The 263,947-nt window shown below is 37.4% G+C and overlaps 4 protein-coding genes across 6 annotated transcripts; 2 read left to right on the plus strand and 2 right to left on the minus strand.

Annotated features, from left to right (window-relative positions):
- Positions 1-13,983: 13,983 nt before the first annotated feature.
- On the minus strand, positions 13,984-88,791 carry LOC150076711 (rho GDP-dissociation inhibitor 1-like). Of its 3 annotated transcripts, none has more exons than XM_090386214.1 (5): positions 88,707-88,791; positions 74,459-74,641; positions 62,678-62,761; positions 33,073-33,213; positions 13,984-14,087 (listed from the first exon to the last, which is right to left on the minus strand). In XM_090386214.1, the coding sequence occupies exons 2-5, from the start codon at positions 74,637-74,639 to the stop codon at positions 13,996-13,998; spliced, it is 498 nt and encodes a 165-aa protein (XP_090242340.1). In that variant the 5' UTR covers positions 74,640-74,641; positions 88,707-88,791; the 3' UTR covers positions 13,984-13,995. The 3 variants fall into 3 exon arrangements, with proteins under 3 accessions (XP_090242340.1, XP_090242338.1, XP_090242339.1); XM_090386212.1 differs by lacking the exon at positions 13,984-14,087 and adding an exon at positions 22,462-22,765; XM_090386213.1 differs by lacking the exon at positions 13,984-14,087 and adding an exon at positions 22,462-22,765 and having other exon boundaries at positions 88,714-88,784.
- A 5,868-nt stretch (positions 88,792-94,659) lies between these two features.
- On the plus strand, positions 94,660-140,896 carry LOC150076712 (dynein beta chain, ciliary-like). The gene is made up of 5 exons (XM_090386622.1): positions 94,660-94,787; positions 105,591-105,787; positions 124,770-124,968; positions 133,084-133,183; positions 140,751-140,896. Exons 1-5 carry the CDS (start codon positions 94,782-94,784, stop codon positions 140,894-140,896), a joined length of 648 nt encoding a protein of 215 aa, XP_090242748.1. The 5' UTR covers positions 94,660-94,781.
- Positions 140,897-158,471: 17,575 nt separating this feature from the next.
- LOC150076713 (dynein beta chain, ciliary-like) lies at positions 158,472-201,405 on the plus strand. Its single transcript, XM_090386623.1, has 7 exons — positions 158,472-158,621; positions 164,370-164,537; positions 168,620-168,736; positions 178,034-178,293; positions 187,940-188,011; positions 199,586-199,716; positions 201,059-201,405. The coding sequence occupies exons 1-7, from the start codon at positions 158,472-158,474 to the stop codon at positions 201,403-201,405; spliced, it is 1,245 nt and encodes a 414-aa protein (XP_090242749.1).
- A 17,229-nt stretch (positions 201,406-218,634) lies between these two features.
- On the minus strand, positions 218,635-219,234 carry LOC150076714 (uncharacterized). Its single transcript, XM_090386624.1, has one exon. The coding sequence runs from the start codon at positions 219,232-219,234 to the stop codon at positions 218,635-218,637; it is 600 nt and encodes a 199-aa protein (XP_090242750.1).
- Between the last annotated feature and the right edge of the window lie 44,713 nt (positions 219,235-263,947).

The raw sequence follows: 263,947 nt of genomic DNA on the forward strand, positions 1-263,947 counted from the left end.
TTTAGATCTTTTCGCAGATAAGCTGACTCTATTAGTTTGACAATTCATGGTGCATTCGATAGTAAGAAAAAGTGGGGGAGACATGCTGCATGAAGTAATGAAATTTTTGGATATGGCGTACACATGGTAAGAATATACCCAGATCCTTGACATAACGTGGCCACTACATGCCCCCGCACACACACACACTCTACTCGGACTCCCTCCAGTAACTATCTGGTAGAGAAGAGGTAGCAAGATTAAACACTAACTGATCCGGAAGCCTCCTAGAGAATTACCAATAGGTTCGGTCCGGTGTAATAACTAGCGACCCGCCTGCGAACACCGTTTTAGAGCTGTACCTTCGAAATGTAAGGAAGATTGGATCTCGCCACAATGTTCATCATAACCTCAAAAGTCATCAATCGTACTACATGGTGGAAGAGATGGGGAAGGGTTGACCGGAACTTTGCTCTGGAAACTATACATGGGTTCCACCACTTCAAGCCTCCAATAAGCAAAGTAGTGGTATTGCACCGGTTGATGAGTCATCTACCACCTAGTATTACCTGGTAACACAAAGGGGCGGCATTCCACACGTCGAGCCCTGCTTACGTTGGTTCACACCTGGGTGGTCATCCACCATGGCTTGTGCATGGAGGTTATACCCAGGATTACTAACAATCCAACCATCGTGAAGGTGCAAGCAGAGGATTTGGCTGTCAGAGACCGTCCGGACTTCGCTGAAATTGGGTCACTTGACTTGAGTGTCACCCGAATATCAGTTCTGTCAGCGTTTTAGACACCCAGGTAGCAAGTACAGCTTGTCTGGCATATCTGAGAGAATGTCTGTAACAACCCTGTCCAGCTCAGCCATAAATTTATTTAGGCTATCGACTTCCACAACGAAAGATGGAAGTCTGTTCCACCAATCAACCACCTCTTGACTAAAGGCAAATTTCTGCACATCTTTTCTACATCTGTCTTTCCTCAATTTCGATGTGTGGCCCCCTCAGGTTTTTAATCTCAGCAAAAGGAAGAATCCCATCAGCATTCAGCTTGCTCAACCCATTCAATGCCTTATACACCTCAATCAGATCACCTTGTAGGTGCCTACTCTCCAGGCGCTGCAATTTGCATTACTTAAGCTTTTCTTGGTAAGAGCACCCCTTTGTTCCTCTAACCAATCTTGTTGCCCTTCTTTGTACTCGTTCTAGCAACTATACATCTTTACTTAAATGAGGCATCCAGACCTGTACACAGTACTCGATGTGTGGCCTGATCATTGCCTTGTATAATGCAGTAATAACCTCCTTTTCCCTGCTAGCAAAATTCCTATATACCATTGATAAAACTCCATGACCTGCCCTGGCAGCCAGTCTGCACTGCTCAGCGAACTTCATATTCGACTGCACAATTACCCTCAGGTCTTTTTCACTTTCTACTTCATTGGGTGTAGTACCACACAGTTGGTACGTTTCTCTTCGGTTATTGCTACCCATATACAGTACTTTGTCTTTGTCAATGTTAAACTTCAGTTGCCACTTCTCAGCCCATTTGCCCAACTTATCTAGATCTAGTTGGAGTAGCATACTGTCTTTACTATCATTAACAACCATGCCAACCTTTGTATAATCTGCAAACTTGGATATCAAACCTGATATACCTTCATGAATATCATTGATAAATACATACAAAACAACAATGGGCTCAACACCGAATCCTGAGGAACTCCACTAATAACATTTGTCCACGAAGAGCAGTGTCCATTGATTACCACTCTTCGTCTTCTCCCACTCAACCATCCATTTATCCATTGTAGCAACTTACCCTTAATGCCATATCTCTGCAATTTGAACAGTAGTCTTCCATGTGCAACAGTATCAAAAGCCTTCCTGAAATTCAAGTATATGATATCAAAATTATTTTGGCATTCAGTTCCTTTGTGACCACATCATAGTATCAATCAAATTGGTCGGACAAGCCCTTTCTTTAACAAACCCATGCTGTCTTAATTATTACTGCAGCTTGTCTAGATGATCCTGCAATGCTTCTTTAACTAGTGATTCCATTATTTTCCCCGGAACAGAAATTAAACTAACAGGTTGTGTCACCTTTTGAACCCCCCTCCTTTGTGAATTGGTGAACCATTTTCACACTTCCAGTCCATGGGGACCTCCCCTGAGTCGAAGGTTGCTCTCATAATTATTGCTAAGGGTTTTCTTACTTCCTTTGTGCCTTCCTTATGTTTAACTTCAACAATTTTTCTCCGGTTTACTACCAGTTATTACAAAATCACTTAGCTCCGTTATAGTGTAATAAACTTCTGGCATTTCCCTCATTGAATAACTCCTCTTTTGTGAATTTAGATGCAAAATAGTCATTTAGTTTATCAGCTTCCCGAGTATGAGCATCAATAGTCAAACCACCTATGTTAAGTGGTCCAATCTGACTCATCCCTTTTCTTTTAGTTTACATAAGTAAAGAACTTTTTGCTGTTTTTCTTTGCGTCCTTTGCCAAATAATTTCTCGTAATCTGCCTATTCTCCTTTGTGAATCGATTAGACTAGCTTATATCTGCCGTAGGCTTGTGTCGCCTGATAATTTATATGCATCCCCTGCATTTTTCTTCTCTCCCCCGTGCCTCATTAATTCATCCGACATGCATTTAGACTTGAAACCTTGAACAGTAAGGCGACCTCAGGCATAGATAACAAGGTTTGTACTCTCAGAAACGGGTTTTTTCATCCGGTAAAACAGGCAAATCGACCGTAGAAAGTGCGCAAGTTACCCTTACCTTCCTTAAGGGCTCCTTCCCCACTAGTGGCCTAATTCTTCTTGCCTCAGGGATATTCTTATATAACCTTTTTAATCTTTCCCTTTTTTTCCCAATTTGTTATTTGCCCATTTTCACTCCTTGGGCCCATTCTGTCCTACTTCTGCTGGAGTGGTCCCAACAGGTGCTGCTCCTACTGCCAGTAGATGCTGGAAGACCCTTTCCATGATGATCAGACCTCCCAGTAACTAAGTGACCAGATGAACAACACCGAGAACATAACATAGGTCGTGGTAATCTACACAATTCACACCCATCTGGTTTGACAGAGCTTTGCTTCAACTCAAGATACTTCATGGTTTTGTGAGTGACCACTAGCACCGCTGTTGTCATTATTATTATTATTAGCTATATAGTGCAAGGAAGCCTGTGGCTTATGCTGCACCAGCCAAAAAAAATTCCCCGAGTTACCCTGAGAGAGAGAGAGAAGGAAATCACCAAGAAAGAGAAGAATAATGATATCCAGCTCAGGACCCTGGGTGTGCCAAGCCCATACTCACTAGATGTGAGCCCCTGGTGTTTATACTAAGTCCACTGTGATGAGCTATGTGTTGGAAGTCTATCTTTATCTCGATGCAGGTCATTGTAATGCATTTGCCAATTTTTCAGTTTTCGTTTCTTCCATGTGGATTGGTTTCTCATTGTTGAGGTTGAGTGGGGTATGCCACTTTTCCATCTTTCTTATGGCCTGGTAGATTCGGGCCGTTTTTCTGGAAGTAATTCTTCAGGTTTTTAATTGCTTTATTCTGTTCAATGAGGTTTGCAAATCTACCTTTCACAGGACAGAGTGGGCTAAAGGAATTTCTTTTGTCCATTTGTGTCCTGGAGGAGTTTGCTTGCACTGGGACTGCATAGGTGATAATGGCTTCGACTGTGTTCCCTATGTTTAGCAGACTTGAGTCTGAGTATTTCTTGGTCAGGCAGGCCTTTATCTCGTGTTTGAGTTGTTCAGCTTGCACCATCCGCAGGTATTTTTAGGTCTCTCCTGTTATGGCTTCTATCTGTTAACTGGTCATCGTAGCTTGGTTCAACTGGTTTTTACTGATGGAATACGTACATCTCGCATTTATCTGGTCCAAATTCCATCCTCTCAGTGATTCAGTTGATGTTGGAGTTGCTTCTCTGTTGTCACATAGAACTTGATATCATTCATGTACATCAAGTGAGAGAGGATGTACAGGTTCTTCATTTCTTTAAGGGGATATCCATATTTGCTGCTATTAAGCATGATGAATAGCGGGTTCAGTGCCTCTCCCTGGACGATTCCTCCCAGCGGGAATCAGTTTGGTTGCAATGTTCCCAACCTTTATGGTGGTCCACCATTTTGACATGGTTGCACATAGGAAATTTGTCAATGTCAAGTCATCTCTGTCAGCTATGAGACAGAGTTGAAGACTTTGCAGTAGTTGATGCAGGCTGTGTATAGGTCACAGTGCTTCTTCCACGATTGCCACATCGATGGTTCCTTGCATCCTTCCATTAGAAATCCAACGTTCTCTGTAATACATGTTGGGACCTTATACAATTGACTATTATCTCTCCTACTAGTAGTTTTCAAACCCACCTAACATTTCCTCAATGGCATCAGCAAATAATTTTACTCCATTTAACTGTATTCCATCCTGTAGAAGTAATCTTTTAATAAGCACAGAGTGAGAAAAAATCTACTCCATGAGCTTTCCAGGTCCAAACTGATTGACAAGGCTCCTCTCATGCAGACATTTTCAATTTCAATTCTAAATTTTTTCTCGTCTTTGCTCTGCACTTCAGTAAATCCTGAGACTCCTACTTAGTTATTGGTTTTTAGGAGCATTAGCAACTAAGGCCATATTGCTCCAGGATATGTGGTGGTCATTCCCTGACCTTTCTGCATCCTGTATTTGGTGGTGATGGGCTCAAACCCCGGTCTAATCAAGAAGCGTGTGCTACGCACTGCTGCTCCTTCCCACCTGGCTATGGAGGCGCCGAGACTCCTACTCTTAATATTATTAGTACTAACGTGTATTAATATTAAGAGGAGTCACTTTTTAAGGGACAAAAGGTAACAGCTCCTCTACATAATCGTGAACTTTTGCTTCAGGCAGATGTATTCTGGTCCTGTTCCTCCTATCCTTTTTACAAAACATATTTCCCATCTCCCTAACAAATTTATTGTTTATTAAATTTCAGTTTCTGTATAATGAAATTGTGATTTAAGCTTTTTTTAAAAATTTTTTAGGAAATTTTTTTTTTAAAGTAAGGCAACAAAAGCTATGAGTCAGTGTCTGATAGCTATAAATTGCACATTTTATATGGTTGGTTTTGCTTCTTTATATTTTAATTCAGAAAATGACAGAAAAATTTAATAAATTTGTATTCCAATTTTAGCGAGTTGAAACATGAAAAATTTTAAACATCCTCCCCATCAGAAACTAAATTAAAAAAAGTTTGTGGTGGAAACAACTTTCTCCTCAGTATTTAAGTGGTATAATACAAGGGTTTATAAATGACCTGTGCTCTTTATAGACAAATGTCATTAGTGTAATCCCTGAGGTTAATTTCCAGGTCCCTTTCTATTTCTTTTTTTTAATATTAATTGATGTAAATGTATTTTTAATTCAGTGTTTAAGTTTGCTGAAAATACAATGGTGGACAATATGGTTTATGACATTAATCAGAGTATGCTGTATGATGATCTGAATTATTTGTATTCTTGGAAAAGGTTGGTTGGTTATTGGAAGTTTAATGGCGCATCAGCATCTAAGGCTATCGTGATTCTTGGAAAAATGGCTGTTGAAATATAACTTTGGTAAAAGGTCTTGCAATTAAGTAGCAGTAGTCCTGGTAAGACAAACTCACGGTGGTTGATAAAGATATGAGTAATTAGTGTGATAATAAATTCTCTGAGTAATGCATACAGGATGCTAGGACAACCCATATGGTTCTTTCAATAAAATCAGGAAACTTTTCCAGTAGAGACAAAGAGGTGATTATTCTAATGTATAAATAGATCAAGTCTTGAATACTGAATAGAGATTTGGAAGTGAACTGAATAGAGATTTGGAACTCATTAGCAATGTGAACAGTTCAAATCCTTGCTAAAAATAGGATGATATAGAGAAGAGTAACAAGACTAATTATGTATACAAACAAGTGTTCTTTACAGAAAGAGAAAGAAGATAATTAAGATAAACATGTAAAAATTTTCATTTCACTAGAGCACAAAACAGCCTCTTAGAAAAATTAATATCATCTTGTGGAGGTGAAAAGTTTATCTAAATTTAAGAAGAGGTTGAACAAATAGAAGAAAACAGGTAAAATGTTATAAATTCTTACCTCATATCCCCCAAAATAAAATCTAAATAAATTTTAATCAGCAAGTAGAACAACCTAATGATATAGTCATTACTGCAGTAGATTGGTGGCAGATTCAAGAAAATATTATATTCTGAATGTTTCACAAAGCATAGTATATTATCCTACTACAAATATCACTATTGAGTAATATTTCTGCACCTGACATAAAATATATCAGAGGTCCAAGCAACTCCGAACATCATAAAAAATGACGTTGGGAGTAATTTCTATTGTGCATGAAGAGTCCTTTGATTTTTTCCTCTTTCTACGACTAACATCTCATATTGCAGTATTGGTTGTTTCCACCACTTAAACATAATCATATTGTCTAGTAGAGCAAGTTACATAACAAGCAAATGTGTGCCAATCAGCAATAAATTACTCATGATATTCCTAGCATCAAATAAGCTAATTTTTTTGTAATGCTGAGCTACAGGTGAATGTTGATCTTTTATCTGACACAGCAAAAGGTTTTACCTATTACAATACTGGAAACAAGCACTGGTAGTATCTGGTGATACTGTTGTATGGCAGGTTTCTCTTTTATTCTCCTGTTGGCCCAGTTCCTACCCTCCACTTCTACGTTCCTGTGATTTTATTTTCCTCTTCCATCACCATTACTGCTACATGTGTATTGCTAGTCCCTACAAACAGCCCAGCCCCATTACCACTAGTTCATTTTTAAAAGAAAATTAGGAAAAAAAAAAAAATTTCCTGTCCAGCTTTTTTGTTACTACAAAAAAATAAGTTAAAATGTTTTATATCTAATGTTACTATAAAAAGAATAACGCAAGTTCATCACAGGCTTCATGAAATAGTAATAAATAGACTTTATTATGCATATCATTGCATAGTGAACACGAAAATACTAAATTCATCTTATTACACAATTTCTTCTTGTGAAGAAACTCAAACTTCACTGGGTTTACAATGTGCTTTACAATAGACTAAAAACAGATTTTGTCCAAAACATGTCTCCATTAGATAATTAATTTATATTAATTTAACATATAGACTGATCCAGTAATCAAAATTACTGGATCAGTCTGAAATCATAATACAAACAGATCAGAAATGCAAGTGATACTATATATGATTTATTATGGTTATTCACAGCATTTAGGCATTCTTTGAACATAATTATGAACTTTTCAGAGAATATCAAGTATAGCCACCTATCATGTTTTTCATTTCTATGGTAACAAGTATTATGCTGACCAGTGGTCAGGAACCTGCTTTTTTTTGATTGCATGTCAGTATGCAGTTTCTACATCATGCAGGCCAGTTCAAAATTTTGCTATACTTGTAGTTCCACATGCAATCTTTGATTGTTTAAGAAATTCCAAACTACTTCTGGTGTGCTGGTTTTATATTTTTTAAGTATTCATATTTCTTAAAAGAAAAAGTAATATTTCTGCACCTGACATAAAACATATCAGAGGTCCAAGCAACTCCCAACATCATAAAAAATGACACCATGGTTAACCCAATATAACCCCTGGCATGGTGCCGTGAAGGGTATTGTATGGTCGTGGTACCTGGGTGTACCGGTGAACTGTACAATAAAGATCTTATTTATTTAAAAATTTTACTCAAATTTGTCATTTTGTGATGGTGGGGTAGGTCCAGAAGTTACTGGAATCAGTATATCCCCCAACCCACTACACTGATTAGCACCTGGTGCCATAAATGTTTTTAGTGTGTGTGTGTGTGTGTGTGTAGGGGAGGGGGAATATTGATTCCAGTAATTTGTAGACCCATCCCTAGGTGGTCGATGATGCATTTTCAACATAAGACATTTTATGCTAAGCATAAATATGCATTTTATGCATACATAATGTAATAAAAAAATTAAAATAATTTTACATTTAAAAAATAAATTTAATACAGATTAACAAATAAATGCCACAGCTCACTAGCACTACTTACCTACACTAAATTAAAAATAAAAGGCTGAAAATATAATAAATAAGGTTGCTGTCACACTGGAACACAAGTCATAAATTATAATAATAAAAGTAGAGTTTAAAATGTCAGTAATTTTCAAGGTTTTTTTTGATGCTCTCATGCTATAAAAGTTTCAAAAATAATGACACCCTACCCCCTTTGTTTCTTATCTTTAAGCTGATGGTGTATCAGACTTAAGCTTAGCCAAGACTATTTGAAAGTACTATAAGTAAGACAGTAGACTAAAAGAAACATTTTTCAACAAAAAAAAAAAAGCACTTTTTTTGTAGTTTGATAAAAAGGTTTTTATCAAATTACAAAAAAAAAAAAAAAAAAAAAATCACAATGCCTGTCTTTTTTCTGGTTTGCAGTAGCACATGGCACCAGTTTCTTTTGTTTTAAAGTAAAACCCCAGATTTCTAGAAGTTGTTTGTACATTTCGTTTGCCTTTAGGACCACTTGTTGCCCAGTTATACCCATTCCAAATCATTGGCAACTTAGTATAATCACTATATACAGCAGAAATCAAGTCTTGCCATAGTTGATAAATATATCAATAAAGCATTCAACAAAAGATTGCAGAGTAAAGAATGCCTTTGCAGTTGCATACAACCATCATGGAGCATATCCCTCCATTTTTCCCCCTGTTTCTTTATAGTGCCACTCCTTTTCTATTCATTATAAACTTGGATACAACTTTGATTTCACAAGATATTCTTGATATCTAAATAAAGATTAACTTATTGATATACCATAACCACCACAATTTTTTAACATTTTTGTTAAACAGGTTCTTTTATGTTGCTGTATACATTAATAAGCCCACATGATATAAAAATGAGTGTACTGGAGTAACATTCAAAGTTCAACGTGTTAGTTCAAAGCTTACTTTGACTGCTGATGGAATAAGAAACTAGCAGTATCACTAATAAAAACTTTTGCAATTAAATGGATATTCCACTCTTATAAATTCATTTAAGTCAGCAAATCTTATTTTAATTGAAAATATAGAGCATATTTATTTATTGCGACCAAAGAAATATTATTATTATTATTAACAGTCATTAAAAATAATATTAGTACTTAATTATGCATTAATAAAATCTATTCCCATGTAAACAATCACAAAGCAAAGCTTCTCAAAATATAAACAGCAGCCATCAGTATAAATAGCTAAAAGGAATTTGGTAGAGTTTTGATATAGAAAAGCACACCAGTTTGGACCTTATTTATAACAAACTACATTGTTTCTATATTTACTAGAATTTTCATTAAACTGCTGCAGAAAAATTTGCATAAAATATGAAAATAGTTAGTCATAATTAAATTAGCTTTTATATAACAATACATATGATCTGCATATTTTCTATTTTAAATTTTACAGATGGAAGTATAATTTATATTACAAATGATATGAAACAGAATTTCAGACAAAAGCACAGAAGAGCACTTTGTGCTCACATAAACACATGAATATATAATAATACATCATTTGATTCTTATAATTAGATAAGGCACAAAGTGTACTACAGAATATTTGCATGCATGCAATAAGTAACTTATAGGATTATATACAGTTACCTATTCTATGAAAATGGCAAAATATGGTGCATACATACATACATATAATTGAAAACATCATATGAGATGAAGCCACAAATAATGTGGAATGTTAATGAGACTGCAGAATCTATCCCCCTTGCAACTAGTAATGTGTTTCTTAGTGTGTTTGAAGCATCATATCTTGAATGTTGTCTACCAAAATCACAAATACGCATAATTAAAATAAAAAAAGTTATTATAATTTATAACCCACAACATACATACATATGGATAAAGCTATCAACATATACAATTTAGCATGTTTCTCTAACAAAAAAAAAAAACAAAAAAAACTGTGTGTACCTGTATACACGAAAGATGTTTTGTGTAAACATCTTTAACACCACTTACTAAATTTCGAACAGCTAGAACCAAAATCATGAACAATGTAATTTATGCTCATGCCTGATACCTACTCTACCGAATCAATGTTAGTGATAAATAGGATACAAACACACCCGCTGCTTACTCTACTGAATCACCATTTGGAAGAGGTTAGGCCAATAGCCTAATTACCCATTTGATTGTAGCTATTTGTTGAATAGTATGATTGCAACAATACAAGTATTTGTATTGTTACAATCACACTATCACGTTGAATCATGTTACTCTGTCATGCTTTGTCACAAATTACACATCCAGCACTAACAAGATTTGCAAGAAATGACAATATCCACGTATAATATGTTATCGAAACTATGACTTGGCTCAGGATCTCAACGAGTAGAAGCATGAGATGATAATGCTGCACATTCCATTTCGTAATAAGGAAACAGAGATGAAATATGTCAAGATCTATGACGACAACGAAGAGCTCATACTAGATCATAAATTGTATGAAATGGACTTGGACATTTGCAAAATGATTGAAATATGTAAGACTGTGTCAAGACAACGACAACCCTGAAGAAACATGCGGTAATGACCTGCATAGCTGTGTAATGCGACTGTGAGAAGAAGACCCCTTTTCGAAACTTTTACAATCAAACAGCAAGACGAATGAGGATCTAGAGCTCGCCGTGCTCAACCGATTCAGCTCAATTGCAAAGAAATGTGAAAACTTGATGACCAACAAGGACTTCTGAAACTTAATGAGAATGGCCAATGACAAGCAAAAGATTCTACTCATGCATGTAATTTGGAGTCTGTTATCTCCCAATCGCAAACAGATATACATCCACTTCAAGTAATACAGACGGGTACTGTAATGCCTGCATTACATGCACTTCAACTAGTGAGGCTGAAGTGCATGTAATGTAATGATCTTGGATGTGCTCAGAGCTGGTTTAAGCCAGTTCTGAGCACATCCATGATCACCTCCCATAATCCTTTGCATGATCTCCTCTCCAGACTCCATTTTTTTTTGTTATGAAATGGTGTTAAATGATGCCATTTCCGTGTCTCAAAATCATAACAAATTGATTTTACTACTGTCCAAAATTTAGTAGTTGCTGCCTAGATGATAAAGGCTAGATGATAAATAATGACCTGACAGATAACAAAAAAAAACTAAAATACAAATCCAATAATGAAACAGACATTAAAATGCAAAAATCTAAAATGAATACAATAGGAAATCAAGAATCTTGCAAATATTATTTCTTACTGGATAATAAATAATAATCTCAGAAAAATTAAAAGGTAATATACATAAACAGGACAAACTTATGAAAATTAACAAAATACAAATGATAATGTGATAAAAAGTGATATGAACGATATTGTGATATGAATGATAAATATGTTATCACTTTTATCAATCAGACATGAATATGTAGAAAACAAATATTTATTGTAATCAGGCTTCAGTCTATGTTATTGCTATTTTGCCTTATTGCAGTTTAGCATGTGCAGTGGAAGTGATTACGTAAACTCCCAAATTGTTCTTAAACTGTGACACACTGTGTGGCTAGTTACTAATTTTTCTTCATACAGTTGATATGGTTGTTGGTGTTGTTACTTCATGAAAGAAAGTACTGTATCTCTCTCTCTCTCTCTCTCTTCTATCAATCTGGCCGTTTTACAGTAGTCATTAATGTTTTTCTAATTTTTGATTTTAATATTTTCTTCATTTGTTTTTAACAGTTTTTATGAATTTTTTTTTTTCCAGAAAAAGTGGTCAACAAAATTAAAGTATTTTGTATATTGCTTGATTTGCATGTTTCCTTTATATCTGTTTCATCTTTTTATGTACACACATCTACTCTGCATCAGTCAACAATGGTGAACAGATGCATTCTTGATCCATCAGTTATTATCAATCAAGCTGAGTCCCTGAAGTGATCATAATAATAAATGACATCAACTGTATTTAATAATGACAGGATTCTTGTTCCAAGAATCCTGTCAGCACTTTTCAGGACAAAATTTGCATTTTGCTAAAATTACCGTTTGTGATAAATTTAAAACAACTTTTCTTCTATTGTTCTTATATGAAATGAAATGAATGTTGTTCTTATTTGTTATTGTAGTAAGGTTTTAGGAGCATCGCCGATTAAGCCATATTGCACAACATATACTGTCTGCAAATTGCATGTGTTCTGTGGTAGATTTCTATTTACTGGAAGAAAAACCCAAGTTTCTGGGAGGAAAAAAAACCATGTTACCTTTGCCTAAGACCGACTAGCTCAGCCGCATCGTGAAAAAGGCCCATAAAAATTTCTCTGCCATTGACAGGACTCTTTTCCATGTTGCATGGGGAGGACAGCAATTCTACCAACTGTGCTACCCACAAGAGCTGTTCTTATTTAAAATGAATAATATTCATATTATTCATTTTATATACCAGTCACATAAACAAAACACAAAGAACTCGCACTCCTATTTTATTTACTCGTATTAAGGAGACTGATAAAAATAACTAAAACAGATCATGATCTCATATGTGAAGGGTATTTGCAATTTTATTGTACAAGTTCTATTTTATTGTACAAGCCCCCACACCAAAATTTATTTGTTTTAAATTAATAAAGGTAAAGAATGCAGAATTTTAATGCAAATTGAAGTATTTAATCATACAAACCTTAACAGCTAATACCAAAGTTATAAAAATGTGTGTACTAATTTTTAAAAGAATATTATTTATTTCATATAAGATTTATTCTTAGTTTATGACTTACAAAAACTGATTTTACAGTCAGCTGTGTAACCAGTCTTTTCAGGGCTCTCTCAGTAGATATATTTTGGTGGCTACATTATTTCTATAATGGCTTATCCAATCTTGTAATTTCAGTTAAACTGAGGGCTCTTCCTCTCCTTAATGAGTGACCTATAGCTGCCTATTGTTTTCCCCCTTATTATAGCATATGCTCACAAGTAAGGAGGTTGTGGATTGAAGCATACGCTGATACAAAAGGTCATACCCCATTGTAAAGTGTGGTGCCAAAAATCTGGCAAAGAGATAAACCATGAGGAATTTATTCCAGAAGACAGGACTGTCACCAGTGATTACTACTTAGATGAAGGTACTGAAATGTTTGTTGGTGAGACCCAACCTTGTGCAGCCAGATATGAAAGAGTCTGGTTGGTGGCTGTTGCATGAAAATGTACCTTCCCACACATCAATCAATGTGCAAACGTTTCTGGATCACAAGCAGGTTGCAGTGCTCAACCACTCTCCTTACTCTTCTGACTTGTCTTTGGCAGAATTTTTTATTCTGTTTCCCAAATTGAAACTGATATTGAAATGACGATATATTTATTCAGAAGAATGTGACAACAGAACTAAATATCACCACAGCAGACATGTTTTCCAAGTCTGTCCAAGGCCTGTGTAAATGCTGTAACATATACCATTCATACAGGTGTATTTGGTTTTTTGGGGGACTATTTTTAGGAAGATGAGTAAGAAAATATTTCCCTTATCTATATTTTGCCTAATTTGAATTCAGTCTCATTATTCAAACCACAGCCATGATGTATCATTTTTACTGTCTCTAATTCTGGTTTCTATTGGAGTGAGAACTTAACTACTGTTGTGAAACAAACTGAGTGCAAAATCCTTCTGGGGTTTTTTTTATAGTTTTTTTCAATCTTCTGCAGTTTTCTCATCTACACAATTTGGTAGCAATTTTTAGAGACTCACTTCATTAAATCTTTCCAGTGCATCCCAATTACTTTTCGTAGAAACAAAACTCTTTTCTCACCCATATTTCATTAATTTACATAATATTTAATTAAATTACATACTATAATTACAATAAGAAATAATTTTACTGATGCAAATAGTTCAGAACAAACACATAGCTGTCCTCTTAGGAAGCATGCACCACTACAGGTGGGTATAGGGTACTATATCAAATATACTGGATCAGTGTCCACTGCAACGGGCTGTAGACATCAGACAGTATATTATGAAGGGGGGGTGCATTAGTTAAGAAGGCTTCTACTGTAATTAAAAAAAGCTTGAACTTATACTTGAAACACATATTTATAAAGAATAAACAGAAATGAATAAAATATGAACTGGCCTGAAAGAAGATAACATTAGGATTAAAAATAAATTGCCACTACTATTGCAAAATTTCATAGACAAAATGCATGCACATTTCAAAAACTTACAAAAATCAATGTGCCACATAATTGGCAATGTGCATGACCATTACTTTATGTAAGTTTATGGATAGTTTTTTGCTTCTCTGCTTCAAATGCAAATTACGATAAAAAAAGTTACATTTATAAAAATAATTGCATTTGTTTTTATAATTTGTGTACAAAATTTTGGGAAGTAGAAATGTACCCATATTAAAACACTTGTAAAATAGGATATGTTGATCAATAATGAATAACTCATAGCTTCTAAAAATAAAGCAAGATAATTTAAAGGTCAATAAAGGTTAATTGAGTCTTATGGTAAGATCTGAAATGCTAAATCAGTAAATTTCATTTACTAGTTTTGCATTTAAAATTATTAGTACATGTTGCATCATGCCTTATTAATTTACAATTTTTAAATGCAGCACTGGAAAAAAAAATTGCAAATGGGTATAAACATCACATAAAATAGCTGTAGACTAAATCCAACATCATAAACAATTTCAAAGACAACAGGCAATTAGCAAAAACATATTGGTAACTAAATTAAACTTATAGGGTGCTGAAAATGTTTATGGGCCACTAAACTTCTCACTCACCTAAACTTCTCACCCACTTTAAGTACATTTTTAATGGATGTTAGTGTTGCACAAAGACTAGTAACACTGCACACTATGAGAAGCTTAGAAGTAGGGGAGGAAGCTGGGTTATGCAAATTGTACACTCCAATAAACGAACGCATTTATCACAGTTTGGTTTTTATCATTTTGCTTAATGTTTCTGATCTGTATCCATTAAATTAAAAGTTTTTGCCTTTTCAAAAATGAGTCAAAACATAAATGTAGTATAGAATCATATATATACACACACTGCATATCATAAATATATGATATGCATGCACTTGTGGAAAGATGCAAAAGTATAGACCAGAGAAGCAGGTGTAGCCGAGTGGTGAGGAGTGAGAGTGCACGCCCTTTGCATGGACTGTGGTTCAAGCCCATGACTACTAAATACAATTAACAATTGTATTCATGATTTACTGTAAACACATCTGACCTGGTGGTTGTGCCAGAATATAAACAAGTTGTTTTTTTTTAAGTTCCCAAGACTGGCTGCATGGCGCAATAAATCCAGTGTGATTTGCTGTTGTCAAATTGCAAATTTAACATGCATCTATCTACACACATGCAATAATTTGCTATTCAGTCATTCACTACACTGTTAATTAATATGCATGTTTTAAGTGCATTTATTTTATCACTATTTCTAAGTGTGAAAATCTGAAATTTAGAACATCATATAAGTGTTAAATTTTGCAGACCTGAAGCAGTAATGGAAATGATGCTTCATATTTATGCAAAGGAGCTTTTGAATGGCATCACCAATTTCAAAGAGGGAAGAAAAGTTTGGCAGATTATTTTATGAAAAACCTTTAACTACTCATACACCAGAATTGCTATATGAATTGTTAATAAACTGGCTGAAGCTTTAAACATGAAAGCCGTTGCAGAATTTTTAAATGATGATTTGAAAATGTGTCCAACTGCTTAGCATGTGCCTCAGATGCTTACCAATAATCTATGCAAAATGGATGACAATTCACAACAATTTTATAATGGCATCTGATAAATGATATGTTGTTCTTAGAGCCCATTATCACCAGGGACAATACTTTATGTTTCCTCTATGACTCACAAACAAACTGTGAACTACTCATTTGCCTCAATAAAAAAAAAAAAAAAACAGAAAAAGAAAGACAATTAAAAAAAGTGAACTTAGAAGTTTGACTATAATAGTATTTTGTGCACTATGAATTCATTCCTCGAAGTACCACTGAAAATAAGGAAAATATATAAAGCTGTTGATGTTGAGAGGCAAGCATCATAATAGCAGTGAAAGAATGGAAGTAATTTGACAACAATGCACCTACACTCTGTTCACTAAACCATACTGTTGTGTTACCACAACCCCTTAGTCACTTCATCTCTTAACATGTGGTTTTTTTTCCTTTTCTCAAAAATGAAACAACTACAGGGCTCTTACTTCTGCAGCAAACAGGTGGTGACTGATACAACTCAAGATGCTCTCTGTGCTATTTACTACAGCCAGCAACTGCACTATTGTGCAACTTCTGGTAGCAGCCACACCAATAGTAGCAAAAGACTGCTATTCAAGAAAGTACTTTTACAGTGGCTGTGTCTAGATTTAGATACATTTAAAGTGCAAGTCTTGGAATTCTGGCTATACCATGTATACTGTATATTAGCAATTCTCTGCAGCTATCTGCAAGCTGTATTTAAATATGTACTGAAATGGAATGAAGACAAGCATATTCACCATCTTGAACCAGTTAGTGTCTTTTTTTTTTTTAAATATAGATGAAATTATTTTCAATGATTCATGATTATACAATATGCAATCATGAATGCACTTTGCATTGCTGAATTGTATCTACCAACGCAAATTACATACATTTAGCTTTAAATATACCAGTAAGTGCAACAGTGGATTTTGTGTTCATCAACCAACTTTTAATTTCAATTTTGCCAGTGAAAGTGCTATTGGCCTATGAATTATTTTTTGTCTGATGCTTCAGCATACTGTTAGCTTTTTGGCACAACAAATATGACTCACTTGTTCTTGATTGTGAGAATTTTTGGCACAATGGCTACTCAGGCGTGTGCTACTTCTTATGATGTTCTAGTTCATGTAGCTTTGTTGCATAGGATGCTAAACAAATGTGTTCACAAATGTATTTTGCACATTTTAGACACTGGAAAACCTGGAATAACTCAAAGTTTAAGCTGGCACTAGATAAGTAAAAGATTATCTGGTGTCAGGACTTAGAAGCATGTTCCTTTGAGTCTAGCAGTGATTCATTTTGTAAAGGCTAAAGCTTTAAGCTTTTACAAAACTATTAAACAACACGGTGGCACAGCAGTAATAGAAGTTGAATTTAAAACACACTGGGGTTTGACTATTTCAGAAAACACTTATGAACTGTACTTGAACTGTAACTGAACCTCTCCTTGAATTGTAATTCCCCAATATTACTGTTCAAGGGGAGATTGCTAGTGCAGATATTTTGGCAGCTGAAACATTCCCTTTACAGCTGGAAAAGATCACTTAGAGGGAGGTTACTCTTCAAAGCTAGTCTTCAGTTTTGATAAGATGAGGATATTCTAGAAGATAACTTCCGAAATCTAGCACTGCTAAAGAGAAATCTATGCTTGGATACAAAGTTGCCAAGGATAGACTGACTCTCCTTCTAAGTGGCAATGCAGAAGACTTCAAACTTAATCCACTGCTCATCTACCAAGCTAAGAACCATGGGTAATAAAATGCTATACAAAGGATATGCTTCCAGTTATTTGGAAGGTGAATGCAGATGCTATGGTGACCACTTCACTTTTTGTTCACTGAGTACTTTGTTCCTAAAGTTAAAGATTACTGCAAAGTTTATGCTGCAGCTTAAGGGACTGCTACGTCCTGATAAAGCTCCTTGATATCCCCACTATCTTAGACATCTTGACCCCAATGTGAAGTTGCGTTTTTACCTCCCAACACAACCTCCATCCTTGATGTCAAACAAGCATGGGTTGACATCAAGGACAGCAATAAAAACAGAGTATAAAAACAGGTGCATGTTAGCTTTAGTAAATGAATCTGAAACATTGAATGCAGTCAGGAAGCAGTAGCAGCTGAGGTTGTTTTTTTTTTTTTTTTTTTGAGTTGGTAATTGTTGGCGCATCGGCTTCTGTGGCCATATTGCACCTCCCAAGGTTTTTGCAGTACTTTGATCCAAGCCCGAGGCGGGAATCGAACCCGCGACCTTTGGGTTGCCGGGCAGGTACTTTACCCACTCGGCTAGCCCGGTCGGCAGCTGAGGTTGTGGCAATGGTCCAACAATTGAACTTAGAAGTGGAGCTTCAGAATGTGGAAGAATTGCTCAAATCCCATGATAAGAATTGGGAAATGATAAACTTATGGAATTGCAAAGCATAGAATCATTCCATCTTTAGTTCTGGAAATCCCACAATGAGCACTCTTATGACCAAGGGATTAATTGAACCATTTGAGGCTTCTGGAGCAAGCCAAACGCTTGTTTCTGGGATAGGACCTCAACTTGTCAGCAGATAGTGTGCTGCCAAATATTACAAATATTATGTAAGAGGGAAAAAAAAAAGGAAGGTCAGACAAATGACACTGAATCCCTACTTGAAGAGACCAGCTCCTGCTGCCACTGGATCCTCTGGTGGGTCATTGGATGCTACAAAAATATGAGCTCTCCCATGTAATTCTTTTAAATTCACAATAGATATTCATTTATAAATTATGTTTTTAATGTGTCTCTGCAGTATTTTTAATGTTAATAAATATATTATTACTGATTTTTTTCCCTACATTTTGCTATTATGTAGTATTTCATAAAAGGATAAACAAATTTTTCTTAAATTAATATGAGACTTTATTCTCATATAAAGAATGGTATTCTGGAACCAATTAATTCATCACAGCGGGAACTAACTGTACTGATAAGCCTATCTATAATATAACCATACTGCATATAAAATAATGTAAATATACAAAATTACCATTACAGATATCAACATAAAATATATGAAATAACATGAAAATAATAAAGACAACTTACATAAAAGTTTATTGAAGCATATATGTAAGTTTTATCAGCTTACTATAAATACGTTGCTTATCAGTACATATAGATATATAATTTTTTCTATTACACAAATGGCAAACATTAGTATTGTTCTTATTTAAGAATACCAAAATATATTTCTCTGTATCAAATTGTGAAGGCTGTATGTGGTCATAATTATTTAGTGCATGGATCATTATAAATATATATTTTTTCTATTTCTTAATTGAATCTAATGATTTCTTCAACTACGATATACAAAAATATCAGTTAATAATATTCAGTAGTAATGTAATTTTCTTATCATATGAACTTGTTCTTCAATTGTGATATACAGGGTGTTTCAAAAGTGATGGTCAATATTTTAAAGGTGAACTGTACAGACTACAATATGCAATAAAAAGCCTAATAAACATGGGTCCTTAAGTGAATTGTTTTTGAGATATTGCACATTTCTAGTTGGGATCCACCACTGACTTGTTTGTTTAGATCAGGTTATGCTCATTCTCTCCCTTTCCCCTTTCTCAACGCTCTGAGACGTAGCAGGCATACCAGTACTTGTCAAAAGGCGCCTCCGTAGCCAGGTGGGCAGGAGCAGCAGTGCATAGCACACGCTTCTTGATTAGACTGGGTTCGAGCCCGTGAGCCACCAAATATGGAGGATGCGGAAAGGTCAGGGAATGACCACCGCATATCCCGGAGCAATATGGCCTTAGTTGCTAATGCTCCTAAAAATCAAATAACAAACAAACAACAACTTGTCAAAAGATAGCGAACATGGAAAGAGGTTACAGCAATGAAGACTATGCGGACATGCACTTCACATACGGTAAAGCCAACAGCAGTGCACTCGAGGCTGCACGTTTGTACCAAGAAGCATTTCCCTGCCGAAGGCAGCCCAACAGGCGCACATTCATCAGGGTACATCAACGCCTTAGAGAACATGAGCACTTCGCACATGGAGTTCAAGCAGGTAGGCCCAGAAGCATAACCTCTGATGTTGAGGAAAGGGTGTTAGAAAGAACAGAACAAAATCCAGGAATTTCAACATGGAGGGTTGCTCTGCAAGAGCATGTACTAGGTCATAGCAGCATGTGGCAAATTTAACATAGCCAATTACTGTACCCCTACCATATCTAGCATGTACAAGGTCTCAGCAATACAGACTACCCTCCCAGAGTGCTCCCATAGTCAGTGGCGGATCTTAACAGAAAATGTGCATTATCTCGAAAACGGTTCATTTGCAGCCCAATGTTCACTGGGACTTTTTTGCTTATTTTAGTTTGTACTTTTCATCTTTAAATTACTGATCATCATTTTTGAAACACCCTGTATAAATATATCAGTTAATACTGCCTTCAATGTTTTGCCTCTGTAGCCGAGTGGTCAGGAGCAGGAGTGCAGTAGCACACGCTCTTTGAGTAGACCGGGGTTCAAGCCCCTGACTGCTGAATACGATCGATCTGCCAACTCGCACTGGACCAGCATGGCAGATTATGGTCCATTTCCCTCAGCATGAATTGTTGAGGAGGCTTCCATCCTGCAGTGGGTTGATAATGGCTGCACTTTACCTTTACCTTTTACTGCCTTCAATACTAATGTAATTTTTTATCACCTGAATGAGCAATTTTTTTGCCTCATGCAAAAACCATTCTTAAAACTAAAAGCACGATTTTTCACCCAAAACTGTAATATCCTTTTTATCTGTAACTGAAGCAAAAATCACATGTGCATCTTTTATAACACATGGCTATTCATTCAATGTTATATATTAAAATAAAAGCAAGAGAAAGGCAAAACAAATGCAAAGAATAAAAAACTCTGCTAAGCACTTGGATTATGAATCTATATATTTGCTAGCATGAATATGTAAGCCCATGAAAAAAATAATTTAGTCTCTTTAGTGGTGACTTAATTCACTTTGTGGGCCATTTATTATTTTTTTAGAACAATTTTCAAAATTTAGCATATATGTAATAATGAAATAAACCAAGACAGTGACTTTATTTTGTGTGATGCCATCTTCCAGAAATAATAAGACCCATTTTTAAGTGCTCTAACACAGCCCAAAATAGCTCGAGATATAATAAATTGAGCATTGTAAACTGAGCATGGATCTGTTCTGGGATATAATGAATTGACATGTACAGCAAATAATGAAACGTTTCCATACCACTGAAAAATTTAATGCAAATTTTCATCTGATTGTGATTACTCATATCCTTGATATGAGTGAGAAGCATCTCATAACCACTGTATATGTATGCATTTTGTTTGCATCTACAAAATAAGTTTTATTTTCACCCATGCAGTTAGGTGAAAATAAAACTTTCCAAACTGTGCATGTAAAATAAACTACATAAAATGGATTATTTATAATATTCAACCACTCAAGGTCTGATAGACATTGAGGGAAAACTCGCAGTTATTCCATCAAAAAGTATACATGCTAGGGGTTCATGTGTGTATAAGTTGATGAACTATTTATCTTAACTCTTCTCATTTGTGAACTTTTTTTTGTTGAACTTTATAAACATTTTTAATGAAAGTTTATATTTCATTAAGAAACAATAGGAAATTAGACATTTTATATAAAAAGCAGAGGCAGAAATAAGAATCTCAACCACAATCAAGATTTTCTTTAGAATCTTCTCATTTGTGAACTTTTTTTTGTTGAACTTTATAACATTTTTAATGAAAGTTTATATTTCATTAAGAAACAATAGGAAATTAGACATTTTATATAAAAAGCAGGGGCAGAAATAAAAATCTCAACCACAATCAAGATTTTCTTTAGAATCTTTAACAAATCTGCTTGCAATACAAGGTGACAATATTATATTTTTTTTGATATTCAAGTAAGCTGTTAACAATCTCAAAGGAATCAGTCACATTATAATTATATTATGTAATTATCATGTGACTGATTCCTTTGTTGATACCTGTATGACAATGATATATAAAAATTCACTTTTATTTTATTTTTATGGCATTTCTTCATTCAAATGTATATTTTTGGTGCTTATTAATATCCCTAAGTAATAGCTCTTGCATGACATTATCTTTAATGAATCACCAAGAAGTAAGCACATGGTTTGTTTACCACTGCTGAAAAATTAAATGAAAACAGAGTAAAGGTTCATTACAGATATCAAAAAGATGAATATATATAGCAGGATATCTGCAGTTCTTAATTTTTTTTTTTCTGTAACAACACAAAATTACACCTTCCTTTTAAGATCAAACAATATATACTTCATCTTTTTTGGTTTAAATCTAACTGCCATATTCATTAAGCTATATATAAATATTAATCATGTCTAATGCAAATAAGGATTGTGTGTGCCTGCATATGAAACAGTAATAACAAGCATTTTTGCATATTTTCAGATCATATTTGATCTTTTGATCATTTTTGCATATTTTCAGATAATTTTTGATCTTTTTTGCATATTTTCAGATTTTAAGAGCTGATTCAGAGTTCATTTCCAGCCCCACAACACCAACTTGTACTCTTGACAGCTAGTCAATAAAGAAATTACTAAACTTCAAAATAATATGTGCACAGTTAAGTGAAATAAAGCTGCAAGTCATAACTGCTAGTCTAAAAACAAGAATTAAAATAATTCTGTTTAACTGCATGTGCTTAAATTATTTTTTGTTTTTGAAGCACACTCAGTCCCAGTCCTTTTTCAACTCAAAACTCCATTCCCATTTCAAATGCTCATTGTTGTCATCATCTGTGAACAATGATTTAACATTATATGTTCCCCTTGCTAACATTCCAGAAGGCATCTCATCAGGCGGGGTTGTGTAAGATTGAATTTCCATCTTTGGAGCATAACTCCCTACCATATGTGACATTTTTTCATCTGAAAAAATAACATAAGTGCTCAGTATTAATTAGTACTTTCATAAAATAATAAATAAATCTGAATAATCAACTAAATTATCAATCATAACTGATAGCAAACTTTAGTGAACACTGATAACCAGGCAATATTCACTAAAGATTTAGAGACTTAATAGAGCAACCCACAGCTTTCCAACATGTAGAACACAGATGGGCTATTCAGGACATTATTAAACACGTTCACTGCCAGAACACAAACCTGCATCAAAACGAACTGCAATTTTTGCACCTTAATGCAAATCTGCATTCAATCAATTGTAGTCAACTTTATATTTTCATTATAACATCCATATGATTAAACAACTTTTCATATGGATGTTATAATGATATGGATCATACGGTTATAATGATAATATAAAGTTGACTATGGGTTGTTTTATGACAATGTTGTGTGTATGGTATTCAAGTTATAAAGAGGTTAGGAATTAAAGTTAAGACAAGACTTTAAAAAAAATGAGCCATTTCCAAAGACTCGAATCCAAGATGGTGTCCAATTTTGATGACGTCTTCGGAAACATCCTGAATTTCGGACCTGAATTCTGCCCAGCAAAAGTGTTAGATGATCTTTTGATACCTTGTAGCCTGCTGGTTGAGTTTTTTCACTTTCTGAAAAGTTCTAGAAGGCATTTTTCCAAAACAAACCCATTTCATCAACATTAAAAATTTGGTTATCTTTGTACCCACCTTTTTCAATAATTTTTATAAATTCTTTAGGAAATTTTTTGGCAGCATCTTTGTCTGCACTTGCACTTTCACCTACAATACAGACATTATGAATCCCTGAATGTTTTTTAAAACGAAAGAACCAACCACAACTTGCCGAAAATGTTTCATCAGTTGCCCCTTCTCCATAATTTTCTTCCGTTACATTTTCTTTAAGTGCATTGAAAAGACTCATAGTTTTCGTTTGAATTTCCATTTGACTTAACAGGATTTGCTTCTGATTGCAATCTTCTATCCATATCGATAGCAGATGTTCCATATTTACCATTAGAGACCTCCTTTTCTTTACGATTGTTTTCGAGGCAAAAGAGTTGGTAGTTATTCCATATGCTTTGTACTGATTCTATTTCTTACAATTTTTCTTATAGACGATTCATTTATTCCTTTGTCTTGTGCGAGTCTGGAAAACGAAGCACCTTCTTCATGGCATTTGATGATTTCAACTTTCTCTTCTAATTTCAACCATTTATGTTGCTTTGGCTTGTTATCATCCCACTTTCTTTTTTCACTCATAATAAAGGGATCACTGAGGAAAAAAAAAAAAAAAAAAATCACAAAAAAAGGATTCACCCGTACTTAAGAAGAAGCTGAACTTAGACTACCTTTGGATTGTGGACTACCTTTGAAAATTGTGATTTTGGTTTTGGGAACGAGTGTAGCCTTGTTCAGGAGAAGTTTTAACGGCTCTGGCTAATAGAGAAGTTTTTTTAAATTTTTTCTGTTTTATTAACTTAAATTGGCATATTAATTTATTTTCTAGAGTAGCTTTATATTCCTAGTTACGATACTTAGTTTAATTTTTAACTTTGATAGAGATTTTGTAGGTTATTACTTAGTATTGGTAAGGTATCCAAATTCATGTGTTTTACAAGTTTTGCAGCTCTGGTGAATGCAAAGTTTTTAGCTATATTTAGCCACTTTATTGACTTAATTGTTATATTAAATTATTTTCTATAAGTAGCTTACAGACCTAGTCAAGATCCTTGGTTTCTGAATTTAGATAGCAAGACTTTGGAAGTTAATTAATACTTAGTGTATGTAGATTTACTGTTGTTAACTTGCCGCAATTGTTATACGATACAAAATTATATCCCATACTAGATAGCGTTAGCTTAGTATAGTATAGTATATAATATTATCAATTAATCAGTAAAATTTATTAATCTTGTTAAACTTCATTGTCAATTAAATTGTACTTTTTTTAAATAAATACATATAATGACTTAGATTTTAGAAATATAATATTATTAATTAATAAATAACTTAATATGTAAGTTATATAATGAAACTCTGAGATAATACTCGATACTGAAAAAAAAAAAAAATATATATATATATATATATATATAGTGTTATAACTGCACTGGGATATAAGTTTAGGGTTATAATTTTGTACTGAAATTGAATTGAAATCATGACTCGGACAAGAGCAGCAAAGCAAAAGGCTCAAGCTAATGGGAGTGCTGTGGGTCAACGGAGAACTGAGGGGGGCAGTTGCCTTCTGAATCACAGCCTTTTAAAATGCGCTGCTTGTTTGATGTTTGTGGAGCAATCAGGTATGGGACATGATATTGCCAAGGGGAATGTCTTTGTGTGTGCGTGATTAAGGAGTGTCAGCAAATCAGGCGACAATTTAATGTTGTTATGGGCCTATATTAGAACTTAAAGGACAGGGTGGATGCCCTCGAAGGATCTAAATTGAGGGGGCCCATCAAGCTCTCAGCTGCCCACATCAACACCAGAGCTTGCACTTGATCATCACGCAACACAGTGGCAACCCCCAAGGCAGAATGCACTGGTCCCACAGGAACTAGTAGTTTTCGGTGACTCTGTTGTCAGGGAAATGGGAAACATTGTGTAAAAGGATAGGTGGAACAGGACCAGGTATGTCTGCCAGGAGCAAGGGTTGATAACGTAGAGCAGATATCTTTTAAAGGCACAAAAGTTGATATTCTTGTACACGTCGGCACTAATGATATTAAGAGTAGGAGACTGGCGGAATTACTTAAGAAGTACAGGTCACTGTTGGAAAAAAGCTGTGAATTAGGGTTAAATTTGAAAGTGTCTGCAATTCTGCCCAGACATGATAGAATATAGTATATGATGAGAGCCTTGTCGATCAATTTGGCCCTGGAAAGATTGTGCAAAGCTCAAGAGGTAGAATTTTTTTCGGATTGGCTGTGCTTGTATGTGCCTGCACATACCATACAGGGATGGTAAGTGCATCCCATCCCTGTAGAAGACTGCTTCTACAGGGATGGGATGCACTTAAATAGAAAGGGCGCAAGAATATTTGATGATGCTATCGAGGCAGTGCTAGGTGGGTCGGAAAACTGTTAGCTTGGAGGGATACATGGACTAATAGGACTAACAGCAGCCACTGGCAGAGGTGAAAGTGATTCTTGCATTGCTTCTATTAGAATGAGCAGCAGCCTGGAAAACAAGATGCAGGGTATTTCAGAGACTGCTGGGGGTCACTGCGGTATAAGTAAACACATGGGTTGTGTTAGGGTAACTAAGAATAGGAACAAATGCATGTATACTTGTGTGTACACCAATGCTAGGAGTATAGTTAATAAATTTGATGAGCTTGAAGTGCTAGTCAAGATATCAAAGGCAGATATTGTTGGGATATCAGAAACGTGGTGTTACATAGATATAAGCAGTGGAGAATTAGAATTTGGGGAGTACAATGTGTACAAGAAGAATAGATAGGATAGGAAGGGAAGAGGGGTTATGCTATTAGTTAAGAAACACATAAAATCAGAAGAGGTGCAGCCAGTCAACATCACTGGACAATGCAGTGTCGAGTCAGTTTGGTGTGACATAAGACTGGGAGATCAAAATTGAGAGTAGGAGTGTGTTATAGACCTAATGACTCTGATGAGTATAATAAAAAACTGTACAGGAAAATAGAGTGGGCCAGTAAATCAGACAGTCTTATAATGGGGGATTTAAATTTCCTGGATATTGACTGGAATTTGTGGGTTGGTCACTCACAAACTAGCAAGGCTTTTATGGATTTATTGGATGACTGTTTTCAACATCAGCATGTTCAATAGGCAACTAGAGGGAGTAATAATCTTGATCTGATTATCAGTAGTGATTCTTCATGCATTAAGAATCTCCACATAAAGGAACCAGTAAGTGGCAGTGATCACAGTGTGCTGAAGTGGGATTTACTCAAAGAGGTAACTATCATCAGGGGTAAAGGGAAGGGTTTTTGCTTTCGTAAAGGCAACTACAGTGGTCTGAGACACTATTTAAATTCTATATGGTGGGACCAACTGATGATGTTACCAACAACAAATTGAAAATAAGAGGAATTCAAAGAATTAATCTTGGAAGCTACTAGGCTTTACATACCAACTAAGAAATATTGTTCAAGGTTTAGGCCTAAATGGATGTCAGTTGAACTAATGACCCATGTGGCAGAGAAGAAAAATGCATGCGATACATATCAATTAATGAGTGACATGGAAACCTAAGATAGATATAAGCTAGTCTGTAACCAAGTCACAAAGGAGATTAGGCAGGCAAAGTAAGATTATGAAAAATCTTTGGCAAAGGATGCAAAGAAAAACAGCAAAGAGTTCTACCTATGTAAACTCTAGGAGGAAAGGGATGAATCAGATTGGTCCACTGGATATTGATGGTTCAACTGTTAATGATCCTGCTCCGGTGGCTAACTAACTAAATGAGTATTTTGCATCTACATCTATATTATTCAGGGTGGGGAATGCCAGAGGTGAATTAAACTCTGGCAGTGAGCTAGATGATTTTGAAATAACTGAGAGAAAAGTGGAGGAGAAATTGTTGAAGATAAACATAAAAAAGGCACCCAGTGTGGATGGGATCTATCGAGTTATATTAAAGGAGGCAGCAAAGGAAGTAAGCAAACCCTTAGCCATAATTATGAGAGCTTCCTTGGACTCAGAGGAGGTACCCATGGACTGGAGATGTGCAAATGTGACCCCAATTCACAAAGGAGGATCAAAGGGCGACACAAGTAATTACAGACCTGTTAGTTTAACAGGTCTATAATTACAGGGAAATTAATGGAGGAACTGGTTATAGAAGCACTGCAGGATAATCAGACAAGACTTCAGTTATAGCTCGAACACAGCATGGTTTTGTTAAGGGGAAGTCTTGTCTGACCAATTTGATTGATGTGGTCACAAAGGAACTGGATACAGGGGATAACTTTGATATCATATATTTGGATCTTAGAAAGGCCTTTGATACTGTTGCACATGGAAGACTGCTGCAAAAATTGGAGCAGTGTGGCATTGGAGACAAATTGCTGCTATGGATAAAGGGATGGTTGAGTGGGTGAAGACACAGTGGTAATGAATGGACACTGCTCTTCGTGGACTAATATTATTAGTGGAGTCCCTCAGGCTTCAGTGTTGGGTCCATTGTTGTTTTCTGTATTAATAAATGATATTGATGATGGTGTATAAAGCTTAATGTCCAAGTTTGCAGATGATAAGGTTGGCAGGATTGATAAGGACAATAATGACAGTATGCTGCTGCAACATGATCTAGAAAAGTTGAGCAAATGAGCTGAGAGGTGGGAAATGAAGTTTAACATTGACAAATGTAAAGTACTACATATGGGAAACAGCAACCCCAGAGCAACGTATCAACTCTGTGGTACTACACTGACAGTGGTAGAGAATGAAAAGAACCTGGGGGTAATTGTGCAGCAGATATGAAGTTCTCTGAGCAGTGCAGACGGGCTGCAAGAGTAGCTCATGGTGTCTTGTCAATGATATACAGGAATTTTTCTAGCAGGGATAAGGAGGTGATTATCCCTTTGTATAAGGGATACAAAAAGGGTCAGGCCACACCTTGAGTACTGTATACAGGTCTGGAGGCCTCATTTTAAGGATGTCGAGCTGCTGGAACGAGTACAGAGAAGGGCAACAAGATTAGTAAATGGAACAAAGGGTTGCTTTTATGAAGAAAGGCTTAAGTTTTGCAAATTACAGTGTGTGGAGACTAGGCACCGGTGAGGTGATCTGATAGAGGTGTATAAAGCCTTGAATGGTTTGAGCATGCTCAATGCCGATGGGATTCTTCCTCTTGCTCAGAATAATCACCTGAGAGGGCATAAGACAGATGTAGGATAGATGTGCGGAAATTTGCCTTAGCCAGCGGATAGTTGGTTGGTGGAACAGATTTCCATCCCTTGTTGTGGAAGTTGATAGCCTAAATAAATTTAAGGCTCAGCTGGACAGGTATTTCAAATGAACGGAGGGGTGAAATGGAAGTGTTTTTTTTTTTGGCTGATGCTGCATAAGCTTGCTTTCTTGCATCATATGCCTCTACTAATGCTAATGCTAAAAACTCATTTACCCACCTTACTGCCATAACAGATAATACACTTTCCGATTAATAATCCACTCTCCCAGCCCTGAAATCAATTAGTGTGTGACATTATTTTATCAAAGCAGTGTGCCAAAGGAAATCAGGTGACATCATTTGCATGTCAATGTCACCATAGTATAGGAGGTATAACCCTCCTATACTATGGTGACATTGACATCATATGGATTGCCAAAAGAATATGATCAAGCCTCATGTGGCTTGGATTTTTGACATGCCTGTTATAGATGATAGCTTTCTACATCAACTCACTACTGATGCCATTAGAATGATCAATACTATTAATATTATCCACTTAGTCATTACTAAAGATTCATTCATAGAAAAACATTCATGGTCAGTGCTAGCTTGCTATGAGCAACCAGCTTGCAGTGACTGTAACGTGTTAGTAATGATACAAGAAATGATACAAGAAAAGAAGCTTATAAAGCATCAGCTTAAAAAAAAAATCCACATCACCTGTCTAACCCCCTCCAGTAATTTGTCTAGAATGTAGAGGTGGGTAGTTTGAATTTATTCAAACTACCCTGTTGTTGTGCAAGTGGGTAGTTTGAATTTATTCAAACTACCCACTTGCACAACAACAGATGGAAGCTTGTTCCAACAATCAACCACCTGCTGGCTAAATGCAAACTTCAGCACATCTATCTTGCAACCATCATTTCTCAATTTGAATTTATGCCCCCTGATACGTGCAGTTTGAGCAAGAGGAAAAATGTCATCAGCATTGCGCTTGCTCAATCAATTCAAACTCTTAAACACCTCGATAAGATCACCTTGCAGATGTCTAGTCTCCAGATGCTACAATTTGCAGAACTAAAGTCTTTCTTGATAAGACCTCCCTTTTGCTCCTGTCACCAACCTCATTTCCCTTCTCAGCACCCATTCCAACAGAACCACAGCCTTCCTAAAATGAGGCCTCCAGACCTGTATACAGTACTCGAGATGTAACTTAACACTGCCTTGTACAAATAGAATAATCTGTGCTTATCTCTGCTAGCAAATTCCTCTATATCATTGACAAAACCCCATGAAACATACTGGCAAACAATGCCTTGATTACTGTCATTAAACTTTCTGCCAACTATTGTATCATCTGAAAACTTAGACATTAACCTGATATACCTTCATCATTATCATTAATAAATACAGAAAACAACAATCTGTCCAGCACGGTACCCTGGAGGACTCCACAAAGAATAGTGCCCATTGATAAGTCTTCTTCCACTCAACCATCCCTTTATTCATAGCAGTAACTTTCCCTTAATGCACTGCTCCAATTTGTATGGCAGTCTTTTATTAGTTTATAAAAAATAAAAATAATGAAAATAAATTTCCATGTATTCTCATTATGGCTGAGGCCAGAACAGTTTTCATATCTGTTTGACTGCATATATACAGTGAATTAATTACTGAAGGCAGCCCCAGACAGATTTTCTGTGCATTTTTCACGGCACTGTATGGGCTCAAACCCACACCTTCTCTTGGGCTGTGCACACCAACCACTGGACCACAACCAACCCAATATATGGAAAGTATCCAAGGAAATTAAATATTAAAAAGAAGAGTTTCCAATTTCTTAAAGGGCATTATATTATCTCAGACTCATTCATGCTTGAATGAGTGAGGACAATCAAAATTCTTAAGTATTACATTTGCTAATTTAGAAATGTTTTTACTGTGCCATCCAGTTTGCAAGAGAAGTTCAGAAAATAGTAACTTGACATTTGTTCATATTACAGAAAGGAGCCACCAAACATAAGTCAATTTACAATTATGATAGATATTTGAAAACAAAGGCTATATCTGCAAGAGGAAGAATGTAGGTGGTTCCCAATGCCACTGATGAAACAGTGCAATGTGTAAGAGAAGCCTTTCGGCAAAACTAAAAAAATCCACTTACAGATTCAGTTTAATATTATTCAATGGTCTTGTTGTTTGAGACTGTTGTCTTTTAAAAGTACGTGCTTCTGGAAAATATTCCAGTGCATTTTCTTGATGCATTTACTTTTTAAGTGTTTCAAGTTCAAGCTTTAAAATTCACACAACTCTAGTCCATTGGGACCTCCCCTGAATCCAAAGCTGCTCTCATAATTATGGCTAATGGTTTACTTACCTCCTTTGCTGCCTTTCTTAGCAAGACAAAGGCAAACAAATGACAAATGCAAGCAAACATGCAATCTGCTGCAACTTTCAACAGGAAGTGGAAGAGAGTGTAACATAGATGGATGTCATGATAGCACAGTATTTTCAGTGTTGATGCCACTCTTCACTCGAGCAGGAAAGTCGGCTGCCACAACACTTCAAAGTGGGGCATACTGAAAATCCTCACTGGAACATCAAAGATAAAATCCCTCAAAATACATAAAATGTGTATATTTTGAGGGACTTTATCTTTGATGATCCAGTGAGGTCCAAACTAAATATATGGCCCTTTTTTTATGAAAATGACCAATGGAAACATTTACCTGAAGATGATGAATAGGCTTATACCTCAACATCTTGAGGAGTGTACCAATTTTATCTTTCAACAAGCCAACATGCCTCCTCACTTGGTGAGAACATGCAAGAGTAACTCAGCACACTACCTCGGTGATGAATGCAATGAAGTAACGAAGATGACGTGGTGTTCCTTTTCCCCAGGCCTAAAATCGTGTTACTTTGTAGTCTATGCAAAAGTTATTGTATATTTAGGGCCATATTGCTTTATTTATTATGTCATATGCTCACAGGCCTATTCACATTTTCCATGTGTGCAGGAGGAGGGGACAGAGAAAGCCAGACTAATTCATGGGAAAACCTACCCCTGCTGCCTGAGATCAGCTTACTACAGCCTCAGATGAAATGGCCTTTAACAATGCCTCTGCTCCCAACAAGTGACAAAGCACAACTGTCATGGAGGACTTATGCCATCTTTGTGGCACCACTTCCAATTGATGTTCTTAAGTATACGTCACTGAGACTGTATTAGATACCAGACATATTGGAAAATGTCTAGAAAGAAATGGACTATAAAACCAATATCTGCAATGAGACTCAAGGGGATCCATATCAAGGGCCTGAAGGGTTCACAGGAAATTTGGAGAATCTCTCATCCATCTATGCATATCCCAACAACAGTAAATATCGATTTTCATTTCTATTATTTTTTTGAAACTATTTATTATTTTTGAATCACCTTTATTTGTATGGATAGTTAAAAACATAAACTAGAAAAAAAATATGTGGTAAGTTGACTAAAGGAGTTTTACTGCAGTATAACTATAAACCCCATAAAACGTGATTCTGAAATCTTAGAACATATCCCTCATAGCTGTGACCCGGATTTTTGAGATTTCTGAATGTTAAAGAATTTTATAGGGCATCAGCTTCAATTGACGGAAGTTATTCAAACTTGGTTAGATATGCAGAGTAGAGAACAGAGTTTTTTCAGGGAATAAAAATGCTGAAAATTAATAAAAAGTATTTTCCCCATCTAATGTTACCTTTTTTTATTACTTAATAATAAAACTGCTTAATAGTAAATAGTTACATTTTTGAATCATCCTTTTATCAAAAAAGACTACTGTTCCAAAATTCTGTTACAGCCTATTACTTAAAAAATACTCTATTCAGCCCAATGTTTCCTTTATCACTTAGCTAATCACACTAGGCATTCTTCAGAATGTCTATTTTTTATTTGTTATTTGGTTTTTTTTTTTTTTAGAAGCATTAGCAACTAAGGCCATATTGCTCCGGGGACATGCAGTGATTATTCCCTGACCTTTCCGCATACTCCGTATTTGGTGGGCACGGGCTCGAACCCTGGTCTGATCAAGAAGCGTGTGCGACGCACTGCTGCTCCTGCCCACCTGGCTACGGAGGCGCCTCAGAATGTCTAAAGAAAGTGTACAATAAATAACAATAACACATATTTTTTAATGTGCTTTAAATGAGCAATGAGCAGTGTATAAAATTATCTGGTTACCTAGCCAGCAATAATATTATTTTAATAAAACTATTCTATAAAATTTTAAATGAAATTGCATTTTTTTAAAAATCATTTTGAGAGTTATTGCTAAGCAGTACTAAATCCTTATTTTATATATATATATATAATCCAAATTATACATACAGCTAATAACTACATTATTTCACCGTAATAATACATACGTTGAATTCCATGTCGCAAAACTTTCTGGATATACCTAAGACCTGTTACAATTTCTCTTTGAACATAAAAATCTATTCGAATCCGATACTGGATGCCTTCTTTAATTGTAAATACAGTTTTCTTTAATTCTTCCAAATCCCCTAAAAAATGAAATGTGGATATGATAATCTATAAATATAAATGTAAAGTTTATATTTTTAAAATGTAATTGTATAAATTTTTACATGAAATCTGATATCCTGATATATTTTATAAATTTGAACTGACATCAGAATATAATTTTAGAACAGCAATTAATGAAGCAGGCTATAAGTGTACACCCTGCCAAAATCCATTCACAGTGGCAGGTGTGATCAGCAAAAGTCATAGGCTGAGGCAGTTAGTGCCTTAAATGGGTTAAGAATGGCAATTTAAAGATTATTAAAAAAAAAAACATCTCCTTCCACACACACACACTGACATTTACATGAAAATTAACAAAAACTTCAGGAAAGGAACAGTCCATGGTTGGTCTCTCTCTCTCTCTCTCTCTCTCTCTCTCTCTCTCTCTCTCTCTCTCTCTCTCTCTCTCTCTCTCTCTCTCTCTCTCTCTCAGACAAGTTATTAGTGGAGTACCCCAGGGTTCAGTTTTCAGACCATTGTCTATATTTATCAGTAATGTTGATGAAGGTAAAGTTTAATTTTTAAAATGTAACTGCATAAATTTTTATATGAAATCTGCTATCCTGATATTTTTTATAAATTTAAACTTACATCAGATTATAATTTTAGAACAGCAATTAAGGAAGAAAGCTATAAGTGTACATCCTGCCAAAAGCCATCCATTCACAGTGGCAGATGCCATTAGCAAAAGTCATAAGCCTCAGAGGCAGATAGTGCCTTAAATGTGCTAAGAATCTCTAGGTATGACCAAAAAAGGAATTAGAAAATGTGAATTGGAATATCATCGGTTTGGCTGAAACAAGAAGAAGAAGAAATGAATCACTTAAGTTTATCAAGTGGAAATCTGCTGTACACCAATGGAAATAGTGAAAGGAGCAAAGGTGGAGTTGGCTTTCTATTCCATAAAGATATAAAAAACAACATTCTGGAATTGAAAATACATCACCAAGGGTCTCAAGACTACTACTCAGGATTTCAAAGAGGTACAAGCTAAGGTTATACTGATTTATGCACCAACATCGAGCCATGATGATGAAGAAATGTACACCGAAACTGAGTCTTCTAGAGTAAGAGAAAACCCACTACACTCATTATGGGGGACTTCAATACTAAGGTTTGAAAGAGACAAAACAGCACAGATAGGGGGAATTATAGGAAATTTTGGAATTAGTGAAAGAAATGAAAAGGAGTGAAAGACTTGTGGTATTTGCAGAATCTCAAGGAATGTCAGTAATGAACACTATTAAGAAATATTGTTCAAGATTTAGGCCTAAATAGTTATCAAATGAACTAATGAGACTCATGACAGAGAAGAAAATGCATGGGATGCAGACAAATTATCAAGCGACTCAGAAGCCTATGGCAGATATAAGCTAGTCTGTAATTAGGTCACAAAGGAGGTTAGGTAGGCGAAGGCAGATTACGAGAAATCTTTGGTAAAGGATGCTAAGAAAAACAGCAAGGATTTCTTTACTTATATAAACTCTAAAAGGAACAGGATGAATCTCATTGGTCCACTTGATATCGATGGTTCGACTGTTGATGATCCTGCTCAGATAGCAAAAAAACTGAATGAGTATTTTGTATCTACATTCACGCATGAGTTAAGGTTTGAAAATGGCAGAAGGTTATCAAATTGTAGCAGGGTGCTTAAGGATTTTGTAATAACTGAGAGCAAAGTGGAGGAGAAATTGTTGAAGTTAAACATAAGAAAAGCACCTCGGGTGGATGGGATCTATCCAGTTATATTAAAGGAGGTGGCAAAGCAACTAAGCAAATCCTTAGCCATAATTATGAGAGCATCCTTGGACTCAGGAGAGGTCCCCATGGACTGGAGATGTGCTAATGTATCCCCAATTCACAAAGGGGGATCGAAGGGTGACACGAGTAATTACAGACCAGTTAGTTTAACTTCTGTTCCGGGTAAAATAATGGAGTCTGGTTAAATATGCATTGCAGGATCATCTAGACAAGACTACAGCAATAATTCAGACACAGCATGGGTTTGTTAAGGGAAAGTCGTGTCTGACAAATTTGATAGGATATTATGACACGGTTACAAAGGAACTGGATGCAAAAAATAATTTTGATATCATATATTTGGATTTCAGGAAAGCTTTTGACACTGTTGCACATGGAAGACTATTGTACAAATTGGAGCAGAATGGCATTAAGGATAAGTTGCTACAATGGATAAAAGGATGGTTGAGTGAGAGAAGACAGAGGGTGGTAATCAATGGGTGCTGCTCTTCGTGGACTAATGTTATTAGTGGAGTCCCACAGGGTTCGGTGTTGGGTCCACTGTTGTTTTGTATATTTATCAATGATATTGATGAAGGTATATCAGGCTTAGTGTTGAAGTTTGCAGATGATACAAAGGTTGGCATGGTTGTTAATGACAGTAATGGCAGTGTGCTACTGCAAGAAGATCTAGAAAATTTGGGCAGATGGGCTAAGAAGTGGCAACTGAAGTTTAACCTTGACAAATGCAAAGTACTGCATATGGGTAGAAGTAACCCCAGAGAAACGTACCAACTGTGTGCTACACTTAAGGTGATAGAAAATGAAAAAGAGCTGAGAGTAATTGTGCAGTCAGATATGAAGTTTTCTGAGCAATGTAGACAGGCTGCCAGGGCAGGTCATGGGTTTTGTCAATGATATATACGAATTTTGCTAGAAGGGAAAAGGAGGTGATTGTCCCTCTGTATAAGGTGATTGTCCCTCTGTATAAGGTGATGGTCAGGCCATGCCTTGAGTACTGCATACAGGTCTGGAGGCCTCATTTTAGGAAGGATGTAGATTTGCTTTAGCGTGTACAGAGAAGGGCAACAAGATTGGTGAGGGGAATGAACGGATCCTCTTACCAAGACAGGCTTAAGTTCTGCAAATTGCAGTGGCTGAAGACTAGGCACCTGCGCGGTGATCAGATTGAGGTGTATAAGGCCTTGAATGGGTTGAACACGCTGAATTCTGATGGGATCATTCCACTTGTTCAGATTACAAACCTAAGGGGGCATAAATTCAAATTAAGAAAAGACAGATGTAGAATAGATGTGCGAAAATTTGCCTTTAGTCAGTGGGTAGTTAATTGCTGGAACAAACTTCCATCTGTCGTCGTGGAAGTTGATAGGTTAAATAAATCTAAGAACGAACTGGACAGGCATTTGGAGGGAATGGTGTGTTTTTTTTTTTTGGCTGATGCTGCATAAGCTCATACACTTGCTTTCTTGCATCACATGCCACTACTACTTTTTTCAAGAAAAGGGTGAACAGAAAGTGGACAGGGAAGAGCCCAAATGGATTAACTACTAATGAAATCTACTTCATCATCACTAACAGAAGTTATATTGTGAATGATTTTACCATCCTGAACAAGGTAAATGTTGGAAGTGATCACAGAATGGTAAGATACACATTTGATACAGATGTAAGAAAAGAAAGGAAAAAACTGAGTCGAGTAAATAATACAAGGTCTTTGAGATAACAGAACAGGAGAAAAAGCAGTATGTACAGGAACTTAAGAACAAATTTGAGCTTCTGCAGACTGCTCAGGACCAAGATATCAACAAGGAATATTACAACTTTCTGAAAGTCATAAAGCTCAAGAAACCTATAGGTAAAAAGAAATCAAAACATGAAAAATTAGTCAAGAAACACTTGTCATGATGAACCGAAGATGACAAATGAACAAGATAAACACCGACAAGGAGAAAATTGAGTATACTGAGTTATGCAGAGCCATTAGAAAGAGACTCAGAGAGGACATAAGATTTAACACAAGAAAAGTAGAACAAGCATTAAGGGTAAACAAATGACTTAAATCAACAGCCATGAGCAGTAATACAGAAAGACAAATGATACTGAAACTGAAGAATTGTGATGGTGTACTTATAAATAGCAGAAGATTACTATAGAGAATTATACAAGGAGTGAGGGAATGATGCCAGCAGTGGGGAAGATGAATCGCAAATTAATAACACAAACAACATACGCAATATCAGTCCAGAAGAACCAGAAAGCCCCGGGGGAAAATGAAGTTACCGTAGAGTTGTTAAAATTGGGAGGAAGAGACATGACACAAAAACTTGCAAGACTCTTCACAAAATGCATTAGAAAAGGTGACGCCTAGGGAGTGGAATAATGCAATCATAGTTTTGCTACATAAGAAAGCAGATAAATCAGAAATTGGAAATTATAGACCAATTAGCGTGCTATCCCACATCTACAAGTTGTTCACAAGGGTCATTACTAACAGATTAGAAAGAATACTTGATGAGAATCAACCGAAAGAGCAAGCTGGCTTTAGGACAGGATTCTCAACTATGGATCACCTTCATTAGCATTAGTAGAGGCATTTGATGCAAGAAAGCAAGCTTATGCAGCATCAGCCAAAAAAAAAAAAAAAAAACCCACTTCCACTTCACCCCTCTGTTCGTTCAAAATACCTGTCCAGCTGAGCCTTAAACTTATTTAGGCTATCAACCTCCACCACAAGGGATGGCAGTCTGTTCCACCAACCAACCACCCGCTGGCTAAAGGCAAATTTCCGCACGTCTATCCTACATCTGTCTTTCCTCAATTTGAATTTATGCCTTCTCAGGTGATTTTTCTGAGCTAGAGGAAGAATCCCATCAGCATTGAGCATGCTTAAACCATTCAAGGCTTTATACACCTCTATCAGATCACCTCGCTGGTGCCTAGTCTCCAGACACTGTAATTTGCAAAACTTAAGCCTTTCTTCGTAAGAGCACCCCTTTGTTCCATTCACTAATCTTGTTGCCCTTCTCTGTACTCGTTCCAGCAGCTCTACATCCTTCTTGAAATGAGGCCTCCAGACCTGTATACAGTACTCTAGGTGTGGCCTGACCATTGCCTTATACAATGGAATAATCACCTCCTTATCCTTGCTGGAAAAATTCCTGTATATCATTGACAATACTCCATGAGCTACTCTTGCAGCCCGTCTGCACTGCTCAGAGAACTTCATATCTGCCTGCACATTCACCCCCAAGTCCCTTTCATTCTCTACCACTGTCAGTGTAGTACCACAGAGTTGATACGTTGCTCTGGGGTTGCTGTTTCCCATGTGTAGTACTTTACATTTGTCAATGTTAAACTTCATTTGCCACCTCTCAGCCCATCTGCTCAACCTTTCCAGATCCTGTTGCAGCAGCATAGTGTCAGTAGTGTCCTTGACAACCCTGCCAACCTTTGTATCATCTGCAAACTTGGACATTAAGCTTGATATACCATCATCAATATCATTTATAAATACAGAAAACAACAATGGACCCAACACTGAGCCCTGAGGGACTCCACTAATAACATCAGTCCACGATGAGCAGTGTCCATTGATTACCACTCTCTGTCTTCTCCCCCTCAACCACCCCTTTATCCATAGCAGCAATTTGCCTCCAATGTCACACTGCTCCAATTTGTGTAGCAGTCTTCCATGTGCAACAGTATCAAAAGCCTTTCTAAGATCCAAGTATATAATATCAAAGTTATTCCCTGCATCCAGCTCTTTTGTGACTGCATCATAGTATCCAATCAAGTTGGTCAGGCAAGACTTCCCCTTAACAAAACCATGCTGTGTCTGAGCTATAACTGAAGTCTTGTCTAAATGATCCTGCAGTGCTTCTTTAACCAGTGCCTCCATTAATTTTCCTGGAACAGAAGTTAAGCTCACAGGTCTATAATTACTTGTTTCAGCCTTTGATCCTCCTTTGTGAATTGGGGTCACATTTGCACATTTCCAGTCCATGGGTACCTCCCCTGAGTCCAAGGAAGCTCTCATAACTATGGCTAAGGGTTTGCTTACTTCCTTTGCTGCCTCCTTTAATATAACTGGATAGATCCCATCCACCCCGGGTGCCTTTCTTGTGTTTATCTTCAACAGTTTCTCCTCCACTTTACTCCCAGTTATTTCAAGATTCTGTAGCTTACTGCTAGAGTTGAATACACCTCTGGCATTCCCCTTGCTGAGTAACTCCTCATGTGTGAATGTCGATGCAAAATATTTATTTAGTTTGTTAGCTACCTGAGCAGGATCATCAACAGTTGACCCATCAATATCAAGTGGACCAATCTGATTCATCCCCTTCCTTCTAGAGTTTACATAAGTAAAGAACTCTTTGCTGTTTTTCTTTGCATCCCTTGCCAAGGATTTCTCGTAATCTGCCTTCGCCTGCCTAACCTCCTTTGTAACTTGGTTGCATATCAACTTGTATCTATCATAGGCTTCTGTGTCATGTGTTAATTTGTAAGTATCCCATGCATTTTTCTTCTCTGCCATATGCCTCATTAGTTCATCTGACATCCATTTTGGCCTAAACCTTGAACAATATTTCTTAGTTGGTATGTAAAGCCTAGTAGCTTCCAAGATAAGTTCTTTGAATGCTTCCCATTTTGAATTTGTTGTTGGTAACATCATCAGTTGGTCCCACTGTATAGAATTTAAATACTGTCTCAGTCCATCGTAGTCGCCTTTACGGAAGCAATAACCCTTCCCTTTACCCCTAATGGTAGTTACCTCTTTCAGTAAATCCCACTTCAGCACACTGTGATCACTGCCACCTAGCGGTTCATTTATCTGCAGATTCTTAATGCATGAAGAATCACTGCTGATAATCAAATCAAGAGTATTACTCCCTCTAGTTGCCTCCCGAACATGCTGATGTAGAAAACAATCATCCAATAAATCCACAAAAGCCCTGCTAGTGTGTGAGTAACCAGCCCCCAAATTCCAGTCAATATCTGGGAAATTAAAATCTCCCATTATAAGACTCTCTGATTTACTGGCCCACTCTATTTCCCTGTACAGTTCCTTATTATACTCATCAGAGTCATTAGGCCTATAGCACACTCCTACTCTCAATTTTGATCTCCCAATGCTTATGTCACACCAAACTGACTCAACACTGCACTGTCCAGCGATGTCGACTGGCTTCACTTCCTTGGTTTTTATGTGTTTCTTAACTAATAGCATAACCCCTCCCCCCTTCCTATCCTGTCTATCCTTTCTGTAGACGTTGTACTCCCCAAATTGCAGTTCTGCATCCCTTATATCTGTGTGACACCACGTCTCTGATATCCCAACAATATCTGCCTTTGATGTTTTGAGTAATACCTCAAATTCATCAAATTTATTTACTAAACTCCTAGCATTGGTGTACACGCAAGTATACCTGCACCTGTTTCTATTCTTAGCTACCCTAACACAACCCATGTGTTTACTTGTACCGCAATGGCTCCCAGCAGTCTCTGAAATACCATGCATCTTGTTTTTCAGGCTTCTGCTCATTCTAATAGAAGCAGTGGAAGAATCTCTTTCACCTCTGCCAGTGGCTACTGTCAATCTATTGGTCTTTGTCTCTCCCCAAGCTAGCAGTTTTCCGACCCACCTAACACTGCCTCGATAGCATCAGCAAATATTCTTGCACCCTTTCTATTTAAGTGTATCCCATCCCTGTAGAAGCAATCTCTCCTGTTAACAAGTACAGTCCAGGCTGAAAAAAATTCTACCCCTTGAGCCTTGCACAATCTTTCCAGGGCCGAATTGATTGACAAGGCTCTCATCATATACTCCCTCCTATCGTGTCTGGGCAGAATTGCAGACACTTTCAAATTCAACCCTAATTCTCGGCTTTTGTTCAACAGTGACCTGTACTTGTTAAGTAATTCTGCCGGTCTCCTACTCTTAATATTATTAGTGCCAACGTGTACAACTATATCACCTTTTGTGCCCTTAAAAGATGATATTTGCTCTACAATGTCATCAACCTTTGCCCCTGGCAGACATACCCTGGTCCTGTTCCACCTATCTTTTTTACAAAGCATATTCCCCGTTTCCCTGACAATAGAGTCACCAACAACTACTAGTTCCTTCGGGACCAGCGCATTCTGCCTTGGGGGTTGTCTCTGTGTCACGCGATGCCCAAGTGCAAGCTCTGGCGTTGATGTGGGCAGCTGAGAGCCTGATGGGCCCCTCAATTTAGTTTCTTCGAGGGCATCCACCCTGTCCTTCAAGCTCTCATATAGGCCCACAAGAACGCCGAGTTGTTGCCTGATATCGATACACTCCTTGCATCGCGCACACACACACACACAAAGACATCCCCCTTGGCAGTATCATGTCCCGTACCCGATTGCTCTGCAAACATCAAGCAAACAGTGCATTTTATAAGGCTGTGAGTCAGAGGACAACTGCCCCCCTCAGTTCTGCTCTGAGCCACAGCGCTTCCATTAGCTTGAGCCTTTTGCTTTGCTGCTCTGGTCTGAGTCATGATTCTATTAATTTATTAATTATGTTATGTTATTAATTATGTTAAATATAATTAATTATATTACGTTTGTAATCTAAGTTGTTATATGTATTTATTTAAACGTACAATTTAACTGCTAACGAAGTTCAACTAACGCTATCTAGTACGGCATACAACTATCGTATCACAATGGCGGGAAAATGTACGAACGGTAGCGGAGTTGAAACACGTGGAAACCTTTACCGATACTTTTATGCAATTACAAGGCCGAGTAAAGAATAAATACACCAAGTTAATCAGAAAATCATAAAATAATGTTATATTACTAAATTTAAATCAAAAGTTTTAGAAAAACAATAATTTCAAATCAATAAATAAGAAAAATCCACTTAGCGGCTTGGAACACGACCGTCTCTAGTAGCCTCGTTCATGTAATATCACAGCTAATGGAGAAAGAAGCAAATGAATATAAAACACCATTATGCCTGGCATTTGTGGATTATGAAAAGCATTTGACTCCATACAGCATAAGGCAATGTTTCAGGCACTGGAAAGACAAGGCATAGATACCCCATATATTATGATTTTGAAGAAAATATATGAGAATGCTACCTCCTTTATTAGACAAGAAAAAGACAGTAGCAAATTTAAAATTGAGAAAGGAGTTCGACAAGGAGACGCAATATCTCTGAAGTTGTTTACTGCTGCTCTCGAGGAAGCTTTATCTGGGACAAGTCATTAGCTGTAAGAATGATAAATGGCTGGAAGTCAAGAGAAGAATAAATTTTGGAAAAAAGGAACCAATGTATACTCCCCACCATGACTTATAGAAGTGAAACTGGGCACTCAACAAAAGGATGGAAGAGAAGCTGAGAACTACACAGCGAAGAATGGAACAAATTATATTGGGAATCAGACTGTTAGATAAGAGAAACACATGGATTAGGCAGCAAATTCAAGTAAAGGATATTCTTATCAAAACTAAAGAACTAAAATGGTGCAGGACACATAGCTCAAAGTCATGATGACAGATGGACTAAGAAAATAACAGAATGATACCCAAGAGGAGCTAGAAGAAAACCTGGAAGACAACGACGAAGATGGACAGATTAAATTCATGAGTTTGTGGGTAGTAAATGGATGGCCATTGCACAAAACAGAAAGAACTGAAAAGTTGCTGGAGAGGCCTTTATCCTGCAGTGGATTGAAAATGGCTAATGATGATTGATGAAGGTATAACAGACTTAATGTCCAAGTTTGCAGACGATACAAAGGTTTCCAGAGTTGTTAATGACAGTATGTAGCTGCAACAGGATCAATAAAAGTTGGGCAGAAGGGCTGAGAGGTGGCAACTGAAGTTTAACATTGACAAATGCAAAGTACTGCATATCGTAGCAGTAACCCCAGAGTAATGTACCAACTGTGCAGTACTACTGCACTCAGTGTAGTGGAGAATGAAAAAGATCTGGAGGTGACTGTGCCATCAGATATGAAATTTTCAGAGTAGTGCAGACAGGCTGCCAGAGCAGCTCATGGGGTCTTGTCAATGATACACAGGAACTTTGCTAGCAGGGATAAGGGGGTGATTATCCCCTTGCATAAGGTAATGGTTAAGCCACACCTTGAGTACCACATACAGGCCTGGAGACTTAATTTTAGAAAGGATGTAGAGCTGCTGGAACGAGTACAGAGAAGGGCAGTGAGATTGGTGGGGGAACAAAGGGTTGTTCTTACGAAGAAAGGCTTAAATTTTGTCAAACTGCAGTGTCTGGAGCCTAAGCACCTGCAAGGTGATCTGATTGAGGTGTATAAGGCTCTAAATGGTTTGAGCAAGCTCAACACTGATGGGATGAGATTCTTCCTCTTGCTCAGATTCCGTAGTTGAGGCGACATAAATTCAAACTGAGGAAAGACAGTTGTAGAATAGATGTGTGGAAATTTGCCTTTAGCCAGTGAGTGATTGATTGCTGGAACAAACTTCCATCTGTTGTGAAAGTTGATAGCTTAAATAAATTTAAGGAAGAATTGGACAAACTTTTGAAGTGGACGGAGAGGTGAATGGGAAGTAAGTTTTTTTTTTGGCTGATGCTGCATAAGCTTGCTTTCTTGCATCATATGCCACTCGTAATGCTGGCGCCTCCCTAGCCAGGTGGGAAGGAGCAGCAGTGCGTAGCACATGCTTCTTGATTAGACCGGGGTTCGAGCCCGTCACCACCAAATACAGAGGATGCGGAAAGGTCAGGGAATGACCACCGCATATCCCGGAGCAATATGGCCTTAGTTGCTAATGCTCCTGAAAACCAAATAACAACAACAACTCGTAATGCTAAAGAGCCAGTCCAACTTGGTGTAGACAACACCATATCTATAGCAGCCAAGACTAATGGCTCAAAGTTCTCTTTACAGATGAGTCAATATTCAGTTTGATTCAAATGTATATTCTCGTGTTATCCAAGAAATGCTATTTATTCTCTCTCTCTCTCTCTCTCTCTCTCTCTCTCTCTCTCTCTCTCATCAGAATAAAGGAAGGACTGCTCTATTGTGTGATGTAATGGTCCAGAGAGGCATCATAGTGAACAGCTGCACCAATATCCATATCTCTATGTACCCTGACTGTACAGGAATGACTTTTGGTTGTGCATCCCTGGAACAAAGATATGTTCCTGAACTGCAGCAGGAGCTATTATCACAAGGCCTTATGATTGGGATTATAAAAAATATAAGAAGTCATTGTCACAACTGTTTAATTGGCAAGTTTAATCTCATACCTTTTCAAATAACTGTTATACAGTTTTTTAGATCTTATAATTAGAAAACTCTGATTACTCTGATGAGTATAATAAGAAACTGTACAGGGAAATAGAGTGGGCCAGTAAATCAGAGTGTCTTATAATGGGAGATTTTAATTTCCCAGATATTGACTGGAATTTGGGGGCTGGTTACTCACACACTAGCAGGGCTTTTGTGGATTTATTGGATGATTGTTTTCTACATCAGCATGTTCGGGAGGCAACTAGAGGGAGTAATACTCTTGATTTGATTATCAGCAGTGATTCTTCATGCATTAAGAATCTGCAGATAAATGAACCGCTAGGTGGCAGTGATCACAGTGTGCTGAAGTGGGATTTACTGAAAGAGGTAACTACCATTAGGGGTAAAGGGAAGGGTTATTGCTTCCGTAAAGGCGACTACGATGGACTGAGACAGTATTTAAATTCTATACAGTGGGACCAACTGATGATGTTACCAACAACAAATTCAAAATGGGAAGCATTCAAAGAACTTATCTTGGAAGCTACTAGGCTTTACATACCAACTAAGAAATATTGTTCAAGGTTTAGGCCAAAATGGATGTCAGATGAACTAATGAGGCATATGGCAGAGAAGAAAAATGCATGGGATACTTACAAATTAACACATGACACAGAAGCCTATGATAGATACAAGTTGATATGCAACCAAGTTACAAAGGAGGTTAGGCAGGCGAAGGCAGATTACGAGAAATCCTTGGCAAGGGATGCAAAGAAAAACAGCAAAGAGTTCTTTACTTATGTAAACTCTAGAAGGAAGGGGATGAATCAGATTGGTCCACTTGATATTGATGGGTCAACTGTTGATGATCCTGCTCAGGTAGCTAACAAACTAAATAAATATTTTGCATCGACATTCACACATGAGGAGTTACTCAGCAAGGGGAATGCCAGAGGTGTATTCAACTCTAGCAGTAAGCTACAGAATCTTGAAATAACTGGGAGTAAAGTGGAGGAGAAACTGTTGAAGATAAACACAAGAAAGGCACCCGGGGTGGATGGGATCTATCCAGTTATATTAAAGGAGGCAGCAAAGGAAGTAAGCAAACCCTTAGCCATAGTTATGAGAGCTTCCTTGGACTCAGGGGAGGTACCCATGGACTGGAAATGTGCAAATGTGACCCCAATTCACAAAGGAGGATCAAAGGCTGAAACAAGTAATTATAGACCTGTGAGCTTAACTTCTGTTCCAGGAAAATTAATGGAGGCACTGGTTAAAGAAGCACTGCAGGATCATTTAGACAAGACTTCAGTTATAGCTCAGACACAGCATGGTTTTGTTAAGGGGAAGTCTTGCCTGACCAACTTGATTGGATACTATGATGCAGTCACAAAAGAGCTGGATGCAGGGAATAACTTTGATATTATATACTTGGATCTTAGAAAGGCTTTTGATACTGTTGCACATGGAAGACTGCTACACAAATTGGAGCAGTGTGACATTGGAGGCAAATTGCTGCTATGGATAAAGGGGTGGTTGAGGGGGAGAAGACAGAGAGTGGTAATCAATGGACACTGCTCATCGTGGACTGATGTTATTAGTGGAGTCCCTCAGGGCTCAGTGTTGGGTCCATTATTGTTTTCTGTATTTATAAATGATATTGATGATGGTATATCGGACTTAATGTCCAAGTTTGCAGACGATACAAAGGTTGGCAGGGTTGTCAAGGACACTACTGACACTATACTGCTGCAACAGGATCTGGAAAGGTTGAGCAGATGGGCTGAGAGGTGGCAAATGAAGTTTAACATTGACAAATGTAAAGTACTACACATGGGAAACAGCAACCCCAGAGCAACGTATCAACTCTGTGGTACTACACTGACAGTTGTAGAGAATGAAAGGGACTTGGGGGTGGTTGTGCAGGCAGATATGAAGTTCTCTGAGCAGTGCAGACGGGCTGCAAGAGTAGCTCATGGAGTATTGTCAATGATATACAGGAATTTTTCCAGCAGGGATAAGGAGGTGATTATTCCATTGTATAAGGCGATGGTCAGGCCACACCTAGAGTACTGTATACAGGTCTGGAGGCCTCATTTCAAGAAGGATGTAGAGCTGCTGGAACGAGTACAGAGAAGGGCAACAAGATTAGTGAATGGAACAAAGGGGTGCTCTTACGAAGAAAGGCTTAAGTTTTGCAAATTACAGTGTCTGGAGACTAGGCACCAGCGAGGTGATCTGATAGAGGTGTATAAAGCCTTGAATGGTTTAAGCATGCTCAATGCTGATGGGATTCTTCCTCTAGCTCAGAAAAATCACCTGAGAGGGCATAAATTCAAATTGAGGAAAGACAGATGTAGGATAGACGTGCGGAAATTTGCCTTTAGCCAGCGGGTGGTTGGTTGGTGGAACAGACTTCCATCCCTTGTGGTGGAGGTTGATAGCCTAAATAAGTTTAAGGCTCAGCTGGACAGGTATTTTGAACGAACAGAGGGGTGAAGTGGAAGTGGGTTTTTTTTTTTTTTTTTTGGCTGATGCTGCATAAGCTTGCTTTCTTGCATCAAATGCCTCTACTAATGCTAATGCTAATGCTAAAAACGGTGTTCGCAGGCCGGCCGCTAGTTAGTACACCGGACTGAACCTATTGGTAACTCTCTAGGAAGCTTCCGGATCAGCTAGTGTATAATCTTGCTACCTCTACTCTGCCAGATAGTGACTGGAGGGAGTCCGAGTAGTGTGTATGCGGGGAGCATTGTCGAGGCCACGTTATGTCAAGGATCTGGGTATATTCTTACCACATGTACGCCATATCCAAAAATTTCATTACTTCATACAGCATGTCCCACCCACTTTTTCTTACTATTGAATACACCATGAATTGTCAAAATAATAGAGCAAGCTTATCTGCGAAAAGATCTAAACCTCCCAAGGACTTCCTAATTCATTTCACAAATATACGTGGTCTCAATTCTAATCTCAACGATGTCCATTTCCACTTGCAGTCTTCCAAACCCCATGTACTTTTTCTGACTGAATCCCAGTTATCAGTTGATTCAACTACTGCTCATCTCAGATGTCCAAATTATTTGCTGTATGATTCCTTTTGCCTCAAAGGTGGTACTTGTGCATATGTCCGTTCTGATATTCCCTGTCAGAGACTTGGCAATTTGGAATCTCCTCTCTTTGATCTTCTCTGGCTTAAAATCTCTCTACCTCATTGTGTAAAATTCATCTGTTGTCTCTACCGTTCTCCCAACTCCACTAATCACTTGGAGCTCTTTGACTTCCTCTCTTTGCAACTTGACTTTCTCCAGTCCAACTTTCCTAACAGTGAGGTAATTTTCCTTGGTGATTTTAACGTTCACAACTCCAGCTGGCTTCCGTTTTCTAGTCACACCGACCCAGCAGGTCGAGATGCTGAGGCTTTTGCAATTACTAATGACCTAGCACAGATTGTTCCTTTACCTACAAGAATACCGGACAATCCTAATCATACAACCAATACGCTTGATCTTTTTCTCACAAACAACCCTTCTAAGTACAAGGTTGAAGTGAGAGGTCCTTTAGGCACTTCAGATCACAACTTGGTGATTGTCTCTTCTCCAATGGAACCTTTATCTCATGCCTATTCCCAACATCGTATTGTTTGGCATTACAAGAATGCAAATTGGGATGACCTGCGAGACTTCTTTTCCTTGGTCTGATTACTGTTTCACAACTTCTGATGTCAACGTTTGCTCAGATCGTGTCAGTGAAATTATTCTTGCAGGAATGGAATCCTTTATCCCACACTCCACTTTAAAATCTCGTCCTTTATCTAAACCTTGGTTTTCCAATAAATGTGCTAAGGCTGTCCAAGAGAAGAACGTTGCATATCGTAATTGGCTTGTTTCTAATTCTTCAGTTTCATTTTCTGCCTACACCAAAGCTCGCAACAATTGTAAAGCAGTTATTAATCAGTCCAAACTAGAGTTTGAACAGGCTAAGAGTAGAAAACTTGCTTCTTGCCCTAATGGTAGCCGAGCATTCTGGTCTCTTGCCAAAGCTATTGGCCGCAACTTTTGCCCATCTCTGCTCCCACCTCTGTCCAAACCAGATGGTTCTGTTGTCACTTCAGCCAAGGATAAAGCTGACCTGCTAGCATCCCATTTTTCTTCGAGCTCATGTATTAATGATCTTGGTAAAACACCTCCCACCATTCCTAACACGCTCCATTCAATGCCTCCTGTGGTCTTCCGTCAAAAGGATATCAGAAGGGTTTTGATGAATCTTGATGCTAAGAAAGCTCCAGGTCCTGATGGTATTTCTCCACTTGTTCTCAAAACCTGTACTCCTGAACTTACTCCTATTCTTTGCCGCCTTTTTTCACTTTCTTATTCCAAAGGTGTTTTTCCTTCTGCTTGGAAATTTGCTCATATCCAGCCAGTTCCTAAAAAGGGTGACAAATCCCTCCCATCCAATTATCGTCCCATTGCAATTACTTCTACTCTTTCTAAAGTAATGGAGAAATCAATTAACCGCCAACTCTTAAACTACCTAGAAACCTTCCGTCTGATCAACGATCGCCAGTATGGATTCCGTCAGTGTCGATCCACTGGTGATATTCTGGCTTATGTTACCCATTTATGGACTAATTCAATGGAAAGGTTCGGTGAAACACAAGTAGTTGCTCTTGACATCTCAAAGGCTTTTGATCGTGTTTGGCATAAAGGTCTTCTAAACAAGCTTCCATCTTATGGTTTGCCAACTGTTTTTAGTAATTGGTTATCCAGTTTTCTCTCTGATCGCTCACTGAGGGTGATGGTAGATGGCTCTCTGTCTTCTAACTTCTCCACTAATGCCGGTGTCCCCCAAGGTTCAGTTCTTTCCCCCACTCTTTTCCTCTTGTATATCAATGACCTTCTTCCATTGACTGGAAATCCTATCCATAGTTTTGCCGATGATAGCACATTGCATTCAACTTTCCATTTTGAGAAACCTTGTCCAGCTCAATCAGCTTCAAGTTCTCGAAAATTTCCTGCCAATTCCTTAAATGCCGATCTTCAGGTAATTCTCCAGTGGGGCAAAGACAACTTAGTTGATTTCAACCCTTCTAAAACTCAATCTTGTCTTATATCTCGCAAAAAGGATTCTTCTGCTCCTATGCTTATCTTTAGTGACACTCCGATTTCTAGGCAAAATGATATATCTCTTTTAGGGATTACCCTGACTTCTAATCTCTCTTGGCACAAGCATTACAAATATTGCTTCTTCTGCATCTAAAAAACTTGGTTTTCTCTTTCGCTCTCGGCGTTACTTTTCTTCCAAACAGCTGCTCACTCTGTATAAATCGCAAATCCGCCCTGCCATGGAATATTGTTCCCACATCTGAGGTGGTGCCCCCAAAACCTCTCTCAGGCTTCTTGATTCCATTCAGAAGAGGGCAGTTAGGTTAATTAATGATTCATCTCTAACAGAGTCTCTCCACTCGCTTTCTCATAGACGCACTGTTTCTGCTGCATGCCTCTTCTACAGATACTTCCATGGGCACTGTTCTTCTGAATTGGCTTCTATAATTCCCACTCTCTCTTTCAAAACAGTCCGAACACGTGCCGCCACCAGCCAACATCCATTTACTGTCCAACTTCAAACCCACAGAACCAACTTTTCATCTTCCTCATTTATTCATTCAACTGCCGTTTTCTGGAACAACCTTCCTTCATACGTATTTCCTGAAAATTACAATCTACAGAAGTTCAAGTCCAATATCAACAAATATCTTCTTTCGTCTTCTCAACCTCCAACCCAAGCACGGTACTAAGTACTATAGGTTATAATACCTCTCGTGTTTGGGGTTCTCATAAAAAAAAAAAAAAAAACTTTACTTATCCCATGATACCAAGATTTTTCCTTACATGTAATATGGTCGTCTTTGCTTCCATCTGTTAGTTTCACTTATTTTTTTTTTAAAACTCATTTCTAAAGATTCTAATTTTTGATCAATTCCTTTATTTCTTAACCACAGAAAAGTTATATTTATTTTTGTCTTTTGACTGATTTCTCTTTTGTTTCGTATGAATCTGTTTAACTGGCTCTTGCACTTCCTCCTTTACTTAATCATTTATATTTAAGTATCTATTCCCAGATACATAAAATTTCTAAGCTTTTCCAATTTTCTTTTGGTTATTTAGTCTACACCCTAAATTTTCTTCCTTCCTCTTAATATTCACAACTTTTGTTTCTGTGCAGCTAATTTTCATGAAAAATCTACAACCTTTCATCTAATTTATTCAGAAATTTCAGATTTTCCAAGCTAATATTTGACAAACATAACTTCATTCACTTATAATAGAAATCAAATTTTTATATCAATCACCATAACTTTCTTTTATTAATCTGGCAGTGGTTGTGAGGAACCTGTAAGGTCCCTCAGAAAAGAATCATTATGCAAAAATTATCAATTCAAGTATAATAACTGAAAATTTCTCTAATGTAACTATGAAGACAATTTTACTAGAATAGTTTTTTAAATGAAATAGTTGAAACAGCTTGCAATAGCATGAAAGCAAGTGTGACTGTTCTTGCAATTTTTTTTTTAACAGTTGCATTGCACCTCCTGGTGCTTCCAAAAATAAATATATTTGTATATATGTGTGAGTGCATGTATTTTTAATATCTACAGAAGACTCTCGATTTTCTGGGATCAGATTAACTGGGACATTTCAAGACTACAAATTTAAAAAAAAAAAAAAAAAAAAAACAACCAGAAATCATAATCATAAAATTCAAGTAATACATGTAATTAGAATAGGAATAAACGTATGTTTTGCAAGTCGCAAACCCCTGCTGTCTTCACACCTGCCACTCAAAAAAAAAAACAAAAAAAAAGAGATAAATATTTAGTTTTATTTCTTTTTAGTGCATTGCGTTGATTGTTGTGTTCTGTCACACTGCAAAAAGTCAATTTTGTTTCATTATTTATGTCAGGGACGGCAAAATTTTTTTTATAGTAAATATTTTTTCTGTTTAGAAATCGCAATAATGATGGGTAAATGCAAAAGAGTTGTGTTTTCAATTAAACAAAAACCTGAAATTATTCAAAAGTTTGAAAACGTTAAATCTTTAATGAACCATTATAATGTTGGTGACCAAACCATACGCGACATCATAAAAAATAAAAGGAAGCATCGTATTGGACACATGAATAGTGAACAAAAACCTGAAATTATTCAAAAGTTTGAAAACGTTAAATCTTTAATGAACCATTATAATGTTGGTTAAATCTTTAATGAACCATTATAAACTTACCACACACATGAGTAGTGTGTGGTTAGTTTTTTTTTGTTTTTTTATCGATTGCCATATTTTATGTAGGTTGCTGAATATTTTTCGATACAGTAAGTCCCTGATTTATGTAACTTGGACTTAAGCAAATTTTTTTTTTTTTTTAGGATTGTCAAATTTCAATCAATAACGACAATCAAATTGCAAAAGTGAGCACGCACAAATTGCAAGTGAGATAAGGAGTAATAAGCTTAATATATGACTGAAGATTCCAGTGAAGGGGACACACATTTCACCATAATAACATAAAACCCACAGAATTCCAGCTATCAGTATTATTGCAAGTGCAATAAGATCAACTTTATTACCTGTTTATAATGAATTACGCTAACAGGAAAGTCCAATAAACCAGAAACCGCAAATTGTCTTTGTTTTATAGTAGTGACCTCCAGAAATGTGCTTTAGTAAAATGTGAGCTTGCATGGGGTGATAATAGTGAGTTTTCGCCTTAACACTGTGAAGTTCTTTTCAGAAAATTTAATTTTGATCGTTATCGTGGTGCCGACTATGAGAATAAATGACAGCTGTACTAGTAAATCTACCAAGATAAGGAAAGCAATCAAGTTGGATCAGAAAATTAAAATAATAAGGATGCATGAAAATGGTCAAACATTAACAATTATCGCGCAGAATTCAGATGTGTCAACGGTGAACACAATAATAAAGGGCAAAGACAGAATACGAGAAGCAGTGAAGGGATCGGCACCAATGAAGTAAACTATAATAACCAAGGCTACAAAATAAATACAGTATCAGTTTTTACAGTACAATAACATGCATTTTTTCTTCCTTTTATGTTTTCTTCAATTTATTTGCATTTTTTATTTTTACTTTATTAGTATTTTGATGTACTATTTTTACTTTACAGTTCTCCCACTTTCTATTGGCTTGGTAATTCAGCCCATAATTCTAATAATTCATCTTTTATTAATCTGGCAGTGGTTGTGAGGAACCTGTAAGGTCCCTCAGAAAAGAATCTTTTTGCAAAAATTATCGATTCAAGTATAATAACTGAAAATTTCTCTAATGTAACTATGAAGACAATTTTACTGGAATAGTTTTTCAAGTGAAATAGTTGAAACAGCTGAAAAAAGTTGAAATAGTTGAAACTTTAGGATATTAACATTCTTTCACCTTTCACAAATCTGCTACACTTCTTTTTCTACTTTCCACACCCTTCTAGTTAGTGGCAGCACTTTGTGTAACTTTCACATCCATCTATGCATACTTTATTCAATATATTAATACCAAGCTTACATATACTCTTGCATCCTTTAATGCTGCTTTGCGCTTTTAGGTGCATCTGCCATACCTTATTTATTAGCATTATTTTTTGTTGAAACCATTTCATCATATGTACGAGGGGCATTCAAAAATAAGTTACGCCGGCCAATACCCCTTGGTATAATTGCGCAACAAATGTGCCACCTGCATGGAATGGAGTTCATATCGTGTGCCCCCTGGTAAGTGAGTTTCGTTAACATAGCGGTAATAGTTGTGTAGGAGCAAGCGTTCATAATGGCACGCCAGCTAGAATGTTACTCCAAGTTTGAGGTATGCGGAACAGTATGATTTTTGTGGACGAAACGTCCGAATTGTTCCGAGATTCATCATGAAATAACAGCGCTGTATGGGGAAAATGCAATGTCGCATCCAGCCATAGCGAAGTGGTGCCGGCAGTTTGAAAGTGGTCACACAGAACTGATGGATGCTGATAGAAAAGGAAGACCATCAATGTCGACCACTGCAGACTCGATGCAAGTTGATGAAATGATTCACAATAATCAAAGACTGACAGTTGCAGAAATGGCAAAGGAGTTGGATATTTTGATAGGTAGTGTTCATTCCATCGTCTGTGAACGTCTTGACTATCGCAAATTGTGTGCACGATGGGTTCCTCATTCACTGATAGACGAACACAAAAGTCAACATTTTTTGTCTTCTCTAGCCTTCCTTCAACACTATTCCATGGAAAGCCATGACTTCTCAAGCTACATCATCATCACTGGCGATGAAATGTGGGTGCACCATTTCACCCTAGAAAAAAGAGAGCGTCTATGGAATGAAGAGACACAACATCGACTATGGGAAGAATTTCAAAGTTGCACCATAAGCAGGAAAGGTCATGGCCACTGTGTTTTTCAACAGTGAAGGAGTTGTTTACACGGAATCTATGGCAAAAGGCACAATTAATGCTGCCTCATACTGCCAAACATTATGGTCTTTGCAAACAGCCATGAAAAACAAGAGACCTGGAAAGTTAAGCAAAGGTGTTGTTCTCGTTCAGGACAATGCCATGCCACACAATACAAGCACAACATGACACTTGCTCCAAAGTTTTGGATGGAAGGTATGGCAACATCCGCTGTATAGTCTTTCGCCTTGCGACTATCAGATCTTCGGCAAGCTGAAAGAACATCTAGGGGAACAACGATTTGCAAACGATGAGCAGGTGCATACAGCAGTTCAACGGTGGCTGAATGACCAAGGAGTGGATTTCTATCAACAGGGAACTGAACATTAAGTCACACGTTCCAAGAAGTGTTTACACCAATTCAGTGACTATGTGGAAAAGTAGTGCAAGGTATGTGCTTTCTATTGAATAATGTCACATACCTCAATAAATATCTCTTGGGCTACAATGGTCACGGGTAACTTATTTTTTGAATTACACTCATAACTTTTTTTAAACATTTCCTTTAAGAGGTTACATTTAATATGCATTTTCATATATTAGACAGGAAAATGTTTGAAGGTATTCATCGCCGCCTTTGTGAACATGGGACCGCTACACCTCGTGCTGTGACAGAGGATGACCAAGATCTACAACTCCTCAAGTAGAGGAGGAGATTTTGGATGTTGTGCATGCCATTCCTGGAATCAGCACATGTAGAATAGCAATGCAACTGGCTGTTCAACGTTCGACTATTTGGAGAGTGTTGCAAGAACACCAACTGTATCCTTACCATCTGCAATGGGTACAGGCCTTTTCTCCAGCAGATTACCCTGTGTGAGTAATGTTCTGCCAGTGGTTCTTGCAGCAGTGTGGTACAACTCCTCACTTTCCTGTCTTAGTGATATTCACAGATGAAGCACAGTTCACACGAGACAGAATCCAAAACATTCACAATCAGCATATATGGGCTGAGGAAAACCCACATGCAATTCTTCCATCACATCACCAACAGTGGTTCAACCTCAACACCTGGGCGGGTGTTTTTGGTGATATGTTATTTGGGCCACATGTACTTCCAAACAAACACACAGGGCAGGCATGCAAGACATTCTGGTTAATAACTCAGGAACCAAGCATTTCCAGAACTATGTTGATATAAAATATTTTTATTGTCTAAATATGAAGAACTCATTCCTGAAGTTATGCCGTGTATTTTTGAGACACCCTGTATATAGAGCAAAGCCAATCAAAATCATAATAATTCCATATCTACAAAATACAAAATATGGAAAAATACCAAATTTTACCAGTTTTTATTGAAATAGGCTTACATCGAAAGGCACGTCATCATGCAGCTAGCACCTCTCAATATATGCCATCAATAACAACTTATGCTATCTCTTTCTGCTAGTTACATGCCAGCCTAACCATATGATGATATACTAAATATGGTATAAATAATAGTATTAAATTTTAATTAGATTATGCAAAGCTGAACTTTGAGCTGATAATAGTTCATATTATAATCAGTTATCTGAAATTACATAATATGAAAATAACGGCAGACTGGCAAAAATAACCGATAACCAAACCCTACAGATAGCCAAAAAATGAACAGGTGAATAGCAAGGCAACAGCATAAAACAATATCTAGGCGAAAGGAATAGGTGCAAGGATAGAAATAGTACCTCAATCTCCCTCGAATTGCTCTAATAGATTTTGAGACATAAGATATTAGAGTTAGATAGTATATAGATAAAAGCAAAGGCAAAGAAAATGAATAGTATTAGTAACGGCCGCATGGTGCAAGAAAGCCTATGGCTTATGCTGCAAAAGCCAAAAAAAAAAAAAAAAAAAAAAAAAAAAAACCGAACAAAACAATGATAAAAATAAAAAAATACTAATAATTAATAAAAAAAAAAAAAGGAAATTAAACCTATCATCCTATGTGCTTCCCTTACCCGAAAGTACTATCCAGATGACCTTTGAATTTCCCCAAACTGTCGGCCTCTACCACCCATGAAGGCAACTTATTCCAGTAATTTATAACTCGCTGGCTAAAATAAAACTTCCTGCAGTCCAATCTAAACATTTCCCCTCGTAACTTGAATTTATGTCCCCTAGTTCTAGCATCATTTATAATCTTGAAAATTTTGTCCTCATTCATTTTACTGATGCCTCTCAGAGCCTTAAACACCTCAATCAAATCTCCTCTAAGGTGTCTAGTTTCCAAACTCTGCAACCCACATATTCGAAGTCTTTCTTCATAAGGATGCCCTTTTTCCGATCTCACCAGGCGAGTTACCCGTCTTTGCACCCTTTCAAGAAGCTCGATGTCTTTCTTTAGGTGCGGTCTCCATACTTGAACACAGTATTCCAAGTGTGGTCTAACATAAGCCTTATATAATGGGATTATCACGTCCCTATCTCTACTTGCAAAAGTTCGATAGATCATCAATAGGACACCATGGGCTTTCCTTGCAACCTGTTTACAATGCTCAGAGAATTTCATGTCTGACCGCATCATAACACCCAAGTCTCTTTCCTATCATACTGGGTTTAGTTGAACTCCACCAAGTGAATAAGTTATTTTGGGATTACTGTTTCTCAGGTGTAATACCTTACACTTTGTTGGATTAAAGCATAGATGCCATTTTTCTGACCATTCCTGAAGTCTATCTAGGTCTCTCTGAAGAAGCTCAGTTTCACAGTGATCATTAACTACTCTACCAATTTTAACATCATCTGCAAATTTAGACATCATGCCCTCTATCCCTTCATCAATGTCGTTTATGAAAATTAAAAACAACAGTGGTCCTAATACTGATCCTTGGGGAACCCCACTTCTTACATCAACCCAATCTGAGGAATAGCCATTTATCACAACCCTCTGCCTCCTGCCCTGAAGCCATCCTTCTATCCATCTAAGGATTTTCCCAGTGATTTTAACCTGTTCCAGCTTATAAAGCAACCGCTCATGTGGGACTGAGTCAAAAGCTTTGCTGAAATCGAAATAAACAATGTCAAAATTATTCCCTAAATCCAGCTCGTGAGTGACCCTTTCGAAATAGCGAACCAGATTTGTTAAACATGATTTTCCCTTTACAAAACCATGCTGAGTATCCTTGAGAATTTCAATTCGATCCAAATGATCCTGAATTCCACCCTTGATCATTGCCTCCACGATTTTCCCTACTACTGAAGTCAGACTGACAGGTCGATAATTTCCAACTTCACTTTTAGAGCCACCCTTATGTATGGGAGATACATTTGCACTTTTCCAATCCAAGGGAATCTCCCCAGTGATGCTCGCATAATTAACCTCAATGGTTCAATTCACTCGCTTGCTGCCTCCCTTAAGATTATAGGGTATATTCCATCAACTCCAGGAGCCTTACTGGTCTGTAGGCTTGAAAGTTTTTTCATTAAATGATCTTGTGAAATTTCAATATCATTAATTACATATTTTTTAACTTCGCTCCCACAATTTCCCATTGCCACAAAAGGTTTTTCATTTGTAAATATTGATGCAAAATAACTCATCTGCAACGGCAGCTGGTGTATTTAATACTATCCACTTTCCCTTACGTAAAGATCCGATCCGGTTTGTCCTGCTCTTCTTGGCATTTATATTTTATATATGTGAAGAATTCTTTATCCCCCTCTTTGCTCTGTTTCTAGTGATTTCCCATAAACTGCCTTTGCCTGTCGAACCTTTTCTGTGGCTCTATTAGAGATCACCTTGTAGCTGTTATAGGCTTCAGTACTTTTTATTGCTCTGTAACCTTTCCATGCCACCTTTTTCTGCTCAAGTAATGTGGCAACTTCACTATTCATCCAACTTGGAACCCTACTCGTGGAGTATTTTTTTAATGGTATATACGCATTCAAGGCATCTGTGATTAATGTTTTAAAAAGCGTACCACAGTTCAAATGTATTCATCTTCTGCACGATATCTACCCAGTTAATAGAGGCCATGTAGTACCTTAAGGCATGATAATTTCCTTTTCTGAAATTAAAACCATTCCTTTGCCTTTTACTTCTGCTATCTCTCTCGTCATCATCCACCGTAGAACTCCGTGATCACTTCCTGCTACTGATTCCTCTACTGTCAGCCCTGTTATGTCATCTGATTCATGGGTAGTGATGATGAGGTCTAGGACATTCTTTTCTCTAGTACTTTCCCTAACATGTTGATACAAATAACAGTCATCTAGTTGATTTAAAAATTTTGTTCCCCATGTCGAGTTTACTTCCCATTTACTCCAATCAATTAGGGGCAAATTGAAATCACCCATAATAAGGCATTGACGCTTACTTGCACATTCCATTTGCATTACTCCTACTCGCATTATACCTTTGTTTCCAACTATCTCACACCATACAGACTCTATACTAGCAAATGTCTGAATGTCTGAAGGGAAAGCTATCGTCGCACTCAGAATATAAACTACTTTGGAAAATTACCGGGATGTAAAGCCCCGTCCCTCAGCAGGGTTCCTGGTAATTCGTAGTGTAAAAAAGCATATACGTATTATAATTAAACGAATTATGTTTCAGAAGTAAAGTTATAATTAAAAGACAGAATAATTAAAATTGCGTGCATCAAGTACTGAGTGACAGTCTTAAAGAACAAAGCAATCCTTACCAATGCATCAGAACTTACAAAAAATGCAGATAGACCCAAGCTGCTGCATGAAATGAAAGAAATTTCAAAGCTCTCTCTACTGTCAAATAAGATAACAGATCACTCTTCGTCCAATTAAAAACAATGTGGACAGCAGTGACCTCTGAACAAAAATCAAGTGCCAAAAAAAAAAAAAAAAAGAAAAAAAAAGCTACATAAACCAAACGTGAAATTGAAACATAAGCAACAGAAACCAATGGTGAAAAAAGAAACTTAAACCAATTACCATATAAAATGATGAAAAAACACCAAATATTAATACAGGTAGTTCTCGACTTTACGAGTTAATTCGTTCCTAGCACATGCTCGTAAAGCAAAAACTCGTAAAGTGAGAATTTATTTCCCATAGACATAAGGTTAAAAATAGGGTTCTCAACAATGAAATTAGTTAGCTAATTAGTTTATGTTTGTTTGTTTGTTATTTGGTTTTTAGGAGCATTAGCAACTAAGGCCATATTGCTCCGGGGATATGTGGTGGTCATTCCCTGACCTTTCTGCATCCTCCGTATTTGGTGGTCACGGGCTCGAACCCCAGTCTAATCAACAAGCGTGTGCTACGCACTGCTGCTCCTGCCCACCTGGCTATGGAGGCGCCTCACATTTAAGAGAGATAAATAGCTTAGTTATACAGCGAAAATTTCAACTTCTGCGATCTTGAAACGAATTACCAAAAAACAATGTGTTATTTGGTTCACATTATGATATTTTAACAATAGGATGGTGTCTCTGGAACTGATTAATATCGTAAAGCGGGGTAGACTATTGTATAGCTATGCACGTGGTTTGGAATGTAGTATTTATGAATGTTTAACATTCGTTTTTTGCAATTAATGTTCATATTTTCGATTTGTTGATACAGCCAGGCCTCGCATAACGCAAGTTTGATTAACGCGTATTTCAGTTACCGCTATTTGAAAAAATTATACCACTTTACACTTTACACTATGCAAATTTCCAGTTAATGCGATTTTTTTTTTTATGCGATAGTTGAAAAAGATTTGAATTGTGTGTTAAGCTTACCGCGCGTTGGATGGGCAATAAACAAACGTTTGCCTGCTGCCGCCTCAGTGTGTTCCATCCACCATCGGAAGAAGACATGTTACTTGTTTGTCTCCCGTTAAAGTCAATGCAGACTTGCATTTAAAAATTTAAATTTTTAAATGAGCCAGATGAAAATGTTACCGTGAAGGAGATAACGGTAAAAGAACTAGATGAAATCTTTCGTATCGCAGAGAACTTCAAACAAAAGGTTTGAGGTTCTCTGCGATATTTATTTCGCCAGGGCCCAGAGAAGATTGTCGTCAGCTATCAGAAATTGATTGATGAAAAGAGAAAGTCAACACTGTTGAAATATTTCCGCAACAGTCGTGTCTTCATTGTGTATTTTATGTCAGAGGTTCCCAAACATTTTCGGTTCACGGCGCCCTTAAGTGTCTAAGTAATTTTTTCATGGCACACCCAGACCAAAAGAAATACTTAACAGTTCCGTTTAGTAGTTAGGTCCAAACAACTTAATAAGAAATGTTGAAACTGTTAACTACCTCAAGCTAGTAGTTTGTGCGGTATCTAACAGATGTCGTGTATCGCTGTTTCCCTCGAAAATTTAAAATATTCCGCGGCACACAGTTTGGGAACCGCTGTTTTATGCAATAAACATTTAATTCCATAATTATTTTCATTATCTTTTACATTGTATACAGTTAAAAAGTTATTTAAAAGGTATTTTTAAAATTCTTTATAGACATTCCAGAAGGTCAAGGAACAATTATAATTTTTCCTATTGATTATTATATTCGATTAACGTGTTTTTGTTTTGCGCGATGCGCTCGCGGGACGAATTAATCGCGCTAATCGAGGCCAGCCTGTACTTGATAGTTGGAGAAAAAACTCGTAAACCTAGGAACTCGCAGAGCGAGAACTGCCTGTACTAAATATCAATGCAAAATATAAATTTACTCATAATTAAGAATAATTAAAATAAAAATTAATTCCTTCCCATAGAACAACTGTGGGTACTTTTTCAGAGTGTAAAACACAGATTAACAGTTCTATGGGAAGTGCCTAATATGTACTTATATACATAAGCTAAAAAGAAAACATCTCATTAGTATTTCCCTAGCTTTTTAACCACTGTATGAGGTTGAAATACTAATGATATGTCTTCTTTTTAGCTTATGTATATAAGTACATATTAGGCACTTCCCATAGAACTGTTGATCTGTGTTTTACACTCTGAAAAAGATGTACCCACAGTTGTTCTATGGAAAGGAATTAATTTTTAATTTTTATTTTAATTATTCTTAATTATGATTAAATTTATATTTTGTATTGGTATTTAGTATTAATATTTGGTGTTTTTTCACCATTTTATATGGTAATTGGTTTAAGTTTCTTTTTTCACCATTGGTTTCTGTTGCTTATATTTCAATTTCACGTTTGGTTTATGTAGCTTAATTTCTTTTTTTTTTTTTTTTTTTTTTTTTTGGCATTTGATTTTTGTTCAGAGGTCACTGCTGTCCACATTGTTTTTAATTGGATGACGAGTGATCTGTTATCTTATTTGACAGTAGAGGGAGCTTTGAAATTTCATTTTATGCAGCAGCTTGGGTCTATCTGCATTTTTTGTAAGTTCTGATGCACTGGTAAGGATTGCTTTGTTCTTTAAGACTGTCACTCAGAATTTGATACAGGCAATTTTAATTATTCTGTCTTTTAAATTTAACCTTACATCTGAAACATAATTCGTTTAATTATAATACGTACATGCTTCTTTACACTATGAATTACCAGGAACCCTGCTAAGGGACGGGGCTTTACACCCCGGTAATTTTCCAAAGTAGTTTATATTCATTTTCTTTGCCTTTGCTTTTATCTATATACTATCTAACTCTAATATCTTATGCCTCAAAATCTATTAGAGCAATTCAAGGGAGACTGAGGTACTATTTCTATCCTTGCACCCATTCCTTTTGCCTAGATATTGGTTTATGCTGTTGCTTTGCTATTCACCTGTTAATTTTTCTTAAGAAATACTGAATACAGTTGTGTATATATTTTAATCACGTTTATGTTTTTGGTTATCTGTAGGGTTTGGCTATCAGTTATTTTTGCCAGTCTGCCATTATTTTCATATTATGTCATTTCAGATAACTGATTATAATATGAACTATTATCAACTCAAAATTCAGCTTTGCATAATCTAATTAAAACTTAATACTATTATTTATACTATATTTAGTATATCATAATATGGTTAGGCTGGCATATAACTAGCAGAAACAGATAGCATAAGTTGTTATTGATGGCATATATTGAAAGGTGCTAGCCCCATGATGATGTGCCTTTCAATGTAAGCCTATTTCAATAATAACTGTTAGAATTTGGTATTTTTCTATATTTTGTAAATATGGAATGATTATGATTGGCTTTGCTCTATATATAGAGACTGATAGGGTGCTTTTGTAGGAGGCGCATCCATAGCCAGGTGGGAAGGAGCAGCAGTGCATAGCACACGCTTCTTGATTAGACCGGGGTTCAAGCCCGTCACCACCAAATACGGAGGATGTGAAAAGGTCAGCGAATTACCACCGCATATCCCGGAGCAATATAGCCTTAGTTGCTAATGCTGAAAATAACAAACAAACAAGGTCCTTTGTAGGTGGTGGATATTCACCTCCATTTTATGCTATATCTATTGAATTAAATAAATATTTGTTTTTTGTTTCACTGAAAATTATGTGCAAAAAAACACATTTTAAAATTTTCAATATTTTCATTAAAAAATTACATAATGATTAATGCAATCTGTTAACAAAAGGTTAAGTATTGGTATACTGCAGAAGAATTTTAAAAAAACACAATCTTTTTTTTCCAGAAATAAAAAAGAAATCTGAGTGCCTATCAGGTGCCATATGACTGTGTTTGTGTTTGTTACAATTTGAAGTGTGACAACTATGAGATTAAATGGTTCATGAAAATTATAAAGAGAAATGGAAATAAGGTGCAGCCCTGCTGAATTCTAAGTTTTAATTTAAACCGTTTTCTTTCAAATCCTCACTGCAAATTTGCCACTTTTATACAAATGTTTATTCCCTTTAAAAGATTATTCTTGTTGTCACATTTTTCTAAATTTGAAAAACATTCTTGGTAATGTTTCTTTTTCATGATCTGCTACTCACTTAAAAGAGGCAACTAATTAGAAATTTGAAACAAAGATATTTTGAAATTTATCTTAACTTACCTGTAAGGTGTAACACAAGATCAGGTTTTCCCTCAGCAATAAGGGCCAAATTCTTGACTATAACCCTGTTAGTATTTTCAGGTTCTAAAAAGTCAGTGTAAATCAATTAATACTTGGTTATAATAAATAAAAAATTACATATTAAAATTTAACACTTAAGTGGTCATGAAGGGTGTTAGAAACACCTGGTGATTTTTGAAATAATGCAACATCCAACCAATGAAGCTGTGATTTCCAGTACCTTTCAGAGACTATAAAAAGCAGATATAATTGTCAGTAAAAATTATTTTAGAGATAGCAAAAAGTCAAATGTTAAAGGGTTCCTGGAATTTTTGAGACATCTCAGGTGATCACTCAAAGAAGTTTAGTCTACTGCATATTGCAGGTGCCAAAATTGATTTGTAGCCCAAAATACAAATGGTTCTCACTGATTTTTTTTTTTTTGAAAAACAAAACAAAAAAAAAAAAGTTTTTTGTTACACAGTAATGGCACTGAGAGAAAAAATAAAAGTTAACTAACCACTGTTGTTTTCTAAAAATGGAGTTCAGCAATTTCCAAAAATGACACAAAAAAGGATATGCTTTCTATATAGCATATTCATTTATTAGAAAATTCAGTTAATTGAAAGAACATTTTTGTCTCATTTTTGTCCCACGAGAAATAAATTATTTTATTTTTTATTGTTAATACAAAGCTTAGTACAATCTGAATTAAAGTTTACTTTACTGTATCCCCCATCACAAAAATCATCATTCAAAAAAATCTTGCAATGGTAGAAAATTAAGTGAAGAGAGCATTACTATTCTATTATGTTGCAGAGCATATGAGCACAAAACTGAACCCACTTGCAACTGGAAAATGTTTAAGCCAAGATGTTTAAAGTAGTTAACTTCCATATGATTATAAAGTCAATAGGAGTTGCTTGGATTGCTATCAAAACTTTTTAGTTCTGATTATTGAGAGTGGATAGAAGAATGGCTTCAGAAAATAAGTATACTTTGATGATAGGTACAGTCGGTCCTCGTATAACACGTGTTTGCATTACACGAATTCGATCATACACGATTTATAAATAGGGGAACGTTATCTTATATAACACGAACCGAATTCGCTTATACACGATTCGCCTTTGTGTTTACAAGAAATGGCAGTCGAACGCGGAATCACCCCAACTGAACGCAACACGATAGGAATGAAGGAGATTCTGAAAATGTATTTATGTGTTTTATATCAGTGAAGGGGAAACACATTTCACCATAATAACGTAAAAACCGACACAATTCCAGCTATCGATATAATAGCAAATGCAATTAGATGGAGTTTACTACCAGTTTATAACAGATTCCACTAGTAGAAACGCAACTGGAAAATGTTTTTATTGTTTTATGGTAGTAACCCCTAGAAATGTGCTTTAGTAAAATGTGAGGTGTTAATAGTGTATCTCGGGCTTTACAGTGTTGTTTATTCAGTTGCTACACGCGCGCAGCGTTGTTTATGTGTATCAAGCGTGCCTCCTCGTTTTGTAATTGCGCTTTATTCCCTAAAAATTAGTAAAATACTAAAGGTGTGAAAAGGAAGCGTCCTGGCAAAGACACTGCAGATTCAGAGAGAGAAAAAAAAAGCAATATGGATAAACAGAGGCGGACTGGCTCAAAAATTCTTACCCGGGAAAATTTATAGTGGCCTCATACTACGGTTTATAGCCAAAATCACACCGGCCTCCGGCCCACCGTGGTTTCCCCCGTAAGGCAACTATCGTGCTATAGAGAAAAAATATGAAATTGTGAAACGCTTTGAGCGAAATGAAAGACCATGTGATATTGCACGTGCTACACACCTAAATGAGGCAACGTCGAGAATTACAAAGAATGCAGATAAAATAAAAACAACTTTCAAAGCGGGAACAACTCAGTGTAATTAAAATCCATTAGATTAAGACAAGAATTGGGAGAGATGGAACGGCTGTCATCTGTTTGGATAGAAAATCAAACAAAAAACAAGTCTGCTTACGATAGAAGCAAAAGCATTAGCAATATTTTATTACGACTTACGTATTATGTATTATAAAATACGTAAGTATTTTATTACGACTATTTTATTTAATATAATAAATTTTTTACGAATAAAATACATCTTTTATTCGTATAAAATACTTTTTTAATATTAAAAAATACTAAAAATACTTTATTATAATATAATATTATTTTTATTACGTATTTTAATCGTTATAAAATACGTAAGTATTTTATAACGATTAAAATTACCCGATTATTTATTGTGTTTGGTAATGTTTTAGTTCCAAATGTGTGTTCAGTCTTGGGTGGTCGGCACCTAACCCCACTTTTCCCATAGAGCCTGTTGTTTATATTGCACGATTTTGCATTGCACGAGGTTTTCTAGGAACCCAACTATCGTGCTATACGAGGACAGACTGTATATTTTTGTACAGCAGCTGAGACAGTAAAGGTGAAAAACGTACTTTCCAGTAACAACAATTGGATCAAGGCATTTTAACCTCAAGAGAGCATAACAATAAAGCATACCTGATAGGGTACTTTAATCTCAACACAGAAGGAGGGGAACAATTTCAACTAAAGCATCAGTGGTTTTGCATTGAATCGAAAGTTTTGGTGAGAATGTCACTGAAAACTATGGTCCAGAAAATTAATGTAATAGAAAGAGATGGAACACTAAAAGAATATTTGTATTTTGTTGGAAAACTGTGGGGTTTGCTAAAGTGGATGATGATTTGCTGCTGCAGCAATGCTAATACTAGAGAGGCTGTTAACCCTCAAGCAAAACAGTGTTTGTTGCTGCTTATGAAAGTGAAAGTTAAAATGCCTATGTTTTTTTTAATAATGCATATAAGACAATGTGTGCAAATAAAATTGGATTCTTTCATTAAATTAATTAATTTCTTAAAGAGTTAACTAATTTTCGTGTTTCCTTTAATATTAATACCATGGTTCTACTTTTACTAGTTTATGTGATACAGGTCCACAATCCCTCATTCAAAACTCTTGAGGCCAGATGTGTTTTGGAATTTGAGATTTTTTATATTTCAGAATTGCAGTATGGTACATGTACTGTATATTACTGTAACACCCTAGTGGGGTCTATGGAAACACCTTGTAAGCAAGTAATATTTCTGTAGTGAACCTTATAAATATAAATATTGATAAATAAAGACTATAAATAGTATTACAGTTTATTTCTGCAGTAATAATTTGGTAAATGAAATTGTGAGATAAATATAGACCATAAATATTCTAGTATAGTTTATTTGTAAGGAAAACATTCAATAAAACTTCAAACATATACAAACTAACTGTACATATATATGCAGTAAAGGTATACATTACATCTGGCTTGGGAAACTTGGAGAAGAGGGTGCATCAGTGTTGTCATCGTTATCATCAGCTTGGAGTTGGACATCTGAAGATGAGTCAGGAACAGGATTCACAAGTGAGAAAGCAGTACTATGACAGACAGTCTTTTTAAAGACTTCTTCCAGTGTCACGCCTCGTTAACATTGGTTTCTATCTAAGCAGTCTCTCTTTAATTGAGTAAACTGCCATAATTTCTTGTTCACTAATAAATGCACATTGTTCAAGGCTTTTAATTTCACCTGTGTTCACAATTTCGTCATCTTCATCATCACTACTATTCTCATGCTTATCTTGATTTAACACCATTTCAGCAATTTCCCCATCACTCGAGGAATACACAACAGGTGCATCATTGTCAATGTTCAGCACTTCTTCAATATCAGTTTCCTCTAACTTATTTACACTTTTCGATGATAAACCTTTGGCATAAGCAAGGAGGTTTGCTATCATCTTCTTTTCCTTAATGACACTAAATCCTTCAGTCTTCATCTGCCAGTTCAACTTCATCAAACATCATTGTAGACAAAGTCTGTGCCAAGAATTTGTTAATATTGATTTATCAACATTGTTCCAAGTATTAGCAACTGTGTAAGTTGCATCCTTAACACTGAACTCTTTCAGGAAGCCTTGTATTCCGATGCCTCTGTTGAATGCATTAAGCATACAATTCAAAAAATTGTCTTTATACTGGCTCTTCATAGAATGTATAATTCCTTGGTCACAAGGCTGTATTAAAGATGTCACATTGATGGGAAAGTAAATGCCAGAATCATTACTTTTTCACAAGAAGTGCAGTGGGGAAAAGTGCAGGCAGTTGTCCTTATTGAACCAGTCATAAAATAACTCTCTGGTTACCTATGCTTTCTTGTTGGCATAATAATGTACAGGTAAATTGCATACACCTTTCAAACATCTGGGATGTTGGCTTTTTCCAATAACTGCCAACTTTAACTTGTGTGTGTGTGACTGCAGCGTTGTTACACACAAGAAAAGGCAACCTGTCCTTATCTTTGGTGTTCTCTCATCAGCTGCTGTTAATATTTTTCTAGGAATACAGCACAAGTACAGAAATGTTTCATCAGCATTGTAAATTTGTTCAAGACCAAGGTTTTCAGATATTATTTGGAAAATTTGTCAATGTAATTTTCACATGCTTCATGATCAGAGAACCCTTTTCACCAGATTTTCAGATATTTTATACTCATGATGATTTCTGCAGCCAACCTTCTGAATATTCACACACTCACCTTCAATGTTCAGTTCTTTGTGGTATATTCTAGCTTGTTTCATAACCAACAAAACAGTTAGTGGCCTATGTTCACTTCTTTGTTGTCAAATCTACTCTTTCAGTACATGGTCAAAATCTTCATTTTTTATTGTATGCACTATTTTCCTATTTTTCATTAGTTTGTGGTCATTACTGTCAGTATAAAAACTTCAAAAACTAAACTTGTCTTTCTGTTTCTTTAAGTCATACAGTGGTAGTTCCCTACACTATATTCTTCAGTAAGGTGCTGCATAGACACATCACAATCAAGCTTCTGCAAAAATTCCACTTTCTATACTACTGATAATGAGAAATGCTTCCTTTTCTTCATCAGTTGCATATTGCCTATGCAACTGACGCCTCTCACCTGCTTGGGTCATGTTATGAATATGGGTGATGCTCTACAAAAAAATTTTCGGTTTTCAGATAAGGGACAGTAGACTTGTACTACTTATATTTTCATTTCAATTATATTGTTACTTGTCTCTTGGCTTCTCTTATAAATAAAAGAAAATCTAAACGAAAATATTATGCTTATTACTGTTAGCCAGAGCTTGACCCAGCAGTACTGGCAAGTCACCTGGCAGGTGACCCTTGAAAATAACATTCTCACATTAGCCATTAATCAATGATTAAAAATCTGAAGTTTCTTCCACCTTCTTAAATATAGTCAAACTTTTACTGCATTAGTTTCTGAAGTGATTTTTTACAGTTTTATACAGAAATTGTGGTCATCTGACAGGTTTTCACTGTCTTTTCAACTATTTGGCTTTCTGCTTGAAGAGTGACAAGGTACCAACAATGTGTTTATTTAGAGTTTCAGGTTACTTGTTTTACATTTTCCGTTAGTTCAATAAACATCTACAGTCATGCCCTAGTTGTTTTTGAAAGAATCATTATTGTTTTCACACAGTAAAGATGGAGAAAATGAAACCCAATCCTCTCCAGATAGCCACTATCCTGCAGGAAATATATATAGCATGAAATTTCACGTGCTGTAAAGCATGTGAAATTCGAAAGATTTTGAAATAAACCTGAAAACAGAAGGAGCTGTCAAATATATAAAATGTTTTTTTTTTCCATTTTTTAATATTTATGTATGTAATAAGCAGAAATATATGCACATGCACATTTTTGAAATTTTGACCATTTAATGGTCCTTTAAACTGGAAAATGGAAGAGAATAAGAGATTGATGTTTCTATTTTATATATAGAATTGGGGGGGGGGGGGGTTTGAAATTTTTCAGAATTAATTTTTTTTTTTTTTTGTTTTTTTGGAATAAAAGGTTACTTGTTTTTGGTAAAAAATATAGAATGTTTTAAAATTCTTAATTTTTGGCAGCATGCAAAAAAAAAAAAAAAAAAAAACTAAAAAATTTTAAAGAAATTAAAATCAAAGCTTTAATTAACTTATTATTATATTATTTTAAATAAAAACAGTGGTGAGGCACCTGGCAGGTGACCCACCATTGTTTTTTTATTCTACAGTAGTTAGCCAATCGGTGGGCACAAGTTTTCTAGACTGTGAAACACCAAAGAAGCTAGGGGTTATTGTCTGTACATTATGTACAAGCCTGAATGTAAAAGGATATCAGTCTGCTATTATATTGTAATTATCAATATGGTTGTCAAGCAACTTTAATATAAAAAGTTAAGTACTTATTTGTATTATTTTTATTTTATAGGTACATATTTAATTTTTTCCATTGTTACTACATCTGACATGTTCAGCATTTCTCCACTCATACTCTAATCTACTTATCTATATTTGATGGGTATTTCTGCTATCACTAACAGTGTCCCTAAACCATCTCAATATTTTAATATATCATTCCTTTTTTAAATGATCATTCTTTTTAAGCTGTTACTATTCACTACAACCACTTGTTATTAATACGCGCGTGTGTGTGTGTGTGTGTCTGCGCGACATCGCCTTATACAGAGGGACAATCACCTCCTTTTTCCCTGCTAGCAAAATTTCTATATATCATTAACAAAACCCCATAGCCTGCCCTGGCAGCCTTTCTGCATTGCTCAGAAAACTTCATATCTGACTGCACAATTACTATCAGCTCTTTTTCATTTTCTACCACCTTAAGTGTAGTACCACACAGTTGGTACGTTTCTCTGGGGTTACTTCTACCCATATGCAGTACTTTGCATGTGTCAAGGTTAAACTTCAGTTGCCACTTCTCAGCCCATCTGCCCAAATTTTCTAGATCCTGTTGCAGCAGCACACCACCATTACAGTCATTAACAACCCTGCCAACCTTTGTATCATCTGCAAACTTCGACACTAAGCCTGATAAACCTTCATCAATATCATTGATAAATATACACAACAGTGGACCCAACACCGTACCCCATGGGACTCCACTAATAACATTAGTCCACGAAGAGCAGCACCCATTGATTACCACCCTCTGTCTTCTCCCACTCAACCATCCTTTTATCCATTGTAGCAACTTATCCTTAATACCATTCTGCTCCAATCTGTACAGTAATCTTCCATATGCAACAGTGCCAAAAGCTTTCCTGAAATCCAAGTAGATGATATCAAAATTACTTTTTTGCATCCAGTTCCTTTGTAACCACATCATAATACCCAATCAAATTTTCAGACAAGACTTTCCCTTAAAAAACCCATGCTGTGTCTGAATTATTGCTGCAGTCTTGTTTAGATAATTCTGCAATGCATCTTTAACCAGTGACTCCATTATTTTATCCGGAACAGAAGTTAAACTAACTGGTCTGTAATTACTCGTGTCACCCTTCGATCCCCCTCTGTGAAATGGGGATACATTTGCACATCTCCTGTCCATGGGGAGGTATCATAATTATGGCTAAGGGTTTGCTTACTTCCTTTGCCGCCTCCTTTAATATAACTGGATAGATCCCATCCATCCCAAGTGCCTTTCTTATGTTTAACTTCAACAATAAGTTGAAGTTAAACTTATTGTTGAATAAGTTTTCAACAATATGAAGAAAACAATAAGTTTTCCCTTAATAACTCCTCATGTGTGAATTTATATGCAAAATACTCATTCAGTTTGTTTGCTTTTTGAGCAGGATCATCAACAGTTGAACCATTGATATCAAGTGGACCAATGAGATTCGTCCCCCTCCTTTTAGAGTTTATATAAGTAACGAAATCCTTGCTGTTTTTCTTAGCATCCTTTGCCAAAGATTTCTCGTAATCTGCCATCGCCTGCCTAACCTCCTTTGTGACTTGATGGCAGACTAGCTTATATCTGCCATAGGCTTCTGTGTCACCTGAATTAGAATTTGCTGTTGGTAACATCATAGTTGATCCCACTGTACAGAATTTAAAAACTGTCTGAGACCATTGTACAGAATTTAAAAACTGTCTGAGACCACTGTACTCACCTTTACTGAAGCAAAAACCCTTTCCTTTACTCCTGATGGTAATTATATCTGTAAGTAAATCCCACATCAGTACACTGCGATCACTGCCACCTAGTGGTTCCTTTATCTGCAAAATTCTTAATACAAGGATGATCACTGCTGATAACAAGATCAAGAGTATTACCCTCTCTGGTTGTCTCTCAAACATGCTGCTGCAGAAAACAATCATCCAATAAATCCTCATTTATTCATTCAACTGCCGTTTTCTGGAACAACCTTCCATCATACGTATTTCCTGAAAATTACAATCTACAGAAGTTCAAGTCCAATGTCAACAAATATCTTCTTTCGTCTTCTCAACCTCCAACCCAAGCACGGTACTAAGTACTATAGGTTCTAATACCTCTCGTGTTTGGGGTTCACATAAAAAAATAAATAAATAAATAGTGTTCAGCTATTGTGTAGCTGAACTACTAGAGGAACTTGATGAAATTATTGGAGGAACAAACAAGCAATGTGGTGGTTTTTCAAAAAAGGAAAGTTCTCAGTTTAAGCACAGTGCACATGCAAATTGTTGCTTTTCTTGAATAGCTCAGTTTTTTATCACTAAACTAAATGCATAAATAATGAATTATAATAACTGCTTATTATATTAATCACAGCAGAAATATTAAATGTGTATTGTATTGCAAATTTTATTAACTTGCAGGAGTAAGTAGTAGTAGTAGTAATGGAGGCATGTGATGCAAGAAAGCAAGCGTATGAGCTTATGCAGCATCAGGCAAAAAAAAAAAAAAAAAAAAAAAAAAAAAAACAATTTCACACATCCATTCCCTCTAAAAGTTTGTCCAGTTCCTCCTTGAATTTATTTAAACTATCAACAACCCCAACGGCAGATGGAAGTTTGTTCCAGCAATTAACCACCCACTAGCTAAAGGCAAATTTCTGCACATCTATTCTACAACTGTCTTTCCTCAATTTGAATTTATACCCCCTCAGGTTCTACCAACCTGAGGGGGCATAAATTCAGTGGAAGAATCCCATCAGAATTCAGCATGCTCAACCCAGTCAAGGCCATATACACCTCAATCAGATTACCTCACAGGTGCTTAGTCTCCAACCACTGCAAATTTGCAAAACTTAAGCCTTTCTTGGTAAGAGGACCCCCTTCATTTCCCTCACCAATCTTGTTGCCCTTCTCTGTACATGCTCAAGAAACTCAATATCCTTCCTAAAATAAGGACTCCAGACCTGTACACAGTACTCAAGGTGTGGCTATTAATATCTGACTGCACAATCACTCCCACTCATTTTCAACCACATTAAGTGTAGTACCACACAGTTGGTACATTTCTCTGGGATTACTTCTACCCATATGCAGTACTTTGCATTTGTCAATGTTGAACTTCAGTTGTCACTTCTCAGCCCACCTGCCTTAATTTTCTAGATTCTGTTGCGGTAGCACACTACTATTACTGTCATTAACAACACTGCCAACCTTAGGATCATCTGCAAACTTCGACATTAAGCCTGATATACCTTAATGAATATCATTGATAAATATACAAAACAACACTGGCCCCAACACAAAACAATGGGGGCACTCCACTAATAACATTAGTCCATGAAGAGCAGCATCCATTGATCACCACTCTGTCTTCTCCCACTCAACCACCCATTTAACAATTGTAGCAACTTACTCTTAATACCATACTGCTCCAATTTGTACAGTAGTCTTCCATGCACAACATGTCAAAAACTTTCCTGAAATCCAAGTATATGATATCAAAATTATTTTTTGCATCCAGTTCATTTGTAACTACATCATAGTATCCAATCATATTTGTCATACAAGATTTTCCCTTAACAAACCCATGCTGTGTCTGAATTATTGCTGTAGTCTTGTCTAGATGATCTTGCAATGCATATTTAACCAGTGACTCCATTATTTTCACCTGAAAACAAATTAAACTAACTGGTCTGTAATTACTCATGTCACCCCTAGATCCTCTCCCCTTTTGTGAATTGGGGATAAATTTCCACATCTCCGGCTGTGAGTACTTCCACTGAGTCCAAGGATGATCTCATAATTATGGCTAGGGTTTGCTTACTTTCTTTTCTGCATCCTTTCATATAACTGGATAGATCCCATTCACCCCAGGCACCTTTCTTATGTTTAACTTCAACAATTTCTCCTCCACTTTGCTTTCAGTTATTAAAAAAATATTAAGCACTCCTTGTTACAGTTTGATAAACTTCTGGCATTTTCCTCCCTTAATAACTCCTCATGTGTGAATTTAGATGCAAAATACTCATTCAGTTTGTTTGCTTTTTGAGCAGGATCATCAACAAGTCGAACCATTGATATCACGTGGACCAATGAGATTCATCCCCCTCCTTTTAGAGTTTACATAAGTAAAGAAATCCTTGCTGTTTTTCTTAGCATCCTTTGCCAAAGATTTCTCATAATCTGCCTTCACTTGCCTAACCTTCTTTGTGACTTGATTACAGACTAGCTTATATCTGCCATAGGCTTCTGTGTCACCGGATAATTTATATGCATCCCATGCATTTTTCTTCTAGTACGTAAATACACAAAGTGTTATAAAAAGTTGAGCAAATATTATGTTGAGGTATGGAGAAGTGAAATGAAAAGAATTACTTACATGCCTGAAATGAATAATAGCACTATGTATATTCCCTAAATTGAAACCCATTAAGTGCAGCAGCCATTTATGAATATTTGTCATATTTTTTTTTTTCCTAGTCTGCAATACTACAGAATGATTTGCAAGTAATTACCTATTTTCAAAAATGGTATTGGTTGAAATCTATGGAGCATAAAAGCTTTAATCAAGCAACAAACTTTGTCAATCTGACTACTACATCTGCAACTAAATGTCAAAAATTTCACTGGGAATACTGTCAGTTATTTCTTGATTATTCCTCCAGTGAAGCAGTTCTTGGCTTTCTCAGGTAAACTCTTTCTTTGGCACAGTCCCAAAATAAAAAAATCCATCAGGGTCAAATAAGGATACTTGTAGGTGACTGCTGGCTCACGTCTGACAATCCATCTGACAGTTTTTCACAGAAATGGTTCAGTAGAGTACCATCCTCCATAAGGATAATATCTGCACAAAAATTTTTAAAGTAAAGTAAATTTCTGAATTTGTTATATCTGAAAATTGAAATATGCCATTTGGCTCTTTTCCAAGTTTCTGTGGATCATCTGGTCCCAGTTTTGTCTTAGTAATTAACAGTGTATAGCAGCATACCGTTAATGAAGCCTACAATGAAAAAAAATGGTTTAATCTGAGCAAAAAATAAGTAGCACAAAACTATATATGACCAAGATGGCTGGGGGGGGGGGAAGTTTACCAGAGAAAGAGGTCTTGCTAGTCTTCCAGGCATCAAAGCCTGATTTCAGCAAACTCCATCCTTCAAAAACTGCTGATCTTCCAGTTCAATTTCTTTCAGACAGAGATACCATTGTCATCACTTTTCTGTGGAAACCATTAATGGTTTTAGTTTTTAGTGTTGCATCCTTTCCTTATTTAGCTTGCTGATATCTCTGAACAGCTGTTACTGTCTGGCTGCAGTCTTTGCTCTTTTGCTGAAAGAGCAAAGGTTGCAGATGGAAGCAGTTATTTTTATTTTTTAATATGGAATTTTTTTAAAAGAAACTAATAGAAATATTTCATTCAAATAACTAGGGTAAGTTTAAACTATTTGGTTAAAGGCAAAATATTAATCCTACCTACAATAATGGCCTCTTTTGTTGCTTGCCCAAGCAATGCTTCTTTGTATTTTCTGAGACTTTCATCTCCTTGATCTGCTGCAACTATATCTTTTAAACTTCTTTCTGGGGGTGGCCTATACCGAGAATCATCCTCATGTTCATCTTCACCAGACTGTCTCTGGGGTTCATCACCAGACATGTCTTTAATTAGAGAAATACAATCTAAGAATTTTTATTCTTAAATTTAATCAAATAAAAAAAAAAAAAAAAAAAAAACATTTCCGTGTATGAAGATTCCTTATTGAAGATGTGTGTTAGAAATTTTTATAAAAAATTTATATTTAAGATATATAATTTCCTGGAATAAAATGCAATCATTATTCCAAGTAACCCCAGGGGCTCACATCTGGTGAGTATGGGCTTGACACACCCAGGGTCATTAGCTGGATATCATCAGTCTTCTCTTTCTTGGTGATTCCCTTCTACTTCTGACACACTCACTTTCTCTCTCTCTCTCTCTCTCTCTCTCTCTCTCTCGGGGTAATTCAGAAATTTTTTTTTTTTTGGCTGGTGTAGCATAAACCTAAGGCTTCCTTGCACCATATGGCTAATAATAATAATAATTCTACTTACTTGGGAAAAAGGAATTGTAAATGCCACAAAATTATTACTGGATGAAAACATCAATTAAAAAACTATATACTGATCAAAACAATTAGAGGATTAAATATGATAACACACATAATTTATGTAGTTGAAGCTAATTTCTGACCAATATATTAGCATTAGCATTAGCATTAGTAGAGGCATTTGATGCAAGAAAGCAAGCTTATGCAGCATCAGCCAAAAAAAAAAAAAAAAAAAAAGTAACATAAATAAATAAAAATAACCACTTCCACTTCACCCCTCTGTTCGTTCGAAATACCTGTCCAGCTGAGCCTTAAACTTATTTAGGCTATCAACTTCCACGACAAGGGATGTAAGTCTGTTCCACCCACCAACCACCCGCTGGCTAAAGGCAAATTTCCGCACATCTATCCTACATCTGTCTTTCCTCAATTTGAATTTATGCCCTCTCAGGTGATTTTTCTGAGCTAGAGGAAGAATCCCATCAGCATTGAGCATGCTCAAACCATTCAAGGCTTTGTACACCTCTATCAGATCACCCCGCTGGTGCCTAGTTTCCAGACACTGTAATTTGCAAAACTTAAGCCTTTCTTCGTAAGTATGTGTCAGTATATATGTAAGTATATATGTCAAAACATTCAAGGCAACTCCAGAATGAAAAGTAATTGTGGCTCTTGGAACATGGCACATTAGAAGCAAGGTATTGTCAGTTTATAGGAACAGTTTTTGGCACTGCTTCACATGGTTGTTGTTGTTGTTATTTGGTTTTTAGGAGCATTAGCAACTAAGGCCATATTGCTCCAGGGATACACGGTGGTCATTCCCTGACCTTTCCGCATCCTCCATATTTGGTGGTCACGGGCTCAAACCCCGGTCTAATCAAGAAGCGTGTGCTACACTGCTGCTCCTGCCCACCTGGCTACAGAGGCGCCGCTTCACATGGATAACGGCTGTAGTACAGTGGATTCCGGTTATTTTGGCCACCAGTTAATCGGGGCAGTCATTTATTTGGGACAAATAAATAAAAAAACAGAAACCAATCGAGAAAATAGCCAGAGTTTACTTCGCTTAATTGGGACAGCATGCCGTTTAATCAGAGCAGGAGACCGCAGCACTGGAGATTACTCTACAATTGTCTCCGACAGTACCACGTGGTTCGGTGGAAATTCTGGAGGTCACAACCATAAAACAATAAAAACAATTAGCAGCCACCTGTTTATTGGGCTTTTCTGTTAGTGAAAGTTATCAGAAACGGACAGTAAACTCAATCTTACTGAATTTGAGATAATACCGACAGCTGGAATTCTATGGGTTATGGTGAAATGTGTTTACACTTCCATGGAATCTTCAATCATATAAAAAAATTAATTTTCAGATCTTCCGTTCAGTCCTATTTTTAAAGCTTTGTAACTCGTTACTCTGTTCTCACTTGCACATATCGTATTACTTGCAATTTGTTTGTGCCGTGTTCTTTGTTATTGATTGCTTATCTTTTTACTGTTTTAAATTTTAACCCCCACCCACAATGTCAGTGAACAGAAATGTCAACTAGTTAGTATACATATTAATTATTCCGATTATCACGCATATTCTTCTAATTTTCATGTATCATTTAATTTTTTAATTGGTAAGGTAATAAAGGGTAAATTTGTGCTTAATATATTTGCTTTTATAGCCTGTGGATAATATTCCTCCTATTTTCGCTAATTAGAATCGCTGTTTAATAGAATTAAAATTCAATTCACAAACGTGATCACAATGACTGGCACTTACTGCACATCGTATAGTGAACGGTACTTTACTGTGGTGAGTTCGTCGTAATGTAATTTGATTGTACAGTGACAGTCTTCTAATTAGTCTATTAGAACAAGTAACATTAGTCTTCTTCTTCTTAGGTGAAGCGTTACTTATTCGAAGTAGTGCAATATCATGGAAACTCGTTGTGAAGGTATTCACAATATGAGATATAACTTAAAACAATGTTGTTTTACTAATATTCTGATTTATTCAGATATAGCTATGTATTTCTGATGCACTTGCACTATATTTATACATAGTCTAGACTCTTTCATAGCTTGAGGCTTATGCCCTAAACGCTTTAGAGTTGTACAGTGAACCAATTGTAAAGGGGGGGGAGTACATTGTATTTTTAACTATTTACGTGAAACTTTGGATAATTGGGGCAGCCGCTTAATCGGGCCAAAATGCACTAGTCCCGATGTGTCCCAAATAACCGGAATGGACTGTATTATATTGTACATTTTCCCCAGCAACTGCCATATATGTTCTGCATCTACAATGCATCAATGAAATCGAAGTATTCACAATTTCTTGTAGAGTCAGTAGCAATGCTTGTGTAAAAACAGTTTCTGGCTTATAAAGTGTCACTGGACTGTCCAGATCCTTGAGAAGCTGCAATATAGCTTTCCAAGGCATCCCAGATGTACTTGATGGGATTCTGGTTGGTGGGGAGGGGGTTACCAAGTGGCCAAAGGATATAAATGATACCTTCACGTTTTAATATATTGTTGACCAGCTATGCCCTATGGAGTTGAGAACTGTCATCCATCAGAATGAACTTTTTGTCTACATGTATCAGAGGTGTCATCTGAACTGAGATGATACTAATGCAACAACTCTAGTCCACCTCCAATGAACGATGTACCTTTACATATACGGGGTTGCTTCAAGATCCTCTTTCATGCCACATTAGGGCCTCACAAGAATCCAGCTGCATGCTGCAATTGGACTCATCTTTGACGAGCATGTCACCAGTCCTCATCAGTCCAATTATGATGTTTGACTGCATACATTCTTTGGGCCCAACAATGATGGGTACTCAGTGGAACTCCTTCCATAAATTCCATGTCTAAGTCAATGATTTCTAATGGTTTAGCTTAACACTTGTGTAACTGTTGCTGCTGAAAAAGTGTAGCATTCAAGAATAAATTGTGATACACAAGGAAAGAGATAGTAGTCTAATGGTCTTTATTATTATTATTATTATTATCATTAGCCATATGGTGCAAGGAAGACTGAGGCTTATGCTGCACCAGCAAAAAAAAATTTTCTGAATTATCCCGAGAGAGAGAGAGAAGTAGAAGGGAATCACCAAGTGTCTCAGCATTCTTGATGGGCTAAAAACCTGACCTAGATATCTAGAAATAGTCAGGTTTTCTTGAAACAGATTTCACAGCCTACTGAAGACCCTTTGTGACACACTAAGCCATGCTGTCAATTTAGCACTGAGGCTATCCCACATCCAGTCTCCTGAAGGCTGTCCAAGACTCACGCAAATCTGTCCAATATGAATTTTCAGGCGCTTCACTACAATAATTAACAGGTGTGTTGACATTTTCAGCTGTAGTTCATCCATGGTTGGTGTGACATAAGCACTGGGAATGCAAAATTGAGAGTAGGAATGTGTTATGGACTTAATGATCCTGATCAGTATAATGAACAACTGTACAGAGAAATAGAGTGGGCCAGTAAATCAGATTGTCTTATAATGGGGATTTTAATTTCCAAGATACTGACGAACTTGTGAATTGGTCACTCACACAGTAGCAAGGCTTTTGTGGATTTATTGGATGACTGTTTTCTACAGCAGCATGTTTGGGAGGCAAATAGAGGGAGTAATACTCGTGATCTGATTATCAGTAGTGTTCTTCATGCATTAAAAATCTGCAGATAAAGGAACCAATAGGAGGCAGTGATCACAGTGTGCTGAGGTGAGATTTACTCGAAAGGTAACTACCATCAGGGGTAAAGGGAAGGGCTTTTGCAAAAGAGACTGTGGTGGTCTGAGACAGTTTTTAAATTCTATAGAGTGAGACCAACTGATGACGTTGGAAAGCATTCAAATAATTAATCTTGGAAGCTACTAGGCGTTTCATACCAACTAAGGAATATTTTTCAAAGTTTAGGCCTAAATGTATCAGGTGAACTAATAAGACATGTGGCAGAGAAGAAAAATGCATGGAATACATATAAATTAACAGGTGACACAGAAGGCTGTGGTAGATATAAGCTGGTCTGTAATCAAGTCACAAAGGAGATTAGACAGGCAAAGGCAGATTACAAGAAATCTTTGGCAAAGGATGCAAAGAAAAACAGCAAAGAATTCTTTAATTATGTAAACTCTAGGAGGTAAGGGATGAATCAGATTGGTCCACTGGATATTGATTTCAATATGCAAACCATTTTCTGACAGTCAATTCATCAAAGATGCATTTTTAGAAATAACAGATTCTCTTTTTGAAAATTTTAAGAACAAAAATTAAATTAAAAGTGCTCTTCAAGATCTGCAATTATCTCAAAATACTGTGATGCGACGCATCGAAAAAATGAGTAAAAATGTGAGCGAACAGTTGTGCTCATATTGCTAATTGTGTGTCTTATTCTTTACAACTGGATGAATCTACAGATGTCAGTGATACAGCTCAGTTGCTCATTTTTATTCATATGGTTTTCGACAATTCTGCCACTAGAGAAGAACTGCTGGGTATGGTTTTGTTAAAAAAACAACTAGGATTTCTTGATATATTTAACACATTTAAAAATTTTATTGAAAAAATTAAATTACAGGTAACCCTTGTAAATCACGGTAGTTTGGTTCCTACAAAATTTTGTGTAATGCGAAACCGTGTTATATGGTACTAAGAACCAGTACAAAAGGGGGGGGGAGTTATGTTCCAAAAGCTAACGAAAATACACCATTTTTTTTATATATTTTTTACACAAAAATACACAATTTTTTTTTATGGCTACGGAGGCACCCATAACTATTGTAAACTTAATTTTTATAGTAGTAATAACTTAATTAGTAATAACATAACTATTGGATGTTATGTTTGTTATTTGTTATTTGGTTTTTAGGAGCATTAGCAACTAAGGCCATATTGCTCCAGGAATATGCGGCGGTTATTCCATTGACCTTTCCGCATCCTCTGTATTTGGTGGTGACGGGCTCGAATCCCGGTCTAATCAAGAAGCGTGTGCTATGCACTACTGCTCCTTCCCACCTGGCTACGGAGGCACCCATAACTATTGGAAACTTAATTTTTATAGTAGTAATAACTTAATTAGTAATAACTGAACAAGCATCTTACTTCACAAACTGTGATACTTGTGTCAGATAACATACGTTCATTTAATTAAAGAACACAACATGCCCAAGTTGCAACGAACACACATGTGATACGGAGTAATGAGTTTCTGAAAATTTATTTGTTTTTTATGATTGAATATTTCATGGAAGGGGAAACATATTTCATTATAATAAAGTGAAAACCCACAGAATTACAACCTATCGGTACCATAGCAAATGCAAGCAGATCAACAGATTGATTACACTAACAGAAAAGACTAACAGTTTTATGGTAGTGACCTCCAGAAATGTGCTTTAAAAAAATACCACGAAGGCGATAACAACTAAGGTGATAACAACTGGGTCAACAGCACAGATTCACAAAAAAGGAATGGAAACGTTGAAAATTACATCTAACATAATAGCAGGGTTTTCCCAGTACAAAAGTACCGTGTTATGTGAGTTTCCTCACAATTCTCAAACTGTGTTAGAGCGAAATCTTGTTATATAAGTACCGTGTTGTTCGAGGATTGCCGCAATTTATCAATCGTGTTAGAGCGAAACCATGTTGTAGAAGTACTGTGTTATACGGGGGTTGAATGTACCACTATTTAAGCTTGTACCAATAACAACAGATGGAGCTAAAGCTATGACAGGGCACCTTAACAGGTGCCCTGTGCCAAAAGGACTTCCCAGATTTTTTGAGTTATCCACTGTATCATCCACCAACAACTGTTAGCCAGCAAAAGATTAAATACTAAAAGTGTTATGGACATAGCTTTCAAAATCATGAATTCCATCAGAGGACAATCTCTTCAAAGGAGACTTTTCAAAATGCAACTCGATGAAAATGAACCGAGACTGATATTACACACAGTGAAGTGGCTGAGTCAGAGTAAGTTTCTACAGAGATTTCGAAATTTGCTGAATGAAATTAAAAAATTTGTTGATCAAAGGGGAGTTGATTATCAGCAGCTACAAGATACGGAGTGGTTGTGTGATCTGGCTGTTTGGCAGATTTTACCAGAAAATTAAGTGATCTTAATTTGAAATTACAAGGAAAAAATAAAAATGTGGGTGACATGATTAGTAGTAATTCTGTATATAAATATCAATTTTTGGCAATAACTAAGGATCTCAAAGAAAAAAAAAATTGATCATTTTCCAAATATGCAAGATCATTTGCAAAAATATCCTGTTTATGAATTTAATAGCGAGAAATATGTTTCTGAAATTGAGAAAGTTGTGGATCATTTTGAAACCAGATTCAGTGATTTTAAAACAATTGAAGACATTGTTCAATATATTTCTTATCCATTTAATGTCGACTTAGATATGAAACAAATTGCAGAAAAAAAAATCAGAGATTTTTCACATGGAGAAAATATTACTTGAAAATGAAATTATTACATTGCAAAACAATATCTTCCTAAAAGCCAGATCATCAGAAAAAAGACTTTTGGAAATATGTTTGCCAAGAAAAGTACCCAAATGGAAAAAAATGCAGTGAACTTTTAAATTTCTGATTTGGTTCCACGTATCTATGTGAATCGGCCTTTTCAAAAGTATTTGAAACAAAGATGAAGAATCGCTTTACTCTTACGGACTTGTAGATATTGAAGATTCTTTACGGTTGGTCTTATCACAATATATCCCCTATTTTGAAAGCTTGGCAGATGACATGAACACATAAATTAAAATTTTAAATATGTATGAATTTAAAATAATAATTACGAATTGTATTTAATTTTAAAATTTATAAACATTTTTCAATATGTGTTAACTTTTTTAACCATGTGCAATGAAATTCTTTAGATGGTAGATCATTGAACATTTTGAAGAAAAAAAGTAGATCACATCACAAATTCAGTTGGTCACCCCTGCTATATATCATTGACTGTGAGCTGTCCAAGCAGCTTGTCTGCACTGCTTTTCCTTCTATTCTTTTTTCCCTTTTGCTCAAAATTTTCTCTTCTAAGGTCAATTTAGGTATTTCATATTTTGAAACTCATATAATGTAGTCACAGTAGCCTGTTTTGAGTTTGTGAATTTTGTTTAATAGTTCTCTTTTGGTGCTACTCATATGAAGGACTGTTTTCATTGGATATTTTGTCTGTTCATTTAATTTTCATCATTCTTCTCAATACCCACATTTCAAATGCTTCTCTTCTTGTTCTTCATCACCCCAAGGGTGATGAAGAACAAGAAGAGAAGCATCACCACACAATTAGTACGTTATTAGATTAGTAAAGTCATATGATGCAAGAAAGCAAGCTTATAGAGCATCAGCCAAAAAAAAAAAAAAAAACCCTTCTCATTTCACCCATCCACTTGCTCCAAATGTTTGTCTAGTTCTGCCTTGAATTTATTTAAGCTGTCAACTTCTATGACAGATGGAAGTTTGTTCCAGCAATCAACCACCTGCTGGCTAAAGGCAAATTTCCTTCATATATTCTACAACTGTCTTTCCTCAATTTGAATTTATATCCCCTCAGGTGATTAATCTGAGCAGGAGAAAGAATTCCATCAGCATTCAAGGCCTTATACTCCTCAATCAGACTACCTCACAGGTGACTAGTCTCCAGACACTGTAATTTGCAAAACTTAAAACTTTTTTCATAAGAGCAACCCTTTGTTCCATTCACTAATCTTGTTGCCTTTCTCTATACTCGTTCCAGCAACTCTACATCCTTCCTAAAATGAGGCCTCCAGACCTGTATACAGTACTCAAGGTGTAGCTTGATCATTGCCTTAAACAAGGGACAATCACCTCCTTATCCCTGCTAGAAAAATTCCTGTATGTCATTGACAAGACACCACGAGCTACTCTTGCAGACTGTCTGCAGTGCTCAAAAAACTTCATATCTGACTGCATAATTACCCCCGGGTCCTTCTCATTCTCTACTACTGTCAGTGTGGTACCACAGAGTTGATATGTTACTCTGGGATTTGCTTCCCATATGTAATACTTTATATTTGTCAATGTTAAACTTCATTTGCCACCTCTCAGCCCATCTGCTCAAATTTTCTAGATCCTGTTGAAGCAGTGTACTGTCATTAGTGTCATTAACAACTCTGCCAACCTTCGTATTGTCTGCAAACTTGGACATTAAGCCTGATATACCATCATCATTATCATTTATATCAATATCTCATGATGAAAATATGTTTATTCTTTTTTGTACTATTCATTTTAAATCAAAGAGTGTTAAATTAACGTATAAGTACTGTCCAGTTTTTAATATTAAGTAAGTAAAATAAGAATTCAACACACACACTATGCTCTCCACAACGTAACTGCATGAATTTTCAAAAAACAAGACTAGCAGCAGCATGGCAATAAGAGTAGTCACATGGTTCAATGGATTTGTAATATGTGTATGGAGTGGAGCACATAATAGTATTTAGATTTTGACTAATCTATTTTTTATATATATTTAAAATTCGTCTTGATTGACTGAAATTAAAGCCATGATCGACTGGTAGTTCATGATCGACTTGGTGGCCACCCCAATATTGCCAGCAGTGATGAGGAGGTGCGCATCTTATTGTATAAGTCAATTATTTTAGTACTCTACTGCATACTGGTCTGGAGGTGTTATTTTAGAAGGGATTAACATAAATAATTAGCGTATGCTACAGCAACAAGATTTAGAAATATTAAGAGGGATGTGGATCATTTGGAACAGGTATAGAAAAGAGCAACTAGATCAGTCAAGAACACAAAAGGGTAGGTATACCCTTTTGTGTCCATATTCCTATTATGGAAGTCTTTAGTTCTGCAAATTGCAGCACGCAGAAACTAGCCACTTCCTGGGAGACCTGACTTAAAGTGTTTAAGGCTTCAGATATATTTTTTAAACTAAATGCTGATAGCATCCCTTACTTGCTCTGAAACGACATGCACCATAAAGGGATATAAATTTAAATTGAGGGGAGTAGGTGATATAGGAAGGTTTTTTTTTTTCTTTTTTTTTGCTGAGGCTGTATAAGGTTGTTTCCTTGCTTCTTTTGCCACTACTAATAAATGAGAAGTTGATCTGGGTGCTTTGTATGGGACTATTCAAAAGAGGGCAGTTGAATTAATTAATGACCCATCATTAATAACCCCAGGGGCTCACATCTGGTATGGGCTTGGCATACCCAGGGTCTTAAGCTGGATATCATCATCTCTTTCTTGGTGATTCCTTTCTTCTCTCTCTCTCGAGGTATTAAAGAATTTTTTTTTTTTTTTGGCTGGTGCAGCATAAGCTTCAGGCTTCCTTGCACCATATAGCTAATAATAATAACAATAATAATTCACTTTCTGCTGCATAGCTTTCCTATAAATACATTCTCTTCCAAACCCACTGAAATGTGTCACAACCAATCAGCCTCCATTCACTGTCTGACTCTGAACTCATGGAACTAACTTTTTGCTCTTCCTTGTCCTCATTTATCCTTTCTGCTTCTGTTCTCTAGAATAATCTTTCTTCATGTGTATTTCCTGAAAATTACAATCTACAGCAAGGGCGTACAATCTACATCAGGGGCGTATTTGGGGGTGGGCAGAAGGAGAATATGCCCCTCCCCCCCAGCCAAAAATTTGAAATTAAAGAAAAAGAATGCAGGAGTTCTTAAAAAAACAAAACCATGGTCACCATGACCCCCCCTTTCAATGATACCTGGATACGCCACTGATCTACAGAAATTCGTGTCTAATGTCATCACGTATATACTGCCAACTAAGTCATCAGCCATGCATGGTAGTAAGTACTACATGTTCTAATACTTTTTGAATTTGGGGTTTTACATGGGGAAAAAAAAATCCCTGCCTCCCTCACCTAGTAGTTTCCCATTTCTCCCATAGTTAATGACATAACTGCTTTTAACACACAAAAATAACACTTTTTTTGACTGAATATTAATGCACCCAGTAAATTCATGTTGTGTACTCTGATACGTTAAGTCAATTTTAAAAAGTGACTTCTGTGCAAGTCACTTTATAAAAGACAATTTACACATTTCAGTGCACATATAATATACTCAAAATAATGAAAAAACTAATTCAATGATTTCATTCTGTAATCTTCTAGAAATAATAAGATCCAATTTTGAATGCTTTACTATAGCTTGGGAATTCTTTACAATGCACTGAACCTGAACTTATCTGGGATAAGTTCATAATAAATTTCAACTCTCTAGGATGAAATATATCATGCATCATTGAATGTACCACTGGAGGGCAAAGCTTTATAGGAGAGCACTGAACTATAGTAAACTTCCTTTATAATAAAAATTCAAAGGGGCATAAATTCAAATTGAAGAAGTATGGTTGCGAGACTGATGTACAAAAGTTTGTCTGGTTGATTGCTGGAACAGTTTTTTCCCGTCCATTGTTATGGAAGTGGGTAGTTCAAACATATTCAAGGAAGAACTAGAAAAAATTATTGGAGGGGATGGACAGGTGATATGGATTTTTTTTTTTTTTTTTTTTGCATCCGCTACTAATACTATAATGCTCCCACTTTTTACAGTGCTTCCTCACTTTTGGCACTCTTTTCTTCTGTTTCCAAGAGTCAGGCAATCCTATCAAGTCCTATGAGTTAAACAATCCTATTTATAGTGCTCTTTGGGGCCAGTAGTCCTTTCAAAAGTGCTATAATGGGAGTTTCTGTATTAACTGTAAAAAAAAAAAAAAAAAGGTCATAGGAATGTTACTAAATTTGTGCCTTTTTTTCTTTCTCCTGAATTGTTTCCCATTTCACCTATCATTAATACGCCTCAGCCTCTAACAATTTTCCAACCTACAGAATTACTCTGTGATGCCCCCCCTCCCATACCAGTCAGAATATATCAATGATAATTATGGCTGTGTTAACATGAAAGCCTGTATGATGATGGAGTCAGGAACCATCTTTCAGGGGTGACAAAACAAACCTTGACTTTCTATGCTTGTCGGGGGGAGATCGAAGAACAGGACTTTTTCATATTTAGAAGATGGGCACCATTTTTGTGTCTGCATCCTGGCACTTTAAAATCTTGACTCGACTCTGACCCAATACACTCACAGCCAACCACCATGCCCTTAACATTCACAATTTTTTCTTCAAAATAAATTGCAATTTGTTCTCTGTACAACCACTGTGGTTAGAGATTGTTTGTTTCTTTGTTTTGGTTTTTTACAGTGTGGTTAGAGAAGTTTACAATTTCGCTGCGGCTGATATGCCAGCTGAACTACTTTTCACAAGTGGTACAAGAACTTATAGTACTTTAATACCATGTACAGAGATGAAGACTGAAAAGACAGAACATACTTGTTGACATATATATGAAGGACGGTTATCTAAGCTGAGGAATATAATTTTTTGGTACATTCCTCTATATGTCGTTTAAAAAGACAGAACATACTTGTTGACATATATATGAAGGACGGTTATCTCAAAGAACAGAAGTAGAAGGGATAACTGAGGAACAGTTATCCCTTCTACAGTACAGCATAGGAGACAACAATCATCCTTGCCTCACTCCTTTCTGGATTTGTGCCCAGTCTGTGTTTTGTCTCTCTAAAGTGATTGCCACTTCTTGCTCAAGGTATAGTAATCATAGTATCCTTAGGATTGATGTTTAGATTGTTCAAGAGCTGGAATAGGATATCATTTTTCAAGCAATCGAATGCTTTGTTAAAATCAATGACGCAGACAAATAGGTTCTGCTGGTGTTCAATTGCTCTTTCTGCCAGTATATTCAGAACAAATATTGCTTCTCTTGTGCCAACCCCCCCTTTTTAAAACCCATCTAGTCTTTTCCAATTTGTTCTTGAATCTTGCCTTCAGTTCTGTGTAGAATAATCTTCAAGAGGAATTTTGTGGAGTGGCTTATGAGGCTTACTGTGTGGTGGTCTGCACATTTTGCTGCTCTTGCCTTTTTTGATATGGGAATAAAGATGGATCTCAGAAAGTCAAGGGGTAGCTTTTTTTTTTTTTTTTTTTTATGAGAACCCCAAACATGAGAGGTATTATAACCTATAGTACTTAGTACCGTGCTTGGGTTGGAGGTTGAAGGTTGAGAAGACGAAAGAAGATATTTGTTGATATTGAACTTGAACTTCTGTAGATTGTAATTTTCAGGAAATACGTATGAAGGAAGGTTGTTCCAGAAAACGGCAGTTGAATGAATAAATGAGGAAGATGAAAAGTTGGTTCTGTGGGTTTGAAGTTGGACAGTAAATGGATGTTGGCTGGTGGCGGCACGTGTTCGGACTGTTTTGAAAGAGAGAGCTTCAATGGAGCTCCCCTCCATTGAAGATATTATTGAAAATATTGAGGAGCTGTTTTACTCCTCTTGTTCTGAGGTATTTGGGCATTTCAGCTGGGATGTTATCAATGCCAGTTGCTTTGTTATTGTTCATTGACTTAGTTGCTTGCTCCCTTCCATCAAAGCCTTCTGTTCACCTTCTGTTTGAGTGTTGTCATTTCCTAGTTGTCCGTCGTCCTCGTGCATTATAGTTCCCTCAGATATTCTTGCCATCTATCCTCTTTCTGTTGCTTGTCCACAATTTCCCTTGTTGTTTTTAAAGACCATGCAAGAGGCCAGAATGTGGCCTCTTGCATGGTCTTTCCTGATGTTGCATAGTTCCTTCACCTCTTTGTGGACTAGATGTTCCTTATGCTCATTTTGCAGATATTCAGTCCTTTTACATCTCTCCTCCATCCATGTCTGTTTTATCTTCCTTATTTCTTTTAATCTAACTGTCATACATCTTATATTTTTCTACATCTTTGTTCTTAAAGTTTTTCCTGCACTCCACTAGATCTAGTATCTCGCTTATCATCTATTACTGTTTGGCTTTCCTTTGGGCCTGTCCAAAAATTGCATTTGCAGCATGTCATTTTCTTGAACAAGGTCCACTCAGATTCTGGATCTCTGTCTAGTAGACTGAAATTACTGTCCTCCATTCGCTCTTCGGTTGTACTTGTGAAATGTCTGGCATCATTAGCCACTACAAATACTACTATTCTGCAACTGGAGGAGGGGGAAAAGCCGAGAACAGGAAGCTGAGGAATATAATTTTTTGGTACATTCCTCTATATGTCGTTTAAAAATCGGAAAACTGAATGAATCCTTTACATTGAAAGTTCTAAGGGTTTTTTTTTTTTTTTTGCTTATAAATTTAAAAATATGCTCTTTTATTTCCGAAAGTTAACTATTACGAAAGTTTTTACACCCTTGAGCCCTGCATGGTGATCATGCAGACCACGCTCAATTGAACGGCCTGGATTCATATATCCGACATGAAATCAGTAACATATCATCCTTGCAGAAGCACTAGAACCTCTGCGCTCATGAATGGAAGTGAAGACGGGGGAGGGGGAGAAAGGAGGTGTATGCCTACTTTGCACCTTGGGCTCAGACTCGATAAAACGACGCGGCCCGGCATATTAGTTTTCCTTAGGTAGTCTTAACAAAATCAGTAATTTTAAAACATGGGCTTCTGCTATTCAACTTGGAAACTTAAGGAAATAATTATTCATCTCACGCATAAATCTTAAGAACTAAATAACTAATCACTTCTTACTTTTGGTAAATTAAAAACTGAGGACAAAATAAAACCGAATGCTGCAGGCGTGGAATGCACTTCCTTTCAATATAGAGGCACTTCCGTTTTAAGCTTAATATCAAATAATTGGAAATATCAATAACTTAAAAAACTATTTAATGATATATTTTCATTCCATTTTTAACAAATAAAATATTGACTCTCTTCTTAACCACTACTCGAGAAAATATTAGAGAAACCAAAACAACTTATCAAAAATTAATGTAATGTAAAACACCCCAGGACTCACATCTGGGGGGGGGGAGGTATTGGCTTGGCAAATCCAGGGTTCTGGGCTGAATATCATCATTCTTCTCTCAATTGCTTTCTTGGTGATTCCCTTCTACTGCTCTCTCTCTTCCCCCGCAGGGTAACACGGGATTTTTTTTTTTTTTGGCTGGCACAGCATAAGCCTCAGGCTTCCTTGCACATCATGGCTAATAATAATAACTGCTGCGTTTCGTGATTCGACAAATATAACTGATATATATTCAACCTCAGGGGGCTCACATCTGGTGAGTATGGGCTTGGCAAACCCAGGTCCTGAGCTGGATATCATCATTCTTCTCTTCTTGCTTTCTTGGTGATTCCCTTTTACTTCTGACTCTCTCTCTCTCTCTCTCTCTCTCTCTCTCGGGGTAACATGGGATTTTTTTTTTTTTTTTTTTTTTTTTGGCTGGTGCAGCATAAGCCTCAGGCTTCCTTGCACCTTAACGCTAATAATAATAATACCTTCTGCTGATTTAACTTTGCTTAATCTTCAAGAATTTTTACGTTGTCACTCGACACGGTTCAATTTTTTTGGCTCATCGCTAAAAAAGGGATCTAGTCTCCAATTTTATGAACAAATCCTACCATACTACATGCTCTGCTGGGTATTTCTTACGGCGACAACCTTCCGACAACGATTTTCTCCGCTGGCCTTCAACCATTCTCATTGACACATGAACATGTGAGTAGATGAATTTAAAACCTACTCTACCTCTCATTCAATTCAATCTTCCATCTTTACGTAGGACGTCATCTGCAGCAAAGGAGCTGGATACAAAAATTTATTTTGACATCATATACTTCGATTAAGCATTAACATTAGTTAATGCTTAATCGAATCATTGACAAGACACCAGGAGTTACTCTGGCAACTCCTGGTGTACTTCGCTGTTTGGCGTAGATAGTGGAGAGCGGAGGGGACGGTCCGCCCGGGGCGGCACTTTTCATGGCTAATAACATTAAGCATTAACATTAGTTAATGCTTAATCACATGATACAAAAAAGCAAGCTTATACAACATCAGCCAAAAAGAAAAAAAAAAAAAACTTCCCTTTTCACTGATCCATTCATTCCAAATGTTTTTCTACTTTTGCTTGGAATTTATTTAAGCTATCAACTTCCACAACAGCAGATGAAAGTTTGTTCAATCAATCAACTACCAGATGGCTAAAGACAATCTTCCGCACATCTATCCTACAACTGTCTTTCCTCAGTTTGAATCTATGTCCCCTCAGGTTTCTAATCTGAGCAAGAGAAAATAATCCCACCAGCATTGAGCCTGCTCAATCCATTTAAGGTCATATACACCTCAATCAGATCGCCTCGCAGGTGCCTAATCTCTAGAAGCTGCAAATTGCATAACTTAAGTCTTTCTTCATAAGAGAGACCTTTGTTCCCTTCACCAGTATCGTTGTCCTTCCCTATATTCGTTCTAGCAACTCTTCATCCTTCCTAAAATGAGGCTTCCAGACCTGTACGCAGTACTATAGGTGTGACCTGACTATTCACGGGGATATTATTATTATTATTATTATTATTATTATAGGGTTACCCGTAATTAAATACATTAACCCGTATTTGTGTCTGTAAATTGCGTATGTTCTATGGTTGATTTGCCTGTTTTGCTGGACGAAAAAACCCCAGTTACTGGGGAGAAAAACCTTGCTATCTACGCCTGAGACCAACTAACTCAGCCACGGAGTGAAAAAAGCCCATTAAAGTTCCTCGCGTCATCGACGGGATTTGAACCCAGGCCTTTTCCACCCGGTGCGGGGAGGACGGTGACGATACCACTGTGCTACCCGCGCAGACAAATTCACGGGGATAATCATCTTCTCATCCCTGCTCGAAAAATTACCGTATATCATTGACAAGACACCAGGAGTTACTCTAGCAACTCCTGGTGTACTTCGCTGTTTGGCGTAGATAGTGGCGAGCGGAGGGGACGGTCCGCCCGGGGCGGCACTTTTCATGTGAGACACAATTTTATTTTTCGAAGATTCTTTTATTTATGTAAGTCATGAGAGTTTTTCTAAATTAAAATTGATTAAGAATTATCTACAATGAGCACCTTGCGTTTAAGAAATCTTGTAATACTGTCTACAGAACAGCAACTGAGTGATGAATGAGACTTCGACAATGCCATCGACGATTTTGCTAACAGAAAAACAAGAAAAATAACATTGTAAAATGTTGGAATTAAAGTTTTACTTCAAAAATAGACGCATTGTTTTAATTTATTTCCCTATACGTCGTTTTCACTTTTTCTGGTATTTTTGGTGTGTACTGAGAAAGGCGGCAAACTCAGGGACCACCCCGGGCGGCAAAAGCCCTAGCTACAGTACGGTCTGCGGCCTGTCTGCGCTGCTCAAAATTTTTCATATCTGACTGCACAATTACCTCCAAGTCTTTTTCATTCTCCACTATCTGCAGTAACACAACTTAGTTCGTTCATTTCTTTGGGGTTACTGCTACCCATCTGAAGTACTTTTTATTTGTCAATGTTAAACTTCAGTTGCCAATTCCCAGCCCATTTCCTAACTTTTCCAGATCCTGTTGCAGCAGCATACTGTCATTACTGTTATCGACAACACTGGCAACGTTTGTATCATATGCAAATTTTGACATTAAGCTTGATGTACCTTTATCAATATCATTGATAAATATACAAAACACGAATAGGCCCAACACCGAACCCTGAGGGACACAACTAACAAGATTAGTCCACGTAGAGCATTATCCATTGATTACCACTCTCTGTCTTCTCCCACTCAATCATCCTTTTATTCATTATAGCAACTTGCCCTTAATGCCATACTGCTCCAATTTGTATAGTAGTCTTCCATGTGCAACAGTATCAAAAGCTTTCATGAAATCCAAGTATATGGTACCAAAATTATTTTTTGCATCCAGTTCCTTTGTGACCACATCATAGTCTCATGTTTGTTGCGGATGCTGTCTCTCTCTCTCTCTCTCTCTCTCTCTCTCTCTCTCTCTCTCTCTCTCTCTCTCTCTCTCTCTCTCTCTCTCTCTCTAACTCTATCTCTCTCTCTCTCTCTCTCTTGAGGATGCTCTTCACTTTTCCAATTAATTTCTTACTCCTATTGTACTGCATCCATTGGCCTATCTTGACTCTTAATTCTTCTAACTTCTGCTGAAGTCTTCTTTCCCAAGCTGGTGGTTCCTTCTATTTTCGGTTCTTCTGCTGCTGGTCTCTCGCTTCTCTTCCATTAATCCTCATGGCTGCTACCGCAGCACAATACACGGCTGTGTGGATGGCCTCCAGTGTTGCACCATTGCTGTCGAGGTAATGTGGTATTATGTGCCGATTCAGGTGGTCTGTGACTCTCCAGAAGTTCTATTCGGCCCCTGCTTCGGTATCACATGAGTCTTTGTGGGGTCCATTCCGAATTCTGTTAGAGCCTTCTTCCACTCGTCCTCTATTCGGATATCATGACCTCGTCTGTTTCCACTTCAGCTGCTGCGGGTTGTGTTTCCTCTTTCTCTTCTCAATATGGGAGCAGAGGAGGAAGAACATGCCACCATCTTCGGCCGTGGTATGTTCTTCCTCCTCTGGTCCCATATTCTTTATTCTTTGTAGTTGATGGTTCACGTCCTGGTTGATTTTTTCCAAGATTGCAGAGGCTATTAGGGTCTTCGTGACGATGATCCTTCTCTGGTCTTCTATTCGCTGTTCGGCGACCTGGATATCTGGGAATCGTTTCAGCCATTTGGTATGTAGTCTCGCCCTGTAAGTTGTCATATCGGTCTCCAGCTTCGTTGTTTCATAGAATGCTTGCATGATGTACGTATTCATTTCGATGCTCCCCTTCATGCGTTGGCGTTTTCTCTCTTTCTGGGTGGGTGGTCACTAGCGCAGTTGCACAGGAAGAACTTCCAGTTGGTGGGGCTGGATTGTCTTGCCCTTCTCTTGTGCTAGCCATATGGGGGACAGAGCCACTCGCTCCACTGTCTTTCTCGAGAGACATTATTATTATTTGTAGAGGTGGGAGTTTGATTACATCATGGAAGAACGAGAGAAACTGTAACAGGAAGTGGTGTATTTGGGCCGGAATGCATCGTAACAACGTTCCGGTTTTTTTTTTTTTTTTTTTTTTCTAAATGTTTGTTGTTTATTAAACTACAGGGTCCACCCTTAGAATTATGGACTCCAAATTTTTATTGGTTGCGGTCTCATCGTTCTGCTGTTGTCCAACAAGCAAAAAGGGCAGTCACACAAGAATATATAATCGATTGTGTATGGGAATTTTTATGATTCTTCTGAACAGTATTTTTATATTTTTTTGGAATTCTTTTTTTCGTTTTTAAAAAGATTTTTTAAAAAGATTTTTCGTTACAAAAAACAGTTTTTAAAATTTTTTTCTTTGTTTTTTGCTTTTTATAAAAAATATAGAAATTAGTTATAAATAAATACAGTAGTGAACAAATATTCTAATCTTTGACTTATTTATTTTTGCAAATGAAAAAAAAACGTAGGTAACTATTTGTAGTTAATCGACGAGCGTTCCGGTACTATTTCTTTTTAGAAATACACTTCTGGTAACAGGGGATGAAGTACTGATCCAAGAAATAATACCTATTCGGATCGTGCTGTATAAGTTTGCTTTCTTGCATTATTTGCAACTGTTGATACTAAATTGTAATATTCTATTATTTGACTGACTTATTCCTGTCTGTCAGCATATATATGGATCAGATTATTCCAATATGATAATAATATGCTTCTGTTTAAATTTTTAACATTGAAATAATCTGATCTACGGATATCCATATTTAACCCCCGGGCTTGGCACACCCAGGGTCCTGAGCTGGACATCATCATTCTTCTCTTCTTTGGTGATTCCCTTTTATCTAAAAGGGAATCACCAAAATCTAAAAATAGCAGGGATAAGGAGGTGATTATTCCCTTGTATAAGGCAATGGTTAGGCCACATCTTGAGTACTGTATACAGGTCTGGAGGCTTCATTTCAAGAAGGATGTAGAGCTGCTGGAACGGGTACAGAGAAGGGCAACAAGATTAGTAAATGGAACAAAGGGTTGCTCTTACGAAGAAAGGCTTAAGTTTTGCAAATTACAGAGTCTGGAGACTAGGCACCGGCGAGGTGATCTGATAGAGGTGTATAAGGCTTTGAATGGTTTGAGCATGCTCAATGCCAATGGGATTCTTCATCTTTCTCAGAATAATCACCTCAGAGGGCATAAATTCAAATTGAGGAAGGACGGATGTCGGATAGATGTGCGGAAATTTGCCTTTGGCCAGCGGATGGTTAGTTGGTGGAACCGACTTCCATCACTTGTTGTTGAAGTTGATAGCCTAAACAAATTTAAAGCTCAACTGGACAGGTATTTCGAACGAACAGAGGGGTGAAATGGGAGAGGGTTTTTTTTTTTTTTTTTGGCTGATGCTGAATAAGCTTGCTTTCTTGCATCATATGCCTCTACTAATGCTAATCTCTGTCTCTCGGGGTAGTTCAGAATTTTTTTTTTTTTTTTTTTTTGGCTGGTGCAGCATAAGCCTCAGGCTTCCTTGCACCATATGGCTAATAATAATAATATGCTGACGGACAGAAATAAGTCAGTCGAATAATAGAAGAATATTACGGTATGTTGGGACATCACATGGTTTCGAACACGCCGCGTGAGTGCAATGCAGGTTTTCTGTACCGCTCTGCTGCAGTAGTTCCTATGTACTAAGCGATAAGAGTTCGGAGTTAACGTTGGCATTTGGTTCTTTAAAGCCTAACAGTAAAATATTATGAGGGTAAAAGAAAATCGATTTCATAACGTCTCTATTCTGCTCTGATCTGGATCAACGTTCTTTTTTTTTTTCACTCATAAAGCGAAAGCATTTTAATCGCTTTGTTTTGATTTGCACTTTCTATAGTTCAAAATGATAGCACCGAGGCTAAATGATGGGATTTTTTTTTTGGCTGATGCTGTATAATCTTGTTTTCTTGCATCATTTGCAAGAGACTGATTAACTAGCCACGGAGTGAACAATTTGTAGAACCATCCCCCTCCCTACATCAGGTGGAAAAGACCTGAGTTGAAGTCCCTTCAATGGCAGGAGGAACTTTCATGGGTCTTTTTCATAATATGAATGAGTTAGTCAGTCTTAAATGAGGCTAGCATGGTTTTTTCACCCAGAAACATGGGTATTTCATCCAACAAAACAGAAAAGTGACCTCAGAACACACGTTACATTGCGTTAGTTGCCGATGCAACTAAAACCCAGTTACAATCAACAAACCAACGGTATATATTGTCTGTAACTTGCATGTATTCTGTGGTCGATTTTCTGTTTGCTGGATAAAACACCTGTGTTTCTGGGAGAAAAAACCATGCTACCCTCCCCTGAGACCAACTAACAACTCCAGGGACTCACATCTAATGAGTATGGGCTTGCCACACCCAGGGTTTGTTTGTTTGTTATTAGGTTTTTAGGAGCATTAGCAACTAAGGCCATATTGCTCCGGGAATGTGTTGTGGTCATTCTCTGACCTTTCCGCATCCTCTGTATTTGGTGGTGACAGGCTCAAACCCCGGTCTAATCAAGAAACGTGCTATGCACTGCTGTTCCTTCCCACCTGGCTATGGTAGTGCCACATCCAGGGTCCTGAGCTGGATATCATCATTCTTCTCTTTCTTGGTGACTCTTTTCTACTTCTGATTCATGCCCCCTCTCTCTCTCTCAGGGTAACTCAGAAATTTTTTTTGGCTGGTGCAGTGTAAGCCTCCGGCTTCCTTGCACCATATGGCTAATAATAATAATAATAACCAGGAACTATAGAAAATACATCTCCAAGGAGTCCGGAGTATCCGATGACAATGTGTAAACGATGCCACCTGGCCTCAGAAACGATCCAACACATCACTGCGGGACGCAAGGTGATCACCTAGACTGAGTACACTCATAGACACGACCAGGTAGCCATGATAATACATTAGAAGCTAGCAAGAAAATACCAGTTGATCGAAGAAAGTGTACTGTATAAATCCCAGGCAGTACTAGAGACCTGAACCCACAAGCTGTACTGGGACCGTGCCATAATAATGGATAGGATAATCCCACACAACAGACTAGACATAGCCCTTGTGAACAAGAAGGAAAAGGCTGCCTATCTAATTGACATAGCGGTACCCAACACTGGCAGTACACGAACCTAAGACAGGAGAACAAAGAGATGTGGCATATGCAAGAAGTAATGACCATCCCGATCATCGTGTCAACCACAGGGATAGTGCCAAAAACCCTACGTAACAGCCTAGCAGCAATAGGTCTCCCAGCGAACACCTACAAGGAACTCCAGAAAGTCTGAATCCTGAACACCTGTAGGATAGTCAGAGAGTACCTTACCAACAGTAACACCAGACATAACAACAACCACCCTGTAACTTGGTAGCAATACCCATCACGAAGTGAAACCCCCAATCAGGTAGAAATAATATAAGAGCAATAATAATAATAAACCTCAGCCACATTGTGAAAAACGGCCCATAAAAAATTCCTTGTGTCGTTGACGGGATTAGAACATGTCTTTTCCACCCAGTGTGGAGAGGACGGCGATTCTACCAACTGTGCTACTCACGAGGGTGACCTCAGAACACAAGCAATTTACAGACTCATACTCCTAAAACCCTACAGCTATTACACCACAACAACTACATCTTTTTATCCATAGTAGTAACTTTCCTTAATGCTGTTTAGCTCCCATTTGGACAGTAGGCTTTTATTTGCAACAATATCAAAAGTTTTTCTGAAATCTAAATACATGTATATATAAAATTTATTTTTAGCATCCAGATCTTTTGCTGCTGTGTCACAGCATCCAATCAGACAAGATCAACCCTTCACAGATCGATGCAGTGGTGACCAAAGTATAACTGCATTCCTCTGTACATGGTCCTGAATTACTTATTTTACCAGTTACTTCACCATTTTATCCACTATTTTATCCCAACGAAAGAATGGTTGAGTGGTAATCAATGGATGCTGCTCTTCTTGGACTAATATTATTAGTGCAGTCCCTCAGGGTTTGGTGTTGGGCTCGCTGTTGTTTTGTACATTTATCAATGATATTGATGAAGGTAATGTCTAAGTTTGCAGATGATACAAAGGTTGGTAGGGTTGTTAATGACAGTAATGGCAGCAGTAGCGTAGCTACCCTTTTTCGGGCCCGGAGGCAAAGAACATGTTCGGGCCCCTAGTTAATTAATGAAAATTGCAAAAACAGGAGATAGCCAAAGATGCCCGGCCCCTAAATGTCCCGGGCCCGGAGGCAATTGCCTTTGCCTACATGGTAGCTACGCCACTGAATGGCACTGTGTTACTGCAACAGCATCTAGAAAATTTGGGCAGTTGGGCTGAGAAGTGGCAACTGAAGTTTAACATTGACAAATGCAAAGTACTGCATATGGGTTGAAGTAACCCCAGAGAAACATACCAACTGTGTGGTACTACACTTAAGGTGGTAGAAAATGAAAAAGACCTGGGAGTGCAGTCAGATTGAGCAGTCAGATATGAAATTTTTTGAGCAGTGCAGACAAGCGGCCAGAGCAGGTTATGGGATATTGTCAATGATATACAGTAATTTTGCTAGTAGGAAAAAGGAGGTGATAATCCCTTTGTATATCCGAACTATTTGATTAACCGAACCAACCTTGGTCCCAATTAGTTTGGTTAATCGACGTGCTACTGTACTCTTAGTACTCTGACTTGGTGCCTAAGAACCTCACACTTTGTACAATGAAATTAGGTTAAACTTTAGTATATTATATACATTACATCATTTGTGTCAAGCCGTGACTGGCAAGTGTAGCACCTCATTCCGATGGAACTATGTACCGTATACTACAATTAACCTGGAAGTGTATACCGTATACTAAAGATACAACCTATTTGCATCGGAATGTGTTTGCTATGCTGCTAATTATTGCAAATGAAAGTGTAGTAAAAAAAAAAAAAGGTTATGTTAGTTTATACAACTACTTCTCTCAGGCCACACCTTGAGTACTGTATACAGGTCTGGAGGCCTCATTTGAAGAACGATGTAGAGCTGCTGGAACGAGTACACAGACCCCCAGGGGCTCACATCTGGTGAGTATGGGCTTGGCACACCCAGGGTCCTGAGCTGGATATCATCATTCTTCTCTTTCTTGGTGATTCCTTTCTACTCTCTCTCTCTCTCTCTCTCTGTCAGGGTAATAGGGAATTTTTTTTTTTTTTTTTTGCTGGTGCAGTATAAGCCTCAGGCTTCCTTGCACCATATGGCTAATAATAATAATAAGGGCAACAAGATTATTGAATGGAACAAAGGGTTGCTCTTACGAAGAAAGGCTCAAGTTTTGCAAATTACAGTGTCCGAAGATTAGGCACTGGTGAGGTAATCTGATAGAGGTGTATAAAGCCTTGAATGGTTTGAGCATGCTCAATGCCAATGGGATTCTTCCTCTAGCTCAGAAAGATCATCGGAGAGGGCATAAATTCAAATTGAGGAAAGACAGATGTAGGAAGATGTGTGGAAATTTGCCTTTAGCCAGCGGGTAGTTGGTTGGTGGAACAGACTTCCATCCATTGTTGTAGAAGTTGATAGCCTGAATAAATTTAAGGCTCAGCTGGACAGGTATTTCGAACAAACGGAGGGGTGAAATGGGAGTGGTTTTTTTTTTTTTTTTTTGGCTGATGCTGCATGAGCTTGCTTTCTTGCATCATATGCCTCTATTAATGCTAATGCTAATTATTCGGGAGGGATTCAAGTGAAAAAAACACACTAATTGTGTTTTGTTTTTGTTTTTTGCGCTTGCACACAATCATTGGAAAGACTGCATTCACTTTAATGCCACCTCCATATTATTATTATTATTATTAGCCATATGGTGCAAGGAAGCCTGAGGCTTATGCTGCACCAAGGAAAAAAAAAAAATTTCTGAATTATCCCAAGAGAGAGAGAGAGAAGTAGAAGAGAATCATCAAGAAAAAGAATAATGATGATATCCAGCTTAGGATCCTGGATATCATTACTTGTCGCAAAGCTCCATGGGAAATTCTTCACAAATTAAAAAAAAGGGTATCTGTATTCTTTCTCATTGCTTGTCGCAAAGATTTGAGGGAAACCACCAGCATGGCAGCATAGGTGTCATGTGACACCAAGCCTCCACAAAAATCCATGTAAGGGGTATCTGCTTTTAATGATTAATCTTAATTTTTAATTCAATTTATACAACAATCTTGTATTCTTGTATAAATTTAATTAAAAATAAAAAGGTTAATATTGAGAATATGATGCTCACCCATGGATCTTTGTGATTAAAAGTGATGGCACGTCTAGCTCTATCACAATTGGTTACTTATCACTATGATTTCGCATTAGAGTGAATGCTATTCTTCAAGTGTGTAGAGTTGGTAGGAATACTGTGGACAGGCTGGGAAACCTTACCTTTGCTTGTAGTAGCAGTTTAACTGTTTTCTGAAAATTGAAGGATTGCATCAGTAATACGTCAGTATTACTGATGCAATCCTTCATCTCATCCAAGCTGCCAGTGCTACAGAGGAGAAATACTTCCTTGCCATTGTGGTTGACTTCTGTGGGGCTTTTGACAGCCTCTATTGACTTTCTATAATCCAACACCTTTGGCATGCCAAACTTCCAGGAAATCTCTGCTCCTGCCTTAAGAGTTACTTAAATAATAGGTCTATTTCTGTCACCACAGCCTTCAACCAGACTACTCATCCTGTTACCAGAGGTTGCCCACTGGGTTCAGTTCTTGGACTTCCTTTGGTCAGTTGTTCTGGATGAATTCATCACGATGGATCTTGAGCAGGTGGGGTGCTTAGTGTTTGCTGATGATTTTGTCCTCATCATTTGGGCAGGCACTAGACCTTCTTGAAGATTGAGCTAACACTTCTATTGGCCTCCTCTTCAACTGGATTGAGGAATTTAAACTCTCCATAACGGCAGACAAAACCAAAGCCATTTTGTTAAACGGAAAATTGACATTAGGCATACCCCAGTATTAACATTAGTGGCACCGCCATTCATTTAGTCACCGAGTTAAATAATTCCACTGAGTGGAATTATTATTGACAGCAACTTCACTTTTATTCCACACCTCCAATATCTTGGAACAAAGATTAGAAAATACACTGCTCTGTGAAAAGGATAATGCATTGGGACTGGGCCTCTGTGATCATTCCCTCACCCTGCTCTACAAGGCAGTTTTCTGCCTATAATTTGTTATGGGACTAGTGCCTGGGCTTGCTGGGCAGCACTTGTCAGGAATTCAAAAAAGCTACAATCAATAAAATGTATCATGCTCATCACCATCTATAGGGCATGCTATACCGTTAGTATTCCTTCCCTCCAGATCTTGGTGGGCTTCCTTCCCCTTGATCTGGAGGTCACTCGAAGCAGGCTATCCCACTGTCTTAAAAAATCATTTGGACCACTGGAGCTTTGTCGCTATATAGGAATTTTGCTAGCAGAGACAAGGTGGTGATTATCCCTTTGTATAAGGCAATGGTCAGGCCACACTTTGAGTACTGCATACAAGGCTGGAGGCCTCATTTTAGGAAGTATGTAGAGTTGCTAGAAAGAGTACAGAGAAAGGCAACAAGATTGGTGAGAGGAACAAAGGGGTGCTCTTAACAAGAGAGGCTTAAGTTCTGCAAGTTACAGCATCTAGAGACTAGGCACCTGCGAGGTGATCTGATTGAAGTGTATAATGGTTTGAGCAGGCTCAATGCTGATGGGATACTTCCTCTTGGCTAGATTAAGAACCTGAGGGGGCATAGATTTAAATTGAGGGAAGACAGTTGTAGAATAGATGTGTGGAAGTTTGCCTTTAGCCAGTGGGTAGTTGATTGCTGGGACAGACTTCCATCTGTTGTTGTGGAAGTTTATGGTGTAAATAAATTTGAGGCTGAACTAGACAAACATGTGGAGTGACCAGATGGGTGAAATGGGAAGATTTTCTTTTTTTTTTTTTTTTTTTTTTCTGATGCCATATAAGCTTGATTTCTTGCATCATAGGCCTCAGCTCATGCTAATGCATTAGCATTAGCTGAGTCTAATAACTGTTATCAAATCTGGAAAGTGTGTTGGGATTCCACTCCTATAGGTCTTGTCACACAGAAATTTATTCCCCTTCACCAGTCCTAAGTCCCCCAGGTTTCCACTTGGTCTCTTTACCTCCTTCATTCTCACTGGCTATGGCTCCCTAAAAGCCAAACTTGCTGAACATGGCATCATTGAGGATCCTCACTGCTCCTGTGGGCTCCCAAAAAGCTGGGAACTTATCTTGTACCACTGCCCAAACTACAAAGACTCCAGAGTGTCTTACTACTTCCAAGAGAGGGCTTCCATTTGGACAAGAGCACTTTTTCTTTGCTGACAGGACAGTTTCATTGCACTTTCATATTTCGCACAGGAAGTGTTCACCAAAAGTAGGAACAACCTGAGAACCCAGTTCAACTTGATTCCAGCTCAATCTGAAGATTAATACCAAAATTTGACAATCTACATGGAGTTGACTATATAATCATCTAACTCACACAGGGTAGAACTCCACTTGTATACCTTGTTGTGGGACAAGTGGAACTGTGATCTTCGGGTGGCACCCTAGCTGTGCAATCATTTATTCTTTCCCTGGGCTTGGGGACCCAAGCCCAGGGATATCCAAACTCTTTGTCCCTAGTTACCTCACTAATCTGGAGGATGCCTTCTTTCTTCGTCTTCCCTTCTTCTCACTACATTTACTCCCCACTTTCAAACTATCACACTTTAATTCCTCTTTCACCAAGCAGTTATTTATGACATTAGATGCAGTACTGCCCCCAAGCAATAACAATATTATGAATCGAATCCAATACTTTGGCTGCAGATTGTTCCCTTCTAGGTTGCAAATGTAATGCTTTGCATTTACAGGGAAGTAATCATACAAGCTACTATACTTTTTATACAAATTAGAGATAGTATTTGAGGCTAAGACTTATTGTCAGAAGAACCGATGAGACTATAGGCAGGGAAGAAAAATGCATGGGATGTGCTTAAATTATCAGGGGAAAGAAAAAACTAAAGTAAGTATAAACTAGTCTGCAACCATGTAAAGAAGGAGTGATTAGGCAAGCTAAGGCAGATTACAAGAAGAGACTGGCAAAGGCTACTTATGTTAACACTAGAAGTAGAGGGATTAATCATATTAGTCAGCCAGTTATGAATGATAAAGCAGTTGATGATCCTGTTCAGAAAAATAACCTGGGTGCGTAATTGTGGCACCCACCGATATTGCTCTCTCTCTCTCTCCAGCAGGTGTAGGATTATCTTGAATTCTCACAGTTAGTAGAAATAGGCCCACTCCTAGGGTTAGGCTAGGGATGGGCCTTTTTACAGTGTGATGTATTTAACACAGTGAAAACAGGTGGAGTTGGACAGTTGTCTAGGGGCCACCCAAAGACAAATAATACATACATATATACATACTTGTTCAGAAATACTGACAGGTGATTAGATATTTTGCAACTACATTCACATGTGAGGAATGTTTTAGGGATGAGGATGCCAGAACTATATCAAATTCTAACAGGAAGCTAAAATGATGCATGAGACCCCCTCATAACAGAAAGTACTGATCCCATAGTAAGTAGGTATTTTTGGTGACTCTATTGTTAGGGAAATGGTAAATATATTTTGTAGAAAGGATAGATAGGTGGATCAGGACCAGGTGTGTCTGCCAGGAGCATAAGTTAATAAAGTTGTAGAGCAGTTAACATATTTTAATGGAAAAATAAAAAAAATAAATAAATATCAAAAGGTGATATTTTTGTGATATTATTGGTACTAAAAAGTAGGAGATCTGAGGATTTACTAACATGTACAGGGTAGTGTTGAGAAAAAGTAATGCATTGGATTAAATCTGCAAGATGCCTGCATTTCTTCCCAGACACAATTGAGTACTTGTTTTATTCCCCTCCATCATGTAGTACTAAGAACAAACTCTACACAGCAGTACTAAGCCAAGGTTCTGCTGTGTGGGGTTCTGTATTCAGCCACCAAGCTCACAAATAGATGTGCTAAGTGCTGGCCTAAATATAACTCAGTGAGAATCCAGAAATCATACCAACAGCTTTGAATAGCACATTTGAACTACTCAAAACAACGATTCCAGTTCCTTGCATTGAACAACTTAATCCTCAATTTCTGTATAATTTATACATATGTAAGTCCTTTGTTTTATGTAGACCAGTTTTTGTCATTGAGGGAGATCTGTAAAATCAGTTTGTAACATATGGCACTTTTATATTCATATTGAATATTTTGTGTTTCAAAATATTCACTATGAATATGGAAAGGCCATATGTTATAAACTGATCTTACAGGCCTCCCTCAGAAATTCTAAATTATAGTTTACGTAAACTTTTCAAGGCAATTAACAATAAATCTTTATATTTCAATCAGGGAGGTGTTTATTTATCCAATGATTATAAAATGATTTTATCAATGATTATAAAAGTTATTAATAGCTTTAACTAAAGATAATTGCATAACATTCTTTTCTATTTCAGACTGATTTTTAACATTTCAAAAAATAACATTTCAAGCAGTAATGGAAGTTGATGTTCTACCTTTCTTTGGTTACATTGAAAAAACTGTTCAATTTTCCTTGGATATATCTCCTAATATTTGGAATGAGTTGCTTGAAAATGAAGAGAAAAAGTACTTAATTACTAACTTTTTGAGTAGTCCAGAAATGGAAATTCTAATTTTCTTTGTGAATTCTGAAGATGGAAAGTTGAAAATTGTGGATAAAATAGAAGCACCACTTCCAGCTAAAGGAGTTTATTTTCTGAAACGTAAGGGAGATCCGCTCACCAGTGAAACCTTAAGGAGTGAAGTGATATGTGGAAATATTTGTAATTTTCCACTTAAACAGTTTCAAGTCATATTTCAGGAGGTAAGTACATAATAATTCAAAAGTAGCCACTGCATATGTAGCAGTGGCGTAGCATACCATGTAGGCAGGCAAGGCAATTGCCTCCGGGCCCTTTAGGGGTCCGGCATCTTTGGCTGTCTCCTCTTTTTGCAATTTTCATTAATTAAGTAGGGGACCTAACATGTTCTTTGCCTCCAGGCCCGAAAAAGGGTAGCTACTATATATAGCATATGTCCCAACAAAAACCAATGTCTCTGCCATGTGTTACATAATCAGTAGCAACTCTGATCCAGTTTACCAATTAGAGTGTTGATAAATTTTATCCATAAAAAATCCCAATGGAAGAAATCCAAATCCAATGGTGTTGAGAGGCTTGATATGTTGATTTTGTTGATTTTCTACAACTTTGAAAACAATATTTGTTTTCATATGTTCCACAGTTTTATCTCTTACAATGGTCTTCTAATTTATTTGGAATGTTAGAGAAAATTACAGCCTATATGCACATATGAAGGGGTTAAAAAAAATCTTTGTTTAAATTTAATTTCTGTAATTTTTAAATATTATTTCAGTAATTTTGTGAAATTAATTTAATTTCATTTCTACAGTATTTTTTAAATTTAATTCTTAAACTTTTCTAAAGTACTGATAATTTAAATTCTTTCCAGTTACTTCAGTAGTTTAATTTTAATTTCACTAGTGGGTAAAGTTTTAGTTTAATTTCTGTAATAATTGCAAATTTAAATTTTGTAATCTTTCTTAAGTTTAGGTTTTAGCTAAATAAGGGTTGTGACACAATCCATTTGGAAGCCATCGTCAAGGACAACGTGACGATGGCTTCGTGAGTCAGTAATGGTTCCTAGTCTGTGTAGTCCGTGGCATGTATTCTGAGTTCACTCTAGTAGATGAGCCAAGCTCAACTGATGATTCTTTTTGTGCACCCAATGAAAGGAATGTACTGATCTCAAATTAAACCTTGGTGCATTACTAGAAGAATTTGAGCCACTCAAGAAATGTGTGCTTGCTCTAAAAAACAAATCTAACTGGGAGCTAGCTCATCAGGTACTCAAGTATCTTGTGGCTTGTCAAGTGATGCCCCTCCCTCCCAATTTGGTTTCAGAACAGAATAGTGAAGTGCATACTGGTCTGGTTAAAGAAGATTTAGTTTTATTGAGATACTTTATTGTTGGGGAAACAGGTTAACATTTTTGTAACAAAACTAAGTGGACCAGAATAAGGGTACATTTGGAGCAAAAATTGATGTTGTTACCAATAGATTGTCAGATTTTAAAAAGGGAAAAGAGAACATTATTATTCATGTGGGGACTAATGATATTAAATGAACATGACCTGATAAATATAGGAGAATGCTGAAAATGCTTCGTTAGGTCAGAATGTATGTGCATCTGCAATTCTGCTCAGATACAATAGGAAGGATTATATGCTGAAAGTTTTGTGGATTAACTCAGGACTTGAAGGAATCTGCAAGGTTCTGGGGAGGAATGGGATTTTTATAAGAATAACCTGTACTTGTAGATAAGGAATCTGTTTTGTAGAAAGAATCTGCTTTGTATTGAATATAGTTTCTAGTAACTTATTTATGTGTGAAGCATTTAATTTTGTTAATTTTTTTCAGGTGTTATCGGTTATTTTGTGTAATAAAAAAAATCACGTTTCTTTGTCATGTGGTGTGTCTGAAGATGTTATACATCATGTACAAGACTTTAAAACGCTTCTCTACAGAGCTGTTGGGCAAGCACAGGGTAAAACAGTACTTCCATATCCAAATAACATTCAGAGGTTGGATAAATACAATGTAGAGAGGCTAACCAGGTACTGATTTATATTTGTTTGGTTGTGTTATTTCACACCATTTTTTTAATTTTTTTTATTTGAGACCTACAAAGGAAAGTTCAGCTATACTTTAAAATTTTTTTTAAAAATGTATGTATTTTTCTTCTCTTCCAATGAAACTTGTGGGATTTCTTGATTTTTTGTGTTTGCTTCAGCATTCATGTGGGAGGGGAGGATGTACATGCATTTATGACCTGACTCCTCATGGATGTTTATACATGATTGAGGCCCACCTCATGACTTGATAGGTATTGGGAAGCAGCGATCACTTCTGTAATTGCAACTACCTAATAGCAAAGTGGCCAGAAACAACTAAAGAACACAACAAATACTGTACAGACATAGCGCTACACTCATCCTGACCTTTTACAGAGTTCTATATCATCACAGAATGTCATGGCAGAATTGAACTAGTGTTAAAGAGTTGCCATGCATAAGCTACAATACATGTCCAGCTATAGTTCTCAGCAATAAAATGAGATTTTTAAAACCAAAGTATGTAATTTTCTGCATCACCCATGCTTCACACTTGGAACGGTGCTTACAATAAGCCAAAATCCTTCAAGCAGAATAATTTAATTAACCTTATCTCATTTAATTATCCCCATTTCACAGAGCACCTATGAGGTACTTTGTAAAAATTCAGCACAATTAAAATTAACTGAGTTCTATAAAATGGAAATAATAATTTCTTTTACATTTGAATTTTGTTACTTTTTAGAACAGTCTACTCCAGGAGTACTGAAACAAAATGAGAATATTTATAAGAACCAAGTCCTTTAAAATTCTTATCCACTCAGTGGAACTTGAGTGGATAAGAATTTTAAAGGACTTGGTGTGAGCAGCTGATCTGGAAAGTCAAGGTTACAACAGAGAACAGGAGATAACATCCATCTTAATTTACTTCTAGTAGCGGGAAGGTTTCCCACTTCAGCTTTTCCATACTACCAGAAGAAAGTTTCAGATAATATTTTCCCAACTCAGATTCTTGTTCCAATATATCCTCCTGATGTTTGCCTAAGAACCTGACTGATTTGATGAAGTGTAAATTTTATAGTGAGAGTATTGACTCTTGAGGAAATGTAAGTGCCACACAAAAGTAGTATTATTTTCATTGTTTGGTTTTGTTTTTATGCTTTTTTTTTTTTTTTGGTTTCATTGTATTAGCATTTGCAACAGAACACAAGAAAGCAAAGCATATACAGCACAAGCCAAAAAAAAAAAAAAAAAAACTTCATTTGCCCATTTCTTCTTTTAATTTGTTCAAACCATCTTCTTATTTAATTTAAACTACGCACTTTCACACCTCTAGGCAGAAATTTATTCCATCAATCAGTCACTCATTGGTTGAATGCAAATTACATTTGTCCTGCGACCATGGGTGCCAGCAGCATGGTGCAAGTGCACCACCTTTGGATTTCAAAGTAATACACTACTTTGAATATTTTCATTAATTTTTTTTGTTGAAAATTTGGTCAACAAAAAATTTATTCCCACATGCACCACCTTGAAAAATATCCTGCTGGCTCCCATGCTTGCAATCATTCACCTCTCGGCTTAAATTCATGTTATCTTGTACTAAGGATAACATCAGAATTAGTTTATTTAACCATTTTAAAATCTTACACTCTTCTATTAGACCAATATTAGACACAGATGCCTAATTTCTGTAAATGAAGATTTACAGAACTCCAATCTTTCTTGCTAGTTTTTTTTTTTATGAACACCTCAATCACAAGAGGTATCAGAACCTATAGTACTTAGTACCGTGCTTGGGTTGGAGGTTGAGAAGATGAAAGAAGATATTTGTTGACATTAGACTTGAACTTCTGTAGACTGTAATTTTCAGGAAATATGTATATGAAGGAAGGTTGTTCCAGAAAACAGCAGTTGAATGTATAAATGAGGAAGATGAAAAGCTGGTTTTGTGGGTTTGAAGTTGTACAGTAAATGGATGTTGGCTGGTGGTGGCACATGTTCGGACTGTTTTGAAAGAGAGAGTGGCAATTATAAAAGCCAATTCAGAAGAACACTGCCTGTGGAAGTATCTGTAGAAAAGGCATTCAGCAAAAATAGAACATCTATGAGACAGAGAATGGAGAAACTCTGTTAGAGATGAGTCATTAATTAACCTAACTGCCCCTCTTCTGAACAGAATCTAGAAGCCTGAGAGAGGTTTTGGGGATACCACCCCAGCTGTGGGAACAATATTCCAAGGTAGGTCAGATTTGCGATTTGATGAGTAGAGTGAACAGCTGTTTGGAATAAAAGTAACGCCGAGAGCAAAAGAGAAAACCACGTTTTTAGATGCAGAAGAAGCAATATTTTTAATATGCTTGTGCCAAGAGAGAGAGATTAAAAGTCAGGATAATCCCCAAAAGAGATATATTATGTCACCTAGAAATCGGAGTGTCACCAAAGAAAAGCATAGGAGCAGAAGAATCCTTTTTGAGAGATATAAGACAAGACAGTTTTAGAAGGGTTGAAATCAACTAAGTTGTCTTTGTCCCACTGAAGATCAGCATTTAAGGAACTGCTTAGAAGATATTCAAGAAGTTGAAGCTGATTGAGCAGGGCAAGGTTTCTCAAACTGGAAAGTGGAATGCAATGTGCTATAGGCGCCTCCGTAGCCAGGTGGAAAGGAGCAGCAGTGCGTAGCACACACTTCTTGATTAGACCGGGGTTCGAGAACGTCACCACCAAATACAGAGGATGTGGAAAGGTCAGGGAATGACCACCGCATATTCCCAGAGCAATATGGCCTTAGTTGCTAATGCTCCTAAAAACCAAATAACAAACAAGCAATGTGCTAGTCAATAAAGTGATGGTCAATATTTTAAAGGTGAACTGTACAGACTACAATATGCAATAAAAAGCCTAATAAACATGGGTCCTTAAGTGAATTGTTTTTGAGATATTGCACATTTCTAGTTGGGATCCACCACTGACTTGTTTGTTTAGATCAAGTTATGCTCATTCTCTCCCTTTCCCCTTTCTCAACGCTCTGAGACGTAGCAGGCATACCAGTACTTGTCAAAAGGCGCCTCCGTAGCCAGGTGGGCAGGAGCAGCAGTGCATAGCACACGCTTCTCGATTAGACTGGGTTCGAGCCCGTGAGCCACCAAATATGGAGGATGCGGAAAGGTCAGGGAATGACCACCGCATATCCCCGGAGCAATATGGCCTTAGTTGCTAATGCTCCTAAAAACCAAATAACAAACAAGCAATGTGCTATCATCAGCAAAGCTACGGATAGGATTTCCAGTCAATGGAAGAATGTCATTAATATACAAGGGGAAAAGAGTGGGGGAAAGAACTGAACCTTAGGGGCACCAGCATTAGTGGAGAAGTTAGAAGACAGAGAGCCATCTACCATCACTCTCAGTGAGTGATCAGAGAGAAAACTGGATAACCAATTACAAAAAACAGTTGGCAAACCATAAGATGGAAGCTTGTTTAGAAGAACTTTATGCCAAACACAATCAAAAGTGAGGTCAAGAGCAACTGCTTGTGTTTCACCAAACTTTTCCATTGAATTTGACCATAAATGAATAACATAAGCAGAAGAAAAGAAAGCATAACAAAAGAAAAGAAATCTCATAGGTCATCCCATTTTGCATTCTTTTAATGACAAACAACATGAGGTTGGGAATAGCCATGAGATAAAGGCTCCATTGGAGAAGAGACAATCACCAAATTGTGATTTGAGGTGCCTAAAGCACCACTCACTTCTACCGTGTACTTAGAAGGGTTGTTTGTGAGGAAAAGATCAAGTGTGTTGGCTGTATGGTTAGGATTGTCCGGTATTCTGGTAGGTAAATGAACAATCTGTGCAAGGTCATTAGTAATTGCAAAAGCCTCAGCATCTCAACCAGCTGGGTCGGTGTGACTAGAAAACGGAAGCCAGCTGGAGTTGTGAACATTAAAATCGCCAAGGAAAATTACCTCACTGTTAGGAAAGTTGGATTGGAGAAAGTCAAGTTGCAAAGAGAGGAAGTCAAAGAGCTCCAAGTGATTAGTGGAGTTGGGAGAACGGTAGAGACAACAGATGAATTTGACACAATGAGGTAGAGAGATTTTAAGTCAGAGAAGATCGAAATGAGGAGATTCCAAATTACCAAGTCTCTGACAGGGAATATTGGAAAGGACATATTCAGAAGTACCACCTTTGTGGCAAAAGGAATCATACAGCAAATTATTTGGGCAACTGAGATATGCAGTAGTTGAACCAACTGATAACTGAGATTCTGTCAGAAAAAGTACATGGGGTTTGGCAGACTGAAAGCGGAAATGGACATCATATATTTGTGAAATGTATATTTGTGAGACCACATATATTTGTGAAATGAACTAGGGAGTGTTTTGGTAGATTTAGATCTTTTCGCAGATAAGCTTACTCTATTAGTTTGACAATTCATGGTGTTTGTTGTTGTTGTTATTTGGTTTTTAGGAGCATTAGCAACTAAGGCCATATTGCTCTGGGATATGGGGTGGACAATCCCTGACCTTTCCGCATCCTCCGTATTTAGTAGTCACGGGCTCGAACCCCGGTCTAATCAAGAAGCGTGTGCTACACACTGCTGCTGCTCCTGCCCACCTGGCTACAGAAGCGCCAATTCATGGTGTATTCAATAGTAAGAAAAAGTGGGTGGGGGGGAACATGCTGTATGAAGTAATGAAATTTTTGGATGGTGTACACATGGTAAGAATAATCTCAGATCCTTGACATAACGTGGCCTCAATAATGATCCCCCCCCCACCCATATACACACTGCTCAGACTCCCTCCAGTCTGGCAGAGTAGAGGTAGCAAGATTATACACTAGCTGATCTGGAAGCCTCATAGAGAGAGTTACCAATAGGTTTGGTCCGGTGTACCTACCTGCGGCCTTCTTGTGAACAGCATTTTAGAGCTGTACCCTCGCAATGTAAGGAAAATTGGATCTCGCCATGATGTCCATCATAACCTCAAAACCTGTGCTCCTGAACTACTGCTCATCTCAGATGCCCAAATTATTCACTGTATGATTCCTTTCTCCTTAAAGGTGGTACTTGTGCATATGTCCATTCTGATATTCCCTGTCAGAGACTTAGCAATTTGGAATCTCCTCTCTTTGATCTTCTCTGGCTTAAAATCTCTCTACCTCATTGTGTCAAATTCATCTGTTGTCTCTACCGTTCTCCCAACTCCACTAATCACTTGGAGCTCTTTGACTTCCTCTCTTTGCAACTTGACTTTCTCCAATCCAACTTTCCTAATAGTGAGGTAATTTTCCTTGGCGATTTTAATGTTCATAACTCCAGCTGGCTTCCATTTTCTAGTCACACCGACCCAGCTGGTCGAGATGCTGAGGCTTTTGCAATTACTAATGCCCTTGCACAGATTGTTCATTTACCTACAAGAATACTGGACAATCCTAATCATACAGCCAACAAGCTTGATCTTTTTCTCACAAACAACCCTTCTAAGTACACGGTCAAAGTGAGAGGTCCTTTAGGCACTTCAGATCACAAGTTGGTGATTGTCTCTTCTCCAATGGAGCCTTTATCTCATGGCTATACTAAACCTTGTGTTGTTTGGCATTACAAGAATGCAAGATGACCTGCGAGACTTCTTTTCTTCTTTTCCTTGGTCGGATTACTGTTTCAAAACATTTGATGTCAACGTTTGCTCAGATCATGTCAGTGAAATTATTCTTGCAGGAATAGAATCCTTTATCCCACACTCCACTTTAAAATCTCGTCCTTTATCTAAACCTTGGTTTTCCAATAAATGTGCTAAGGCTGTTCAAGAGAAGAATGTTGCATATCGTAATTGGCTTGTTTCTAATTCTTCAGTTTCATTTTCTGCCTACACCAAAGCTCACAACAATTGTAAAGCAGTTATTAATCAGTCCAAACTAGAGTTTGAACAGGCTAAGAGTAGAAAACTTGCTTCTTGCCCTAATGGTACCAAGCATTCTGGTCTCTTGCCAAAGCTATTGGCCGCAACTTTTGCCCATCTCTGCTCCCACCTCTGTCCAAACCAGATGGTTCTGTTGTCAATTCAGCCAAGGATAAAGCTGACCTTCTACAGATACTTCCATGGGCACTGTTCTTCTGAATTGGCTTCTATAATTCCCACTCTCTCTCTTTCAAAACAGTCCAAACACGATCCGCCACCAGGCAACATCCATTTACTGTCCAACTTCAAACCCACAGAACCAACTTTTCATCTTCCTCATTTATTCATTTAACTGCCATTTTCTGGAATGACCTTCCTTCATACGTATTTCCTGAAAATTACAATCTACAGAAGTTCGAGTCCAATGCCAACAAATATCTTCTTTCGTCTTCTCAACCTCCAACCCAAGCACGGTACTAAGTACTATAGGTTCTAATACCTCTCGTGTTTGGGGTTCACATAAAAAAAAAAAAAAAAAAAAAAAACACAGAAGCTTTCGAGGCAAAGTGCCTCTTCATCAGCTAGTTGGTGAATGGTGTACTCCAGTATATGTTGTTGGCTACAATAGTCAAAATCAGCTGAGTATGATCATGTATCACAAGTCTGATGTCAGTAGAACAGAATTACGCACACATGATGACTGCCAGTGCTCATCGCACTGCAATACAGTACATTCCATAATAGGGTACAAGTGCGTTCCCCTCATGCGATTAATAGTACTACTAATATGACCAGAGGTGTGCACAGACCCATAATTGGTAAATTGGCCTGCGCACATTGACTACCTAAAAATGGAAGTTACTAAACGCTAATCCACATGTTGGACTAACACATCCAAAAAAGGAATTATCTAAGGAACAAAGTGACCTTTTTGGACCTCAGCATGAAGTTTGCTGTCCTTCCTTGTAAACCTCCCCTCACTCATTTGGCTATGGGTGTGGTAGCATTTCTCGACAAGCTACCCGAAGAGACTGCTAACTTAATTCACTTTAAAACAGCTTCTATTTTGCAACACATCTGGCCTATCACTAACAACCTCAGACTATGTCAACAGGAAGCTCTTTCTTTGTGCAAAGACGACACTATTGTAATCTTGCCTGCAGATAAGGAGTCTGCATTATGTGCACTGTTGTCCTGGACAATTTAGAGTATACTCGTAAAGCCCTTGCTCTATTACAGGATTGAGAGGTTTATGAGACTGTGCAAGACTTCCCTGTGAAAGTGTTGGAGAAGTTGAAATCTAAAGTTAATAAATTTGCGCATTCTTGGTTTTTAGCTAATAAGATTACCAAGGACATCTGCTGGAAGCTTCATGCAACAAGTTGTTGACCCCGGCAGTTTTATGGACTTCAAGATCAATAAATCTGATATTCCTTTACGGCCTATTGTTTCTTGTTGTCATACACCTACATATGAACTTTCTAAATATGTTGCCAAGTTATTTGCACCCCCTTGTTGGGAAAACTGTTTATACTGTTTCCTGCTTATTAATATGCATTTTCGGCATATTATTAAAGATTTTACTATTTCTGAGAGCGAGGTTATGTGCTCCTTTGATGTGGTTTCTCTGTTCACTTCTGTTCCTGTACAACAGGCTATTGCCTGTGCAAGATGTCTTTTGAGCTGGGATATCACATTGGGACAGAACCTTGCTCTCTACAGATGATATTTGTACCGCTCTCAATCTGTTTAACAGAAGGGGAGGTGATCATGTTCAATGACTCTCTGTTTCACCAATTACAGGGCACAGCTATGGGTGCCCTGTTAGTCTTATCATGGCCAATATCACCATGGAGGAACTTGAGAGTCAGATTTTCTTGATTATCTGTTCCAATCACTCTCTGGTGTCGTTATGTTTACGATATCTTCACCATTGTCTACCAGGGATCAGAATCTTAACTGTTGCACTATCTCAATTCTCTGTCACCCGTCATTCAATATATGATTGAACTAGAGGTTGATAATACTCTTCCTTTTTTGGATGTGTTAGTCCAACATGTGGATTTGTGTTTATTAACTTCCGTTTTTAGGAAGCCAATGTGCACAGGCCAATTTACCAATTATGGGTCTGCACATGCTCCTGGTAATTTGTAGCACTGCTTGCACTTTATTCTCCAGCGCTTGGACTCACTCTAGTTCGATTGGTGACAGACAATTGGAGATTTCAAAATTAGGGTGGAGCTTTAAAATTGCAGTTATTCACCTCAGGTTATAGATAGACATGAGCTTCAGGCTCACAAATTTGTTAAGCAATCTAGCACCCCTCGCATCAATGAATTTATCTCTACCACCTACATCCCCTGTTGTCTGGGCATATCAGAACATCTTGTTAGGATTTTGCGTCTCCATCATATATGATGCATGTAACTTCCGGGGAGGAAATTACAGTATTATTTCTAAGATGAAAATTCCTGTTCCTCCTTTCCTAAGGAGTAGTTCTGTATACTGCATTATGTGTCCGGATTGTGGGGGGGGGGGGTGTCATGTAGGTGAGTCTGGCAGAAGATTGAAAGGCAAGTTTCTGAACATGAGGTGGCTCTGTGAACCACTAATTTTGAATGCTCTGCAGTCGCCGAGCATTATTGGGTTGAGCAGCACAATCTTGATCCCCGATGGGATATTTAAATCGTTGACTATTCACGTGATTGCTGCCAGCACTTTTGACTTGAAGCACTGCACATAGCTACCAAGGCACCTTGTAGCCAGGTGGACAGGAGCAGCAGTGCATAGCACACGCTTCTTGATTAGACCGGGGTTCGAGCCCGTGACCACCAAATACAGAAGATGTGGAAAGGTCAGGGAATGACCACCGCATATCCCCGGAGCAATATGGCCTTAGTTGCTAATGCTCCTAAAAACCAAATAACAACAACAACATAGCTACCAATAATAGTACTATGAATTGCACGAGGGGAGTGCACTTGCACCCTATTATGGAATGTACTGTATTGCAGTGCAATGAGTGCCGGTGATCATCACGTGCTGTTGGTAGAACTGAATTACATGTACATAATTCAGTTCTACCAACAGCAGACTCGTGATACACGATCATGCTCAGCTGACCGACTGGCTGATTCACCGACTGGCTGATGAAGAGGCACTTCATCTCGAAAGCTTCTGTGTATTTTAATGCTTTTATTATATTATATTTTAACTCTTTTATCTTATTTTATCTCTATTTTATTTTATGCATATATCGTTTATGTATTTTAATAAATTTATTTTAGCCAGTTAGTCGGTCATCGTTAGAAACTTGTATGAGAGGGCATCATGTCTAAATTTTCAATGATGCAAAGATTGATAGAGTAGTTAATGATCACAACCAAGCAGAGCTTCTTCAGAGTGACCTAGATAGACTTCAGAGATGGTCAGAAAAATGGCAGCTATGCTTTAATCCAGCAAAGTGTAATGTATTACATCTGGGGAACAGTAATCCAAAAATAACTTATACACTTGGTGGAGCTGAACTAAAGCAGATAGTAGAGGAAAGGGACTTGGGTGTAACGATACAGTCAGACACGAAATTCTCCGAGCATTGTAAACAGGTTGCAAGGAAGGGCCATGGTGTCTTATTGATGATTTATCAAACAATTGCTAGTAGAGATAAGGACATCATGATCCTATTATATAAGGCTATTGTTAGAGCACACTAGGTAAAAAGGATAGGTGGAACAGGACCAGGGTATGTCTGCCAGGAGCAAAGGTTGATGACGTTGTAGAGTGGATATCATCTTTTAAGAGCACAAAAGGTGATATAGTTGGTTTTTTTTTTTTTGGTAGTTATTGGCGCATAGGCTTCTGTCGCCATAATGCACCTCCCAAGGTTTTTGCAGTACATTGATCCAAGCCCGAGGCGGGAATCGAACCCGTGACCTTTGGGTTGCCAGGCAAGCACTTTACCTACCCGGCTAGCCCGGTCGGCGATATAGTTGTACACATTGGCACTAATGATATTAAAAGTAGGAGACTGGCGGAATTACTTAACAAGTACAGGTCACTGTTGAAACAAAGCCATGAATTAGGGTTGAATTTGAAAGTGTCCGCAATTTTGCCCAGACACGATAGGAGGGAGTATATGATGAGAGCCCTGTCGATCAATTTGGCCCTGGAAAGATTGTGCAAGGCTCAAGGGGAGAATTTTTTTCAGCCTGGTCTGCACTTGTTAACAGGAGAGACTGCTTCTACAGGGATGGGATACACTTAAATAGAAAGGGTGCAAGAATGTTTGCTGATGCTATCGAGGCAGTGTTAGGTGGGTTGGAAAACTGTAAGATTGGGGAGATACAAGGACTAATAGATTAACAGTAGCCACTGGCAGAGGTGAAAGTGATTCTTGCACTGCTTCTATTGGAATGAGCAGCAGCCGGGAAAATAAGATGCAGGATATTTCAGAGACTGCTGGGAATCATTGGGGGTACAAGTAAACACATGCGTTGTGTTAGGGCAGCCAAGAATAAGAATAGATAGGTGCATGTACACTTGCATGTATACTTGCATTTTATTTACCAAACTCCAATGCTAGGAGTTTGGTAAATAAATTTGATGAATTTTAGGTATTGCTCAAAACATCAAAGGCAGATATTGTTGGGATATCAGACATGTGGTGTCACACAGATATAAGGAATGCAGAACTGGAATTTGGGGAATACAATGTGTATAGAAAGGGGAGGAGGGGTTATGCTATTAGTTAAGAAACACATAAAATCCAAGGAAATGAAGCCAGTCGACATCAATGGACAGTGCAGTGTCGAGTCAGTTTGGTGTGACATAAGCATTGGGAGATCAAAATTGAGAATAGGAGGGTGCTATAGGCCTAATGACTCTGATGAGTATAATAAGAAACTGTACAGGGAAATAGAGTGGGCCAGTAAATCAGAGAGTCTTATAATGGGTGATTTTAATTTCCCAGATATTGACTGGAATTTGGGGGGTTGGTCACTCACACACTAGCAAGGCTGTTGTGGATTTATTGGATGATTGTTTTCTACATCAGCATGTTTGGGAGGCAACTAGAGGGAGTAATACTCTTGATTTGATTATCGGTAGTGATTCTTCATGCATTAAGAATCTGCAGATAAATGAACCACTAGGTGGCAGTGATCACAGTGTGCTGAAGTGGGATTTACTCAAAGAGGTAACTACCATCAGGGGTTAAGGGAAGAGTTATTGCTTTCGTAAAGGTGACTACAATGGTCTGAGACAGTATTTAAATTCTATACAGTGGGACCAACTGAAGATGTTACCAACCGCAAATTCAAAATGGGAAGCATTCAAAGAACTTATCTTGGAAGCGACTAGGCTTTACATACCAACTAAGAAATATTGTTCAACGTTTAGGCCTAAATGGATGTCAGATGAACTAATGAGACATATGGCAGAGAATAAAAATGCATGGGATACATACAAATTAACACGGAACACAGAAGCCTATGATAGATACAAGTTGATCTGTAACCAAGTTACAAAGGAGGTTAGGCAGGCGAAGGCAGATTACTAGATATTTTTGGCAAGGGATGCAACAGCAAAGAGTTCTTTACTTATGTAAATTCTAAAAGGAAAGGGATGAATCAGATTGGTCCACTTGATATCAATGTGTCAACTGTTGATGATCCTGCTCAGGTAGCTAACAAACTAAATGAATATTGTACATCGACATTCACACATGAGGAGTTATTCAGCGAGGAGAATGCCAGAGGTGTATTCAACTCTGGCAGTAAGCTAGAGAATCTTGTAATAACTGAGAGTAAAGGGGAGGAGAAATTGTTAAAGATAAACACAAGGAAGGCACCTGGGGTGGATGGGATCTATCCAGTTATATTAAAGGAGGCAGCAAAGGAAGTAAGAAAACCCTTAGCCATAATTATGAGAGTTTTCTTGGACTCAGGGGAGGTACCCATGGACTGGAGATGTGCAAATGTAACGCCAATTCACAAAGGAGGATCAAAGGCTGATACAAGTAATTATAGACCTGTGAGTTTAACTTTTGTTCCAGGAAATTTAATGGAGGCACTGGTTAAAAAAGCACTGCAGGATCATCTAGACAAGACTTCAGTTATAGCTCGGAAACAGCATGGTTTTGTTAAGGGGAAGTCTTGCCTGACCAATTTGATTGGATACTATGATGCAGTCACAAAATAACTGGATGCAGGGAATAACTTTGATATTATATACTTGGATCTTAGAAAGGCTTTTGATACTTTTGCACATGAAAGACTGCTGCACAAATTGAAGCAGTGTGGCACTGGAGGCAAATTGCTGCTATGGATAAAGGGGTGGTTGAGGGGGAGAAGACAGAGAGTGGTAATCAATGGATACTGCTCATCATGGACTAATGTTATTAGTGGAGTCCCTCAGGGTTCAGTATTGGGTCCATTATTGTTTTCTGTATTTATAAATGATATTGATGATGGTATATCAAGCTTAATGTCCAAGTTTGCAGACGATACGAAGGTTGGCAGGATTGTCAAGGACACTACTGACACTATGCTGCTGCTGCTGCTGCTGCAACAGGATCTGGAAAGGTTGAGCAGATGGGCTGAGAGATGGGAAATGAAGTTTAACATTGACAAATGTAAAGTACTACATGTGGGAAACAGCAACCCCAGAGCAACGTAGCAACTCTGTGGTACTACACTGACAGTGTTAGAGAATGAAAGGGACCTCTGGGTCGTTGTGCAGGCAGATATGAAGTTCTCTGAACAGTGCAGACGGGCTGCAAGAGTAGCTCATGGTGTATTGTCAATGATATATAGGAATTTTTCTAGCAGGGATAAGGAGGTGATTATTCCCTTGTATAAGGCAATGGTCAGACCACACCTAGAGTACTGTATACAGGCCTGGAGGCTTCATTTCAAGAAGGATGTAGAGCTGCTTGGACGAGTACAGAGAAGGGCAACAAGATTAGCGAATGGAACAAAGTGGTACTCTTACGAAGAAAGGCTTAAATTTTGCAAATTACAGGGTCTGGAGACTAGGCACCAGCAAGGTGATCTGATAGAGGTGTATAAAGCCTTGAATGGTTTGAGCATGCTCAATGCTGATGGGATTCTTCCTCTTGCTCAGAATAATCACCTGAGAGGGCATAAATTGAAATTGAGGAAAGACAGATGTAGGATAGATGTGTGGAAATTTGCCTTTAGCCAGCGGGTGGTTGGTTGGTGGAACAGACTTCCATCCCTTGTCATGGAAGTTGATAGCCTAAATAAGTTTAAGGCTCAGCTGGACAGGTATTTCGAACGAACAGAGGGGTGAAGTGGAAGTGGTTATTTTTTATTTATTTATTTATTTTTTTTTTTGGCTGATGCTGCATAAGCTTGCTTTCTTGCATCAAATGCCTCTACTAATGCTAATGCTAATACTGTGTTCAAATATGGAGACCTCACCTAAATAAAGACATTGAGTTTCTTGAAAGGGTGCAAAGACAGGTAACTCGCCTGGTAAGATCGGCAAAAGAGCGTCCATATGAGGAAAGATTTCAAATATGTGGGTTGCAAAGTTTGGAAACTAGCCACCTTAGAAGAGACTTGATTGAGGAGTTTAAGGCATAAGTAAAATGAATGAGGATGAAATTTTCACAGTTACAAATGATTCTAGAACAAGGAGACATAAATTCAAGTTACTGGGGGAGATGTTTAGACTGGATTTCAGGAAGTTTTATTTTAGCCAGCGAGTTATAAATTACTGGAATAAGTTACCTACACGAGAGGTAGAGACTGACAGTTTGGAGAAATTCAAAGGTCAGCTGGATAATTACCTACCAGAGTAGGGGAAACACATAGGTTGTCTATTTCATTTTCTCTTATTAATTATTTATTTTAAATTTTCTTCTTATTATTATTTTATTTATTTATTTTTTATTTTTTGGCTGGTGCAGCATAAGCCACAGGCTTTCTTGCACCATGTTTTTTTTTTTTTTTTTTTTTTGATTTGGTAGTTGTTGGCCCATCGGCTTCTGTGGCCATATTGCACCTCCCAAGGTTTTTGCAGTACTTTGATCCAAGCCCGAGACGGGAATCGAACCCGCGACCTTTGGGTTGCCGGGCAGGTACTTTACCCACTCGGCTAGCCCGGTCGGCCTTGCACCATGTGCCATTGCTAATACTAATACATCAGTAACCACAACGCCTTTGACTCCGTGCCTCATAGCTGGCTAATAGAGACACTGAACATCTACAAAGTCCATCTGACAGTGACAAACTTCCTAGGAGCAATGACGGCAAAATGGAGTACTACCATTAAGGTCGTGAACATCACAACCAGACCAATTCCCATCAGGAGAGGAATCTTTCAGGGAGATGTGCTGAGCCCACCGTGGTTCTGTCTATCACTTAACCCACTATCCACCATGTTCAACAGCAGCAAGTATGGATATAACCTCAAAGAAGGAAGGAAGAACCTGTACACCCTCCTGATGAATATGGATGACATCAAGCTCTACACCAAGAAGCAACTTCAGCAACTACTCCGCATCACCAAAGAATTCAGCAATGATATCAGAATGGAATTTGGTCTAGAAAAATGCAAGACCCACAAATTGCACCAGTGAAAATTAGTCAGTCAAAACCACCAGCTGCAGACGGAAAGAAATCAAAGCCATGACAGAGGCAGAGACCTACAAATACCTGGGGGATGATGCAGGCTCAGTAGTTAGAGCACAAGGAAATTAAGGCCTGCCTGCCTGACTGAAAAATACCATCAGAGACTCAGAAGCCTGCTGAAAGCAGGCCTCTGAGTCTCTGATACTCCTCAGGGTCATATATTGGACTAACACTGAGCTGGAGGATATCATGAGAAAGACAAGGACAATGGTGACCAAGAGCCACCAACACCACCTGAAGTCAGCTATGGAGAGAGGAGGAGGAAGGGGACTAATAGACCTCACCTAATAGACCTCACTAATAGACTAATAGACCTCAGAAAGGAGGAGGAAGGGGACTAATAGACCTCACCGAGCAACAGAAAACAGCAATTCATAACCTGAAGAATTACTTCCAGAAACACACAGCAGCACTCTACCAGGCCATAAGGAAGACAGACAAGCGGTAAACCCCATCAACCTAATCAAGGATCCCCGCCCGCCCAGATGGCACAAACAAAGCTAGAAAGATGGGCAAAGAAGACACTCCATGGCAGACACTACAATGACCTACATCAAGATCACATAGATAAAATTGTTTCCAATGCATGACTCATGAGCAGTACACTATTATCTGAGACTGAAGGATTCATGCTTGCCATCCAAGGCCAGGTAATCAACACCAGAATCTATAGAAAATACATTGCCAAGTAGCCCGGAGTGTCTGATGACACATGTCAATGATGCCACCACCTCAGAAACGGTGCGGAATGTAAGGTGATCACCCAGAATGAGTATACTCATAGACATGACCAGGATAATACATCAGACTCTAGCAAGGAAATACCATTTTATCAAAGAAAGTGTACCTTACTACAAGTACAGACTCCAGGCAGTGCTAGAGACCACAACTCATGAGTTGTACTGGGACCAACGATCCTACAGAACAGTCCGGACATAACCCTTGTGGACAAGAAGGAAATGGCTACCTATCTGATTGACATAGTGGTACCCAACACTAGTAACCTTCAGAAAACCCAATGACTAGAAGAAAATGGCTACCTATCTGATTGACATAGCGGTACCCAACACTGGCAACCTCCAGAAAACCCATGCAAAAAAATCAGGAAGTACACGAACCTAAGACAGGAGATCAAAGAGATGCGACATATGCAACAAGTAACAACCCTCCCGATCATTGTGTTAACCACAGGTATGGTGACAAAGACCATAGATAACAGCCTAGCAGCAATAGGTCTCCCAGCGAACACATACACGGAACTTCAGAAAGTTGCAATCCTGAACACATCTAGGATAGTCAGAGAGTTCCTCGACCAACAGTAACATCAGGCATAACAACAATCACCCTGTGTACTTGGTAGCAATATCCGTCATGAGGTAGAACCTCCAATCAGGGAGAAAATAATATAAGAGTAATAATAATAATAATAAATCATATATTTTGGCTTTTAAGTTTACTTCTATTTTACACCTTGAAAATTTATGCTTATTCATATATTTGATGTAAAAATTTAACTTAAATTTTAATCTCACCCTTCTAAAATTTACTAGGGTGAGGATAGTAAAAAAGGTAGTGTAGTAGACATGTGAAAGAATGTTAACATCCTAAAATTTATGATGAATTTAGAAAATTATGGGCTGAATTACAAAGCCAATAGAAGGTAGGTGAACTGTAAAGCAAAATTATTACAGTAAAATACAAATAAAATTAAAATAAAAAATAAAAAGTGGTACAGCTGTCATCACATATGGGGGGGAAACATATTTAGATAAAAGTCGAATATAGGTAAGGCAAATGTGCAGAATCTAATGTCAGCTGAAGCAAATATTGATATATAATCAGGTATTTCATCAGAGGACTACACCAGAACATGTATCAGGAACTGCGTTTCTATAGTTGTCCATAGTAGTAGAAGAAAGGTGAAAGGCCAAAAAGTAAAAAGCAATGAAAATGTAATTAGCACATTCTAACAGTATGGACAAGGTAGTCCCAATGCAGTGTCATTTATTAAGGTAAAAATAAGGATCAAGTTAAAATAAAATGTGATAAATATAAATATGTAGACTTTGTGTAGGATTTAAAAGTTGTAATTTTTTTTGTGCAGATTGGAATTCAATAATTTGATAATTCAATAATTCGGAACAAGCACATGGTATTGGGTGAGGTATTAAATTGAGGATAGGGAAGGGGAAAAGTAGTATTTAAATAAATAAAGACGAAAAATAGCAAAAGTTTGTCCAGTTCCTCCTTGAATTTATTTAAGCTATCAGCTTCCACAATGGCATATGGAAGCTTGTTCCAGCAATTAACCACCTGCTGGCTAAAGACAAATTTCGGCACATCTGTTCTACAACTGTCTTTCCTCGATTTTAATTTATGCCCCCTCAGGTTCGTAATCTGAACAAGCAGAAGAATCCCATCAGAATTCAGTGTGCTCAACCCATTCAAGGCTTTATACACCTCAGTCACTCACCTCGCAGGTGCATAGTCTCCAGCCACTGCAATTTGCAGAACTTAAGCCTTTCTTGGTAAGAGGACCCCTTTATTCCGTTTTCTACATCTGAAAAGTATATTTTATTGCATGCATACATTTCATTTAATTGAAAAATGAGATTCTGATGGTTCGAAGATTTGTCCAAGTATTTCACTATGCCCTTTAATGAAGAACACTGCTCTAGTGCTGAGAAATATATCGATATTTATTAAAATATATGTTATTACTCAGACCACAATTTCAGTCTGCTTGGCATCTCAGTGATGAGGAAGTAGGCACTATAAGTGAATGATTTGTTAACTCAGTTAATCCAGGGAATATCCACAATATGTGAGACACTTGAAGGTGGCACCTCCTTAGCCAGGTGGGTAGGAGCAGCAGTGCGTAGCACACGCTTCTTGATTAGACCGGGGTTCGAGCCCATGACCACCAAATACGGAGGATTTGATGACCACCAAATACGGAGGATTTGGAAAGGTCAGGGAATGACCACTGCATATCCCCGGAGCAATATGGCCTTAGTTGCTGATGCCCCTAAAAACCAAACAACAACAACAACTTGAAGGTTTAGAAGTTTTAAAAGCACATTGAACCTTGAGCAAAGACCTCATCCTACAAGAGCTATAAAACATAATTATTGATGTTTTTAAGATTGATGTTTTCAAGTGTGAGTTTCTCAAGTTTACTTAGCCTTGTCACCCTTGCTATATGGGTTGGGGAGGTTCAAAAAAGATTTGTATTCACCCAGAAGTGGTTGTGACAGAAGGTTGAAACCACCATGTATTACACTATTTTAACATAGTCACCAGACAAAATGACACATTTTTGCCACCTCAATTTCTCAATGCTTCTTAGGAGATTTGTAGAATTCCTCTGACTGTCCTTCAAACCATGACACAGCAACAGCAAATATCATCTCATCATCAGCAACAAAGTGTTTTTCATGTCTTAGAAAGGACTTCAGAGCAGGAAAGAGGAAGAAATCAGAGGGTGCAAGGTCAGAGGAATAAGCAAGATGCAACGATATTTCAGTCTTTTCTGGCACATAGACATTTCATGTTTGCTATTCAAACATGAAATTTTGAAATCTTTGTTATTCAAAGGGCACATTGTGCCCTTTCCTTCTTCTGAAGGGATCAGAAGTCTGGGAACTCATCTAGCAGACACTTTACTCATATGCAACTTTTGAATGTTCTCCACAGACCCTACACTAATTTGGAGCTTTGCAACTAGTTCTTTGATACTAATATGGCAACCTTCCAGGATTAATGCCTCAATTTTTGCAAACTCTCTTCTGTTACAGCAGTTTGCTGGGTATCCTAGGATTTGTTCATTTGCACTGAGGTTTTTCCATATTTGAATTGTTTATACCAATGTGCAACAATACAGTAACCTGGGCAGTCTTCACCATTAACAGTGAGCATTTCTTCATGGAGTGTTTTGGGTGTTTTCTCTTGCAAAAAGAGGTACTAAATCACTGAGCAGTATTTTACTTTATTCATTGCGATACTTCACTTCATTTAGTGCTGCGGGAAAAAAAATGAATTGTCAGGTCGAAACCAAAATTTGTGTGCTTGCTATAGATTTCAAGGTATCAAAGAAAAAGATTTCATCTTTCTATCACTTCTGGGTGAATACAAATCTTTTTTGACCCCCATTCATTATATTCATAATTATAAATATATTTCATATAAATATGAAATATATTTATAATTTATTTTAATTTATTTATTTATAAGTTTAATTTATTTATTTATAAGTTTAATTTATTTATTTATAAGTTTATTTTTAAGTAATGTATTTATAAGTTTGATCACTTATAAACAAATTACCACATTTATATTTATTCCCTGACTAACAGAAGAATTATTTTAATTAATTAATTTTTATTATTTTTAAATATTTCACAATAGCATTTTAATTTCAGTGCCAGTTGTGCAGATAATCAGTTACGACAAATACTCTTTTCTATTGAGAGTGCAATCATTGAATGGACTCAGCAGATAAATGCAGTCAAGCAAAAGAGCCCAGAAGACTCATTTCTTGAAGGGAAGTTACTAGAACCTACAACAGAATTAGAATTCTGGCATGAACATCAGGAAAACCTGGAATTCATTTATGAACAGGTAGTGTAGCAGATTATGCATTGTGAAAGTGAGTCATGAGTCATAAATAAGATGAATTTTACTTTTCGTTTCAAAATTTCCAGAAATACAGGAAACAATGTTTTTCAGTATAATTCCTTCCTACCCCTGATACATTATTTGGATGACTGTTTAAGCCTTTTAATTCTTGTGATGAAGGAAAGTGTTTGGGATGTTTGGAAAGATAGGATGCAGATGATTATGCCCGCATTTTAAATTTAAACTTTCACATCATCCTTGAACTTGTATCTCCAAAAGCCCAGGGGCTCATATCTGGTGAGCATGGGCTTGGCACAACCAGGATATCATCATCATTCTTATCTTTCATAGTGATTCCCCCCTCTCTCTCTCTCTCTCTCTCTCTCTCTCTCAGGGTAATAGGGAAATTTGTTTTTGGCAGGTGCAGCATAAGCTTCAGGCTTCCTTGCATCATATGACTAATAATAATAATAATAATAATAATAAAAATAAAGCCATCTTTAAGTGGACTAAACCTGTGAACATGCAAAAACTGCATTATAGATACAAAGTCCAAATTTCAACTCCTGTGTGCATCTAATGTTGCTCTGCAACTTGGCATATAAAAAAAAACATTATTAGGAAACACACTTTTTTGACTTAATTGCTGGTTAACATTCAATAATATTATTACAAAATTCATCCATATTCATACATTGATCCTGAATAAGTTTATGATTAATTAGGACTAATTAATCATAAACTTACATTGAATTACGAGGAGCTATACGAAAGTAATGCCTCCTAATTTTTTTATCAGAAAATTTGATTCCTACAACTCATTTTCTATTCTATGCACTTCTGCCATCTCTGAGTCAGACGTTGTATTGTATTCCAATCCTGTAAAAGTCCTTATTCTTTCTCCAGAGGGCTTTGCAAACACTGTGCTTCAGCTGGTCAGCATCTGCAAAATGGGTTCCATGGAGTGGAGTGCATCCTTCAGTGGGACAAAGAAGTGATAGTCAGAAGGTGCAAGATCTGGGCTATGGTAGGGGTGAGGAAGAACAATGCACCCCAATTTTGCAATGGCCTCCATCGTGTGTAAAGTGGTATGGCTTCCTTCATGGAGAAGAAGAAGAACCTTGTTAAGGTTTTTGTCTGGTCGAACTCTATGGATGAGAGATTTAAATTTTTTTTTCAACGTTTTCCACATATCGATCTGAGTTTATTGTGGTGCCACACTTCAAGAAATCCACAAGCAAGACCCAATCATTGTCCCAAAACACTGTTGGCATGAAAAAAACAAAAAAACAAAGAGAGTATACTGAAGGAAAATAATAAATATTATACAAAACTGTATTACAATACTGTATTAAACTAACAATACTGTATTAAAACCACATTTAACCTATAAATTTCTTTTTCCATTATAAACTACTGTATATAAAAATAAATAAATAATGATTGCCATATTTCTATTTGTACAATAAAGTTTTAATCATAGTAATTAATTGACAAGAAAAGATAAGCTGTATTTACTTTTCACTTCAGTCAGTCAATCAAAGAAAAATAAAAAAATTTAGTTAATTTTAAGAAAAAGCATTGTGTACATTGCCTAACTTGTAAAAAAATTCAATCATATCATATTTTTCGTTGGTCTAGAAAGCTTTTAAGATCAAACATAGCCTCTCCTGCCTCCCTTCCCCAACCACAGAAATCTATTCATATAAATGAATAGATTGTGTATTACTCTAGAACAAAATGTTGGATCTAGCCAAATTTTTAACTTGTGTTATAGAAGGCTTTTGGAAAATTTCAGGTCCATTACAATTTCACAACCTTTGTTCATCTCACCCCTCCTCTGAAAAAATTGGCATAAATAAAATTTATGTTTTTTTGCATTGATTGACAAGAAAAAAGCAGGTTGTCACCATATATTTTGTTGGCACTTGGGATGGTTCTAAGTTCAATTCTGATTTCACAGCATTCCCTTCCCAGTTTCCCTGGAAAAATATTACTATAACTTTGGAAAAGGAGCTCTAATCCATTTAAAAATTTAAATGCTTACTTGGAATATTTTAGCAATCTTTGTAACAAATTTTCATATCAATGGGTATTTCATATTGATTTATTAATGACATTGATGGTGGTATATCAGTCTGAATGTCTGTTTGCAGATACAAAGGCTGGCAGGGTGGTTAATGATTGTGATACCTCCATTACCGTCAACATCTGGAAAAATTAGACAGATGAATAAATGGTCCAACATATTGCCATTACACAAAGGGAGGTCTAAAAGTTAAATTGGCAATTACAGACCAGTTAGTGCAATCCAGGGATGTTAAGTTAGATATGGCATTCTGAAGGACACACAGCATAGTTTTGTTAAGGGGAAAATCATATTTAACTAATTTAGTAGACTATTTTTAACACAGTTATTCATGAACTGGATGTATGGAAAATTTTTAACATAGTTTATTTGGATTTTAGTAAAGCATTTGACTCGGTCCCTCATAAGAGTTTACTGTATAAGTTGGAACATGCTGATATACTGGAAAGATTCTAAGATCGATTGCTGGGTGGCTGCAGGGCAGAAGACTGAGGGTTGTGATTAATGGATATACTTCAGGTTGGTGTAACATCAGGAGTGGGGTCCCACCAAGGGTTGGTTCTTGGATCACTGTTGTGTCTGATTTTCATAAACGACTGATTCTTAATAAAAGGATAAGGGGCATGAAGTCAAAATTTGCAGACAACATAAACATTAATGATCAGTGCCAAGCAGTGCTCCTTCAGGATGACTTGAAGAGACTTTAGAAATGGTCAGAAAAGTGGTAGCTATGATTTAATGCACAAAATGCAAGGTCTTACATTTGAAGAATAGCAACCCCAAAATAAATTAATTATACACTTGGTGGGGTTGAATTAAGAACTGTAGAGGAAAAGAGGGATCTGGAAATTACAATGTGGGCAGGGCAGCCACAAAGTTTTCTGAGCAGTATATACAGGTGGCAAGGAAAACTCATATCAGTCTATTGATAATTTATTGAACATTATCCTGTAGAGATAGGGAGGCCATAATCCTAGTGTATAAGGAAATTAGCAAGGTATGACCAAATTTGGAATACTGTGTTCAAGTATGGTGACCTCCTCTGAAAAAAGACATTGGGCTTCTTGAAAGGGTCCCAAGATAAGCATTTCCTCATTGAGTGCTGGAACAAGTTGCCTTTATAGGTAGTTGAGGCTGATTGAATAAATTCAAAGGTCAATGGGACAGTTACCTATGTGAGGAGAGAAGTGCATAATTTGTGTTTTCTCATCTACTTTTTTTTTTGGCAGTGCAGCAGTTGCCTGTGGCTTCTGCTGCACTGGACAAAAAAAAATCAAGACTTCCTTCAACTATATGGTGAGTGCTAATACTATTACTATGCATATGAGGGGAGCAGAAATTTAAATTAACATTAGCATTAGTAGAGGCATATGATGCAAGAAAGCAAGCTTATGCAGCATCAGCCAACAAAAAAAAAAAAATCCTCCCATTTCACTCCTCCAATCATTCCAAATGCCTGTCCAGCTCAGCCTTAAATTTATTTAGGCTATCAACTTCCAGAACAAAAAATAGAAACCTGTTCCACCAATCAGCTACCCGCTGGCTAAAAGCAAATTTCCGCACATCTATTCTACAACCGTCTTTCCTCAGTTTGAATCTATACCCCCTCAAGTTCTTAATCTTAGCAAAAAAAAGAAGAATCCCATCAGCATTCAGCTTGCTCAAACCATTCAAAGCCTTATACACCTCAATCAAATCACCTCGCATGTACCTACTCTCCAGGTGTTGCAATTTGTAAAACTTAAGTTTTCTTGGGATGAGCACCCCTTTGTACCCCTCACCAATCTTGTTGCCCTTCTTTGTACTCGTTCTAGCAACTCTACATCCTTCCTAAAAGGCCTCCAGACCTGTACACAGTACTCAAGGTGTGGCCTGACCATTGTTTTGTACAACAGGATAATCACCTCCTTGTCTCTGCTAGCAAAATTACTATATATATCATTGACAAGACTCCATGACCTTCCCTGGCAGCCCGTCTGCACTGCTCAGCAAAATTCATATTTGACTGCATAATTACCCCAGGTCTTTTTCACTTCCCACTTCCCTGAGGGTAGTACCACACTGTTGGTATGTTTCTCTAGGGTTATTGCTATCCATATGCAGTACTTTGCATTTGTCAATGTTAAACTTTAGCTGCCACTTCTCAGTCCATTTGCCCAACTTATCTAGATCCAGTTGGAGTAGCATACTGTCTTTACTTTCGTTAACAACCCTGCCAACCTTTGTATCATCTGCAAACTTGAACATTAATCGTGATATACTTTCATCAATATGATTGATGAATACACAAAACAACAATGGGCTCTGCACTGAACCCAGGTGGACTCCACTAATAACATTAGTCCATGAAGAGCAGTGTCCATTGATTACCACTCTCTGTCTTCTTCCATGCAACCATCCCAGAATATTTCGACGATATCCTACCACGGTAAATCTATAGCTTTTAAATGTGCACAAGCTAAAGCATACTACATACGCCATCAGAGTCAAAAGGAATCATGGATCCATTTTACGTTTACCCAGTCTACCAGTGCTAAAGTGGTCTGGGAAAAAAAAAATCTGGAAAATGAAGGGGAAATACACAGCACACCTCTCATCGGTCCTGAATATAATGGATGTACTATTGCAGAATCTACTGCAATAGCCAATGCTCTTAGGGAAACATTTTCTAACATCTCTGCAACATCATACTCCCCAGAGTTTCTGGTCTTAAAGCACAACAGTGAAAAACAGGCCCTTAAGTTCACATCGATGGGTTCCCACACATATAATGGGCCATTTACTATCCACGAGCTGAAAACAGCACTTGCCCGTACAAAGGCTACCACTGTTGGACCAGACAACATCCATTATGAAATGATCAAACATCTTTCACAAGTATCCATGGACCGCCTGCTCTTCCTGTACAACAGAATCTTTCTTGAAGAGCATTTTCCTGATACCTGGCACAAAGCAACTATTCTTGCTTTTCCCAAGACAGGAAAGGATCCTAAATCTCTGAAAAGCTATCGTCCTATTGCTCTGACTAGCTGTCTGTGCAAAATATTGGAGAGAATGGTCAATGCTTGTCTCTTATGGTATTTAGAATTGAATGACCTTCTCTCCCGATTTCAGTGTGGCTTCCGAAGAAACAGATCCACACTGGACCACTTAATTAGACTGGAAACATCTATCCAAGATGCTTTCCTAAAAAGAGAACACTTGGTGTCCATCTTCCATCTTTTTTGACATGGAAAAAGCGTACGACACAACTTGGAGATTTGGAATTTTAAAAGACCTTTACAATCTCGGTTTAAGAGGTCACCTTCCCGTTTTTATTAAAAATTTTTATCCTGCCGTTATTTCCAAGTTCGTGTAGGATCCTCCCTTTCGCGGCCCTTTTGCCAAGAGGAGGGGGTACCACAAGGATCTATCTTAAGTGTCACGCTTTTTGCCATTAAAATAAATTCTATTTCTGAACAACTTCCTCCAACTATAAACAGTGCACTCTATGTCAATGACTTCAGCATATTTTCTCAATCATGCAATATGAGGGTTATTGAGAGAAAACTGTAACAAGCTATTGACCATCTTAACTCCTTGGCTATGGCCAATGGTTTCAGGTTCTCACCGGAGAAGACAGTTTGCATCCATTTTTGTCACAAACGTAACTTCCGCCCTGAGCCTGAATTACGACTTGGACAAAGCACAATTCCAGTTGTATCAGAGATGAAATTCTTGGGACTCATTTTTGACAAAAAGTTGACATTTGTCCAACACATTCATCAGCTACTCACAAAGTCCACAAGAGAGGCCTCCAGACCTGTATACAGTACTCAAGGTGTGGCCTGACCATTGCCTTATACAAGGGAATAATCACTTCCTTATCCCTGCTAGAAAAATTCCTGTATACCATTGCCAAGACACCATGAGCTACTCTTGCAGCCCATCTGCACTGCCCAGAGAACTTCATATCTGCCTGCATAATTACCCCCAGGTCCTTTTCATTCTCTACCACTGTCAGTGTAGTACCACAGAGTTGATACGTTGCTCTGGGGTTACTGTTTCCCATATGTAGTACTTTACATTTGTCAATGTTAAACTTCATTTGCCACCTCTCAGCCCATCTGCTCAACCTTTCCAGATCCTGTTGCAGCAGCATAGCTTCAGTAGTGTCCTTAACAACCCTGCCAACCTTTGTATCGTCTGCAAACTTGGACATTAAGCTTGATATACCATCATCAATATCATTTATAAATACAGAAAACAATGATGGACCCAACACTTTTGTTTTTTTTTTTTTTTTTTTTTTTTTTTTGGTAGTTGTTGGCGCATCGGCTTCTGTGGCCATAATGCACCTCCCAAGGTTTTTGCAGTACTTTGGTCCAAGCCCAAGGCGGGATTCGAACCAGCGACCTTTTGGTTGCTAGGCAGGCACTTTACCCACCCTGCTAGCCCGTTCGGCAACCCAACACTGAACCCTGAGGGACTCCACTAATAACATTAGTCCATGATGAGCAGTGTCCATTGATTACCACTCTCTCTCTCTCTCTCTCTCTCTCTCTCTCTCTCTCTCTCTCTCTCTCTTCTCCCCCTCAACCATCCCTTTATTCAAGGTGCCTCTGTAGCCAGGTGGGAAGGAGCAGCAGTGCGTAGCACACGCTTCTTGATTAGACCAGGGTTCGAGCCCGTCACCACCAAATACGGAGGGTGCGGAAAGGTCAGGGAATGACCACCGCATATCCCGGAGCAATATGGCCTTAGTTGCTAATGCTCCTAAAAACCAAATAACAACAACAACAACCCTTTATCCATAGCAGCAATTTTCATCAATGCCCACTGCTCCAATTTGTGCAGCAGTCTTCCATGTGCAACAGTATCAAAAGCCTTTCTAAGATCCAAATATGTAATATCAAAGTTATTCCCTGCATCCAGTTCTTTTGTGACTGCATCATAGTATCCAATCAAATTGGTCAGGCAAGACTTTCCCTTAACAAAACCATGCTTTGTCTGAGCTATAACTGAAGTCTTGCCTAGTTGATCCTGCAGTGCTTCTTTAACCAGTGCCTCCATTAATTTTCCTGGAACAGAAGTTAAACTCACAGGTCTATAATTACTTGTGATCCTCCTTTGTGAATTGGGATCACATTTGAACATCTCCAGTGTATGGGTACCTCCTCTGAGTCCAAAGAAGCTCTCATAATTATGGCTAAGGGTTTGCTTACTTCCTTTGCTGCTTCCTTTAATGTAACTGGATAGATCCCATCCACCCCGGGTGTCTTTTTTATGTTTATCCTCAACAATTTCTCCTCCACTTTCCTCTCAGTTATTACAAAATCATCTAGCTCACTGCCAGAGTTTACTTCACCTCTGGCATTCCCCTTCCTGAATAATTCTTCATGTGTGAATGTAGATGCAAAATACTCGTTTAGTTTGTTAGTCATCTGAGCAGGATCCTCAACTGTTGAATCATCAATATCCAGTGGACCAATCTAATTCATCCCTTCCCTTCTAGAGTTTACATAGGTAAAGAACTCTTCTGTTTTTCTTTGCATCCTTTGCCAAGGATTTCTCACAATCTTCCGTTGCCTGCCTAATCTCCTTGATTACATACTAGCTTATATCTATCATAGGCTACTATGTCGCCAGATAATTTATATGCATCCCGTATATTTTTCTTCTCTATCACAAGCCTCATTAATTCATCTGACATTCATTTAGGCCTAAGCCTTGAACAATATTTCTTAGTTGTAATGAAAAGTCTAGTAGCCTCCAAGATTAACTCCCTGAGGCTTCCCATTTAGAATTCCACATTGGTAACATTATCAGTTAATCCCACTGTATAGAATAGTAGTTACATCTTTAAGTAAATCCCACATCAGTACATTGTGCTTACTGTCGCCCAGTGGTTCCTTTATCTGCAAATTCTTAATGCATGAATAATTACCGCTGATTATCACATTAAGAGTGTTACATCCTCTGGTTGATACATTTATATTATGCTCCTCACAGAATATCTGTGTGTTTAATTGTTTTCTTTGTTTCATTAGTTGAAAGATCCAAATATACTTAAAATGGCTAAAACTTTAGAGAAAACTGGTAGCTGTTATCTTGCTGTCTTCAAGAATTTATTCAGAGATGTTGTAGCAGGTAAGATATATATAAAGAATAAATTAAAAATTTAAAAACATTTATGTGAATTCAGGAACTGAATTAGGGAGGATAAAAACGTGATGATATGTTAAATGATGCAAAATGATTTATTAATTTAGCATAGCATTGTGTCTAAATTTAAGGGAAGCTTTACATTGTAGCAGCAGTTTCTCTACTCTATGTGAGGAATTTTTATGGGATTTTTTTTTTTTTTTTTACTCTTCATGGCTGAGTTAGTCTCAGGTAGTAATGGGCATAATAAATGATTAATAATCAATTGATCATAATTGATTATTTCAATAATTGAAATTAGCATTAGCATTAGCATTAGTAGAGGCATTTGATGCAAGAAAGCAAGCTTATGCAGCATCAGCCAAAAAAAAAAAAAATAAAATAAATAAATAAATAAACAATAACCACTTCCACTTCACCCCTCTGTTCGTTTGAAATACCTGTCCAGCTGAGCCTTAAACTTATTCAGGCTATCAACCTCCATGACAAGGGATGGAAGTCTGTTCCACCAACCAACCACCCGCTGGCTAAAGGCAAATTTCCTCACGTCTATCCTACATCTGTCTTTCCTCAATTTGAATTTATGCCCTCTCAGGTGATTATTCTGAGCAAGAGGAAGAATCCCATCAGCATTGAGCATGCTCAAACCATTCAAACCTCTATCAGATCACCTCACTGGTGCCTAGTCTCCAGACACTGTAATTTGCAAAACTTAAGCCTTTCTTCGTAAGAGCACCCCTTTGTTCCATTCACTAATCTTGTCTCCCTTCTCTGTACCCATTCCAGCATCTCTACATCCTTCTTGAAATGAGGCCTCCAGACCTGTATACAGTACTCTAGGTGTGGCCTGACCATTGTCTTATACAAGGGAATAATCACCTCTTTATCCCTGCTAGAAAAATTCCTATATATCATCGACAATACACCATGATCTACTCTTGAAGCCCGTTTGCACTGCTCAGAAAACTTCATATCTGCCTGCACAACCACCCCCAGGTCCCTTTCATTCTCTACCACTCTCAGTGTAGTACCACAGAGTTGATACATTGCTCTGGGGTTGCTGTTTCCCATATGTAGTACTTTACATTTGTCAATGTTTATGAAATCAAAAACAACGAAAAAAAGTTAAAATAAAAGAACTGACAGTGGATAATGTTTCATACTATTTGGCCAATCTCTCTCTCTGCCATGGTGAAAGCAAATAGCTCTAGCTATTTTGAAAACTCTGATTTTATATACTGCATGAGAGCCTCTCATCTGACAACATCTTTTCAAATGTTTTGTCTGTGTATTGTCATTAAATACCACCTACTATCTGATGAGAGACTAGATAGTCCTGAAACAAGGTGTCTTAGCAGTCTCATCTTTTAAAGAAATGGCAATTAACCAATTGGCAAGCTACCTGTTTGCTTTTCAAGTACAGTAAACCCTCGCTTGTCTGATTACAGTTAATCTGGATCAAATTATGAAAAATTCTGTTCACAGTTGTGTACTTTGAAAGACACAGGATTTAAGAAGGCAAATGAGTAACTCTCACTGCATGCTGATTGACTGCGCAGAGAGGGACAGAACAACGCTACATTGCCTTGCGTGTTGTTCAGTATTGTTGTTGACTCCGAGTCCAATGGATGTTATTGCTTATATCGCTTCATTTGTGTACTTTTATGCATATATACATATGTACATAAGTTAACATATTTTATATAATTATGGGTTCTAAAGAATTAAAAAGTGAAATAAAAAGAAAACACTTTACTTCAACTATCATTAATTAACAAGCTCAAAGTAATAAAACAACTTGAAAGTGATGTTGCTGGAAATAAAAAATTTCCAGAATGAAGAATTTGGTATTGGTCTTTTGGTATTTTGTTTTTTGATATCTGGCACACGCTGTGCCAGATATCAAAAAACAAAAAGAATCTATAAAGATATTTCCTTTAAAATTTGATGTGGGGAGTGATAAAAACAGTCTATCAAATAGACAGACATTAAAAAAAGCAAAAGAAGTGTTGCTGGAAGAAGCTATATTTAAGTGGTATTCACAGCAAAGATTAAGTGACGTTGGCATGTGACACCAGCACCACCTCATAAATGTATAAAAAATATATATATTTATCCATCTAGTGATGGATAAATGTATTATCTTTTTATAGTTTTTAAATAAAGGCTCTACAGTGATATTTTTTAAATTTATTTTCATCAGCACTACCTATATCATTAAATTTTCCATTTGTGATCTAAGTTTTTTGTTTTTTAGGGCTATCTTTTGCTTCGTTAATCCAGATTATTGCTTAATCTGGATGACATCTCCCCCAATTACTCCAGATTAGTGAAGGTTTACTGTAATGTAATACTAGGGCAATTCATTGCAAAGGCAAGTTTGTCTGCTGTGAGAATTCAGACCATTGCATTGTCTACGCATTTTAAATCTTTCTGGCCACAAAAACGGATTAAAGGACAAGAAATCTTTCATGAATCTTTTAAAAGAAAAAAGTCACTCTTTTTTTTCATGGATTCTTAAAGACATACAATCAATAAAAATCATTTTTGTTAAAACACTGTGACAAAATTTTCTGTGCAACAAAATTGAAATGCAGTGAGTGGCTTTGGGGGCTTAGAGGGGAACAGGTATCCTGTGTGTTATCAGACACTCAGCCTAAAACACTGATGGATCCAATATCTCTCTATTACAGAAGATTTAGGAGAAGTCCGGTTGGCCTGCCTCCCTAAAATCCACTCGTGCACACCTTCTCGATGGTAAGCCCTGTTACGTCACTTAGGTGGCAACGAACGTGTAGAGTGGTTCTCTTCAAGACGCCTGGTCAGCGTGAAGAGGAAAAGACCAAACCCTCCAGCAATGAGAGCACAACAATACAAATGGCCCTCAGTCCCCAGCAGCTTTCACTCTCCCTCTTACGGCAGCGAGAGGATCAGAGTGGAAGCAGAGGGTGCTAAGAATCTCTGGGTACGACCAGGCTGCCATGCACGGAAATTGAACTTGGCCTGTTATAACGTACGATCACTCATCGGTGAAGACAGGATATTAGAGCTGGAAAAGGAATTAGAAAATGTGAATTGGAATATCATCGGTTTGGCTGAAACAAGAAGAAGAAATGAATCACTTATAAGTTTATCAAGTGGAAATCTGCTGTACACCAATGGAAACAGTGAAAGGAGTGAAGGTGGAGTTGGGTTTCTGGTCCATAAAGATTTTAAAAACAACATTTTGGAATTCAAAAGTACATCACCAAGGGTGTCAAGACTAATATTCAAGATTTCTAAGAGGTACAAGCTAAAAATTATAATGATTTATGCACCAACATCGAGCCATGATGATGAAGAGGTTGAAGAAATGTACACTGAAATTGAGAGTCTTCTAGATGAGTAGAAAACCCACTACTCTATTATTATGGGGGACTTCAATGCTAAAGTTGGAAAAAGGCAAAGCAGCGCAGAAAGAGGAACTATAGGAAATTTTGGAATTGGTGAAAGAAATAAGAGGTGAAAGACTTGTGGAATTTACAGAATCTCAAGGAATGTCAGTAATGAACACTTTTTTCAAGAAAAGGGTGAACAGAAAGTGGACATGGAAGAGTCCAAATGGATTAACAACTAATGAAATCGACTTCATCCTCACTAACAGAAGATATATTGTGACTGATGTTACCGTCCTGAATAAGGTAAATGTTGGAAGTGATCACAGAATGGTAAGATGTACACTTGATATAGATGTAGGAAAGGAAAGGAAAAAACTGACTCGAGTAAATAATACAAAGGTCTTTGAGATAACAGAAGAGGAGAAAAAGCAGTATGTACTGGAACTTAAGAACAAGTATGAGCTTCTGCAGACTGCTGAGGACCAAGATATCGACGAGGAATATTACAACTTTTTGAAAGTGATAAAGCCCAAGAAACCTATAGGGAAACAGAAATCCAAAGAAGAAAAAATTAGTCAAGAAACACTTTACATGATGAACCAAAGACGACAAATGAAGAGCAAGAAAAACACTGACAGGGAGAAAATTGAGTATACTGAGTTATGCAAAGCCATTAGAAAGAGACTCAGAGAGGACATAAGAAGATTTAACACAAGAAAAGTAGAACAAGCATTAAGGGAAAACAAAGGATTTAAATCAGCAGCCATGAGCAGTAATACAGAAAGACAAATGATACTGAAACTGAAGAATAGCGATGGTGTACTTATAAACAGCAGAGAAGGCATAATTCAAATAGCAGAAGACTACTATAGAGAATTATACAAGGAGCGAGGGAATGATACCAGCAGTGGGGAAGATGGATTGCAAAGTGGCAACACATACAACATACCCAATATTCTTCCTGATGAGGTAGAACATGCATTGAAGAAAATGAAGAATCGGAAAGCCCCGGGGGAAGATGAAGTTACTGTAGAGTTGTTAAAATTGGGAGGAAGAGACATAACACAAATACTGGCAAGGCTCTTCACAAAGTGCATTAGAAAAGGTGCGATGCCTAAGCAGTGGAATAATGCAATCATAGTTTTGCTGCATAAGAAAGGAGATAAATCAGAAATTGGAAATTATAGACCAATTAGCTTGTTATCCCATATCTACAAGTTGTTCACAAGGGTCATTACTAACAGATTAGAAAGAATACTTGATGAGAATCAACCGAAAGAGCAAGCTGGCTTTAGGACAGGATTCTCAACTATGGATCACCTTCACGTAATATCACAGCTAATGGAGAAAGCAAATGAATATAAAACACCATTATGCCTGGCATTTGTGGATTATGAAAAGGCATTTGACTCCATACAGCATAAGGCAATGTTTCGGGCACTGGAAAGACAAGGCATAGATACTCCATATATTATGATTTTGAAGAAAATATATGAGAGTGCTACATCCTTTATTACACTAGACAAAGACAGTAGCAAATTTAAAATCGAGAAAGGAGTTCGACAAGGAGACACAATATCTCCGAAGCTGTTTACTGCTGCCCTTGAGGAAGCTTTCAGAAGATTAGACTGGTCGCAGAAAGGAGTCAATGTGAACGGAGAGTACCTAAACCATTTACGATTTGCAGATGACATTGTGGTCATAAGCCATGATCCCAAAGAATTAGAGGAAAATCTTAATCAGTTATGCACAGTTAGTAAGGATTTTGGACTAAAGATGAATATGGCTAAAACAAAAGTAATGATGAACAAGTATGCCACGGAAAGGGAAATAATGATTGAAGGAGCAGTAATTGAAAAGGTGGAGTCATATACTTATCTGGGACAAGTTATTAGCTGTAATAATGATAAATGGCTGGAAGTCAAGAGAAGAATAAATTTTGGATGGATAGCATTCAGGAAATATAGTCACATACTGAAGAGCAATATCCCAGTTTGTCTGAAACGTAAAATAATGAATCAATGTATACTCCCCACCATGACTTATGGAAGTGAAACTTGGGCACTCACCAAAAGAATGGAAGAGAAGCTAAGAACTACACAGCGAAGAATGGAACGAATTATATTGGGAATCAGACTGTTAGATAAGAAGAGAAACACATGGATTAGGCAGCAAACTCAAGTAAAGGACATTCTTATCAAAACTAAAGAACTAAAATGGTCTTGGGCAGGACACATAGCTCGAAGACATGATGACAGATGGACTAAGAAAATAACAGAATGGTACCCAAGAGGAGCTAGAAGAAAACCTGGAAGACAAAGGCGGAGATGGATAGATGAAATTCATGAGTTTTTGAGTAGTAAATGGATGACCAGTGCTCAAAACAGAAGGAACTGGAAAGTTGCTGGAGAGGCCTTCATCCTGCAGTGGATTGAAAATGGCTGATGATGATGATGATGAGTGGCTTTGATATTTTGTTAGCAGTGAATGAAAAATTGACATGTTATTAACTATTTTGGACAAGCCAAGTACAAGAAAAAAACAGTGTTACTTTCTTCCAGATGGTCCACATATATGCAGAAAAATATGACTGAGCATGCTAGTGCTGACTACAATGGTATAATAAGTTATAGGCAGACCCCTTCCTCTCTTTTGTGTACATTATAAGCAACACCCTTATTATTATCTAATGCACTGAAGCAAAATAATATTTCTCTTCCTATTGATTTTTTGGGTAATATTGAATTTGCAGTGATAAAGATGCACAGTTACTTGAAAAATCCGTAGGAAGAGATTATTTTACATTAATGGGTTTTCAATAATCGAATAAAACTAACTTTACAAGGCAGTGGTAAGGCCACATCTTGCAGAACTCAAGATGTCGTTACCATTGCCTTATAGAGCAGAATAATTACCTCCTTATATGTGAAGGCAAATTTCTTCTTTATCATTGACAAAATCCCATGAGCTGTCCTAGTAGCTGTTCTGCACAGCTGAGAGCACTTCATGTCTGATTGCACAGTTACTCTCAGATCTTTTCATTCTGTACTACTTTGAGTGAGGTACCCCAAAATCATATCTCATTCTGAAATTACTTCTATCCATATGCAATAGTATTTGTTAAAACTTAACTGCCCAATTTTTGCATCAACCTAATTTTTCTAGATGTTGTTGAAGTAGCACACTCTGATTACTGTCATTAACCACCTTGCTAACCTTTGTATCATCTGCAAATTAAGATCATTGTTAGCATTGAATATTATTTTGTTAGCAGTGAATGAAAAATGGACATGTTATTAACTATTTTGGACAAGCCAAGTACAAGAAAAAAACACTGTTACTTTCTTCCAGATTGTCTACATATATGCAGAAAAATATGACTGAGCATGCTAGTGCTGACTACAATGGTATAATAAGTTATAGGCATCCCCCCCTCCCTCTCTTTTGCTTACATTATAACATTTTTTTTTTTTTGAAAAAGTAGGGACTGGAACTTTCCTTATGTTGGTAACCCATTCATTTAACGCTTTTGTTTGAGACATCTTTAGCATGAAATGTGGCTTGCAGAGAGCTTGCAGCTCTCTGCAAGCCACATTTCATGCTAAAGTTATGCTTAATTCGTGCATAGTTACATCCTTGAGCCTCGTATTCGGGCTGGGTGTCCTGTTTTTCTCAAGCGGTATGTTATTTGTTTCAAAGATATTTCTCATGCGTAGCATCTGGAACACATTGTGATTTGACCTCTATGGATATAAAGCTACTTTTATGTAACATGAAGAGAAATAATGGAACCTGTAATTCATTCCACAGAGTTCTTGTGTTTCCAGACTCCAGCATAGCTTGCAATACAGTTGCAAAAGGCAAAAAATGTGTGAAACCAAATTGCAGGTTTTCCCATGAGAAAACGTCAGTAGTTATTATGGAAGAAGTATTGACTTCCAGTTGTCATGCAATAGATATGTGTGTGTGTGTGTGTGTACCTCATAATTTCAAACTATCTTTGTGAACTAATAATAAATTGTCATAAAAAAGGCATGGCTGTTAAGTTAATAACTGGTAAAGCTGCAGAAGAGACTAATGTTAGCGGAAGGCAAATAGAATGATAACAGCAGAAGGAATTCCAGTTAGGTCTAATAATGCAGCTTATTGGATGCATCATAAGTTTATTATTGCAGATCAGCAAATCCTTCTTACTGGTTCTCTGAACAGGACTGAACAAACCATGATGGGAAATTTTGAAAATATAATCATTACCACTGAACAATTAGTAGAACCATTTATTGCTGAATTTGAAAAGTTATGGGCACTTTTTAAATTTTAAGGACAAACAGTGGACATCCACTATGTGATATTTTTTTTTTCTTTTTATTGTATAGAATGATTTTCATTGCAGTGAGTTATTTTATACTGTGAACCATATATATCTGCAACCATCTCATAAAAACGTTGAGTGCTAGTATGATAAAATCAATTTATATGTGAAACCCCTGGGTAAGCTGGCTGTGAAGGGTATATTGCAGGTGTATTTATTTTCTCTGCAATAAAGAATATTTATTTATTTATTTATCATTAATAAATATTGAAAACAACAATGGGTTTGGCACTGAACCCTGTTGGGGACTCCACTAATAACATTAGTCCAAGAAGTGTAGAAGGCGCCTCCGTAGACAGGTGGGAAGGAGCAGCAGTGCGTAGCACACGCTTCTTGATTAGACCGGGGTTCGAGCCCATCACCACCAAATACGGAGGATGCGGAAAGGTCAGGGAATGACCACCACATATCCCGGAGCAATATGGCCTTAGTTGCTAATGCTCCTAAAAACCAAACAAACAACAACAACAAGAAGTGTAGTGCCTAATTGATTATTGCTCTCTGTCTTCTAATACTCATCCATCCCTTTATCCATAACAATTTTTACAGCACTCTTTCATTGTAAGAGAATCAGTAGCTTTTCTAAAATATAAGTGTATGATGTCAAAATTACTTTTTACATCCAGTTGGTTTTTTACAGATTGGTCAGACAAGGTCACTGCTTAACAAATTTATGCTCTAAGTGTCATATAACTGCATTCCTATCTACATGGTTCTTAATTACTTATTTAACCAATGGCTCCATTATTTTTGGTGTAACAGAAGTCAAGCTGGGAAGTTTTTAATTGCTCATTTCACCCTCTCGTCCCCATTTGTGAATTGGGGGATACATTTGCACATTTGCTCTGATCCATAGGGACATCCCCTAAATCCAAAAATACTTTAATAATTATGGAAGCATTCCATAATTATGGCTAGAGGTTACTCCTTTTGCTGCTTCTTTTAATATAATTGGACAACTTCCAACTTCAAATTAATGACCCAGGTTCCATATTTACTTCTAGCTTCAACAATTTCTCTTCTGTCTAAAGGATGTAAGAAGAATTGTGTTTGGCATAAAGGTCTTCTAAATAAGCTTCCATCTTATGCTTTGCCAACTGTTTTTTGGAATTGGACACCTTGTTGTCTCTTTGACTGCTCGCTGTGGGTGATAGTAGATGGCTCTGTCTTCTAACTTCTCCGCTAATGCTGGTGTTCCCCAAGGTTCAGTTATTTCTCCCACTCATTTGTCCTTGTATATGAATGACCTTCTTCCATTGACCTGAAATTCTATCCTTAGTTTTGCTGATGACAGCACATTGTATTCCAACTTCCAGTTTGAGAACCTTGCCCTGCACAAACAGCTTCAACTTCTCAAATATCCATTCCCAATTTCTTAAATGCTGATTTCCAGGTAATTGCAAAGGCAAAGATAACTTAGTTGGTTTCAATCCTTCTAAAACTCAATCCTGTCTTATATCTCACAAAAAGGAGTCTTCTGCTCCTATACTTATTTTCAATGACACTCAGATTTCTAGACAAGATCATATATCTCTATTAGGGATTACCCTGACTTCTGATTTCTCTCTCTTAGCATAAGCACATCATAAATATTGCTTCTTCTGCATCTAAAAAACTGGGTTTTCCCTTTCGCTCTCAGCATTACTTTCCTTCCAAACAGCAGTTCACTCTGTACAAATCACTAATCCACCCTACCATGGAATATTGTTCCCATATCTAGGGTGGTGCCCACAAACCTCTCTCTCAGGTTTCAAGATTCTATTCAAAGAGGAAAGTTAGGTTAATTAATGACCCATCTCTAACAATGTCTCTCCACACACACACACACACACACACACACACACACACACACACACACACACACACACACACACACTGCCCCATAGTCTCATAGACATTCTGTTTTGCTGTATGCCTTTTCCATAGGAACTGTTCTCACTGTTCGCACTTCTCAGCCTTCAACTCATGCAAGGTTGTTGTTGTTGTTGTTTGGTTTTTAGGAGCATTAGCAACTAAGGCCATATTGCTCCGGGAATATGCGGTGGTCATTGCCTGACCTTTCTGCATCCTCCGTATTTGGTGGTGACGGGCTCGAACCCCGGTCTAATCAAGAAGCGTGTGCTACGCACTGCTGCTCCTTCCCACCTGGCTACTGAGGCGCCTCATGCAAGGTACTAAGTACTATAGGTTGTAATATCTCTAGTGCTTGAGGTTCTCATAAAATAAAATTGGAACTCGACCAGGGTATGTCTGCCAGGGGCAAAGGTTGATGACGTTGTAGAGCGGATATCATCTTTTAAGGGCACAAAAGGTGATATAGTTGTACACGTTGGCGCTAATGATATTAAGAGTAGGAGACCGGCGGAATTACTTAACACGTACAGGTCACTGTTGAAAAAAAGCCGTGAATTAGGGTTGAATTTGAAAGTGTCTGCAATTCTGCCCAGACACGATAGGAGGGAGTACATGATGAGAGCCTTGTCGATCAATTCGGCCCTGGAAAGATTGTGCAAGGCTCGTGGGGTAGAATTTTTTTCAGCCTGGTCTGTACTTGTTAACAGGAGAGACTGCTTCAACAGGGATGGGATACACTTGAATACAAAGGGTGCAAGAATATTTGCTGATGCTGTCGAGGCAGTATTAGGTGGGTCGGAAAACTGCTAGTTTGGAGGGATACAAGGACTAATAGATTAACTGGCAGAGGTGAAAGTGATTTTTGCACTGCTTCTATTGAAATGAGCAGCAGCCTGGAAAACAAGATGCAGGATATTTCAGAGACTGCTGGGAGTCATCACGGAACAAGTAAACACATGGGTTGTGTTAGGGCAGCTCAGAATAAGAACAGGTGCATGTATACTTGCATGTACACCAATGCTAGGAGTTTGGTAAATAAATTTGATGAATTTTAGGTATTGCTCAAAACATCAAAGGCAGATATTGTTGGGATATCAGAGACATGGTGTCACACAGATATAAGGAATGCAGAACTGGAATTTGGAGAGTACAACATCAACAGAAAGGATAGACAGGACAGGAGGGGAGGAGGGGTTATGGTATTAGTTAAGAAATACATAAAATCCAAGGAAATGAAGCCAGTTGACATCAATGGACAGTGCAGTGTCGAGTCAGTTTGGTGTGACATAAATATGATGAGAGCCCTGTTGATCAATTCGGCCCTGGAAAGATTGTGCAAGGCTCAAGGGGTAGAATTTTTTTTCAGCCTGGTCTGCACTTGTTAACAGGAGAGACTGCTTCTACGGGGATGGGATACATTTAAATTGAAAGTGTGCAAGAATGTTTGCTGATGCTATCGAGGCAGTGTTAGGTGGGTCGGAAAACTGCTAGATTTGGGGGATACCAGGACTAATAGATTAACAGTAGCCACTGGCAGAGGTGAAAGTGATTCTTGCACTGCTTCTATTGGAATGAGCCGCAGCCTGGAAAATAAGATTCAGGATATTTTAGAGACTGCTGGGAATCATTGGGGTTCAAATAAACACATAGGTTGTGTTAGGGTAGCTAAGAAAAAGAACAGGTGCATGTATACTTGCGTGTACACCAATGCTAGGAGTTTAGTAAATAAATTTGATGAATTTGAGGTATTGCTCAAAACATCAAAGGCAGATATTGTGGGGATTTCAGAGACGTGGTGTCACACAGATATAAGGAATGCAGAACTGGAATTTGGGGAGTACAATGTCTACAGAAAGGATAGACAGGATAGGAAGGTAGGAGGGGTTATGCTATTAGTTAAGAAATACATAAAATCCAAGGAAGTGAAGCCAGTCGACATCAGTGGACAGTGCAGTGTCGAGTCAGTTTGGTGTGACATAAGCATTGGGAGATCAAAATTGAGAGTAGAAGTGTGCTGTAGGCCTAATGATTCTGATGAGTATAATAAGAAACTGTACGAGGAAATAGAGTGGTGGGCCAGTAAATCAGAGAGTCTTATAATGGGGGATTTTAATTTCCCAGATATTGACTGGAATTTGGGGGCTGGTCACTCACACACTAGCAAGGCTTTTGTGGATTTATTGGATGATTGTTTTCTACATCAGCATGTTCGGGAGGCAACTAGAGGGAGTAATACTCTTGATTTGATTATCAGTAGTGATTCTTCATGCATTAAGAATCTGCAGGTAAATGAACCACTAGGTGGCAGTGATCACAGTGTGCTGAAGTGGGATTTACTCAAAGAGGTAACTATCATTAGGGGTAAAGGGATGGGTTATTGCTTTCGTAAAGGCAACTACGATGGACTGAGACAGTATTTAAATTCTGTACAGTGGGACCAACTGATGATGTTACCAACAGCAAATTCAAAATGGGAAGCATTCAAAGAACTTATCTTGGAAGCTACTAGGCTTTACATACCAACTAAGAAATATTGTTCAAGGTTTAGGCCTAAGTGGATGTCAGATGAACTAATGAGACATATGGCAGAGAAGAAAAATGCATGGGATACATACAAATTAACACGTGACACAGAAGCCTATGATAGATACAAGTTGATCTGTAACCAAGTTACAAAGGAGGTTAGGCAGGCGAAGGCAGATTACGAGAAATCTTTGGCAAGGGATGCAAAGAAAAACAGCAAAGAGTTCTTTTCTTATGTAAACTCTAGAAGGAAGTGGATGAATCAGATTGGTCCACTTGATATCGATGGGTCAACTTTTGATGACCCTGCTCAGGTAGCTAACAAACTGAATGTATATTTTGCATCGACATTCACACATGAGGAGTTATTCAGCGAGGGGAATGCCAGAGGGGTATTCAACTCTGGCAGTAAGCTAGAGAATCTTGTAATAACTGAGGGTAAAGTGGAGGAGAAATTGTTGAAGATAAATACTAGAAAGGCACCTGGGGTGGATGGGATCTATCCAGTTATATTAAAGGAGGCAGCAAAGGAAGTAAGCAAACCCTTAGCCATAATTATGAGAGCTTCCTTGGACTCAGGGGAAGTACCCATGGACTGGAGATGTGCAAAGGTGACCCCAATTCACAAAGGAGGATCAAAGGGTGACACAAGTAATTATAGACCTGTTAGTTTAACTTCTATTCCTGGAAAATTAATGGAGGCACTGGTTAAAGAAGCACTGCAGGATCGTCTAGACAAGACTTCAGTTATAGCTCAGACACAGCATGGTTTTGTTAAGGGGAAGTCTTGCCTGACCAATTTGATTGGATACTATGATGCAATCACAAAAGAACTGGATGCAGGGAATAACTTTGATATTATATACTTGGATCTTAGAAAGGCTTTTGATACTGTTGCACATGGAACACTGCTGCACAAATTGGAGCAGTGGAGGCAAATTGCTGCTATGGATAAAGGGGTGGTTGAGGGGGAGAAGAAAGAGAGTGGTAATCAATGGACACTGCTCATCGGGGACTAATGTTATTAGTGGTGTCCCTCAGGGTTCAGTATGGAGTCCATTATTGTTTTCTGTATTTATAAATGATATTGATGATGGTATATCAAGCTTAATGTCCAAGTTTGCAGACGATACAAAGGTTGGCAGGGTTGTTAAGTAATAGCATCAGTAGTGTTATGATGCTGAAACAGGATCTGGAAAGGTTGAGCAGATGGGCTGATGAGAGGTGGAAAATGAAGTTTAACATTGACAAATGTAAAGTACTACATATGGGAAACAGTAACCCCAGAGCAAGGTATCAACTCTGTGGTACTACACTGACAGTGGTAGAGAATGAAAAGGACCTGGGGGTAATTGTGCAGACAGATAAAGGGATGAAGACAGATGAAGGAAGTTCTCTGAGCAGTGCAGATGAGCTGCAAGAGTAGCTCATGGTGTCTTGTCAATGATATACAGGAATTTTTCTAGCAGGGATAGGGAGGTGATTATTCCCTGTATAAGGCAATGGTCAGGCCACACCTTGAGTACTGTATACAGGTTTGGAGGCCTCATTTCAAGAAGGATGTAGAGCTGCTGGAATGAGTACAGAGAAGGGCAACGAGATTAGTGAATGGAACAAAGGGTTGCTCTTATGAAGAAAGGCTTAAGTTTTGCAAATTACAGAGTCTGGAGACTAGGCACCAGCGAGGTGATCTGATAGAGGTGTATAAGGTTTTGAATGGTTTGAGCATGCTCAATGCCGATGGGATTCTTCCTCTTGCTCAGACTAATCACCTGAGAGGGCATAAATTCAAATTGAGGAAAGACAGATGTAGGATAGATATGCAGAAATTTGCCTTTAGCTAGCGGGTAGTTGGTTGGTGGAACACACTTCCATCACTTGTTGTTGAAGTTGATAGCCTAAATAAATTTAAGGCTCAGCTGGACAGGTATTTCGAACAAACGGAGGGGTGAAATGGGAGTGGTGTGGTTTTTTTTTTTTTTTGGCTGATTCTGAATAAGCTTGCTTTCTTGCCTCATATGCCTCTACTAATGCTAAAAATGCTAAAATAATAAAAAAATGTCAAGAAATCTTAGAAGTATGTGTTATTCCCAATAAATGTATGTGATCTTGTCTAGATTTCTGGGTGTTGAAGAAGATGAGCATGGGTGCAACAGGCTCGTTCCTTCACAAAAATTCTGTTGTTTCCATGTCTTCAAATGTCTTTAATCTTCTAAACCATGTTTTAAAGATGTGAAGTTAAATAAGTTTTCTTCTCCCCCACTGAGGTAATTTACTGGAGATCGATATTCAAGAAAACTGTTGGTGGATATTTGAGAAGGTGGATGTTTGAGCAAAGTACATCAGAGTTGAAAGTGAAATGATCAGCAAAACTATCAACAGGATTTTCAAGCAATGGCTGAAGATAATTAATATACAAGAGGAAATGAACAAAACTTTTAGGTAAAGATGGCTCCCTATGGTTTAACTTCTCCGGCATTAGCAGAGAAGTTACAAGGTAGAGAGCCATCTATCATTACCAGCACCAGCCACAAGCACGTTCAACTAGTTCTGTCAAACAGGGCCCCATGCACAAATGGTCTAAATAATATCATCTGCATCTTTTCCGCATTTCTAGAATTGAGCCTACTGCCATCTAAATGTACTGTTACCCACATTATTATCACTCCAAGGGCACTTGTGCGAGTCAACTCGAAAATTACTTGAGTGTATACTTCATTCTCAATGTGTATGTTTCATTTGATATTGAACATTTAAAATAGTTTCCGTAGAACAAAGAAAATTTCCATATAATGAATAGATTATGAGAGACAACTGGAAATGCATTGTTTGCACCTCTGGCCTTCAGGCAATTGAGACAATTAGTGTGTTGCTGATGCTGCTAAGCATGGATTTAGAGTCAAAGGGATTACCATTAGTGGTATAGGTGAAAAGTATTGAAACGCCTGTCCCACATACTCAGAAGTCACACTGGTCATCTGATCGGTTAACATTTACCAGTATTCAACACGGCAGGCAAATAATTCATTTGAAATAAATACAGTACACGAAACTGCAGCATTGCGTTAATTTTCTTATTATCTGGATCTGTGTTTCATATTTATATTTTGCAATAACAAAATAGTTTGTTTATACCATATATTTCAATTTTTTCTCAAGGTAAGTAATTTTTATAATGAAAAATATAACAATGTGAAACTTATTAACATATACTTATAGCTTTGATTCTCTATACGATTTAAATTTTTTAGCATTGCTTATAAATATCATGAAACTTACCTCCTAATCCGTATGGTTAAAATACATTGAAGAAATTAAAATGGGAAATTTTTTTCCTGTCGTTTTAATTTATTTTACTATGATTTAGAATTTAAAGTTTATTTCCAGAATTTCAGAATGATTTTGTTATTTTTGCTTGTTGTTTCATTATATTATATGTGAGATATGTTGTAATTCTTTTCTTTTTCAATAAATTAATAATAATTATTTGCATCTTATTTTATTTTTTAATCCAAATATTTAGAGGCAACAAATTTGATTTCGCTTACTGGCAGCTCACAGGGTAGCAGCGGCCCTGTGTTTAAAAAAAAAATTAAGTCATTATAAAGAATTAATAAGTTGTATCATTTACTAAAGTGATATTATAAATACTAAAATATGTAATATTTTAAAATACTTTTTTTATTTCTTACCACAATCGACTGTTCTTGTACTATGTAGGTACACTGATAATTTTTAAGAAATTAATATTTATAAAGACAAAAAAATATTTTATGCAAATAATTTACATGATATAAATATCATTAATAATAACAGAAACACAGACTTAATAATTTATATAATATGAAAATATTTTATTTTCACCTTAATAGCCTATAAATTAAATTAATTATTTTTAAATTTAATTATTTCTTAGTTACTGTAAAATTTTAAAAAATTAAAAATTAAACAATCATTATTACAAAAATACACAGTATAAGTTTTGCACAGGACCCTAGGGCCCTGCAAATAATTCTTGAACAGGGCCCACAAATTTTGGGGCCGGTTCTGATCATTACTCAAAGTGAGCAGTTAGAGAAGAAACTGCCAATTCAATTACAAAAACGGATGGCAAACTGTAAGATGGAAACATGCTTAAAAGACCTTTATCTCAAACATGATTTCAAACCTTAGAAATGTCGAGAACAACTGCTGTTACACCATCACAAAAAACACCAAAAGACCAACTAGACTGACTCATCAATTTAGTCTTTTGGTGTTTTTTGTGATGGAGAAACAGGAGCATTACAATCAATGAAGAAGCAGGAAGAAAAACATGTGCAAAATCATGATTTTTAGACTTTATTAGTAATAAATAGATTTTAAACTTTACACAGTAAAGTGCTTTCATTTCAAATATTAGATAAATTCATATATTATCAGTAGAAAATTGCATAATTAATAGTTTGTATTCAAAAGTAATGAAAAAAAAAGTTTTGCTATTTAAGTGTATCACATTTATTTTATTTAGCACTGGCTGAAGCTGAAGATATAGGTCTGTACCTTGAGCATCTTCGAGAACATCTGCTGATCATTGAAAATTCAGAATATACTGATCTATTGAATATTTTGAAGGAAGTATTGCATGCAATAAGTGTTTGTTGTGCAAATTCAAAATATTTCAGTACTTCACCAACTAGAATTGCAGTTCTTCTTCAGAAGATATGCAACCAGATTGTTAACAAGGTAAGTATATAAACATTTTAGAAATGGCTGCTGACTTGAAACCAGATTTTTCTTTCTTAGTTCAAGTTTCTTTTTATTGATATTTCTGTAACTCAGAAGTTATTTCAAGAAGAGCTATATGCTAGTTTCCAGGAACATTGGTCTAGTTTTCAATCTTCTGTACCATCAGTTTTTTGATATTCTGCCTTGACACAGGGGATCCATGCTGCTATTAAAAAATTGTGTTCACCAGTAATCTCAAAACATTATTAAATAGTAACAACTATTTAATAATGTTAGTAATAAGGTGAGTACCGTACATTAAGCATTTGCTATTTGGAATTTAATAGTAACAACTTTAAAATTAACTTAGACAAATGCTCAATATCGTTGGTCATGAACAAACAACAAAAGAAGTGATCCTTTCTTTTGCTGACCGGGCTAGCCAGGTGGGTAAAGTGCCTGCCTGGCAACCCAAAGGTCGCGGATTCGAATCCCGCCTCGGGCTTAGATCAGAGTAAAATGCAAAAACTTTGGGAGGTGCATTATGGCCACAGAAGCCGATGCGCCAACAACTAACAAAAAAAAAAAGATCCTTTCTTTTGATATATGATTATTACATCACAGAGAATAAGATTTATCATCTAAAGCTGACATTTATCATTACTATTAAGATTTATCACTCAAAACTGACATTTGTCATTACTATTAAGATTTATCATTCAAAACTGACATTTACTGTTACTATTAAGTTTTATAATTCAAAACTGGAATTTATCATTAAAAACTGATATTAATGAACTCCTTAAAAAGGTGGCCACCTAGTTACAGACACTGTACAACAAAATTTAGCCCATCTTGTGGAATTTAGGGCATATAACAAATCGAACACACATACCTTACTTTTTAACAAAGAATAGTAATTGTTTGTTAATCTCAGATATGCAAACAGCTTGCTAATAGGTAGAACTGATGTATCAAATATGTTTGGAAAAAATTAATTTTAGTTGTCTTCCCGTATACTTTTGAAAGGTTTCTCTACTTATTTCTAAAAAATCTAAACAGCACATATAAAACATTCACTGTTTGTTTATTTTTTTTAGCAATTTCATGGTTTCATGTACTGCCCTATATTAAGTTCTAACATTGATATCTTTTGAAATATATTATAATTTGAAATACAGGGTGTTTCAAAAATGATGGTCAATAATTTAAAAGTGAAAAGTACAAACTAAAATAAGCAAAAAAGTCCCAGTGAACATTGGGCTGGAAATGAACCATTTTCGAGATAATGCACATGTCTATTAAGATCCGCCACTGATTATGGGAGTACTAGTTTAGCAAAAAGCTGTGAATCCTTTGCTAAGGATGGTTTTATTAAAGATAAGATAATACATTTTTGGCTTCAACGCCACAAGATTTTACAGGATGTTACAAAAGGTGTTCAAAATGCTGTCCTTGCACCATACGTAGCTTTGTAGTCTTCTCTGCATTGAGTTGTGAATCCTCTCAGGCATTCCTGGGTCATTTCTGATTTGCTGAACGCCTCCTTCAACCCAACACTGTAATTCCTCAACTGTGTTAATGTCAGAAGTGCACACCAAGTTTTTTAGATGACTCCATGAAAAATCCATAGGATTTAAGTCTGGTGATCTGGGAGGCCACATTACAGGCCCACCTCTACCTATCCACCGTTGACCCTACCTTCTAGTTAGATACCGAATCACAACTCGAACAAAATGTGCTGGTGCACCATCATGCATAAACCACATGTTCTGGCATTGCTGAAGTGGAACGTTATCATCATTAAGGAGGTCTGGAAGAACATTCTGCAGGAACTGAAGATGTGGTCTAATTAGATGGTCTCCTAGTAGTCCTGCCCAGACTTTCTCATTGAATGTCTCGGCAGGGCTTTCTTTTGTCCTGCCCAGGATAAAAGATAGTCCTGCCTAGACATTGTGTGATGTTTACTCGTGACTCATGAATTGCATTAGGATTTTCGTCAGACCAAACGTGACAGTTATGAAAATTAAAAATACCATCACAAGTAAACCCAGCTTCATCAATGAACAAAATTTTGTTTAAAAATTGGGGTTCAGGACACACTGTTGTTGCATCCACTGACAGAAGTTCACTGTGGGAGGGTAGTCTGTATTACTGAGACCTTGTACACGCTGAATATGGTAGGGGTACAGTAAAATTCACCACAAACTGCTATGACTCGCTACACACGCTTGCAGAGCAACCCTCCTTGTCGAAATTCCTGGATTTTGTTCTATTCTTTCTAACACCCTTTCCTCAACATCAGGTGTTATGCTTCTGGGCCTACCTGCTCATACTCCATGTGCGAAGTCCCCATGTTCTCTAAGGCATTGATGTACCCTGATAAATGTGCGCCTGATGGGCTGCCTTTGCTTGGTAAATGCTTCTTGGTACAAATGTGCAGCCTCCAGTGCACTGCCGTTGGCTTTACCATACAGGAAGTGCATATCCACATACTCTTTGTTGCTGTAACCTCTTTTCACATTGACTATCCTTTGACAAGTACTAATATGCCTGCTTTGTCTCAGAGCATTGAGAGAGGGGAAAGGAAGAGAATGAGCATAACCTAACCTAAATAAACAAGTCAGTGGTGGATCCAACTCTGTACAGTTCATCTTGTCAGTGGTGGATCCCAACTAGAAATGTACAATATCTCGAAAATGATTCACTTAAGACCCATGTTTACTCAGCTTTTTTTGCATATTGTAGTCTGTACAGTTCACCTTTAAATTATTGACCATCACTTTTGAAACACCCTGTATATATTTTGAAATAAATACCAGCTTAAAAGTAAGCAGGTAGAGTTTTTAAAATTATTTTTTACTAGCTCATGTAATTTGTTATTATTATTTGATTCCCATTACATTTAAAACATATTGAAAACCTTTTATAGTGTGTGATGATCCTACCACTTAGAGAAGTTTTTGTTTATACTGTATCTTAATTTGAATTTTCTAGACAAAGCCATGAGAAAAGTAATGACAATTTTTAGTGATTAATTTGAGTCTTATAATGGTCATTGCAAAACAAACCATTATAAGACATTGAAACTACCATTTAAAATGGTAATCACTGAGAATCATAAAGATATAATATAAGACAGACTCTGTCCTTTTGCACTTCCCATCATATTCACTGCTTCATACTATTCATACTCTCTCCAGTTGCTGGTTGGCAGGGTAGAGTAGAGACAGCGTGATTACACACTAGATGATCTGGATGCCTCCTGGAGTTACCAATAGCTCGGTCTGGTGGATTATCTAGCAGCCCAACTTGCTAATACTGTTTTAGAATTGCATGCTTGAAATGTAAGGAATATCAGATCTTGCTATGATGCCCATTATAACCTCAAACGACATCACTCACACTACATGATGAATGAGATGGGGGCTTCCAGGGATTTCCTCTTTGCTCTGGAGACTAAACATGAGTTTTATCCCTTAAGCCTCCAATAAGAAAAGTGGTGGTGTTGCACTGGACGATGAGACATCTACAACCATATTGCTGGTGATACAGAGATGCAGCATACCTTTGTGTGATGTGGACACCACACCTCAACCCCTGTTTATATTAGTATACTAGATGCAGTGTTTCATGCTTTGCAAGTGGTGGGTATACTCGGGGTTTCTGATGGTCCCACCATTCTGAAGGTTCAAGCAGAGGATTTGATCATGGCAGAATAACTGGACTGCATTGAAAAAAGGATAGGTGGAATAGGACCAGGATATGTCTGCCAGGGACAAAAGTTGATGATGTTATAGAGCAGATGCCATCTTTGGTCAGGCCACACCTTGAGTACTGTATACAGGTCTGGAGGCCTCATTTTAAGAAGGATGTAGAGCTGCTGGAACAAGTACGGAGAAGGGCAACAAGATTAATGAATGGATGGAACAAAGGGTTGCCCTTACGAAGAAAGGCTTAAGTTTTGCAAATTACAGTGTCTGGAGACTAGGCACCTATGAGGTGATCTGATTGAGGTGTATAAAGCCTTGAACGGTTTGAACATGCTCAATGCTGATGGGATTTTTCCTCTTGCTCAGAATAATCGCCTGAGAGGGCATAAATTCAAATTGAGGAAAGACAGTTGTAGGATAAATGTATGGAAGTTTGCCTTTAGTCAGTGGTTGATTGCTGGAACAAACTTCCATCTGTCGTCGTAGAAGTTGATAGCTTAAATAGATTCAAGGCAGAAGTAGACAAACATTTGGAGCAAGTGGATGGGTGAAAGGAGAAGGGGTTTTTTTTTTTTTTTTTGACTGATGCTATATAAGCTTGCTTTCTTGCATCATTTGCCTTTACTAATGCTAAGGGCACAAAAAGTGATATTGTTGTACACATTGGCACTAATGACGTTAAAAATAGGAGATCTGCAGACTTACTTAACAAGTACAGGTCAATGTTGAAAAAAAGTTGCAGGTTACAGTTAAATTTGAAAGTGTCTGCAATTCTGCCCAGATACGATAGGAGGAAGTATAGGACAAGAGCCTTATGAATCATTTTGGCCCTGGAGAGATTGTGCAAGGCTCATGGGGTAGAATTTTTCTCAGTGTAGCCTGTGTTTGTTAACAGGAGAAACTGCTTCTTCAGAGATAGGATACATTTAAATAGACAAGAATATTTGCTGATGCTATCGAGGCAGTGTTTGTTAACAGAAGAGACTGCTTCTACAGAGATGGAATGCGTTTAAATAGAAAGGGTGCAAGAATCTTTGCTGATGCTATTGAGGTAGTGTTAGGTGGGTCAGAAAACTGCTAGCTTGTGGAGATTCACAGACTGATAGATTAACAATAGTTACAGGCAGAGGTGAAAGTGATTCTTGCACTGCTTCTATTGGAATGAGCTGCAGCTGGAAAGCAAGCAAGGTGCTGGGGATTTCAAGAATTGCTGGGAGTCATCATGGAACACGTAACATGAGCCATGTTAGGATAAGTAAGAGTAAGATTAGGTGCATGTATACTTGCATATACACCAATGCTAGGAGTATAGTAAATAAATTTGATGAATTTGAAGTGCTGGTCAAGACATCAAAGGCAAATATTGTTGGGATACTAGAGACACGGTGTCACACAGATATAAGGAATGCAGAATTGGAATTTGGGGAGTACAATGTGTACAGAAAGGATAGACAGGATAGGAAGGAAAGAAGGAGGGGTTATGCTGTTAGTTAAGAAACACACAAAATCTAAGGCAGTACATCCAGTTGAAATGGGTGGACAGTGCATTGTTGAGTCAGTTTGGTATGTCATAAGCTGGGAAAGCAAAAATGAGGGTAGAAGTGTGTTATAAGCCTAATGATTCTGATGAGTACAGTGAACAACTGCATAGAGAAATAGAGTAGTCCAGTAAATCAGAATGTCTTATAATGGGGGATTTTAATTTCCTAGATATTGACTGGAACTTGCGGGTTGGTAACTCACAGGTTTCAGTCATATAGTTTCAAATATATTAAATACTAACAGTATAGTATCACTTCAAAATAAACTTGTTGAAGGTGTAAAATTAAAGTTGTGTTTTTACCTTGCAACAAAATATAATAGAAGCAATTTAATTGTTATAATGGTTGTAGTTTTATTTATATTTATTTTAAACACATTTCTAATGTCTTTGCTTTTTTTGTCTTTGTGTGTTGTGTGTGTCTGTATGCATATATAGTGTTTTCACTACTTGGATCCCTATAGTCTTTTTCAAGTTGAATTGGAGGTTGGGTTTGAGAAAATCAGAACAGCATTACAGGTGCAAAATCATTTTATTGAGGCATATAATGAATGCCGGGACAAAATTCTCTCTTATTCTGAGCTTGTAAAATTGTATACCTGGGAATTTCCAGATAGCAGAGTGTTTGACTATTATAGTAAATTTCTTCAGAGACTGGAAGTTATTGAGGTATTTTACATATTTGATTTTTTCAAAATGATAAAAATATTTAAAAGTCTTACTTGTATTTTTTCTATAAGTTTTATAATATTTCAATACCTGGCCAACAACATTATTAAAACAAAAAGATACACTAATATACAATTGGTTTTATGAAAGTTATAAAAAAAAAGTACACTGTATAAATTAAAAACATCAAATACTATTTAAAATAAAAAACATAAAAAAGAAAAAATGTAAATACTATACAGAGTATTTCAAAAGCATGTTTAAAAAATTCTGGAACATTTTAGGCTTTCTGAAAATAAGGGAAAGAAAAAAGTCATAAATGTTTGCCTGATTCAGAAGGGTTGCAAAGTTGTTTTTATATTAAAAAATGGCTATGGAGTTTTGAATGGTAAAAAATAATAAAATAATGCAGAATATGATATTGCATTTAGATCTAAACAAAAACTCTTTAGAGTTAAGCTCAAAAATCATTTTATTTAGAAAAAAAATTTTAAATTGTTTCTTTAAATACAAAAAAAATATCTTACTGTAGGCAGTCACAGAGAAGATGTGTTTTAAGTTGGCTCCACTCTGGTGGACAAATTTTTGTTTAAAATTTTTTTAAACTAGTGAAGTTAAAATTTTAACTTCACTAGTGGATATAGTTTTGGTAACAGTTTAATTTCTGCAATACTTTGCTAATTTAAATTCCCTAATGTATTGTAAATTTAAATTTTGTAATCTTTCTTAAATTCAAATTTTACCTAAATAATGGTTATTACAATGCCCACTTTCAATATGCTGTCTGAAGATATCATGACTGAGGTGGAAATGCCTGCAGGTATTTCCAGTGTGGGTCATGAGTTTATCTCTTGCATAGTCTGTGGCATGTATTCTAAGATTGGTCTGGTATCTAAACTAAGCTCAACTGATGATGATGCTTTTCTTTGCATCCAATATAAAGAGTGTACTGATCTCAAAACTTGGTGCATTATAGAGGGATTTGAATCACTGAAGAAATGTGTATTTGCCCTAGAAACAAATGTAACTGGGAGCTCGTCAGGGACTCAAGTATTGTAATAAGTATGGGCGGACTAAAACCAGGGTTTGTTTGCCTTAAAATCTGTTGTAATATCAACAATTGATGATATTACAACAGATTTTAAGGGTGTAAAGGGAGCATTTATTATTCATGTGGGGATTAATGATATTAGGACAGTTTGTTGGACAAATATAGGACCATGCTGAAAGTTAGATCAGAAGTATAAAAAGTAAAGTGCAGCCATTATCAACCCACTGCAGGATGGAAGCCTCCTCCTCAACAATTCATGTTGAGGGAAATGGACCATAATCTGCCACGCTGGTCCAGTGCGGGTTGGCAGATCGACCGTATTCAGCAGTCAGGGGCTTGAACCCCGGTCTACTCAAAGAGCGTGTGCTACTGCACTCCCGCTCCTGCCCACTCGGCTACGGAGGCCTTATACTTGTCTACAATTCTGCCCAGACACAATAGGAGAAATTATATGCTGAAAGCCTTGTGGACAACAGCTGTATTGGCACGATTTTCTGAGGGTGCCAACATCTCAAATGAGTGGGAAGATAAAGTTAGGGAAGTAAGCCTAAATAACTTCAAGAGGTGTGTCAGGGTGGTAAACTATAGAAGAATACTTAGTTTTAACTGTGTCGGGAGTGTTGTGTATAATATGGATGAATTTGAATTACTGGTTAAGACAACTAAATGCTGACATAATATGGCTAACGGAAACATAGTGCCATCCAGAAATTGGGGATGATGAATTTCAAAAATACAATGTATTTAGGAAGGATAGGGAAAATAGAAGGGGCAGTGGTGGGGCCCATGCTTCTTATCAAAAGTAGCCTAAGTGGAAAAAGAGCTTTTTCTGAGTCAGAAGTTAAGCCTGCCAGCATAGAATCTGTATGGTGGAAGGAAAAGTGTAATGGGAGCAAGAGTAATCTACAGACCAGAATATTGTGAAGAGTATGATGACAGTCCCATGCACATGGAATGGGCAAGCAAGTGTGAATGTCTTATTATGAGTGACTTCAATCTTCCCCCTAATTTATTTGAATAAGTGAGAGGGAAACTCACCATGGGGAACAAAATTTTAAAATAAACTAGATGATTATTATTTGTAACAGCATGTTAGAGAAAATACCAGGGATAAGAATATTCTAAACCTCATCATTACTCACAGATCAGTTTACATCATAGGGCTTACAGTAGTGGAACCATTGACAAATAGTGATCATGCAGTTGTTAGTAGAAAGATGTTGCAGTAATTAAAGGCATTGGTTTTAATTTCAGAAAAGGGGACTATGGTAGTTTAAGGTACTACATAGCATCTTTTAATTGGAAAGATTGCAGAGGAAGGGATACATTAGAATCATGGAATACCTTCAAAGCAATAATCACAAAAGCTATGAACACATATATACCATTAAGAAAATATACCATGAAGGGGATGCTGAAATGGATGAATATAGAGCTGTCTAGTGTAATAGAGTAGAAAAAGATGGAATGGGAAAGTTACAGACTGATGAAAAGACTAAAGACTACAACAGTTACAAGTTGATCTGTAATAGTACCACAGAAAAGGTAGCTAAGGCTGGGTATGAGAAAGAATTGGGTAAGACAGCTAAGAATGAGGATAAGGAGTTTTTCATCTATGTAAATAGAAAGAAGAATTGAATTAGATCTGACCCTTCTGTGTAGGATGCCCATATTTTCAGGGATAAAAATGAGACATGAATAGGAAAAACTGAGACACACCTGGAAAAAAAATTGGGACCACATGTATAAAAATAAACATACATAATATATATTTATTTTTATATTAACATATATTATATATGTTTATATAAAATATATATTGTTATTTATTATTATTAGCCGTATAGTGCAAGGAAGCCTGAGGCTTATGGTGCACCAGCTAAAAAAAAATTCTAATTACCCTGAGAGAGAGAGAGAGAGAGAGAGAGAGAGAGAGAGAGAGAGAGAGAGAGAGAGAGAGAGAGAGAGAGAGAGAGAAGAAGGGAATCACCAAAAAAGAGAAGAATGGTGATATCCAGCTCAGACCCTGGGTGTGCCAAGCCCATACTCACCAGATGTGAGCCCCTGGGGTTAAATTATGTTATACATACGTTTACAGTATATATACCTATTCGATAAAAACAAAAAATATAGAACAGAATTATATTAAAACATGAAAAGAGAACATTTTAATAGTAAAAAGCAACAAATTAATACAGAAGAAAAAAGTTATTGACAAAGAAATACTACTCATACTGCTGCCTCCATAGCCAGGTGGGCAGGAGCAGCAGTGCATAGCACCCACTTCTTGATTAGACCGGGGTTCGAGCCCGTGACCACCAAATATGGAGGATGCAGAAAGGTCAGGGAATGACCACCGCATATTCCCGGAGCAATATGGCCTTAGTTGCTAATGCTCCTAAAAACCAAATAACAAACAAACAAATTACTCATACTTTCTGTTGGATTTGGCAGTCTTCATTAAAGATTTGTTTGTGCTATGAAATTATACATTTTGCAGCAGATGTAATCAAAATTTACAACACACTCAAGAATATTTTCAATGCTTTTGGTGGTAAGACGATTTCTTTCATTGGATCATTGTATTTCATCAATGAAAATATTCTCTCAACTGTAATAGTCCCACAGAAAAGGCAGCTAAGGCTGAGTTTCCATTTCCATTGTGGCCAGAAATAGAAAAAAAGATATTCCAATATTTTAAAAATGTCTTTATAATGTTCCAGAAATTCTGTTTCCATTTTTGAAAATATGTATTTCCATCTTGCCGATGCTATTTTTTCGTTCCAACCCAATAAATATTTGGAAATTTCATTTTCCACGATGGTCATCTGGTTGAAAAGAAAGGTGTTGTTTATAACAATATGCTTACTTTTAAGATATATAAATGTTTTTTCCACTTCTTCCCACTGGCATACTGGTGTCTTGGTTAGGCTCATCCATGAAAGAATAGAAATTTTTTTTAAACTGGGAAATTTCATTATGAAATATTTTGATTTCATTTTTTGAGAGCTTCTCTGATGTTTCTGATTTAATTAATATTGATTCAACACTTAATGGCAGGAAGTGGGTGTTTGCTTTTTCATTTGTTATAAATATAATTATTGTCTTTTTTTAGAACTTCCAAAACTTCATTAAAATTTGAAAGTGAAATGAGCTTGTTTAGCTATGAACAAACCAAAGGTATGCCTCGCTTAAAGGATTATTAAAATCAAACAACTTCAAAATTCAGTCTGTTGCAGGCATTAATGACATCCATCAAGTTTTGGAATGGGAGAGTAGTTTCTTGTAGTCTACATCTACAAAATCACGAAAAATCTTTTAATCTCTATGTTCTAAGAGTGAGAACTGTTAGGATATTTAATAATTAAACATCTTCAGAAAAATGTGATCAACATCATGTCTTGATCATACGTTGCAACTTGCAATATGTTGTATAGAATATGTGCAGAGCACCCGATTCCTTCACTTTCGGTACCAATTTCAGCTTTTAATTTAAAAAAAATATATATTTATCTCGCTTCTGTCTTATCTACCAAAATTTGCATTCATGTTATTTTTTCCAAATGAAATGCATTTTTAATGTCAATTTTCAAATTAGTTAAAGGTTTGATACAAAAATTTGCCACTAAGTTTGATTTCCCCCCATTTAAGTTTTCTAATTTCAGTAGCTTTACATTAATTTGAGTAATGACAAATGGGAATATTTTTTCAGATTTGTGACTACTTGCATCATATTTATGCTATAAAATGAACAACTGTTTAGTTCATTGCAAATCAAATTTATTGAATATGGTGTCAGAACTTCTGTAATCATTTTTAACATTTTTGTCCTTTCTGAGGAGTATTGCCTTGCAGTTTTAGAATCACTAAAGAACTTGGCAGAAGTTTGTTAACACACAGTCTGCAGAGAAAAATGATTGAGGATGCTTAAACACACATTGTGCAAAACATAATTTGTGATGCAACAACTTTTTCTTCATCAGAGCTGTCCTGTTTTCCAAAAAAGTTTGTAATGGTTTCCCACACCTACCTAATGTTGCAGTGGATGATTATGATTCTGACTGTTGATATGATCTTTCATGCCAGAAATTCCTCTGTGATTAATGCTTATATATTTGTTGCAATGCTTGCAAAATGCCTCCATCTCATTTCTACCTCTTTTGATGAATGGAAATTCTTCTGTATGTTTATTCAACATGACACTTTCTCTTTGGCATTTTGTCCAAGGGCAAAGAAAGCACAATTTTAGATTATAACAGCCTATATATTTTTAACTTAAAAGTTTCAATGATGATAATAATTAAACTATTGAGTCAGCACGTCTGCTGTGCTCGATGCCATTGTGTAAACTTGTTTTTAGATATGTACAAATGTGTGTGTGTGTATACTGATAAGAATTGATAACAATGTTAAAAATATCAGTATTAACAGCAACCATGAATACTCAACAATACGTCAGGGTATAAAACCATACAAAAAAATAAATCTTAAAAATGATTCTACCCAAGGTGGTTTTTGTTGTCCACTGAATAAGCAGTGTTATCTGAAATCAGGACAACTGATTGTCCTGAGAGGTTTTATTAGGATAAGAGGAAGACCAGGACATCTGGCACTCCTACTTGTGTGTAACGTGGGGAAAAATCTTAAATAACCCAGCTGATGTTGTTATTGAAATTAATAATTATTAGGATAAAATACCCTTCATAAAATATTGATGAAATACCCTTCATGGTGGAAGTGAAGCTGGAAAACATGAAATTAATGATATCAAAATTTCAGAAGATTATTTATTAGAAAAACTTTTGAGCCTAAAGACAAGTAAGGCTTCTGGATTGATGGCACATACCAAGTAATTTTGAGGAAGGCAGCTAGGGAATGCACTGAAAATCACTGAGGTTAATTATGAGGACATTATCGGACTTGGGGGAGAGATTCCTTTGGATTGGAGAAGTGCTAACATATCACCAATACATAAGGGTGATTCTAAGAATGAAGCTAATAACTACAGACTGATTAGTCTGACTTCAGTGTAGAGAAAATCTTGGTGGCAATGATTAAGAGTGCAATCAATGACATTTAGACAGAAATAACATTCTGAGGTAACATTCTGAAATAACATTCTCACAATATGGTTTTATTAAAGGAAAATCATGTTTAACTTACCTTATGAAATCAACAGGGATTACCTTTATTTTTGATATAGGATGCTTCTTTTCCAACCAATGCTCCTAGTCCAATGCACTAACACTTCTTTGTGAAGGCAATATAAATTTATAAAAAATGTGAAACATATTCGCTACTGCACAGCAGACATGCTGACTCAGTGGGGAAGATGTTTCACATTTTTTATAATATTTATATTGCCTTCACAAAGAAGTGTTAGTGTGTTGGACTAGGAGAGTTGGTTGGAAAAGAAGCATCCTATATCAAAAATAGTAGTAGTAGTGGTGGCATGTGATGCAAGAAAGCAAGTGTATGAGCTTATGCAGAATCAGCCAAAAAAAAAAAAAAAAACAACACACCATTCCCTCCAAATGCCTGTCCAGTTCCTCCTTAAATTTATTCAACCTATCAACTTCCACAACGACAGATGGAAGTTTGTTCCAGCAATTAACCACCCGGTGGCTAAAGGCAAATTTCCGCACATCTATTCTACATCTGTCCTTTCTTAATTTGAATTTATGCCCCCTTAGGTTCGTAATCTGAACAAGTGGAAGGATCCCATCAGAATTCAGCATGCTGAACCCATTCAAGGCCTTATACACCTCAATCAGATCACCGCGCAGGTGCCTAGTCTCCAGCCACTGCAATTTGCAGAACTTAAGCCTCTCTTGATAAGAGGATCCCTTCATTCCCCTCACCAATCTTGTTGCCCTTCTCTGTACACGCTCAAGTAAATCTACATCCTTCCTAAAATGAGGCCTCCAGACCTGTACGCAGTACTCAAGGCATGACCTGACCATTGCCTTATACAGAGGGATAATCACCTCCTTTTCCCTGCTAGCAAAATTCCTATATATTATTGACAAAACCCCATGACCTGCCCTGGCAGCCTGTCTGCATTGCTCAGAAAACTTCATATCTGCTTGCACAATTACTCCCAGGTCTTTTTCATTTTCTACCACCTTAAGTGTAGTACCACACAGTTGGTACGTTTCTCTGGGTTACTTCTACCCATATGCAGTACTTTGCATTTGTCAAGGTTAAACTTCAGTTGCCACTTCTTAGCCCATCTGCCTAAATTATCCAGATCCTGTTGCAGTAGCACAAATAAAAGTAATCCTGTTGATTTCATAATATAATAGAATATAGGAATTATCGAGCACTTAATAGCTGTCTATTATCAAATCTATTAACTTACCTTGTAAGCTATTTTTACACAGTTACTCATCAGCTGGATGTAGGGAAAATTATCAACATTGTTTTTATTTAGCAAGGCATTTGACTCAGTCCCTCATGTGAACTATAAGCTGAAATGCATTGGGTTTACTGGCAAGATCATAAGACAGATCACAGGATGGCTGCAGGGCAGAAGATAGAGGGTTGTGATTAATAAATATCCTTCAGACTGGTGTAACATCAGAAGTGGGATTCCCCCAAGAATTGATTCTTTTTTGACCACTGTTGTTTCTAATTTTAAAAAAATGACATCAACAAAGGGATATTTGCAGATGATGTAAAGATTGGGATAATTGTTAGTGATCAATGCCAAGCATTCCTTCAGGATGACTTGAACAATCTTTGAGAATGGTCAGAAATGTGGCAGCTGTGTTTTAATGCAACAAAATGCAAGGTTTTACACTTGGGGAATAGCACCCTAAAATAACTTATACACTCGGTGGAGTTAAATTAAAAAGAGTAGAGAAAGAAAGGGATCTAGGAGTTATGATATGGGCAGATAGAAAGTTCATGTCCTGTGAATTTTCTAAATTGGTGATTGGATCATCTTCGATGGACAGTGAAATCTGTAGACCTCACACCACTAGATTTTTTCCTACTGGGACTCATTAAGGATTAGCATGGATTGAAGACCAGAATCAGAATTTCCACTCATCTGACATGTTAGACAGGCGTAACACAACATTAATTTTCATTGGAACATACTGCACCACTGATGGAAGTCACACTGTTATAGATGTGTTGTATTTGTTATTGACACCAAACTGAACACTAAGGCAATTGAATAGGTAGTAGTTATAAATCATTTATGGCACATTCCATAAAAAGTGAAGTGACTTTTATTTACAGTTGTGTACTGAATAAATATTTTAGTACATTAATAAAAATATTCCTTCTAATAATTTTATATTTTATATTTTAATGTTTGCTGAATTTTCTTTCAACATTCAATATTTATTATTCCAGAATGTATTTAAGACTGCACAACAGTATTTTCAACTTGATGAACTTAAAGTAATAGGAGTGGAAAATCGAATATTAAATATTGAACTGAAGGCTATTTGTGAGGAATTTCACGAAATATATACCATTTTTTCAACAAGAAGTTATAATGTTCTTGATCTCAGAGATGAGGTATGTTACATTCATGGAAATAAAACTAATGTATACTTGGCAATAGTTAGAGCACTGAGGTGCATAACATTCTAAAAAAAAAAAAAAAAAAAAAAAAAACAGATTTAATTTTATAAATATGACTAAAAAATGAATAGCAAATGCTTAAAAAACAGTACTCGCCTTGTATAAATCTGCAATAAATTTATTGGTAGATGGTGGCTAAATTTAGGTTGGAAGAAGCATTAAAAAGAACTAAGGTGGAGAATGGGGTGAAAATATTTTAAACAGATTTTAAAATGAGCGCAAGGAAGTAGAAGTGCAGATCTCCAATCCTTGGTTGTCATAAAGAGGTTAAAGGACGCAAATGCCAAGCATTTTTTTAAGCATTTGCTATTCATTTTTTAGTCAGATTTATTACGGTATTATAAGATTACTATAATTTCACTATTGTCAAAATTTTATAAATATCTGAAAAGCAAAGACATATATGGTGTAATCAACTAAAGATTAACAATTACAGTTAACACTTTATATCACATGGGAATTTTTGCACAAAACTGCAAATGGATTATGCTTTTTGACTATGCTACTGCTGCATACAATCATGCTGTAATTAAATCTGAACAAACAAAGGAAAATTCTGGAGAGAAAAAAAAAAATAGAATGAAATTGAAAGCTGGTACTACTCAGGGAAGCACAATGGTGTAGAACAGGAGTCGGTAAACTTTTTTTTGGAAAGGGCCAGATCGTAAAATGTTTAGGCTCGGCGGGCCAGGTAGCAAGCTCGAAGATATTTACATGAGTAATTCTACTCATAGAGCAACAAAAAAAAGAAACAGGTTCAAAATATTTTTATTAGGAAGTGATATTTTACATAATATTTATACACATGCTGACACAAAAAAATGAATAAAATATTTCCATTTATTAATAAACATATTATAGAACTGGTTAAATTTTGTACTAATGCGATGAATGTAATTGTTTTTTTCTGAGATAATATTTCATCATACTGGAGTTCAAAGTTAGTACTTCCTGGCGCCTCCATAGCCAGGTGGGCAGGAGCAGCAGTACATAGCACACGCGTCTTGATTAGACCGGGGGTTCAAGCCCGTGACCACCAAATACGGAGGATGCAGAAAGGTCAGGGAATGACCACCGCATATCCCCAGAGCAATATGGCCTTAGTTGCTAATGCTCCTAAAAACCAAATAATAACAATAACAATAGTACTTCCTATCATTAAAGTTGTTTGTAAATGGTCATCCGTTAATAATGATCTGTATTGCGATTTTACATATTTCATTTTCGAAAATGTCTTTTCGCATTGGTAAGTACTCCCAAATACAGATATAAATCCCCATGCATATGATTTTAATTGACCGTATTTATCTTCCGAAAGATATTTATAGAATTGGGTTAGATCCATTGCTTTAAACCTAACCTTTAGCATATCATCATTTTGCAGATCAGTCACTTCCAATTGAAGGTCTGATGGAAGCTCTTCAATTGTACAGCCAAATGGATTTTGAAATATGGAACTGTCTTTCGCACTTGCATCAAGATCCGAAAAACGCTGTTGTAACTGTAGTTTAAGTTCAGAAAATATATCCGACGCAAATTTTTTTGGGAATGGGGATTTCGCTAATATTCGAAATTTTTTACAGCATGTAAAATGGTCAAACTTGGTTAATGTGATTTGTGTTTTAAACAATGCAAATTTTTGACGATATGACTTTACGATAGAATACGTTTCACATATGAGCACTGTTTTCTCCTGTAATTTTAAGTTAAATTCATTAATATATCCCACGATGTCTGTAGCAAATGCTAATTTCCATAGCCATTCATTGTTAGATAATAGTGGTTGTGGGCAGTTTTCTCATTAAAAAAATTTCTATTGCTTCGCTGAGTTCAAAAAATTTCAATAAAACATTGCTGAGCCATTGAACTGCTATATGGTAGGGCAAATCAGGATATTTGGCTTCAAGCTCTAATAAAAAATCACGAAACTGACGATGGTTAAGTCCACGAGAGCAAATAAAGTTAACCACTGATACAACTGGTTCAATAACACATGACAGATTGAGGTGTTTCCCACAAAGAGCCTGCTGGTGAATAATACAATGAATTACCAGAAGTTCTGAACATTTAGCTTGTTCACAAGCCTTAAAAATTTGTCCAACTAATCCTTTCCCCGTTCCACACATATTTTTACCACCATCAGTTGTGACACATTTTAACTGATTCCATTGCAAATGTACTGTGTTAGCATTTTCTCGACTTCCTTGAAGATATCTTTGCCTGTAGTTGTTCCATGCAGACTATTCATAGAAGCTAATTCTTCAGTAACCTCAAACTCAGTATTGACTCTTCGAATAAACAGCAACAATTGGGCAGTATCAATAATGTCTGTAGACTCATCAAGAGCCAACGAAAACCACTTGAAATTTTTTGCCTTTTCTTTTAATTGACTGTTGATGTGGCTCCCGATGTCCTCAACTCGTCTAACAGTTGTTCTCGCTGAAAGATTGACAAATTGAAACAAATCCATTTTCTCTGGACACATTTCTTCAGCTGCCACAAGCAAACATGATTTAATTAATTCACCATCAATAAATGGTTTCCCTTTCTTGGCTAATAAATGAGCTATTCGTAAGCTTACTTTAGTTACTGCTTCATTATCATTTTTTATTTTAACGAATAAATTGCATTGTGATGATGCATTACATTTTAAACTTTCCAATTTTAGCTTCCATTGATTTTCTGTGAGTTTTGAATATTTTGCTGCGTGTTTAGTTCGGTAATGACGACATATATTGTACTCTTTTTCGCACAGCTATTGTGTCATTACATAATAAACATGATACTTATGTCATTTATTTCTATGACAAAATAATTCACGCTCCATTCAGCTTTAAAAGCACAACATTCGAAGTCCACTTTTCTTTTCATATTTGGTCTTGAGGGTGACATGGAAATGGTGGGTAATAAATAAAAGGAAAAAAAAGGTCGCAGAGCGCTGTGACAGACAATACCACGTGCACAGCTAAAGCAAAACTGAGAGAAATGCTGGCAACACTTGTTCTACAGTAGATGACAGAATGCGAATATGCGACGCCAGTAGCGCCACGTGCGGTCATTATTTTCAACTCGACTATCGGCTATTGCAGCGCATAATTTGATTTATGTTTAATTTTTTTCATGTAAAAAACAATATTAACCCGCGGGCCGTAGTTTGCCGATCCCTGGTGTAGAACCTTGAACAGGGAAATGCAACTGCAGCCAAAATAAGGTAAGGTCTTCATACATGTGTAAACCTAAAAGCAAATGTCAACACTCACTTCAAGAAAAAAATATGAAAATGAAAAGTCTGTGGTAAAAAAGATAAAGGTAAATTACAGCCATTATCAACTCAACCCATTGCAGTATGAAAGCCTCCTCAACAGTTCATGTTGAGAGAAAGGACCATAATCTGCCATACTGGTCCAGTGCAGGTTGGCAGATCGACCGTATTTAGCAGTCAGGGGTTTGAACCTCAGTCTACTCAAAGAGCATGTGCTTCTGCACTCCTGCTCATGACCACTTGCCTACTAAAGTGTTAATGGTAATTCTTAAGGTTTTATTTTGTTAATATTGTCACTTTAATTTCAAATTTGTAGAAAGAGGAAAGACTGTAGACAAAGAATATAGATCCATCAGGTATATGGTTTTATTTATAAACTATAATATGAATACAGTGATCACAAATTCATGAATTTTTGATCTTACAAACAAAATAAAAATTAGAATTTTTGACTCACAAAACTTCCATTATGCTCTCAGAACTGAATATTACAAACTTTTGATAACAGTTTGATTGTCATTCAAATTGCCATATGCCAGTCAACCTACAGGTTGTTTTATACTGTTTAATGTAGTTTTACTGACGGTTTCCTTCCTGCAGCAGCATAATTCCTGCCTTGGGAAGGAAAATTTTAAATATTGAATTATAATTATGGGGTAACTTTCAAAAAGCTTTAGCCAGTAGGGGTTGGTATTTCAGGGTGTTGTGTGTGTTTTAATGTATATATCACATATATATATTTTTTTATTTGTAGAGTTTTGTAAAAGATGTCGAGAATTTTGAAGAGAAGATTTGTGAGCTAGATAATCGATTAGGAGATCTGATCTGTATAGGTTGTATGGAATGTCCTGATGCTCGTACTTCCTTTAAGGTACATTTTTTTCAATATTTTTATGAGAATTCATATGAGAAATGCTAGTAAAGTTGTTAATTTTAAAATGAAAAGAGGGCATTAAATTTCAGTAGTTGGGTAAGCTTTGGCATATTCCTGTTTTTGAATAAAGATATTATCCAGTACCAGTGAGCAATAGAAACTCTTACTGCAATCACATGTTGAAGTGAGTTGAAGTAATTACATAAAAAAAAATGGCACACTTATTTGCTAGTTTTTGATGAAATAAAAGGAATAATCCTAATACAATTTGTGAGATGCATAATACTTTTACTGAGCTTGAACTTTCGTATTTTTAAATAATATTTACTTCTGAATATGTATGAAATATTGAGTTCTGCAATTTTCAAGTGAAGCAGTTTTTATTTGTAAGCTAGATAAAGAAAGAACTATTTTAGTGTTTTCTGAGGAACGATTTCTTTTTCACTGGGAAAATAGTAAATGTTTTTAATGTTCTATAGAAATTGATATCTGTTTAATGTTATATTAAGCAGAGCTTTGCACAATCTCTCCAGTTTGGAATTGATGGTTTCTTTTTTAACTATGTTTTTTTTTGTTTGCCACTTTTTATGGAGTAACTTTCAAAATATGATATCTTGTAATATTGTGGCTGCATTAGAATGAGATGTCACAGTTTATATTTACAGAAATTCTAGTCACTGTATATAATAATAATAATTCTTCATCAACAGAACTAAAAAAATATAAAAATAATTATAATAATTATGTGTGGTTGTCTGGAACCTCATATAACCACATATAATTATAATAATTATATGTGGTTATGTGTGGTTATGAAAAAAATGTTGTTTTAAATGGCTGTATATTTTTCGATTAGTTGAACTGCCATTGGTGAGTTTATTATTAAACACATAAGTTATGGGAGTTTGTTATTCAAGCAAAAGCATATTCACTATATGATCCCTGTACATCCAAGATGTTGACTGAAGTTTATCACATATAAAGGCCACTGAAATGGAACATGGATGTTTGCAGTTAGAATATGCAAGGAATGAATAACTGCATCCACAGAACAGATAATAACACACTCTAGCATCAGCATGTGAATATAAATATTAGATAATTAACACAAGGTGAAAATGGTAGCTGTAGTTTGTACCTTGAACAACACAGACATGTCCAGATCTTCTGACATGAAGAAGGCTCGCATTCTTTTTTTATTATCATGGATCATCTGTTAGCTTACCCTATAGTACCATATGCAGTACTGTTTACTGTAGTGAAAAAATGGAGCATTCACAGCAATAGGTGATAAAGGCATTTCAGCAGGTTAATGCATGGCATAATGCTGCTTCACAGCAACATAAGCCTCTACAGGCTTATGTTGCTTGTGTTGCCATTCATGCCCTTGACATGAAATCTGTTGCAGCAGCAACATTCAGCACTGACTTATTATGCTATCACATAATCATTGGTCTCCTAAACAAGGTGCTCTAATCTTCAGTCAGTCAGTGAAATGAAAGAGTGGTATTCATTGGCTTACCAGTAGCTAGCAGAGTCCTATGCTGAAAGTGTGTTGTACCTAGTGATATGATAGAACTGACATCTCATTACCACAAGTATTTACTTTTCCAGCAGCATTGCGACTCTCTTCCTTCCAGAGGACTATGAAATCATCTATGATGACTATGAAAACATCTGAATGAAATATATACATTCCTGTTGTTTATGAATTATCACCCAATATTCCCAATATCCAATTTAAATTAGAGGATCCAGCATTTCAACATCTGTAAGCCTTCCATTGTAGGCAAATAAAATAGTTCACGATGTACTGGGTCATGTTATATGACCCGGTGAGAGAATGACAGAAGAGCTGCAGTGCCTTAATGGTGTCATTAAAAGTGTTTCAGGGGAAAGCAAGTGGTATTATCAATGTCACAAAAAGCATTGGCCACAGCTGCTCTTGCAGTGGAAGCAACTTTTACTGGCAGTAATGGAGTTCACCCGTATATCAATGCAGACATTTTCTAGGATTTTAAATCAGTCACTGCTGTGGAACAAAATCAGCAGACTTTGAATTACTTTATGCATAGAAAAAGTCATGAAATAGACACAAAAACCAAAACCACCAGCAGTCACAGACCATAAGGAGAAAAACATGTTTAAGTAGCTTTAAGGGATGTATAAGAGTTATAAAATCAATAAAATTAATTAATTAAAAAAATTAATTTGCCTGTTTAATGACAGAAGTACTGTCAATAATTAAATGAATTTGACCTCTAGACCAGGTCACTCAATGATAGTAGGAATGACAGGAACATGGTGCCATATAGAAATAGAGAATAAAGAACTTCATTATGGTAAATATAATGTGTTCAGAAGAGATGAAAACTGTAGGAGGGGAAAGAGATGGTGGGTCATACTTCATTCAATTCAAACAAATCAATGGTTGACCCTGAAGACAACATTGAAGTTATGAGTTATACAGTGGTATGTACTTTTATATTTTTTCATGTTTTCCATATCTTCATTCGCGGTTCTTATTCTGTATTCTATGCTCCTCCCTATTCTTTTCATTTATCCTATATATATTCAATGGTCATTGGATTCCTTTCTGTAAAACGCAGTATCCCTAGGCCATAAACCATATTTCTACACCATTTTGCTACACCTTATTTAATTTCTTATACCATTAATTTTTTTATATATATACACAAACACGTAATGTAATATTATATTTTACTCAAAATTCTTGCATTACATTACTGTATTTATTTTGCTCTTAACAATTCTCAATTACCATACATGACCAAAGATATTATTGATAATGTTTTTTTTTTCAAATAAATAACTAAATGACAATAATTAAGACAACAAAACTATTTTTATATAAGCAATTTTTTATTTTTTATTTTATTTTAAAACTATTTTTTATTTTTTTATATAAATCGAACAGAAAAGAAAAAGAATCTGACTTAGCATATCAGAAAATTCAGTAGTTTTATATATAAAGACAACAAAACTATTTTTTATTTTTTTATATAAATCAAACAGAAAAGAAAAAGAATCTGACTTAGCATATCGGAAAATTCAGTAGTTTTACATATAAAAAAAAAACTTGCAAGAGTAGAGTACTTATTTACTTTGCAAACCTCACAAAACTCAACCTATTGAGAGCTCTCATGTATTTTTAGCTAATTATTCCTCAAAAGCTCTGAACCATCCTTCCAAGCCGAGATGCTGCTATATTTACAAAGTTAGGGATGGTAACTGATGGGTAACCTTGAACTAGAACAGCAGTCTTTGAATATGCGATTGAAATATAAACATGAAATGTGAGCAGCACCTGTGTGATGCCATGTGCCTACGTTACAAAGTTACAAAAACAGGCATTCGAAACCTGTCAAGTTCTTTCTTGCTATTACTCTGTGAAAAACACAGCCTGAGGCTTATGCTGCACCAGAGAGAGAGAGAGAGAGAGAGAAGAATGATGATATCCAGCTCAGGACCCTGGGTGTGCTGCCAAACCCATACTCACCAGATGTGAACCCCTGGGGTTAGGCTATCAATAATTGGAAGCAACTTCTAGTATACTGGGTGACTTCTTATAGTTTAGGTGAAACAAAGTATCTAATGTAGTAAGATTAGTACATTGCTGATGTTTCGGACACTAATTAATTACTACCACAGCTACTGGTGCTGTTTAGGGAATCTACAAAAATTTATACAGTTCATTGTGTTGCATTGCAACTGCTACATGACACCTGAATTACTACACTCATGACTCAACTATTATGACTCTTGTGACTGAACTAATACTATAATGCCTGTTACTACAATGTTATAATTCGGCTCCTTGTGCTGCTGGGTGACTGAACTACAGCAACATGGGGGATCTTCTGCTGATGACCAGACAAGAGAATAGACTAGGATGGATCATCTCCTTGAACTACTGCAGTGTCATATGCAGCTCTTTGTTCTGTGTCATGATACAGCTCACTGTGCTACTGGCTAACTAAACTACTGCACCATCATGAGGCTACTTGATGGATGGCTTCAGGAAGCTGTACTTCCAATCAGCTTTTGGACTGCTGAGTTCTGTCAAAAGAAAGAGAGTGATCTCAAATATGTCAAAAGAAGGCTAGTGATCAGCTCCATAACTCTCTTTCTGTTTAGAAAGAGAGGGGCATGTGTGATATTGCAGATCTCTATCTGTATGATAGATCGATGGTGGAGTTTCCAAAAGTTGAATGGAACAAATATATATATATATATATATATATATATATATATTTTTTTTTTTTTTTTTTACTGGGAAAGCAAAAGTAGATTTTTTTTTTTTTTCATTTATTGAGTAAAGCGGCCCCTAGCCAAAAAAAATCTGGCAAATCCACCGAGAACAAAAGTACCCCATGGTTCTTTACATTGAGGCAGATGCACTGGTGTTAGCTGTACTTTTGTTGGAGAACAAAAGTACAGCTAACACATGGAACGGTTATGAAAAACCCGAATATATAGAACATGTGGAACCCACGCTCCGACCAGTGCAAAGCAACTATAGCTGAGAGGGGATAGTAAAATAAAATAAATTTTAAGAGAATAGTAAGTTAAGTAAGTTAGGTAAAAAATTTTTAATTAATAATGGCTTTTTTATATAGCATGCAGTGAGTTAAGTAAAAATTAATGTAATAATATGAGGTTAAATGAATTACAACTAATAGCATAGAATAGATAGAGAGAATAAATAAATAAGTAATCATAAACCAATTATTATGATTATATATTGTGTGTGTGTATACAGGGTGTCTCAAAAATACACAGCATAACTTCAGGAATGAGTTCCTCATATGTAGACAATAAAAATATTTTATATCAACATAGTTCCGGAAATGCTTGGTTTTCGAGTTTTGAAGGTCTGTCTATGACACTTAACTGTTCACATCACCTTATAGTAATTGTTCAAAATGTCCACTTCTGCCTGAATACAGGCCTCACATCGACTCTCATGGACTCGCGAAGACAATGCCAAATTCCTGGCATGTTTTGTATTGTCTCACTACCTGCCACAATTCGATTGCTGAGAGTTTCCACATCAGCTACCAGAGTCAAATACACCAGTGACTTTAAAGGGCCCCACAAGAAGAAATCTAGTGGGTTTAAATCAGATGAGCGTGGAGGCTAGGCAGTTAGTCCAACTCTACCTATCCACCGACCAGGAAACCTTCGGTTCGGGTAATTGCGGGCTAGTTGGCTGAAATGTGCGGGAGAACCATCGTGCATGAAGTGCACTTGTTGATGAATCAGTGGTGTGTTGTCCAAGAATCCAGGCATGTTGTTTTCCAGAAAGTTTCTGTACGCCTGCCCTGTGAATTTGTTTGGAAGTACGTGGGCCCAAATAACTTATCACCGAAAACACCCGCCCAGATGTTGAGGCTGAACTGCTATTGGTGATGTGATGGAAGAATTGCATGTGGGTTTTCCTCAGCCCATACATGCTGATTGTGAAAGTTTTGGATTCTGTCTCGTGTGAACTGTGCTTCATCTGTGAATATTACTAAGGCAGGAAAGTGAGGAGTTGTACCGCACTACTGCAAGAACCACTGGCAGAACATTACTCGCGTAGGGTAATCTGTTGATGACAAGGCCTGTCATCTGTACCCATTGCAGATGGTAAGGATACAGTTGGTGTTCTCGCAACACTCTCCAAATAGTTGAACATTGAACAGCCAGTTTCATTGCTATTCTGCATGTGCTGATTCCAGGAGTGGCATGCACAACATTCAAAATCTCCTCCTCTACTTCAGGAGTAGTAGATCTTGGTTTTCCTCTGGCGGCAGCACGATGTGTAAAGGTCCCATGTTCACAAAGGTGGCGATGGATACCTTCAAACGTTTTCTTGTCTGAACATCTTCATTCTGGAAACCTTTCATGGTACAAACAACGAGCCTCCAGAGCATTGCTGTCTGCCAAACCGTACATAAAGTGCATATCTGCTTGCTCCTGATTTGAGTTCATGGTCGGAATGGAAAACCACCAGATTCTGTCAGTACCTTGTGATGAAGGAAATCACCTGCGGGAGATAAGACATTCCGGTTAATAACTCAGGAACCAAGCATTTCCGGAATTATGTTGATATAAAATATTTTTATTGTCTGCACATGAGGAACTCATTCCTGAAGTTATGCCATGTATTTTTGAGACATCCTGTATATATATATATGAAAATTTTATATATGCATATATATATATATATATATATGAAAAGTTTATGTATTTATACATGTACATATATTTTATATATGTGCATATATATACATATAAAAATATAGATGTATTTTTATGTGTGTTTGTGGATTCACACATTATAATATAATACAGTGGGGTATTATAATCCAGATAGCCCGCTGTATTATAATATAATACAGCGGGCTATCTGGATCGAAATATGAAAAATTCTGTTCACAGTTGAGTACTTTGAAAGACACGCGGGATTTAGGAAGGCAGATGAGTAACTCTCACTGCACACTGATTGACTGCACAGAGAGAGAGAGAGAGAGATGGATCGTACATTACATTGACATGCGTGTGGTTCAGTATCGTTGTTGACTCTGAGTCGGATGGATGTTATTGGTTATATTGCTTCATTTGTGTACTTTATATATATATAGATATGTATATAAGTTAACATATTTTATATAATTATGGGTTGTAAAGAATTAAAAAGTGAAATAAAAAGAAAACACTTTACTTTAACTATCATTAATTGACAAGCTCAAAGTAATAGAACAACTTGAAAATGGTGTTGCTGGAAATACAAAATTGCTGAAGAATTTGGTATTGGCCAACAGGCTTTGCGAGATATCAAAAAACAAAAAGAATCTATAAAGACATTTCCTTTAAAATTCAATGTGGGGAGGATAAAAGCAGTGTATCAAATAGACACATTAAAAAAAGCCAAAGAAATGTTGCTGGAAGAAGCTGTATTTAAGTGGTATTCACAGCAACAATGAAGTGGCGTTGGTGTGTGAACACCATTGCCACCTCATAATTGTATAAAAAGACAAAACATTTATCCATCTATCAAATGATAAATGTATTGTCTTTTTATAGTTTTTAAATTAGTAAATTAATAAGAGGAGTCTACCTCAATATAGTACGTGGAACACTTCCGTATGATACCCTCCAGAAATTAAAACGGAAAAAACGAAAAAATCGACAACTTACCGGTACATTAAAGTAAAATATAAATAATTAAAGTAAAATATAAATAATTAAATAATCAATTTAACACAATTCAAAATCAATTCAAAACAATTAAAATTCAAATTAACGCAATTAAAAGAATCTAACGAAAATATTCAAAACGATTTTCCTTCCTGAAGCTGACAATGCTTTTCGACCGACTGTCGTGATCACAGGAATGAAAATCAATTTTCATTCCTGTGATCACGACAGTCGGTCGAAAAGCATTGTCAGCTTCAGGAAGGAAAATCGTTTTGAATATTTTCGTTAGATTCTTTTAATTGCGTTAATTTGAATTTTAATTGTTTTGAATTGATTTTGAATTGTGTTAAATTGATTATTTAATTATTTATATTTTACTTTAATTATTTATATTTTACTTTAATGTACCGGTAAGTTGTCGATTTTTTCGTTTTTTCCGTTTTAATTTCTGGAGGGTATCATACGGAAGTGTTCCACGTACTATATTGAGATAAACTCCTCTTATTAATTTACTAATATTATTATCAACGTAGAACATATTGAGTATTTCAGCTCTGATTCATACTATCTAAATAGTTTTTAAATAAAAGCTCTACGGTGATATTTTAAAATTTATTTTCATTGACACTACCTATATCATTAAACTTTCCATTTATTTGTGTTCTGAGGTTCTTTTTTTTGTCTTTTGGGCTATCTTTTGCTTCACTATTCTAGATTATTAGCATTAGTAGAGGCATACAATGCAAGAGAGCAAGCTTATACAGCATCAGCCAAAAAAATAAAAAAAAGCCCTTCCCATTTCACCCATCCATTCATTCCAAATGTCTAGTTCTGCCTTGAATTTATTTAAGCTATCAACTTCCACAACAACAGATGGAAGTTTGTTCCAGCAATCAACTACCCACTGACGAATGACAAATTTCCATACATCTATTCAACAACTGTCTTTCCTCAATTTCAGTTTATGCCCTGTCAGATTTTGTCTTGGCGCATTATGGCCTTAGCTGCCAATGTGCCATTAAAAACCAAACCAACCAACCAACCTGTCAGATTTGTAATCTGAGCAAGAGGAATCCTATCAGCATTGAGCCTGCTCAATCAATTCAAGGCCTTATACACGTCGATCAGATCGCCTCGCAGGTGCCTAGTCTCCAGATGCTGCAATTTGCAGAACTTAAGCCTTTCTTCATAAGAGCATCCCTTGGTTCCCCTCACTAGTCTTGTTTTCTTTCTCTGTACTCGTTCTAGCAGCTCTACATCCTTCCTAAAATGAGGCTTCCAGACCTGTATGCAGTACTCAAGTTGTGGCCTGACTACTGCCTTATACAAGGGAATAATCACCTCCTTATCCATGCTCGCAAAATTCCTATATATCATTGACAAAACCCCATCGCCTACTCTGGCAGCCTTAATTCAGATGACTTTAATCCTTATCGCTTAATCCAGATAACCTCTCCCACCAATTACTCTAGATTAGCGAGGGTTTACTGTATATAATTATATGATAATATTATGAAAAGAAAAGTTCTAAATACTAGATATTAGTAAAGTATATCAAAAAATATCAATTTTATTGAGAAGTTGATTGAATATTACATCTGTCTTGAATATATGTTTTATATATCCATATTTACTAGTTACTCTGTTTAAGATGTGGATACATTTTTCTTTAATAGTATCCACATCTTCAGTGATGTTATAGTAAAGGCTCTGTAATAAAGGAAGAGAAGGAAATTACTTTTAATTTTCATCCAAAAACTGCTGTTTTGTTTTTGCCTCTCTATCATCCCCAGATCTTCAGTTGAAATGGCCTGACATGTACAATAAGAAACAAACCTCTTCAGCCATTGCGTGAATTTTCAGTCTTCTGTCATTTCAGACTAAATTTTATACTTCTGCTACTTCAGTGCCCCCATGCAGCATGATTTATTGGCGATATGCATTCAATCAAAATATTAATTTTTTAAAAAATTAAGTTATTTTATATCTCTTTTGTGCTTTTAATAGTTTTATTGTTTTCTTTTGTAGCTCTCTTCTATGTTTTATAGTTTTCTTTTATTTTCTTTATTTTATTGTTTTCTTTTATAGCTTATGAAATTGTTTGATATCCAGATAACTCGTCCCATTGTGATGGCTAAATTTGTTGCATGTCATTCACACATAATATCCAAAGTAGTTGCTGAATTGAACCTTGCTAAGAAACTTCTTGATCAACATGAGACCTCTTGGGATATTACAGGCAAAGGCTCTGTGTACAGATGTGTACCACCAGTTTCTGGAGCTCTTCAGTGGATACATCATCTTAAAGAGAGGATTACTATTTCTATTACAACACTTGAAAATTATGTGTAAGAAAATGTTATATGTTTAGCACTTTCATTCATATGAGATGGATGCTATTCTTCATACAAAAACTACTTTGAAAACAAAACAGTATATAATTCAAGATTAAAATTTAGCTATAATTTTTATAGACATTTTCTGAATATTAGCACTGAATATTGATCTTCCTATTTTGTATATCTTTCCTAAACACATTATACATACCATACTAAAACTCTTCATTCCCTATTTCTGTGTGACAACATATTTCTCTTAGCTCTGTTATGTGAGTACTAGTTTGTCCTAACCAGGACTTCAAGCTCATTCATTTTATCAACAATGCCCATGAAATTGCTATATATACACAGGATAGTTAGCATAGTAACACATCCTTTACTGCGTATATAGTAAATTATTATATATATCTAGTATATGTTAGGATAGTAGCATAATGTCTTGCATGACCTAACACATCCTTTAAAGTTACGTAATTTTATTACTGTAGTATAAGCTTCCAATTCATCTCAAACATTTCTGCCTGGCACATTTTCAAATTTCAGAAGGCTCTTTGAATTTTTGAGGCCTCATACGTGAATGCTTGATATGTGTGTGTGTGTGTGTGTGTGTGTAAGCATTTCTTTGGTCCATATACAGGAACTCCTCGACTTACAGAAATTCGACTTTACGTAAGTTTTTGCCGGCTGGTGCAAACTTAAAAAAATCATGAAAATGTATTTTGCATCCTGTAGAAAAAAATGGAGGTAATTTGAAAATATCGTAATGTGAACCCAATGACACTGGTTTTTTTTTTTTCGTAATTCGTTCCAAGTCCTTGGAAGTGAAAATTTCGCTATATTACTAAGTTATTATCTCTCTAAAAGGTAATTTTTATAATGGAAATTTCACTACACTTTCATCGTTATCATATGTTCCGTTATAAGAATCAATTTTGAACGCCTTTGTGATATTTTTCTAAAGCACATTTCTGGAGGTCATGACCATAAAACAACAAAAACAATTTGCACTTTCCAGTTTATCGGACTTTTCTGTTAGTGCATCTAATTATAAACGGAGTAAACTTGATCTTATTGCATTTGCGATAATACCAATAACTGGAATTGTGTGGGTTTTTACGCTATTATGGTGAAATATTCCCTTTCACTGAAATCTTCAATCATATAAAACAAATTTTCAGAAACTTTTCTTCATTCCTATTTTACGTATTACAATGATGAAGGGAAAGCAACCAACTAAAAGTGCAAATGGTGGTAGTGCCAGAAAACGAAACAAAATTGATTTAGAAATAAAGATGAAAATTATTAAGAAGTACGAAGCAGGACAAAGTTTGTAGTCCACTGCATAGGAATTAGGCCTCACTGCTTCAACAGTGAATACAATTTTATAGGACAGTGCACATATAAAAGAACATGTTAAAGGATCAACACACTTAAGATCAACAGGGTATCACAAAACAGCATTCAGGTATTAATAATATGGATGGAAAATCAGATTCAGAAGTGAGTGCCCCTGAGTCTAATGACCATTCAAGCAAAAGCAACAAGTATTTATAAAGATATTAAGGATAAGTACGGCGAACCCCAACCCAAGTTTGTGGCAAGCAACAGGTGGTTTAATGGGTTCAAGCATCGCGCTAGTTTCCACAACATTAAAATATGTGGTGAAGTTGCCAGTGCTGATTGCCAGTGTTGCCAGCTGCAGAGAAATTTTGTGATGTGTTGGAAAAAATTATTGACAAAGGCGACTATTGAATGCAGCAAATTTTTAACAGTGACGAGACTGCTCTGTATTGGAAAAAAATGCCGAATCGAATATACATTGCCAAAGAGCAAAGACAATGCCAGTTTCCATGGCTTCAAAAGATAGGGCTACTTTTTTGCTTAGGGCTAATGCATTGGGAGATTCCAGATTAAAACCACTGCTTTTATACCATTCTAGAAATCCTCGTGCATTTAAGGGCATCAATAAAGCCACCATACCCATGCATTTCTGATCAAACCAGAGAGCATGGATAACAATATCTCTCTTTGAGGATTGGTTTAAATGCTGCTTCATTCCCAAGGTTGAAAAATATTGTAAAGACAACAACTTCCTTTCAAGGTTTTGCTTCTATTAGATAATGCTCCTGGAAATCCTACGCATCTAGATGATTTCAATTCAAACATGAGTCATATTTCTACCGCCAAACAGAACTTCACTCATCCAACTTATGGATCAAGGTGTTATTTCGAATTTAAAAGCTTACTATTTATGCACAACATTTGCTCAGGCATTGTAGACGAGAAAAATTTTATGTTAAGAAACTTTTAGAAATCTTACAATATTTACCATGCCATCTTAAACATTAAGATGGCATGGTAAATTACTAAAAATTACAGAAATTACTAAAAGTTATTTAAATGGCGCATGGAAGAAAATATGCCCACGGCACATAAAATGCTTCAAAGGATTTGAAAAAGATGAATCATATGAAGAGGTTACAGATAAGATTGCAATGACCGGAGAGCTACTTCAGTTGGAGGTTGATGCCAGAGGTGTGGAGGAGTTAACAGATAAAGAAGAGAAGGAATTATCTAACGAAGAACTTACTGACTTGCAGACAGCGATACTGAAAGAAGAAAATGCTGACGAAGCTCAAGGTGAACCAAGTGAGGAGCCGAGACACTTCGTCTGAGGGCGAGAGTTGCCGGTGTGGACGTGCCTTTCTGCCGCTCTTGGAACAGAGAAGTTTTTCTGATTTATTTTCTGCTTTATTAGTTTAAATTGACATATTAACTTATTTTCTAGAGTAGCTTTATATTCCTATTTATGGTACTTAAGTTTAAAGTAACTTAGATAGAGATTTTGTAGGTATTACTTAGTATTGGAAAGGGTATCAAATCCACGTGTTTACCATTCGTAAATAGCCGCCATTGTTACGGGAAAATTAATCAGTAAAATCTATTAATCTTGTTGAACTTCATTGGCAATTAAATTGTACTTTTAACTATACATATAACCACTTAGGTTACGTAACATAAATAATTAGTAAAAATAAATAATTAATACATAACTTGATACGGAAGTTATATAAAGGGATTTCGTAGATAACACTCGTTACTGAAACATAAATATTTCGTAGATAACACTCGTAGATTTCGTAGATAACACTCGTTACTGAAACATAAATATTTCGTAGATAACACTCGTAGATTTCGTAGATAACACTCATTACTGAAACATAAATATAGCGTTATAACTGTGTTGGGATACAAGTTTAGGATTTAATTTTGACAAAGAAATTGAAATTGAAATTGAAATTTTATTGAAAGTAAATCGAAATCATGACTCAAACCAGAGCAGCAAAGCAAAAGGCTCAAGCTAATGGGAATGCTGTGGCTCAGAGGAGAACTGAGGGGGGCAGTTGTCCTCTGAATCACAGCCTTTTAAGATCCACTATTTGCTTGATGTTTGCGGAGCAGTCAGGTATGGGACATGATACTGCCATGGGGGATGTCTGTATGTGCGCGCGATGCAAGGAGTGTAAGGAAATCAGGCGACAACTCAGCGTTGTTATGGGCCTATATGAGAGCTTGAAGGACAGGGTGGATGCCCTCGAAGGATTACAAGTGAGGGGCCCATCAAGCTCTCAGCTGCCCACACCAATGCCAGAGCTTGTACTTGGTCATCGTGCAACACAGTGGCAACCCCCAAGGCAGAATGCGCTGGTCACAAAGGAACTAGTAGTTGTTGGTGACTCTATTGTCAGGGAAACGGGAAATATGCTTTGTAAAAAGGATAGGTGGAACAGGACCAGGGTATGTCTGCCAGGGGCAAAGGCTGATGACCTTGTAGAGCGGATATCATCTTTTAAGGGCACAAAAGGTGATATAGTTGTACACGTTGGCACTAATGATATTAAGAGTAGGAGATGGGCGGAATTACTTAACAAGTACAGGTCACTGATGAAAAAAAGCCGTGAATTAGGGTTGAATTTGAAAGTGTCTGCAATTCTGCCCAAACACGATAGGAGGGAGTATATGAAGAGCCCTGTCGATCAATTCGGCCCTGGAAAGATTGTGCAGGGCTCAAGGGGTAGAATTTTTTACAGTCTGGTCTGTACTTGTTAACAGGAGAGACTGCTTCTACAGGGATGGGATACACTTAAATAGAAAGGGTGCAAGAATGTTTGCTGATGCTATTGAGGCAGTGTTGGGTGGGTCGGAAAACTGCTAGACTGGGGGGATACAAGGACTAATAGATTAACAGTAGCCACTGGCAGAGGTGAAAGTGATTCTTGCACTGCTTCTATTGAAATGAGCAGCAGCCTGGAAAATAAGATGCAGGCTATTTCAGAGACTGCTGGGAATCATGGGGGTACAAGTGAACACATGAGTTGTGTTAGGGTGGCTAAGAGGAAGAGCAGGTGCATGTATACTTGCGTGTACACCAATGCTAGGAGTTTAGTAAATAAATTTGATGAATTTGAGGTATTGCTCGAAACATCAAAGGCAGATATTGTTGGGATTTCAGAGACGTGGTGTCACACAGATATAAGGAATGCAGAACTGGAATTTGGGGAGTACATTGTCTACAGAAAGGATAGACAGGATAGGAAGGGAGGAGGGGTTATGCTATTAGTCAAGAAACACATAAAATCCAAGGAAGTGAAGCCAGTCGACATCGCTGGACAGTGCAGTGTCGAGTCAGTTTGGTGTGATATAAGCATTGGGAGATCAAAATTGAGAGTAGGAGTGTGCTATAGGCCTAATGACTCTGATGAGTATAATAAGAAACTGTACAGAGAAATACAGTGGGCCAGTAAATCAGAGAGTCTTATAATGGGGAATTTTAATTTCCCAGATATTGACTGGAATTTGGGGGCTGGTCACTCACACACTAGCAAGGCTTTTGTGGATTTATTGGATGATTGTTTTCTACATCAGCATGTTCGGGAGGCAACTAGAGGGAGTAATATTCTTGATTTGATTATCAGTAGTGATTCTTCATGCATTAAGAATCTGCAGATAAATGAACCACTAGGTGGCAGTGATCACAGTGTTCTGAAGTGGGAGTTACTCAAAGAGGTAAGTACCATTAGGGGTCAAGGGAAGGGTATTGCTTTCGTAAAGGTGACTACCATGGACTGAGACAGTATTTAAATTCTATACAGTGGGATCAACTGATGATGTTACCAACAGCAAATTCAAAATGGGAAGCATTCAAAGAACTTATCTTGGAAGCTACTAGGCTTTACATACCAACTAAGAAATATTGTTCAAGGTTTAGGCCTAAATGGATGTCAGATGAACTAATGAGGCATATGGCAGAGAAGAAAAATGTATGGGATACATACAAATTATCACGTGACACAGAAGCCTATGATAGATACAAGTTGATCTGTAACCAAGTTACAAAGGAGGTTAGGCAGGCGAAGGCAGATTACGAGAGATCCTTGGCAAGGGATGCGAAGAAAAACAGCAAAGAGTTCTTTACTTATGTAAATGCTAGAAGGAAGGGGATGAATCAGATTGGTCCACTTGATATCGATGGGTCAACTGTTGATGACCCTGCTCAGGTAGCTAACAAACTAAATGAATATTTTGCATCGACATTCACACATGAGGAGTTATTCAGCGTGGGAAATGCCAGAGGTGTATTCAACTCTAGCAGTAAGCTAGAGAATCTTGTAATAACTGAGAGTAAAGTGGAGGAGAAATTGTTGAAGATAAACACAAGAAAGGCACCTGGGATGGATGGGATCTATCCAGTTATATTAAAGGAGGCAGCAAAGGAAGTAAGCAAACCCTTAGCCATAATTATGAGAGCTTCCTTGGACTCAGGGGAGGTACCCATAGACTGGAGATGTGCAAATGTGATCCCAATTCACAAGGGAGGATCAAAGGCTGACACAAGTAATTATAGACCTGTGAGTTTAACTTCTGTTCCCGGAAAATTAATGGAGGCACTGGTTAAAGAAGCACTGCAGGATCATCTAGACAAGACTTCAGTTATAGCTTGGACACAGCATGGTTTTGTTAAGGGGAAGTCTTGCCTGACCAATTTGATTGGATACTATGATGCAGTCACAAAAGAACTGGATGCAGGGAATAACTTTGATATTATACTTGGATCTTAGAAAGGCTTTTGATACTGTTGCACATGGAAGACTGCTGCACAAATTGGAGCAGTATGACATTGGAGGCAAATTGCTGCTATGGATAAAGGGGTGGTTGAGGGGGAGAAGACAGAGAGTGGTAATCAATGGACACTGCTCATCGTGGACTAATGTTATTAGTGGAGTCCCTCAGGGTTCAGTATTGGGTCCTTTATTGTTTTCTGTATTTAGAAATGATATTGATGATGGTATATCAAGCTTATTGTCCAAGTTTGCAGACGATACGAAGGTTGGCAGGATTGTCAAGGACACTACTGACACTATGCTGCTGCAACAGGATCTGGAAAGGTTGAGCAGATGGGCTGAGAGGTGGCAAATGAAGTTTAACATTGACAAATGTAAAGTACTACATATGGGAAACAGCAACCCCAGAGCAATGTATCAAATCTGTGGTACTACACTGACAGTGGTAGAGAATGAAAGGGACCTGGGGGTGGTTGTGCAGGCAGATATGAAGTTCTCTGAGCAGTGCAGATGGGCTGCAAGAGTAGCTCATGGTGTATTGTCAATGATATATAGGAATTTTTCTAGCAGGGATAAGGAGGTGATTATTCCCTTGTATAAGGCAATGGTCAGGCCACACCTAGAGTACTGTATACAGGTCGTCTGGAGGCCTCATTTCAAGAAGGATGTAGAGCTGCTGGAATGAGTACAGAGAAGGGCAATAAGATTAGTGAATGGAACAATGGGGTGCTCTTACGAAGAAAGGCTTAAGTTTTGCGAATTACAGTGTCTGGAGACTAGGCACCAGAGAGGTGATCTGATAGAGGTGTACAAAGCCTTGAATGGTTTGAGCATGCTCAATGCTGATGGGATTCTTCCTCTTGCTCAGAATAATCACCTGAAAGGGCATAAATTCAAATTGAGGAAAGACAGATGTAGGATAGACGTGCGGAAATTTTCCTTTAGCCAGCGGGTGGTTGGTAGGTGGAACAGACTTCCATCCCTTGTCGTGGAAGTTGATAGCCTGAATAAGTTTAAGGCTCAGCTGGACAGGTATTTCGAACGAACAGAGGGGTGAAGTGGAAGTGGTTATTTTTTATTTATTTATTTTACTTTTTTTTTTTTTTTTTTTTGGCTAATGCTGCATAAGCTTGCTTTCTTGCATCAAATGCCTCTACTAATGCTAATGCTAATCACCAGAGAGAGAGAGAGATGGCAATGGCAAGGTTTGAGAAGATGGATCCTAATAGCAAATGATTCTTAAAAGTTAACAGAGGGATGAATGATATGCTTGCTTGCTACAAAGAAATCTATGATGAAAAGAAAAAAGCCACCATCCATTCATCCATTAATATGTTCTTTCGTAAGGTTGAGTGGCTGACCCCTTCTAAATCTCCACAGCAGTGTACTTATCAGCTGAAGATGTCAATTCTGGCAACGATGCTCGAGAGGTAAAACTTACTGATGTCTGTCTCTCTCTTTTTCGGAATTTTATAATTTTGGAATTTTTTTAAATTGTGCACTTTTGTAATTTTTCCTGCACATGAGATAAAAAATTGAATAAATTGAATAAATTATTCTATTTACATGTTTGTCGAACATTTCTTTTTTGATTCAATCAATTCAGCGAGCACAGTTGCGAGTGCTACACAAGCATGGGAGAAATTTCCGACTTGCATAGCATTCCATGGAACGCAGCCCTTGCATAAGTCAGGGAGTTCCTGTATTAGATATATGTATTTATCTGATATGTTATTTTTGGTCCCTGAAACTCTTAAAAGGTCGTCAATGGTATTGGCAAAGACCCTTGCACCATCTTTGCTCACATGTATTCTTTCTCTCCAAAATAGGTACTGTTTACCTACAAATGCAGGCTATGCTAATAACAGTTTCTCCCCGAAAGCCTTGCAGTGTCCCTCAAACCTTCAGTTAATCTACAAGGCTTTCAGTATATAGGCTCTTCTACTGTGTTTAGGCAGAATTATAGACCCAAATACATTATAACCTAACTCATGGCATTTTTTCAGGCTGGAAAAATGTCATGAGTGCATTTTTCTAACTCATGTATTAACTCATGTTTTCTAACTTCATGTTTTAACTCATTTTTCTAACTCATGGCATTTTTCCAGCATGGAAAAATGCCATGAGTTACAACAAAATATTTATTCAACTAATTGTCAGTTTGTATACAGTTTAATGTGATTAGTTCCCACATGGATAATAATGCTTCCTTTAAAAAATGACAACCTTTTGGTAACTCAGTTTTATCTCCTGGCAGAAATACTATCATTTCGCTCCACCTGTCATTACAAAAATTGTTATTCATTTTCCTCACAATACAATCTGCCAATAAAACTGTCTTTTTCGAACCTGAAGCCTGGTTTGAAAAAGACATTGCCCTTCATTATTCTCCCCGAAGGCCCAAAGTGGGAATCACTTATCTAGTAACCTATCAAGTTACTAGATAAGTTGCCATTCCAATTGGAGTCATGATGTCCTGTGGTGAAGCATCAAAGTGGGCTTAGTTAGTTAGTTAGTTATTTGGTTTTTAGGAGCATTAGCAACTAAGGCCATATTGCTCCGGGATATGCGGTGGTCATTCCCTGACCTTTCTGCATCCTCCGTATTTGGTGGTGACGGGCTCGAACCCCGGTCTAATCAAGAAGCGTGTGCTACGCACTGCTGCTCCTTCCCACCTGGCTACGGAGGCGCCATCAAAGTGGGCCTAATAGCATCCATTGTTAAGGTAAGAAGTGAACTTATAAAGTATTACAGAAGTAATTTACAAAATAATACAATGATAAATTTAAAAATATATTACAGTGATAAATTAGCAAAATATTACAGAAATTAACCTGACAAAAAGTGATCACTCTATATCAGAATATTACTAAAACTTAAAATCTGAACTTTGCAAAATACCCAAAACAAAAATAACTTACAAGAATTAAACTTACAAAACAAAAAGAATTGAATTGGTAAAATATTACAAGAAAAAACTTTACAAAATTACAGAAATTAAATTGTAAAAAATAGAAATTAAAGTTAGAAATATAAAAATTGAACAAATAACAAAAAATTTAGTTACTACCTTAACTTCTAATGCAAGCCTTAGCATATATTGTATATATGTTTAAGTATTCCCAGGCATGCTTAAAATGTGATTACTATGAATGCTAACTGCCAACTCAACTCATTTACTTTTGGCAGATGAAATTCTGCTTTCTACCCAATACAATACAAGATTGTTCTCAAATATATTAATGTTTACCTTATTTCTAAGCTAAAAGCGAATTTCAGTTTTTCCTTAGCTTGGAAATAAAGCAATAGGATTTTTCATTGAGTAGACTTTCATTTGAAAATGAGATCTAATTTTCAACATGAGAAAAGACGATATTTTAAGGAAATCTTTAAATTATTAAAATCATAATTTGTTAATGCAGGATCTTTATGAATTAGTTAAAATTAAATCATTGCATATTAATATATCATTGATAATATTAATGGATACCAGTAGCTTTTATTAACAGCTAGATATTCTTTTTAATAATTAGGCCACCTGAAACTAATGAAGATGTGAAGTTAACACGCAGAATGTATACTGATATGTTGAATTCCCTCACTGAGTAAGAATTTGCTTTATGAAATTTATTAAAATGTGTTTTAATTATAAGAAGATAATTCTAATAATTCTGTTAGTTCTGAACTTACAAATTGTCTTCTATGAATTTAACTTATAAAATATTATAGAATTACCTTTACAAAATATTACTAAATTTTATATGATAAACTGTGCAAATAAACGATTCATACTCGCAGTATGAACTTTGAATTCTGATTACTAGTCTCCAGTCATCAGTATATTATAGTCTGTATGCTGTGAGTTAGTTGGATGCAAAATTATAATGAGAGTGGGAGTAATCTACAGACTAGAATATTGTGAAGATTATGATGAGATCCTCTACATGCAAATGATATGGGGTAACAAGTGTGGATATCTTATTGTGGATGATTTCATTTTGCTCCTAATTGACTGGAGCAAGTAGGAGGGAAACTTACCATGGGGAGCAAAATTTTTAAATAAACTAGATGATTGTTATTTGTCAGCATGTCAGGGAAGATATGAGGGGCAAGAATATTCTAGTTCTGATCATCACCCCTGAGCCAGATGGCATTATAGGGATGCCAGTACAGGAACCATCACAGAGTTATAAGTAGGATGAGATGGCATTTGTTAAAAGCAAAGGAATGGGTTTTAATTTCAGAAAAGGAGATTATTATTATTATTGTTGCTCTTATATTATTTCTCTCTGATTGGGGGTTCCACCTCATGACGGGTATTGCTACCAAGTACACAGGATGGTTGATGTTATGTCTGATGTTACTGTTGGTCGAGGAACATCAGACATAACATCAACCACCCTACATAACAGCCTAGCAGCAATAGGTCTCTGACAATCCTACAGGTGTTCAGGATTGCGACTTTCTGAAGCTCCTTGTAGGTGTTCACTGGGAGACCTATTGCTGCTAGGCTGTTATGTAGGGTCTTTGGCACCATACCTGTGGTTGACACGATGATCGGGATGGTCGTTACTTGTTGCATATGTCACATCTCTTTGATCTCCTGTCTTAGGTTCGTGTACTTCCTGATTTTTTCCCCATGGGTTTTCTGCAGGTTGCCAGTGTTGGGTACCGCTATGTCAATCAGATAGGTAGCCTTTTCCTTCTTGTCCACAAGGGTTATGTCCAGTCTGTTGTGCTCGATTGTCTTATCCGTTATTATAGCTCAGTCCCAGTACAGCTTGTGGGTTGGGGTCTCTGGTACTGCCTGGGGTTCGTACTTGTAGTACGGTACACTTTCTTTGATCAACTGGTATTTCCTTTCTAGTTTCTGATATATTATTCTGGCTACCTGGTCGTGTCTATGAGTGTACTCAGTCTGGGTGATCACCTTGCATCCCGCAGTGATGTGGTGGATCATTTCTGAGGCCAGGTGGCATCGTCGACATGTGTCATCTAACACTCCGAGCTCCTTGGCGATGTATTTTCTATAGTTCCTGGTGTTGATTACCTAGTCTTGGATGGTGCATGAATCCTTCAGTCTCAGGGAAGAGCGTCCCGCTCGTGATCCATGCATTGGAAGCAATTTTATCTATGTGACCCTGATGGAGATCATTGTAGTGTCTTCTCTGCCCATCTTTCTAGCTTCGTTTGTACCTCCTGGTTGGGGGGGACTCCTCGCTTAGTTTGAATGGGGTATACCGCTTGTTTATCTTCCTTATGGCCTGGTGGAGTGCTGCTGTGTGTTTCTGGAAGTAATCCTTTAGGTTAACTATCGCTGTCTTCCGTTGCTCAATGAGGTCTATCAGGTCCCCTTCCTCCTTCTTCCTGGGCAATTGTCAGTCTCTCCACAGCAGCTCTCGGGTGGTGTTGGTGGCTCTTGGTCATCATTGTCCTTGTCTTTCTCATGATATCCTCCAGCTCGGTATTAGTCCAGTCTATGACCCCGAAGGAGTATGTTAGTACTGGGACTGCATAGGTGTTTATGGTTTTAACTGTGTTCCCTCCATTCAGCTTTGCTTTCAGCAGGCTTCTAAGTCTCTGATGGTATTTTTCAGTCAGGCAGGCCTTAATTTCCTTGTGCTGTAACTGCTGAGCCTGCATCATCCCCAAGTATTTGTAGGCCTCTCCCTCTGCCATGGCTTCGATCTCTTTACCACTCTGCAGCTGATAGTTTCGATTGACTAATTTTCCCTGATGCAATCTGTGTGTCTTTTATTTGTCTTGACCAAATTCCATCCTAATATCCTTGCTGAATTCTTCAGTGATCTGGAGTAGTTTCCGAAGGTGCTTCTTGGTTCCTGCGTAGAGCTTGATGTCATCCCTATACATCAGGTGGGTGAGGATGTACAGGTTCTTCCTTCCTTCTTTAAGGTGTTATCCGTACTTGCTACTGTTGAGCATGGTAGATAGCGGGTTAAGTGCTAGACAGAACCACAGTGAGCTCAGGGCATCTTCCTGAAAGATTCCTCTCCTGATGGGGATTGGCCTGGTTGCGATGTTTTCGACCTTAATGGTGGTACTCCATTTTGCCATCGTTTCTCCTAGGAATTTTGTCACTATTGGATTGACTTTGTAGATTTTCAATGCCTCTATTAGCCAGCTATGAGGCACGGAGTCGAAGGCCTTGCAGTAATCGATGTAGGCTGTGTACATGTTGCGGTGCTTCTTGTATGCTTGCCCCATAACCGCAGCATTTATGGTTAATTGCTCCTTGCATCCTTTGCTTAGCCACTTGCATCCTATCTGTTGTTCAGCCATTATGCTCTGGCTTTCCAAGTGGTCTGTTATCTTCCTGGTTATGCAGCTGGTCAGGATCTTGTACTTTGTTGGGAGGCAGGTGATTGGCCTATATTTCACCAGGTTTCTTGTATCTTCATCTTTAGGCTTCGGATATGTGATTCCTTGAGTGAGAAACTTCAGGATTGTCTCTGGGTGCCTTATCATTTAGGTGAAGTGCTCTGCCAGGTGCTTGTATGTGCAAGTGAACTTCTTGTACCAGTAGTTGTTGACGCTATCTATTCCTGGAATTCGCCAGTTGTGAGAGTTCTTGATCGTCTGTTTTACTTCTTCCCGAATCTCCCATCCTCTCATTTCTTGTACATCCTTGGTTTTCTTGCATTCTAGTTCTATCCAGGTGGCTCGGCTGTTATGTTTTACTTCCCTGCTCCATATGTTTCATCAGAAATCTTTAATCGTCTTCTTCTCGGGTGTTCCGTTCCCTTGTTTCCCGTCTTCTCCGAGATTCCTGTAGAAACCTCTTTGGTCCTCATCAAAGATTCAGTTGTTTATTTTCCTCTTGGTGCTCTCTTTGTATCGGTATAGCCTCTTGCTGTGTGCAAGGAGGTTCTGCTTCAATGTGTCCAAGTGCTCTCCTATTCTCTGATTTTTTATCTCATGTTTTCTGTGGATGCTGTCCCTCTTGAGGATGCTCTTCACTTTTCCAATTAATTTCTTACTCCTATTGCCCCATTGGTACTGGGTGAATCAGCCTATCTTGACTCTTAATTCTTCTATCTTCTGCTGAAGTCTTCTTTCCCAAGCTGCTGGTTCCTTCTATTTTCGGTTCTGCTGCTGATCTCTCGCTTCTCTTCCATTAATCCTCATGGCTGCTACTGCAGCACAATACACAGCTGTGTGGATGGCCTCCAGTGTTGCACCATTGCTGTTGAGATAATGTGGTATTATGTGCCGATTCAGGTGGTTTGTGACTCTCCACAAGGTTCTATTTGGTCTCTGCTTCGGTATCACGTGAGTCTTTGTGGGGTCCATTCCTTTGAATTCTATTAGGGCTTTCTTCCATTCATCCTCTATTCTGGATATCATGACCTCGTCTGTTTCCACTTCAGCTGCTGCGGGTTGTATTTCCTCTTGCTCTTCTGCCTCTGGTTCGGTGGTGGTATGTTCTTCCTCCTCTGGTTCCATATTCTTTATCCATTGTAGTTGATCACTCACATTCTGCTTGATTTTTTCCAAGATTGCAGGGGCTATTAGGTTCTTCGTGATGATGGTCCTTCTCTGGTCCGCTATTTGCTGTTCGGTGATCCGAATATCCGGGAATCATTCCAGCCACTTGGTATGTAGTCTCGCTCTGTAAATTGTCATATCAGTCTCCAGCTTCGTTATTTTGTAGTATGCTTGCATGATGTACTTATTCATTTCAATGCTCCACCTCATGCGTTGGCATTTTCTCCATTCCTGGGTGGTCACTAGTGCAGTTCTGTAGGAAACACTTCCAGTTGGTGGGGCTGGATGGTCTTGCCCTTCTCTTGTGGTAGCCATATGAGGGACAACGGCACTCGCTTCACTGTCTTCCTCGGGAGACCGTCTCTGATTTTTCAAACCGACCCCTCTGCCTAAGGCCTGAACACGAGTGACTTTATCCTGCGCCACAATCGATGCAATATGATTAATATTTCCCTGCGACATCATCCAATATTGGAGGTGGACCTGTTTAGCTTTGGCTTATGTCCAGTGGTAGTTCTCGCGAGTGATGCCAGATGGCGCCACAATCTGCCTTAGCCGCCACTCTTACCTTGGGGTAGGTAGGTCCCTTGGAGAAACTTTCACGATCTTTATTTATTTATTAATTTTTTATTACTATTAATTAATTTATTACTGTTATTATTATACCGGTCTCCTAGCATGATGGAGCCACATTTGCTTCCACTGAGGCGGTACTTGAACCCGGGTCCATCAGGCTGGTAGTCCAGTGTCGTAAACACACTGGGCCATCGCGCCCCTTTTTATTATTATTATTATTATTATTAGCCCTATAGTGCAAGGAAGCTTAAGGCTTTTGCTGCCAGCCAAAAAAAAAATTCTGGGTTATCCCTGAGAGAGAGAGAGAGAGAGAGAGAGAGAGAGAGAGAGAGAGAGAGAGAGAGAGAGAGAAATAGAAGGGAATAACCAACCAAGAAAGAGAAGAATGATATGGATTATGACAGCATATAGTGCCATATTGCCTCTGTCAACCGGGCGATAGCTCACAGAGTGCAAATATATTTGCACTGAGCAGTGCAGACGGGCGTAATCTCTGAGCAGTGCAGACAGGCTGCAAGAGTAGCTCATGGAGTATTGTCAATGATACACAGGAATTTTTCCAGCAGGGATAAGGAGGTGATTATTCCATTGTATAAGGCGATGGTCAGGCCACACCTAGAGTACTGTATACAGGTCTGGAGGCCTCATTTCAAGAAGGATGTAGAGCTGCTGGAACGAGTACAGAGAAGGGCAACAAGATTAGTGAATGGAACAAAGGGGTGCTCTTACGAAGAAAGGCTTAAGTTTTGCAAATTACAGTGTCTGGAGACTAGGCACCAGTGAGGTGATCTGATAGAGGTGTATAAAGCCTTGAATGGTTTAAGCATGCTCAATGCTGATGGGATTCTTCCTCTAGCTCAGAAAAATCACCTGAGAGGGCATAAATTCAAATTGAGGAAAGACAGATGTAGGATAGACGTGCGGAAATTTGCCTTTAGCCAGCGGGTGGTTGGTTGGTGGAACAGACTTCCATCCCTTGTGGTGGAGGTTGATAGCCTAAATAAGTTTAAGGCTCAGCTGGACAGGTATTTTGAACGAACAGAGGGGTGAAGTGGAAGTGGGTTTTTTTTTTTTTTTTTTTTTTTTGGCTGATGCTGCATAAGCTTGCTTTCTTGCATCAAATGCCTCTACTAATGCTAATGCTAATGCTATATTACAATTATGGAATACTTTTAAAGCTATAGTCACAGAAGCCTTGAATGCATACATACCATTAAGAAAATACAACACTAGGAAGGTTCTGAGATGGATGAATAATGAACTAGCCAGTTTAATAGAGCAGAAGATGATGTAACAGAAAAGTTAACTGAGTGATAAAATGTGCTGAAGCATATATTAATTGATCTGATATAGTACCACAGAAAAGGTTAGGCTAGCAAATGCAGAGTAATATGAGAAATTACTGGCTAAGAGAGTAAAGAGTGGTGACAAGAAGTTTTTCATGTATATGAATGAAAGAAGAGAAGAGTGAATCAGACTGTACCTTTGTGTAATTGTTGTAGGATAGGCTTTGATAACCCAGATGGTGTTGCAGATAAATTGAACAGGTACTCTGCATTGATATTTATGTATAAAATACTTTTTGTGATTAGGAGAAACTGTGTGAGTGAAGCTGGAAGGCAAGAAATCAATGATATTGAAATATCAGAAGATTATTTATTAGTAGTTTCTCTACCCAAGGGGCTCACATCTGGTGAGTATGGGCTTAGCAAACCCAGGGTCCCGAGCTGGATATCATTATTCTTTTCTTGGTGATTCTCTTCTGCTTCTGACTGACTCTCTCTCTCTCTCTCTCTCTCTCTCTCTCTCTCTCTCTCTCTCTCTCTCTCTCTCTCTCTCTCTCTCTCTCTCAGAGTAATGCAGGATTTTTTTTTTTTTTTTTTTTTTTTTTTTTTTGCTAGTGCAGCATAAGCCTCAGGCTTCCTTGCACCATGTGGCTAATAATAATAATAATAATAATAATAATAATAATAAAGGTTTGCTTATCTCTTTTGCTACCTCCCATAATATAATTTGATAATTCCCATCAATCCCAAGTGCCTTCCTTATTTAAATTTAGCTTCAACAATTTCTCTTCTACTTTCCTCTCAGTTTCCTCACAAAATTGTTTAGTTCCTTAGAATTTGATATACTTCTGGCATCACCATATCTAAAAAGATCTCCACATGTGAATATAGATGCAAAATATCTGTGCAGTTTTTCCAGTAACCAGAGCAGGACCATCAGTAGTTAAATCATTCATATCTAGCTGATTAATGTGTTTATGAGCTTGGTTACAAAGCACTTTGAAATTAAGGGAATCAGTTGATATGGGTGGCCAGTGCAATGTTGAGTCAGTCTGATGTGCAATGGGAAAAGAAAAATGAGTAAGAGTGTGTTACTCTAATGGGTATAACAAACAACTGCATATATACAGATAAATAGAGCAGGTCAGTAAATCAGTATGTTTTATAATGGACAATTTTAACTTTCCATATATTGACTGGAACTTGTGGGTTGGTCCTTCTCACAGTACCAAAGACTTTTCTGGATTTATTGAATTATTCTTTCCTACACCAGCATGTTAAAATTCCTGGCAAAAAGAGAAAGAAATGTTGTTGATTTGATTATCAGCAGTGACTTTTCATACATTAGGTAGCAATCAGAGTTTTGATATGGAATCCACTTAAAGATATAACTACTGTCAAGGGTAAAAGGGATTTTGCTTTGATAAAGGCAAAAATGTTATGGTTGCAGATGATTTTTAATTTTCCCCTCAGTGGGACCAACTGATGGTCCTTTTCTCTTGCAAACATTAACAGAAAACGTTCAGGGAAGTAAATATTGGAGCTACTAAGGTTTTTATACTAAGAGATATAATTCAATTTTCTCTTAATGGATGCCATTCATCTAAATATATGTCAGATGAACTGATGAGATCATTGGCAGAGAATAAAAATATATGGAATGTTTATAAATTTGCAGGGGATAGATAAACCTATGGTAAGTACAAAGCTGAATCTGTCAACAATTGTTGATGATCTCAGCAGTCCAGTGAATGCTGCAGCCCATGATCCAATATTGATAGTCTTTGCAGTAGAGATCTTTGGTTTCACCGGAAGTAGCTATAGTTGGTGACTTAATACAGGGCAACTGTCAGACCACACCTAGAGTACTGTGTACAGGTATGGAGGCCTCATTTTAGGAAGGATGTAGAGTTGCTAGAACAAAGAAGGGCAACAAGATTGGTGAGGGGAACAAAGGGGTGCTCTTACCAAGGAAGGCTTAAGTTCTGCAAATTGCAGCACCTGGAGAGTAGGCACCTGCGAGGTGATCTGATTAAGGTGTATAAGGTCTTGAATGGCTTGGGCAAGCTGAATGCTGATTGGATTCTTCCTCTTGCTCAGATTAAGAACCTGAGGGGACACAGATTCAATTGAGGAGAGACAGTTATAGAATAGATGTGCAGAAATTTGCCTTTAGCCAGCGGGTAGTTGATTGTTGGAACAGACTTCCATCTTTTGTTGATGTAAATTTAAGGCTGAGCTGGACAGGCATTTGGAATGAATGGAGGGGTTTTTTTTGGCTGATGCTGCATAAGCTTGCTTTCTTGCATCGTGTACCTCTATTAATGCTGACAATTAGCATTAGTATGCCTCTACTAATGCTAATTGTCAGTAAAATGGAAAATCTGTTGTGCTAAAAGGACAGGTGGAATAGAACCAGATATTTAATTAATTAGTAGTAGTAGTCATGGCATGTGATACAAAAATCAAGCATATATAGCATCAGCCAAAAAAAACTCCGACACAGTTCACCCATCCATACCCTCTAAGAATTTGTCTAGTTCTGCCTTGAATTTATTCAACCCATTCACTTCCACAACAACAGAATGGAAGCCTGTTCCAACGATCAACCACCCGCTGGCTAAAAGCAAATGGCCTCACATCTATTCTGCAACCATCTTTCTTCAACTTGAATTTATGCCCCTCATGTATGTAGTCTCTGCAAGTGGAAGAATGCTATTAACATTTAGCATACTCAATCCATTCAAAGCTTTAAACACCTCAATCAGACCTCCCCACAGGTGCCTAGTCTCAAGATGCTGCAATTTGCAGAACTGAAGTCTTTCTAGGTAAGAGCACCCTTTCGTTCCCTTCACAAGTCTGGTTGCCCTTCTCTACATCCATTCCAGCAAACCAACATCCTTCCTAAAGTGAGGCATCCAGACCTGTATACAGTACACAAGGTGTGGTCTAATCTTGGCCTTATACAAAGGGATAATCACCTCCTTATTCCTGCTAGCAAAGTTACTGTATATCATTGATGAATCCCCATGAGCTGTCGCAGCATATTAGCATTAGCGTAGGTATACGATGCAAGAAAGCAAGCATATGCAGCATCAGCCAAAAAAAAAAAAAAAAAAAAAACCTCCATTCGTTCTATATGGCTGTCCAGCTCAGCCTTAAATTTATTTAGGCTATCAACTTCTACAACAAAGGACAGAAGTCTGTTCTACCAATCAACTACCTGCTGGCTAAAGGAAAATTTCCACACATCTATTCTACAACTGTCTTTCCTCAACTTAAATTTATGCCCCAACAGGTTCTTAATCTGAGCAAGAGGAAGAATCCCATCAGTATTCAGCTTGCTCAACCCAATCAAAGCCTTATACACTTCAATCAGATCACCTCACATGTGCCTACTCTCCAGGCACTGCAATTTGCAGAACTTAAACCTTTCTTGGTAAGCGCACCCGTTTGTTCCCCCTCACCAATCTTCTCACCCTTCTTTGTACTCGTTCTAGAAATTCTACATCCATCCTAAAATGAGGCATCCATACCTGTACTCATTACTCAAGGTGTGGCCTGACCATTGCCATGTACAACAGGATAATCACCTCCCTGTCTCTGCTAGCAAAATTCTTATATATCATTGACAAAACTCCATGACTGCCCTGGCAGCCCGTCGGCACTGCTCAGCAAACGTCGCATCTGACTGCACAATTACCCCAGTGTTTTTTCACTTTCCACTTCCCTGAGTGTAGTACAACACAGTTGTTATGTTTCTCTTAGGTTATTGCTACCTATATGCAGTACATTGAGCATCAAAGATCAAGAGAAGTTTTTTAAAAGATGAATGCATTTATTTATGATTTTGTTTAATTATTTTTATAAAATGTGATCAGACATTATATTTGTATTGTCACGTGTTTTCAGATATTAGTGCAAATACAACTTGAAGTGAGTTTAAATACTGATATTCAAAAAAAACTTTCCACTTCCCTGAGTGTAGTACCACACAGTTGGTATGTTTCTCTTATATTATTGCTACCCAGACACAGTACTTTGCATTAGTCAATGTTAAACTTCAATTGCCACTTCTCAGCCCATTCGCCCAACTTATCTAGATCCAGTTGGAGTAGCATACTGTCTTTATTGTCATTAACAACCTTGCCAACCTTTGTATCATCTGCAAACTTGGACATTAAGCGTGATATACCTTCATCAATATCATTGATGAATACACAAAACAACAATTGGCCCACCTTGGGGAAATTCACTAATAACATTCGTCCACGAAGAGCAGTGTCCATCGATTACCACTCTCTGTCTCTTCCACTCAACCACCGCTTTATCCAATGTAGCAACTTACCCTTAATGCCATACTGCTCGAATTTGTACAGCAGTCTTCCATGTATCAACAGTATCAAAAGCTTTCCTGAAATCCAAGTATATGATATCAAAATTATTTTTTGTATCCAGTTCCTTTGTGACCACATCATAGTATCCAATCAAATTGGTCAGACAATACCATCCTTTAACAAACTCATGCTGTGTCTTAACTATTACTCTAGTAGATCCTGCAATGCTTCTTTAACCATTGACTCCATTATTTTCCCCAGAACACAAGTTAAACTAACAGGTCTATAGTTACTTATGTCACCTTTTGAACCCTCTTTTTGATTTGGTAATACATTTGCACACCTCCAGTCCGTGGGGACCTCCCCTGAGTCCAAGGAAGCTCTAATAATTATGGCTATGGGTTTGCTTACTTCCTTTGCTGCCTTCTTTAATATAACTGAATAGATCCCGTCCACCCCCAGGTGCCTTTTTTATGTTTAACTTCAACAATTTCTCTCCACTTTGCTCTCATTTATTACAAAATCACTTAGCTCCCTGTTAGAGTTTGATAAATTTCTGGCATTCCCTTCATTGAATAACAAAATGATTGAGGCAAAAAGAGATTGACATATTTGAGAGCATACTTATATCCCAAATAACTAATATCACAACTTTTCTAAATTCTTTCACATAAAAATGGTTAGCCTTTATTCTTGGCATGCCTGTGTTTGCTGAACAAGGTTGGGACTGTGCTAATTTTTATGTATTGATTTTGAAGTTTTTTACAGAAGTTCTTTTTTCATTAAAAACACAATTTTCAAAATCATTGAGTATCAAAGATCAAGAGAAGTTTTTTAAAAGATGAGTGCATTTACTTATGATTTTGTTTAATTGTTTTTATAAAATGTGATCAGACATTATGTTTGTATTGTCACGTGTTTTCAGATATTAGTGCAAATACAACTTGAAGTGAATTTAAATACTGATATTCAAAAGCAAGTTCTGCAGGTCATGAATAACTAGTATGTAATGTTAATGGAAGGCCTCTATAACTAAGTGGTCAAGAGTGGAAGTGCAGTAGCATATGCTCTTTGAGTAGACCAGAGTTCAAGCCTCTGTCTGCTAAATACAGTCGATCTGCCAACCTGCAATGGACTGATGTGGCAGATTATGGTCCATTTCCCTCAACATGAATTATTGAGGAGGCTTCCATCCTGCAGTGGATTGATAATGGCTGCAGTTTACCTTAAGGCCTCTGTAGTCTAGTGATTTTCTCATTAACCTTTAAGAAAATAACAGATATTGAAAAATATTTATACAGCTCTTCTATATTTCTATAATTGTTCTCTAGTTATTTAAAATCCCCCTTTTATAGTTGTCTAAAATTAACTCTCACATTTATAACTGTTGCGACATTTTTTTAGCTATTTAATTATGAATTGGAATGTTGCCAGTAGTGAATTACACACTTCTATTTCTCTTTTTTACTTGTAGGTATGAAACAAATATCTATAAAAAATGGGCAGTTGGTGTTGAAGATTCTATTGCTAAAATGCTTCTGTGTACTGTTATTTATTTTGAACCTGAAACAAAAAAAATTGGTCTCAATTTCAATCCAAATGTAAGTTTAAGAAATATTCTTTTTTGAACACTCTATATATCATTTGTTGTCTCTTAAATAGATACACCATTTGGATTGCACCAAACTGAAGTTACTTGTGAATGAAAAGACCTGGGGGACTTATACAGTCCAATATAAAATACTCTGAACAGTTTATAGATAGGCTTCTAGGACTTAAGACAGCTCATGGTTCTGCTAATAATATACTGGAAATTTTCCAGCAGGAATGGAAAAGTGATAATCCTATTGTTATTAAGTAATGATTAGGCTGCATTTTGAGTACTGTACTTCATACAAGTTCAGAGACCTCATTTTAGTAAAGATGTAGATATGTTGGAATAGGTGCACAGAAGAGCAAGAGATTAGCTGGAGACAGAAGAGCTGGGGAGACAAAAAGGGTATTCTCACCAATTTTAATTCAAACCATATAAAGTACCTGCTTTATATGCGTTGAGTAAACTAAATGCTGGTAAACTAAGTCTTATTTTTTCTCAGATGACTCTCTACACAAAGAAACAAATTTAAATTGGAAAAGGATAGTTGCAGAATAGATGTGCAGAAATTTCCCTTCAGCTAGAGTGACTGTTGAAACAAGCCTCCACCTTGTGTTATGGAAGTGGGTAATTTGAATAACCTCTGAATAAGCTTAAAGCACTGGATGTGATTAGAGGTAGGTGGAAGCTTGTATCCTATTCCAAAATCTTAGACAGTCTGATATCCCAATGAGAACCCTTGTCTATGGGAAATTCTATCCAACCTACTGAGCATACCTCCAATGGGCCATGGTTCACTTTGAGGATGACTCTGAAGAGGTATCAAACAGACGATGGACTACTCCACCAGAGGGTGGGGTAATCCATGGTCTGTTTGATAGGTCACTATTACAAGGATTAGGTTCTGAGGAAACTTGGGGAAAGTATTCCATCTGCAATAACCAAGGAGCTATTACACGATAAAATGCTGGCTTCTATAGCTGAGATTCCTGTTTGACTTATGACCATCAAAAAGCTAAATGCTTTCTGGCTGAAGCTGTAGACTACAGGTTGAATGTTGATGAACTGAATAATTATATTAAATCTAGTATTGTTGGGATATCGCCTCCTCAAACTCGACCTATTGTTAAAACTCCAATTGATCCATTCAATTTAAGTAGAGGTCATCTGAGGAAAAGGGAGTATGCAGAAACTCAATGTTTTTACCACAAAAATTGAAAAAGATGTGCTCATAATATTTTGGATCCAGTGAAGATGTCTGAAGAAGTAGTTGAATCTTCAGTGTTTCTCAAATTTTGGAAAGACATCTTTTGTAGGGATAATTTAGAATAAGAAAATTATATATTCCAGCAGGCTATGGAGATGAAGATCCAGTGATAAGGGAAAATCTTTATAAAGCTATTACTATTGCTGAATTAAGATCTGTTTTTCCAGCGTTATCATCTAGTCCTGGTCCTGATGGAGTGACTCTGACGCAGTTAAGCTCCACTCCAGAAAAACTTTTAATTTACCTTATGCACATATTTTTATGGGTCGATTTTATTCCCCAGTGTTTGTATGATGCATATACTATATTTATTCCAAAGAAGGTCAATTCGAAATTACCATCTGAATTCAGACCAATAACTGTCTTCTGTTATATTGGGAACATATCACAAGATCCTTGCAAGCAGACTGTCATCTATGATGAAGTTGGATAACAGACAAAAAGCCTTTCTTCCAATTGATGGAGGAGTTGCCGAAAATACAATTATTTTACAGTATTGATCAACATTGCAAGAAAGAGCTCAAGACTCTCCATTTAGCCTCTATTGATTTATGTAAAGCATTTGATAGTGTCTTTTGTTTTTTCACGATATTATTGAGGCACTGCAGAGGTGACATTTGCCTGCAACTTTTATTAATTATATTTTTAAATTTCACTGCTCCTGTGTTACCTTGATGAGGTTCAGAGGTGTTTGCCTGAAGCTATGTCCAACTAATAAGTGCGACAAGGTGATCTTTTGTCACCTTTCATTTTTAATTTGGTTTTACACCAATTGTTTTGTAAATTCCCTCATATATTGGTTTTAAACTTGGACAATATAATGCAAATGCTTTGGCGTTCCCTTATGACCTCAACCTGTCAGCTCCTTTTAGATCAGGCGAATAATTTCTTCAGTGCCAGGGATCTTAGAATCAATGTTAAGAAGAGTTGGACACTATCTTGCATGGCCTCGGGTAGGCAGAAGAAGGTCAAAGTAGAGCCCAAGAACTTCCTAATAGGCGAAACCAGGTTACCTTCGGTTGATATTAATTGGACCTGGAATTATCTGAGAATAGCCTTTGATGTCTCTGGTAAATCTTATCCAACTGGGTGATCTGCTGGGATGGCTTCAAAAATCCCTGTTAAAACCCCCAGCCTCTGCTGGGGGTTTTAACAGGGATTTTTGTTTTGCCTAGGTTTTATCATTGTTTAGTGCTGGGGAGGGTTATGGCTTCCAGGCTTAATGCCTGGGATACCCGGGTTAGACTTGCTATTAAGAAATGACTTAGATTGACAAATGACATGGTAAATACATACTTTTATGCTGACATTGTGGATGGGAGGGGCTAGGTATCCCATCACTATGATTATTTATTCCCTTACTGAAGAAAGAAAGATTAGAGAAGCAACTGGGCTTTGCTTCTTATTTATTACCCTACTTGATTGAAAGGCCATCCATAAAGAAAGAACTGAGCTCAACTAAGAATTTGTTAAAGGATGGAAATATATATATAGATTCTAAAGCATCCATAAAGAAGAGATGGAGGGATCTCCTGCATAGCTCCTATGATGGCTGTTGTTTCAAAAATTCTAACCAAGTTCGTTCTCACAACACCGATGGGTGAAACCAAATTGCTATCCGACCATGCTTTTGTTGACCTAGTGAAAACTAGGATCAATGCCCTTCCTACCCTCTCTAGAACATCAAGAGGACATAGTACGGATAGGCAATGCAGAGCTGGATGTAATATGTTCAAGTTGCTCACCCACATAACAGGAGAGACTGCTTCTACAGGGATGGGATACACTTAAATAGAAAGGGTACAAGAATATTTGCTGATATTATCGAGGCAGTGTTAGGTGGGTCGGAAAACTACTAGCTTGGGGGGGGGATACAAGGACTAATAGATTAACAGTAACCACTGGCAGAGGTGAAAGTGATTCTTGCACTGCTTCTATTGGAATGAGCAGAAGCCTGGAAAAAAAGATACAGAATATTTCAGAGACTACTGGGACTCATTGCGGTACAAGTAAACACATGGGTTGTGTTAGACCAAGAACAGGAACAGGTGCATGTATACTTGCGTGTACACCAATGCTAGGAGTTTGGTAAATAAATTTGATGAATTTGAGGTATTGCTCAAAGCATCAAAGGCGGATATTGTTGGGATATCAGAGACGTGGTGTCACACAGATATAAGGAATGCAGAACTGGAATTTGGGGAGTACAACATCAACAGAAAGGATAGACAGGATAGGAAGGGATGAGGGATTATGCTATTAGTTAAGAAACACATAAAATCCAAGGAAGTGAAGCCAGTCGACATCGCTGGACAGTGCAGTGTCGAGTCAGTTTGGTGTGACATAAGCATAGGGAGATCAAAATTGAGAGTGGGGAGTGTGCTATAGGCCTAATGACTCTGATGAGAATAATAAGAAACTGTACAGGGGCCAGTAAATCAGAGAGTCTTATAATGGGGGATTTTAATTTCCCAGATATTGACTGGAATTTGTAGGTTGGTCACTCACACACTAGCAAGGCTTTTGTGGATTTATTGGATGATTTATTGGACTGAGACAGTATTTAAATTCTATACAGTGGGACCAACTGACAATGTTACCAACAGCAAATGCAAAATGGGAAGCATTCAAAGAACTTATCTTGGAAGCTACTAGGCTTTACATACCAACTAAGAAATATTGTTCCATCCATTTAGGCCTAAACCTTGCCTGACCAAGGTTTAGGCCTAAATGGTTTGTTTGTTATTTGGTTTTTAGGAGCATTAGCAACTAAGGCCATATTGCTCCGGGATATGCGGTGGTCATTCCCTGACCTTTCCGCATCCTCCGTATTTGGTGGTGAGGGGCTCGAACCCCGGTCTAATCAAGAAGCGTGTGCTACGCACTGCTGCTCCTTCCCACCTGGCTATGGAGGCGCCTAGCCTAAATGGATGTCAGATGAACTGATGAGGCATATGGCAGAGAAGAAACATGCATGGGATGCATACAAATTAACACATGACACAGAAGCCTATGATAGATATAAGTTGATCTGTAACCAAGTTACAAAGGAGGTTAGGCAGGCGAAGGCAGATTACGAGAAATCTTTGGCAAGGGATGCAAAGAAAAACAGCAAAGAGTTCTTTACTTATGTAAACTCTAGAAGGAAGGGGATGAATCAGATTGGTCCACTTGATATCGATCGGTCAACTGTTGATGATCCTGCTCAGGTAGCTAACAAACTAAATGAATATTTTGCATCGACATTCACACATGAGGAGTTATTTAGCGAGGGGAAAGCCAGAGGTGTATTCAACTCTAGCAGTAAGCTAGAGAATCTTGTAATAACTGAGAGTAAAGTGGAGGAGAAATTGTTGAAGATAAACACAAGAAAGGCACCCAGGGTGGATGGGATCTATCCAGTTATATTAAAGGAGGCAGCAAAGGAAGTAAGCAAACCCTTAGCCATAATTATGAGAGCTTCCTTGGACTCAGGGGAGGTACCCACAGACTGGAGATGTGCAAATGTCACCCCAATTCACAAAGGAGGATCAAAGGCTGACACAAGCAATTATAGACCTGTGAGTTTAACTTCTGTTCCAGGAAAATTAATGGAGGCACTAGTTAAAGAAGCACTGCAGGATCATTTAGACAAGACTTCAGCTATAGCTCGGACACAGCATGGTTTTGTTAAGGGGAAGTCTTGCCTGACCAATTTGATTGGATTCTATGATGCAGTCACAAAGGAACTGTATGCAGGGAATAACTTTGATATTATATACTTGGATCTTAGAAAGGCTTTTGATACTGTTGCACATGGAAGACTGCTGCACAAATTGGAGCAGTGTGGCATAGGAGGCAAATTGCTGCTGTGGATAAAGGGGTGGCTGAGGGGGAGAAGACAGAGAGTGGTAATCAATGGACACTGCTCGTCGTGGACTAATGTTATTAGTGGAGTCCCTCAGAGCTCAGTGTTGGGTCCATTATTGTTTTCTGTGTTCATAAATAATATTGATTGGGGTATATCAAGCTTAATGTCGAAGTTTGCAGACGATACAAAGGTAGGCAGGGTTGTCAAGGACACTACTGACACTATGCTGCTGCTGCAACAAGATCTGGAAAGGTTGAGCAGATGGGCTGAGAGGTGGCAAATGAAGTTTAACATTGACAAATGTAAAGTACTACACATGGGAAACAGCAACCCCAGAGCAACGTATCAACTCTGTGGTACTACACTGACAGTGGTAGAGAATGAAAGGGACCTGGGGGTGGTTGTGCAGGCAGATATGAAGTTCTCTGAGCAGTGCAGACGGGCTGCAAGAGTAGCTCATTGTGTATTGTCAATGATATATAGGAATTTTTCTAGCAGGGATAAGGAGGTGATTATTCCCTTGTATAAGGCAATGGTCAGGCCACACCTAGAGTACTGTATACATGTCTGGAGGCCTCATTTCAAGAAGGATGTAGAGCTGCTGGAACGAGTACAGAGAAGGGCAACAAGATTAGTGAATGGAACAAAGGGGTGCTCTTACGTAGAAAGGCTTAAGTTTTGCAAATTACAGTGTCTGGAGACTAGGCACCAGCGAGGTGATCTGATAGAGGTGTATAAAGCCTTGAATGGTTTGAGCATGCCCAATGCTGATGGGATTCTTCCTCTCGCTCAGAATAATCACCTGAGAGGGCATAAATTCAAATTGAGGAAAGACAGATGTAGGATAGACGTGCGGAAATTTGCCTTTAGCCAGCGGGTGGTTGGTTGGTGGAACAGACTTCCATCCCTTGTCATGGAAGTTGATAGCCTAAATAAGTTTAAGGCTCAGCTGGACAGGTATTTGGAACGAACAGAGGGGTGAAGTGGAAATGGTTTTTTTTTTTTTTTCTTTGGCTGATGCTGCATAAGCTTGCTTTCTTGCATCAAATGCCTCTACTAATGCTAATGCTAATGCTAATGATTGTTTTTTACATCAGCATGTTCGGGAGGCAACTAGAGGGAGTAATAATGTTGATTTGATTATCAGTAGTGATTCTTCATGCATTAAGAATATGCTGCTGCAACAGGATCTCGAAAGGTTGAGCAGATGGGCTGAGAGGTGGCAAATGAAGTTTAACATTGACAAATGTAAAGTACTACATATGGGAAACAGGAACCCCAGAACAACGTATGAACTCTGTGGTACTACTGACAATGGTAGAGAATGAAAAGAACCTGGGGGTAATTATGCAGGCAGATATGAAGTTCTCTGAGCAGTGCAGATGGGCTGCAAGAATAGCTCACAATGTCTTGTCAATGATATACAGGAATTTTTCTAGCAGGGATAAGGAGGTGATTATTCCCTTGTATTAAGGCAATGGTCAGGCCACACCTTGAGTACCGTATACAGGTCTGGAGGCCTCATTTCAAGAAGGATGTAAAGCTGCTGGAACGAGTACAGAGAAGTGCAACAAGATTAGTGAATGGAACAAAGAGTTGCTCTTATGAAGAAAGGCTTAAGTTTTGTAAATTACAGTGTCTGGAGACTAGGCACCGGCAAGGTGATTTGACAGAGGTGTATAAAGCCTTGAATCGTTTGAGCATGCTCAATGCTGATGGAATTCTTTCTCTTGCTCAGAATAATCACCTGAGAGGGCATAAATTCAAATTGAGGAGAGACAGATGTAGGATAGATGTGCGGAAATTTGCGTTTAGCCAGCGGATAGTTGGTTGGTGGAACAGACTTCCATCCCTTGTTGTGGAAGTTGATAGCCTAAATAAATTTAAGGCTCAGCTGGACAGTTATTTTGAACGAAAGGAGGGGTGAAGTGGAAGTTTTTTTTTTTTTTTTTTTTTTTGGCTGATGGTGCATAAGCTTGCTTTCTTGCATCATATGCCTCTACTAATGCTAATGCTAAAGGTGTCATAGAACACACTGTGTTAGAGTTAAAAGACATGATGTTATAGTAAACCTGGTAGAAAATTGGTTATGCTAGAGGGGCTGGGATTTTAGAAAGGAACCTCGGTTTCCAACTGATGAGGGGTATCAGGAAACCAGACCTCCTTCGTGCTTGGGATCGCTCCTTCTATCTTTTGGATGTCCAGATTGTAGGGACCAGTCTGGACCTTGAGCACATTCATCGCATAAAATCTGACTATTACAATAAAAACATGAGTCTCAAAAGGTTAATAGAAGTGGAAAATCTTATCAGGCCTATTGCATCGGCAGTTACAATCTCATACAGAGGAGTTTGGTGCAAGTCTTCTGTGTCCTTGCTCCTTTGTATGGGATTGATGGTTTCTGACTTAAAAATCTTGGCATTGCGGGCACTGCAAGGTATTAGAGCTGCTGGGGAGTTCATCAGCGAATGATCTAGCACATTGCCGTTGATTCCCTTGTATATAATATTGTTTTTTGCATTTTTCTAGTTTAACCTTTTACTTAATAAAGGGAATTTGTTAAAATAAAAAATAATAATGAAATAAAAATATTGGACAAATTATGTTATTAGAAGAGATGAAATGAAAAAACAAAGTGAGTATATTTTATTTATTTTTTTTTTCATGACTGATACTGTACAAGCTGGCTTCCTTGCATCACTTTGCCACTAATAATACTAATATTTAATTATAGTTGTTAATGTGACATATGAATAGCACTAATTAAATTATACAAATTGTTATCAAGTGAATTTTTTATGTACAAACAGTTACATTTTACAATTAGTAAGAGAATTAGTAAGCAGTTCTCTCACACAATATAACCACTTAACAATTGACAATGTTTCTGGATTTCAGGTTGAGTCCCGTCATCAATCTAAGTTTTGAGATGTTTTTAAGACCAAATTATATAAAGTTATAAAGTTAATATATGCGTAGAGTATGTAGAGATTGCAAAGGCTGCAATGATGAGGTGGAAGCTGAATTCTGCAAGTGCTATTCTATTTTGCTCAGTGTAGAATTCTGCATATAATCAGGAAAGAAACCAAATACTAGTTGAAGAGAGGAATTTAATTTGTATCATCCCTCCCTTTGCTCTAAGGGTTGCTACAGGGGAACATATATATCCCCCCTAATTGTTTACAGTATAAACATATAAATGAAGAAATAAACACAAAATATGAATTCAGTATAATTAGTATTAGTATTAGTAACGGCCGCATGGTGCAAGAAAGCCTATGGCTTATGCTGCACCAGCCAAAAAAAAAAAAAAAAAAAAAAAAAAATCCGAACAAAACAATGATAAAAACAAAAAAAAAAATAAATAAATAAAATAAATAACTAAATAATAATAATTAATAAATAAAAAAATAAAATAAAATATAAATAAAAAGGAAATTAAACCTATCATCCTATGCGCTTCCCTTACCCGAAAGTACTATCCAGATGACCTTTGAATTTCCCCAAACTGTCGGCCTCTACCACCCATGAAGGTAACTTATTCCAGTAATTTATAACTCGCTGGCTAAAATAAAACTTCCTGCAGTCCAATCTAAACATTTCCCCCCGTAACTTGAATTTATGTCCCCTAGTTCTAGCATCATTTATAATCTTGAAACTTTTGTCCTCATTCATTTTACTGATGCCTCTCAGAGCCTCAAACACCTCAATCAAATCTCCTCTAAGGTGTCTAGTTTCCAAACTCTGCAACCCACATATTCCAAGTCTTTCTTCATAAGGATGCCCTTTTGCCGATCTCACCAGGCGAGTTACACTTCTTTGCACCCTTTCAAGAAGCTCGATGTCTTTCTTTAGGTGCGGTCTCCATACTTGAACACAGTATTCCAAGTGTGGTCTAACATAAGCTTTATATAATGGGATTATCACGTCCCTATCTCTACTTGCAAAAGTTCGATAGATCATCGATAGGACACCATGGGCCTTCCTTGCAACCTGTTTACAATGCTCAGAGAATTTCGTGTCTGACCGTATCGTAACACCCAAGTCACTTTCCTCCAGTACTGGGTTTAGTTGAACTCCACCAAGTGAATAAGTTTTTTTGGGATTACTGTTTCCCAGGTGTAATACCTTACACTTTGTTGGATTAAAGCACAGCTGCCATTTTTCTGACCATTCTTGAAGTCTATCTAGGTCTCTCTGAAAAAGCTCAGCTTGACAGTGATCATTAACTACTCTACCAATTTTAACATCATCTGCAAATTTAGACATCAGGCCCTCTATCCCTTCATCAATGTCGTTTATGAAAATTAAAAACAACAGTGGTCCTAATACTGATCCTTGGGAAACCCCACTTCTTACATCAACCCAATCTGAGGAATAGCCATTTATCACAACCCTCTGCCTCCTGCCCTGAAGCCATCCTTCTATCCATCTAAGGATTTTCCCAGTGATTCCAACCTGTTACAGCTTATAAAGCAACCGCTCATGTGGGACTGAGTCAAACGCTTTGCTGAAATCTAAATAAACAATGTCGAAATTATTCCCTAAATCCAGCTCGTGAGTGGATTTAGGGAAATAGCGAACCAGATTTGTTAAACATGATTTTCCCTTTACAAAACCATGCTGAGTATCCTTGAGAATTTCAATTCGATCCAAATGATCCTGAATTCCACCCTTGATCATTGCCTCCATGATTTTCCCTACTACTGAAGTCAGACTGACAGGTCAATAATTTCCAACTTCACTTTTAGAGCCACCCTTATGTATGGGAGATACATTTGCACTTTTCCAATCCAAGGGAATCTCCCCAGAGTCTAGTGATGCTCGCATAATTAGCCTCAATGGTTCAATGCACTCGCTTGCCGCCTCTCTTAAGATTATAGGGTATATTCCATCAACTCCAGGAGCCTTACTGGTCTGTAGGCTCGAAATTTTTTTCATTAAATAATCTTGCGAAATTTCAATATCATTAATTACATATTTTTTAACTTCGCTCCCACAATTTCCCATTGCCACAAAACGTTTTTCATTTGTAAATATCGATGCAAAATAACTGTTGAGTTCATTTGCAATGGCAGCTACTGTATTTATTACTATCCCCTTTCCCTTACGTAAAGGTCCGATCTGGTTTGTCCTGCTCTTCTTGGCATTTATATATGTGAAGAATTCTTTATCCCCCCTCTTTGCTCTGTTTGCTAGTGATTTCTCATAAACTGCCTTTGCCTGTCAAACCTTTTCTGTGGCTCTATTACACATCACCTTGTAGCTGTTATAGGCTTCAGTACTTTTTATTGCTCTGTAACCTTTCCATGCCACCTTTTTCTGCTCAAGTAATGCGGCAACTTCACTATTCATCCAACTTGGAACCCTTCTCGTGGAGTATTTTTTTAATGGTATATACGCATTCAAGGCATCTGTGATTAATGTTTTAAAAGCGTACCACAGTTCAATTGTATTCATTCTCTGCACGATATCTACCCAGTTAATAGAGGCCATGTAGTACCTTAAGGCATCATAATTTCCTTTTCTGAAATTAAAACCCATTCCTTTGCCTTTTACTTCTGCTACCTCTCTCGTCATCATCCACCGTAGAACTCCGTGATCACTTCCTGCTACTGGTTCCTCTACTGTCAGCCCTGTTATGTCATCTGATTCAAAGTTAATTCAATAAATATATATATAAACACAAGTTGTTTCAAAAGTATGTGAAAAGAATTCTGTGATATGTTCTAGATTTCAAAATAAGAAAAAAGAAAGTAATATAAACATGTGTTAATGTTGAACGAACTGCTAGTAAAATTGCTATTTCTTATGGGACAGGGCAGAAACACACTGCAAATTTAATTTATGTGTTTCAGCTAACTTTGTGTCTTACATCCTCACTGGTGAGTACAGAGACTAGCAAGTTCTCTTATTATTATTATTATTGCTCTTATATTATTCCTCCCTGATTGGGGGATTCCACTCTGTGACGGGTACTACTACCAACAGTAACACCAGACATTAGAACACTGGGTGTTCTAATGTCTGGTGTTACTGTTGGCCAAGGAAATCTCTGACTATCCTCCAGGTGTTCAGGATTGCGACTTTCTGGACTTCTTTGTAGGTGTTCTCTAGGAGATCTATTGCTGCTAGGCGGCTATGTAGTCTTTGGTACCATACCAGTGGTTGACACAATGATCGGGATGGTTGATACTTCTTGCATATGCCACATCTCTCAGATTCGCGTACGTCCTAATTTTTTACTCATGGGTTTTCTGGACATTGCTAGTGTTTGCCACTGCTATGTCAATCAGGTAGGTAGCCTTTTCCATCTTGTCCACAAGGGTTATGTACAATCTGTTGTGCGGAATGGTCTTATCTGTTATTATGGTGCGGTCCCAGTACAGATTGTGGGTTTAGGTCTCTAGTACAGCCTGGGGTTCGTACTTATAGTATGGTACACTTTCTTTGTTCAACTGGTATTTCCTCACTAGCTTCTGATGTATTATCCTGGCTACCTGGTCGTGTCTATGAGTGTACTCAGTCTGGGTGATCACCTTACACCATGCAGTGATGTGTTGGATCGTTTCTGATGCCAGGTGGCATCGTCGACATGTGTCATCTGATATTCCGAGCTCCTTTGCAATGTATTTTCTATAGTTTCTGGTGTTGATTACCTGGTCTTGGATGGCCAGCATGAATCCTTCAGTCTTGGGGAAGAGTGTCCCGCTTGTGAGTCATGCATTGGAAGCAATGTTATTCTTCGGTGTTCCAGAGAATTCAGCAAGGACAGCAATTATTATTAATAATAATAACATTCATCATATTGTGATTTTAAATGTTTCTCACCAAACAATAATAAAATAAAACACGGAAACTGGAATTTTGAAAACTGTGTTTACTACTATATATTTAAAATAACTTGACAACTAAAAAGGATAAAATACATAAAATATAAATAAATCTTTATTTGTCCTACCAAATTTAAAATATAGGTGTACATTGGTAAGTGACAAATTCCCTTCACGGCAGACAGTGCCAGGGGATTATCATAAAATGCGAATAAAAGAATGTCTAAAATATACAAGAAAGGTTAAATATACACGAAAAGATTACATTTAAACTACATTACTCTTCACTACATTTCTGTCTAGAGTCCTGGCAATTGTAATACAAAAGTTCATCTTAACATCACATCCACTGATCAACTTGTGCGAGATATACAATTGCGTACACACAGTTCTTGACAGAAATTCGCACAACTACTAGGCAACAGTAGCCTCAGCGAGCCACACTGCGGTTTGTTTCCTATATTTCGGGTCTTCTATGAGCCTTAGTAGGTCAATTCCGATATGTGTTAGGCACTGAATTGATTCTAACGCACTGGCGGGTATAAACCTGTCGGCCATCTTCAGTCTGTTGGTCTTCATTCTCAAGAATTTTGTGCCTCTCAATGCAGATGGCGGGATGTGCCACTCACAAAGCTGCCAGAAGCATGGTGATGATATCGTGCCAGTCATCATTTTGATTGTAGTTATTAATCGTTTCCAGGAAATGATGTCTGGTAAACGCTGCAGTTTAAGCTGTTCAGAGAGCTGCGTGGTCCTTAACTGTTGAGGGAGGTGGTGCTTATGGTTTGCCCACTTCAGCAGCCAGAATTCACTCGCATATATTCTCCTAATGTGGGTAGGGGTGGCTGACGCCCACAATTCAGCGCCATACAAAATGGCTGAATACACTGTGGTTCTTAAATATCGTGCGGTTGTTGCAGTCTGTTTCACGTGCAAGAGGTGCTGTTTTGTTGCCCAACGTAAGTAGTTCATTTTCTTTACAATCAGGTCAATATGAGAGTTGAACGTAAGTTTCGTATCAAATGTTACTCCCAGATCTCTATGCGTCTCAACAACTGGGATAGGTTTGCCATTAAGTTTCGGGTGTACGAGCGTAGGCGATTTTTTGAGCGAGTACACCATGATTACAGTCTTCTGCGGATTTAGGGCCAAGCCAAATTTGTCCAAGTACACGAATAAGTTCAGAAGCTTATAATTAATCTGCCCACACAATGCCCTGTTGTTCATGGATGGTTGGATGGGTGTTAGGATCTTAATGTCATCTGCATAAGTGCATACATCATCCCTACCGTTGCAGAACGGGATCATCATGGCGGTAAAGAGGAGTCCTGATAAAACTCCACCCTGTGGAACTCCTGCATGGAGTTGGCGTTGGAGGATCTGATTATCTGTGCGGTAATAAATGGACCGACAAGTAAGTAGGGCCTGTAGGAACTTCAGCAAATTTCCTTTTATTTGGAAGGCGTGTTGGAGCAGATGAAGTAAGGCATGTACATCCAGACTATCGAAGGCTGCTTTTATATCGGCATAAATTATTGCGATTTCCTTTCTGGCTTGGAAAGCATTTAGTATCGTGGCCTGAACTGTGAGGAGGTTAGTTATTGTTGATCTTGCAGTCATTGAATAATGAATTTGTTGAGGCTGCCCAGCCAGTATCTGATTCGACAACTTTGGCAACAGAGCTTTCTCCAGTACTTTTAACAGGGTAGATGCAGTAGATATTGGCCTATAGTGCTCCACAAGGTTAGGCTTTGTAATTTTCGGCATTGGAATTACAGCGTACTTATTCCAGTTCTCAGGGAAAACTCGGAAAGCAAGGATAGAGGTATAAATTGCTTGGAGTGGTTCAATTAGGTAAGGACTAAGACACTTTACCATGAAGTGGGGGACTCCATCAACTCCAGCTGTGTTAGTTGGCCTGAGGGAGTTAATACTCTGTATTAGTGCTTCTTTAGTTATAGGAACAGACTCTATCTCATTGTCAACTAATTGATCCCACTCAAACTCCCTGACATGAGACTCATGATATATGCTGGAGAATCTGCTGCTGTGGTCCATCCACGCTTCTTTGTTAAGCCCCTGATTTGTGTCCCTTTTATGTGTGCAACGAGGTTGCTTTCCCCTGTCAAGTGTGTCTTTCATGTAGCGGTTGATTGCTCCAGATTTTTCCCTATTAAATATTGCTCTGGCCCTCGAGTAGTTAATTCTATCTTGTGTGTCATTAGACAGTTTCCATTTTCTGTGCAGAGTTTGCTTTAGTTTAAACGATGTAGATAGGCTAGAGTTCCACCAAGTTTTAGATTTTGACGACATCCTTACTACTTTGGAAGCCGCAAATTCTGTAATAGAGTTGATCCAACTTGTTAAGAGAGTTGTTGCAAATAAGGCATCACATTTGAGTAGACATTCCCACGGGATACAGCTGGCAGCAAATAAGCATTTATTTGGGTCCAGAAAGGCTGGCGAAGTGACAAGCTGGCTCTTAATTTTTTCCTTGACATTGAAGTCCACATACGGTAGCATTATGAGCATTGCAATTGGGCTATGATCGGATGGAAAGAACATTTCGGGGGGTACATCAATTATACATTTACCAGAAGACAGAATTAGGTCAAGTCTATTTTCACCTCTTGTAGGTTGGTCATTGATAAGAGAGATGGAACATGGCTGTAGTTTATTTAACATGGTGTCCAGTAGGTTATTGAGCTGTGGTGTAAGGTTGAAATCTCCACATACTATATGGGTGGCTGACACATGTAATTTGTTGAGAAGCCAGTCTACTACATTGTTTATCATTTCTAGACTAGGAACAGGTGGAATGTAAACGACTGCTATATCCAAGAGTGCTGAGTGGACTTTTAGAGTGACGAGTAATGCCTCATAAAACTCTGAATCTGAGTAGGCGACCGAGATTATTTGAAGTGCTATGTCACATACAAACAGGGCTACTCCTCCACCCCTCGCTACAGATCTGGATTTCAAGTAGGCATTGTATCCAGCAGCGTCAGCAGCGACCAGAGACTCTTGATGTGGCTGGAGCCAGGTCTCTGTAAGACAGATAACATCAGCAGACCGTGACAAGAGCATTTGTTCCAATGTGTCCAACTTGTTTCGTATGCTCCTAACATTCTGATAAAAGATCTTCCCCATGGATAATGGTTTTATCTGTGTTCTAGTAGGTCTTCTACGGGGTATAGTCTTACTTTGTATCATGTGTCAGGTAGTGACTATTGTAGAAATTCGATTGACATCTGAATGGCGATCTGGTAGCGGTTCAGTATCCTGTGTAACTGACGGGGTACATATATTCTGCGATGGTCTGGTTTCCTTCCTTTGGCGTCATACTTGTGAGTTTGTGGTTGGCTTACTGGGATATACATAGCGAGGTAGATTTAATCTCGGCTGGCCGTTGTGATAAAAAGGTCTGATGAGAGCTCCCACTGGCCAGAAGGAAGTGGCGGCAACATTATTAATATCTTTTTCGTCACACTCAATTTTGAAGGATGCATATGTGGCTGCCCTCTTCAGTAGGGTGACTCTTACAGTTATATTCATGAGTCGTAGGCATTCAGACACAATTTGGTCTGGGGTAGTCTGAGGGTCGACTCGGGAAACAAAGATTGCTTTAGATTGTTGGATGGGTCTTGTGATCATGGGTTTTATTCGAGAGGAGAATGATGCACCTGACAATCTACTATAATTGTTATTGGTAGGGTATTGTGTACCAGCTGCCAAGATGGAGTTGTTTCGGCTGTACCCGCTACGACTAGATGTGTAGGAAGGGACGGGAGGTCTTTGAACAACTTTTCTTTTGAAGAAAATTTCATTTCTGTTCCCATATGATTTGTTATTCAATCTATTCGGCATAAGGCTACTGAGACAGTGTATAGCATTCTGGATTGGCGGGGAATCCGGCAGACTGGTATATGAAGTATTAGCTTCTTGATACGGCCACTGAGTAACGTCTTCATTGACGCAATTTGCCACTGGATTATTTGTTGTGGATCTGTCGATGCATTTTCCCATATGAGTTAAGTGGTCTCTCTGAAACTCAGTTGGTTGGTTTGTGTAGAGATATCTGGCCTTAGGACCTACCGCATTAGGGTTATTTAATGTGGGAAAAATGATATTATTCACACAGCAGTCACTCGATGCAGGTGTGAGACTTAACTTCTCCGTTCTATGACATGAATTGCTTGTGCTAAGTTTATCCTCATGAGGTACTGAGAGATTAGAATGCTGCCAATTCTGAGTTTCAATTTCTAGCGAAGGATTTATACCGTTGATAACACTAGCTTCTGGAACTGATTGAACACAACTCGCCATGTGTTGATTGAGGGCTGATGACCCTCCTATGTGTGAGTCTTGTGGCACAGTTTTATCAATTAGACACATTTTAATCGAATGTCCAGTTTTTAGCAGTATCCGTCTTACCGCTTTTAATCATCTGACTGAGCCATATAGACTCAGTCAGATTTTATCCGACAATGACAATGTGTCTGCTATTTTTAGATTTTTAAAGTCAATAAATATTTTTACTCGTTTATAAAATTTACATTTTTCTTATACTTCTTGACATAGTGACCTAACTAATTAGGTCACTGAAAGTTTAAATTATTTTATAAATGACATGGTCTTGGCGCATTATAGCCTTAGTAGCTAATGCGCCAATAAAACCAAAACCAAACCAAACCAAACCAAACCATGTGTTGACGGTTTTGGGTGCCTTTAGTATCATGACCATTACGTGACCTCACCCTTGGTTGATATGATGTGTGTGAATTGACCCTAGGGGTATTCGCCATCGTACCCTGATTGTCGTGATCTTCAGAGAGTTTTAATAATTTGGCTTTGACTAGAGACATTAGTTGAGTGTCTAGAGTGTTGATTATTAGATGCCTTATTTCGTTCGCGATGAGCTCCAGTTTTTGGTCGTCTAGGCGAAGGAATATAGTATTATCTGGTTGTTGGTACTCCGCTTTTTCTTTTGTTCCTAGGCAAGGTTCAGCAGCCAAGTTCGATACTTCACTTGGGGAGTCTAGACTCACGCTGTGATTTATTTGGTTGTCTTCATTTAAATTTACTCTTACAATAGTATTTCCACTGTTAGATGCAGTATCAGTCAGGGTTTCATTATAATGTTGGCTGACATACACAATACCATCACTAGTATGCCGCCATCTGCATTGATTTCTGTAGAGTTGCGCTCGAAACGTACCTGGCTTAATGGAGGCTGTAACATTGCCATTGACATTAGCATCGTAATACCCATTCACGGGAGGCTCTATCCCAATATCAAAATTCATTCCAGATATTAGTGTAGACACGGAAGGTTGGCTGTGTTCAGCGGCTATTTTGTCATTCTCATTATGTCTGGGTGTTTTTGCCGGCATAACGTCGTCTGTTTTACGAGCTAATAGTACGTTGCCATACATAGAATCTTCGACGCTGGGTGGCACCTCACATGCAGATTCAATTTCATTGACAGTTACAGCATTCGGTGAGCTGTATAAGATTGCAGGACTGACAAGACTGTTGCCAGCGTTGGTTACCGAAAGAGACTTCGCTTTATCTATGTTAGTGGAGTTATTAGGTTGCGTTTCCTTTCCTTTCGCCCTTCTATTTGGTGGTACCCTCTTATGTACAGGTGTTTTGCACGCTTGGCACAGGTACGATTTTCTCTTAGAAGCTGACAATTTTGAGAGATTATTTACGCAGCATGCCCCTAGGCTAAGTGCACAGCTGACACACTGCACAGTGAGAGACTCAGGCTTTTGACACTGGCTACACGTGGTTTTTCCGGCGCACATGACCTTCTTCTGGGTAGGGCTTAGCATATTTGAACTCCATATATATATATATATACATCGAATAAAATACATTAAAATACCGGGTTAAAAGCGATAAAACCGACCGTAGCTTTCGAAGGCTCCTGCCTTCTTCCACAGCGGTAGCTTCCTTGTGCTGTGGTGCATCTTAAGTACCAGCAGGTTTACGGTCTAAATCACGTGTTTATCGCCACGTGTTCTATTCTCCTATGTACTGGGACCGGAAGCGGCTCGGGAGCGCGTCATACGAAATCGTTCATCCCTTCTGAGGATTGTAGCCTCAAAGAGGGGATGAATCCGCAAACCTTTGTCTCTATTAATGTTCTCTGTTGAATTAATCCGCAAACTCTCGAGCCACTTGCGGTTCCAGAACCTATGCGCCCGATGAGTGATGATAGCTTCGTCCGGGGAGATCTGGTTCTGGTGTTGCTTCTCCCAAAAATGCTTGGCCACGGCGGACTTGCCATAATCTGCATTTCTTATTGCCATTGTGTGCTCCCCCAGACGTTCTTTGAGATGGCGCTTTGTTTCCCCTACATAACATTCCCCACAATCCGGGCATTTAATACTATAAACGACTCCACTAGCATTCTCTTTTTTGAATGGGGTCTTTTACTTGTGACACAATTGTGTGCAGCTTCTGGCCTGGAATCTACACACAACGCATCTGATAGTTTCTTAGTACCCTAGTTATATGCTCAGTTAAGCCCGGATAGTAGGGTATGTATGCAGTGGCTATTGGAGTGAAAGGTTCGCCTCTTCTCTGATTTTCTCCAATATACTTTTGTATAATCCTCTAGATGTAGCCACACTTTGTAAGATCTGCCATGATGCCTTTTATATTCTTCTTTACTATCCTCGGAGGTACTACAATGCGATTTTGCCCTATCTATTAACGTTCTGACCACACTGTTCCTATGATGATTGGTCTGGGCAGAATTATAATGTGAGTACTGGCCTTTACACATCGGTTTCCTATAAACTTTAGTTTTTAGTTGTTGGCCTTCTCTACAGACCAATACATCTAAGAACGGCAAAAATCCTTCTTCCTCTACCTCCGAGGTAAATTGTATGAATGGGGAGAAGCCATTTAAAAAATTCAACACTTCATTTTCACTCCCCTTTTGAATAATTGAGAATGTATCATTGACCTATCTCTTCCATGGGCGCATAGGGAGATCTCGACCATTAAATATTCTAGCCTCGAGCTCCTCCATAGCTACATTAGCTATAATCACGCTAATGGGGGAGCCCATGGCTGTACAGTTAACCTGCTTATACACAATATTACCAAAAATCATGGTAGTGTTTGAGAGGCATAGTTCTGTACCTTTACAAATATCTTCTATGTTTAATTGCGTTCTGCTACTCAAGGTGGTATCATTCTGTAAGGCCATGTGGGCAAAAAGTACCGCATGGTCGATAGGAATGCACGTAAAAAGCGATGTCACATCGAAAGATATCATAGCTTCATTTTCTTCTATGTGGTGACTTCTTATGAAGCGCACAAAATCTTTACTATCTTTGATGCTGAATTTGGAAGTTCCTACTAATGGAGACAGTATTTTGGCCAGGAAACCAGACAAGACATATGTGGGACTGCCAATGAATGAAACTACAGGTCTAAGTGGCATATCCACTTTATGTATTTTTGGTAAGCCATAAAATCTTGGTATCTGGCTCCCTGTAGCTTGCAATGTCCAATACTGTTCTTTAGAAATTTTGTTGGACTTTAGCCAACTCTGAATCATTCTATTTACCTGACATTCCAAATTCATCAATGGGCTTTTTTGAATAACTTTATAAGTTGTTTGATCATTCAATAGATCTAACGCTTTACTTAGATATGCTTCTTTATCAAGGACCACCGTTAGTCTGCCTTTTTCTGCTGGTAAGACCACAATACTGTCATCTTGTTACAGTCTGTAGAGAAGGCCAACAACTAAAAACTAAAGTTTATAGGAAACCGATGTGTAAAGGCCAGTACTCACATTATAATTCTGCCCAGACCAATCATCATAAGAACAGTGTGATCAGAACGTTAATAGATAGGGCAAAATCGCATTGTAGTACCTCCAAGGAAAGGAAAAAAGAATATGAATGCGTCACGGCGGATCTTACAAAGTGTGGCTACCCCCAGAGGATTATACAAAAGTATATTGGAGAAAATCAGAGAAGAGGCGAGCCTTTCACTCCAATAGCCACTGCATACATACCCTACTATCCGGGCTTAACTGAGCATATAACTAGGGTACTAAGAAACTATCAGACGTGTTTTGTGCAGATTCCAGGCCAGAAGCTGCACACAATCGTGTCACAAGTAAAAGACCACATTCAAAAAGAGAATGCTAGTGGAGTCGTTTATAGTATTAAATGCCCGGATTGTGGAGAATGTTATGTAGGGGAAACAAAGCGCCATCTCAAAGAATGTCTGGGGGAGCACACAAGAGCAATAAGAAATGCAGATTATGGCAAGTCCGCCGTGGCCGAGCATTTTTGGGAGAAGCAACACCAGATCTCCCTGGACGAAGCTATCATCACTGATCGGGCACATAGGTTCTGGGACCGCAAGTGGCTCGAGAGTTTGCGTATTAATTCAACAGAGAACATTAATAGAGACAAAGGTTTGCGGATTCATCCCCTCTTTGAGGCTACAATCCTCAGAAGGGATGAACGATTTCGTATGACGCGCTCCCGAGCCACTTCTGGTCCCAGTACATAGGAGAATAGAATACGTGGTGATAAACACGTGATTTAGACCGTAAACCTGCTGGTACTTAAGATGCACCGCAGTACAAGGATACTGCTGAGGAAGAAGGTAGGAGCCTTCGAAAGCTACGGTCGGTTTTATCGCTTTAAACTCGGTATTTTAATGTATTTTATTCTATGTATATATATATATTTTATGTATTTTATCCTTTTTAGTTGTCAAGTTATTTTAAATATATAGTAGTAAACACAGTTTTCAAAATTCCAGATTCCATGTTTTATTTTATTATTGGTTGGCGAGAAACATTTAAAATCACAATATGAATTTACCCAACCCCAGAGGCCTGTTTGAATAACATTCAGCAATTATTAATAATAATAATAATAATAATAATAATATTATTATTATTATTTTTTTTTTTTTTTTTTTTACAATACAATACAATTTTATTTATCAAGAGAATTCGTTTACAATAAATGAACTTGTTAAGAAAAGTAAATTTCTTGACAACAAGTTGTAGTTCTTCCTTTACAAGTTTTGTACAAATTTGTTATCTTACAGAAAAGACTATGAAGTCACTACACATAGTATATTCCACACTGTAAACAGAGGTAGTTTATCTGCATATCAATTCTAATCTACTGTGTCATTGAGTATCAAGAATTTTCTTATTAGGAATTTTAATTTGGAGATGGGATAACTTCTCCTGAGCCTGAAATCAATGCTAGCCAACAAGTTGTTTATTACATTCATTGTGTGCCTATCTCCAAATCTATTTAGTATCCTAGGGTGAGGCAAAGTAATTGCTTTTGGGTTCCTTAAATTATGTGAGACATTTCTTTGCAGATTCGACTCTTCAAAAATAGTGTTAAGATTTTTTAAGAATAGATTTAACTTTAGTTTTTGAACTGGATACAATATTTTATGTTTCAACAAAAATTGCCTTCTCTTATTCAGGTCATTCCAAGAGTTTGTCCCCATTAAAAGTTTCAGAATCCTATTCATTAAGTTGTCTATTGCCCTTATTTCTGTTTTATTTGCTCGTGCCCATATATTTACTAAATAATTGAGTTGGGAGTCCACTAATGCATAATATAAGGTTACTTTTGTTCTAAGATTTAACTTATTCTTAATGTAGTAGAAAAAGTACACATAAAATCTCATTTTTTTGTACAAGTTTGTTATATGCATTATCCAACTTAGACTGTAGTCGATCCATAACCCAAGGTAACAATGATTTGAGACTTCTTCCACAGTTAGACATTCGCAATTCTGGAAATTCTGTTCATGTAGGCAATCATGTTTGTGCAATTTGATAGAGGGTTGAATGTCCAAGGTTTGATGAGGAGGCCTTATTACCAAAAATTTAGTTTTTTCAAAGCTGAGTGCTAATTTATTATCGTGCAGCCAAGATTGTAAATGTATTGCATCCTGTTGTAAATCATTTGCCATTTTTGTTAGGTCCTTTCCTATTGTATATAAGATTATATCATCTGCATAAATTTTTATAAAGGAGTTCTTAATTACTTCGAATATGTCATTTATATAGATGTTGAACATGATTGGCCCAGCATGAGTGCCCTGAGGTACTCCTCTCTTTACATTATAAGATTTCCCCTTTGTATTTTCTACTTCTACTGTTATTTTTCTCTTGGTTAAATAATTTGCTAGTAGTTGATTGAGTCTTCCCCTTATTCCATATTTCAGTAATTTCTGTTGCAATATTGGGATATCAATTAGGTCATAAGCTTTGGTCAAATCTATAAATAAAATCAATATGAAGTTATTGTTGTTTAAATGTAAGTTTAGAGAGTCTATTAAGTTCTCTAATAATGTCTGTGTGCTCTTGCCCTTCTGATATGAGAATAGAGAGCTGTTTAACAGTCCATATTGATGTAAATATTTGCTTATATGGAAAAATATATAATTTTCTATTATCTTATTTAAAACTGACTGTATTGTTATTGGTCTGTAGTTGCAAAAGTCATCTGGTGGTCCCTTTTTATATATAGGAATTATCTTAAATGACAGTAAGTTTGTAGGATAGCTTCCCGACTCTAACATCCGTGCTATTAGCTCTACCAAGAGAACAGAGAACAGTTCTTTGTTTCTCTTTACTTCGGTTACTGTAATACAGTCCAGTCCGTAAGATTTCTTGTTCTTTAATTGTTCTATAATTTTAAGAATCTCAGTATAATGTGGAGCTAAGACTACACAAGAGTTCATTATCTGAGGAAGCCTATCTTGTTGAGTAAAGGAATTTTGGCAATAATGTATTAAATATCTGTTGAGATCTAATACAGCTTTGGCAAACCTATTTGCAGCCTCATATTGTTTGTTTGCACCAGAAATCTGTTCTACTAGTGTTTTAATTTGGTTTCCCCTTGACTTTTTCTTCCTTGTACTTAACATGTTATTTATAATGCTCCATTTATCCTTTTGTGTTATCTGCTTATCCATGAAAAGATGATTGTAATAAGTGTTTTTTTGCTTTTTTATCATACCTGTCACTTTATTTCTGAGTGTTTTATAATTGTGATAATGTTCTTTCTTTGATGGACAATTTCTAAACTGCCTGTAATATTTATCCCTTTGTACCATTAGTTCTTCTATTTCTTTAGTCATCCAAGGTTTCCTAAGCTTAATCCTGCTACTCCCAGTGTTTGTGTTGTTGGCTGTGTGATTAACTTTTCTCTCGGTATTAAACCTCGAATTGTTTATAATTTGTATTATCTTATTTGAAAACACATTTACATTTGTTGTGTATGATGCTTGCTCTTGTATTCACAAGGTTCCTATGTTCTGTTTCAGTTTCCCTGTTGATAAATAATTTTTCTTCATAGCATTAGTTAATTTTTTTTCTTCACATGGGTGTTGTTTTGAATACATATCTACTATTAGTATACATGTTCTGTGATCTGAAAGTTGATTTAATAGTATGTAGGAATTAGCATACTTCAACTTGATATTTGTAATTAGGTGGTCCAAACAAGAGCTGACTGTTCTATTACCCTCCATCCTTTGTTGTCTAGTTATTCCAATTAAGGTATGTTCAAATCCATAATTGTTTAAGATTGCAGAGTATCTGGGTATCACATTATCAGTTACATCGGCTAGTAAATTAATATTAAAATCTCCTACTAGTATGGTCTTATCTGTTTGTATGTCGTCCCATTGCAAAATAATGTTTTCTAATTCTATTAGGAAGCTGTTTATTGAATCTGATGGTGGCCTGTAAAAAGCACAAATCATGAATGTGTTTTCTGAGTCTTCTCCTAATAATTTGACACAGCAGTTTTCACAAGACTGAGTTAAGTGGTAAACCTGTATTGCCCTAAAGCATGTTCTATAGTATATTATTATTCCTCCACCCCTTCTCAACTCTCTCAATATATAGACCTTATCATAACCTTGTATGTTATAATTGGAAATTTCCTCACTTTTTATGTTAACCTCCGTTAAAACTATACAAGAGATAAATTCTTTCATTGGATTTATATATTGCAAGAAGTTAAACCAATTTTTTCTTAGTGACCTGATATTTAGAGCTACCATAAAGAATTGTTTTTTATCAATTATAAGAGCTTGAATATTTTGATTATTTATAAAATGTAAAGGTGAATTGTAAATCTGTGATTCCTCAAAAAGCATACCTGATGTCTTAATTTTACCTTAAATCTAGATTTCTGAAAATTTCAATTATTCACAATAAAAGAGTCTATTTTATAAACTGCAAATCCTTTGAACTCTGAATTCTAATGGCTCTTGAAGATTCATTCTTCTTCACATAAATTTTGCCATGTTTTAGCCATAAAAATTTGTAACTGTGAGTTCTTGTTAGTTGTTTTGTTTCCCAAAACAATTGCTTGAGGTGGGCTGTTAAGTGGTCATTTATGTAGATTGGGCTATTGCTATTGTTCTGATATATGTCCTTTGCTGTTAGTCGGATCTCCTTTGCCTTTCTCATCCATTTTTCCTTTGCCACATGGTTTGAAAACTTCACAATTAGTGTTGGCTTGTCTTTTGTTTTCTTACTGTTTGGTATGTAATAGTGTTCTATTTCTTTGTTGTTCTGTAGTTTCAATGCAAGTCCTAGCTGCTGTATAACAAGCTCTAGATCTTGGCCTGTTAATCCAGTTAATCCTACAATTTCTACGTTATTCGCAAAAGTCATGCTCTATCGAGCATGAGCAGCAGTCAACAACTGCTGCTCTATCGAGTCTATCCTTATGTTAAGCAAGTTGGAATTTTCCTCATTTTGCTTGAATGAGGCTTCCAGCTCCGCAATTCTTTTACCGATTGCTGTGTTGGCGTCCTGTAGTTTGCTTATGCTTTTTTGTATTCTGTCAAAGGAATCTGAGACAAATGAGATCGATTTCTTTATATCTTCTACTTCTGTCTTTAGGACTTCCATTTGCTTCTTTATTGGTACTATGTCTTTTAGTAAATCCAGCAAATGGATTTTACTGGATAGCTTTCTCAGCACGTCTTCCATTATTATTAATAACAGTAATAATAATAATATTATTATTATTATTACTGTTATTATTAGCTATATAGTGCAAGGAAGCTTGAGGCTTATGCTGCACCAGTCTAAAAAAAAAAAAGAGAGAGGGAGGAATCAAGGTTTATACACCTCCATCTGATCACCTCGCAGGTGCCTAGTCTCCAAACCAGTGTCTGGAGACTAGGCACCTGCAAAACTTGAGCCTTTCTTCATAAGAGCAACCCTTTGTTCCATCCACTCACTAACCTTGTTGCCCTTCGCTGTACTTGTTCCAGCAGCTCTACATCCTTCTTAAAACGAGGCCTCCAGACCTGTATACAGTACTAAGGTGTGACCTGACCTTATACAAGGGGATAATCACCTTCTTATCCCTGTTAGAAAAATTCCTGTATATCATTGACAAGACACCATGAGCTACTCTTGCAAATCATCTGTACTGCCCAGAAATCTTCATATCTGCCTGCACAATTACCCCCAGGTCCTTTCAGTTCTCTACCACTGCCAGTGTAGTAACACACAGTTAATACATTACTCTGGGGTTACTGCTTCTCATATGCAGTACTTTACACTTGTCAATGTTAAACTTCAATTGCCACCTCTCAGCCCATCTGCTCAACTTTTCTAGATCCTGTTGCAGCAGCATACTGTCATTAGTATCATCCACAAACCTGCCGACCTTCTTATTGTCTGCAAACTTGGACGTTAAGCCTGATATACCGGTGCCTCCATAGCCAAGTGGGAAGGAGCAGCAGTGCATAGCACACACTTCTTGATTAGACCGGAGTTCGAGCCCATCACCACAAAATACGGAGGATGCGGAAAGGTTAGGGAATGACCACCAAATATCCCGGAGCAATATGGCCTTAGTTGCTAATGCTCCTAAAAGCCAAATAACAAACAACCTGATATACCATCATCAATATCATTAATAAGTGCAGAACACAACAATGGATCCAACACTGAACCCTGGGGAACTCCACTAATAACATTAGTCCACAAAGAGTGTCCATTGATTACCACTCTCTGTCTTCTCCCAATCAACCATCCTTTTATCCGTAACAGCAATTTGCCTCCAATGCCACACTGCTCCAATTTGTGCAGCAGTCTTCCATATGCAACAGTATTAAAAGCTTTTCTAAGATCCAAATATATGATATCAAAATTATTCTTTGCATCCAGTTCCTTTGTGACCACATCATAGTATCCAATCAAATTGGTCCGACAATACTTCCCCTTAACAAACCCATGCTATGTCCGAGCTATAACTGAAGTCTTGTCTAGATGATCCTGCAGTGCTTCTTTAACCAGTGCCTCCATTAATTTCTCTGGAACAGAAGCTAAACTAACAGGTCTGTAATTACTTGTGTTGCACTTTGATCCTCCTTTGTGAATTGGGGTCACATGTGCACATGTCCAATCCATGGGTACCTCGCCTGAGTCCAAGGAAGCTCTAATAGTTATGGCTAAAGGTTTGCTTACTTCCTTTGCTGGCTCCTTTAATATAATTGGATAGACCCCCACTCTAGGTGCCTTTCTTATGTTTATCTGCAACAATTTTCCCTCCACTTTGCTCTCAGTTATTACAAAATCATCTAGCTCACTGTCGGAGTTTAATTCACCTCTGGCATTCCCCTCCCTGAATAACTCCTCATATGCGAATGTAGATGCAAAATACTCATTTAGTTCTTTAATCAGTGATCCCATTATATTCTCTGTAACACAAGTCAAGTTTACAGATCTGTAATTACTTGTTTCTCCCTTTGATCCATCTTTGTGAAATGAAGAAATATTTGCACATCTCCAATATATAGGGACCTCCTCTGAATCCAAAGGATGCCCCCATAATTATGAGCAAATGCCCTTACTTCATTTGCTGCTTCTTTTAATATAGCTGAATAGATTCCATCAGCCCTGGATACCTTCTTTACTTTTAACTTCAACAGTTTCTCCTCCAATTTCTTCTCAATTATCATTTATTTCCCGGTTACAACTTAGTTTACTTCTGCTATCCCCATCAATGAAAGCTTTTTCACAGGTAAATGTATATGCAAAATATTTATTTATCTTTTCAGTAAACTAGGAGGATCATGAATAATTACACCATTTATATCTGTGGGCCCAATGTGATTCATCCCTTTCCTTCTGGAGCAAAAGTTCCCAAAGTGTGGGGTGTGCTCTTGAGTGGGGCACTTCTTGTTTTGATGAAGCATTACAATCAACAACACTTTATTGTAACTGGTTACAAGGTTAAGTAGTGTTGCAACTTTCCCTTCATGGCCAAAAGGCCATGGGTTTACAGATAAGAGATGTTAAAAAAACATTAAAAACATCAAAGAACATAAGACGTTAAACAACAAAACAAGATGACATTAAATGATATAGGGTACCATTAATTTACAATTTACATTAAGGTGACGAGAACTGGCATTAAACAAATTATATTACAAAGATAGTGTACCATGAGATTTAGAACATTAAACTTAAATAAACGAAATGACAAACTTAAATAAACAAAATGACAACTGACACATATACGATATACAGTAGTGACATAAGTCCTCACAGTAGTCTTCACAGTTCATGGTGCCTCCGTAGCCAGGTGGGCAGGAGCAGCAGTGTGTAGCACACGCCTCTTGATTAGACCGGGGTTTGAGCCCATGACCACCAAATACGGAGGATGCGGAAAGGTCAGGGAATGACCACCGCATATCTCTGGAGCAATATGGTCTTAGTTGCTGATGCTCCTAAAAACCCAATAACAACAACACAGTTCATGGGAGAGAGCAGCAAGAGCAGTGTCAGGCTCATTTCCTGTTATGCTCACTAGTTAATTCACAGGGGTCTCCAAGTGGTGATGAAGGGTATGTGAAGAAAGAAGGCTTTTCATCTATGTCAAATGGACAAATCATCTCGATAATCATCTCTTTAGGTAAAAAGGGTTTTTTATTTATTTTTGTTACTCTTATTTTATTCATATTTTATTTCTATGAGATTAAATGCATTGAAGTAATAGTAGTAACAGTAATAGTATTTGACATATAGTGCAAGAAAGTCACAAGCTTTTGCTGCATTGGCAAAAAAAAAACCAAGTAGATAAGAAAATGCAAATTATATGCTTCCTTCCTTCCTTCCTCACACCGGTAACTATCAGTTGATCTTTGAATTTATTCAAACTGTTAGTCTCAACCACCTGTGAAGGAAACCTCTTCCAGCAATCAATGACTCACTTGCTAAAAGAAAACTTTTTACAATCTAATCTAAATAAACCTCAACCCATGTAATTTGAATTTATAACCCCTAGTTCTGGAATTCAGTTCAGTCCCAAAAAAATGTGATCAACACCTAGATGACCATGTATCTTCTATTATGGATAATAGAATGATGATTTATTTCTAATTAGTTCTGTGGATACTCAAGCTTTAAATGCTTGCCTTGCGAAAAAATAAATAAATAAATAAATAAAATAATTGCCTGTTTATATTACATGTCCAAATTTTTACATTAAAAATAAAAATAGAAGTCTCATACTGAGTTGAGTCTGCAAAATCCAGCAACTGTTGTTCATAAGAATATTTTAGAATTATTATACCAGTTTGCTTGTCTATTTCTAGAGCATTTCTGTAATGTTTTTTTTTTACATTTTTTACCATATATTATTTAATGAGTTAACAGATCCTCTTTAGAAATGTTTGGGAAAAAATTTTAAATCAATAATTTTATTAGATTTTAATTTTTTTATGCTTTATTTATTTATTAAAACAAGCTCTTTAAGAATAACTTATCATTTAATAAAAATTATTTATAAATAGCTCACAATTGCAATGAGAGAAGTAAAATATATGTTGAGGTTAGAGAAGGCTGATCTTCCTAGTGCTGCTGTTGCCCTCTATGAAAAATCTGAAGATTTTCAGATATACAGCTCTTTTTTGCAGCTGGTAGTAAATTGGTATACCAGCCTCAAACAAGAAGTAAATGATGTAGAGTTAGCTCTTATTGTGAAGCAAATGAAAAATATTGAGACTTGCCTATTTCGTGGAGCAGAACGATTTACTTGGAAGAGTGGAGGTAAGAGTTTATAAATTATCCTTATAATATAGAGAGAACAAAGCAGCTCTAAAAATTATAACTGCTTAATTATTTTTTTTGCTTATTCCTACTGTACACCAATGAGCCAAAACATTATGACCAGCAAGTTGTTATGCAAATCAAAGCAACTGCAGATGAATTATAGTGTGTGCGTGGGTCAGGACTCGGTATAAAAAACACCTGATACTGAGCTTGGTTAATCAGTATTACTCTTGTTCTTCAGATGGGAAAGGCAGTGGACTTAAACGAGTTTGACAAAGGCCAAATTGTAATGGCCAGATGACTGGATCAGAGCATATCCGAAACGGCACGGCTGATGGGATGCTCACTGTCAGCCATGGTTAGTACCTGCTAAAAGTGGTCTGAGGAGGGGAAACCCATGAACCGCCGGCAAGGTGTTGGACAACCACAGCTCATCAATGCTTGAGGTGAGCAAAGGCTCTCCCGGATGGTATGTGGCAACAGAAGGGCAACTGTGGTGCAACTCACCAGTAATTGGAATGCTAGTAATGGGAGTAATGTGTCACAACCCTGCTGAAAATGGGGCTGCGTAGCCACAGACCACTCTGAGTGCCCTTGCTAACCATGGTTCACTGGCGATAGTGCCTACAATGGGCATGCAAGCATCGAAACTGGACCTTGAATGATTGGAAGAAGGTTGTCTGGTCTGATGAATCATGTTTCCTGTTGCACCATGTGGATGGCCAGGTACGTGTACATCATTTACCTGGGGAAGTGATGGCGCCTGGATGCACCGTGGGACGAAAACAAGCCGGTGGCAGCAATGTCATGCTTTGTGCAATATTCTGCTGGAATACCCTGGGTCCAGTCATCCATGTGCCGGGCACTCTGACATCTACTACCTACTAAACATCATTGCTGACCAGGTATACTCTTTCATGGCAATGGTCTTCCCCTCTGACGGTGCTGTCTTTCAGCAGGATAACGTGCAATGCCACATTGCCTGGATTGTTCGAGACTGGTTTTTGGAGGCCAGGGCAGATATTGCCCTGGCCTCCAAATTCCCCAGACATCAATCCCATCGAGCATCTGTGGTTTGTGTTGGAACAGCAACTCCAATCTGCAGTGTCTCAACCATGGACCTTACAGAAGTTAAAGGATCTGCTGGTTATGCGTTGGTACCAGATACCACAAGACACATTAATAGCTTTAATGTTAAAAATTTTTTAATGTTTTCTCTGGAGCAGAGCTGCTCAAAGTACAGCTCACGGGCCAGGTCTAGCTCTTGAGAAGATTTTACATGGTCTGTAAAAGATTGAAAATTATTGCTAGTAAAAATGCTAGACATCCTAGATACAAATTTTAGATTATAGCATTATAGCTTTGCACAATATCAGTGAGCCTTCAAGGCTGTTCAGATATAAGCATGAACCCCAATATTTTGATATATACAAATCATTTTTAGAAGTTTAAATAGCAAAATTTCTTTTTACTTTTATTGATATTCATAATGAAATATAAATTTAAAACATTTTCTTAGGAAACTTAAATGTTACTTATTTGCTTAATTGAGTTATTTTTTTTAGGAAGACCCCCATGCAACCTCATTTGCTTTTACGGAACAAGTAGTATAATACTAAACCACTTTCCTTATCCAGCCCATGTATTCTCAAAAAATCCCAGTGTGACCCTTCAACATAAAAGATTGAGCACCACTGCTCTAGAGTATGTACAGACATGACCACCAAATTAAAATTAGTTCTTTAAAATTCATGGGAAAAACAACCAGTTGCACATAAAAATTGAGCAATATTTGGTATTTGCACAGACAAACCATCGGACGCAATTCCTGTAATTTAAATGAAAAATGAAATGAAGTTACATTGTTCAATGCAATATTGTTGTTATCTGCAATAGTGTCAACTACTGATAGCATGCACTGCAACAGAAAATGATACCCTTTAGATCTGAAAATTCACTTAGAATAGTAGCACATGCAAATTGTGAGGGATCTTGAAATAGCAAAGTTTGAAATTAAAAAAGATCAATGAAGTAGTACGCACTGTGAAATTAAATTATACTATTTGAATAGAGGGGCTTAGAGGGGAACAGGTATCCTGTGTGTTATCAGACACTCAGCCTAAAACACTGATGGATCCAATATCTCTCTGTTACAGAAGATTTGCTTCCGTAAAGGCGACTACGATGGACTGAGACAGTATTTAAATTCTATACAGTGGGACCAACTGATGATGTTACCAACAGCAAATTCAAAATGGGAAGCATTCAAAGAACTTATCTTGGAAGCTACTAGGCTTTACATACCAACTAAGAAATATTGTTCAAGGTTTAGGCCAAAATGGATGTCAGATGAACTAATGAGGCATATGGCAGAGAAGAAAAATGCATGGGATACTTACAAATTAACACATGACACAGAAGCCTATGATAGATACAAGTTGATATGCAACCAAGTTACAAAGGAGGTTAGGCAGGAAAAGGCAGATTACGAGAAATCCTTGGCAAGGGATGCAAAGAAAAACAGCAAAGAGTTCTTTACTTATGTTAACTCTAGAAGGAAGGGGATGAATCAGATTGGTCCACTTGATATTGATGGGTCAACTGTTGATGATCCCGCTCAGGTAGCTAACAAACTAAATGAATATTTTGCATCGACATTCACACATGAGGAGTTATGCAGCAAGGGGAATGCCAGAGGTGTATTCAACTCTAGCAGTAAGCTACAGAATCTTAAATTAACTGGGAGTAAAGTGGAGGAGAAACTGTTGAAGATAAACACAAGAAAGGCACCCGGGGTGGATGGGATCTATCCAGTTATATTAAAGGAGGCAGCAAAGGAAGTAAGCAAACCCTTAGCCATAATTATGAGAGCTTCCTTGGACTCAGGGGAGGTACCCATAGACTGGAAATGTGCAAATGTGACCCCAATTCACAAAGGAGGATCAAAGGCTGACACAAGTAATTATAGACCTGTGAGCTTAACTTCTGTTCCAGGAAAATTAATGGAGGCACTGGTTAAAGAAGCACTGCAGGATCATTTAGACAAGACTTCAGTTATAGCTCAGACACAGCATGGTTTTGTTAAGGGGAAGTCTTGCCTGACCAACTTGATTGGATATTATGATGCAGTCACAAAAGAACTGGATGCAGGGAATAACTTTGATATTATATACTTGGATCTTAGAAAGGCTTTTGATACTGTTGCACATGGAAGACTGCTACACAAATTGGAGCAGTGTGACATTGGAGGCAAATTGCTGCTATGGATAAAGGGGTGGTTGAGGGGGAGAAGACAGAGAGTGGTAATCAATGGACACTGCTCATCGTGGACTAATGTTATTAGTGGAGTCCCTCAGGGCTCAGTGTTGGGTCCATTATTGTTTTCTGTATTTATAAATGATATTGATGATGGTATATCAAGCTTAATGTCCAAGTTTGCAGATGATACAAAGGTTGGCAGGGTTGTCAAGGACACTACTGACACTATGCTGCTGCAACAGGGTCTGGAAAGGTTGAGCAGATGGGCTGAGAGGTGGCAAATGAAGTTTAACATTGACAAATGTAAAGTACTACACATGAGAAACAGCAACCCCAGAGCAACGTATCAACTCTGTGGTACTACACTGACAGTGGTAGAGAATGAAAGGGACTTGGGGGTGGTTGTGCAGGCAGATATGAAGTTCTCTGAGCAGTGCAGATGGGCTGCAAGAGTAGCTCATGGAGTATTGTCAATGATATACAGGAATTTTTCCAGCAGGGATAAGGAGGTGATTATTCCATTGTATAAGGCAATGGTCAGGCCACACCTAGAGTACTGTATACAGGTCTGGAGGCCTCATTTCAAGAAGGATGTAGAGCTGCTGGAACGAGTACAGAGAAGGGCAACAAGATTAGTGAATGGAACAAAGGGGTGCTCTTACGAAGAAAGGCTTAAGTTTTGCAAATTACAGTGTCTGGAGACTAGGCACCAGCGAGGTGATCTGATAGAGGTGTATAAAGCCTTGAATGGTTTAAGCATGCTCAATGCTGATGGGATTCTTCCTCTAGCTCAGAAAAATCACCTGAGAGGGCATAAATTCAAATTGAGGAAAGACAGATGTAGGATAGACGTGCGGAAATTTGCCTTTAGCCAGCGGGTGGTTGGTTGGTGGAACAGACTTCCATCCCTTGTGGTGGAGGTTGATAGCCTAAATAAGTTTAAGGCTCAGCTGGACAGGTATTTGGAACGAACAGAGGGGTGAAGTGGAAGTGGGTTTTTTTTTTTTTTTTTTTGGCTGATGCTGCATAAGCTTGCTTTCTTGCATCAAATGCCTCTACTAATGCTAATGCTAATGATTTAGGAGAAGTCCGGTTGGCCTGCCTCCCTACAATCCACTCATGCACACCTTCCCGATGGTAAGCCCTGTTACTTCACTTAGGTGGCAACGAACGTGTAGAGTGGTTCTCTTCAAGACGCCTGGTCAGTGTGAAGAGGAAAAGACCAAACCCTCCAGCAATGAGAGCACAACAATACAAATGGCCCTCAGTCCCCAGCAGCTCTCACTCTCCCTCTTACGGCAGCGAGAGGTTCAGAGTGGAAGCAGAGGGTGCTAAGAATCTCTGGGTACGACCAGGCTGCCATGCACGGAAATTGAACTTGGCCTGTTATAACGTACGATCACTCATCGGTGAAGACAGGATATTAGAGCTGGAAAAGGAATTAGAAAATGTGAATTGGAATATCATCGGTTTGGCTGAAAGAAGAAGAAGAAATGAATCACTTATAAGTTTCTCAAGTGGAAATCTGCTGTACACCAATGGAAACAGTGAAAGGAGTGAAGGTGGAGTTGGGTTTCTGGTCCATAAAGATTTTAAAAACAACATTTTGGAATTCAAAAGTACATCACCAAGGGTGTCAAGACTAATACTCAAGATTTCTAAGAGGTACAAGCTACAAATTATAATGATTTATGCACCAACATCGAGCCATGATGATGAAGAGGTTGAAGAAATGTACACTGAAATTGAGAGTCTTCTAGATGAGTAGAAAACCCACTACTCTATTATTATGGGGGACTTCAATGCTAAAGTTGGAAAAAGGCAAAGCAGCGCAGAAAGAGGAACTATAGGAAATTTTGGAATTGGTGAAAGAAATAAGAGGTGAAAGACTTGTGGAATTTACAGAATCTCAAGGAATGTCAGTAATGAACACTTTTTTCAAGAAAAGGGTGAACAGAAAGTGGACATGGAAGAGTCCAAATGGATTAACAACTAATGAAATCGACTTCATCCTCACTAACAGAAGATATATTGTGAATGATGTTACCGTCCTGAATAAGGTAAATGTTGGAAGTGATCACAGAATGGTAAGATGTACACTTGATATAGATGTAGGAAAGGAAAGGAAAAAACTGACTCGAGTAAATAATACAAAGGGCTTTGAAATAACAGAGGAGGAGAAAAAGCAGTATGTACTGGAACTTAAGAACAAGTTTGAGCTTCTGCAGACTGCTCAGGACCAAGATATCGACGAGGAATATTACAACTTTCTGAAAGTGATAAAGCCCAAGAAACCTATAGGGAAACAGAAATCCAAAGAAGAAAAAATTAGTCAAGAAACACTTGTCATGATGAACCAAAGACGACAAATGAAGAGCAAGAAAAACACTGACAGGGAGAAAATTGAGTATACTGAGTTATGCAAAGCCTTAGAAAAAGGCTCAGAGAGGCCATAAGAAGATTTAACACAAGAAAAGTAGAACAAGCATTAAAGGAAAACAAAGGATTTAAATCAGCAGCCATGAGCAGGAACACAGAAAGACAAATGATACTGAAACTGAAGAATAGCGAGGGTGTACTTATAAACAGCAGAGAAGGCATAATTCAAATAGCAGAAGACTACTATAGAGAATTATACAAGGAGCGAGGGAATGATACCAGCAGTGGGGAAGATGGATTGCAAAGTAGCAATCCATCTTCCTACAAGTTGTTCACAAGGGTCAATACTAACAGATTAGAAAGAATACTTGATGAGAATCAACCGAAAGAGCAAGCTGGCTTTAGGACAGGATTCTCAACTATGGATCACCTTCACGTAATATCACAGCTAATGGAGAAAGCAAATGAATATAAAACACCATTATGCCTGGCATTCATGGATTATGAAAAGGCATTTGACTCCATACAGCATAAGGCAATGTTTCGGGCACTGGAAAGACAAGGCATAGATACTCCATATATTATGATTTTGAAGAAAATATATGAGAGTGCTACATCCTTTATTAGACTAGACAAAGACAGTAGCAAATTTAAAATCGAGAAAGGAGTTCAACAACGAGACACAATATCTCCGAAGCTGTTTACTGCTGCCCTTCAGGAAGCTTTCAGAAGATTAGACTGGTCGCAGAAAGGAGTCAATGTGAACGGAGAGTACCTAAACCATTTACGATTTGCAGATGACATTGTGGTCATAAGCCATGATCCCAAAGAATTAGAGGAAAATCTTAATCAGTTATGCACAGTTAGTAAGGATTTTGGACTAAAGATGAATATGGCTAAAACAAAAGTAATGATGAACAAGTATGCCACGGAAAGGGAAATAATGATTGAAGGAGCAGTAATTGAAAAAGTGGAGTCATATACTTATCTGGGACAAGTTATTAGCTGTAATAATGATAAATGGCTGGAAGTCAAGAGAAGAATAAATTTTGGATGGATAGCATTCAGGAAATATAGTCACATACTGAAGAGCAATATCCCAGTTTGTCTGAAACGTAAAATAATGAATCAATGTATACTCCCCACCATGACTTATGGAAGTGAAACTTGGGCACTCACCAAAAGAATGGAAGAGAAGCTAAGAACTACACAGCGAAGAATGGAACGAATTATACTGGGAATCAGACTGTTAGATAAGAAGAGAAACACATGGATTAGGCAGCAAACTCAAGTAAAGGACATTCTTATCAAAACTAAAGAACTAAAATGGTCTTGGGCAGGACACATAGCTCGAAGACATGATGACAGATGGACTAAGAAAATAACAGAATGGTACCCAAGAGGAGCTAGAAGAAAACCTGGAAGACAAAGGCGGAGATGGATAGATGAAATTCATGAGTTTTTAAGTAGTAAATGGATGGCCAGTGCTTAAAACAGAAGGAACTGGAAAGTTGCTGGAGAGGCCTTCATCCTGCAGTGGATTGAAAATGGCTGATGATGATGATGATGATAATTTGAGTAGAAAGAAAAAAATATTTGAAACTTTTTTGTTAATATTAAATTAATTTTTAGTACCACATTTGTAATAATATTTAATCTAGAGCTTCTTTCAATTTTCAACATAATTTATGCGATGGTGTTTATTAATTAGCTATTCCTGCTTGTCAGAAGTAGTAGATATGTGATGAAGAGCCATGCAAAAGTTTTTTAGTTATGTTTTTAATATCCATAAAATTGGACAAATGCTAACTAATTGTGATTTGCTGTTGTGTAGGATCTGTGACCTCATTTTAAATTAAATTTTTTAAACCAATCTGTGGTTTCAAGCAGGGCTTAGAGGGGAAGTGGTGTTCAATGTGTTATCAGACACTCAGTATAAAACGCTGATGGATCCAATATCTTTCTATTTTAGAAGATTTAGGAGAAGTCCAGTTGGCCTGCCTCCCTAAAATCCACTCATGCACACCTTGTTGTTAAGCCGTTACGTCACTTTGGTGGCAACAAACACATAGAGTGGTTATCTCTAAGACGCTTGGTCAGAATGAAGAGGAAAAGAGACCAAACCATCCAACACTTTATTAAATATGACAGCACGATGAAACAAATGGTCCTTGAGGGTGTTGCAGATATTCTCTCGGATATGCCAAGCTGTGTTGCTATCTGAGAATCTATAATGCTGATTCAGGTGACACTCAAGTCGAGTGGACCTAATTTTGGTGAAGTCCAGTCAGTCTGTGACAGCCAAATCCTTTGCTTGTAACTTCATGATGGTGGGACTGTTAGTAACCCTGGGTATAACCTCCATGTGCAAATCCTGAAACATGGCAACCTAGCACAATGTGAGTGACCACCCAGGTGAGAACCAATGCAAGCAGGGGTCAAGGTGTGGCACTCACACCACATGGAGGAATGCCGCCCCTCTGTGTTATCAGGTAATAATAGATGGTAGATGATTCTCATCAACTAGTGTATTACCACCACTTTGCTTATTGGAAGCTTGAAGTAGTGGAACCCACGTTTAGTCTCCAGAGCAAAGCTTCAGTAAATCCTCCCCATTTCCTTCATCATGCAGTATGATCGATGCCTTTTGAGGTCATGATGTACATCATGGCAAGATCCAATCTTCCTTACTTTTTTGAAGGTACAAGAAAATTCCTTGTACTGAATTTTTTTATGCGGAACTGTTTCAGTCAAGTGTGACATGCAAAATAATAATAATAATAACAAAGTCTTCTGGACCAAGAAATATTTTTGTTATAGCAAAATTTTCATAAAAATAATAGTTGTAACGGAAATTAACTTTGTATTTGTTATATGAAATATTTATTAATCCTGTCTTTAAAAGATGTTATCTTATGCTTTTAGAATAAATTACTTTTACCATGGAGTACATGTGCAATTAATTTAAAATTAGTTCTTAATGAAATTTTTACCTTGAATTTTTTTTGGATTATATTTTTTAATTTTATTCTAGATTTGGCTGATTATGTTCAGGAACTTCATGACATTACAAAGGACCTTAAAGAGAAAGTGTATAAATCAAAAGAGAACATTAGTAATATTGAAAAGGTAATTGATGTGTGGGGTACTGATCCTCTAATTCAACGTATAAATGGCAAAAAAGACACGTTACTTAGATTTGAAGATGGAGAACAACGATCACGTGATCGATATGCAGACATTTCTGAAACTAGTGAAAAAGTTCAACATGTGGTGAAGGTCTGTTTTGAATTTTTAAAATATTTTTGTCCCAAAGATTAATTAAACATATTTTTGTAAGTTTCTCTCATTATTTTACAATATTGTATTAGAATATTTTGCCATGAAAACTGAGACCACAAAGTATTAGTGTGTCATGACAGTAAATTTTTTAAAGAATCCTCAATTATTGCATTTGAAATTTATATTAGTTCATGCATTTTCCAGCTAATATGAAACCAGAATAAACATAAAGCCAGTCTATAATACAGTGAACAATTTATTAAAACATCAGCATATAATAAAAACCATTGAAACATGAATATTTACTTTTTCAGCCCCCATGATAAAGCAGGAAATTTTATGCTTGATCCATTTTTACATCTGCTGAATGCTATATTTTGTTCATATCTGGTAGATGCAGTTGAGCACTCCTATTATAGTAAAATGCAGTTTTAGAATTATAAATATACATACCAATTAAACTAAAACAAAATCATTTGAATTTTATACAAAGGTTGGAGGCAAATGGTATGTTTTGTTTCCCATACAGTGCAAGTAAGCCACTGGTTTTTGCTGCACTGGTCAAAATGAAATGAATAAACTAAATAAATATAAATATTAAGAAAATAAACTAAACAATCTATGTTTCCCCCCCCCTCCAAATCATCTTAGTCAGTCTGTGACAGCCAAACCCTAACTACTCTTAGGTAACTGACCTCGGAATATTCCTGAGCTGATGCCTTAACTATCTGTGGAGGTAACTTATTCAAGTAATTAACAACATACTGGGTAAAAGGAAACTGCTTTCAATACAGTCTAAATCTCTTTTCTTGTAATTTGAATTTATTTTCTCTAGTTCTGGAATCATTCATAATGGTGTAAATTTTTCCTTCATTCATTTTACAATCTCCTCTCAGAGCCTTATAGACATAGTTCTGGCTCCCTCTGAAGTGCCTAGTTGCCAAGCTCTGTAGCCCACATATCAGCACTCCTTCCTGGTATAGGTGCTGTTTTGCAGAACTCACTAACTGTGATGCCTATCTTTGAACCCTTTCAAGAAGCTCAGTGATTTTGATGTGAAAACATCTTTAGCGACCCCCCTACTAAATTTTGGATGAAGTAAAACCAGTTGGTCACAAAAATGTGGTGCGGAAATGACACAAATTACATCACTGCCTAAATTACACTAATGCAGTCACTAATGTTGATTCTTGATGTAAAAATATCTTTGGCAGCACCTACTAAATTTTGGTCTGACAGTCAGTGTCAGACCAAAATTTAGTAGGTGCTGCCAAAGATATTTTTTGCCAATGGGCCAAATTTTGGCCCATTGGCAAAAATGTGAAACAGAAATGATGCAAATTATGATACTAATGCAGTCACTAACGTTGATTCAGCAGAGTAAGTAGTGGGCATGAGCATAAAATGTTGCATCGTTCATAACTTCAGTCTGATTTTCATTAAATGTTTTTAACATAAAACATCTTTCACACATACACTCACACTCACACACTTTTTTTTAGGTCTCCATACTTGGACATGGTATTCCAAATGCAGTCTTATAATTGCCTTAATAGAGATTATGACCTTCCTATCTTTACAAGCAAATTTTCCATAAATCATTCAGATGACAGCATGGGCCATCCTTTCCACTTGTATACTGCTCAGAGAAACTTGCCATTTGTGTACTGCATCATATCTGACCATATTGTCACTCCCAAATACCCTTTTTTCTGTAATGTTTTAATGCAATCCCACCAAGTGTATATGTTATTTTAGGGTAATGATTTTCACCCATGGAAACATTAAAAACAGTGGTTTGAGAAATGATGTTTGGGGGGGGGGCAACTTGTAATGTAATAGAGAAGGCAGGCAGCTAGATTAACCATTAATCATAGCACTGTTTTCTGTTCTGCAGCCATCCTGTGATCCATCTTAGAACCTTACCCATGATACCAACATGTTACAGCTTATACAGTAACTTCTCATGAGGAAGGAGTAAAATGCTATGCTAAAATCCAAATAAACATGTTGAAATTATTTAGTACAGGTGAGTAACCATATCAAAATAACTAAGCAGGTTATTTAAACATCCTTATCAAAACCATGTTGTATATCTTACAGAAATCCACTTTTATCTAAATGTCCCTGTATTGCACTTTATCATTACCTCCCTGATTTTCTCTCATCTCATCATATGAAGCTTTCATCATATACTCCCTCCTATAATGTCTGGACAGAATTGCAGACACTTTCAAATATAACCCTAACTCACGAATTTTTTTCAACATTGACCTGTACTTGTTAAGTAATTCTGCAGATCTCTTATTCTTAATGTCATTAGTGCCAACGTATACAACAATATCACACTTGTGTCCTTAAAAGATGATATCTGCTCTACAGCGTCATCAACTTTTGTCCCTGGCAGACACACTCTGGTTCTATTTCAAGACGTACTCTGGTCCTATGCCATGTTGATCTGAACCAGTGAAGTGTTACAACTACAAGTAGTTAGGCAAAAACTGTATGGCTTTAAAAATAAATTTGATAAAATACAGATTTAATTTGAGTTTGTATGACAATAGGATTTATGGCAGTGAAAAGTCTGCTGGCTACAAATATAAAATAAAATACATAACACAGAAGCAAGTTGCCAATTGATTTTTCAGAAGCGATTTTAAACACAATATTGTGTTAAAGGGCAACCTTCCACATGCAGGTAATATGATATACTAAGAATGAAAGGTAAGAACCAGTGGTGGCTCGTGACTCTGGCGTATGGGGGTGCTGCTTTTTCAAGTTACATTAAATTGCCTTGGTCATAAGACATATAGACATAGATAGTAATAATAATAAGCAAGTTAAAAATACTACAAAACATTAACTGGAATTGAGTAATCTTGAAATTTTATTTAAAAATAAAATCCATTCTTTGGTTTTTATTTCTTGAAAATAGATTAATAACGTTTTCATTCAAGTTTGGTGCACTGTTCAAATTGGCACTGCTCACTCCACAGTTCTTTTGACTCATTTTATCACATCTAAAAAATGCACATTGAACTAGGCATTGACTCAACCACTGGGGTCAAAATGTGGAATTATGTAGTGCACAGTTCCACCTATGGTTAAACTTCAAAGTTAAAAATGATTTTGTGTTTTTATTCGTTTATCATTGAAATGATTATTGGAAATAGAGGATGAGTATACTGTATGCGGGACCTGTTAATAAAAATATTCATTGTGCTGTATTGTTCTTCACAAAATTTCATATAACTCTGTTGACTGTATATTTTAGATTAAAAGTCAGTGAAATTATTCTTGAAGGAATGGAATCCTTTATCCTAAACTCCACTTTAAAATCTCGTCCTACACCAAAGCTCGCAGCAATTGTAAAGCAATTATTAATCAGTCCAAACTAGAGTTTGAACAGGCTAAGAGTAGAAAACTTGCTTCTTGCCCTAATGGTAGCCAAGCATTCTGGTCTCTTGCCAAAGCTATTGGCTGCAACTTTTGCCCATCTCTGGTCCCACCTCTGTCCAAACAAGATGGTTCTGTTGTCACTTCAGCCAAGGATAAAGCTGACCTGCTAGCATCCCATTTTTCTTCCAACTCATGTATTAATGATCTTAATAAAACACCTCCCACCATTCCCAACACGCTCCATTCAATGCCTCCTGTGGTCTTCCGTCAAAAGGATGTCAGAAGGATTTTGACGAATCTTGATGCTAAGAAAGATCCAGGTCCCAATGGTATTTCTCCACTTGTTCTCAAAACCTGTGCTACTGAACTTACTCCTATTCTTTGCCGCCTTTTTTCACTTTCTTATTCTAAAGGTGTTTTTCCTTCTGCTTGGAAATTTGCTCATATCCAGCCAGTTCCTAAAAAGAGTGACAAATCCCTCCCATCCAATTATCATCCCATTGCAATTACTTCTACTCTTTCTAAAGTAATGGAGAAATCAATTAACTGCCAACTATTAAACTACATAGAACCCTTCCGTCTGATCAACGATCGCCAGTATGGATTCCGTCAGTGTCGATCCACTGGTGATATTCTGGCTTATGTTACCCATTTATGGGCTAATTCAATGGAAAGGTTCAGTGAAACACAAGTAATTGCTCTTGACATCTCAAAGGCTTTCGATCGTGTTTGGCATAAAGGTCTCTAAACAAGCTTCCTTCTTATGGTTTGCCAACTGTTTTTGTAATTGGTTATCCAATTTTCTCTCTGATCAGTAAGGGTGATGGTAGATGGCTTCTAACTTCTCGCTAGGCGCCTCAGTAGCCAGGTGGGAAGGAGCAGCAGTGAGTAGCACACGCTTCTTGATTAGACCGGGGTTCGAGCCCGTCACCACCAAATACAGAGGATGCGGAAAGGTCAGGGAATGACCACCGCATATCCCGGAGCAATATGGCCTTAGTTGCTAATGCTCCTAAAAACCAAACAACAACAACAACAACATCTAACTTCTCCACTAATTCTGGTGTCCCCCAAGGTTCAATTCTTTCCCCCACTCTTTTCCTCTTGTATATTAATGACCTTCTTCCATTGACTGGAAATCCTATCCATAGTTTTGCCAATGATAGCACATTGCATTCCACTTTCCATTTTGAGAAACCTTATCAGCTTCAACTTCTTGAAAATCTGCTATTCAGGTAATTCTCCAGTGGGGCAAAGACAACTTAGTTGATTTCAACCCTTCTAAAACTCAGTCTTGTCTTATATCTCACAAAAAGGATTCTTCTGCTCCTATGCTTATCTTTAGTGACACTGCGATTTCTAGTCAAAATGATATATCTCTTTTGGGGATTACCCTGACTTCTAATCTCTCTTGGCACAAGCACATCAGGAGTAAAGGAAAGGGTTTTTGCTTCCGTAAAGGTGAGTACAGTGGTCTCAGACAGTTTTTAAATTCTGTACAGTGGGATCAACTGACGATGTTACCAACAGTAAATTCTAAGTGGGAAGCATTCAAGGAATTAATCGTGGAAACTACTGAAAGTTTCATACCTATTAAGAAATATTGTTCAAGGTTTAGGCCTAAATGGTTATCAAATGAACTAATGAGGCTCATGACAGAGAAGAAAAATGCATGGGATGCATATAAATTATCAAGCGACTCAGAAGCCTATGGCAGATATAAGCTAGTCTGTAATCAGGTCACAAAGGAGGTTAGGCAGGCGAAGGCAGATTACGAGAAATCTTTGGCAAAAGATGCTAAGAAAAACAGCAAGGATTTCTTTACTTATATACCAAACCCCAGGGGCTCACATCTGGTGAGTATGGGCTTGGCACACCCAGGGTCCTGAGCTGAATATCATCATTCTTCTCTTTCTTAGTGATTTTCTTCTACTTCACTCTCTCTCAGGGTAACTCAAAAATTTTTTTTTTTGGCTGGTGCATCATAAGCCTCAGGCTTCCTTGCACCATATGGCTAATAATAATAATGATAATAAACTCTAAAAGGAAGGGGATGAATCTGATTAGTCCACTTGATATCGATGGATTGACTGTTGATGATCCTGCTCAGATAGCAAACAAACTGAATTGAGTATTTTGCATCTACGTTCACACATGAGGAGTTATTACGGTTTGAAAATGGCAGAAGGTTATCAAATTGTAGCAGGATGCTTAATGATTTTGTAATATAAGAAACATAATATAATATAATACAATTTATAATATAATGTAAACATATGAAAGGCACCTGGAGTGGATGGGATCTATCCAGTTATATTAAAAGAGGCGGCAAAGAAGTAAGCAAACCCTTAGCCATAATTATGAGAGCATCCTTGGACTCAGGGGAGGTCCCCACAGAAGATAGAAGGGTGACACGAGTAATTACAGACCAGTTAGTTTAACTTCTGTTCCGGGTAAAATAATGGAGTCACTGGTTAAAGATGCATTGCAGGATCATCTAGACAAGACTGCAGCAATAATTTAGACACAGCATGGGTTTGTTAAGGGAAAGTCTTGTCTGACAAATTTGATAGGATATTATGATGTGGTTACAAAGGAACTGGAAGCAAAAAATAATTTTGATATCATATATTTGGATTTCAGGAAAGCTTTTGACACTGTTGCACATGGAAGACTATTGTACAAATTGGAGCAGAATGGTATTAAGGGTAAGTTGCTACAATGGATAAAAGGATGGTTGAGTGGGAGAAGACAGAGGGTGGTAATCAATGGGTGCTGCACTTTGTGGACTAATGTTATTAGTGGAGTCCAACAGGGTTCGGTGTTGGGTCCTCTGTTGTTTTGTATATTTATCAATGATACTGATGAAGGTATATCAGGCTTAGTGTCGAAGTTTGCAGATGATACAAAGGTTGGCAGGGTTGGTAATGACAGTAATGGCAGTGTGCTACTGCAACAGAATCTAGATAATTTGGGCAGATGGGCTAAGAAGTGGCAACTAAAGTTTAACCTTGACAAATGCAAAGTACTGCATATGGGTAGAAGTAACCCCAGAGAAATGTACCAACTGTACACTTAAGGTGGTAGAAAATGAAAAAGACCTGGGAGTAATCGTGCAGTCAGATATGAAGTTTTCTGAGCAATGCAGACATGCTGCCAGGGCAGGTCATCGGATTTTGTCAATGATATATAGGAATTTTGCCAGCAGGGAAAAGAAGGTGATTGTCCCTCTGTATAAGGCAATGGTCAGGCCATGCCTTGAGTACTGCGTACAAGTCTGGAGGCCTCATTTTAGGAAGGATATAGATTTGCTTGAGTGTGTACAGAGAATGGCAACATGGTGAGGGGAATGAAGGGATCTTCTTACCAAGAGAGGCTTAAGTTCTGCAAATTGCAGTGGCTGGAGACTAGGCATCTGCATGGTGATCTGATTGAGGTGTATAAGGCCTTGAATGGGTTGAGCATGCTGAATTCTGATGGGATCCTTCCACTTGTTCAGATTATGAAGCTAAGGGGGCATAAATTCAAATTAAAAAAAGACATGTAGAACAGATGTGCAGAAATTTGCCTTTAGCCAGTGGGTGGTTAATTGCTGGAACAAATTTCCATCTGTCGTTGTGGAAGTTGATAGGTTGAATAAATTTAAGGAGGAACTGGACAGGCATTTGGAGGGAATGGTGTGATTTTTTTTTTTTTTTGGCTGATTCTGCATAAGCTCATACACTTGCTTTCTTGCATCACATGCCACTACTACTACTACATTACAAATATTGCTTCCTCTGCATCTAAAAAATTTGGTTTTCTCTTTCGCTGTCTGTGTTACTTTTCTTCCAAACAGCTGCTCACTCTGTATAAATCACAAATCTGCCCTGCCATGGAATATTGTTCCCACATCTGGGGTGGTGCCCACTAAACCTCTCTCAGGCTTCTTGATTCCATTCAGAAGAGGGGCAGTTAGGTTAATTAATGATTAATCTCTAACAGAGTCTCTCCACTCGCTGCCTCATAGACGTACTGTTTGGCGCCTCCGTAGCCAGGTGGGCAGGAGCAGCAGTGCGTAACACACGCTTCTTGATTAGACCGAGGTTCGAGCCTGTGAGCCACCAAATACAGAGGATGCGGAAAGGTCAGGGAATGACCACCGCATATCCCCAGAGCAATATGGCCTTAGTTACTAATGCTCCTAAAAACCAAAAGACAACAACAACAACATACTGTTTCAGCTGCATGCCTCTTCTACAGATACTTTCATGGGCACTGTTCTTCTGAATTGGCTTCTATAATTCCCGCTCTCTCTCTTTCAAAACAGTCCAAACACTTGCCGCCAACATCCATTTACTGTCCAACTTCAAACTCACAGAACCAACTTTTCATCTTCTTCCTTTATTCATTCAACTGCTGTTTTCTGGAACAACCTTCCTTCATACGTATTTCCTGAAAATTACAGTCTAAAGAAGTTCAAGTCCAATGTCAACAAATATCTTCTTTCGTCTTCTCAACCTCCAACCCAAGCACGGTACTAAGTACTATAGGTTCTAATACCTCTCATGTTTGGGGTTTACATAAAACAAAAAGTTCCGCAGTGCCTACCAATGAGCCACCGCCCCTTGTAAGAACACCGCTTTGTGTAAATTAGAAATAATTTATTGAATGGCAGTTTGCATTTTTTGATGTACAAGCTGAATAATAATAAATTAAAATAAACATGTGTAAATACCAATAGCAATAAAATGAAAAGGAAAAAAAAAGTAAGGAAACGGCTTCTTTTTTTTTTTTTTTTTTTTCAGTACCGTACATTTTGGCTAAGGTGTTATGGCCTTCAATGGCAGATATTGGGAGTTTTCTAAACTGGAAAATAACTGCACAGGATGTAGTTATTTTCCAGTTTAGAATCAATCATCAATCTTCACACATCAATCTTCTTCTTCTACTTTTGAAGCCACCATCAAGTGGCTTCAAAGGTAGAAGAAGAAGAAGATTGATGTATGATTGTGATTGGTCAAAGTCAGACATCTGTGGGACCTGTATACTTCAAATTACTATTTCCTAGAGTTGGAGAGTACACAGCTCCTATAGATGTCTGACTTGGACCAATCACAATTTTCCTCTACCTTTGTAGCCATTAAGTTGCTCTGTGGAGATGAATATATCTGCAGTTTTTCCCAGTATAGAAAACCCCTAAAATCTACTGTTGAAGGATATAACACTTCAGCAAAAATGTAGAATAATCTCCCCTGTCCTTACTTTGTTCTATTTCTATTTTGGGTAAGAAAAAATGTCAAGAGTTAGAATTTAATGTTTTGAAACTTGTCAGTCAATTCCAATCTGGAGAAATTGTGCAGTGTTCATAGACTAAAATTTTTCTCAGTATGGTCTGTACTTGTTAAGAGTAGAATAATCTACGAGTAGAATAGAACGTTAAGAGTAGAATAATACAAAAATGTAGAATAATCTCCCCTATCCTTACTTTTTTCTATTGCTATTTTGGGTAAGAAAAAATGTCAAGAGTTAGAATTTAATGTTTCGAAACTTGTCAATCAATTCCAATCTGGAGAAATTGTGCAGTGTTCATAGACTAAAATTTTTCTCAGTATGGTCTGTACTTGTTAAGAGATGGGGCTACTTTTCTAAGCAGAGGAAATATATGTTTCAATAGAACAGATGCAAGAATATTTGCCAATGCTATTGAGAGAGAATTAGATGGTTTTCAAACCATCTAATTCTCTCTCAATATCTCAGAGAGTTAAATTTATGGCTGTTAAAAGAAAAAAGCTTGAGGGCGAGAGTTTCCTGTACGGACGTGCCTTTCTGCCGCTACTGGAACAGAGAAGTTTTTTCTGATTTATTTTCTGCTTTATTAGTTTAAATTGACATATTAACTTATTTTTAGAGTAGCTTTATATTCCTATTTACGGTACTTAAAGTTAAAGTAACTTAGATAGAGATTTGTAGGTATTACTTAGTATCGGAAAGGGTATCAAATACACGTGTTTACCGTTCATAGACAGCCGCCATTGTTACGTGAACATTAATCAGTAAATCTATTAATCTTGTCGAACTTCATTGGCAATTAAATTGTACTTTTAACTATACATATAACCACATAGGTTACGGAACATAAATAATTAGTAAAAATAAATAATTAATACATAACTTGATACGGAAGTTATATAAAGGGACTTCGTAGATAACACTCGTTACTGAAACGCGACACAGCATATCCGGAATTCGATAGCATTAGCTTTGTATAGTATAGTGCATAATATAATATTGTCAATTATTCAGTAAATCTATTAATCTTGATAAACTTCATTGTCAATTAAATTGTATTTTTAACTCTATAAATATATATAACGACTTAATCGTAACAAATAATTAATACATAACTAGAGTGCTACACGTGATACGGAAGTTGTATAAAGGGAACACTAGATACCGAAAAAAAAAAAAAAAAAAAAAAAACAATATATATATATATATAATATAACTTAAGGATTTAATTTTTGTTTTAATTTTATTGAATTAAATTGGAATCATGACTCTAACCAGAGCAGCAAAGCAAAAGGCTCAAGCTAATGGGAGTGCTGTGGTTCAGGGGAGAACTGAGGGGGCCAGTTGCCCTCTGAATCACAGTCTATTAAAATGCACTGTTTGCTTGATGTTTGCGGAGCAGTTGGGTACGGGACATGATACTGCCAAGGGGGATGTCTTTGTGTGTGCACGATGTAAGGAGTGCAAGGAAATCAGGCGACAACTCAGCGTTGTTATGGGCCTTTATGAGAGCTTGAAGGACAGGGTGGATGCCCTCGAAGGAAATAAATTGAGGGGCCCATCAAGCTCTCAGCTGCCCACATCAATGCCAGAGCTTGCACTTGGTCATCAGGCAACACAGAAGCAGCCCCCTAGGCAGAATGCGCTGGTCCCACAGGAACTAGTAGTTGTTGGTGACTCTATTGTCAGGGAAACGGGGAACATGCTTTGTAAAAAGGATAGGTGGAATAGGACCAGGGTATGTCTGCCAGGGGCAAAGGTTGATGACGTTGTAGAGCGGATATCATCTTTTAAGGGCACAAAAGGTGATATAGTTGTACACGTTGGCACGAATGATATTAAGAGTAGGAGACCGGCGGAATTACTTAGCAAGTACAGGTCACTGCTGAAAAAAAGCCGTGAATTAGGGTTGAACTTGAAAGTGTCTGCAATTCTGCCCAGACACGATAGGAGGGAGTATATGATGAGAGCCTTGTCGATCAATTCGGCCCTGGAGGGATTGAGCAAGGCTCAAGGGGTAGAATTTTTTTCAGCCTGGACTGTACTTGTTAACAGGAGAGATTGCTTCTACAGGGATGGGATACACTTAAATAGAAAGGGTGCAAGAATTTTTGCTGATGCTGTCGAGGCAGTGTTAGGTGGGTCGGAAAACTGCTAGTTGGGGGGGATACAAGGACTAATAGATTAACAGTAGCCACTGGCAGAGGTGGAAGTGATTCTTGCACTGCTTCTATTGATATGAGCAGAAGTCTGAAAAACAAGATGCAGGATATTTCAGAGACTGCTGGTAGTCATTGCGGTACAAGTAAACACATGGGTTGCGTTAGGGTAGCTAAGAATAGAAACAGGTGCATGTATACCTGCGTGTACACCAATGCTAGGAGTTTGGTAAATAAATTTGATGAATTTGAGGTATTGCTCAAAACATCAAAGGCAGATATTGTTGGGATATCAGAGACGTGGTGTCACACAGATATAAGTAATGCGGAACTGGAATTTGGGGAATACAATGTGTATAGAAAGGATAGACAGGACAGGAGGGGAGGAGGGGTTATGCTATTAATTAAGAAACACATAAAGTCCAAGGAAGTGAAGCCAGTTGACATCGATGGACAGGGCAGTGCCGAATCAGTTTGGTGTGACATAAGCATAGGGAAATCAAAATTGAGAGTAGGAGTGTGCTATAGGCCTAATGACTCTGATGAGTATAATAAGATATTGTACAGGGAAATAGAGTGGGCCAGTAAATCAGAGAGTCTTATAATGGGGGATTTTAATTTCCCAGATATTGACTGGAATTTGTGGGTTGGTCACTCGCACACTAGCAAGGCTTTTGTGGATTTATTGGATGATTGTTTTCTACATCAGCATGTTCGTGAGGCAACAAGAGGGAGCAATACTCTTGATCTGATTATCAGTAGTGACTCTTCGTGCATTAAGAACCTGCAGATAAATGAACCACTAGGTGGCAGTGATCACAGTGTGTTGAAGTGGGATTTACTCAAGGAGGTAACTACCATCAGAGGTAAAGGGAAGGGTTTTTGTTTTCGTAAAGGCGACTATGATGGTCTGAGACAGTATTTAAATTCTGTACAGTGGGACCAACTGATGATGTTACCAACAGCAAACTCAAAATGGGAAGCATTCAAGGAACTAATCTTGGAGGCTACCAGGCTTTACATACCAACTAAGAAATATTGTTCAAGGTTTAGGCCTAAATGGTTGTCAGATGAACTAATGAGACATGTGGCAGAGAAGAAAAATGCATGGGATACATATAAATTAATGGGTGACATGGAAGCCTATGATAGATATAAGTTGGTCTGTAACCAAGTCACAAAGGAGATTAGGCAGGCAAAGGCAGACTACGAAAAATCCTTGGCAAAGGATGCAAAGAAAAACAGAAAAGAGTTCTTTACATACTTGAACTCGAGAAGGAAAGGGATGAATCAGATTGGTCCACTGGATATTGATGGTTCAACAGTTGAGGATCCTGCTCAGGTGGCTAACAATCTAAACGAGTATTTTGCATCTACATTCACGCATGAGGAGTTATTCAGGAAGGAGAATGATGTAGGTAAAGTAAACATTGGCAGTGAGCTGGATGATTTTGTAATAACTGAGAGGAAAGTGGAGGAGAGATTGTTGAGGATAAACATAAAAAAGGCACCTGGGGTGGATGGGATCTATCCAGTTATATTAAAGGAGGCAGCAAAGGAAGTATGCAAACCCCTAGCCATAATTATGAGAGCTTCTTTGGACTCAGGGGAGGTACCCATAGACTGGAGATGTGCAAATGTAACCCCAATTCACAAAGATGGATCAAAGGCTGACACAAGTAATTATAGACCTGTTAGTTTAACTTCTGTTCCAGGTAAATTAATGGAGGCACTGGTTAAAGAAGCACTGCAGGATCATCTAGACAAGAATTCAGTTATAGCTCAGACGCAGCATGGTTTTGTTAAGGGCAGGTCTTGCCTGACCAATTTGATTGGATACTATGATGTAGTCACAAAAGAACTGGATGCAGGGAATAACTTTGATATTATATATTTGGATCTTAGAAAGGCTTTTGATACTGTTGCACATGGAAGACTGCTGCACAAATTGGAGCAGTGTGGCATTGGAGGCAAATTGCTACTATGGATAAGGGGATGGTTGAGTGGCAGAAGACAGAGAGTGGTAATCAATGGACACTGCTCAACGTGGACTAATGTTATTAGTGGAGTTCCTCAAGGTTCCGTGTTGGGTCCGTTGTTGTTTTCGGTGTTTATGAATGATATTGATGATGGGATATCAAGTTTAATGTCCAAGTTTGCAGATGATACAAAGGTTGGCAGGGTCGTTAAGGACACTACTGACGCTATGCTGCTGCAACAGGATCTGGAAAGGTTGAACAGATGGGCTGAGAGGTGGCAAATGAAGTTTAACATTGACAAATGTAAAGTACTACATATGGGAAACAGTAACCCCAGAGCAACGTATCAACTCTGCGGTACTGCACTGACAGTGGTGGAGAATGAAAAGGACCTGGGGGTAATTGTGCAGGGAGATATGAAGTTCTCTGAGCAGTGCAGACGAGCTGCAAGAGTAGCTCATGGTGTCTTGTCAATGATATACAGGAATTTTTCTAGCAGGGATAAGGAGGTGATTATTCCCTTGTATAAGGCAATGGTTAGGCCACATCTTGAGTACTGTATACAGGTCTGGAGGCCTCATTTCAAGAAGGATGTAGAGCTGCTGGAACGGGTACAGAGAAGGGCAACAAGATTAGTAAATGGAACAAAGGGTTGCTCTTACGAAGAAAGGCTTAAGTTTTGCAAATTACAGAGTCTGGAGACTAGGCACCGGCGAGGTGATCTGATAGAGGTGTATAAGGCCTTGAATGGTTTGAGCATGCTCAATGCCAATGGGATTCTTCATCTTTCTCAGAATAATCACCTCAGAGGGCATAAATTCAAATTGAGGAAGGACGGATGTCGGATAGATGTGCGGAAATTTGCCTTTGGCCAGCGGGTGGTTGGTTGGTGGAACCGACTTCCATCACTTGTTGTTGAAGTTGATAGCCTAAACAAATTTAAAGCTCAACTGGACAGGTATTTCGAACGAACGGAGGGGTGAAATGGGAGTGGGTTTTTTTTTTTTTTTTGGCTGATGCTGAATAAGCTTGCTTTCTTGCATCGTATGCCTCTACTAATGCTAATGCTAATGCTAATGCTAATGCTAAAATGGCAAAGGTAAAGAAAGCCAACAAGAGAAACACGGCAAATTTTGAGAAACTTACCTGACAAATTGGTTTCCTGCTATCGCAGTTTCTCTTTGCATTCTTGGTAAATAGACGGTGTGTGTTATCAGTAGTGGTAGTAGAAGTCGATAACGATGTATTGATTAGTTTTTTTTCATTATTAAAAGCAGATGATCAGAGTTCATTAGTGTTTTCGTTAGTGAAATTTACTTACATATACACCCTCCAGACTGCCTCAGTCTTAGGGTGTTTATCCCCCCTTCCCAACATTTTAAAATAGGAAAACAACTTCTACTGCCACTACCTATAACATGCACCATCTGTAGAAGTCGGTTTCTATTTTAAAACAGCAGGAAGGGGGGATAAATACTCTAAGACTTAGGCAGTCTGGAGGGCATACCTGTAAATAAATTTCAGCTGCAAAAACACTCATGAACTCCAATAATCTATTTTTAATAATGAGAAAAAACTGATCAATACTATCGGTAGTGGCAGTAGAAGTTAATTGTTATTAACTTCTACTGCCACTACTGATAACATGCACTGTCTGTTTGCCAAGAATGCAGGACAAAACTGCAGTAGCAGGAAACCAGTTTGGTATGGTTCTTGTGTTGGTTTTTTTTGCCTTATTGGCAAAAGTAGATTGGATTAAACAATTTTAACTTTGAACTATTCTGTTGAAACATATACTGACATGGAAATCAGTAGGAAAAGTGCAGGGCCTACTGAGGATTCATATAGTTATAATGCAGTGAAAGCTGGTATCCAGGGCCATGCAAAGATACTTGGGGGGGGGGGCTGGATGCAAAAGGGGTTATGGGGGCCCTTTTATTTATGTTGAGACTTTGATGACTCCTTCTATTGGGCTCCCTGGTATGGCAAAACCAATGTGCACCCCCCTTGGCACGGCCCTGGGTATGGCTGAAAGACTATGGGGTTATGGGAAAGTAATAGAAAAATTACTGAAGAGTATAAAGGAAAGGGAAGATGCTATTATACCACATACAATTGTTAACTAAATTTGTTGAAATATTACATAAAAATATACTACAATCATAATACAAGTATTTAACTTAAATGGTGATATTTCAAGACTCAACTGAATTACATCATCAGGCCTGGAAAATTTAAAGGCTGTAACAGGTAGGAAAGCAACTGTAGCTTTCATGCCTGTTATTCGCTCAGCCATCATGCAACCTGAAAAGCTCCAGAGATTTGCCAGGCTACCCTCAAAGGGAGGTCAGACAAGTTCCTCTTAGCAGCTAGCCTGACAGATTTCTGCAGCTAAAATACCTTCTCCCACAGCTCTTCATGGATTGTTATAACCTACAACTGCCTCTCCTTGTAATCCTCCTCAGCCTGCACTTTCCATCAAATCAAACCCTCCAAGAATACCCAAACCAAACAAAGTATATTATCCAGGCCACTGGCATCAAGACCAATTTAAGTTGTAAAAATGGACTGCAGGTACCATGTAAATCAGTAGCTTATCAGTTTTTTTTTCCTGTTGTCTCGTTTTTACTTACCATAGTCAAAGATCTCAAAAAGAGATTGTAATATATGGTTGTCTAAATTCTGTAGTGTTTCTTATTTACACCTTGAAATTTCATAAATAAATTTTAAAGATATGCAGCAAACTGTTTTTTTTATCCCATAATGCATGTTTCAATTTCCAGGTGTTGTATTTTTTATTTATTTTTATTTTTTTATTTTTACCTCTTATAGGATAACCAAGTGTTGCTAAATGCTGATCCTAAATCAGAAGAATGGAAAGCTTACCAAAATTATTTTGAAGATATCATTAAGAAAGGATTGGCTTCAGCAATAACATGCAGCTTGAAATACTTATTGGATAATACTGACAGCAGTAATTCAACTCTGGTAATTATTAATAAATTAATAATTGATAATTGTCTGTTTCTGTGTAGTATTAGTAGAATGTATGTGTTTGAATCTGTATGATGTCAAAAAAATTACACTGCCAATTAACTGTACTTTGTAATAATGAGTGACCCTTATTTTATATATATGTTGATACATTTGAAAAAACAGAAAATGTGTATACAATTGAACTTAGTTACAATGAAATCCAATGAAATTTACAAGGGACCAATGAAAAAATATTCATTGAGCACATATTCAGCACATGTATTATACAACAAAAATATCTGAAAGGGCTCTCTGTAGTACTCTTCAAAAATCTTTCCACAGCCAACTGGTTGGTTCCTTGATAATCAAAGCTTTCTTTGTTTCTAATTGGCTTCATGTAACCTTGAATGACAACTTGAATAGGACTGACATAGCCAAGTGATCAAGCATAAGAATGCAATATTGCACACGCATGACTGCTAAATATGGTTAATGTTTATATTCACAGTAAAAATAATTGATTGTAAATTCTTCTGACCTAAGGGTCATGCCAGAGCATAAACAGAAACAGTAGCCCAGTGTAAAATAAGCATTTTTTCTTTATTTCAAAAGTTACAAAATTAAAAGTTATTTAACTTAACACTGCAGTTTAACTTAACATTAAGGTTAACAAATTAAGCTGGCAAAACAAATTTAAAGTCTTTCAAATGTGAAGTAGCTTTCGTCACAAGGTAGTAGCAGTAGTGGCATGTGACGCAAGAAAGCAAGCGTATGAGCTTATGCAGCATCAGCCAAAAAAAAAAATCACACCATTCCCTCCAAATGCCTGTCCAGTTCCTCTTTAAATTTATTCAACCTATCAACTTCCACAACGACAGATGGAAGTTTGTTCCAGCAATTAACCACCCGCTGGCTAAAGGCAAATTTCTGCACATCTGTTCTACATCTGTCCTTTCTTAATTTGAATTTATGCCCCCTTAGGTTCGTAATCTGAACAAGTGGAAGGATCCCATCAGAATTCAGCGTGTTCAACCCATTCAAGGTGAAGGCTAGTCCTGTTTTAGATATGTACCATATCAGAAGCAGGTGATATACTGCATGTGCATTTGTCATAATGTGCCTATTGTTTTCCCTGTCCTGCCTGCATGTAAAGTTTGACTCCTACTGGACAGATTTCTGTGAAATCTTTATTAGCATTAGTAAAGGCACATGCCTTTAATATCTCCGAAGTTGTCTGTAATATCTCCGAAGCTGTTTACTGCTGCCCTTGAGGAAGCTTTCAGAAGATTAGACTGGTCGCAGAAAGGAGTCAATGTGAACGGAGAGTACCTAAACCATTTACGATTTGCAGATGACATTGTGGTCATAAGCCACGATCCCAAAGAATTAGAGGAAAATCTTAATCAGTTATGCACAGTTAGTAAGGATTTTGGACTAAAGATGAATATGGCTAAAACAAAAGTAATGATGAACAAGTATGCCACAGAAAGGGACATAATGATTGAAGGAGCAGTAATTGAAAAGGTGGAGTCATATACTTATCTGGGACAAGTTATTAGCTGTAATAATGATAAATGGCTGGAAGTCAAGAGAAGAATAAATTTTGGATTGCTAGCATTCAGGAAATATTGTCACATACTGAAGAGCAATATCCCAGTTTGTCTGAAACGTAAAATAATGAACCAATGTATACTCCCCACCATGACTTATGGAAGTGAAACTTGGGCACTCACCAAAAGAATGGAAGAGAAGCTGAGAACTACACAGTGAAGAATGGAACGAATTATATTGGGAATCAGACTGTTAGATAAGAAGAGAAACACGTAGATTAGGCAGCAAACTCAAGTAAAGGACATTCTTATCAAAACTAAAGAACTAAAATGGTGTTGGGCAGGACATATAGCATGAAGACTGATGACAGATGGACTAAGAAAATAACAGAATGGTAACCAAGAGGAGCTAGAAGAAAACCTGGAAGACAAAGGCGGAGATGGATAGATGAAATTCATGAGTTTGTGGGTAGTAAATGGATGTACAGTGCTCAAAACAGAAAGAACTGGAAAGTTGCTGGAGGGGCTTTCATCCTGCAATGGATTGAAAATAGCTGATGATGATGATGAAAGGCACATGATGCAAGAAAGCAAGCTCATATAGCATCAGCCAAAAAAACCAAATCTTCTAATTTCACCCATCCACTCGCTCCAAATGTTTGTCTAGTTCTGCCTTGAATCTATTTAAGCTATCAACTTCTACAACGACAGATGGAAGTTTGTTCCAGCAATCAACCACATGCTGGCTAAAGGCAAACTTCTGCACATTTATCCTACAACTGTCTCAAGACACTATGAGCTACTCTTGCAGACCGTCTGCACTGCTCAGAAAACTTCATATCTGCCTGCCCAATTACCCCCAGGTCCTTTTCATTCTCTACCACTGTCAGTGTAGTACCACAGAGATGGTACGTTACTCTCTGGGGTTACTGCTTCCCATATGTAGTACTTTATATTTGTCAATGTTAAACTTCTTTTGTTACCTCTCAGCCCATCTGCTCAACCTTTCCAGATCCTGTTGCAGCAGCATAGCGTCAGTAGTGTCCTTAACAACCCTGCCAACCTTCGTATCATCTACAAACATGGACATTAAACCTGATCATCAATATCATTAATATCATTAATCAATACCATCATCAATATCATTAATAAATACAGAAAACAACAATGGACTCAACACTGAACCCTGGGGGACTCCACTAATAACATTAGTCAATAAAGAGTGTCCATTCGATACCACACTCTGTCTTCTCCCACTCAACCATCCCTTTATCCATAGCAGCAATTTGCCTCCAATGCCACACTGCTCCAATTTGTGCAGCAGTCTTCCATGTGCAACAGTATCAAAAGCCTCTCTAAGATCCAAATATATAATATCAAAGTTATTCCCTGCATCCAGTTCTTTTGTGACTGCATCATAGTATCCAATCAAATTGGTCAGGCAAGACTTTCCCTTAACAAAAGTGTCCGAGCTATAACTGAAGTCTTGTCTAGATGATCCTGCAGTGCCTCTTTAACCAGTGCCTCTATTAATGTTCCTGGAACAGAAGTTAAACTCACAGGTCTATAATTACTTGTGTCAGCCTTTGATCCTCCTTTGTGAATTGGGGTCACATTTGCACATCTCCAGTCTATGTGTACCTCCCCTGAATCCAAGGAAGCTCTCATAATTATGGCTAAGGTTTTGCTTACTTCCTTTGCTGCCTCCTTTAATATAACTGGATAGATCCCATCCACCCCAGGTGCCTTTTTTATGTTTATTCTCAACAATTTCTCCTCCACTTTCATCTCAGTTATTACAAAATCATCTTGCTCACTACCAGAGTTTACTTCACCTCTGGCATTCCCCTTCCTGAATAACTCCTCATGTGTGAATGTAGATGCAAAATACTCATTTAGTTTGTTAGCCACCTGAGCAGGATCCTCAACTATTGAACCATCGATATCAAGTGGACCAATCTGATTCATCCCCTTCCTTCTAGAATTCACATATGTAAAGAACTCTTTTCTGTTTTTCTTTGCATCCTTTGCCAAGGATTTCTCATAATCTGCCTTTGCCTGAATAATTTCCTTTCTGAGTTGGTTATAGACCAGCTTATATCTATCATAGGCTTCCATGTCACCCATTAATTTATATGTATCCCATGCATTTTGCTTCTCTGCCATATGTCTCATTAGTTCATCTGACATCCATTTAGGCCTAAACCTTGAACAATATTTCTTAGTTGGTATGTAAAGCCTAGTAGCTTCCAAGATAAGTTCTTTGAATGCTTCCCATTTTGAATTTGCTGTTGGTAACATCATCAGTTGGACCCACTGTATAGAATTTAAATACTGTCTAAGACCATCGTAGTCGCCTTTACGAAAGCAATAACCCTTCGATTTACTCCTGGTGGTAGTTACCTCTTTGAGTAAATCCCATTTCAGCACACTGTGATCACTGCCACCTAGTGGTTCCTTTATCTGCAGATTCTTAATGCATGAAGAATCACTATTGATAATCAGATCAAGACTATTGCTCCCTCTACTTGCCACCTGAACATGCTGATGTAGAAAACAATCATCCAATAAATCCACAAAAGCCTTGCTAGTGTGTGAGTGACCAACCCACAAATTCCAGTCAATATCTGGGAAATTAAAATCCCCCATTATCAGAATCTCTGATTTACTTGGCCTACTCTATTTCCCTGTAGAGATGTTTATTATACTTATCAGAGTCATTAAGCCTATAGCACACTCCTACTCTCATTTTTGTTCTTCCAATGCTTATGTCACACCAAACTGACTCGACACTGCACTGTCCAGCGATGTCGACTGGCTTCACTTCATTGGATTTTATGTGTTTCTTAACTAATAGCATAACCCCTCCTCCCTTCCTATCCTTTCTGTAAATGTTGTACTCCCCAAATTCCAGTTCTGCATTCCTTATATCTGTGTGACACCATGTCTCTGATATCCCAACAATATCTGCCTTTGATGTTTTGAGCAATACCTCAAATTCATCAAATTTATTTACCAAACTCCTAGCATTGGCGTGCACGCAAGCATACATGCACCTGTTCCTATTCTTAGCTACCCTAACACAACCCATGTGTTTACTTATACCGCAATGACTCCCAGCAGTCTCTGAAATATCCTGCATCTTGTTTTCCAGGCTGCTGCTCATTCCAATAGAAGCAGTGCAAGAATCACTTTCACTTCTGCCAGTGGCTACTGTTAATCTATTAGTCCTTGTATCCCCTCAAGCTAGCAGTTTTCCGACCCACCTAACACTGCCTTGATAGCATCAGCAAATATTCTTGCACCCTTTCTATTTATGTGTATCCCATCCCTGTAGAAGCAGTCTCTCCTATTAACAAGTACAGATCAGGCTGAAAAAAATTCTACCCCTTGAGCCTTGCACAATCTTTCCAGGGCCGAATTGATCGACAAGGCTCTCATCATATACTCCCTCCTATCATGTTTGGGCAGAATTGCAGACACTTTCAAATTCAACCCTAATTCACAGCTTTTTTTCAACAGTGACCTGTACTTGTTAAGTATTTCTGCTGGTCTCCTACTCTTAATATCATTAGTGCAACCTTAATATCATTTTGTAACCTTAAAAGATGATATCCGCTCTACAATGTCATCAACCTTTGCCCCTGGCAGAGGGGCAAAGGTTGATGATGTAGATGACATTCCACCTATCCTTTTCACAAAGCACATTCCCCATTTCCCTGACAACAGAGTCATCAACAACTACTACGTTTTATCTTTTTACTTTCTACTTCTATCTTTTTTTCTGTTCATAAAGCTATTAGTGCAATATGAGGATGATCTGAACGTTCCAACTATCTTTAATCTCTTGCTGTCTTCGTCTCTATTTAATTAATTACACCTTTATTCTTTCCCTGTCCTCAATTTAATCTCTTGCCCTATACCATCTGCTTCTTCTAAATTTATCAAATTCATGTACTTTTTACACCAAGTTCCAACATTTATTCTAAATTACATTACGGCGCCTGTGTTGCCAGGTGGGCAGGAGCAGCAGTGCATAGCACACGCTTCTTGATTAGACCGGGGTTCAAGCCCGTGATCACCAAATGTGGGGGATGGGGAATGACCACTGCATATCCCCAGAGCAATATGGCCTTAGTTGCTAATGCTGCTAAAAAAAAAAAAAAAAACCGAAAAACCAAATTACATTACAGATTTTAACTAATTTTTTTTTTTCCTACTCTGAAAATTTTTATTTATATTTTAATTTTATTTCAGCTATATCTTAATTTAACCTTAATTTTTATATAATTGAAATATTTGAAATACCTGACCACATATCAATGTTTACTTTAGCAAACATCAGATTTTTGCTACCCCCTTTTTTGACTTATATCTAAATTTACCCACCCATTTCTGATGCTGGCTAATTCACCTTTTATTTGTTTAATCACTTTGTATTAATTAATTTACTTTTCTACATCAGCATGTTCGGAGGCAACTAGAGGGAGTAATACTCTTGATTTGATTATCAGTAGTGATTCTTCATGCATTAAGAATCTGCAGATAGAAGAACCACTAGGTGGCAGTGATTACAGTGTGCTTTAGTGGGATTTACTCAAAGAGGAAACTACCATCAGGGGTAAAGGGAAGGGTTATTGCTTTCGTAAAGGCGACTACGATGGTCCGAGACAGTATTTAAATTCTATACAGTGGAACCAACTGATGATGTTACCAACAGCAAATTCAAAATGGGAAGCATTCAAAGAACTTATCTTGGAAGCTACATGGCTTTACATACCAACTAAGAAATATTGTTCAAGGTTTAGGCCTAAATGGATGTCAGATAAACTAATGAGACATATGGCGGAGAAGAAAAATGCATGGGATACATATAAATTAACACGTGACACAGAAGCCTCTGATATATATAAGTTGATCTGTAACCAAGTTACAAAGGAAGTTAGGCAGGCACAGGTAGATTATGAGAAATCTTTGGCAAGAGACGCAAAGAAAAACAGCAAAGAGTTCTTTACTTATGTAAATTCTAGAAGGAAGGGGATGAATCAGATTGGTCCACTTGATATCGATGGTTCAATAGTTGAGGATCCTGCTCAGGTGGCTAACAAACTAAATGAGTATTTTGCATCTACATTCACACATGAGGAGTTATTCAGGAAGGGGAATGCCAGAGGTGAAGTAAACTCTAGTAGTGAGCAAGATGATTTTGTAATAACTGAGATGAAAGTGGAGGAGAAATTGTTGAGAATAAACATAAAAAAGGCACCTGGGGTGGATGGGATCTATCCAGTTATATTAAAGGAGGAGGCAGCAAAGGAAGTAAGCAAAACCTTAGCCATAATTATGAGAGCTTCCTTGGACTCAGGGGAGGTACCCATAGACTGGAGATGTGCAAATGTGACCCCAATTCACAAAGGAGGATCAAAGGCTGACACAAGTAATTATAGACCTGTGAGCTTAACTTCTGTTCCAGGAAAATTAATGGAGGCACTGGTTAAAGAAGCATTGCAGGATCATCTAGACAAGACTTCAGTTATAGCTCGGACACAGCATGGTTTTGTTAAGGGAAAGTCTTGCCTGACCAATTTGATTGGATACTATGATGCAGTCACAAAAGAACTGGATGCAGGGAATAACTTTGATATTATATACTTGGATCTTAGAAAGGCTTTTGATATTGTTGCACATGGAAGACTGCTGCACAAATTGGAGCAGTGTGGCATTGGAGGCAAATTGCCGCTATGGATAAAGGGGTGGTTGAGGGGGAGAAGACAGAGAGTGATAATCAATTGACACTGCTCATCGTGCACTAATGTTATTAGTGGAGTCCCTCAGGGTTCAGTATTGGGGCCATTATTGTTTTCTGTATTTATAAATAATATTGATGATGGTATATCAAGCTTAATGTCCAAGTTTGCAGACGATACAAAGGTTGGCATGGTTGTTAAGGACACTACTGACGCTATGCTGCTGCAACAGGATCTGGAAAGGTTGAGCAGATGGTCTGAGAGGTGGCCAGTGAAGTTTAACTTTGACAAATGTAAAGTACTACATATGGGAAACAGCAACCCCAGAACAACGTATGAACTCTGTGGTACTACACTGACATTGGTAGAGAATGAAAAGGACCTGTGGGTAATTGTGCAGGCAGATATGAAGTTTTCTGAACAGTGCAGATGGTCTGTAAGAGTAGCTCATGGTGTCTTGTCAATGTTATACAGGAATTTTTCTAGCAAGGATAAAGAGGTGATTATCCTCTTGTATAAGGCAATGGTCAGGCCACACCTTGAGTACTGTATACAGGTCTGGAGGCCTCATTTCAAGAATGATGTAGAGTTGCCCTTCTCTGTATGAGTACAGAGAAGGGCAACAAGGTTAGTGAATGGAACAAAGGGTTGCTATTACAAAGAAAGGCTTAAGTTTTGCAAATTACAGTGTTTGGAAACTAGGCACTGGCAAGGTGATCTGATAGAGGTGTATAAAGCCTTGAATGGTTTGAGCCTGCTCAATGCCAATGGGATTCTGCTTCTTGCTCAGAATAATCACCTGAAAGGGCATAACAAATTGAGGAAAGACAGATGTAGGATAGATGTGCGGAAATTTGCCTTTAGCCAGTGGGTAGTTGGTTGGTGGAACAGACTTCCATTCCTTGTTGTGGAAGTTGATAGCCTAAATAAATTTAAGGCTCAGCTGGACAGGTATTTCGAATGAATGGAGGGGTGAAGTGGAAGTTTTTTTTTGGCTGCTGCTGCATAAGCTTGCTTTCTTGCATCATATGCCTCTACTAATGCTAATGCTAATATTCCCATTCTTTCCTTCTTTTTCACACCTACAACTTTTCTTATTTCTGCTATCCTTCCCCTATTAGTTTTTGGCATTTTGTGTAAATTTACACTTCCATCTTTGCACTATTTTCAGACCCATCAATTCCTCTATACATACATATACTTTTGCATCCATTACTGCTTCTTTGCACATTCAGATACATCTGTCATATCATTCTTATTTTTATCTATCAGCTAACACTTCTTGTTTAAACTCATGTTTATATTTGCCATTTCATATATATAAACATATATGAAATAGTATATAAACATATAATGAAACATATATGAAATAAACATAAATGCCAAATGAAATTTAATAAGAAAATAGAATATAGGTATGCAGAGTTAAAGTATACCTATTGAGCCATAAGGCCAAATATTTAAGTAACCTAAGTTGGACTTCAGTGTTATACCCTATAATTAAACACATTATTAATAATAAAATATAATAAAATAATAATAATAATAAAATAATGAAGAAGCAAATTACTGATAAAGGATACACTGAATGCCACATTGACAAGGCACCACTCAGTATATCCTATCAATAATTGGCTAAGGCTATATGTTTCTGTTTGCTATTTGCCATTTTGTGGTAGATGACTTTCATCAACCGGTGAAATACCACCACTTTGCTTATTGGAGGCTTGAAGTGGTGAAACCCATGTTTAGTCTCTAGAGCGAAGTTTCCGGAATCCCCCTCTCCCCATACTTCTCCTTCAACCCATGCACGGTACTCTAAGTACTATAGGTTTTGATACCTTTTGTGTTTGGGGTTTTCATAAAAAAAAAAAAATAAATACTCTAAAATTATAGCAGCAGCAGCAATCTATGTGAAATTTAACAGCAAACTGGCAGAATAATAGCTAGCCCAACAGATAGCAGTGAATCAAAAATAATGAAAGTGAGTGCCAACTATAAATTACATGTGGGTTTATTTACTAGTGAAAAATAATTAAGTAGTAAAAAGGAAAGGCTTATGCCGAATTAAGGTGAAAAGGAGGAAGAGTAAGGATAGCAATAGCACCTCAGTTTCCCTCAAATTACTCTAATAGATTTTGAGGTATAAAATTTGGAGTTAGCAAGCAGTAAGCAAAAGCAAAGAAAAAGCATATTAGAGGTACTTCAGAATTACTGGGAGCGTAACTGCCCAACCCTTTAGTAGGGATCCTGGTAATAGGAATTTTTCCCAATAAATTTTTCTATCTCCCCTTTTCTTGGACTTATAACCAAAGCATCCCACCCTTATCTGATGCTTGCTATTACTCCATATATTAATCTAATCATTTTTGCTTTACAGTTCCCTTCTATCTAATTCAGACTATAATTTTGTTTAATTCATTATATCATATAGGATATTCCCATTCTTTCTCTCTTTCTCATTCCTTCAATATCTCCAATTTCTGCTATCCTTCTCCTATTAGTTTGACATTTTGTGTAATGTATGCCTCCATCTTCACACTTTTCAATAGATTTGTTACTTTTACCTCATATATATAAACTTTTGTATCTTTTCTGCTGCTTTATGTGCTCAAGTGCAACTGTCATATTATTTTTATCTCTCTATTATCACTTAATGTTTTGCCCCATTTTTATCCTTATTTCATATTTATTATATATTTTTTTGATAAGGTTATTGTGTCTGTGATTTTTTTTTCTTATTACTGCTTGCCATCCCCCCCCCAAAAAAAAAACAAACTGATTGGCAGAAAAAGGCACCATGAGCCCACTATTGTTATGGTGCTTTTTGCATCTAGATGGTTAGAGTTGGCTCAAAATGATAAATATTTAGGATATGGATATGAAGGTTTCTCTGTAGTGTAAGCAGATAGGATCAGATAATCAATAGGATAGACCTTTACCAGCAGTGAGAAGGATGTTATTATTCCTCTTTATAAAATGATGCCAAACTCATCTGGGATACAGTATTATATTCAGGTCTGAAAGCTTCTAAAAGTTCATGTCCTAATAAAAGGACATGAACCTCCCAGAAAGGGTACAAAGGAGTACAACTAGATTGTTTGTAAATGTTAAGGGTTGTCCCCTATAAGGAATGTTTCAGAAGTTCTGGCCCACAGAACCTGAAGAATAAACACTTC

This window comes from Mastigoproctus giganteus, chromosome 12 (assembly GCF_048544385.1).
Source record: "Mastigoproctus giganteus isolate SK-2022 chromosome 12, ASM4854438v1, whole genome shotgun sequence".
Lineage (NCBI taxonomy): Eukaryota > Metazoa > Arthropoda > Arachnida > Uropygi > Thelyphonidae > Mastigoproctus > Mastigoproctus giganteus.

Bases quoted from the DNA above. Each gene is read 5' to 3' on its own strand.
- LOC150076712 (XM_090386622.1), top strand. The intron at 105,788-124,769 runs GTACTGATTTAT...TTTTAATTTCAG, and splicing joins AATGTAGAGAGGCTAACCAG to TGCCAGTTGTGCAGATAATC. The intron at 124,969-133,083 runs GTAGTGTAGCAG...TTGTTTCATTAG, and splicing joins TGGAATTCATTTATGAACAG to TTGAAAGATCCAAATATACT.
- LOC150076713 (XM_090386623.1), top strand. From the start codon at position 158,472: ATGGGAAAGTTACAGACTGATGAAAAGACTAAAGACTACAACAGTTAC. The intron at 158,622-164,369 runs GTAAATAGAAAG...TTATTATTCCAG, and splicing joins ATAAGGAGTTTTTCATCTAT to AATGTATTTAAGACTGCACA. The intron at 168,737-178,033 runs GTACATTTTTTT...TTTCTTTTATAG, and splicing joins ATGCTCGTACTTCCTTTAAG to CTTATGAAATTGTTTGATAT.
- LOC150076714 (XM_090386624.1), bottom strand. From the start codon at position 219,234: ATGATTCAGAGTTGGCTAAAGTCCAACAAAATTTCTAAAGAACAGTAT.
- LOC150076711 (XM_090386212.1), bottom strand. From the start codon at position 74,639: ATGTCTGGTGATGAACCCCAGAGACAGTCTGGTGAAGATGAACATGAG. The intron at 62,762-74,458 runs GTAGGATTAATA...CTGACTTTTTAG, and splicing joins AAAAGAGGCCATTATTGTAG to AACCTGAAAATACTAACAGG. The intron at 22,766-33,072 runs GTATGTATTATT...TTATTTTTTCAG, and splicing joins TTTGCGACATGGAATTCAAC to ATGAAAAAATGTCACATATG.